The sequence below is a fragment of the Cervus elaphus genome, chromosome 14 (genome assembly GCF_910594005.1).
Source record: "Cervus elaphus chromosome 14, mCerEla1.1, whole genome shotgun sequence".
In the NCBI taxonomy this organism is placed as follows: Eukaryota; Metazoa; Chordata; class Mammalia; order Artiodactyla; family Cervidae; genus Cervus; species Cervus elaphus.
Genome location: NC_057828.1, coordinates 80,357,981 through 80,623,475, shown reverse-complemented (window position 1 = coordinate 80,623,475; position 265,495 = coordinate 80,357,981). Strand labels below are relative to the sequence as shown.

The window sequence follows — 265,495 nt, the reverse complement described above, 5'->3', positions numbered from 1 at the left end:
AGTAGAACTTCAACCCTAAAAAGACCTCTTTCCTCTATAAGGGAACCAAACCCACGAAGGACTGTTCGCCAGGGCCTCCTTGGTAGGTAGGTGTCAACAGAGTCCTAGTCCTGCTGTTAGATTCACCTGAGGAAAAGTCTCTTATCCTTGAGGATCCTTCCTCTAAAAGGCCACGGAGGGGAGAAGCCTCCTCTTCAGAAAGCTCTGAAGTAAACCCAAAGGTCCTTGGATAAGGCAGATTCTTTCCTTACTGTCTAGGGCTTAAGGATCTTGTTAAGCCAGGGCAGCGGAGGCTGAAGCCAACGGCGGCTGGCACCCTATTGAGTCGTCAGTGTAGAGAGGACGTGAGACTGCAGGTTAGAATGTGCTCATGTGTTCACAGACTCTAGCTGGGGGTGTAGAGGAATCTGTTGCATAAAGTTTTAACTTGGATGGAATATTTGAAAATTTTTCACAATAAAATGTTGGGGAGAATAGTCCTTTTGCTCTCTGCCTTGGGCTCTAGAGGGTCTTGCTGGGGTGGATTTCCTGTCATGTGCTCTCTCCCGGGAGCAGCGTTAAGACTATTATCACACTGAACACTGGCATCCTCCACGCCAGGTAGGCAAAACTCTGAGGCGAACTCCAGACACGTACGGATTACAGCCGAGAAGCAGGACAGCGCGCCCGTCTCCAGCTACCCCCGGGCCGCCCCCGCACGGCGGCTTCCCTGCCCCGCGTCCGCCACTTCCGGTAGAGCCCAGAGCCACGGGATTCCGTGGCCCGCAGACGGGGCAGCCTCTGCACCTCCCCGCGGACGCGCCCTGCAGCTGAGGGAGGGTCGACGGCGGGGCCTCGTAAGGAGCTGGGAGGGGCCGCTCGGCCCGCGGGGACGCGGAGGCGCTCCCGGCCCTTTATGATGCGTGTTTACATGCGCGGAGGGATCCTTCCAGCTGACAGCCGTGCCGCGCCGGCCCTTCTTTTTTTAAAGAGCCCGGCCGCGGACGCTGATTGGCCGGCCGGCGCGGGCGCTGATTGGCCGGCCGGCGCGGCGCTCGGGGGCGGGGCGCGCGCCGCATTGTCTGCTCCGGGGCCGCCGGGTGCCTGGAGGCCGTGCTTGCTCCCGGGCAGAGGTCCGGCTCTCGGGGCCAAGGGCGCCGAGGCTGGGGTGGACCGGCGTTGTGTCCCGGGCCGGGGTCGGCGAGGGGCAGCCCCGGCGGCCGGAGCGGAGCCGAGCCCCATCTGGGTGCCACGTCTCCAGTAACCCCTCCTCACCCGGGACGACACCCCGCCCCGCGGGGCTCAAGTCTCCGGCCGCGGCATCTGTGCCTCCCTGGAGCCGAGCACACGGCCTTGGGGTCTCTGTCCTCCCTCCGCCCGCTCAGCCTGCGGGCCTACCCCGGCCTGCCCGGTCCCTCCCCGGCCCGCGCCCCGGGTCCGTAGCCCACGCCCCGGGCCGGCCGCCCGGTGTCGGGGCGCACCGCGTTCCTTCCGGAAGCCGCGCTGCACACTCGCAACCCAGGGCACGACGTGGTCCCGCGCCCACCCCCGGCTGGGCTCCGGGAGCGGGGAGGCAGGCTCCCGGGCTGGGGCGGCCGGCGCGGCACGTAGCGCACGTGGAGGGCCGCTCCTGCCCGCCGCCGCCTCCCCCGGCTTCCGGGGCGCGCGGTGCGCCTGCCCTCGGCGCGGCGTCCCTTCCACTCCACCCGTCCCTCCCCAGCCCTGGTGGGCCTCCTCTCTGCCCTCCTTTCCTGATTTCCCCGATGCACAGGCCTCTTCCCGACCTGCTCACAGTCCAGCTCGGCTCCTCCCTGTGGTTCGCTGTCGTCATCCCCCACCCCTTTGGGGGCCCTGGAATGTTGGGTGTCGGATGTCCCGCGTGGAGGCAAACCCATAGACCCCGACACCTCAGGCTGAGGTGCCGCCTCGGTGGCCTCCGTGTTTTACTTTATTTTGTGTACTCTCACGACGTGTCTCTGTTCCTGCACCTTTAACTCGGTGGTTGTCCTTTTCCACCTCCGTCCCTGCCCTCTCACCCTGGGGACTGTAAACCGCTGGAAGGGGGGGAGCCAAGGCCTCCAGCCCCTAGCAGAAGGGGAGGGGAAATGGCCTTTGTGGTGGTCCGTGGCTCCGTCTGGCCGAGGATGGAGTTTTGGACCTGACAAGGAGGTGAACCTGGCTCCCAGGGGAGGCAGGAAGATGTCGCACCACAGAGCCCACTTACTGGGCTGAGTCCTGGTCATTCCCCCTGCTCCGCTGCCCGCCTCGGTGCCGCCGGAAGTCTCTTGCGTGGGACTTGTGCGCTCCGGGTCCCGCCCCATCCCCCGCCACGGGCCCGTCCTTGTGGGTCCACTCCCACTGTGACAGGCGGCTCAGCCCTGGGCAGGTGGGTCTGGGTCCTAGGGAGGCACCTGATAACTAAATACCTTTCTCTCCTGCCCATTCCCTCTTCCTGTCCGGTCGTGGGACCCCTTCAGCCCGGAGGGGCCTGGGGCCAGGACTTGGAGTCACGTGGCTGCATGGGCCCCTCCCCAGGGCGCCTCATCCCGAGGCGTGGGGCGGGGCGGGGCGGGGCGGCGTCCTCATCCCTAGGCTGTTTCCTCCCATTCAGGTTGGACCGCTTTGGAGGTTCTGGGCCCTGCTGGGAAAAGCTGAAGAGGCAGAGAGAAAAGCACAGGTCCCTGTTCACCCCGCGGCCGCTGCCGTCACTCTAAGAAAGGGACTGGGGGCCCTCAGGTGGTCGGAGTGTTTGGAATCCTCTGAATCCGGGGTGAAAGTCTTGCAACAGGAATAAAACTTTACGTCAGAGCTTCCCGGAGCCCTCCTGAATCCACCACGCTCATTTGAAATTCAGAACTCAACCAAATCCTGTCACATGTCCAGCACAGGGTCTGACAATCCTGATGCCAGCCCTTCTCCCCTCCCCTGGCAGGGGGCACCTGGAGACACTGCGGAACCAGGAACCAGATCGACCGGTGGCTGGAGTGATCCATAGTCTATTGGACACACCAGGCCTGTGAAGTAGATGGGTTGTTGTTTAGTTGCCAAGTCCTGTAAGGCTCTTTTGCAGCCCCATGGACCGTAGCCCACCAGGCTTCTCTGTCCTTGGGATTTCCCAGGCACGAATACTGGAGTGGGTTGCCATTTTCTTCTCCAGAGGATCGTTTCAACCCAGGGATCAAACCTGGGTCTCCTGCTTGGCAGGTGAATTCTTTACCAATGAGCCACCAGGGAAACTGAAGTATAATAGATGGGTGATATTAATAAACAATAAAAAGCCATCTCTTGGAGAAACTGAGACTCAGAAAAACTTATTAGCCAAAGTCACACAGGTGGTAACAGAACTAAGGCTGGAAAGGTAACCCTGGATCCTGTGATCTTCCCTAAACACCACGGTGAGGAGTGAGGACATGGAAACCCCATCTCAGATCTGACCACCAGCTGGCCCTTCAGCTGCCAACACGTGTCCATTCTCTCCCCTTTAAGCCCGGATGGTCTCACGTGCCCTGGACTGTCGTCTATAGTACCTTTGCTTACATTCTGATGGTTTTACCAACAGTACTCACCCTTACACAGTGCCGGTTGAGACTCATGAAGTAGGCTTTGTAACCGTTATTGATTCTGACCTTTGACTGGAACCATGCTGCTAGCAGGTTAGTTTTTCCTGTTTGGCAGCTTTCAAGAAGAGGTAGGTGAAGTTTTTTCACACTCACCTCAAGGTTTGGCCACTGCTTCTCCCCCCACTCTCCTATCCATCCTCCTCAGGCTGTCCAGCTCACATACAGCCTCCATTTGTACTGTTTACCCTTTGGTTTGCTTTTCACTGTTTATTCCTCACTTGTCTGCCATCCTCTGTTCATCCTCTCCTACCTCTGCCCAGAGCCCTTCAACTAGAGGGATCACTTCCTGCCCCATCTTTTCCCATCTCATCCCATACAGGTACCCAGTATAAAACCAGGACCTAGCATAGTCTCCGACTCTCCCAAGACCTGACCTAAAGCAGAAGCCAAAGACTCAAATGCCTAACAGGGGACAGAAAAAATTCTGAAGAAGAGAATGCACTTCCAGCTTACCAGGGCCATCACTGCTCAGGCCAGGGTGACAGCAAGTTGCAATGTTTCAAGAAAAGCCAAGTCTTAAGTGTTTTTACAGTCTCTCCTAATTTTAAAATGTTCAATCTCATTTCAAAAAAACTGTGTGTGGGCCAACCAGACAAACCTGCAGTCCAAATGTGTTCTGGGTGGAGCCCCCTCCCTGCAGAGGCTGGCGGTGGGGGTGATCAGTTTGCTGACCTTCAGGAAGAACAATGGTTACCAAGGGAGCGCCAGCGGAGACACCCAGCCAGGGATGCTAGAGGGACAAGGTGCCCTCTGGACCCCTCTCCCCTCCTCCCAGCCGGGGACTGAGCTGATGCTTCTGGGCTGGAAGGAGAGCTCTGACTTCCAGCAAAGCCCAGCGCCCACACCCAGGACACACTGTGACAATAGGCACTGCACCCCAGGTGGTCATCCCCACCTGCATGCTGCAGAGGAGCCTGTCGGGGATCAATGTTTATTTTCATTTCAAGTCCACTGTACTTCAGTTTAAAAATGCGTCTTTCCCCCCTTTTCACTATTGTTTGCCTCCTCTAAAGCGCTTAGAGAAGTGGGAATTAGATGTCAAGATGTGGAAATGTTCTCAAAGTGCTGTGCATCTGTTTAAGAGTCTGAAAGTAAAATCTGGGTGGGGCTCAGGAATAAAGGGAGACAGACCCTTCAGATGTGGTGGAGAGGAAGGCAGTGCTGGGTTCCATGGTTGAAGAGCGGTCATCGTCCCGTATCACGAAAGTGCCTACATTTATTGAGTGCTTGCTATAAGCAGACATTTTTCTGTGGATGACTTCTTTTCACCCTCATAAAGATTTCACTGAGAGTAAGCATCGTTATCTTTTAGTTTCTAGATGAGGAACTGGGCTTCAGAGAGATTGAGTCACTTGGCCAAGGTCACGTGGCCAACAAGTTTAGCAGAACTGGATTCTGGCCCAGGTCTGAGTCTGAGTCCAGACTCTGAACTCTTATCCATCACCCAGGTAGTGCCCTTCTCTGGTGAGCTGCCTGGTTCTCCTGGCACTGCAATGTCCCTGGAACCTAGCATGTGTTTGTTGAAGAGATAGGTGACCACTCATCATATCACATAATCCCAGTAGCTAGTGACTCAACACATATTTGCTGAGCTAGCACTCTGGGCCAGCACTGTGCAAAGTGCTCTGGAAGCAGCATGGAATAAAGCGAAGGCCTGGCCCTCAGTCTAGAGACTGGAGACAGACAGCAATGCACACAGGTAAGATAGCTTCTGGTGGAAGTAAATGCGAGAAGAGAATACATGGTAGCCAGTGGGAGGATGGGAGGGGGGGGGTGAGAGGTGTTTTAACTGTGCTCACCTGAGGCCTCATAAAGAACCTGCGCATTGGGAGGAGTCGGCTCATGGAAAGTCTCCGAAGGAAAGTTCTAAGAAGACCAAATGCTAGCACTCAAGAAACAGCTTGAAAAAAAAAAAAAAAAAGAAACGGTTTGTCCAAAGGATGCTCACTCCCCAACAGCTGGGGGAGGAGGCGCAGGGTGGGGGCAGGAGATGGAGTCAAAGAGGCAGGCAGAGGGCCAGGTCAGGCAGGACCCTGCAGGCTGCGGTCTAGAGTTTGATCTCCAGTGTAAAAGGTCCCCGTGTCGTGGGGAAGGAAGGCTGCAGGAGGACAGGGGGGGTGGGGGGGGCCGGTCAGGTGGTGGCAGGTCCAGGCAGGAGGTGATGTAGCAGCAGACACAGAGAGAGGGGCGTGTTCCAGATGCTTTTGGGGAGGAGAAGGTAACAGCACTAAGTAGATGGACTATGGAGTGTGAAGGGGAGAGGGGTATCAAGGATTTTTCCATGAGGAGCTGGAAAAATAGTGGTGCTATTTACTGAGATGGGGAGAACTTGGGGAGAAAGAGATTTGGCAAGTAGGAAGACTCTGTAGCTCTATTTTGACTCCATTAAAATGAAGACACCTCTTATCCAAATGGAGACGGTGAATCGTCAGGTCCTTCAGAGCTCAGGAAAGAAGCTGGGGCTGGAGGTCAGATTGGCTCTAGGAGTTGTCAGTATGTGTGTACACATGTATATATGAAACGATGGATATATACACACACCGCATACGTGTATGTATACACACACATGGGCACACACATGTTCACGAGTAGTGTACATAGTAAAGTCTGGGACTGGGTCAGAGCCCTGGGGCGCACGACGGGGCTGGCGGGGAAGAGGAGAAGCCAAGGACAGAGCCTGGGAGGGAAGAGTCGGTGGCAAGAGCTGAGCCGGGCAGCGTGTGGAGCAGGAGGAGGCTGAGGGAGAGAGGAGGGGGAGTGTGAGAAGAAGCGGCTGATCCAGGGCCACAGAGCTTCCAGCACGGCCGCGGAGGGAGTGGGCAGGGCTTGGAAGGGACATTTCTTCGGGGGGGGGGGGGGCTGCTGTTTTACCCACCGGATGACGGTCGGCGTCCTTTAGACGCCCAGTAGGGCAAGAAGCGTGGGTAGACGGCAGGGGGAAAGAGCGCCCTCGCGGGGCAAGAGCAGGGAGCCGGCCGCCCAGGGCAGGAGGGACCCGTCCGGGCCTCTCAGACGAGCGCAGTCGTCGGGTGAGCCCCGGCCGGGTGTCCCCCTGACGATGTAGCAGCTGGCCGGGACACAGAGCAGCATCACAGAGGGAGCCTAACTCAGGCTGGAGCACCGGGGGCGGGGCCTAGTTTGCGGGTGCCAGGTCCTCCAGCACCCCAGCTCCTCTCTCTCCTGCTCGTCCAGGAGCCTGACCCTCTCAGGGCTGCAAGAGCGCTGTGCCCCACGCACCCTGACCCCCTGGGCGGCCAGTGAGTGACAGGTAACAGGTAACAGGGGGAGTGACAGGTAACCTGCGCACCGGGGCAGCGGGAACAGCGCTGGTCACTTGAGGGTGAATTCCTCCGGCTGTCGTTGTAAAACCTTTGATTCAATATATGTATCCATGTACTTATGGTCCATGAAAAAGAAGCCTATTTCTATCACATGTACTGATTTGTATCTGAATTACCCATCAGGCTAAAAGTCCTGGCTTAAGAAAACCAGGTAAGAAAAGTTAAAGCCTTCCTGCTGTATGTAAGTACTGTTTTTATAACTCTTATCAAAAAGCTAAATGGTTAAGGGAGAAAAGCATGGTAACCTCTACCAAAATACTAAAGTGGCAGGGAGCCATGAAAATGGGGGAAATTAGAGAATATTGTAGCCTTGGGAGCATCATAATTACTGATGACGATTTCTTTTCTTTTGTGTACTGACTGCAGAGAAACGATCAAGCGTGGGAGACAAGGTATGTTAAAGCCTTTCTTCTGATCATTTAGAAACAATCAGAAAAGCACATTCTCTCTGGAGAAAAGACACAGACAGGGAAAAAGCAGCATACGAGTGCTCTGGAGGCTGAGCCAGTCTAAATTCCTGCAGCCCATCACTCCCGAAAGGATTTTTCTTTCACTCTGAGTTAACAGAATTATGTTCTAATCGAGGTCTGTGAATAAGATTAAGGGTTGGAATAAATTAAGGACGTCCTTTACAAAAAGTAGGAAAGGCATCAAATTGCTTAGCACTTAGCAACACTTCAAGTTCAGCTATTTTAATAAATAGTTTGACTTTTGTTTAAAAAAGTAGGAGTGGGTGGTAGCCATCTGTTTTCTAAGATAAACGGGCTTCACCAATGAAGGCCCAGCAGACCGTGATCACTGGAGCAGGGAAAACTCGGAGAATTGGAATCTCCAGACAGAACTGCAGAGAGAGGGCGGCAGAGGGCCCGGGGCCGGTGGGCCCGGCTCAGACGGAGGGCAGGCGTGGGGAGTGAGTGAGCAGTGGACAGAGGGTGGGGAGGGGCGGGCCTGCGGGGGACGGTGAGGCGTGGACGGGGGAGCACCCTGCCAGCCTGCCGCCCTCTCGCCCAGGAGCCGCCATGCACTGCCCCCTCGGGCGCTGCTGCATCGTCTCAGTGGGCCTCGGGGTCCTGTGGCTCCTGTTCACGCTGGACGTCCCCAGGGGAGCTGAAGACGACCAGGCCAGGATGGCTGTCAAGGTCCAGGTAGCGGCCGTGCCCTCGCTGCGCGGGTTCGGGGTGGGGGGGTGTGGACGGCGCTCGCCCCTCTCACGGGAGAGCAGGAGGCTCCAAGGGATGGGTGTGGACCTGGCGGGACGCACTGGTCCATAGAGAAGCTGATTCCCCGCCCCCCACCCCCATATTGGTTAAGGTAAGGAAGACAGCAAGTACTGCGTGAGCCCTGGATACTCTGGCCAGTGGTCAGACGTCCTGATACCGTGCTGGGCTCGCTCTGGGGGCAGTGAGCCACTCTTTCCCTGGAGGAGCTCTGGGGAGACCACTATCGGTAAAGCCCATGCTTTCTATGTCAGGAGGACCAGGTGTTGCCTCTGCCAGTACCCCAGGAGGACAGCTACAGGAGAAGGAAGGACCTGGGACCACTAGAAGACTGGCAGAACCTCACCTCCAAATACCTGGAAAAACTCCAGCAGAGAAAGAAGAGTGAGTTCCAAGGATGGGAGTGGGTACCCTGGGAGTAAGAGAGTCAAGAGGAGGAGGGGAGGGGCTCCCTGGTGTCCAGCGGTGAAGACTCTGCGAGTCCACTGCAGGGGGCGCGGGCTCTGTCCCTGCCCAGGGCACCAAGATCCTGAATGCCATGTGGTGTGGCCAAAATAGAGGGAAAGAGGAAGAAGGTGGGGACTCAGAGAGAAGAGACAGGGAGACGAGAGGGCAGGGTGGCCGGGCATCCGCGGGCTGGGCAGAGAGTCCTTTCCCCGTCAGGGCACCTGGTCTCAGGGATGAGGAGCAAGGAGGGGGAGATAAAGTGGCTGCTCCTGGAAGACAGTCTGAAAGCACCTGGGAGGAGGGGGCCCTTCGGTCGGCACAGCCCGACTAGCCCAGATCGCAGCTCAGGGGTGCCGGGACCTCTGGAGCCACGCCGGCAGATTCAGAGCTGAAGCGGGGCTCGGGCTCCTGGCTTCCAGGAGAGGAGCTCCTTCCAGGAGACCTTCGTTAAAGGAGAGCTTTGTGAAGATGAGCTAGGTAAAATCAGAAGGAATGACAGTAAATGTAAAAGCTAATGTGTGTACTGAGCACTTAAACCACAGGCAGCAAAACCCGGGCTCCAGGAAGCCTCGGAGCCGCGGGGAGCAGCGCCCTGGCCCTTTGGCATGCACACCAGGCTCCCGGTGACGGTGTCCAAACGCAGAGCCCAGGTGGGGGCCGCGCTCCCCACAGCCAGGGCCTGCACCCCACTCGGGGGTGGGAAACGGGAGCGGGGGAGGGGGGCGTGCGCGAGCCGGCGCCCCGCCCTTGACGCGCCACTTGCCTCCCCAGCGTGGCTGACGGTGGGCGTCTCCTCGCGGCCCCGGCCCGGGCCGGAGCCCAGCGGCCTCCTCTCCACGCTGCTCTCGCTGTTCCGCGCCACCTCGAAGGTGGAGCAGAAGCGCCTCACGGTGCTGGTCCACCTGGCGGGCGCCGACCCCGCCTGGCTCGGGGAGACCGTCCTGAGCATTTCCAGCCTCTTCAGCCCGCAGATCTTGGCGGGGCAGCTGCTGCTGATCCACGCCCCTCCAGACGCCTACCCGCCCGCGGGCGCCGGCCGGGAGCCCTACTCCGAGCAGAACGTGGATCACGCCTTCCTCATGAGCTCTGCCTCGAAGCTCTCGGAGTACTTCCTGCTGCTGGAGGACAACGCCTTCTGCGCCCCCAACTTCATCAGCCACGTACAGTGGAAGGTGGACACGCTGCGGTCTCAGCCCTGGGTCTTCCTGGAGTTCGCCAACCTGGGCGTCCTGGGCAAGCTCTTCCGCAACGGCGACCTGCCGACGCTGGCTCACTTCCTGCTCCTCTTCTACCGGGAGAAGCCCCTCAACAGGCTGCTCGCCCACTTCCGCGTCCTCCTGGCCCAGAAGGACCCCATCCTGTGCACGCCCTTCCTCTTCTACCACAGGGCCACCTACTACCCCCTGAACGACAGGCAGGAGGCCTCGGGCACACACAGGAAGAGCCCATACGCCCCTGACAACCCGCCGGCAGCCGCCTTCACCGACATGAAGGTGTTTGAGGTCCACTTCCCCTGGGAGGCCTACACTCTGGACGAGTCCTTCTTCTGGACCCACAGCGTGAACGCCGGCAACCACCTGACCGTCATCCTGAACCAGCCGGCCGACCTGAGGAGGGTGCAGGTGCTGACAGGCACCATTGTGGATGGCAAGTACGCTCTGGAGAAGGGGCAGGTGGAGCTGGGCTACGGGCCCGAGGGCACGCCGCAGCGCTGCTCCAGCTTCGTCCTGCTGGGCCGCCTCCTGGAGGGGCAGCTGGATCAGGAGGTCGTGCCCAGGTCCGTGGGGTACCAGGTGAGCTGCGTGAGGCTGCTGGCGAACGCCAACCAGACAGGCGGGCTCATCGTCAGGCACATTTACCTCTGGGAGGAGCATGCCAGAGGTGCGGGCCACTTGGGATGAGGACAGACCAGGAAGGCAATGAAACATTAAAATCTTGCAGTCATTCTAGCCTGAGTGATCTGGGGGCGGGGCGGGGCGTGCCAGGGAATGAGGGGCAGAGAGGGAAGACACTCTGGTGCCAACAAGACGCTCCACCTGCTCCTTCCTTTTTCTATCCAGACAAGGGACTCTTTCAGGCTCTCTTTTCCTGGGTCAGATGTAGCTTAGCCCAATTTGGGACAAGGCCCTGGTCGCTCCCAGAACCTTTCTGTTCCTGGGGTGCTGAGGTCAGCACAAGGACAGGGTGATGGTGTGTGTTCTCCCACCTGGAGGGGAGGGGTAGCCGGAGGGGAAATCATGGCCGGGCCCTGGAATTCACACAGCAGAAGCTAAGAAAGGGTTTCTCATGAGAAGTCAAACTCCCCAAGGCTCTGGAGTTCACAGACACATGCGCAGCAGTGAAATGAAGCCCCTGACCCCGTCTTCCTAAGCTGTTCTGTGGCGCCAGCCCAGTTCCTTCCTTCCCTCACAAACGACTGCGGAACGAACAGTTTGCCACCAAAGCATCACCTTCTCCTCGGTGCTCATGTCTCACCCCCACACCAGCTTCTGCATCCCAGCGCTGCTGAGACTCCTCCCTGTTCATAACGAGAAAAATAGTCAAACCTAGAGGGGTTTCCAGATCTCATTCTCCTTAACTCTCTGAAGCAATACACAGGACAACTTAAGTCTCCTTCTTGACGCCTGGGATTCGTCCATTCATCAGACTTACTGAATCCCTACTATGTTCCGTGTTTCCCAGGTGGCGCTGATGGTAAAGAACTCACCTGCCAATGCAGGAGACTATGAGAGTCGGGTTGCGGGTTCAGTCCCTGGGTCAGGAAGAGCCCCTAGAGGAGGGCGTGGCAACCCGCCCCAGTATTCTAGGCTGGAGAATCCCACGGAGAGAGGAGCCTGGCGGGCTACAGTCCATGGGGTCTCACAGAGTCGGACATGACTGAAGGGACTTAGCAGGCTCACTCTACTATGTTCCAGGGACCAAAGGAGCTCCTCTTGGGTTTAAGAAGTACAGGACCCCAACTTCATTGGGAGCTTAGGAAAGGCTTTCTGGAAGTCACGACATCTAAACCTGACCTACCAGATTTTCAGAGAAGAAAGCCAGGTGTTGAGGAAGGTTCAGGAAGATTTTCAAGTAAAAGAAATAGCATGTAGGGAAGTGGGCCAGAAGTGAGAAGGAGCTTGGCTCATTGGGGAAATCCACTCATTTAATGGGGCTGGAAGTGGAGGGCGCGCTGGAGTAGGAGTGAGGCAGAAGCTGCTGCAGCGGCGGGACTGAGAAAGCCAGTTTACAGAAGGCCGTGGGCAGTTCAGTGGGGGCAGGGGTGGTCTCTGTGCTGGGACGAACGATGCAGTGCTGGGACAGCTGCATGTCCACGTGCCGGGGGGCCAGCTGTGGCTCCTGCCTCACATTACATTAAAGGTGAACCCAGAATAGATCTAGACCCAGACGGAAGAGCTAAAAACTAAAAAACTCTTAGAAGAAAACAGAAGAAAAAGTGTAAATCATTGTGACCTTGGATTAGGCGATAGATTCTTAGATAGCACCAAAAGCACAATTCACCAAAGGATAAATAAATTGGTGGTCGTGGTTGGTGGTTTAGTCATTAAATCGTGTCCGACTCTTGGGACCCCATGGATTGTAGCCCGCCAGGCTCCTCTCTTCATGGGATTTCCCAGGCAAGAACACTGGAGTGGGTTGCCATTTCCTTTTCCAGGGGATGTTCCCAACCCAGGGATCGAACCCACGTCTCCCGCATTGCAGGTGAATTCTTTACCAACTGAGCTACCAGGGAAGCCCCAAATAAATTGGACTCTATCAAAATTAAAAACTTTATGGCTCACGGGATACTGTCAAGGTAGTGATAAGATGACCCACAGAATGGAAGAAACATCTGCAAATCATATCTGATGAGAGATGGATATCCAGAATATATAAAGAAAGCTCACACACAATAATAAACAGACAAATAACACAATTAAAATTGGGCAAAGGATTTGAATAGACATTTCTCTGAAAAAGATACACAAAGGGCCAACAAGCAAGTGAAAAGGCACTCATGGCTAGTCATCAGGGAAATGCAAATCAAAACCATATTGAAACGCCACTTTACGCCCACCAGGATGGCTATTTAAAAAACAGGAAATACATGTTGGTGAGGTGTGGAGAGACTGGAGCCTCACACGTGCTATTGGTGGTGGTTGGTCGTTCAATCGTGTCTGACTCTTTGCGGCCCCAAGCACTGCAGCACGCCGGGCCTCCCTGTCCATCACCAACTCCCGGAGTCCACCCAAACTCATGTCCATCGAGTCGGTGATGCCATCCAGCCATCTCATCCTCTGTCGTCCCCTTCTCCTCCTGCCCTCAATCTTTCCCAGCATCAGGGTCTTTTCACATGAGTCAGCTCTGTGCATCAGGTGGCCAAAGTATTGGAGCTCCAGCTTCAGCATCAGTCCTCCCAGTGAGTATTCAGGGCTGATCTCCTTCAGGACTAACAGGCTGATCTCCTTGCACCCAAGGGACTCTCAAGAGTCTTCTCCAACACCATAGCACATGCATGCTTAGCAGAGTTGTAAAACGGGGCAGCCGCTTTGGAAAATGTTTTAACAATTCTCAAAATGTTAGAGTTACCATATGATCCAGCAGTTTCACTCCTATGTCCGCATGTACTTAAGAAAATAAAAACCTACATCCACACAAGGGCTTTCACATGAATGGTCATGGCAACATGGTGATAACCCAAATGTGGAGACAATCCAAAAGTCCATCCCTGATGAACGGGTGAGTGACACGCAGTGTATCGTATGATGAGATAACTGCTCAGCCAGGAGAAGGGCTGGAACACTGACACGGGCTGCCGCACGCAGGAGCCTTTAAGACACTGTGCGGCATCAAGGAAACCAGTCACAAAGGCCAGAGGGCTTACGGCTCCACTTGTGTGAGATGCCCGCAGTAAGCAAGTCCAGAGGGACGTGTGTCTGCAGGTGAGGAAAAGCTGGCTGAGGCAGTGGTTGCGCTCTGTGAACATACTGGGAACCACTGAATTGTATACTTTAAGAAGAGTGACCTGTGGGGTATGTGAATGATGTCTCAACAAAGCAGTTCCTTGTTTAAAGCTGTAGAAGCCAGGGAAAGGGTTTGGAGTATGCTGGCGGCAGCAGGTCACAGAGCGCTTCTGAGCAGGAGAGGAAGCGGCTGTGGGTGCTTCGGGGAGGTCACCCCAGGCACCCCAGCGGGGTAGCTGGAGGGGGTCAGGATGGGGAAGCCCATGAGCACTAACAAGACGGGGACTTCCCTGGCAGTCCAGTGGCTGAGACTCCACACTCGCAGCGCGGGGGGCCCAGGCTCGGTCCCCGCTCAGGGAGCTAGATCCCACATGCCACGGCAGCGTTCACACACTGTTACTGAAACACAGAAAAAGGACCCCACATGCTGCAGTGAAGACCCAGCACAGCAAAACAAGGAAATGCGCACAAGCAAACGTCAAGAAAACCAACAAGACACGAGGGGTCTCAGTGCGGGCCGGGCACCCCGGCCCCTTCTCCCTCCCCGTCAGCCTTCTTTTCCACGGTAAATCAGAAACTAATCTGTTTTCCACATACCTCTCTGACTACTCACCATGGTCTCTGTCCCGGCCGCTGTTTCTCCAGCCATCCCTGAGCGGGGGACAGTTCCAGGGCTCTCTGCCACCTCTTCCTTCCGCCTTCAGTCAGGGTCAGAGCCGCACCTGAGGGAACGTTCAGGCACCGCCCAGGTCCATCATCCTTGGGGGTCTCCAGCCCGAGCCTCCACGTCCCTCGTCCAGCAGAAGACGCCGCCCTCCACCTGGCTTTAACTGGCACCTCAGCCCAGCATGTCTGAGATAAAATTCTTCAGCTTTTGTCTGTTTCTGACGATGGTTACCTTACCTACGTAAACTCACAATCCTAAAATGGGGCTTGGAAAAAATGGTCCGTAAGCTGCTTACAGCAGGATCCCCTGGAATTGCTCATTGAAAGTGATTTTGCCCAGCCCGGCTCGTCCTCCAGTCAGAGTGCTTCAACAGTGGGCCTCTGCTTCCCCCGCCTCGCCCTGGCCGGCCCCCCAGCCCCGGGTCAGCCTCTCAGACCGGCCGCTGTACGTCAGGCCGCAGGCAGCCCCTGTCACTCCCCAAGAGGCGCTGGGGAGCCTCGGGAGGGGCTGAGGGGAGGCTGCACGGGGGCGGCAGCCGGCAGCGGAGGGAAGCGTGTGAGCAAGGGCCCCGCGGCTCCCGAGGCCTCCTGGCCTGACAGCGTCCCCGGGGTCCAGGGCCATCACATGGCCGTCCCGGGGAGAGACCTGTCAGAGCGGGAAGGAGCGCAGGAAGGCGGGAGGCCTCCACGGCCGCGCTCCCGCCAGCGGAGACGGGGTGTCTCCTCCTCTTGCTGGCCGGCTGCTCTGGGGCCCGGCTGGACTTCCCGGACACCCCGTCATCACCCCGAGCCTGAGGATACAGGGCAGTCGGCTCCCTGCGGCCTCCATGCCGGGGGCAGGAGAACTGGGGGGTCCGACCTCTGGGGTCCCAAGTGGTCTCTCCTGTAGGATGCAGACACTCAGGGCCGCTGAGAAAGTGAGTGGGGTCCATGTGTGTGAGGACCCGGGACTCGCAAGAGCCCCTCGCGTTGGGTCCTGCTACCTGCGGGTCCCCGGGGCACTCCCGCCTGCAGCCCCTCCCTGGTGTCACCACCGCCCCTGGGCTCTTCCCCACCACCTCCACCCTGGCTGGCTCTGCATCGGGGCCTGCCCTGCCGCCCGCCAGGCTGGCATGCCCATCGCCACGTGCTCCCTGAGCCTCAAGGGCCCCGGACTGCGCTTTCTGCCCCGGGAACTGCCTGGCTGTGCCTGCACCCTCGACCCCAGGCCTCGCGGGGCGCACGGCAGGCCCTCCTCCGTGAGCCTGAAGTCCCCGCTGCACCGTCTGCCCATGCCCTGTCCCCACCACGCCCTGCCTGGACACCGGGCTGGCCTGCCGCCCCTCCCTCTCCCCTTCCTCACACATGTCCTGTCTGCTCTCTGCTCTCGTGACCCCAGAAGACCACGGTCTGTTACCCTCTCAGCTCGGCTTCAGGGTTGGGCTCTTCTAGGCATGCTTGGGGTAACCTGTCAGCCAACCTCCCGGCTCTCCCGGCCCTCCCGCCAACCCAGGAGCAGGGACTGTCCAGGCTGGAAATCAGTTTCCTCACCTCGCCAAAGAGCCGAGACCGCAGGGGACTCGCTGCCTAAGTGTCAGGCTGTCACGGGCTTCAGTAGGCGGTCAGCGCGATACATCTGTTCACCTTCCAGCCCACTGGGGGCCTCATCGGGGTCCCTGGAGCTCAGAGTGGGCCTGCCCGCCTCCTTTCCACCCACACGCTGGCCTGTAAGATCAGGGGTGGTGCCGGGACCTCTGACCCGAGTTCCACGGGGCGCTGCGGCAGCAGGGGGCACGCGCCCACGCAGGGCTCCTGTGAGGCTGTGTCCGAGGCAGGGACCCCCTTCTTGGCTTCCAGGAGTGAGCCCCGCTCTTTCTCAGCTTGTGGGTTGAGATAGGGACGGTGGGACTGGAGGCAGGCCCAGAGCCTTTGGAGGAGGGCATGGGGACCTGCAGGGCTGGTAGGTCCATAAACTCGGGGCCTTAGGGGCCCCTGGCCACCGGGCTCGGGTTCAATCCCTAACACATCCAGGCCTTAAGCCTGGGTGCCTCCAGGCCCTGGCTTCTGTTCACCCTCTGGAAGCGGTCCTCTATGAATGAAGGCTCCCACTGCTGGAGAGAGGGGCCCTGGGAACCACTGGCTTGGCAGAGGCGGGGGTGTCCAGCCACCTTATGGAAGGCAGGGGCGAGTACCCTGCCTGGGGGGCCGTGAGCCAAGCCGTGGGGTGGCTGCTGGCACTAGACCCTGCGGGGGTCACTCAGCCAGAGCCAAGGGCCACGGGCCCGTCACTGACACTTTGCTCGTCCGGTTGGAGGCCCTGCCGCCAAGAGCCAGCCCCACCCGTCACTGCAGTAAAACGTCTGGGCCTCACTGCCAGCTGCCTGGCTGGGAACAAGGACAGGGCCCTGTCTGAGGCTGAGGAAGGGCCCCCTCCGACGGACCGCCAAGCTGCAGGGGGCTCAGGCGGGATGAGGGTATGGCCAGGAGGCCCTGAGGGGCGCGTTGTGTGTGGGGGGCGGGGTGGGGTGTGCAGCCAAGCCTGGGCTCTCGCGGACCGTCGCGTGGCTCCAGACACTGGGAAGAGTGGCGAGAGGTCTTGGCTGGGCAAGTTGGGATCATGAACCATCTAGAACAAGTGTCTTCAAAAGACCTAGATTTGGGGGAAAGGAAGCGCCTCGGGGAAGCGCAGAGTCGGCACAGAGGCTCATTGCGCACAGGGGGGCGATGCAAGGAGGCGCTCCGACCAGGCCCTGGGGGGCCCTGCTGACAGGCCAGCCTCGCGCCCAGGACCCAGTCCGGGAACTTAATCCTCATCTCAGACCTTGGTTGTGGGTCCACTGTTTCCATCTGTTTTTTAAGTAATTTGTTAATTAATTTTTTGATGTGGACCATTTTTAAGTCTTAATTGAATTGTTACAATATTGCTCCTGTTTTATGCTTTTGGGGTTTTGACCGCAGGGCACGTGGGATCCCAGCTCCCCGACCAGGAATTGAGTCTGCAGCCTCTGCCCTGGAAGGAGTGGTCGTAACCTCCAGACTGAGGAAGCCCTGCGGCTCAGGTTGCAGTCGGGAACAGGCCCAGTGACTCGACGGGGCACTCAGTGCTGAAGCAGCAAATCTGGGACCCACGTGTGGCCAATCCGGCTTCAGAGTCTGCACTCTCAACCCTGAATGACGCAGCTGGACATCCACACGGTCCCTCACACCTCTGCAGGGCCTTAACCCCTGACCCTGCTGGGTTCCTCTCTAGAAGAGATGATTGAATGGGCTGGGGTCAGCCGCCTCCTGCCGCGTGGAATCCCGCGTGCCCCTCCTGGGAGAGGCCGCCGCTGCCCCACCTTGCCTGGAAGAACCTCATTCAGCCCCCCTTCAGCTGTGCCCGCATAGCCTGGTCCCTGCGTCCTCCTCCAGGGAGACGTGCCCTCAGCTCACAGACAGGAGGGGACAGAGGAGAGAAGCCCCTCTGGGGCGAGAGCATGGGGGGGCACGCTGCTCTTTGGGGGGCCCCGCCAGGCCCTTCTGAGCAGGCGTTAAGTCACCAGCTCCGTCTCCCGGGGGTGACGAGCCAACTGCACTGCAAGGAGGGGGATGAGGTATCAGGAACACAGGGGTGATCGCCCTTTATGACCTCCCCTTGAACCGTAACCCCCAGACTCGAGGTCTCGGGGGTCACTGCCCTCCTCTGCCCACAAACAGGCACCCTGTGCTTGGGAGGGTGCCGAGCAGCACCATGGCCTCTGCCCACCACGTGTCGGAACCTGCCCGTCCCCACCAGCCCGACAACCCAGGAGGCCCCACAGTGTCACTGCAGGCTGACAGCCGCTGCTCAGGGGATAGGCTCTCCCCGAGCGCGGGCACATGAAGACTTCATGCAGAAGGAAGTTCAACCCTTTTGTTCCCCACTGGTTCCCTGTAGTGTCTAGAATAATCCGTGGCACGCAGAAATGCTGGAGGAGTATTTGAAAGAGAAGTGCATGCACAGCCAAGGTCTTCCAGCTCTTGACTCTTTTCTCCAGCTCCCTCTCTTCCAGTTTCAGCTGTAGTCGGCTGGACTCAGCATCACCTGAGCAGAAACGCGCCCGTGTTGCCCACACCTTTGCCGACCCCCGGCTCTGCCTCCAACACCCGCCACCTCCAGCGTCTGGCTCCCAGAAGCCTGCCCTCGGCCGGGTGGGGCCCCTGTGCCCTCCACGCGCATCTGCACCTTTCTCACCCCAGCTCCACGGAGCTTTAAGGAGGGGAGAAGGGAACAGGGAGGGTCCCATGGTGGGCAGAAGGCCCCGGCACAGCGCTGACCTGTCGCAGCTTCTCTCCAGGGAGAATGGGGGGACACGTCAGAGGAGGAAGACTGTTGAAAGCGTCACAGAGAACAGTTCTCAGCCACTCTGGGCAGAGAGAGCCTGAACCAGGCACTGCCTCCCACCCCGCCACAACCCTCCATGCACAGGGCCCCTCGCCTTCCCATAGTCCCATCACCAGGACTAATGCCCTGTCTCCTGTCCTGGATCACGGGCAGGCGAGTCACCAGGCCTGCAGGGAGCCGACTTCCCACACGGCTCCAGGGCGGGTCAGGTACGAAGGGTGAGGAGGGTATGGGGGAAAGTCCCCTGAGTTCAGACTCTGCTGTGGCTCCAGCCCCACGGCAGCAGCTTTGCAGACCCTGCCCGCCAGGGACGGCTCAGGTCGTGCCCTGGGCAGAGCAGCGGCAGGCTGCAGGTGTCCCTGGCTCAGGACACAACTCCAAAGGCAACGCTTTCTCTTTCCGTCCTCACCCCACCAAGGGCTCTGTAGTTTGAAGGGAACCTGGGGGACTTCCCTGGGGGTCCAGTGGCTGAAACTCTGAGCTCCCAACGCAGGGGGCCCTGGGAGGGAACTAGATCCCACATGCGGCGACTAAAGATGCCACCTGCCACATCAAAGATCGAAGCATTCTTTCTGCACCTACGACCTGGCACAGCTAAGTGAATTAACAGGAATAAATAAATGGAACCTGTGCAAGTTTCTCCCTGGGAAAGGACTTGGCCCATGTGGGGCTTGGAGGTGGTCCAGCACAGACTTAACAGATTCTCCCTGATTATTTAAAAAAACACAAAAACGATGGGGGGTAGGAACAGAGCCTGGCTCACTCTACTCCACTCTGGGACCACTAGGGGAGGAAGTGGCGGCTGTGAGTTTGTGCAGATGAGCCTCGCAGCTCGCTCTGTCCACCGCTGACTGACTCACTGTCTGGCACCAAAGCGCAGGAGGGCTCAGCTCGGGCTCCTTCTGGCTGCCTGGGCTCCTGTGTGGTGACGGCTGGTCCCTCCCTGATGCTCCGAATAGAACTGCTAACAGGTGTGAATTCATGCACGCAGCTGGAGAAGGCAACGGCACCCCACCCCAGTACTCTTGCCTGGAAAATCCCACGGACAGAGGAGCCTGGTAGGCTGCAGTCCATGGGGTCGCTAAGATTCGGACACGACTGAGCGACTTCGATTTCACTTTTCACTTTCATGCATTGGAGAGCGAAATGGCAACCCACTCCAGTGTTCTTGCCTGGAGAATCCCAGGGACGGCGAAGCCTGGTGGGCTGCCGTCTATGGGGTCGCACAGAGTCGGACACGACTGAAGCGACTTAGCAGCAGCAGCAGCAGGAAAAAGGCACAGGCAGGAAGAGAGCAGAGAGTGCCAAATGCCAGTGCCCAGTGAAATCCCAGCAGAGCAGGCTGGACGGACCCACTGGACACAGACCCAGATCCCTGAGGAGGTGCTGGGCAGGTTTCTGTGACCGCCCCGCTTCCTCTCGGACCTTAACTGCCCCTCTACCCCGAGGGTCCTAGAGGGGCCAGGAAGTTAAAAGGTTCTCAAGTAGAAAGTCAAAGCTCTAGCAGGGAGACTCTGTTCCCTAAAAGGGAAAGGGGTGCAGGTAAGGAAGGCCCAGGCCTGGGCTGGAGCTGGGCGTAAGACTAAGACAAACCAGTAAAGTTGAGGGCCTTGTCGAGCGGGGACCAGCAGACCTCTGCCCTCAGACCTGCAGGGACAGAGGAGGCTGGGGGCCAGACCCGCCACCTGATGGACAGCTCCTCTGGGGGCACCATGGGGTTCTCGGGGCGGCTGGGCACCATCCTCTCGGCAAACCGCTCCCAGGGGCAATCAAGCAGGGCTCACAGCCGCTCAGTGGTGGGCGCACACACACACACTGAGTCTAGAAGTGTGTCCGGAAATCAGAGCAGGAAGACCCAGGCCCACACCCCAGACCCCCACCTTGGGGCCACTCCTGTCTCGCCGTGAGAGCCTCGCAAGCCGCCTCGACCCTGGGCTGTGCCGGAAGGGCATCCGGTCCAGCCTGTAGTTCCTGTTGGGCCTTTTTGCTGAGAACACACTGATCTCAGACCGCAGGCAGCTGGACTCTCAAACAGTGGTTCTGTTGCAGGAAAGGGGACAGGGCTCTTGTCTAACACTCGGAAATGAATTGTCTGAGGAGGCACATCTGCTGACAAAGCAAGAGATTTATTGGGAAAGGGCGTCGGGTGGAGAGCAGGAGGGGAAGGGAACCCAGAACTGCTCTGCCACGCGGCTCAAAGTCCCGGGTTTTATGGTGATGGGATTAGTTTCCGGGTTGTCTTTAGGCAATCATTCTGACTCAGAGTCCTTCCCGGTGGTGCACGCCTTGTTCAGCCAAGATGGATGCCAGAGAGGATTCTGGGAAGTGGTCGGACATGTGGTGTCTCCTTTTGACCTTTCCCAAACTCTTCCAGTTGGTGGAGGCTTATTAGTTCCGTGTTCCTTACCAGGACCTCCTGTCATAAAATAACTCATGCAGATGGTTACTATGGTGCCTGACCAGGGTGGGCAGTTTCAATCACTGTGCTTCCCCTAACAGTTCCTTTCTCTGTGGGAATGCCTTTGAGGATAAAAAGCTATGGGCCTTCTTGCCCAAGAGGCTCACAGGCACTTTATAATGATTTCAGGGGCTCACTGTTTGGGATCCTGGCTCTGGGACCCCATACGGTAGCAAGGCACCGGGTGGAGCCCTGGTAAGGCTCGCTGCCGGACTGGAGGGCACAGGCCTGGCCTCCACTGAGCTCTGGTGCCGCCAGGAGGGGGGACACACTCCCAGCAGCTGCAATCAGAGCCCCGAGGTGGCGTGGCTTGCCTCTCCTTCGGGCCGATCCAGGGCCCTGAACACTCGTGGGGGCCAGTCCTCCACTGGCCCCCCGCGGGCGGAGGCGCCTCTGCTTTACCTTGGAAGGAGGCAAGGACGCTGAAAGATTGAGACAGCCTCTGCCTGGCAGAACCCCACTTACTGACAATACACACACGTACCAGATCATTGTGCTATGCGCCTGAGACCGATAGGTTGTCTACTGTGTATTGGCAAAAATAAATTTTAAAAAAGAAAAGCAAAAAAGAAAGAAAAACAGCTGTTATTCAAATTGATGACTAACACAGAACACCCTCCGTTTAAGGAAGACCTAAGCCTGGGGGTGCTCCAGGTCCCCAGGTCACCCAGGAGGAGACAGTGTCAGGACAATCCCCCTGAAGGGGCAGCACGTGCTGCTGGCTCCCAGCCGGCCTGTACCCTGGGTCTTGGGGCCTAGGGCAGGGGTCGGGCTGAACTGGAGAAGGGGCCAGAAGGTAAGTGGGAGACCCTCCCAACTGGAAAGCCGTGCTCAGGCGTCTAAGAACAAGGAGAGCATTGAGGCTGATTCCTCCCACCTGCTGGGCTAGACACACATCAGAGTCAGAGGAGGCTGCAAGAGAGGTCAGGCGGCAACGTGAGGTGCCAACTCAGGACAGGGCCGGCGGCTCAGGCTTCTACCCCCAGATCACGGCAGCCCCAGGGCAAGCGGTGGACGCCGCCAGCAGCAGCCACAGCCCACACCTGGGCTTCCAGTGCTTCCACACGTGTCCAGCCTCCCAGGCCAGAGAGCAGGCTGCGGACATGCGGATGTCCTGCAGGTGCCGCAGGCGCGTGTCCACTCACCAGCGTCCGGTGGATCCAGCGCTGGCTGCAGCATCCCCTTCCCCCATGCAGGGGCCGGGCGCAGAGCAGCTGTGTCTTCCTCGCCAGATGCCAGTGGCTCAGGCTGGGTGCCTGTAGGAGCCAATTCCTACCCCATCTGGGAGGGAGGCCAGGCCTCATTCCCCGCCCCCCAGGACCCAGGCGCAGCCCACAGCAGGGTGTCAGGGGCCTGAGGCCCACGTCTAAGCAGTCCTGCCTGCTGCCTGGCCAGTGAGGGGCGACGGGCCCCTCCCTCTGCTCACAGACACCTCGTCCTACTTTAGGGGCTCCTGACTGACTTTCCATCGGGATAAGAACACACGCTGGTGCAGAAAACCCAGGCCACAGCTTAACACCTACAACACATCTTCAGAGAGCCGGGAAGGGGTTGTCAGGAACAGGAGACTGGGAGGGGGTCCGAGAGGCTGAAGAGGTGGCCGGGGCTCAGGTCAGGCTGAGCAGGGACCCGCGAGCACCCTCAGGAGTCTGAGGGGCAGGCGAGGAAGTCCAGGTCCAGCTTTTAATCCGCTGTCCTCCGCAGCCTCCGTTCTTGGTGTGACCCCCACTCAGGAAACAGTTTCCCAGGGCCCTCCTGAACAGTCTCACAGATGCTCGATGTCCCGCCCCCACCCCCACCCCCCAGTTCCAGGAGCGTCTCCCACAAGCGGAGCTCCTCTGGTGGGGGGGGGACCCCAAGCACCCGCTGTCCCAGGACCAAGAGCTCCAGGCCTCTGGCCAGCGGCAGCTCCGCGCTGCGGCGCCGGCCTCACTGAAGGTGCTGCGGTCCTCCTCCCGCGTCCCCAGGCCGCATCGCCGGGTGCGGTCCCCTCGGGCGGGCCCCTCGCCCCCCACTCTGAGGTCCTCAGGGCTCCGAGTCCCCAGGGGCTGGGGCTCGCCAAGACCAAGAAGCCAGCCCCGTCCGGCCAGCCCTGCAGGTGGGGCGGCGTAGCGCTCCTAGCCCGGCCCTCGGCGAGGGGGCTCCGCGCCAGGACCCGGGCCCTTCGAGCCCCGGAGCTGGGCGGCTGTGAAAGCTCGTCCACAGCGCCCCCTGCCGGCGGGCGGCCCCGCAGCGCGGACGAGCTAGTCCGGGTGAGGGCAGCTGGGGCCACCGCGCCGGCAGAGGGCGCACCGGCCCGCCGGCCCCGAGCTCCCGCCCCGCCGCCAGGGGGCGCCGGCCGGCCGTGCGCCGGTTCGAGGCGCCTGGGCTCTTCTTCCCGCGGAGGGGCTTCACGCCCGGGGCCCAGACGGCGGAGACAGCGGCGCCTCTGACCACGGGCCGGAGCGCAGAGGGGCCGGCCCCGAGCCGGACAGGCCCGCAGGGCCCCGAGCCGCACTAGCCGCCCCCCGCGGACCCGACCGCGCCCTGAGAGGCCTGGAAACACGCGCGCTCCCCCGGAGCCGCCCCGCTCGCCCCGGGCCGCGTCCTGTCCGCCAGCCTGCCGTCCGCCCGCCTGGCTGAGGGCGTGAAGCCCTGGGAAGGGGCTCCGGGCCGCTCCTGCCTCAGGTCTTCACACAGGGGCCACCGCGGGCCTGGCGGGAAGGTGCGTCGCCGGGCGGTGGCGCCCGCTTGAGGCTCGCTTCGCAACCGGCGGAGAGCGAGAGCCGCCTGAGGAGAACGGGGTCGGCGGTTCGACGGCGGCGCAGAGCGGGGCAGCCGGGTGCGGCCGAGGGGTCCTGCTGCAGTCCAGGGAGGGCGGTGCCCGGAGAGCGGGGCCAGGCCGCCCGGCAGCCCAGCGGACCTGCGGCCCGACCGGGAAGCGGGCGGGCCCGCGCTGTAGGTCTGCGGAGGGCGCGGCACAGCCGCGGGGGCTTTGATCAGAGGAGTGGTGGAGGGAGCGGCGTCCTGCGCGGGACGCGGCTGTGCTCCCCGCAGGAGTGGTTTCCGGTGTTTCCATGATGACGGGCCTGCACACATTTTCCCTCTGCTCAAGTGACCAGCTGAGGGACCTCTGAGATGCGGTTCTAATTCTGAACACCCGAGTGTAACGCGCGGGTCCATCTCCTGGTGTGAGAGGAACGGCTGGCGCTGGGTTTTATGAGATGGTTGGGCCCCACAGTGATATCCTCACCGCTGTGCCGCCCTCATCTAGAGGACTCCCGTCCTGTCGTCTGTCGTCCCTCCGCAGGGGGCTCCTTCCTGTCACCTCCTGTCGCCCCTCCCCGGTGGACGGCTGACTGCACCCAGTGTGTGTGGGTTGGGCTTGGATTCTTGCCCTGGAAAACCTGCAGGGGTGATGACTTCCTGCTGGTAGAGCTCAGGGAGAGAGTCAGGGTCACCCACCAGTGCCCCTGGCTTCCTGCATCTGTCTACCCACAGTGCGCTCGCCATGCCATTTTAAAGGATCTGAAATATTTGCAAAGTAAACGCCTGGTGGCTCAGGTGGCTCAAGTCCAGGGTGCCCAGGTGAGCTTGGGACTAGGAAACATGTTCTCTGGCCTCAGCCGTGGTGGTTCCTGAGGCTGCCAGCTCCACAGTGGATGTTCTGGCCCAGGGATAAGGGGAGAGTGGGTGGAAATTAAAGTGAGTGCTCTGAAACTTCACGTGTACAAAGCTCAGATGCATGAGCCATGGGCCGTCACTGCCCTGAACAAAACAACTTGCACGGGGAGTCCTGCTCTGTCGAAGGTGGGCCCATCAAGGGTCCGTGTGAAGCTGCCTGGCCCTGAACTCAACACTATCATCTGCCTTTGCCTCTTTGACCTGCACCCCACCTGCTGGGAGAGTCAGCCCATTAAAAACCTCTTTCCATCCTCCACTGACCCAGGAGTTATAAATACATTTGAAACAGTAACATCCTCCTGTTACTTGTGGGATCACACACCCCCACACCTTGACAGTATGCTTCTTTACATCACACCAATTAAAATTAGTCCTTTTACACAGTATTTGGATTTACTTCTATTATCTATTTCCAAGTTTAGATTTTTATTTCTGACTTTTCCATCTCCTTTTTTTCTCTCTTGTCAACCTCAAAAATAAAAGGCAGTTATTTTTACCAGCAAAATGGGCTTATTCAGGAATAGCAGAGAATTGTGACTTGGGACAGGCAAGCTGTGGTGAGTCACAGGCAGTCAGGAGAGCAGAGGGACGCGCTTTCACTGGTTTTAGGAGGAGAAAAACTGCCCGTGTGAAAAACGTCCTGCCTTGTGCCAGAGGGAAAACAGCCACACCTCGTCTCCCTCTTCCTGCTGGTGATGCAAACGGGGCCTGAAAGGTGCTCCTTCTGGCCTCACTCCAAGTACGATGAGGTTGCTTGATTTATTCTCACACACCCCACTCATACCCGCTTCGGGAATTTAAAATACTCCTGTGATCAGAGGGGAAGGCCCGGGGTCACCTCTAGTGTCCAAGCCCTCTGAAGAATCCTGACGGGCCTGCATTCTCTCCCCCATGCTCCCCCACTTCAGAGCGATTACACATCAGCCTGGGCAATGGAGGGGCCAGAGAAGGTGGACAGGCTTTGGGGGCACGAGATTGTCCTGATGGAGGGGCAAAGGATGGAGGTGCCAAGGAGAAAGTAGGGCCATCCCTGGAGTGGTCATTCTTGACCCAGGGCCAAGGCTGTGCAGGTGGTTTCTGAGCTGCTTACAAAAGTAGGCTTTGCACAGGACCATTGGTTACTTTCCTTATTTGGCTGCACTGGCTCTAATTTGTGGCAAGCAAACTCTTAGTTGCAGCACATGGGATATAGTTCCCTGTTGTTCATCATTTATGCGCTAAGTCGTGTCTGATCCTTTGTAACACCATGGACTGCCACCAAGCTGTGCCAAGCTTCCCTGTCCTGTCCTTCACCGTCTCCTGGAGCTTGCTCAAACTCATGTCCATTGAATCAATGAGGCCATCCAACCATCTCATTCTCTGTCGTCCCCTTCTCCTCTTGCCTTCGATCTTTCCCAGCTTCAGGGTCTTTTCCATTGAGTCAGCTCTTTGCATCAGGTGGCCAAAGTGTTGGAGCTTCAGCATCAGCCCTTCTAATGAATATTCTGGGTTGATTTCCTTTAGGATTGACTGGTTTGATATCCTTGCAGTCCAAGGGATCCTCAAGCCTTCTCCAGCACCACAGTTCAAAAGCACCAATTCTTTGGCGTTCACCCTTCTTTATGGTCCAGCTGTCACATCCATAGATGACTACAGGAAAAACCATGGCTTTGACTAGATGGACCTTTGTCAGCAATGTCTCTTTTTAATATGCTGTCTAGGTCTGTCATAACTTTCTTTCCAAGGAGTAAGCGTCCTTTAATTTCATGGCTGCGGTCACCCATTGAAGTGATTTTGGAGCCCCCCAAAATAAAATCTGCCACTAGTTCCCTGACCAGGGATCAAACCTGAGCCCTCTGCACTGGGCGTGCAGAATCTTAGCCAAGGGACCACCAGGGAAGTCCTGTTGCTTTCTCTTAAAAACCTTTCTACTATGAAAATATAGCACGTTCAGAAATGTGCACAAAAGATGTACAGCTTAATTTATGACATAACCACTAAGTGGATTTTTAAAAAGTAGAACATTCCCAGCCTTGCTGAAGTCCTCCTGACCTTGCCCTTCCAGACCATGGCCCTTGCCTTTGTCGTAAGTCAAGTATCCATACATACAGGGCTGTTTCTAAGAGATTTTGTTCTACCCTTGTGACAAACTACAATGTCTCTCAAAAAGAGAAATCCTCCCATCTGGTTTTTTTCCATGACTGTCTTGGCTATTCTTAGTCCTTTGTATTTACATACAACTTTTAGAATCAGTTGTTGAATTTCACACACACACACACAAAACCTATTGGGTTTTTTGATAGGGCTTTTATTAAATTTACATGTATCAGTTTGAGGAGTAAGTTGACATTGTTACAATTCTTTCTGTTCAGTTGTTCAGTTGTGTCTGAGACCCAACAGGACCACAGCACACCAGACTTCCTGTCCTTCACTATCTCCCAGAGTTTGCTCAAACTCATGTCTGTTGAGTCGGTGATGACATCCAACCATCTCGTCCTCTGTCATCCCCTTCTCCTGCCTTCAATCTTTCCCAGCATCAGGGTCTTTTCCAGTGAGTGGACTCTTCATATCAGGTGGCTGAAGTGTTGGAGCTTCAGCATCAGTCCTTCCAATGAGTTTTCAGGGTTGATTTCTTTTAGGATTGACTGGTTTGATCTCCATGCAGTCCAAGGGACTCTCCAAGAGTCTTCAAAACCACAGTTCAAAAGCACCCATTCTTCGGCACTCAGCTTTCTTTATGGTCCAGCTCTTACACTGTCACAGTTAGGAGTTGATAAACCTTTTTCTTTAAGGTCTAGATAAACAGACTTTGTGGGCTGAGGCAAAACTGAGAATTTTATGTAGATATTTACATGCCCATTTACAAAGGCAAAAACCATTCTTAACGCGAAGGCTCCTGAATCTCAATAAATCAGATGTTACTTGGAATGGATCTGGCCTGTGGGCTGTGGTTTTCTGGCCCCTTGAATGCACTTGTTTGTTGTGTGTTGTGGGCTCACAGACTTACTGTCAATTTCCAGTTTCCTAGTTCTCTCTCCAGCTGTATCTAATCTATTATAACCTTCCAGTGGATTCTTCTGGTTTTGGATTTTAAGATTCTAAAATTCACTCCCCCCACCCCCCCACCCCGCCCTGTCTTGTGTCTCCTTTAGAGTAAGCAGTTACTGTGCAGTCTAGGTCTGAAAGTGCCTGTACCCCCTCCTAAGGGGCCTGTTCCATAGTCTTTCTTTTATTGGTGTTATCATCTTGTCTCACACACTTGGTTACATTTTAGTGCATTCAGGATGCAATAAATTAGTAATTAGCAACATTGCTTGTAGAAAAGTTTAAGCTGATGACATTTTCCTCTAGAGGGTTTTTGTTGGCTCATGCCAAAGCTGGGGGACACCCAACACTTGGGATCACTGGAGCCCAATGTTAAGGACGCGAGTTTGAGGCTGAGCTGCAACTCCTCAGAGCCTTCCGCTCCCCAGTCTGACTCACCTGCTCCTGGGCCAGAGGACTGAGGGCCTCACCCCAAAGTGAGGGGTGGTCACCAGGGGCACACCCATTGGCAGGGCTCTGCGTGGCATCAGGACCACCCATCAGCCTCCTTGAAGATGGGAAACGCCCCCAGGAGGGGAGTGCCCGTCACACTGCGCCCACCGCCCGGGACCTCCGTCTTCTCGGTGATCCTGGTCCAGTCACTCTCCAAACTTCTGTGAGCACCCTGCTGCCTCTGGACTTTCACATACTGCGCGCAGCCTTCTGAGCTGACCTCACTGGGGTGGTGAGTCCACCGGCACGTGGGCAGAAGTCCTCATCAGAGCCACAGGGTGGAGTCACTCGAGGAGCCTTGTGCAATGGGGTAACTAACGGCAGTGGATGTCAGCACGTGTATGATTCTGGGTCAACACAGCAAGGCCTTGGAAAAACCCACTGCTCCAGCACAGGAGCTGCAGCCGGTAATCAAGGTCGGCTGTGGGCTCTCTGTGAGTCATGGCACCGACAGTGGCTCTGTGTGTGTGTGTGTGTGTGTGTGTGTGTGTTGGGGATGACAGTGTGTGTGTGTGTGTGTGTGTGGTGGGGATGACAGTGTGTGTGTGTTGGGGATGACAGTGTGTGTGTGTGTGTGTGTGTGTGTGTGTTGGGGACGACAGAGTGTGTGTGTGTGTGTGTGGTGGGGGATGACCCCCGTTTCACGGCAGATACCTAGGGGCTGGTTACTCAGCTGACAAGACCCCAGGATAGCCCTGAGGTGCAGGTTTCAGCCCTCCTCTCTGTCTCAACTTCTCTATTAGCCCAAGGATGTGCAGGAATCTAATTGTCACTGCTTAAATGCATTTATTTCTTTCAAATCAAGCTGAAAAGGCAGAGAAACAACTCTATTTTTGGCCACTGGAGGAACAATGTTTGGCAATTCTCAAAAAAGAAACACAAATGACAAGTATGTAAAATACTCATTAGAAATAAGCACAAATTAAAACGAAACACTATTTTTCCTCCTATTACAGTAGCAACATGTTCATTTAAGATAATAAATACCCAGTGTCAGGAACTGCCGGGCAGGAGGATGAGGGGCTCCGCCGCTCCCAGGCGCTGCGTCAGGAAGCGGAGCCCGGGGACACATCCCCCAAGAGCCATGGCTCACCAGCACGAGGAAATGATGGGAAAGCGTGGACAGTCAGCTTACATCACATGATTTACAAGAAACCGGAGGCAGTCTAACAGTGGATCGTTTAAACAAATTACAGCACAGGTGTACAAATGACTAGTCAACATGATGGTAGGCAGAGGTGGACATTTACTGACATGGGAAGCCCGTATTTTCTTAAATGGAAAAAGTAAGTTATGAGAGTACAATATGACCTCATACTTGTTTTTGAAAATGCTACATGAGTACACACAGAAAACCATTGAGAGGAACATATACCACATCACCATCGGCAGTCTCTGGATGGTGCAAGTATGAGTGATTAAAAACAACTTTATACACACGTCTGTATTTATCTGCAATGAATGTATACCATTTCTGTGATTAAGGAAAGGAAAAGTCTTAATTTAAAAAACACTGCCCAGGTTTTGGCTCATAGTTTGAGGGGTTGTATGTCCCCAGAGGCATCTACGTGGCTTGTCCCTTCTGACCTGAGGGGATAGGTTCAGTTTTTCTGCAAAATGCCACAATCATGGACGTCTGACCGCCCATCTGCAAGTCGGTTTTCTTCCAGAGCCTGTGAGGCTACGGCCGGGGACTGAAGCCACCTGCCCAGGTGAGAGGTGGTTGCAATACTATGTCCAAGGCCTGTACTTCAGTGGGGGACCCTTAGATTAAGTTCTGGGGGGAGGAGGGAGAAAGCAGCTGGAAAACAGGGGGAAAGGAATGTCTGTAAGGTCTCCATTGAGTCCTTGCTCCCGTTCTAGTCTCCTGAGCCTCGGAGGCAGGGGAGGCAGGAGGATGCTGGGAACCCGGCCTCAGACTCCTGAGCCAGTGAGGCATCTGAGACGACAGAACCGAGAAGGGTGCTGAACGGCGAGCTGTCGGAGCAGCCCCACCACGACGAGACGCACTGGACGGAGGTCTGGACCCTGGAGAGTCCTGCTGAGCCAGCTCTGTGCGGACTGTGTTGTCTCTCCCAGGTGCCGAGGAAGGGTGACGAGCCCAGGAAAGACATACAGAAAGCCTCGCCTGGCACAGGCCACCCCCAGCCCCCCAACCTCTCCACTCGTCCCAGGAGACGCGGGGTGCACAGCCAGGGCTGGGGTCTCCTAGGGGTGGCTGCTGACAGACAGGAGAGCACACCTGATTTGCAGCTTGCTGACAACAGTGAGGAGCTGACCCAGAGAGAAACCACAACAGGATGTGAGGGGAAGGAGGGCCACGTCCACCTGCACAATAAAGTCTCCATCAGCCCGGAGGAGAGGCCCCCGTGGCGGCCTCAGATGTGTCCAAAATAAGGTATTTCTGAGGGGTGGCTGGAATACTGCAGTCTGGAAATGCTTTACGCTTAGAGAATAAATTACTGCAGACAGAGTCAGCCACACAAGTCGCTCTGAGGTGCTTGCGCACTTTCCTGAAGGAGACCAAAAGGCAGGTTTCAGCGGTCAGCACCGTCGTTGAGTGCCCCAGGTCACGTGTCCTCAGGGCGAACCGTGGCTAACTCCTGAGTGGAGACAGGGAGCTCGGCGCGGGGAGGCCGGGAGGGGAGATCTGCAGGAGCACCATGTCCCAGCCAGGAGAGCGGAGCAGGGGAGAGGCTGCAATGCTTGGGGCCCTAAGGGAGTGCCCGCGCGGAGGCCACGAGGCAGCGCGTGGGCCTGGGCTGGACAGGCGGGTGGCACTCACGATGGACGGCAGTGCAGAGCAGGCGACAGGGTGGTCCCTGGGGAAAGCTTTAATAGTGGGGGGGAGCCACGTCCCATCACTCATGGGAAACCCGGTCCAAAGCCACGTAGAAACTGTCCTTGTCATCCAGGCAGTGCCAGCCAATGGGGCCCACCTCGCAGTCTGCACAGACCAGGAACTTGATGTTGCCCACGTCCTTGGTGAAGCCCACGTTCTCGAAAGTGAACATGTCCTCCACCAGCCAGTGCTCCTGCAGGAGGTCGCCCTCCGGACCACCGCCGCTGGCCAGCGCCGGCTTCTTCCTCATGGACGGGAGGAAGAGCTGCAGGGGGAGAACAGAGACCAGGGCCCAGCTTACTCCCCGTGGCCCCCGCTCCCCTCTGCCCTGGTTCTCAGGAAAGCAGGGAGAGTGGGTGCCAGGGGAACTGGGGCCTCCCCAGGTCCACAGGGCCCGCCTTCCTCGGCTCCCACCTGCCCGGGCTGGATGCACAAGCTTTCCTGCCAGCTCCTAAGGGTGTGGGTCTGCTCTGCCCTGAGACCCTGCAGGCCCAGGGCTCCCTAACACTTGGCTCACGCGTGACCTCCTCAGGTCTCCTCCAACCAGACGACCCGGACGAGCTTCCCACGCTTGCATTTTGCAAAGCAGCCTGACTGAGGCGTTACTGATACACATGTAACTCAAGTGGACAACGTGACACATTCTGCTCCCAACAAACGGCTCACCGACGCACCCTGACACACCATCAAGGTAACAAGTATTCAGCACCCCCATTTCCTCATGCTGCTCCCATCTTATCGTTCTCTGAAACCATCTTATCTGTTTACCGGCTCAGTTGTTTATCGGGGTCTCCCTCCACCAGGTCAATTTTCCTGTTCACGAGCACATCCCCACCGCCTGCAATAGCAAGAGCAGAGCTCACACATTTACTAACAGGGTAAACACCGGATATCTGGCTTCAGTCTGTTCCATCACTGTTACGAATATGCTGGATTTATGAAAGGAACAGGAAGGAGAAAAGTCTACTAGAATTTGGACTATTATCTCTAGGATCTCTGCACCTCCCACCCACGAGGAGAGAGCCTCCAGTGTACGCATGCACACATATGCACATGCAATCCCTGTGATTTCTTCCATGTGGTGACCCTGGCTAGCGCCCTGATCCTGGACAGGCTGCTGAGCTGCACTGAACTCTGAGATTCTGCTGATGTCTCAGGGAAACCTCTTGTGCTTTTTTCATTAACTGTCCACAGTACCCTTTTAAACATATTCTTTCTCTTTGTAAAAATGCGTTTTCACTATAGAAAACTCGGCAAGCACGCTATGCTGTGCGTGTGCGCGCGCGCGCACATGCTGAGTTGCTTCAGTCATGTACAACTCTTTGTGACCCCTGGACTGTGCCCCTCTAGGCTCCTCTGTCCATGGATTCTCCAGGCTAGAATACTGGAGTGAACTGCCATGCCTTCCTCTATGGGATCTTCCCGACCTAGGGATTGAACCCCAGTCTCTTACATCTCCTGCACTGGCAGGCAGATTCTTTACCACTAGCCCCACCTGGGAAGCCCATGCTATACTGTAGTTGAGGATAAAAACTGTTACAAAACAGAATGAACTTCAGTTCATTCGCTCAGTCGTGTCGGACTCTGCGACCCCACAGACTGCAGCATGCCAGGCTTCCCTGTCCATCACCAATTCCCCGAGCTTATTTAAATTCATGTCCATAGAGTTGGTGATGCCATCCAACCATCTGTTAACTTTTTTCATAACTGTCCCTTCAGCAAGTACTTATGGTGCTCTTAAAGCGTGTCCATACATTCTCTGACAGTCCTCCCAAGCTTCGGACACCTTGCCTCTCCCCTTGAGCCTAGCGGGCTGAGGGGAGGGGGACAGGCGAGGTGAGGGAAGGCCGGGCCACTTTTGCAGGTTTCTCTTGGAGCCCGAGTGGGAACTGCGGCTCCCCTGAGGCCAATGGCAGAAACGGAGGGGCAGCTCACTGCAGCCTGTTTCAGACGCCGGGATCCTCCCGGTCCACAGGTGGACACAGGCGTGAGCAGGCTTCTGAGACGGCCCTTCTGAAAGGTCCCGTGAAAGACCCCCAGTGGAAGAGCCGAGATGTAGCTGCGCCCAGCCAATCTCCAAATTTGTGAGCAAAATGGTTTCAAGTCATGGTCTGGGGCAACTTTGTTACGCAGCAATAACCAGGGCAAGGCCGCCTATAGAGCGGCAGCGTTTTCCACTCTGACTCCTGATCTCTTACTGCGGTAAACTACACATAACATAAAATTGTCTGGTGCCATTAAGGACATTCACATTTCGCTGCCGCCATCACCACCATCCACCTACCCTTTTATAACCACACTCACCAACACCTCTGACACCCACCCTTCCCTTCCTAACTCCTGGCAATCACTCATTGGTTCTCCATTTCTAAAATTCAAAAATGTCACACAAACGGAATGATACAGTAGTAATCTTCTGGGACCAGCTTTCTTCACGCAGCAGAGCTCCCTGGAGAGTCAGCCACGGTGCGGTGCCCACGGTGCGGCTGTCCTGCAGCTCCTTGGTCACCCCTGGGCTGTTTCCGGGTCTCGCCTCTCAGGAACCAAGGTGCGGTGAACTCTGGAGCCAACATGTTCTCATCCCCCTTTCTCTCCCACCCGCCCACGTCCTCTGGCTCTCCGGCCCAGACCGCCCTTCCCCCAAAAATATGTAAGGAAGCAGCGACTCCCGTCCCTGACTTACTACCCTTTGCGGTTTCAAGCTCTTCAGTGGGTGTTTCTTTTCTCTGTGACTGTAATTTCCTCTCTGAAACCTCTGAGTTTTACCAAAGGACCGAAAACATTTTACAGAGAAATTGTTCATAGGACTTAAAAAGAACACGGACCGTGGGGCTTAGTCGCGAGGACCGAGAGCCCCACTCCCTCACTTAAACCCCACGGTCTGTGTCCACCCTCCACCGCTCTCTGGGCAGCAGGCGACCCACACTCCTGGTGACTCACGGCTTGGGCAGGGCTCACCGACCCGGAGCCAGCGCTCCCAGGACGTCCCCCGCTTGCCGTCCCATCCTCCCGCGCCCACTCCCCCGGGTCCCCCGAGTCCACGTCCCCTCCCCCGGGTCCCCACGGAGCGTGGCGGCGCGCGGGGAAAGGGGCAGGAGGTCGCGACGGCAGGACCACGGGAACCGACATCTGGGCCTGAGGAACTACGGCCCAGGCCCCCGCGGAGCTCGGTCTGCGCGGCCCCGGCGGGACGGGACCGGGTCAAGGCCCGCCCCCGCGCCCTCACCTGGCGGCGGGAGAAGAGCGCCGTGCCCGGCTGCAGCACGCGGGAGCCGCAGCGCCGGCACAGCACCGCCTTCCGGTTCCGGCCCTCCTCGGACACCAGCTCGCTCGGCGGCTCCGGGGCCTCCATGGCCGCCACCCCGGCCCTCGGCGGCGACGCGCAGCTCGGAGCCGCCTCTTCGCACTGCGCAGGCGCAGTCCCGGCGGCGCTCGCTCGGCGCAGGCGCGGCCTCCCGGCGCTGGACGCCACTGCGCAGGCGCGGGCCTCCCCGGCCCGGTGGCTGGGGTCGGTGAGGCTTTGTGACAGGTGTGTCCTGGGGCGTGACGGGACGCTGCTCGGGCTCACCTGGCCTCTGGGCCTCCCTCACACCGGATGGAAGCTGGGCTGGTCCGGGTGTGCGCTTCGTCTCGGGAGCGGCGGGGACGTCCCGGTCTCAGAGCAAATCTCAGCCGCAGTAGCATCCGCGCGACACCTGCCCTCTGCGGCGGAGACCGGTGTCTGGAAGCTGCAGATGCTGCTGTCTGTCCGGGTCGCACTGACCACTCACTGCGGGGCAAGACTCGGTGTTGAAGCGCTTCCCTATGGGGGTACGGTCGGAAGGGCCACCTTCCGGGGCCCGGGATCCAGGCATAGCCTGCAGCCACTGCTCTGGGTCGTTCCAGTTTCGCATTCTCCCCGGTTAGTCTTAAGACGTCTAGCTTACTGGCTGTAGTGTGGCGGACGCGGTGTTACCGAGGTGGCAGGGGAAGCGGAGTAGGAAGGGGCGCCAAGTCATGTGAGGAACGTCTTGTCTACCCAGCCACCCCGGTCGGCATGTTCTCTTTGTCCTTTATTAAGTCAGCCTTTGCTGAGCAGTTATAGAACATACTACAATGTTATACAATTATAGAATATGAGCATACAGTGATGATAGGCACTCTGGAGAACAGAGTCTAAACAGGAAGACGGGCACAAACCCAAGGACATTTGATGACAATCCAGGGAACAAAGCGAACTGGAAGCACCGATTTGGAGTAATTCCATCTGGGGAGTCAGAAAAATCTTAACCTAGGTGACACTCGGGAAATTGGCCTGAAACGCAGAAGTCAGCGGTGAAGACGGCCTTCACCCCAGGCCGGGTGACGGCCGGGGGCCATCAGCTCTTCATCCCCACTCTGCTGCCTCCCCTCTCCTCCTGAGAGAGTGGGTCACAACTTGGTTTAATCAGCAGGCACGATCCATCCGCTAGGAAAAGGCTGGCAGGCCTCTTTCCTGAACCTCTTTGGCTCCCCCTTCCCGTTGCTCTGGGAATATCAGGATTTTTGCAGTTTTGCAAGCCTTCCGCATATTAGCTATCTGTGTTATGTGGCACAAAACCTAGGGAAAAGGACTGGGGCGACTAAAGCCCTAAAACTCAAGCGCGTACAAACCCAGCCCAAGATCGCCTCCGCTTTGTTCCCTGTGGTTTCCAAGTCAAGTCCAAGTGTGCGGGGAGGCCGTGAATATGTGATTCTGATAACCTCTTGCTAATGAGTCTCTGGAGACCTCTCAGCTGTCTAACAGAGACACAGCAGTGAGCGGCAAACAGACAGGGGAACGGGTTGAAGAGACAGGACCTATAGCGGATCCCTATGCCTTGTCCCCAGAAATGTCTGCAAGATGGTGCTGGCTTGCCACAAACTCTTACAGGCATTTGAGACTTTTTTTTTTTTTTAATATTTTCTTAAAAAAATACAAACAAAATGAACTTTAGGTCAATACAACTCAGGGAAAGAGGAAAAAAAGGAATTTCAGAGCAAAAGGAAAGTGCATCCTTGTTTAGGTGACCATGTTGTCCCCACACTCCCAATTCTCAGAGCAGGAATGTCACTGCACAGCACAGGGAGCCTCGGAGGGAGTTCAGAAGGACAGGAGGTACTGAAACTAACAAATGGATTTCGGTTGTTATTGATTATTCTGTCCTGGGATGAGTAAGATACAGTCTAAAGACAGGGAAGGGGTGTTCTAATAAGAAAGGACAACATGTACAAAACACAGCAGTAAAAACGACTCCTTAGCAGAAGTATGCCCTTACAAGAATGAGGGAGTAATCAGGTGGCTGAACTAGGCAGCTGCCACCCCCGCTCCTCCCCTCCCCCTATAAACAGTACCGACGGCAACAGTGGAAAAGCAGTCCTTGATTCAACAGAGGAAAACCTTCCTGGGATGCAGGCGCGGTGGCAGGGAAGGCAATGGTGAAGTCACACTGTCCCAGGCGCACAGAAGGCCCACTTTTCCTCCACTGCTGCTCAGCTAACACGTGCTGGCTCTGCTACTCTGTCTCTAGGGCCCAGGAAAGACCCTCAAGTAACACGCCCCCTCAGCCTTCCACGTGTTGCAGGTTCCCTCACACCCCACTGCATCCAGCTCCCGTCCTGCACTGGACACCCAGTCCCCCCACTCCCGAGGCCCCCGAGGTTTTGACAGGGCTCTTCCCTTTTTCCTCCAGGACAGAACTGTGTTGCCCCTGCTACCTGTAGACTAGGAAAGAGATTTATTCTTGGAAAACCAAGAGAGTTGGTACCCTTCCAACCATCGAGGCTGGATACTGCCCACACCCTGGAGTTCATATTCACCTTAATTCTCCACAGCACACGAGGCACAACTTAAAGGTATATTCTCTAAGTTAAAGGTGAGGCCCAAGTGCCCCCTCGGCTAGGAAGAGAGGGGTCTGGCCCACCACACCCACGCAGGGTGCGACCTCCTTCCTCGAGTGTCTGCTGCCCACCCTCCTCGGGGACACCCCCAACGCCAGGGCGTGTCAAATAAGCGCAATCAGAGCGGCGGCACTGAACCTGTAATCCCCTCCCCACACTGAGAAACAAGATATTCCGGAAATGACCCTTGGTTCTCTGCAAACTGTCTCTTCGCCCCGTCACTTCTCTCGGAGAACACACACGCCGGCGTCGCAGCGCTGAGTGCCCATGGAGGTCACGACCTCCCAGCTGTCGATGATGGGGTCATAGCACTCAATGCTGCTCAGCAGGGAGTTCCCGTCGTAGCTGAGGGAGAAGGGCCATCAGCGAGGGAGAAACGCGCACCTCCACAGCCCCTTCCAGGCCCTCTCCCCACAGGCCCCGCCCCCGGCCCCCTCCCCACAGGGCCCGCCCCCCGGCCCCTCCCCACAGGCCCCGCCCCCGCCCCTCCCCACAGGCCCCGCCCTCGGCCCCTCCCCACAGGCCCCGCCCACGCTCCCCTCCCCACAGGCCCCGCCCACGCTCCCCTCCCCACACGGCCCCACACTAAGATTGCCATGGGGCCCTCTCTCTCCGGAACCAAACCCTGTCTCCACCCCACACATGGATCAGATCACATGGCCCCGGATGCCAGATCTAACCCTCACCCTGCAATCGCATAAAGTCTCCCCCGAAGCACCGTGGCCCCGACGTAGCACCGCGGGGTGGTCATGCTCGTGACCGTTGTCCAGGAGTCCGTGCGAATGTTGTAGGCTTCCACAGAAGAAAGGTGGGCTGTACCATCGAATCCCCCCACCACATAAATATGGTCATTCAGCAGGGCTACCCCTGCACCTGGGGAGGAAAGGGCACAGCAAATGAAGGCTGCTGAGCTGAGGATCTGAACCCTAGAAACAACACTCACAGACGGCTGGGTGAGCCCCAGAGTGGCTGAGGGACCGGCCAGGACCAGGCAGCCTGGAGGATCCAGTCCAGCACAGGTCACCCACCTGTAGCCCTCTCTGACTGGCTGTCATCTCGCTTTCATTAACTCGGAGCCCAACCCTCGGCAGGAGAGAAGGGAGTGGAAAAGAGAGGGAAATAGAGGAGAGGGGGTGTGATGGGTCTGGAGCACCTGGTGCCCAGAGGCAGGGCTCTCCGTTGCTCTATCCCAGCCTGAGGGCTCAGGAAGACCCCCGACTCCGGCACCTGCACACTCCCTCAGGCAGCCCGAGTCACTGCACAGGGCTGGGCTGGAGGCTAGGATGCAGAGGGACTCGGGTGCAAAAAAACAAGGCAAGGAGGCGGCTCTGCTCCAGCACTAACCCAGTCAGAGTCTGGGCTGTCTCTATTGCCACTGTATTTACAGAAAACAGGCACTGAGGAGAACGGCCCTGACACACGTTTCCTAGGTCGCCAGTGATGATAGGCCTGCAGCCCCACTGCCCAGGCGAGGTCTGAAAGTCCCGTCTCCTGCCCCGGGACCTGCCCAGTCTTACCCGAGCGCTTGGTGGCCATTGGTGTGACATTAGTCCAGTGTCCTGTATGGGGGTCGTACTTCTCAACTGAGTTTAAGATATTCAAGCCGTCATATCCTCCTGAAAGAGAGAGTGGGAACCATTCCAGAAGGAATGGTCAGTCCTGATGCCCACTCCCGGCCTGTCTTTCTTGAGTGCGCCAACTGATGCTCTTAGTCCCAGCTCTCCCTCAAGGGCTCCAAAAAGAAACCTGACAGTGCCCTATCTTCTGCTCTCACGGAAAGGAGAATCCCAGTGAATGAAAAATATACTGGGACAGACCAGGGTTTTAGGGGGAGGAAGTCTATGAACCGATTCTGGTGAGAGGATCCCACCCTGAGGCTGCTGCCCGCTAGTCATCCCATCCCCTCCCCGTCCCAGACCCCACACACCTAGACAGTAGATCACCCCACTGGCCACCACGAGGCCGGCACCTTCCCGGGCCGTCTGCATGTCGCCCAGCATGCTCCACTGGTCAATGTTCGGGTCATAGCGCTCCATACTGGTGTGGCGCCTGCTTCCATCAAAGCCCCCAGAGACATAGATCATATCTGCTCAGAATGAAGGAGTCACAGACCATTAGAGTGAGAGGTTTCTAAGGACTCCTCTACAAATCTCCCACAACTCTTCCAAATGCCTGGAGCCAAAAACAACTGTTTGTTTTTTTTTAAAGGGATAAATCAATGAACTCTTTCTTAAAGAGGACAGCACAGTCAAGACATGTGAGAAGAAGAGGGTAAGATGGAATCTTCAGAAACATTCCCTAGATGGGAGTTTGCAAAACTACAACTAGTGCCTGCTGCCCTCTCAGCATACTGGAATTTGAGTTACCAACTCCAATGAGAGCCCTGAGACTCCTGGGAGTGTTTCCGAAAGCAGAAAGGCATGACTGACCCCACCGGTAGCCTCCACATTTCATGGGGAGGCGTGAACCCCGATCCAGCCACCCCACAACGCACGCGCGGCCTGTGCTCCGGCCTACCTCCGAGGGTGGTGGCTCCAGCCAGGCCACGCCGCACGTTCATCGGCGCCACAGAATACCAGACCCCGTCCTCGTCCGCCGTGTAGTCCAGACACTCCACGGAGCTGAGGCGGGAGCGGCCGTCATAGCCACCAATCACGTAGATCCGGTCGTGAAGGGACACCGAGGCCACATAGCGTCTCTTCCGGGTAATGCTCTAGGATTCAGGGGAGAAGAGGCACCTTTGTCACTTTAGCCAGGCAAGTCTTAGGCCTCACCTTGGTGGCCCTTCCTGGGTTTCTCTCCACACCTTGCTGCTTCGCCTGTGGCCGTGAAGCCCCCTGAGCAAAGGTTTATCTGCTGCCTGCCCAGTGGATGAAAGCCTCTTGCTCAGTGCTGCTCTTACCGACGAACACCTTCTGTACATGTGTCTCTTTCTGAGGCTTCCAAAGGACCTACTGTCCTTCCCTTATCCAGTATCCAGTTCCTTCCTATTCCATAAGCACTGAGCTCAAGACCAACACCCTTCCGTGAAGCAGGAAGGGGCTAGCGCGCTGCTCCCTGAGGATCGGGATCTGATGGCGAAAGGTCAGAGAAATGACCAGACGACCCACGTTTCTTGGCTATCACTGTGCATCTGGCACCGAAACAGAAACCCTGAAGAGACACAAACGCCCGCGGCCGGGCCCCCAGCTCAGCCCGGCAGAGCGGAGCGCCGTGCTCAGGTCAACAGGGCAGGAGCGGGCACCCTGCGAGCCTCTCGGGCGGCCGGGGACGGCGTGGGAACGGTGGCGGCCAGCTGAGTGTGACTGCACACAGGGCCGTGAGTATTCCTGAAGCCGAGCTGGTCAGCAACCAACGACTGTAACTGACTGTTGTCAGGGACACGCTGCTGTGGCCTTTCCACTCTGAGGGCTGGGTTAGTTACCGTCTGGAGTCAGGGACTGCGGACATTTAAGCTCTTTCCCCGGGCCTGGTTCCATCACAACTTACTGGCAAAAAGCTCCACTCCTGCGTCTTGGGGTCGTACTTCTCCACCACGTCGATGGGAGACTGCTGGCTTCCGAAGCCCCCGACCACCAGAAGCACCTCGTTGGCTCCTGAGGACAAGCGAGAAGGAGAGAGGTCATTTCCCCTCGCTGCTGGCTGACTGCCCACAGGGTGGAGCAGCGCAAACTGCACTAGGACATCCTGTCCCACGTGGCCCGGAGGAGCCATCTGAAACGGAGATCCTTCAGAAGGCTGCCCAGCAGCAAACTGTTTCTTCCTGAGAACCTGAATCTCTGAAATGTGACTTTCCAGACAACAGTAAAACTCTAAAAGGCGAGCGTGAACACACCGCGTGTGTCTCAGTTGTGTCGGGTTCTTTGTGACCCCATGACTGTAGCCCGTGAGGCTCCTCTGTCCATTGGAGGAGCCTAAATACACCCTACACCATATATCAACCCAGCTGATCCCAAAACAGGCTCTAAGGGCAGGCTGGAGGAGCTCCCTGCCTTTCTCACCCTGTAAAACTCAAAACGGGAGCTTTTTGTGATGGTAAAGAATGTTCTCCTAACCTTGCCTCCCAAAATTTGAGAGATGTGGCATAGGAACCAAATAATAAATTTAAAAATCTTTTCCATGACTTTTATTTTTCCAAATTAGCCAACTCCATGACCACGTGTCCTGTTAATTCATCAAAACTGCCAGGTAACTAACCATAAGGCTAGACTTTTAAAGGGAGTCTTTTTCTCTACTATCTTCCCAAACAAGGCATTTTGATAGCTTTTGTGTCTTCCCCTTTCCCCGAGGGACTTATTTGGATAATATTTCAATAATATTTCTTTTGAGAAAATCCCCTGTGTAGCTGCTCTACTGGAGAGAAGCCAGCTGGGGCACTCAGGACATTCAGGAGGGCATTTAGCTGCCCTGGACTGGAAAGAACAAAGGGGGCGCCTGTAAACTGACAGGAAATAAAGACAAGCCCCGGGTGAGTCCCGGCCGCCACGACCGACCGCAGGGGAACAGCACAAACTGCTCAGCGGGAAGCAGGCCAGCATTGCCTGTGGAGAGCCTGTGCCACAAAACTGAGGCTGAATCTTAAATTTTATCACGACTGATCTAGCTTAACCACCAGCTTACAGGAGACATGGGGGACAGAAAACGTGTTAAATGAGACTACTGGGATGCAGTCAATAAAATCTAGGTTGTGGGAAATTCAACAAATAAACTGCAAAGGAAAACCAAAGCAGGAGTAAAAAGCCTGTGGATTTTATAGACTGAAGAGAGCTATGAACCCAGTGCAACATGTGAGCCTTGTTTGGATCCGGACTGGAGCAGCTGAAGTATTCAAAAACAAAGAAAAATAAACTATGGGAAAACTGAGGAAATGTGAAAGTGTACTTATATCTGATGAGGGTAAATAACTGGTTGTATGTTTCATCTTTCACACACAAGAGCATAATATAATATGGATGGAATTTTATCCTGTCTGGGATTTGCTTCAAAATAGATAGGCTACAAGTCAATAATTGTTGAAACTGGGGGATAGGTGCGGGGAATCCTTTGATTATTCTGTTTTTATATATGTTTGCTATTTTCCTTAACAACCCTCGCATAAGCCATGGATTTTAACCTCTGACGAGAGGGCACCTCTCTGTGTACTTGCCAAGTAAAGTAGGTGGCCCCTACTCCAAGGTGGGAGAAGGAAATGGCAACCCACTCCAGTACTCTTGCCTAGAAAATCCCATGGATGGAGGAGCCTGGTGGGCTATAGTCCATGGGGTCGCAAAGAGTCGGACACGACTGAGCGACTTCACTCACTTCACTCCAAGGTGAGCAGTCACTTCCTTTTCGCAAACAAAGCATTTGAACACAGGGTCCTTTTGCAAGACACTAATTTTATGTTTAAGCTCCTCCGAGCTGGGGGGCCAGGGTCTTCCTTGGCAGCCCTTTCTCCCATTTACCTCCTCCCCCCAGCTCTTCTCTCCCTCTGATGTGAGCACGGGTGGGGAGGCTGTGATGAGCCCTGATGGGCAACTGAGAGAAACACCCACGACTGAGGGGGTCCCCTGTGCTTTGCACAGTAACACAAACCCCCGAGTTACGTGGGCCTGCACATCCAGAGGGCCAGCCGCACGCCCGCTGGCAGGAGTCTTTCAGGGTAGGTTCCGGCTGGCCCCGGGCCAGACGGGTGTGCACAGGGCGCGCGCGGGGTCGCTCTGTAGCTCAGGGCTCTGCGTGCCCGGGCGCCAAGGCCCCTGGCCCCCGAGCCCCTCTGCCCATCACTGTCCCTGAAAGAGCCTCCGTGCTGGAAGCCTGTCTGCCAAGCGCACTTCCCCACTGCAGCTGGAGTTCATGTCAGTGCCAACAGAGCTTTTGATAAGGCTGCCAGTGTTTTAACATTGAAAACGTAACTTTAGGCAATACTGATGTCTGTTTAGCCTGTGTAGCTTTTTCTATCACAAAGATGATTTCCTTTTAAAAAGTTTAAAAAACAACTCAAGAGTGGGTATCACTGTCGTCCCTACTTGCATATGACCCACCCTTTGGTTAAAAAGATATTAAAATGTTATGTCTTGTGATTATAAAACATGTAATACATAAAACATGTTTTCACTGTTAAAAAGCTTGAAAATAAAAGCATTATGAAAAAAATGTATCTGTAATTCCACAAAGACACAAAAACATAAGATTATCTCCTTCCAGTTCTGTTTCTAAATATCTATACAACAGAAATGGGACCATATCATAGTACATCCTGTTTTCATTTCATTTTCTCAAGATATTAACAAAATCCTTTAATATATGGTTTTAATATTTTAGGCATTTTGGGAGCTGGTAACTGGGTTATAAATAATCACATGTAATCCTATGATAAACATCCGTGAATATGAGACATTTCCCCGTTTCGTTAACACGGAAATGAGAGCGCTGCCTAGGGAAGAACATGAACCTTAAAGGATCTTTTGATCTATAAGATACTGGGCGTGAAACAAATCATATTCCCACCAACAGTAAAGGTGCCAATCCATTCTACTTTCTGTAGCACTGCATATTGGTTTTTACTCTGATATTTGGTAGGCAAGAAATTGTATTTATTGTAGTATTTATTACTAGTAAGGCTAATAATTACTTTATTAGTAATTAGGCTGAACCTCTCCCCTTATATTTAACAGGACTCCCCGGCTGTGAACCATACACTCAAGTCTCTAGTGTTTTTGTCTTATGTACATTTTTTGTTTTTTAGTTCTTTACAAATGACTTCACTGCTGTGGCTGTAAGTGAATTTATTTTCCTAATTTATCTTACAATGTTGTACATGATTTTTATTTGATCAAAAACACTGGCCTTTTCAATTTCTTCTACTGCTTTGTGCCTGGAAGTCTTCCTCCCTCAGAACAATTCCCAAGGGTCTCACTGTCTTTGGACCCTGAGCTGGGACCACTATTCCAGCAGTCTGAAGAAGAACCAGGGAAAGGGCTGAGCAGAAGGAAGCCTGGTAGTTCTCTGCCAACCAATGGGGGCCTTGCCAAGCTGGACTTCCATGTCTGCAAGGAGGGAGCCGTGTCTAGAACACCTGGCGGGAACTGTGTGTGCAGGCACAGTGCTAGCATCGAGGCTTCCTGGCAGTGCCTAGGCACTGCTGTTTTCGGGAGAGCGTCTGCGCCCTGGGGTATGGTGCTGGAGGAAAGAGTAGATGGGCGGCAGGACCACCAAGAACGGGTTCGGGACCTGCGTTTCCACCTGCACAGGAAAGGAGCCAGTGACAAGGCAGGAGCTACAATTTCCATTACATCTTTGGTGAGAGTGACGGGTAAGGTTAATAAGGAAAGCAAAAGCCCCCCACGTGCAGCATGTGGCCTGCTGTTCTCCCTCAGCTGTGCATTTCACTTCCCTGTGCTACGTGCAGAGGAGCCATCGTCCTGGTGGCTGGCTCAGCAGCCTCCCTGAACGGGACGGCAGAGCACAGGGTGGCCGGCACAGTCCACTCTAAGGTGAAAACACAGAGATGCTGAATTAAGAACCTAGCTGGGAAAATTTTCTTTATTTCCTTCCTAGGACTACTGAAAACAGGACTGCAGCGCCATGCGGGCACGCAGGACGACATTCTTACCCCTCTAGGGCAGGACTACAGGCAAGGTCTTTGAGCCACAGAGGTTTTCTGCTGCCTGTTCAAACAGGGCAGGAATCTGGGGCACTTTTGGCTCTACAAAAGAGAAACTTATCTTCTGTGTTGGAAAGAATTCTAGTGACTGACTTAACTCCTCTGATGTGCAGCTGGTGGTAATCCAGAGACGCTGAAGGACTTGTCCAGATTCAGACAGCGAGTTACTAGACTAAATGACAGAACTGGGAGCAGAAACCAAAGCAAGCAGAATGTCTTGTCTCCAAGTGCCAGGTTCCTTCCACCACCTCACTGGCTCAGCTGGTATTTAAACAACACTTATTTATTTTCTGTGTAACCACAAGCGTACAGTAATAACAAAGAGGTATGTAAACAAAACAGTAGTTAATATGCCCCTGCAATCGCAGTTTATTAAGGGTTAGTGTTTATCCTGTATACACACCCTTTTCCATGCTCAGGTAAACATACACATCTAGAAGAGTCTTGCCTCTTTCTTTCCCCTCACTCAGTATACACAATTAAGTCAGTGAATCTGACTCAACGCCTTTTAACAGTTTCCTGACATTCCACGGTACAGCTGTGCTATAATTCAGGCAACCAGTCACTCCCCTTTACTTGGCGTGCAGGCTGTACTCAATTTTTTTCTCGATACGGGCGATTTGTGGTAAGCATTCTTATGTGTGTGTCTTGACTCTCCTGCTTACGTCTGCACTGTACACTGTTTCTAGAGGACACACTCCCGAGGTGGGACACACGGGGGGTGCACCTCGTCCAGACCTCCGCATGGTGCCCCTTTCGGGCGCCCAGCATTCCCTCTCACAGGGCGCTCTGGGCGCTACCTGTTTGCTGCCCATGCCCCGTTCCACGCGGTCACTGCTCTTTTTCTTGTTGCTATGCACGGGTTCTTTTTACAATAGAAATACTAAGCTTCTGTCATACATATCGAGTGTATTTTCTCCCAGTCCACCAGTCCATGTCTTTGCCGTCTGCCGTCAATTAAAAAAAAACAAGAACAAACCTGATGCAATCAGGGCTCCAAGCGTCTCTGTGTCAGTTAGACGGGGACAGAGGGGGGAGGCCTCTGCCTCGCGACACAGAGTCTCAGCTCTGTGAGGTGAAGGGGCTCTGGACATGGGCTGTACAGCTGTGTGAAGGCATTTAACAACTGAGATGCATACAAGATGGTAAGGTGGTACATTTTATGTCATGTATATTTATCATAAAAATAGAAAAAAAGGCCACCCAGAAGCTATACAAATATCTTCCTATAATTTCTTCTAATATTTTCATGATTTTTCACACTTAGTCCTTCAATCTTTTTCAAAAATTTTCTTTTTATATTTTTTCCATATATCTTATGCTGATTATAAATCTCTGTACATAACATGAGACACAGGCCACGTTTTGTCATCTCCCAGGGATTAACAGAATGGCATCCCTTTAAAAACAAAACAACAAAAAGCAGTATCTCTGCGTGGTGGAATTATGGATGACTCATTTACTTTTTGCTTCTCTTTATTTATAAAATTTCTATAGACCTATTAATTCTGCCATTAGAAATGAGATAAATCATCACTCTACTTATATCTACGAATGAAAGGCTTAATTATTAATTAACACCTCAGCGTGCATGAGGCCACAGTCAGACAAGAGCAAAAACAGGAAATAATAACAAAACACCATCGCATGTACATAGAATAATTTATAACCTGCCAAACGCTTAGGCTCCTGGGACAGCGAACGGGAAGCGAGGGCACACATGAGCACAGACCGCGCACCAGATGGAACATGAGGCATCTCATACGCGTGATCTCATCCGGCCTCCGCAACACCCAGCGTGAGAAGACCCCGGTGTCCCCGCTTCAGAGGCAGAAGCATCAGCTCAGGCCAGCGGCACCCTGCCTAGGCCCACAGGCCGGCCAGCGGCTGCCGGGACCTGAGCCCAGGCCTGTCTGCTGAGGTGACAGCCTCCAGAGGCAGCACACACTCCCTTTCACAGCAACCTGCAAGGTTGGAGCTGTGATGACCCCCATTTCACAGATGCGGTGACGGACCCAGAGGAGTTAAGTTTCCTGCCAAAGTTCACACCCGCGGTGAGTGGTAATCAGGGGTGAGCACCACCCGTCTGGCTGGGGTCCGGGCCCTTGCCCGCTGCACGGCATCGCCTCCGACCTCCCGGATCCCTGCCTCACCCGCAAGGCTTCCTCCCCGCTTCCTCTCCACACGGAGGAGGGAGGCGTGGGGCAGCAGACCACTGATAACATGGCATCTGAGAGCTCTAACCCACAGGCCCGAGACGCTGAAATACAACCGGAACTTACACTGCCTAACACTGGCCTTTGTAAAGTGCTTTCCGTTACTGTTATCTCATCTAGGCCTCCAGTCACGTGAACTAGAAGGGACGATACCCTTGGTTTCTAGGAAAGCAAGGTCAGGGTGGCAGATGGACTTGCTCAAGAGGACACAGCTAACACGCGATGCCAGCTTACCTAGCCGCGCCCTCGTCCGGGGCCCCTGCATCTGAGTGCGCAGCTCAGGCCTCAGGTGAAACTTCTTGGCTTCGTCAACGAGGTCCCTGCACTGCAAACTGCAGCGGATGAAAGGCTGAAACAGCAGGAGGAGAGTGAGCCACGGAGGCTTCAGGAGGACTGCTGTCAGGGATTAGGCCGTGGGTTTCCAGAAATGATTTTAAAAAGGTTTGTTTTGAATAGACGTCACATGGTTCAAAGGTAGGTGAGGGTACGTGAACGGACCATAAGGAAGAAGTCATGCATACGAGACCGAGTTCGAGATGACACTAAGCAGCTGGCAGCCCCCCTGATGCAAACGACTGGGAAGGTGTGTCTGTGATGAACTTTCAGAAGGCCAGCCTCAGCCACACTTTACAGACTGGTGGTCTCCAGGGTGGTCCCAGTAGCTTGTGGAGAAAGTCAAGAAACAAACCACAGGGAACTGAGGCTGAAGAAATGCTTGTAAACAAACATGACTCGACCCAAGTTGATGTTAAACGCATCAAACTCCTTTCAAAGTGACCTTTCCAGAGGTCAAAAATAAAGAGACTTGATTTGAAAGGAATTTTTTTTTTTGCTTTGCATTTTTCAAAATTTATTGATTTTTAATTAAAGGGTAATTGCTTTACATGAATCAGTCATAGGTTTACCTATGTCTCCTCTCATGGAATGAACTGTTTTTTGGAACAATTTTTTTAAATACAGAAGGAGACAAAATTTATCATCTAATACTGCTATGCAAAATAATGAGGAACTTGTAAAACAAAAAGACAACAAAGTGCAAAATTAAATTAAGCCACAGACTCTCATTTCTGCCAGGAGCCCAGCTTGCCCAGCGACCGCCTGCAGAGCCCTGCCCCGGGCAGAGCGGGACAGTCTCCGGGGTGCTCATGCCTCCAGGGGGACCGGTTCTGGGTGCAGGACATGAAGCTGCAGGGACGCCCCTGTCCCAGCGACTCACCTCAGTGTCTATGACGTCTGTGATGTAGCGGGGGGTCAGCAGGGGCATCCGGACGTACTGCAGCAGGTCCGGCAGGGACCCTTCCCGCTCCTTCTTGGCGTGCTTCACCCAGTTGATCACAGCCTCGAAGACCGGCTCTTCAGAGTCCACCTGCAGGCGTGGGACACGTTGTGGGGGTGCTCTGGAGCCACCTTCCGTTCCCCTGCCCCCCACCCCCTCAGTAACTCCCATCTCCCAGAAATAGCCAGGCTCTTGGGGAGACAACCATTTCAGACACAACTTGCTAAGATCATGAGAAGAGTTAAGAGTCAGATGGGTGAAAAACATCTAAGAGAGAGGGTACCTAATAGACCATCAGTCACAAATCAGCTTTTAATTCAGAATTTTCTACACTCCTGAATTTTTCTCTGGTCATTTCTGAAACTTTAGCAGGCAAAGGGGGAACCTGCTGCCCTATTCAAAACTGGCTCTCAGGATACATTTACTTATTCACAGGTGCTGTTTAAGGAGGTCCAGCCTTGCTCCCCACCTCCTCAGCCAGGCCTGTGAGCAGGAAGTTCCCTTACAACACCACAAGGAATGCGGAGTCTTCAAAGCACCATCAATTAGCACTTGAGCGACCACGCTGTACTAGGTACCATGCAATTTGAGATGATACATTTAATTAATCTTTTGGGGCACTGAGGTCTGAGCTACATGTGACAGGCGGGATATGAAATCCTGTCCCTGGAGGAGCACTCAGTACAGTGAACACAGGACTTGCAAGCCTGACAGCGAGGACCAGGCCTGCGTCCCCTCCATCGGCCCTGGAGTCCGCCGGTCCTGGGGTCCTCAGAGCGTGACAGCGCCCAGAGAGAAGCCATTCTGAGGACTTCACCCAAGAACTCAAAGTACAGAAAATGCTTCCGAACGTTCGTTCATTTGACGGATTTATCAAACACCTACTAAGTGCCAGGAACTGTTCTGGAGGGACAAAACAGACATGAACCTTCCTCTTACGTGGGGAGATAACTGTTAAGTCAGAAAAACGAACAATCCCACTTTGTCATTATATACCAAACAGGAAAAGTCCAGGGGCTGGAGACAGACTGACTTGAACTTGAGATTTCTTTATGCAGACTGACGGGACAGGGAAGGCTCCCTGTAGGAGCCACAGGTTTCAGCCTGGCGAAGCAGCAGCAGTTAGCCTCAGCAGACAGGAAGCGCTGGGAGGAGCCGTACAACCGCACTGTGCAACACCGCAGCCACGGGCCACACGAGCCACCGACATCTACGTTAATTCAGGTGAAGGTGAAACTACAAATCCAGCTTCAGGAATTCCCTGGCGGTCCAGTGGTTAGCACGGCACTTCAAATGCAGGGAGCCTGGTTTGATCTCTGGTCTGGGAACTGGGATCCTGCAAGCCATGCGGTGCAGCTAGGAAAAACAAACTCAGCTTCTCAGTCCCACCAGCCGCACTTCACAAGCGCTCAAGGCCACCAGTGCTTGGGGCCAGTGAGCTGGCCAGCACAGACACAGGGCCTTTCCATCGTCACAGAACGTTCTACTGGACAGCCTGGGAAATGAGAGCCTGGTGTGGCGGGGTGAGCGAGGGAGGCGACGGAAAAGGTCAAGCTGGAGAAGCAAGCCCAGCACCAGAAGACTGGATTTTCCTCCAAACTGTGAAAAGGTGTCAAGCAGGTGAGTGACAGGACCACAAGAATGTTTTGTAAAGTTACTCTAGCGACCATGGGAGGATGGTTTAGAAGGCTGTGCGCTGGAAGCCCCGTCAGGGCTACTCTGGGCCCAGCAGGCAGACGGGGCAGCCGAGATGACGGCAGTGCTGACAGGCCTTGCACACTGCGCTCACAGGGGTCGGGCGAGCCCAGTCTGCCAATGGACCAGACGCAGGGGAGGGCGCAGAAGAGGGGCTGTGATTTCTAGATGGACTGCGGCTTTGGTAAGGACAACAGGCTCACAGTTCTGAATAGCTGAGTGTTGGACTCTGACACATTCTAGGTTTCAGTGAGATACATCCATTGAAAATGGGGTTTTTCCATCACAAGCAGAGATCCTTGATCTTACCGAAGACGGAATAAACTAGCATTGCAGAGAAAGCTAAACTGAGAGGAGAACCCCCATCATTAATGCTTCACTATAGAGAAAATTTCTCTGCAATAAATTTCCACAGAGAATTCTTCTACGTATCAGTCAACATTACAACAGCCCTACGTACTAAGTACAACTATTTTCTGCATTTTATGGAAGAGGAATCTGAAGATCAGTGGTTAGGAACACAGGCCACACAGCCAAAACCAAACTCCAGCGTGACTCTGAAGCCCAAGTTGTTTTAAACAACATGATACACTGCCTCCGTTGTTTCAAGTGCTATTGTTTCACATGGTCCAGAGGAAGCGTTAGTTAGCAACAGGGTCAGACATCTGGTTCCTGCTTCTGGCTGGCATATGAAAGAGAAGAAAGTGTCATTTGCTGTCAAAAGCAAAGGCCATTCTCGCCAGATACTTGAGAAAGATGGTACAGAAGAGTTAATCCTGGCTTCTGAAGAGGTTAGTTCACTGCCCTCCCTGCTCCATCCAGTTTTATTCACAGTCTCCACTGTTCTAAAGTGAAGGCTTCCTGATTCGGTCAAGCAGAAACAAACTAAGAGGCGTCGCCTCCCTGCCCCCTAGTTGAGAGAACAGTCTGGAGGTGAGGGCAGCTAAGTCCTGCCCCTTGAGCTGTGTGTGGGTGATGACTCATCTTGGAAAACTGGAGATGGTTCTGAGAATTAAATAACATTTTAAAATGCCAAGAATGGTACCGTGCGTGAGAATGAAAACCCCAGGGTACAAGGCTTTTGGTCTATTTTGTCTGTAACTGGATCCCCAGCTCACAATCGCTCTGGGCGCATGGGAAGAACTCAATAAATACTTGGTAAAGCGGTTGGTTATTTATGAGTGTTCGCAGTGAAGTTTACGTCTGCGGGGCCCCTTCTACCACTGGTCTGGCATCCCGGGCAAGGAGCCAGCTCCCCCCGCACTCCACAGGCGAGAACAGGTGAGAACAGAAGGTCAGACACTCGGCCCTGAAGCCTTTGCAGGAGCAGCGTCTCGGGCAGATGTGAACCACACGTGAACCTACTCAGAAAGAAGGGTGTGGACGTGCCCCAATCAAGTTCACTCAGAAAAGTCACCCGGCAGAGGTGCCAACACAAAGCTGGGTAAACGCTGGTAAGAGACATACTGAAGACTTGTTATGGTGTGAAAATCCTAGTTTTAACAAAATAAATCTGCTTACTGAATATGCTTACTAAACATATTACAGACTTTAAGTAACAAACTCCTTTTCTAGCACTTAGAGGACCAGTGAAACTTTCTTTCCAATATATTAACACCTCTTGTTTTTACTGAGGTGCCATGAACTTCTGGGATCCAGTCATCTAAAGTCATTTTTCATTGTTATCTGAGGAGAGTGAGAGAGAGAGGAACTCTCAGCCTCCCTAGAGGACCCTCCCTGAGGATCGCTGTCTTCTCAGTGGGGGAAGCAAAGCCCCCAGACGGGACTCCTCCCCAAGAACAAGGTTCTGCTCGGTGCTTCCAGAAGCTCCTAACGGGAGAGCTGGGCGGCCAAGATGGCTGCCAGCCTCAGCAACACAGCAGCCCTGCTGCACGCAGTCGGGGTCCCCACCTAGCTACAGACCTACACGCAGCCAGCAAGCTCCTCCTTGTGGGGCGGCGTCCCTGGACACGGGCGCAGGCCGGCGGGACACCACCGCTGCCGCTCTCGGCCAGCAGAGCCCCTCCACGCCCAGAGGTGCCGACCACTGCGCTCCTGCTTGCGATCTCCAACTTTCTGCTCCGTCCTTCTTGATCTACTTCCTCTACCATCTCATCTAGACCCAGAAGGTTTACTCTTCTTTCTTCTTCCTCACTATGAACAGGCTCGTGATTCTCCCAACACTCTGTCATCACTTGCGTCTTTTCGTTTGTCCCCACTACGACACTGAATTCCCTGAAAACAAGACTGTGCCTTACTCACTCTCGGCTCCCCAGCACCCAGCGTGTGACCGCTGCATGGGAGACATTCTCAGTACATGTTTCAAAAGAAGTGAATGGGTAACAAGACCCGCATTCTACAAAAATCTACTTAACTTCCCATTTCTGCTTATTCCATACTGTTTAAGAGTGACTCTTAACCACTGGGGTCACGGATTTCATTGAGGAAGAAGTGATCTGCCTCCCACAAACATGCAAATAGACTTGGCATACAATTTCAGGGGCGCGTGCTGAAACCCTAGAGTAATGTGGACACCTGACTAAAAGCCCTGCCATGGAAGCACAGTGGCTGCACCATGCCTGGGCCTGGGCCGCCCTAGAGAGCGACACCAAGCAGGTGGCACCTGGATCTCGTCGCACTTGATGAGCTTCTCCACCTCTCCCTGGCCGAGAAGGATGAACTCTTCATGCTGCACCACTTCAGGAAAATGCTTCTGGCTGAAAACCTCGGCTGCTCGCATCAGGTCGACACAGTTGTGAGTCTCAGCGAAGTCCCGGATGCCCAGGCAGTTGGAAGGGTCCAGCTGGCTTTCCAAGAACTCGCAGCAGGCTTGCTTCACGCCTAGACAGACACAGACAGGGGTCCTGAGGACATGTGGCGGGGGATGGGCCTCCGTCCCTGGGCCACAACCTCTCCTAGTGGGATCAGAGGGACCCTGGTTCAATGCCTAAGAATCAGTTTAGAAATTTCATACTTTGGGAATTCAAATCCTATTTCTGTCTTATGTGCTATGCAGCCTTCAGCAAGGCCTTTGTAAATGTGGGCTGCAGCCTTAAACAAGTACAGCAGGACGAACTGTGTTTACGGACACCACCACAATTAAACAGACATGCCTGTAAAACTTCTGGACATCAAGCTGTAAAACCAACTGTCGTTCAGCACAATGTACCTAATTCCTACTCCAGGTGAAAACTTACTGCAGGACTCCAAAGAAGGAAAACAGGAGGGGCTGATAACAATCTCACATTTCTCTAACTGAAACGCTCCGAGTGTAACATTCGTCTTAGAGCTGTGCATTAATTCAAAGGCCTTGCACTCCTTCAATCACGTCCTAACAACTGAAAATAACAGAAACAGATCTGGAGGTTAGAGCTGATTGGCACCTGGAAGGGGAACCATCTCCAGTCCTGTGAAAACCTTACACTTTCACTTTTGTGTGTCAATTTAACTGTTTAATAGATAATTTATACGGTTCAGAAGGTTAAAGGGTCCATGTGAGTGGTCCCCCAGCCTCCTTACCCACTCGGGCACCTGCTGTAGCTCCCTTCCATGGAGGCAACGACTTGTAACTGTGTCTCATGACCCCCTACAGGACGGCTGTGCACACAGACGGAAGGAAAGGCCTCTACTAGCCCTTCCTGCATGCTTTTACAAACAAAGCACGCGCTGTCTTTACTAAAGAGCCAGAGACGCTCACCTGGAGGCTCCTCTACACTGCGACTGAAACCTCAGCTTCGCAGCCATGGGCATCAAACCCGAGCCCACTGCCCCCTCACGCCCACGACTAAGTTTATGTCACGACTTTAGACGTCTCCAGGCCGCTGTGGGACGAACACCCTCAGCACCTGTACCTTTCAGCTGAAGCAGGCAGGCTGCGGGGAGCAGTTCCTGGACATTCTCCACCGTCACGTGCACGGTCTCCGTGTACACAAAGTCCAGCAGGATCTCCATGGTCGAGGCAGTTAAACCTTGAATATCTACATACGGTTTCCCCTTCTCTGAAAGCTGAAAGTGAAAGGGGTATGAAATCACGGTGGTTACAATTCCACAAGATTAAGGCAGAGGCTCGTACTGAGCACTTGAAGGGATGTCAACAATATTAACTGCATACACATCTTTAACAAAAAAAGGTCATCTATTTTGATTTGTGCAAAGCAAATGCAGCATATATTTACAGCTTTTCAAATAGGGGGAGCTATGTGCAACCCAAGAGCACATAGAAGTGACACCTTCCGAGAATATCAATTTTACTTGTGAATAATTTAATATGCTGCTCTCATATTAAAACAAATACAGACATGGAATAGAGCCAAAAGTTCCATGAGCATTCCACTAGTGTCCATGGCTTTTCAGATGAAACATGAACTTTGCTGAGTTCCGGCTGCAGACCCTCCAGAATGAGTCAGCACCATACCACCTGTCCTGAGACTGCATGCTGGCCACCTTGAGGGCGTTCCACTGTACCACTGAAGACAACTGGATTGTTTGATACTTCCTCAAATACTGGGTTGATTCTCTTTTGGGATTACTGAATTACTGGTGGTCCATTTAGTCTGGATTATATCCTTGGGGTTATGAGTATAGTTGAGGCCAGATAAGAATAGAAAATGGTTTGTCTAAGGGTGGAAATCGTCACCTTTATAGGATAGTAACTATCTGAAAACTGGTTACCTTATGAAAGTTTTACCAGATCTTAGTTTAGAAATTTCAATTACTTACAAAACTCCAGTGTACGTCCATTATAAATTAAACATCTTTATCAACTTTGATTCCTTCAGCAGTCCAGAATAATAATCAAAAAGTATTCTCTAACAAAGCCAAGAATAAAATAAATCCGCAAAACCAAAAAATGTCACCAGTACATTATTTTGGAAAAACATTTTACTAACTGTAAGTATTTACGAACAGAAATATATAAGTACATTCATTGCAGGAGCTTCTTAGTCAGTAAATTATATCCCCATTAGCCAAATAGCTTAAATATGTAAATGAGTTTACTATCTAAGAACTTACAGCAACTGCAGTATTTCACATTAATACTCGCTTTACAATTTTTCAGAGTGCCTCTCATTTACTATTATTTCATGTGATGGTCACAGCAACCTGGCAAGGCAATCAGGTCTGTTATCACTGCCATTTAACACACAAAGGGTCTAAGCTTCAGAGAAACAACATGACTTAACCAAGGTCTTAACTATTAATAATAAGAGACAGATTGAAGCCAGGCCTCCTGCCTCACCCTGTGCTATTTCAGTAGCACCACATTTATGGAGAAATTTAGAGCTGGAAGAGAATGAAGACACCACCAAGTTTATTCATTCTGTTCGACAGACAACCTAGTAAGGTTAGTTGGTTGTTAGGGTTCACACAGAATTTCCAAGAGAACTGAACCTAAAATCCAGGTCTCTGGACCCTCCTGTTTAAATCATTTAGTCTTAAAAACAAATCCAAGGGTACAGAGAACAGTCTGGAGGTTCTTAAAAGACTAGAAATAAGAGTTACCATATGGTTCAGAAATACTGTTCCTGAGCATATTTCCAGAAAAAAATGAAACCTTTAATTTGAAAACATACATGCACTCCAATGTTCATAGCAGCACTATTTATAATAGCCAAGACATGGAGGCAACCTAAATGTCCATCAATGGATGAATAAAGAAGATGTGGTATATACGTGGGACACACACACACACAAATGGAATATTAGCCATAAAAAAGTAATAAAAAATACTGCCATTTGCAGCAACATGGAAGGACCTAGAGATTATTACATTGATACTAAGTGAGATAAGTCAGACAGAGTGAAACAGATGAGGGACAACGTGAAATTAAGAGGAACAAAATTCCAATTCCACAATAAACGAGTCACAGGGATGAAATACACAGGGTGGGGAATAAGTCAGTAACACTGAGATGACTCTGAAGAGTGACAGATGGTAACGAGACTTGTTGGTGATCATCTTATGCTGTATCGGATTACTATGTTCTGCACCTCAAACACAGTGCTGTAGGTCAGTCACACTCCCACTGAGAAAGACACGAACCATTCAGCATTTTCTTGCCTGATGTCAGTTTTTAAAGGAAGACTACAAAATCCTGGTGAGAAAAAAATAAAAAGGGAGTTCATTTTCAGACATGCAGAGAAAGAGCGAAGACAGGATGCACGCTGTGTGACGCGTCCTCCGCGCTTCCTGCTGGCAGCCGGGTGACTCTCTCCCCGCCCAGTTAAACACCAGCGCTTCTGGTGCTCACAGGCAGACACTGTAGGAGACAGTACAGGCCGGGATCTGCAATGTCACCCTGCACAGGGTCCCTCTGAAGTTACCCTGGGTCCACGGGGGCAAATGGTCAGGCTTCCACATTCTCCCTGCCAGCCATGTGGCTGAGCACTGACTCAGCATCACACACAACTCTGGCTTTCCGATGAAAACATCAAAATAAGAATCAAGTTAAGTTACTGGAGAGGGGAATGGCAAACCAAGTTAAGTTAACTTAGTATTAAATCCTCTGTACCATTTATAAGCTGTAAAGCATTTCGTATCTGAGACCTTATTTCTTCCCTTGTAAAATGAGATGGTAACAACCATGCCTGGGGTGAGTGGGACAGGCAGTCGTCTAACACACCATCTGGCCCACAGCCCAGTGACTGTCGTTATCATGACATGATTACCATGATGACGTATGTCAGGCTTAGGTACAAGTACAGATAAATGACATAATCGAGACAATTTATTTAAAATAAAATCAGACTTGCAATCCTGGAAGCTGAGAGCAATCTCCTCTGCTCAGCTTTCCAAGTCCCTCATGACTCAGCAGCTCCTCCACACGCTGGGTGTCTTGCCAGGCAATCACTAAGGCAGTCTTCTTCCTAGCACTTTGTGAGCACTACCTTTTTTCTTGCCAGGCCAGCCTGTTCCTAGTTCCTCGGTTAAGGGCTTCTGTTCCCGAGCTGGCATCTTCCTCCTGGTGATGTCTCCTGTGCCCATACAGCCAGGCACCAGTTCTCTGCCACCCACCAGCAACTGCACTAGCGTTCCCCCGGGAGGAGGAAGAAGACCGCTTTTCCTCACACACTGCAGGAAGGAGTGGGAGGAAGATGGAGTCTCGCTCCTCTTTCCTTCCCTCCTCCCTCTTCCCTGGTATTATCTTTAAAATGTTAAACTTCAGAAGAAAGAAAATAGGAAAACAAATTAAAACACTGGTAAGTAAAATCCAGGAGCTGACATGTTTGTTTGCTACATGTTGGATGTTGTTCCAAGCACGTCACATATAAGTTTCTCAGGTAATTGTCACAATAACCATATGAAATTGTGTACTACTATTATTCCTCATTCTGAAATGAGAAAACTAATGCACAAATGGCAGATGTTATCCAGAGTCTGCCATTGAACACCAGACTATAGAAATTCACGATTATATAGAACTTCCACGATTTCATTCCGTGAAATGAGATACCCACGAGGTGACGTGTGTGGGTTCCACTTGTCAGGAGATGATTTGCCACGTACCTCACTGGTGAACATGGCGCAGAAGTAATCACTGCAGGCAGCCAGCACGATCCGGTGGGCAGGGAAGTCCTTCTGTTCCACTCTCAGTGTCACATCACAGAGGGTATTGCTCTTCCTGAGGGAGTTCATGGAATTGAGGATGGATTTAGCATGAGTATTTGTCATTATGTCTTTGGGAGCCATAATGCCTCTCATCAAGCAATATGTAGAGAGAATGAAAGGGATCCTTGGATTCTGTAAGTACAAGAAACAAAACCAATGAGCAGATGTGAAGGCCTGGGGACACCAAATATATTCAGTTAGCTTGACAAACGAAGGCGGCTCCATCAGACTCAAATATCCAGAAGTAGAGCGCACTCCTCTTCCTGGCATTACCAACACAACCCAGCCACTGATTCCCCAGAGTAAATCTGATCTCTCCTCCCTCTGAATTCCCCCTGTCGTGAAGTGCCCAAACCACCTGACATTATTGTTATCAACACTCTGCTGTAAGTAGAAAGAAACTGTTCCTTTCTCACCTATCTTCACAAGGCTGCTATCTCTCATGATAAAAATCAGAAGATACAATTTCTTAAAGGTGTGATGTCACTATTTTTAATACCCTAAAGGAGATTAAGTAGCTGAATATTTATAGAGGGTGGGGACCCAGTTTTATATGTATATTTTCTCTCCTAGCAGTGTATAATAAATGTTAACAGAATGCAAGAAAGGAACTGTGCCTTCAACCTAGAGCAAAAGGCCAGTATCAGTGAAAATAAACTTTTTCTAAAGAAGCACCCAATTAATTATTTATGATGACTTCCAACTATATTTGGATTTCTTCTTAAAATGAAACTTCAAATGAGGACCCAATGCATGCCTGCATGCTGTCACTTCAGTCATGTCCGACTCTTTGTGACCTTATGGACTGTAGCCCGCCATGATCCTCTGTCCATAGGGATTCTCCAGGCAAGAATACTGGAGTGGGATGCCATTATCCTTCTCCAGAGGATCCGATACTTACACTAAATAATGGAGACCATGCAAGCTTAAGCTATTGAAGTTCTATAGAAAGGTCTCCCTACTCTAATTGTTAGTAAACATTCATCATTATTAACAATATTTGTAGCAATTCTTCTGTACTATGAGAGAATTACTGGGATAGAAAACCTATCAAAACTCTGCTACTAATTTTATGGCCAAGCCAGTCACTTGTAAAGTTCACTTGTACACATAAATTAAATGAACTCAGTAACAGGCTACACGTTAAAAAATTAATAGAAAGTAATTTCTTGATTTCTGACAAGTTTCAGTTATTTTATTTTTGTTTGCTTCAAGGACAATTTCTGGGAATGAAATTGGAAGGTTACTAAGAGAGTCTTTCTATGCGGAATCCAAAATTTTCTGAAAGGATCCAAGAAAATTAAATCAAACTATGGCTTTCAAAAATCCACAACTCAAAACCATAGTTTTATACGAACAGGGAAAACGAGATCCTAAATCCTCATCTATTCCTGTTTATAGGTAGTGTACTATTCCTTAAGCGCTCCAACCACCTTACAGGATCCATTTTACAGAAAAGGAGGTGGTTCATCCAGGCATAAGATGATCTCCAGAAAGACTTTCCTTCAGTCAACTTCGTTTCAACTCTGGAGACTGAGAAAGGCCCGCACGGACGCCGCTGTACGGTGAGGACCTTGGGGCGGCGGGTCGGAGCCGGCTCTGCCTGTCACACAGACACGGCCCCAGCGTGCGGCTGTCCCCCGCCCGGGGTCCCCGGCCACGCTCCGCCCCAGGGCACCGGATCCGGGGCCCCCGCGAGCCCCCAGCTGGAGGGGCCGCCTCCCGGGGGGGCGACAACAACAGCGGCACCCCCCTCCCCGACAGCCTCCAGACGGAGGTCGCGGCGCTCGACGCCTGGAGACCCCCGCCCGCCCTGAGGGGACGACGGCGGGTGAGGCGGCGGGGGAGGGCGCCGGCCGCCGCCCCCGGGCCACTCACCTGAGCTCCGGCCCGCGGGGCGGGCGCGGGGCTAGCGGGCTGCCCGGGAGGTGCCCAAGCGCCGCCGCCCCGACCCGGAGGCTCCGGCGCCGCGCCCGCGCCCGCGCGCCGTGATGACGTCACGCCCGCCCGCGTCACGTGCGGGGCCGCTGTCACGTGACCGCGGGCGCCGCGCCGCGGACAGGCCTGGGCGGAGTGGGTGGACGTGACGCGAAGGGGTGCGGACCCCGGCACGGGTGCGGCCCGTGGCCAAGACTCCCTGAGACCGCGGGCCCTGGGGCCTCGAGGAGCGGCGACCCGAGAGAAGTGCGGAGGTTTCCAAGGTAGGGAGCTGGCCGCAGGGGGCGTTTCACCTGACAGGCGTTCAGGCGCCCTCTCTCGTCGAGAAAACCCACCGAGGCGTCCCGTTTCCTCCCGTCCATAGTCCGCAGTGGCCTTTTCGGGCCGACCATCGCTGTGGTGAGAATCCCAGAGCCCCGCGACCACGGACCTCGGCGTTCTCTGCGTCACAGTCGGGCCCGTGGCCACCGCCGCGCGGTTCTCTGCTGCTTGCCCTCCGAGACAGTTACGTGGAAGGGGCGTGCGGCCCTGGAAGCGGGACTCCGCCAAGGAGACTCCGAAGGACCTTAGACGTCCCGGGGGTCCTCAGGCCCCCTGTCCGCTTCTGCTGCCTTTCACAGCTCCCGGGTGCTGAGCATTCTGCTAGAAATTTTACTTCTGATTGGTTTTGGCGGACTTATCTCAGCTCCTGGGAAGGGAATGAGGTTCCTTGATACTGTTCCTGTGAAGATTCAAACCAGTTGTGTTTGAGTGTACCGTTTTCCTCTGTGGTGCCTTTGATTCTTGAGGGATAATAAAACTATGGCCGAGCGGGTAGCAGTCTAATAGTCTAATTTTATGTAGTGTTTCCATCTCTCATGTAGTATCTCTGATCTAAAATTCTCTTGATTTCCATATTTCTGAGTGCAGGATTGATACAGGTTTTATTGGGGGCATTTTGTAAAAGTTCACCAGAGTGATGAATGCAGATATCCTTTAACAGCGATTTTTTTGGTGTATCTATCCTTTGTATATTATCACACACATGAAAAAGGATGTGTGTACAAGGTTGTTTGTAGATTGGATTGGGGACTGTTTCAGAAAATGTGTGGTGCATCCATACAATTCAATACCACAAAGTTGTGAACAGTGTGTATACTTTGCCATTAGTTGTGTAGAAGGGTTGGGAAAGGTATAGTCATATTTGCCAGTATATGTATAAAAATTGCAGTCGGAAAGATACAAAGTAGAGTAGTAACAAATTTCTTTGGCGAGAGGAACTGGTTGTTTGGGAGACAGGGTGGGAGAGATTTTCTCCTTTACCTATTTTTGTGCCTTTTGAACTTTACATCATGTGGACTTAATGTATGTATAATTTAAATAAAAATAATCCCTTGTCTTCTGGCTGCAGAATAGCATCTAGATGCTTTAATGATATTGCCTAATTCCTGGCTGCAAAACTAAGAGTTTTTCCAAATATGAGAAGGAACTGAATAAAACACGCTTTGGTTTAGAAAAAGTCCTTTCCTTTTCCTGAGAAGTAAAAGATGGAGAAACTGCCAGCAAGAAAGCCAACGCACCAAGGTGACTAGTCAGGCTTCTCCTGTTTTCTTCAAGGGTACAGCCCTAACATGTTTTGAGTCAAGTCATGGGGGCACCGTCCTTATGTGAGAATATTTCTAAACTTTGGATATCTGATTCGGTACCCTGCAGCCCAAACTGATTCTGAGTTCTTAGGTCCATTGCTGGAGGGCTGTGTCTGGATGAGGTGAGTGGATCAGGTTCCACACATTGCCCTGCCTTTGTATTTGGACTCCTGGGATGACTCTGGGTGTTGACAGCTACTGAAGGGTTTCAGTAAGGGAAACATGGATGTGTTGTGGAGCTCTACATCAAGTACATCGAGTGTGGATCAAATCTCAAAACCAGTGAGGCAGAGTGCACTGCATTTTTGTGCCCTCAGAGCGTGGCAGACAGGAGAATGTGCCTCATGATTATGGAATGTAGTCACAGCAGGGGCCCAGCTGCTGCTTTGAAACTCATTGTGAATTTGCTCCCGGCCCTAGCTCATACCCCCAAGGGCTGGTTCCTGGTCCTGACTGAAGATAAGGCAGATACTGAGGACGACACTTGCTGGGGAGATGGGACTCCTTTGTCAGCAGATTTTGGGTCAAGGACTTCTCCAAACACAGGGTGTTGCTGAACCTTTCTTAGATTGCAAGGCAATAGACGTTCTACAACTAGAGATTAGTCTCTTCCCTAATTGTTTACCTGATTAGAAGAGGGTAGAGTCAGTCTTAGGTTTTATTCTTGGCCTTTCTTTAATCAGAACTCATCACTGTTTCTCTCGTCACTTTTCTCCTATAGTGCCCTCAACAAATATTTAGGAAATGAATGAACCATAGCATGCAGTTAGAGAAAGAAGGTAATCCCTGCTGCTACTTAGCAGAGTTGGTGAAAGCAAGGCTGGATAGTCAAATCAGGATTTTTAAATGATCTGAGGCTTTGGAACCTAGGGTTTAAGTCAGAATGATCTGGATTCAGATACTCTGATCCTGCCATCTTGTGGAAAAGTCTTGGTCATTTAGGGCCTTAACTTTTTCATCTGTGGAATGGGATACTACTACCTACTTAATAGGGTTAAAAGTAGAAACAACATGACATATGGAAAGTACAAAGGATTTCCTTGGTGACCCAGTGGAGAGGAATCCACTTGTCAAAGCAGAAGACATGGGTTCCATGCCTGGTCCAGGAAGACCCCACACGCCACAGAGCAGCTCAGCCCCTGCACCACCCCCACTAAGCCTGTGCTCTAGGGCCCGGGAGTTGCAGCTGCTGAAGCCCGAATGCCCAGAGCTTGTACTCTGCAACAGAAGCCCCCCAAACCAGAAGCCCATGCAATGAGTAGCCCCCGCTTGCTGCGTCAAGAGAAAGCCTGCACATGGCAACGAAGACCCAGCACAGCCAAAAATAAAGTACGAAGAAGATGCTCAGTAGACGTCCTCGATTAGACCCTTTCCCTGGTCCTGTCTGTCAGCAATGAGGACACACACTCGGGGCCTCACCAATAGCTGCGGGTCTCTGTCTCCTCAAGCAGAACACGGATGGAGCTGGACCAGGTGTGGTCCTTTCTGTACCAGTGGATGCCTCCGGGGGCCAGACAGGCGGCTGCACTGCTGGGAGGGCTGAGGTGGGCTGCTTCCACTGTGCAGCCCAGGCGGAGCACAGCCGTGAATGTTTGCAGCCCGCAGGTCAGCAGTTTGAGACTTCTGTGCTCAGTTGATTCTGTGCATTTTTGAACAGCACATCAGTGCAATCACACCAGATGTAGTATCTCTAAGTAGCCCCACTCCCTTCTCCTAATCTTGAGATTTCAGCCACGTTGTCCTTACGGTAACTAGCTCTCATTGCTGAACTGTTTCATAAGAATGAACCAAGCTTTATTTTTCCACTCAGCAGTTCTGGACATTGGCTTGTCTGCAGTATGTTGCTACTACGTACAGCTACAGTGAAACTTTTTAGTACAAGCTAAGTTTCTCAAGGGTAGTGTTTTTTAAAATGTGAGTTGTGACCCACTGATGAGTTATGAAACAACTTAGAACCAGCATTTAAAAAAAAAAAAACATTTTAAGTATCCTGTACTGGAAGCACTGGAGTTGCTTAACCGGTTGCCAGAGAAGTCTCCCAGCATTTTTTAAACGAAGTAACTTAGGGCAGATATCAGATGCAGCTCACATTGTAGTGTTGTTTCATGTAATGTTTGAATGTTGTAACCTGTGTATACTCCGCACATCCAAAGTGGTCCTGTGGCTGATTCCCCAGCAGCATCTGGTCAGATCCACATCTGTACCAACATGCAATCTTAGAATTTTTGGCTGCTCTGCGTCTTCATTGATCGGTAGGGGTTTTCTCTAGTTGTGGCGCACAGGTCTCTCATTGCAGTGGTTTCTCTTGTTGCAGAGCACAGGCTCTAGGGCACACAGGCTTAGTTGCCCAAAGGGATATGGGATCTTCCCAGACCAGGGATTGAACCTATGTCCGCTGCATTGGCAGGTGAACTCTTAACCACTGGACCACCAGGAAAGCCTACCATCTTAAGATTTTTAATTTGTACCAATCTGATAGGAGCCAGTTTGGTTTTATGTTTCCCTGATTAGCACTGGAGGCAGAGATCTGTTGGCCTCGTTCAAATTTCTTAAAAGGATCATTTATTCACCTGGTTGTTCAAACTTGACTGCTGAAGTGAATCCAACTCTGTAATTTGCGGACTCCCTTGCGACACCTATACTAGCTCACGAGTGACCACTGCAGGCCTTTTGTGTCCAGTGGACAGAACTCGTGTCAGGCTGAAGACAGTACACAAAGGCACACAAAGTGTGGAGTGACCTCTTGATGAGACAGCCTTAATCACGGCAGTTTTAAAGGACCTGAAGTCTGCAGTATCTTGGGGCAGACCGCTTATGTTCATGGCAGGCATCTTCTAGTTACGGAAGGCTGCCACAGCACACTGACTCCTCCAGGGCGCGTCTACGTCCCGAGTAGAGACGGGTAGAGCGGCCTGGAGGAGCAGACCCTGGGGTCAGTTGGGCTCACTCACTGGCCCGCCCCCGCCAGCTGGCAGCACCTGGGATTCAGGCTTCTGCCTCAGCAGAGTCTGGAGCGGCGTTGCTGGCTTCAGCCCTCTGGGGTTAGAGGTGAAGAGCGGAGACCACACTGGTTACAGAGTGCCAAGTGTCTTCTGCACTTTTATTATCATCACAGTCTTTGCATCAAGATACATAGCAATGAGAGCAGGTTTCTTTTTAAAGCTTAGTATTAAATATTAAATATCTTTCCCCACTTTTAATTTTACATTGCTCTGCCAAGAAAAAAATTAAAACTCAAGTTATCTGGAGCCTGGACACACTTCCATGATTAGCCGGGCTGTGTAAAAGTTGGTGGCTTTGTTCTTCCTGCCGTGTGAGCAGGCCCAGGCCCTAGAAAGATGGGACCAGGTTATAATTGTTTTTGAAAAGTGTGCTACAAAAACGGATGGCCTGGTATAAGCCAGGTCACATGTCAGGACGGGGGTGAGGGAGGGGCAGTTTCTTCCAGAAACGGAATTTCTGAAGAGTCCCAGTCCATCGCTTTTCCCCAGAATGGAGCGAGGAGGGATCAGAGCTCACCGTTGAGCTTCCCAGCCCCATCACTGGGAGGGGACAGCAGGTACCAGGCCGAGGGGGCGGCCGGGGGCAGGGTGGCCGCGCCTGCCCTCCCCCACCTTCCTCAGTGAGGGAATGGAGAGTTTATTGCCCAGTGAGTGTGAAGTGGGCTGAAGCTTGGTTGGTACTGAATTCTCTAAGAGGTTTCTTCTAGAAACAGACAACTCAGACTCTTCCTCTCACTTCAGCAACGAAGTTATTTTAAAAGCACTTGGGAAGTTCCTCCTGCGCCCTTGGGGGCGGGTCAGAGGAGGGAGTCGTCAGTACAGCCCCCTTCCAGGCCGTATCGGAACTCCTGAAGGTTGGAGACCCCATAGAAGTGGACGAAGGCGGCCGCCACCACCAGGACATGGAAGATCTGATGAGACTGGAACTGTGGGGACAAAAGAGGAGCTTCAGGGCGATGGCAAGGAGCTGAGGAGCCGAGAGGAGGCACTCGCCTCTTCTAGTTCCTCCGCAAAATTTTCTGCACCATAAACTGATAAATTTGTTGTAGGAAAAAAAAAGTGTAACTCCTGTCAGGGATTCGCCTGCCCACACACACCGGTGTGAGCAGGGACACGCGTCACCCCAGACTCCACCTGCCCCGGGCCTCTCTCTGCCTGTGACTCCGACCTCCACCTCCGGGCACTCTCACCACCACAGCCCTGTGGAAGAGTTGTTTCTTACCCATATGTCAAACTTTCCAGGGAAGAAGCGCTCAGGAATGCGTGCGGCATAGAGGCCGGCTCCGGTGATGTACATCACAGCCATGAGGAAGAACCAGCCCATCTGGCCCACTGTGGTGGCCTTGACGAAGCCCTCCGCGATTGTGAAGTGCATGGTAGGCACGACGCCGCTCAGGCCAAGCCCCAGAAACACCCCTGAGCAGACAGATGGAGCGTGTCAGACACGGGATGGCCCTGCTGCCCTGCTCTGACACAGGTTACTTTCTGGTGAGCAGTTCAGGAAATTTTGCACAACATGGAGAGCCATCATCAGACGCTGCTTCAACGTCCAGAGTGGGAAGGAGGCTGGGTAAATGCTGACACAGCCATTCCCTCCTATGGAGCGCCAAGAACAAACATCTCGTGTTCTTTATTACCTGTTAAGCAGCCTAGGCGATCATGTACATCAAAACTCTGCTGGCTGCCTTGGCTACAAAACCGAGATGGTGAGCCCTCGGGTGGTTTGCCAGCCAGAAATGAGCAGGACGGGCTTCCCATTAAGAGCACAGAAGACTTAAGGAATAGGACTCTGACCTCCAGAGGAGACGGACTCAGGTGAGAAGTCATAAAAGAAAGGGCAGATGGCACCCGCTGCACACCAGGACCCTACCCGTGGCTGCAGGGCAGGGCCCCGCTGCAGACACCCCGGGTGAGGCACCAGCCTGCACTTGGCTGGTGCTCGATGAATAGTTAGCTCTCTTAAATGAGGGTTAAACCACAGCGATGTTAAGTCTCAAGGACTGGAGACAGTGGTGATTGGCGTGTGGCTGCAGTAAAGCTGGAGTCTGGACAAGACACCAGGAAGGGCTCCTGCTCACAGCGACCGCGTTCCTCAACACGGCTCGGGCTCAAGGTGCTTTCTCTACCGAGCCACGCCTTTCATTCCTTTAGGAAAAGAACTCCAGGTGAGCTAGACTGTGCTTTGTATGTTTCTTAACTTCCTCAAACCAGGTATCAGAGTAGTTTTTTCTGCACTTTTAATTACTGTCCTATTAACATTTCACTGAGATAGTATGAAACTTGCGGGGGAATTGAGCTTTGAAAATTCATGCTGTTTTTAAAGTTCTAAACACAGATCAGGGTCTAGGTGGGGGCCCAGGGCTGACCCCCTTAGGCTCAAGGCCCAGACACCTACAAGGGGCACGCCCTGTCTTGCGACCCACCTGCTCGTGTCTGCCGGTGCTTAGGCGTGGCAAACCGGTCCCACTGCGCCACGATGATGGCGGAGATGCCCAGGACGCAGACAATGGAGAGGTAGATGAGCCGCGGCTGTGGGGAGCAGTAGAAGGAGTAGTAGAGCCAGGGCACGAAGCTCCCCATGATCAGGAGGGCGATCCCTGAATAGTCCAGCCTGAAAGAGCCACAGAACGGAAGGGCTAGTGGGAGGGCGGGCTGCACTGCTCTCAGGCTCCACACCGAGCCCCTCACTCCCCCACGGTCCCGCCTGTGTCGACTCAGACCCCCACACACTCAGGAACTCCTGTTGCCCGAATGTTTGAAGGGCATCCCTTTCCCCTGGCTTGTCAACAGCCACACCCCCTCACAGGCACTCAAAGTCAGGAGCTCCATCCATCATGATCCAGCCAGGCCCCAACTTCCATGCAGGAAGGACTCAGTATTCCCCGTTCTGCCAGTTTTAAAGCCAAAACCCTTATAGTGGGAGTATAACTAAGGGAGTAGTGTTCTCTTTTAGTTGACTTTTTTTTTTTAGTTGACTTTTTAATGATAAAAACGTATTACTTGTTACTGGTGTTATTGAGAAAAACAAAATAACTCAGCATCACTTCCAAAACCAAAAATACCACCACCAGAAACAAGCAAACAGAAGCCCAGGCTCAGCGCTGGGGAGGATGGGCGTCTGGGGCTTCTGATAAGCTTTCCTGGCTGGTGGGTGGGTGTGCCCTCGGGGGCGACGCCCTGATGGGAAGGGGGCGCCTCCGGCTGCTCGGCGCCGAGAGCAGCCTGTGGCACCACTGTGCGGGGACAGCGCTGCGCAGGGCGACGTCTACCCCCAGCGGGCTTTGTCTGTGGAGGAGGCTGCAGTGAGAATTTTCAGGAGGGACTTCAGAGAAAAGTTTCCTGACCCTCTTACACCCACGAAATATCAGGGAATCTTGAGGAGTCACTGCAGTCGCCAGGACCCCGCCAGCACCCAGATCACAGGGCAAGGCAACAGTGCGTGGTTCTTGCCCACCGCCATCCTTGTGACTCACTTGGAGAAAGTCCGGGAGACTTTCTCTGAATGACAATAGACGGTGTGAAAGAGCCAGGAGAAGCTGAGGCAGAGCACTGCTCCCAGGAAGAACATCCCGAACACCACCTTCTCCTGAAGGGGGGCCATGAAGTACATGTTCGGTCTCAGCATGGTCAGGATTCCCAGAAAGAGAAACAGCACAAAACCTACAGGAGGGAGAGAAGGTCAGTCCAAGGAAGAAGGGGACGTGTGACGGTTTAAACCAGCCCTGAAGCCACAGGCTGAGCTGCGGGCACCCGCAGACCCAAACAAAAAGAGCGTCTGCTGAAATGCGGATGTTTCGTTTGGACCATGGCTCTCTGACGTGGGCGGGCTTGCCAGCCCGGGATGGCTCTGACCACAGAGGACATCCATTCTGACGTCTCCCTTGGCTTGCACACCCATGATGAAGGGCCCTGCGAGCTCCCCGGCAGTTTAAAGACACCGCCAGCTCCCTCATAATTGCGACAGTGTTTCTCCTTCCCGTGGACAAAGGCCACACAACTCCTGGGCAAGCAGCAGACGAGCCCGCTGTCCCCCAGAGCCCTCACCGAGCAGGTGGGTCCAGATGTTGCCCGTCTCCGTGTGGATGCGGAAGATGCTCCTGAAGCAGGCGCGGAAGGAGGGCATGGGCGGCCGGTGGCCATGCAGCAGGTAGTCGTTATCCTTCAGCCAGTCCGGGAGCACGTCGTACGGGATGACCCTCCAGCGGCCCTCCCAGACCTGCAACCACACATGCTCTAAGCGGGGCTGGAGACGCCAAGACAGCGGAAGCAAGGCTGCCCCCGGACCCGCGCTTAGTAGTGTCTTTGTTCTTGTGTCAGGAAGCTTATCTGGATGTGCTTAGCTAAGCAGGTCAGAACATGGCAGGACCTCCTCTCAGCTACCCGAGTAGTACAGATTTACCGCTCCGCCCACACTCTGGGGGCTGTCTGTCATCGTGCCCCCTTTAGCGGCTAAGTTCTCACTGTGCTGAGACTGTGACTTTTCAGAGCAGGAGTTCTTAACCTAGGATGTAAAGACAACGGACAGTGTCCAGACAGCGGGTGTGCAACTTTAGTGTTAGAGCTTGTGACCCTGTCACCCGTGGAAATCATAGATACTTTCATCTTAGTTTTGCAGATGTCAGTTTCTGCTCGTCAGAAATGACAAGCTCTAATAACACAGCTCGTCGTGAATGCTTGTTCAGTGTGTTGATAAAGGTGCGGTGCTCCCGTCTCAGCCCCAGGCGGGTGAGCCCGCTCCCTCCCTGCCGGGACAGGACCTTGTACACGAACTCCTCCATCTTCTCCATGGCGTGGTGAGCCTGCAGGGGCAGCGTGAGCACTCGCACCTCCTCCTCCTCCTCCTGCGGCCCCGGGCAGGCCTGTTCCTCCTCGGCCTGCGGGGAAGGGGAGAGCGGCTCCAGCCCTCGAGGGCCCTGGGGACGCACGTGTCCGGCACCCACGAGCCAGACCACGCCGCCCACTGCCCGGCCTCTTCACACAGGCCTCGGGTCTGCTCTCCGGAAGCAGGACGGTGCCCAAGTTTACGATGTCACAAGTGCTGGGGGAGAGTGCGCTGCAGCGCCCGGGGGAGAGGCCGAGGGAGCCGGTGCCCAAGGTGCAGGATCAGCAGCCCAGGCCTGCACTCAGATCCCAGCAGCCCACCTCTGTCTCCAAGACAGTGGCCCTCAGCTTCCCCCAATTTCCCAAACACTTCTCATTCAGACAACTGAACGAGGAAGAATAAGACAGAGGCTCAGAGATCTGCTAAGAGTCTCAATCTGATCGGTGCGCCGTGCACCAGCCCTGGGACCCAGACAGTGTCCAATGGCTGCGGGGAAAGCCGGGCCTCAGAGCCGGCTCCACAGAAGCAGCAGCAGGAGGGCCTGACAGGGCCCACCTCTGGGGAGACCTCCAGAGCGGAGGCGGGGAGGACAGTTCCTCCTGCGAGGCTTCCTCTTAGATCTCGTGATAGAGGAACCCTCCCCCCCCCCCGCCCCAAATCCATCCTCTGTTCATCTGGGCACAGAGTCCCCGGTCTCCCTGAGTGGGGATGCTGCTGGGGTTTCACTCGGTCAAAGTGCAAAGCCCACTTGGCTGTACAGGAGGCCCTGCCAGGCGCCTCCAGGAAGGGGGCCTTCTGTCCCCGCTCCGCCCCTTGGGGACTCTGAAGGAGATAAAGCGGCCAGGTGTAGCCTCCACAGCAGCTTGGGGCGGCACCTGCTCCTCCCACGAGCCTCCCAGCTGGCCAAAGCGGCAGGGATTTTCGATGGCTCTATGGAGCCTGGCCTGATCCGGGCTGACTGCTTCCTGCCTTCCATCGGGTCAGACAGTCCCAGGGCGCTGTGGCTCCAGGGAGACCGACAGGTCTCAGGAGAGGCTGACTGGGGAGAAGACTTACTTTGGTTGGGCTGGTGACCGCCCGCTTGCCCTTCTCCTCGAGCAGGGGTCCCAGCTCAGCCAGCTCCACTGTGTCAGCCGCCCTGTTGCTGGCGGGAGCCCCGTTGCCCTGGGCCACCGCGGGTCCCTTGTGAGACGACATCAGGATGGTACCTCGGGGCCCTCCGGCTTCAGCCTGGGGAGAGGGTGGGGTCTCTCGGCCCCAGGGGCCAGAGAGCTCCCTGTGATGGGGACACTGGAAGCAAACACAGACACAGGGTGTTGACAGTTTATCCTTCTGACGTCTCATTTCTGAAGTCAATACTGAGAAAGAGACAGCCCCCCACTCACACCCTCTCCAGTCCCAGAGGCCAGTTAACTGCATCTCTCCTCCTCTGTACCATCAGCCTTTACTGAGAACCTCACTAACCTTAAAGGCTGAAAACCTAGTTGCTTCAAAAGATTTGTGTGTTTTGCACCAAACTGTCAACCCAGAAAAACAGCTCCCCACACCCACACCCCTCCCACAGACACGGAGCCCATTCAGTGAGCCAGGTTTATCCCGGTTCCCAGAGCTGGCCCTGGAAAAGCCTGGCTCTGAGACTGAGCAGCAAAAAGAGGAAGCCGAGACCTGCCTGTAATCACCGCAAGGCCACCCAGGCTTAGAAATGAACTAACTGCCAACTGAAAGTGGGCTTTACCTACAAATGCCCTGAAACATGCGCTCCGCCTACAAAAGTGGGCTGAGAGTGGGCTAACTGTCCGGGGGTTAACTTCTCTGCAAGGTCTACTGTTTCTGTTAGAGGATCACCGCCTGGGTCTGTGAGGAGAGCACACTTTGCTCACAGCGGTGTCTTGCAGCAGCAATAACTCACCTGGCCGTGGGAGGCTGAGGACACGAGGCAGCCCACCCTTGCCCTGCCACCAAACTGGCTCAGCACGAGCCTGTCCCAGCGACCACAGATCGTAACCTAGGCCCCACTCCAAAGAGCTTTGGAGCTGAGATGGCACACAGAGCCTGTAGGAGGCAGTCTTTAATCAGGCCTCAGGAAGATAAGATGAACATTGAGAGGGGGAAAGTGCCCCAAGACTTCCGACTCCCCACTCCCAGCAAAGGAATTTACTGCTCACAGCGACAGCAGCCAGAATGGTAACATTTTCCTGCACTGGTCACCTGAGCCCTGGGGCCAGCAGGCAATGCAGAGACGGCCACGTAACACCTGCACAGAGCAAGGTGCCCTCCAGGGGGGAAGCAGGGCTCGGGGCCGCCTCTTTCATCAGGGCGGTCAGCGCAGCCTCGCTTCCGAGGGCAGTGTCTGTCTCCATGGTGTTCACTGCACATCCATCTTTGACATGTGTACCTGCTCTTTTACCCAAGAGTTATCTCGATTTCTTCTCAGAGATTATGACTGGATCTATGCAGTCAGGTGAGGGCAGCCCGCAAGTTTCAAAACAGTCATGCCAGACTCAGCGTGTCAGCACTGCTGAAAGCTGCAGGCAGCAGAGAGCCAGCTCAGGAGAGCAAGCGGCCGTGACTCCGTCCACAGACCTCGCTGTGGTGTCAACACACAGGCGGCGCCTCCTCCTCCACACATGCAGGACTCTGATAAGAAAGATGCCAGCCCGCAGCTACAGCCAACAACTGAGCCCACAGCCACAGCCAACGACTGAGCCCAAGAGAACAGGAAACCGGAGGCCCACGAAAACCTCAGGAGATAGGCGACCCACGTGAGCAGAAACACTGGGCAATCTTTTTCAATAGGCTGACCACAAAACACATTTCCTCAAACTGAAGTACTACTGAATGAACAGCTTTAGTAAGAAATAATTTACACTGCAGTGAAAAATATGGATAGATTTGGGCATCCCAGAAAAGTATGAAAAGGGGAATATACTTAGCTAGAATACAGTACTTGAGAGGTGGCCACTAGGGTTAAAAAATAGATATTTTCTCAGGTTCTGGGATGCAGTACTACACAGATCACTAATTTATACATACCCCTGATTGTGGTCAGAACCTGTATTTCAGAATAGGTGGAAGAATGCAGGAGGCAGCATTCCCGCCAGCAAGCATGTGACCCGCTAGCTAAGGCGTTCCGCTCTCTGTCCTCTCCCCAGAGTAGCCAACACACCGCTGGAATACTGAACAAACGCTCTCAGTGCCAGCACTCTAAGGTACTGTGCAAAACACCAAGTCGCACAAGTCACTGTCTTGAAAGAGCCTGTAATCCGGTGGCTGAGGTCACCTGTGGCATGTACAGAACCAGTGACAGCGTCACTGCTCCAGCAGGACAGCGCAGGGAGAGCCCGGACCAGGATGGCACCCGGCGCGCTCAGGTGAGTGCTGTGGACCCATCTCACCAGCGGGGATGAGGACGACACACACTTTACGTTGGGCAGTTAGCGTCAGAGAGCAGGTACAGACTCCAGCCTGGTGCGCTTCCTAACTTCCTCACTGGGTCTGAAGTTTTCATGCCCTCAAGTCTAGCGTCCTCTTAGGAGGACCTTCGTCTCGTGGCAATCTTCAAAGGCTTTCCTCATTCAGTCGAAACCACCTTCTGTCACTTCTGAGCCCCTCTGGCTCCCACGCCCCACCCCCAGCATTATCTCTAGACCCAGAGTCACTAACTCTGACAGGCACCCATTAACTCACAAGCCAGGCACCAGTTACAACTCATCACACAAGACATATCGTCACGCAACAAAGAACAGACAATGATGCTCAGCGGAGGTCATGTCACCATAGTGAGCAAAGTCCACTGTCCAGCAAGGTCTTCTAAACTAGCAACACAGGGACAGGAAGGGAGAGAAAGGGGGCGGAGGTCTGGTAAGAAAGAAAAGCAAGCAATGCTAGAACTTGAAAGTATACTTGGCAGGGTAGACCTCTCACAGACGGCTGGCAATCGGGACAAGCAAGCCTTTCAGTGTCCTCTGTTTAAGGTCAGCACCAGACCCTGGAGTGTGAGGACGGACTCCGTGAGCACTCAGAGCCAGATGGGCTTCACTTTCCCACGAGCTTTGCTTCTGATTTTTTAATATTTCAAGTGTTTCTTCTTAAAATTTTTTAAAAATTAATTTTTTAAAATTTATTTATGACTGTGCTGGGTCTCTGTTGCTGTGCGGGCTTTCTCCAGTTGCGTGAGCAGGGGCTCCCTCTGGTTGCGGGGCACAGGTCTAGGGCGTGTGGGTTCAGCAGCGCAGGCTCAGTAGTTGTGGGGCATGGGCTTAGCTGCTCCTTGGCGTGAGGGATCTTCTTGAATCCGTGTCTCCTGTGTTGGCAGGTGGATTCTTTACCACTGAGTCACCAGGGAAGCCCTCATAAACTTTCCTATCCTTATATATTTTAGAGGAAACACATTTCTCCTCAAAATCGCCACACCCACCCAATAAAGCAATTATAACTGGGCCAAACTCCTGAGTGCATTTTTGATGGGATTTCTTTAATTCAAGCTAATAAATCTTTACCACTAAGCTCTCCAGCTGGATAACCTATGACATTAGAGGGTAAGGCTGTGGAGGCAGGGCTGCCTGTGCTCCTATAAATAAGATTATTTGGTGCCAAACTTGGGAAAGGACTGATTCTTAGTTGCCAGCCTTTGTTGGTGAGTTTATTTCCCTCACACTTTTGGAGACATTTATTTTGTGAACCGGTTCCCAAGTTATTCACATTAGAGTACACTCCTCAGGAGTCAAAGGTACAGAACTTCTAGAAATTTTTAATCTAGGGTCCCTGGGCCCTTGGAGGTTCCACAAGTTAAGCTCCTTCTTACGCCAACCTGACTCTCACAGTAAAGCAAGACTTGTTCAGTCGCATCTGACTCTTCGCAACCTCATGGACTGTAGCCCTCCAGGCTCCTCTGTCCATGGAATTCTCCAGGCAAGAATACTGGAGTGGGTGGCCATTCCCTTCTCCAGGGGATCTTCCTGATCCAGGGATCAAATCCACATCTCCTGCACTGCAGGAGGATTCTTTACCACTGAGCCACCAGGGAAGCCCAAAGCAAGACTAGTCAAAGCACTAAGGACCAAGAACACAGTCATCTCCTCTACTACTCCGTCAGGGAAGGTGGTTTCATAGCACTGCTGGGGGCAAATGAGTCAAAGCAAAGGCTTATGTTTGAATACTACTGAATTGCAATAATGGAGCCTCAGCTTTCCTATTTAAGTACAAGTGTCACCGACTTGAGTCTGCAGTGAAAAACCAGAATCTAACTTGCTTTGTAGCTCTTCTCCAGGTAAAGCTATCTCAACAGCAATAGGTCTTTTTTGAATCCCAAACAGACAGGTAAGCTTTCCAAATGCCGTAAAACAAGGTAAAGTAAACAGGAATGTGAAGGTGTTTCATACCAGCCCTTGATTTTAACACCTGGCTTTTAAGTACATTACAGATATGTGGCCACTAGAGTCAACACATTATATGGTAACTGTATACTGTGAGAGCCCCGATGAAACAGAAGTAAAAGAGGTACATGTCTAAAAGCGAATCACTTGGAACCAGTTTGCTTCGAGGGCACTTTCAAGGATCTTTTCAATCTAAGACAGCTGAAACTTTATATGCAGTAATCATGCCCCCAAATTTCTGAGCAGGAAAAGGCAATTAACCTTGAAAATAGTGAAAGGAACAAAGTCCAGTGGGCGACATGAGGGACAAATGGGCATTAAGGACAAAATCTAACAACTCTGATGGATACCAGCACCAGAAAACACCCCACCAGTACTGATGAAGCTTATGCATGTAAAGATGACTTTGGTTTTCCCTGGTGGCTCAGGCGGTAAAGAATCTGCCTGCAATGTGGGAGACCTGGGCTCAATCCCTGGGTTGGGAAGATCTCCTAGAGAAGGGAAAGGCTGCCCACTCCAGTGTTCTGGCCTGGAGAACTCCATGGACTGTATGGTCCACGGGGTCACAAAGAGTCACGACTGAGCGACTATCACTAACTTCACTTAGTTCACCAGTATGATCACCAGTAGGTGGGGTAGTGTTGCAGGTGTGTCAAGCAGTTCCTTTTTGCTTTTTATTAAAGAAGTCAAGGAAATTTCTTAGGGAAATAAAGAACAGACTTATTGGCCTAGAAAGAAGTGCAAATTTCTTTACCCATCCACAAATAAGCATGGCATTGTGGCTACAGGGACAAGGCAAAGAGAGGAGTCTGGCTTTGCATGGTGGCTGGCCTCGATTTTAAGAGGAGGCAATAACTTCTCTGTTCTGCTTGGCACCACTACAAGGCTAAACGCCATAAAGTGCTGGAGGAATTCAGAAGAAATGCTCAGTTTGAGTTGGAATATCGGGAAAGGTTTTGTGGAAGATTTTAAGAAAGGATCTTGATAGGTAAGATAGGATCAAAGCATTCCTGAGGGTAGTGCTCTGAACCTGGGCAGGCTCGAAAGAACACAGCCCCCCAGGACAGTTAATAATCCACTTTCCACAAGGAAATCTTGGAAAGGCAACGTGAGGCCAGACTTAAGAAAGTGAAGACGGTCTAAAAGCTAAAATCCGCAGTGCACTTAATCCATTAGCAACTGGGAGCCCACTGGGAAGGGTGTGCCCTTGTCTGAGCTTTCAACCTGCAGGCAAAGTAGTTGCTTAAAATTTCTGTTTATCCCCTGGGCATCAGATAGTTTCTTGGCCCCTGAGAGCAGAATGTTTTCAGATTCTACTCAGCAATTAGGTACGGTTTTGGGGAGACCTGCCCTAAAATGGCTGCTTACAGGCAACACACCAGTCCTTAAGACTGATGCCCCAAGTACACGGAAGTTACTCCTGGGGTGAAGAAATTCCAGGGCTGCAATCCGTGTGTCAGCACCCCGCCTGAATCCCAGCACTGCGTGGACACTACCAAACAGCAGCAGCAGCTGTGCCACAAGAGGTGATGCAAGCCCACCTCTTAGTAAACAGTCGTAAACAGACCCCACAGCCCCTTCACTTCAGGGAGAACCGGTCAGTCCAGTGCTCGCTTGATTCAAGCGGGGAGCCTATACATCCTTCCTCTAAGGTGTCTCCTCCCTCCGTGGGGGGAAACACCAGGTTAAGCTAGCAAAGCACTCTGCAGGCCTCCTGTTGCTCCTCCGACACCTGAAGCTCCCTAAATGAAATTCGCCTTGTCCGTTTCCTAATCGCCTGCGTAGCGGCGCCGGAAACTGAGGGGAAACGTATCTATTCCATTAAAAACTGAAGGCTTGACCAAAAACCTCAAACATAGAATGGCACCAATGAGAGATTTCTGAGGGAATGAAATTTCCTTTTTCCCCGAAGTACTTTAGATTTCGCTCACACTGCAGCATTTAGGGCCACCTTAAACACAGGCCAACCGTCCACCAGCCTCCCCTTCCCCGCCGCCAAGGTGGGGGCACTGTCACGGTCTAGTAACCGCGGGTCTCCTCGGGCTATCGAAGGCAGGGGCTCCCCGCCGGACGCCGGCTCCGAGCCTCAGGCCCGCAGCCCCTCGGCGCTCGCCTCGCGCGGCCTTGGGGACCAGGCTCAGCTCCGGCCTGGCGGGCCCGAGCCGGAGCCTGAAGCCCGACGTCTCACCCTGGCGACTGGGGGGCACGGCCGCCACCGCGGCTGTTGACAGCTGGGGACGCGACTCGCACGGGAGGGGCCGGGAACGTGGACAGCCGACGCGCTGAGGCTGGAGGAGCGGCCGGCCCCGGTCGGGGGTCCGGGGACCCTGAGGACGCCTGGGCGGTCCAGCCCCACGGCAGCTGCCTCAGGCCCGCGCCGAGACTCCCGTGGGTAGCCCGCCCTCTGGCCGATCCCCGCCCTCCGGCCTGCTCGCCGCCGAGCCCAGGGGAACTTACGGCGGGCGGAGGGCTGTGCTGGGGACCGCGGCGCCGGCGCTACATCCCGCGTCGCTGGAGGCGGCCTGCGGCCGAGCGGCCCGGATCTTCTGCGCCCTCCCCGGGCCGGAAGGGGCGCGCAACCGCAGGGCGTCACCTACGCGAGAGCGTCACGTCCTCTCAGACGCGCGGTTCCCCGGCTCTCGCGAAGCCCAATCACAAGCCGGCCCCTTGGTCCCGCCCCGAGGACGGCCCCGCCCCTCCACCTGACCGCCCTCTCCAGCCCGGTGATCTTTTTGTTGTTGTTCAGCCGCTAAATCGTGTACTCACCCTGAGACCCCATGGACTGCAGCACCCCCAGACTCCACTGTCCGGCAGTCTTTCCGCAGTCTGGACCACAGGCCAGCCCCCTCGGCCCCGCCTCCCCCTCGTGGGCCCCGCCCCTCCCGGCAGCCCCGCCCCTCCGCCCAAGACGGCGCCTCAAGTCCCAATCGCAGGTCCGCTCCCCTCGGCCCCGCCTCCCGCGCGCGGGCCCCGCCCCCTCACTCTGCTCCAATCGTATACCTTCCCTCGCAAAGCCTCGCGGGAACCACACCCCCAAGTTGCTAACCTGTGCTCCTGTCGAGGAAGGAATTTCTGGGAATTAGACTGAAACTTGGGAAGGAATGCTGAATTTCCTACCCCGCACCTGTACTCTAGGCTGGGCACTTCTTAATCCCTCTTCTTCAACCTCATGGCCCCTCCTTCCTTTCTGCAAATATTTACTGAGCACCCCACGCGTGTGAGGCAGGAGGCCAGCAGGTTCCTGGTCAGGAATAGCGGGGCGGCGTTGACTGGCCTTTCTCTCGGACTCCCTGCTCTGGCCCGGGCTCCGGCTGAGGCTGGATGGGGACCACAGGGTGCTGCAGCCACTGTCTGGGGGCGTGACACTTCATTTGTCACAAGGCTGGTAAGTGACCAGTCTATTCAAGATGCAGAGAGAGGGTGGTTTATTATAATCCCGATGCTTCAGGGTCTTTTCCAATGAGAAGAGCCGACTCAATGGACGTGAGTTTGAGCAAGCTGTGATGGACAGGGAAGCCTAGCGTGCTACAGTCCATGGGGTAGCAAAGAGTTGGACAAGACCGAGCGGCTGAACTGAATTGAACGGATGCTTCAGGGCAGTGGGAAGAATTCTACTGGTGCTGGTTAAAACTGTAGGCTCTGAAATCACATAGACCCAGGCTTCCATCGCTGGCTAGCCTCTGACCTTGAGCACGTTTTTGAACCCTCCATGGCAAGTACCTCGTCTGAAAAATAGGAATAAAACAATGCTCTTTCATGGGCTCTCTGTCAGGACTGAGATAATTTATGCAGGTTTTTGGTTTGATGCTTGGCAAATCATAAATGCTTCACAAATCTTAGCTATCATGTGCTGCCCACTGTATAAAACCCTCAGAAATGGGTGCTGTCCACAGGAGTTTGCTCTCAGCTCGGCATTAAAGGCTCTCACCTGCTCTCAGGCCTCATCTGCCTCCACTTGCCCTCTGGCATTTGGGCCTCAATGAAGTTGCCGAGTTCTCCAACATGAACTTCTCTTCCGTCCTTCAGGCTTTTGTACACGCCGATCCTTCTGTTAGATCACCCACCCCGTCATTCTCTGCCAAAAGATCCAAGCAACTTACAATGCCCAATTCTGGTTTTGGCTTTGAATCAAGACAATCCTAGGTTCATACTCAGGCTCTGCCAGCCACTGACCAGCTATGTGACTTCCTACATATTCTGAATCCCAGACTCAGGATTATCATAAGGATTCAATCACACCATGATCATGATCAAATCCCTTATACGGTGGAAGTGACAAATAGATTCAAGGGATTAGAGCTGATAGAGTGCCTGAAAAACTGTGGACAGAGGTTCATTACATTGTACAGGAGGCAGTGATCAAGGCCATCCCCAAGAAAAAGAAATGCAAAAAAGGCAAAATGGTTGTTGGAGGAGGCCCTACAAATAGCTGAGAAAAGAAGAGAAGCAAAAGCAGAGGAGAAAAGGAAAGATATGCCCATTTGAATGCAGAGTTCCAAAGAATAGCAAGAAGAGATAAAAAAAGCCTTCCTCAGTGATCAGTGCAAAGAAATAGAGGGAAACAATAGAATGGGAAAGACTAGAGATCTCTTCAAGAAAATAGAGATACCAAGGGAACATTTCATGCAACGATGGGCACAGTAAAGGACAGAAATGGTATGGACCTAACAGAAGCTGAAGATATTAAGAAGAGGTGGCAAGAATACACAGAAGAACTATACAAAAAAGATCTTCAAGACCGAGATAATCACTATGGTGTGATCACTCATCTAGAGCCAGACATCCTGGAATGTGAAGTCAGTGGGCCTTAGGAAGCATCACTACAAACAAAGCTACTGGAGGTGATGGAATTCCAGTTGAGCTATTTCAAATCCTAAAACATGATGCTGTGAAAGTGCTGCACTCAATATGCAGGCAAATTTGGAAATCTCAGCAGTGGCCACAGGACTGGAAAAGGTCAGTTTTCATTCCAATCCCAAAGAAAGGCAATGCCAAAGAATGCTCAAACTACCGCACACTTGCACTCATCTCACATGCTAGCAAAGTAATGCTCAAAATTCTCCAAGCCAGGCTGCAACAGTATGTGAACTGTGAACTTCCAGATGTTCAGGCTGGATTTAGAAAAGGCAGAGGAACCAGAGATCAAATTGCCAACATCCATTGGATCATCGAAAAAGCACGAGAGTTCCAGAAAAACATCTACTTCTGCTTTATTGACTATGCCAAAGCCTTTGTGTGGATCACAACAAACTGTGGAAAATTCTTCAAGAGATGGGAATACCAGACCACCTGACCTGCCTCCTGAGAAATCTGCATGCAGGTCAAGAAGCAACAGTTAGAACTGGACATGGAAAAACAGACTGGTTCTAAATCGGGAAAGGAGTACATCAAGGCTGTGTATTGTCACTCTGCTTATTTAACTTATATGTAGAGTACATCGTGAGAAATGCTGGATTGGATGAAGCACAAGCTAGAATCAAGATTGCCAGGAGAAATATCAATAACCTCTGATATGCAGATGACACCATCCTTATGGCAGAAAGCAAAGAACTAAAGAGCCTCTTGATGAAAGTGAAAGAGGAGAGTGAAAAAGTTGGCTTTAAACTCAACAATCAGAAAACCAAGATCATGACATCTGGTCCCATCACTCCATGGCAAATAGATGGGGAAACAGTGACAGACTTTATTTTTGGGAGCTCCAAAATCACTGCAGATGGTGACTGCAGCCTTGAAATTAAAAGACACTTGCTCCTTGGAAGAAAAGTTATGACCAACATAGACAGCATATTAAAAAGCAGACATTACTTTGCCAACAAAGGTCCATCTAGTCAAGGCTATGGTTTTTCCAGTGGTCACGTATGGATGTGAGAGTTGAACTATAAAGAAAGCTGAGCGCCGAAGAATTGATGATTTTGAACTGTGGTGTTGGAGAAGACTCTTGAGAGTCCCTCGGATTGCAAGATCCAACCAGTCCATCCTAAAGAAAATCAGTCCTGAATATTCACTGGAAAGACTGATGCTGAAGCTGAAACTCTAATACTTTGGCTACCTGATGTGAAGAACTGACTCATTTGAAAAGACCCCGATGCTGGGAAAGACTAAAGCGGGAGAAGGGGATGACAGAGGATAAGTTGGATGGCATCACTGCCTCGATGGACATGAGTTTGAGTAAACTCTGGGAGTTGGTGATGGACAGGGAAGCCTGGTGTGCTGTAGTTCATGGGGTTGCAACGAGTCGGACACAACTGAGAGACTGAACATTTAGCACGATGCTTGCAATATGGCTGTTAACTAAAAAACGTTCTTCTCTTCCTCTCAGAATCTTTTCCAAACCCTTACCATCTGTACCTTGTATCTCTTCCATAGTGTTCACCGTGTTGTAGTTATTTATCACTGTCTTACTCTAGGCTATGAGTTGTTTGGGGTCTAAGAACAGTGAATCCTCAGGACCTAGCACAGTGCTTGGTACATGGAAGTCCTTAATGTTTGCATATTGAGTGGATAAGGCAGAAACCTGTGCAAGACAAGGAATGAGCTTCTGTGTGGGGAATTCTCTTTCCTGGGGTGCTTCACTCTCTGAGGCCAATAATCCTAAGCAAGATTTTCCTCTTTGGTGGTTAGGTGTCCAAGCGCTCACAGAGCCTGGTACATATACCTGCCAGCTGATCAAGACATGCCTGAAGGGACACCAGGAGCAATTCAGTACCGGCTCTACCCTGGGGAGGCCCACAGCCATTCTCTCTGCGGCCCCAGGAGAAGTCATACACAGTTCCATGCAGAAAAACAATGCCAACCTTCCTCCTGTCCGGATGCATTGTTCTGTGCCAGTGTGACTAACAGAGGATCTGAAGAGGGAGGGACCTTGCTGTGATGCCAAGAGGGAGTGGACTGGGCCCGGCTGCTGGAGCAGGAAAACGGTGACCTGTAAGGATAGATGGGCCCAGGGAGCTCCGTCCAGGCACCAACCAGTCTGGCCAGGGCTGGTGATGTCAGGTTACTTTTTAAAGGACCAAGGCTTCTCTTCCAAATAGAAAGACAATACTTTGACTTATGTGCCAGGTACCCTGAAGGATAAATGCAGTGAAGGGCCAAGAGAAGGAAGGAGAGCAGGAGTGGCCAAACCAGGGACCACTGTGAGGGTACCTGGGCTCCAAAAGCTTCCCTCTCTCTTATATTCTCCTTCACCCTCCTGAGAATTCTCCAGGGAGACCCTGCGCTTCTGGCTTTGCTGAGACAGCTGCTGAGAGGAGTGTGGACTTTGGGGACAGCTCACGTTTCAGCCAGGGCACAACCACTCCGAGGTTCAATGGAAGACCTGAAGAAAATTCTATGCTGGGAAACACTTCCTCCTCACATTCTCAGCATGAAAAGCCTTGGAAAAAAGGACCCTAGACACAACGGCCTCTTAGGTGAACCCCAGGGCCTGAGCCCCGTTTATTTGCATAAGCCAGTGGTTTCTGCCGCAGTAGCAGTCTCAGACTGGGGGGAGCCCCCTCCCTCCAGCCTCAGGAGGTCCAGAGCTAGACAGACACAAAACACAGTTCAGATTCCCTTCTTTGAGGCCTGAGGAGACCATTTCCTCTCTTCCTGTTGTCTCTAAAAAATAAGGTCTGTAAGTCTGCACCCCCACCCCCATACACAGTCTGCTATGGGTTAAGCACCAAATATTACATGAAACACATTAAACGGGTTATTCTTTCATCACAGATACAAAAACGACTGTGATGCCATCAAGGAACTAGCCAGTCTTGGAACAAGTGTGCAAGCTTCCTTCTCTCTGACTCATGGAAGAGTCTGCTCCAGCAGCCTGACCTGCATGTCATCACAGGGAGATTGGGGGCCTTCCAGGGGAAGACTTGGCCTTGGCCCTTTTCCATGGCTATAGGGATGTTGTTCCTGCAGGGACCATCCAGACCTGAGCTCTGAGTAAGGCAAATAGGCTGATACTGTTGGGAAGGGCGTCTAGGGCTTATGGCCTTTGGGTGCTGACTGGGGGCAGAGGCCAGCCACAGGGCCAGGGGAGTGCGGGGAGGCTCAGTAGGTGAAGCGCATCTTTGGCGAGTAGCCCAGTTTGTCCAGGTTGGGGTGGCAGGCCAGCTGCACCATCGGGGGTGGCCCACAGAGCAGCAGCAGCACGTCCTCCCCGGGAGCGGGCAGGTGCTCCCGGATCATGTCCGCGGAGACGAAGCCCTTGCTGTAGGCCCAACCTGCATGGGGAGAGGAGAGCACACCTTCCAGAGCCGCGCTGGCCGCGGGGGGCAGTGTGGGCGGGGGGAGGGTGCTCCGGCTCGGCTCCCGAGAAGGCCTCCAGCTGCAGCAGCACCCACTGGTCAGCGGGACAGCCAGCCCTGCCACCCCCGGTCACGCAGGGAAGGGTCCAGGGGACCGCTGTGTCTGTGCATTCGGAGGCTGGCAACGGCAGCGGCTTTCCCTGAGACCAGAACCCACGGAAGGGGGAACCCTGATCTGGGATGGGGACGGTACCTTCTGGGGGGTGATCCAGAGTGAACCAGAGCTTAAAGCGGTTGGGGTGTCGGGCCTGCAGCTCCTCCAAGTCCTCTCGTAAGATTATGTCCTTTTCAGTCTGAAACGAAGAGGAGAAGCAAAGTCTTTAGGAACCTTCTCAGATTCCAAAACATAAAAAGTTCACTGCTATAACAACTTTCCAACCAGGAAAGAAAAAGAAAGCAGAAGTTCAAGGGTATAAGCAAGGCTTTGAGGGAATTAGGATAAGGGGAACGGGAAGGAGCCTTTATTGACACAATAAAAGGAATGAAGATGGACTGTGTAACAGGAAACTCAAGGAGTAAGTCTCTACACTCTGTAAATGTTTTCTCTTTCTCTTCCCTCAGGGGCCAGGGGAGGAATCTGGCTCAGTGCTCTGTCCGGCTTACTGTGGGGAGGGCCCTCTACGCGCAGCGGGGCCCTGGGCAGAGGCTGGGCCAGTCTACCCACCAGGACCACCATCCCCACACAGTAACTATGAAATCCCAGGACTGAGAAAAGCGAAGCAACCTGGTTGGCAAACAGCAGAAAGCAGTGGGTAGGATCTTCGGGGTCTTTCAGGATGGCCCGGATCAGCTGCAGCATCGGAGTGATTCCTGTACAGGCACAGATGCCCCACGGTGAGACGCGAGGCCACACTTCCCATTCCTGCCTGGGAGCTGCCCAACCCAGTCAGCTTAATTCTACTCACTCAGCCCTCCACTCTGCTTTCCTTCATGTCCTAATTCTCTGGGCTTCTCCTGTGACTTCACAGCACCGACATTTCTGGGCGGACGTGCCCTTTATCCCAAACTCACTAACTGTCCTATCTGGTGGGTGACTTGGGGTCAGGTGCTCAGTGTTCACATAAGTTCATGTTGTTGAAAACAAAGATAAGTCAAAGTGAAAGTCGCTCAGTCGTGTCCGACTCTTTTCGACTCCATGGGCTATAGTCCACGGAATTCTCCAGGCCAGAATACTGGAGTGGGTAGCCTTTCTCTTCTCCGGGGGATCTTCCCAACCCAGGGATTGAACCCAGGTCTCCCACACTGCAGGCGCATTCTTTACCAGCTGAGCCACAAGGGAAGCCCTCATGTTGAAATCTTCTAAAGAACCAATCCAGGACTCTGCTGAAGTCCGCTGGAGAGTAGGGCTCGATATCCCAGATGACTGCAAGCACCTACTGACTCAGTGATGAGGGGCCTAGAGCCTTGGACTTGCAGGTTAAGTGCCTGAGCTTTGGAACTAGGCAGAGCTGCACATTGGCCCTGCCTCCGGCCATGTGGAAAGCCTTCAACCTGTCCAAACTTCCAATTTCTCCTCCCTAAAAAGGGAAGGCTCATACCTACATCACAGATACATACAAAGAGACTAGCACAGTGTCTGACACAGGTAGATGTCCAATGCTAGTTTTCGTTCTTCTCCACTGTCCTATTTCTAGCTGCTTCTCTGTTCTCACCCAAAATTTATTAGATTCATTCAATTTGAGGTCTTGGGAGAGCCCACCTGATCTTTCTCTCATAATGTCAGTTAAAAATAAATTTTTGGGGGGGCTTCTACCTGATTATGATTTTGTTTTGCAGCACCCGGGGAGCTCTAGGCATTGCTGGGACCCCCCAGTGTGGCCATGATTACCAAACTTTCTGAGGGGCACCTGGAGCTGTCATGGCCACGGTCACAATGGAGGGAGGGAAGGGGCAGCCCTGGGGCCATGCACCTGTGCCTCCGGCAATCATTCCCAGGTTCCTAGCCATGCGTGCTTCTGGTGGAGCCTTTTTGTTGGGCTGGATGTTAAATTTCCCTGAGAAGTCAAGTGGAGAGATGGGAGAAAGAACAAAGTCAATTCAGCGAAGTAAGGAAACAAATGCAGAGTCGAAAACACGGCCCAGGCCATTTGAGCAGCTGCCGTGCAATCGGATCCTGGGGTGTGGGTGTTGGGCCAGCCCTGACAAGACACTTGCAGGACAATGGGGCCAGGACTGTCTGTCCCATATGATGAGCCACAGTGAGTCAATAGCTGCCTCCTGCAGAGAGTCACTCCCTGGCGAGGGCGACAGGCATGGGGCCAGGTGTGAATCTACCTCCCCAGTGGCACAGAGCAGTGCCCACGCTGCCTAATGCACCCACTGTTCCCTTGGGAAGGGCGAACGGCACTGTCATCTCTGGCTCTCTGCAGCGTGGCCTGAGGGTGAGTCTCTGAGGGAGAGCGGGAGCAGCACGAGATTGTGTTAGTCATCCCCATGGCTGTCATGGCTGCTGAACTGTGTGGGTTCGGAACTGACCTCGGGCACACGGGGCTGCGGAAGACGGCTCTGTCTAACACCGGGGCTGTGTTCACAGGCGGGGCAGGTGGCCCTCACCCATGTGCATGCACACACAGAGCCACACTCCACAGAGAAATCCGCGGGCACAAGAGTCATGGGGGCAGGCTGTTACCTTTTCCGGCGTAAGTGAGCAGCCCACTTGGCCCTCGAAACTCCACCACATCCCCAATCTTCAGGCTATCCAGGTACTGAGACATCTTCCCCCCCTCAGGAAATTTGGGGTGCACACCCTTCAGATAGACCTGATAAGACAGAACGGCTTCTGAGTTCCCCGGTGACAGAACCTTCCTGAAGCTGGGCAGGGATGACACCAGGGCTCTGTCTTCACGTCCACAAAGGACACGCACCTCCTCCTATCCAACACATCTTGGAAGTTTCTACAAAGCTCAGAGGGAGGAGGATAAGGGCTCCGGGGGTTCCTTCCGACCCTCTTACCTTGATGACAAGATCCACGTAGCCCTGGTCCTCATCGCTGGTGACGGGAGTGTACGGCCTGATGACCAGGCTGCCGTCGATCCGGGCAGAGAGGTAGACATGTTTGCCTGGGGGCCACGTGCAGAGCTACATGTGGACCGGCTGCACTTGGGCTACCTTTCAAAACACTCTGGGGGGTCTGAGAGGAGAAAAGCATCTTGCTCCCTACTGGGGTCCCCGTGAGCTACCAGGCAGGGAGGATTCAACCCTTTGAGGCCCCAGCTGGATGCCTCAAAAGCTGCCCTCTGCAGAAACTCTTATCAGCGACTGCCAGGACCTTAGTGGAGAGCTGAGGGTCTGGGAAATGGGGAGAAGGGCAGAGTTTGCTCAGGAGCGGTATCTGCTGAAATCCTGCAGAAAGGAGGGGGGAGTGTTGAGTGCTGGAGATGTCTGGGGGCACCGAAGCCACACCCAGAGTGGCCCAAGGCACCTCACAGCCTGGAGGGTCTGCATCCTGGTGGGGAAAAGGGGACAGAGTGCGAAGGCACCAGAAGGTAGGAGTGCGGTGCAGGAGACCCCAGGAGGGGAGCCACCCTGTCAGGATACCAGGGAAAGGAGTCCACACCACCCTTCTTACCCACAGGCAGCCCCAGAACGTGGTGAGCCGTGGGCAGGGCAAAGCGGAACCTCTTGGTGTTGTGGTTCACGGTCTGGAGGACAGATGACAAGCGTCTCACCAGGCAGGTCTGGTGTGGCCAAGGGCACTCCAGCCACGGTGGCGCAGAGCTCCGTCCCCGCGCCTAGTCCACAACTCACCGTCTTGTCTAGCAGTCGCAGCCGGTACTTCTCGTTGGGGTCCAGGAGCGTGACCGGCGGCCGGCGGGACCTCCGCACTAGGTAGGCGCCCAGAGCCACGCCGAGCAGTGTCAGCAGCCCCACGCCCAGGGAGGCCAGCAGGACCGGGCTCTGCAGGCAGAGAGGGCAGTGACCACCGCGCTGGGGAAGAGTCCAGCGCGCGGGCAGGGGCGGGCGCCGGTGACCTGTGCCCCGGGAGGGCTAGCCCGGACTCCGGCTCAGGGGCCAGCCGAGGCCCGGGGGCAGCCTGGGTGGAGCCCCCAGCCCGAGCGTGCGGCACCGGGACACCGGCATCCGGGGCGGACGTGAAGCCCTGCCGGGCGGGGCCGGCGGCGACAGCCCCTGGTCCGGACCTGAGAGCCTGGTCCCCGAGGGGGCGGAGTCCCCCAGCTAGGGGGTACGGAGCGAGGGTCTTACCGGCTGCAGCCCCATGGCGAGAACCGCGGGGCCCGCCGCGCAGCCGGCCGCCGGATCCCACAATGCGCCGCGGGAAGGGAGGGGGCGGTGGGGTTGGGGGTGGGGTGGGGTGGGCGGGGCCCGAGGGGCGGGGCCTATGTTGAGAGGCCCGGGGCGGGGCGGATGGGCGTGGCCACCGGCGCCCCACCCCTTTCCCTCAGACCCGGAGCCCTACCCGGAGGAACTGCCGCTCCAGCCCCTCCTCCCCCAGCCTTCGGTCCGTGGCCCCTGGGACCGCTCCGGCTCCAACAGGCAGAGTCCTGTCAAACGTAGACACACGCCCCGCGAGAGCTGGAAATCTCAAGCGTGCAGACGCTCAGCGAGAGGCAGGCTGAGTAAAACCTGGAGGGCCCGCCGGTAACTAACGGTCGTGCAGTCTCCTTGGTTTCTCAACAGGCAGAATTTCGACCAGAGGATCCACAGCCTGGCCGAACCTCCTCAGGGATGACAGGGGCAGCTTCGTCGTCTGCTTCCGTGACTGGTTTTGCTCGCAAGGCCAGGCCCCCCGGCCACCAGGCCCGTTTAGGAGCTCACTTTGGGTCCAGGTCAAGATTCTCCGGGTGGCTCAGTGGTCAAGAACCGCCTGCTAACGCGGGAGATGCGGGAGATGCGGGTTCCGTCCCTGGGCCCGGAGGATGCCCCGGAGGAGGAGATGGCAACCCACTCCAGTATTTTTGCCTGGAAAATTCCATGGACAGAGGATCCTGGTGGACTGCAGTCCATGGGGCCACAGAAGAGTCGGACAGGACTGAACACAAGCTTCTTACCGGGATCTGGGTTCTCCTGCCTCCAGGGCTGAAGACCTGGCTTTGGGGGTAGACTAAACTGAATCAGAACCTGGACAACTTACTCAACCCCTCTGTGATTCCTGTCTACAGATGGATGTGTGCTATTGTCTGTCTAGTTCATAGGTTGATGTGAGACCTGAGTGAGGCGTGTAATGTACTTAGCATGTGGCCTGTCACAGAGCAAAGCTCTCAACAGGCGTCAGCTGCTGCAGTGACTCAGCAGACAGTACTGATGCTCGGTTAGGGATTGCAGCTGAGCTCTGCTGGCAGGAGAAGCCTGGGGCAGGAGGAGTCAGACACAGATGCTGAGAGCCTGGAGCGCACATTGGCCAGGATGGCCGTCCTCTCTAATACGCAGTTCCCAAATGGAATGGCATTTGCCCTGGATTTCTCCTGAGGCTTGATTCCTTGGCTTGTAGATGCCCATCTTCTCACTGTATCTTCACATGGTCTTTCCTCTGTGTGGGTCTGAGTTGGCATCCTTTCTCTGTTTGGTCAGACAGTAAATATTTTGGTGGCATACAGTCTGTGTAGCAACTCTTCTAGTTTGCTGCTGTAGCATGAAAGCAGCCACAGATAATACATAAATGAATGAAAGTAACTACTTTCTAGTGAAATTTTATTTACAAAAACAGATAGTGGATCCTCATCCAGCATTACCAGAACCCCTCAGATGAACTGATACTCAACCCCTTCCAGACCCCACAGAAAAGCAGTCAGAGGCCTGTTCTAGTGGAGGGGGGCGGGGTGGCAGCCAGACTCTCCAGTTTGGAGCTGGACACAGAGAGACACTCCCAAGTGACCCAAAGGACACCAGCTCAGGTGATGAGCACCGACCTCTAGGCTCCCCACGAGATAAGTCACCCAATTCCTGCCCACCCCCCACCATCCAGCCCCTCAGAATGGCCTTCACTAGACTGGACAATGGGTGGTGAAGCTCCAGGCTCAGAAGAGCTCCCTAACTCCATCCTCCTGAGATGAGCTCCCTTCTCCGTCAAAGTCCTCATACCTTCAGTGACTCTGAAGGACACTGATTGTCTCTGTGTCCCATTGATTTTCCTCTTATGTGACTCTGCTGGGCTTCTCCTTTGAGCAAAGTGACTGGTGGGAGAAGCTTCTATAGTTGGTAAGACTTGGCTATCAGCCTCAAATGACGTGGGGGTGACTGCTGGTTTTGCGGTCCTTTAGGAATTTGTATTAATGGTATCATACAGTATGTGGTCTTTTGTATCTAACTTCTGTTTTGCATTGTGTTTGTGAGATTTATCTGTATTGTTGTGATCATAGTTTATTCATTTTCATTGCTGATTAGTGTTCCGTTGTATGATTAGATCAAATTTATCAATAAATACCTGTTCTACTACTGATGTTCATTTGGGTGGCCTCCAGTTTGGGGCCGTTACAAATGATGCTCCTATGTACATTGTCCTCCATGTCTTCTGGGGCACAGGCACTTGGATTTCTGTTGAGTGTGTACCTAGGAATGGAATTGCCCCATCGGTAGGTGCACGGTGTTAGATGCAGTGGATTCTGCAAACAGTTTTCTAAAGCAGTTGTGGTGGTTTGCCCTTCCACTAGTAGAGACGAGAATTCTTGCTACTCTACATCGGAGGCTGAGAAACACTTTGTCTAAAGGGCCAGACAGTAAATGTTCTAGATTTTGAGTATCCGTCACTGCTATTCAACTTGGCTTTGCAGCAGTGTGTAGAAAAGTGATTATGTAGAAAACAGTGTGTAGAAAAGTGATTATGGCCGTGCTCCGATACAGCTGTATTGGTGAAGCAGTCCATGGGCTGTGTTTGGTCCACAAACAAAGGGTTGGCTGTAGTTTACCAACCCTTGTTCTACATTCTTTCCAACGTGAGGTACTTCTTAACTTCAGGCATTTTGATGTTTATTTGCAGTTCTTCGAGGAAAAGTGAGAGGACCTCCTTGTGAAACCCTTCCTCATTTGCAGGGTTCCTTGTTGAGGCTTTCAGCTCATGGGGTTGCCTGTCTTTTTCTCATTGATTTCTACTAGTTCTTTATATATTTCTGGGTGGATATTCTTCATCTGTTACAGGTTAACAATATTCCCACTGTGTAGCTTGCCTTTTCTCCTTATGATGCTTCTTCATATGCTGTTAAATTTGGCCAATATTGAAGACATCCTTCCTTATATTTTCATTGTTTTTTTGTTTCTTCTATTTTTACTAAATTCTTATGATGGATGCTTACCTTTTAAATTTTTAGTCTTGTTTATTTTATTTATTAGTCTCATGTATTTTCACTTAAGACTGTAAATTTCCTTCTGGAACAGGATTAACTGCATGACCCAAGTTTTCCTATTAGTAATTCCATTATGATTCAGCTCTAAATATATTAGCTTCCATAATGATTTTTCTTTAGCTTATGAATTATTTAGAAATATGTGTTTATTTTAAAAATACGGGTTTAAAAACCTTTCTTTTGGTCATTAATTTAGAAACCAGATGGGTTAGAAGCTAATTGTGTTGCCAGAGACCTTGGAGTGTCTTTTCAGTTCTTTGGGACTTGCTGAGCTGCTGCCTGGTCAGTTTTAATGCATGTTTCTAGTTTTTGTGTTGAATGTGTAGTTCTTGGTATTGTGGCTTAGTTGATTGTCTCCCATATCTTGAAACCCTGGGTGATCCTGTCCTTTGCTCATTGCTTGCACCCCACTCCACCTACTATCACAGACATTGAATTTCCTCAGGGCGAAACCAGCTTAAGTCGTTTACCTATCTGGAGTCCCATTTTTGTTTAATTATTTGGTCTCTGAGAATTTCATGTATTGTTTTCATCCCAGTAATCACCAGCTCAATGGACATGAGTTTGAGCAAGCTCCGGGAGTTGGTGATGGACAGGGAGGTCTGTTGTGCTGCAGTCTGTGGGGTCACAAAGAGTCAGACGCGACTGAGCGACTGAACTGGACTGAATACACAGAGCAGCAACTTTTAGGTGTTATGTGTGGTGTATCTAGTCGTTTTATTTTGTTTAGAAAGTTTATGTGTTTGTTCATTTTTGGCTGTGCTGGGTCTCGCTGCGTTCAGGCTTTCTCTGGTTGCAGCGGGCAGGGGCTCTTCTAGCTGAGGTGCTTCTCCCGATGGGGAGCACAGGCTCCAGGAGTGGCAGTGCACGGGCTGAGTAGCCCCTAGGCATGTGAGGTCTTCCCGGACCACAGACCAAACCTGTGTCCCCTGATTTTTAACCACTGGATCACCAGGGTAGCCCGGCTTAATATAAGGGTTCATAGTCAGGCAAACTGCCAGTAGCAAAATCTTCGGTAGTTTCTTTATTTGTGATTACACTGAATAGAAACATATAGATATTTTTGCATAAATTAATAAATTCTGTATTGAAAATATTGTAATGAAGCCTGAGTATTTTCGTTTAATGGTTGTGTCTTGAAGATCTTTTCAAGTCATACTTAAAAGTTTTTTTTTATAATAGCAATCAGGTAATTTGAAACTTCTTATTTCAGATAACTAGAAAAGCTGAACAAAATACACATAGCAGCTGACCGAAAGCAACAGCAAGATATCAAGGTAAGGAAGAATTATCAGGCTAATGCCAAAAGGGTTTCTGTCAGCTGAAAAAAGCCTTATCAAAATTATAAATGGAAATTCACGCAAAGACTTTGCGTTCATTTTACTGGTCAACACATATTGCAAGGAACATGGTGTTTTTTTATCTTTTTTAGATGTATGGCTCACTGGTAAAGAATCTGCCTGCCAGTGCAGGAGATGCAGATTTGATCCCTGGTTCCGGAAGATCCCCTGGAGAAGGAAATGGCAACCCATTCCAGTATTCTTGCCTGGAGAGTCCCATGGACAGAAGAGCCTGGCGGGCCGCGGTCCACAGTTGCACAGAGTCGGACACAGCTGAGTGACTGAGCACGTACGCATGCATGGTCGTCCATGATGTTAGTTTTTAACGCAGTGGCTGAATAAATATCCCAGGGAGAGGCAACTAGTTATATCCAAACACTATTTTTTAAAAAAGTTAACTTCAGGAAAAATTTTGAAACCCCCTCAAACCCCTACAACACCCTTTCCTTTATGTTTTTATTGGACTTCATCAATTTCGTTCATCAAATGAAAGAGAACTGGCTCCTATGTTGCATTCAATTTTAATTATTGATTTTTGCATTAAGTTCTTTGTTGGTGTCACTCAAGTTTGGTTCATATTATTACTACTAACCCTGAGTCTGTACCCAGATATTTCCTGAATAGATACAGGCAGGAATGTGTAATTCTGACTCCTTATTTTTCCGATGGGAATAGAAAGATTTCTAAGTTACATATTGTGTCTTTCCTCTAGAAGGTTATAGCTGTTGGTTCAGCTATTCATAACTTTATGAGGCAGATAGGCGACATTTCAATGCTCTGGTGAAAGTAAACTGCCCTCTCCTTAGAAAAATGCACAAATGTAAACACAGTTCTAGCAGATTCATGAATACTTGAAGCGTCCATTCCTGAGTCCCAGCTAAGCAGACTTTCCTCCAGCAAGGTCTTAACCTTGACACTAGAGGCTTGGGTCTTCCTGTGGTGGACATGTGTACCCCCGGACCCCAGAACGCATCCCTTCAGATCCTAACCCTCAAGGGGATGGCAGTAGGAGGTGGAGCCTTTGGGAGGTGAATAGGGCTTGAGGGAGGGGTCCTTGTGAATAGGATTAGTGCCCTCCTAAAAGAAGTCAGAGAGCCCCCTGCCCCCTTGGTGCACGTGTGAGGATGCAGCAGAAAGACAGCGTCTGTGAACCAGGAGGCGGGCCCTCCCCAGGCACTGAACCTGTCAGCACATTGACCTTGGACTCCCAGCCTCCAGCACACGAGAAGTAAAGTTCTGTTGTTTATAACCCCTGGAATATAACAGCCTGAACTGACCAAGACAGGTGTGTGGATGTGAGCCACCACCAGCATGATCATGCTGCTGTCATGACCGTGGTGGAGTGACAGGTGCTTTCTGGAAAGGTCTTGGGCTGTTATAATTGTGTGTGGATGAGAACCAAGGCAGTTCCTGGTGCCTCCCTCCCTCTCTCTGGCCCCCGGAAGCCAGAGGATGTTGTCTCATTGGTGCCCCTCATTGGACTGTACCTCCTCTCTGAAGCAGCCCACAAAAATCAAGAGTTGGGGTGACAGAACCTCTCAGCTTGCCTGGGGCAGTCCTGGTTTATGTCTGCTGTCCTGTGTAGTTTTACTGTTGCTTCCTTTCACTGTCACTCTCAAAAGTGTCCCAGGTAGGAGAACAAACTACATGGTTGCCCAGCTCAAGAGCAAACAGGCCTTGACCAATTTCTAGCTTTATTTCTTGCCAGCCGAGCCGATTCCATCCCCAAGCCCCACCCTTCCCGGTTTCCCGCGGTGCTGTCTACCCTTCCTCTTCCTCCTCATACTCCGTGGTCCAGACACTGATCTGCCTGATCAGAAGCCAGGACTCCTGGGCCTCTAGCACCAGCAGCCGGATGCAGCCCAGCGCCTCCAGGGAGTCTTCTTCATAAGACACCATCTGGTCCAGACGTCCTTCCACCACTGGGCCGAGCAGGGTGTAGCGAGCACAGCCCCCGAGGTCCTCCAGGGGCCCGTAGCCCAGCTCCACATGCCCTTGCTGCAGCTGGTACTTGCTTTCCTTGTCAGAGCCCGTCAGCACCTCGATCCGGACGACCTTCTGGGGCTCCTCCAGGATCACCGTCAGGTGGTTCCCTCGGACGGGGCTGAGGGTGGCGAAGCTCTCCCGGTTCAGGGTGTAGGCGTACTGCGGGGTGTTGGTGGACAGCACCACCATGTCCGTGCGCACGCTGGCCGTGGGGTTGTCAGGCTCGCCAAAGACCTTCTCCTTGTCTGCAGGGAAGCAGGCGCTCTCCTGCCCGGAAAGGTTGCCCACGTGGTAGAAGACTGAGGAGCCGAAGCGGATCGGTGTGTTCTGGGCCAGGAGAAGAGGGAACTCAGAGAGAAGCGAGTGCGTGGGGGTGTCCTTGGGGAAGACGAGGAGGAAGGAGGCCAGGCGGGGGAGGTCGCTGGAGCGGAACACCTTCCCCGCGAAGCTCAGGCTGGAGAACTCCAGGGTCACCCAAGGCAGCTCCTTCCAAGCAGACAGCGTCTGGTAGATGCTGGAAATGAACTTGGGCATGCAGCGCACCTGGTCGTCCAGCATCAGGAAGTATTCAGAGAGGTTGGCAGCGAAGTTCATGAGGAGGGCGTGGTCGGCCTTCTGTGCGGAGTACAAGGCCTCGCAGGGTGAGGGGCGGTCCTCGGGCCTCAGGGTGCCCAGGGGAGGGGGCCCGCCGAGCTGGCCCTGGACCACCAGCAGCTGCCGGGCCTCGATGTGTGTTCGGAAGAGGTCAGAGATGTTGGCCACCGTCTGGCTGAGCCGCTCAGGGTCGGAGTCCGACAGGGACACCAGCACCACGACACGGTCCAGCTCGGGGCCCGAGGACGCCTGGAACAGGGAGCGCAGGGTGTCCAGGAGGCGGCTCTCGTGGGGATGCAGCGCCGAGGAGACGCCCACCGTCAGCAGCTCTGAGGGCGGGGGGCGGCTGTTAGCACCTCCCGAGGGTGGGCAGGTCCCAGGTCTCCCCCCACGGCCGCCCTAAGGGCCGGGGCCCGAGAGGAGCGCCCACGTCCGTTCCCGGGGAGAGCTGACGGGCAGGAGAGGGATGCGGCTTGCTCTCCTCTCTGTTTGGAAAGGCTGTTGGCCGGGGCGGGGCGAGGGGTGTGGGGGGTGTCCTTTGAAGGATAAGGCTCCCTCCGATGGAGAAGGTTGCCAGGTCCAACGGGATGTTTGCTGGCCCTGACCTCAGAGTTATCCCAGTGGCTGTGTGTTTGCCAGACCTGGGTTGGAGGCTGTCCGGGAACCTGTGTAGACCCGCGGGGCCTGGCGGTGCGGAGCCCAGGGGTCGCTTTCACTGCCCCCTCCCCGTCTGGCTAGGCGCTCTCCTCACCTCCCCGCGGGCGCTGTCCCGCCTGCCCCCTCCCCGGGGCCTGTCCTGAGCGAGTTTCCCTGAGGGACCGTCCTTAAGCGGCTGCTCTGTGCTTCTCAGCATGTCACTCGTCCGGGGGCGGCAGGTACGGAGCAAAGACGCCCGCCCCGCACTCCACAGCCGGCCTAGCCTTGGAGCATCCTCCGTCCCGCCCGTAGCTGTGTCCTGGCCGCCCTGCTTCTCCTGGCCGGTCTGTGCCCCCGGTCTGCCGTCTCCCAGCCTCGCACCTACTCACTCTTTTTGTGGGGAGGGCCCCCGGCCAGGAGCTTGTACTTGGCGCGCTGGAGCCCCTGGGAGGTTTTCTGCATGTCCTTGAAGGCCTGCAGACGGTTCTTGATTTCGGGGCTGATTTGCTGTTGGTTGAGTTGCCACAGTATTTTCTTCTTTTCCTCCTGCTCAGAGTAAGATGAGCATCAGCCCCAGGCTTTCCCCTTCGAGCCAGGCCAGGCAAGCCCGGGATGTGGCCAACTGGTACCCCCCTCATCATGGGCACACACAGGGCTCTCTAAAAGGGGTAGGGGGGCCCCAGCTTGTGCAGAAGGCCGACGGGAAGGGCCTGGCTTATGCAGCATGGAGACTCACCTGCCTCCACCTGGCCTGTGTCTGACTCCTCCACCCTCTGGCTGGCAAAGGTCACCTAACTCGGCTCACCCGTGCTGGGCTCTGCGACAGACGCTGAAGGCTGGCGTCTGGGCCTGTGGTCGGCTCTGATTCACCCAGTTCCGACTGCATACACGTCTCCGAAGCACCTTCCTTCACCCGCCCCACGCTAAGCTCGGGCTGCTCTGAGGCCTTCTAGAACAGCGTGGGCTCTAGGACCGGGCGTGGCCCGGGCGGGACTCGGACTCCTCCAGGTGCAGCGGTGCCCGCTGCTGGGGGGTTCCTTCGGGGCTCAGGGATGTGGCCCCCGGGTGGCCCTCCCGGCGGGCGGGTCCTGGCAGCCCCTGCGCACGTGAATGCCCTTCCTTCCTCCTCGCCTTTACCCCGACTTTGTGTCAAGGCTGGCTCAGCACTGATCCTATCTCTGACCCTCTCCTGATCCTTCCAGAGCTTTCTCCTTAGAGCGCGCACGGTGAGGATAGGGTGTCTGCGAAACTGGGAAAACTCCCCGCTGAAGGACCGGCCCGTCGTCGGAGCTCCCCCGGGGGGACTCACCACCAGTAAACTGTACATAAGATGCTCTTCAAGCCTCTCTTGGAGGAAGGAGCCCAGGAGGACCAGGGACACGACGACCATGAGGTACCTGCACAGGCAGCGGCGCCCGGAGCGCGGGCCTAGATCAGCTCTGCGGAGACAGGCAGGTGTGGGCCAGGCAAGCTCCGGCTCCCGCTTCCTTCCCGCCTCTCCCGGAGTCTCCCGGAGCCTTTCCGCCCTGCTGACCTGCCCCTGCTGATAGCCCTCGGGGAGACAGAGGCCAAGGGGGCTGGCCGTGTCCAGCCCCACCTTCCTCCCTTCCGTCAGGGCTTCCAGCTGAGACGGGAGTAGCGTCTGTTCTGTGTTCCCTCTTGGAGCGGCGACCCTGCCCGAAGGACGCATTGCCAAGAGGAGAGGCAGGGCCAGGTGTTAATCAGGCCTTCCCCAGACCTCAGGCTCAGCTGGCGTCTCCGCCCGGGTGTGACCGGCCAGTGACTGGGACTCCTCTGTCAGCTCTCACTGCCTTCTGAGTCTGCTCCTTCCTGGGATTGTGGTTGACAGATTACGAGGTTCTGAGTCAAGTCAGAGGGACTGAGGGAAGCTGGTTAGTACGCGTCTCTCTCCTGTCCCCTGCTGGTCAGAAGGGTGGAAACCTTAAGTGGCTGGAAATTCCTAATCATGTGACATCTTGACCGGGTTGAGAGTGTTATGTACATGGAGATTTTTGTCTCATAGAAAAGGTGCTTTGAGGGTTTATCAGAGACTAGAGATTTCCCTGAGATCAAGGAGAAAACCCTTTAATGCTGCAGGATGGGGGCCCAGAGGGCTCTTCCGAGGTGGCCGGACCTGGGCATCCCTCCTGGGGGACCCTGTTTGACGACCCTTGTTCACCTTGAACGGGGGCTGCCCAGCACCCCATCCTCGAGGCAGGTACCTGCTTCTGGGTGAGGCCAGGGTCGAGTCTGCAAGCCAGCTTTCCAGGCTTTTGTCTCAAGCCCGGGAGTCTGGAAGTTAACTGTCAGTTTGAGTCAGTGGATGAAGGTGGGTATTGAAGAACCCCTTCCCCAACCGGAGAGCTCCCATCCTGCCCCCTGTCCCGGGCTGCCTGCGGGGTCTCTAAGCATCACAGGTTGGTCCCAAAGCTCCAATTCTCCCCCGGGCCCAGGACTACCCAGACCTCTGAAGTTCCCTTCTCTTCTCTTTCTCTGGCCTTTTTTGTTCCTAAGAATGTATTTCAGTTCTTTCTTCTCTCCCTCCCCAGCTTAAGGTGAACAGAATAATTACTTACATAAACTGCAAAATAATTACCACCATAAATTAACATTTGTCACCTCATACAGATACCAAAAAAGAAAAAAAAAGGAAAAGAATTTCCTTGTGATGAGAATTTTTAAGGTTTACTTTCTCAGCAGCCTTCAAATATACTCCACAGTAGCATTTACTATGGTCACCTTGCTGTCCATCACATTACCAGGACTCACTGATCTGATGCCTGCAAATTTGTACTTTTTGATCACCTTCCTCTAATGCAACCCCCCCCCACCCCCACCTCTGGTAGCCCCAAGTCTGATCTCTTCTGTGGCTGCTGTTTATTTATAGATTTCACAGACCACTGAGATCGTACAAAGTTTGTCTTCGTCTGTCTGACTTATTTCATTTAATATAGTGCTCTCAAGTTCTGTCCTAGTCACAGATGGCAGGATTCCCTTCTTTTCATGGCCAAATGGCATTCCTTTCTGCATGTCTCTGTGTATCTATCACATTTTCTTTATCCATAATAGTGCAGTTTTGACAAGTCTATCTACTTAAGAACTGTAGTCTTCTAACAGGACAGAACTTTTTGAACTAAGACTTTTCTCCCCTCCTCTCTTCCCCTCTTTGAATCATCTTCTAAGTTCCCCCCACCTTTTCTCCTCTGGGAGTCAAAAACCAAAAAAGCAAACAAACAAAAGCCATTAAAAGCTTTGTTCTGAAGTTAGGATGGTTAGAGAATCTCTAGAACATTTTTTTCCCCTGCATTAAAAAGTTATGTGTAGGGGCTTCCCTGGTGGTCCAGTGCTTAAGACTGTGCTTCCACTGCAGGGGGCCCAGGTTCGATCCCTGGTCGGGGAACTAAGATCCCACATGCCTCAAAGTGTGGCCAAAATAAATAAATAAAAATACTTAAAAATTTTAAATAGTTATGTATTACTTTGATGTTCAATGTATTTTTTTTTATGATCAGTGCTTTTTAAAATCCTGTTTAAGAAATATTGTATACTACAGAGTTGTGAAGATATTCTCTTATGATTCTTTCTAGAAGTTTTACAGTTTTGGTTTCCCCCTCCAGCTTTATTGAGTTATGGCTGACAAATAAAAATTGTATGTATTAAGTGTACAACTTGATGCTTTGATACAGATTTACACTGTGAAATAATTACTACAGTCACCTCACGTGGTTGCGGCTTCTCTCCTCCTCTCCTTTCTCTTCTCGTCTTTTGTTTATTCTCCTTTGCGGTGAAGGCCTTTAAGATCTGCTCTTTCAGCAAATTTCATGCATAAAACACAGCGTTGGTGACCATGGCTACATTGCTGTGCTTTAGCTCCAAAGCTTATTCATCTTTGCTCCTTTTATAAGACCTCCCCCCCCCTTCCCCTCTTCCAGGTTCTGGCAACCAACGTTTCTATCCTTTGCTTCTATGAGCTTCACTGTTTTAAATCCCACATATAAATGAGATCATGCAGTATTTGTCTCTGTGTCTGGCTTATTTCCCTTGGCCTGATGTCCTCAAAGTTCACCCATGTTGTCACAGACGGCAGCGTTTCCTCCTTTTTAAAGGCTGTGTAATACCCCCTTGAATGTTTATACGCCACATTTTCTTTATCTGCTCCTCTCTCAGTAGATGTTTAGGGTGTTTCCTTTCTTAAATAATGCCGCAATGAACATGGGAGTGCAGGTATCTTTTTGCGATCCTGATTTCAGTTCCTTTGGATATACAAGTACCAAGAAATAGGATTGCTGAACCATAAGTTAGTTCTAGCTTTAATTTTTTGAGGCGTTCCCATAATGGCTGTAACAATTTATGTTCCCTCTAACAGAGTGCGAGGGCTCACTTTCCCCCAATCCCTGGCCGAGACTCAGCTTCATTTTTTTTTTTAGTAAAAGCAATTCTAACGGAAGTGAGGTGATATCTCATTGTGGTTTTGGTTTGAATTTCCCTGATGACTAACGAGAGCTTCCCTGGTAGCTCAGTTGGTAAAGAATCTGCCTGAGACTCCAGATGCCTAACGCAGGAAACCCCAGATGACTAATGATGTTGAGAATCTTTTCGTGTACCTGTTGGCCATTCGCAATGTCTGCTTTTGAGAAATGTCTCTAAAGGTCCTGCCCATTTTTTTTTTTTTCTGCCCATTTTTAATTGAGTTATTAATATTTTTTTTTTGCTGTGGAATTAAATGAATCCCTTATGTATTTGGATATTAGCCCCTTACCAGATAAATATCCTGCAAATAAATACCTTCTGTTCAGGGGCTGCCGTCTCATTTGTTCGTGGTTTCCTTCACTGTGCAGAATATAGTGCTCGTTTTTAACTTTAGGTCTGTGTCCATCTCAAATTCATACTTGTGTATGGTGTGAGGTAGGGGTCGAGGTTCATTTCTTTGCATTGATACCCAGCTCTTTCAGTACCATTTTTGGAAAACAGTTTCCCCTGCCTTCTGAATTACCTTGGCATCTCGTCAAAATCCAGGCAGGGCATAAGCCTGCAGCTGTTTCCACTCTCGTGTCGTTCTGCTGATCTATTTTTACTGCACTCTGCGTAACCTCACGTCGTCCCCCTCCCCCAGCTCCGAGGTCACAATGCTGGTCTCCTGTGTGTTCAGGCAGGAACCCGTGTTCGGGTTCCAGTCCCGCTAGCTCTCCCACACATCCTGGGGCAGTGCCGCCTCTGTGACAAATCACAGGGGTTTCTACCCCTATTTAGGTTTCATCCCCTATTTCTTGGGGGTGGTTTTCTAACCTTGTGCCTAAGCTGTACCATTCTGTTGGAATAATTTGTTAGTTTTTCAGTTTCTGAGTCAGCTTTGTTGACGTATAACTCACAAACGGCTTTTACCATGCGGCTCACCGAGCTTCAGCAAATGTGAACGGTTGTGGCGTTGCGTCACCGTCGAGTTGGAGAGCGGTCCCTGAGAGCTGCTCTGTGCCCGGTGCGGTCCACGTCCACCTTCCCGGCCCACCCACCCCCGGGTCTGGAGGACCACTGCTACGGTTTCTATCACTATGGTTTGCCTTTTCTAGAATTTACCTATGTTTATCTTTCTATGATTTCTGATGAGCATTTCAGTTGTTTTAGCGTTTGAATACAGTGAATAAAGCTGCTCCAGAAATTCACGGGCAAGTTTCTGGGTCAATAAGAGTGCGATGGCTGGTTTGTGTGGAAGGTGCAGGTTTAACTTCGTAAGAAACGGCTGGGCTGTTCTCCAGAGTGGCTGCACCACTGTGCATTCCCACCAGCTGCGTGCTCGGCCACACTTGAGACTTCAGTCCTTCAGTGTGAGCCATCCCGGCAGGGCTTTGTTGGTGTCTCATTGTGTTTTATCCCTTTTGTAAATTAAGACGTAATTTACACACAGTAAAACCGCCTCGTTCTTGTAGCGTTCCCTAACTTTCACTGCACTTGTCCAGGCGCACAGTCACCACTGTGATTGAGCCGCGGCCTGGCAGGACACTCGTGTGTCCTTGGATCCAACCCGCTGCCTCACTTCCAGCCCCTGGCGACCGTGCAGCTGTTCTCTGCCCCGAGAGTCCCGGCAGTGGGGCCGCGCCGCTTGTCTCCGCCTGAGCCTGCCTCTTCCCCATTTGTGCTGCTGAGAATCACCCTGTCGCGCGCACCTCGGTGCCTCCTTCGTCTTCCCTGCCGAGTGATGCTCAGTGTGCATGGACCGCAGCGTCTTTGCAGTCACAGTTTGGTGGATGTTTGGACTGTTTCCAGGCTTTGGCAATCACAGATAAAGCCACTAAAGGCTTTCCCTTTCAGGTTTTTGTGTAATGTGTTTTTATTTCTCTCAGATAAACATCTGGGACTGCAATACTGTGTCATATGGTGTGTGGTTTAGATGACAAGAAACTGCTAAACTTTTTCTAAAGTGGCGCCTCATTTTAAACATCCACCGGCATTGTATGGGAGTTCCAGCTGCTCTTCAGCAATACCTGATTGTCAGTTTAAAAAATCAACCCTTCCCATAGGTATACACGTAGTATCTATTAGCAGCCATGGTTTATGGTGGACTGGCTAAATTTGTAGGTGTGCCTACTGAAATGCAGACGCAATGTCTCCGGGACCTCACTCACCAGTGGCTCCAAAAGACAGTGATGAGGGAACGTGCTGGGGGGACGTGTCAGGCCATCAGCTGGTCTAGGAGTGGGCTGCGGTTACACCCTTGCTGACCCGTGACCGCAGTGGAGACCTTGGCTGGCTGGTCAAGAGCCTGGAAGTGTGGGGACCATGTCCGGGCTAGAGGAATGTGATTGGATGACCGGGCCTGTGTGCGGATGTGGCAGGTTCACATCCACCAGGGAACACCTGTCATGGAGGGGGGGCTGGGGGACGAGGAGGGTGGGCGATGGAGGCCCCCATGGTGCCGGCACGGCGCACGTGTGAGCTGAGGGGCCACAGGGAGCCCCACGTGGACGATGACTCGTTAAGCTTGACTCTGCTCCTGTCGTTCTTGAATGTGCAGCCTGTGTGCAGGACCGCGTGCAGAGACACTTGCAAGCGTCCTGCCCCAGGAGACCAGCCAGACACCGCCCTGCTGACAAGCTGTTTTCTCGGGAACGGGCAGTCTCTCTGGGTCTGAGTTTGCTTTCCTGCCTGAGGTACCCAGGGAGCACCACTCTCTGAGCGTCGGGTCCACTGGCATAGGTGCCACAGGGCACAGCCCCAGACCAGGAGACCCGCCCCCAGCAAAGGAAGAAGGGGCGGGGCTCGTGCCACCTCCCTCACAGGCGCGTGGGGCGCCTCCGGGAGCTGACCACGTGCCGGGCTGCCTGCGGTATGCATGCAGCCTGGTCAGAGGTGCGATCTGAGGGTGGGCCTTCCATTCACATTCTCGGTGCTGAGAATGACAGTCCCCCGCCCCGGCCCCAGCAGACAAGCAAACAGACCTCCAGCTGGTCTCCGACCCCATCGAGCTCAGAGAGCCGCGGTCTCAGAGGTGCCTTAGCTCCGCGACGCGGCCCTGCTCCTTTCTCTGCACGGTGCCGCCCCGCTGACCCCTTCTTACGTGGGCACAACAGCACCGCTCCGGTGGGCTGGACACAGTGCCCCAGAGTGGCCCAGCGCATTCAAAATGACCTGCCCCCCAGACCGGCCATAGACACGGGGGTCCGGAGACCAGGGGTGTGGTGTGCCTCCCCCAAGACCACTGCTCAGGAGACCCCGGCTGCCACCGTCAACCTTCTCCCGGACTTGTTCATCCTCCTCTCGGTGGACATCTTGCTGGGTGGCTCACGGAGAGATCAAATCCTTTCCAGCAAGAGCGGAATCACCTTCCCATCACAGGAGAAGAGAACAGACCCGTTCCCTGCCCCCTGCCGTCTTGCCTTCTCTGCCCGCTCGGCCTCATTAGGTCAGAAGAAGCTGCCCGCCTCCTGTCAGAAGCGAGACCTGGGCGTAAAGAAGCCAGCGGGCTGCCTGGAGCTACGGACAGCCTGGGTGCGCCAGGCGGGCTCTCCCGTTGGGGGCGCGCGCTCTGCAGGCCACGGAGTCAGCCGTGGTGGTGCTCAGGGCTCCCTCTGGCGGTGCTCGGGCTCAGTCGCCCTGCGGCCTAGTCCCCCAGCCACGGATCGAAGCCGTGTCCCCTGCTTCGGAAGGCGGATTCTCAGCCAAGAAGTCCCTGAGCTGCTTTAAAAAGCATCAGCAAAACAGAACAATCCCCCCGCCCCGCCCCGCCCCTCAATACAGCAGGTGCCGGAGGTGTGCGGAGCCTTCCCCTCTTTCCTCCTGGAAGCAGGAGAGGACAGCTCTCCCCCACCCGACCCCCCTTGGAAGATGTCCTCCGTCTGCTGGAAGGAGCGTGATGTCGTTGCTGTCAGGGCAGAGAGTGGAGGAGAGATGTCCGCACACAGACTTTGTTCAGCAGCACGCTCATCCGTCGCCTCCCCACATCTGCGGTTCCTTCTCCACAATTGCCCCTCTTCGTTCAACCCGACAGAAAAGTGTTTAGGTTTCGCCGCCTCTCTGGGTCTTAATTTCCTGAGGCGGGCACCCTGGGTCACATAAAACCCGTGGGAAAATAAGTGTGACTGCTTCCCTCACGTGTACTTGCCCTGTGTCCATCTAGTTCCCAGGACCGGCTCTCACGACCTATGCTAGGACGTTTCCGAGCATAGCATGGCAGGAGTCCGTTCCAGCTTGGCAGCCCTCGTGAATATTCAGAGCCCATCGGACTGGTTTCAGGGCTTTCCAGCTGGCTAGCGGTAAAGAACCCACCTGCCAATGCAGGAGACGTAAGAGATGTGCGTTCGATCCCTGGGTCGAGAAGATCCCCTGGAGGAGGGCACGGCAACCCACTCCAGTACTGTTGTCTGGAGAATCCCGTGGACAGAGGAGCCTGGCAGGCTGTGGTCCATGGGGTCGCAAGGAGTCAGATAGGATTAAGCGACTTAGCCGCACACTGGTGTCAAAGTTGTCGTTATGGAAAACGGCCACGGGGTGGCAGCACTGACTCAGGCGCATCGCTGGTTACTCAGGCGACCAGAGCCTGGGTTGTCAGTTCCAGCGGAATGTGCCAGAACAAAACCCTAAGCCTTGTGTCTCAAGACTTCCTCCCTCTGCCCCTTTATCCCCCAGCACATCCCATCCCTGCAACCGCAGTGTGGGGTCGGTGCTGGCATCACAGGTGAGGCGACCCTAACTGAGCCTGGAGGTGGGAAGCCCCTCCCCTGAGACCGGGGCCCCACCCCCGTGCGGGTGCGGCAGCTTGGCTTCACCGCAGGAGGGCCAGCCCCGATCTGGACACTGTGCGCTCAAGCCGGGGGAGCAGGCCCTCCAGGGCCATCAGAGGCACTCGTGGGTGGGCACACCCTCTCAGCGCCCCCAGCCCCACGCCTTGGGAACCGAGCTTGCTCACACTCCGGGGTCACGGAGAGTCAGCGCCTGGTTGTCTTTTTTCAGTGTATTTGGAATTGCAGTCTATAGGTGACTTTCAATGTCCTGGGTTTTTTTTTTTTTTTTTTTTTTTTCCTTTTTGATCTACAGCAACTTGATTTGCTTAGATGTATATATGTCTTTTTTCAGGTTCTTTCCCCATATAGATGATTACAGAGTGTTGAGTGGTGTTCCTTGTGCTATACACCAGATCCTTGATTATTTTATAAATAGTAGTGTGCATGTGTTAATCTGAACCAGCTAATTTCTCCTGGCTTCCCACCTTTCTTTTGTGGTAGCCATAAGTTTCTTTTCTAAGTCTATGAGGCTCTTTTTCGTTTGTAAAGTTCATTTGTTTAGCCATTGTTTAGCCATGTTTAGACTCCACCTTGGGATCCAAAAGCACTGCAGATGGTGACTGCAGCCATGAGATTAAAAGACGCTTGCTCCTTGGAAGAAGGGGACGACAGAGGATGATGTGGTTGGATGGCATCACCGACTCAAGGGCCATGAGTTTGAGTAAACTCTGGGAGTTGGTGATGGACAAGCAGGCCTGGCATGCTGCAGTCCATGGGGTCACAAAGAGTCGGACATGACTGAGCAACTGAACTGAACTGAACTGCTCCTTGGAAGAAAAGCTATGACAAACCTAGACAGCATATTAAAAAGCAGAGACATTACTTTGCTGACAAAGGTCCATCTAATCAAAGCTATGGTTTTTCCAGTGGTCATGTATGGATGTGAGAGTTGGACTATAAAGAAAGCTGAGTGCTGAAGAATTGATGCTTTTGAACTGTGGTGTTGGGAGAAGACTCTTGAGAGTCCCTTAGACTGCAAGGAGATCCAATCAGTCAATCCTAAAGGAAATCAGTCCTGAATATTCATTGGAAGGACTGATGCTGAAGCTGAAACTCCAATACTTTGGCCACATGATGCAGAGCCAACTCATTGGAAAAGACCCTGATGCTGGGAAAGACTGAAGGCAGGAGGAGAAGGGGACGACAGAGGATGAGATGGTTGGATGGCATCACTGAGTCAGTGGACATGAGTTTGAGTAAGCTACGGGAGTTGGTGAAGGGCAGGGAAGCCTGGTGTGCTGCAGTCCACGGGGTCAGAAAAAGTCAGACACGACTGAGCGACTGAACTGAACTGAGACCCCCCTGAGAAGTGGTATCATGTGATATTTGTCTTTCTCCATTTCACTTACTTCACTCAGCGTGATCATCTCTAGCCTCTTCCCTGTGGCTGGAAAAGGCATTCTCCTCCTTCTTGATGGCTGAGTGATATTACATTGTGTATATGCACCCCATGTTCTTTATCCACTCATCTGTCCTTCTGCAGAGTTAGGGGGGTGGGATAAATTAAGAGTTTGGTATTAAAACATACACAAGAATGCATATCAAATAGATAACCAAAAGGGACCTACTGAATAGCACTGGGAACTCTGCTGAACACACTGTAATAACCTGTATGGAAGAAGAACCGGAAAAGAAAAGGATACGCGTCTCAGTATAAATGAATCAAGTTCCCGTACACCCGGCACAAACGCAACATCCGACCAACTCTGCGCCAAGACAAAAATTAAATTAAAGAGTGGGAATGGTGCCATCTTGTGGCCATTTGCTGTAACAACAACTTTAAAACCTGGGCTGATGGGCCCTTAATAGTCACAAGACCTGCGGGGCTCTAAACCACCTCCCCTCAAGAAATGTCCTAGGGGAGGTCATCGGAAAAGAATTCAAGAGAGCGCAGACATTCAAGAAGCCAATTTCAAGAGGTAAATTTTACTCACACTTATGTTTAAAATGGATACCCAACAAGGCCCTACTGCATAGCAGAGGGAACTCTTCAAACGCTACGCGCCAGCCGGGATGGGAGAGGAGTTGGGGAGAATGGATTCAGGCACATGTGTGGCCGAGTCCCTTTGCTGTCCTCCTGAACCTATCACTACACTGTTAGTTGGCTGTACTCCAATATAAAATAAAATTATTTTTTTGTTAAGAAGTCAGTTTTGGTTAGGGTGATCCTTTAGAATAAATGCACCTCTGAGTGACTAACATTTAGATCAACTAGTCAAAATGGTTCATCACCCATTGTTCTAAAACACTGATCCGTGGAAGAAGTTATGCTGGGTAACAGCGTGTCCCTGCCGTCCCGGAGCTGCTCTCTGGCTGTGGTCCTCGGGCTTCTCACCGCGGGGTGGGGGGAGTGTCTCTTGTTCGAGGGTGAGGGCCCCGGAGCACAGGCTCAGTAGTGTGATGCACAGGTTAGCTGCTTCACGGCCCCTGGCATCTCCCTGGATCAGGGATCGAACCCGTGTCCCCTGCCCTGGCGGACAGTCATATCCACTGTGCCACCAGCCAAGTCCCTCGAGGAGGTGATGCTACACGCGCTCCCCCTGCATCAGGGGCTCCAGGCTTTCTTTCCCTTTGCACAGGAGGTGGCTTGACAGGAATCGGCTTGGCCAGTTCTCCCTGGACATCGTCCTCCATGATCCACACTGTGGGTGAGCTCACTTCCTTTGTTGTGGTTGTTCAGTCGCTCAGTCGTGTCTGACTTTCGGGAAGGTCGTGGGACCAGTCCTCACTGTCCTAGGAGGCTTCCTACACTGATTTCCACTCTCCTCAGGCCGTACCCTTAAATCAACATGAGTAGAAATTCACTTCACAAGTGTATTTGCAGCAGTGAATATGACTTTATTCCCGCAGTGCAAAACGGCCTCTCAGGGAGCCATTCTATTACTCAACCCACCCTGATCCACAAACAGCAGGAGACATTTCGTCTTTGGGTTCATCCATCTCAGGATCAGCAGTCACGCTGATCACCCGCGTTACTTGAGAAGCATTTGCATTCAAACCAGACGTCTCAGGAGCGGAAACCTGTGCCCCTAACCCAGAATGGTTACACGGATGCCCTTCAGCATGTCCTACGCTCGAAGATCCTCGCTATGGAAACGTAAAGTACAGCCGACGCACAGGTTTACCAGCCGTCACTGTAATCTTAATTGCCTATCATCATTGCAAATCCTTTACCTGATACATGAAATCGATAACTCTTCCCAAATCATGAAAACTGTGGCTCATTCATAATACTGAAGCAACGAATACACAGATGGCAAAGATTTAAATGTTGGCTCCTTCATAATCCCCACAACAGATCTGACACAGGAAAATTATGACTCATGGAAATCAACAACCGAGTAGGAGAGAGGTCGTCACTGAATGCTAGTTTCATCTGAAAATGTTTACCACTCATGAGCTGCTCCTTCATTAGGCCTAAAAGAGCCTAGATCTATCCCAGGATGCCTAAATTGAAGACTCCTAACATCGATGGGACCAGGCCTACGGTGTGGACACAGAGCAGGAGAGGCCGTTCTGCAGCTTTCAGACAGGACGGAGGGAGAAGGGGACACGCAGACTCCAGAGCCCTTGGGGACGGGCTCTCCAAACTCCAGGACGGACAGGCCGCGGGGGTCCCAGGCCCTGGTGCCCTCCTGAGCGGGATCGTGGGCGCGTTCCCCTCCTCTGCCCCGCCCTCCCCTGCAAGTCCCCAGAGGAGCGCTCTCGGGGTGCAGCCTGCTGAGAGTGAATACAGGGGTCACTTTTCTGCTCGGTGCTTGACAAAGACTGAAGTCGCTCAGTGGTGTCTGACTCTGCCACCCCATGGACTGTAGCCCGCCAAGCTCCTCCGTCCGTGGGATGTTCCAAGCAAGAATACTGGAGTAGGTTGCCCTTTCCTGCTCCGCATGGACAAGAAGTTTTTCCCTCTAAACGTGACACACGGCCACCCCTCCGGCCTCACATCTCCTCCCTACAGTCCAGGGTGGTGGTGCGCAGGGGGCATAATGTCCAAGCCAGCTCTGCAATGACAGAAGCGATGTTAGGTCCACTGGGGCCCTTCCTGTGGCCGGGCACCTGCGCGTCACAGTTCCACTTCGAGTCAGGACCCACAGGTAAAGTCCTATACACGAGGAGCTGAGGCTCACAAAGGCTGGGTGACTCATCAAGGCCGGGCAAGGCAGGACCTTGGCTGCTTTGATTATGAATTTAAATTATTTGTACAGTACACATTTTACCAAATTGGGTGTCTTATAGAAACCAAGAAAAGCATATTTTAAAGAACTTGCTTCCATATTTTAGCCAACAAATATTTGAATAACTTGTGATTCTATGAAGCAAAGCATGTGTGAGCAGTCCTGCTGGGGGAGAACGTGTGTGGACCAGCATTCAGGTCTGTCTGCTGCCAGATCCCGCGGCTCCCGGGCACTCAGCTGGGGTGGGCCGCCCACGGGGTCTCCACTGGGCTTGCTCAGGTTGGCGGCAGCCTCGCCCCTTGGCTGTGGGGCTGCTTTCCTCATCTCTCGTCCACGCTGGGCCTGGTCATCTGTGCTGCCAGTGGCCCTCCACGTAAGGCGAGTGGCTGGAGGAAGAGAGTGTTCTTGGGCAGCAGGTCTGGGGCGGGATTTGACCATTCGAACATCAGCTACTGACTGGGAGGGAAAACACCGCCAGAGCGGCACTTAGAGCTTTCTCTCGGCTGGTTGCCAAGGCGCTGAATCAACCCAGAACAAGGACACTAGAAATGGAACAACTTTGCTCTAGAAAGGCTGAGGTCCTGCCTCGCTCACGTGGTCTGTGTGAGCACCAGGTCGGCCTGCTCTGTGTTGCCACCGCGAGGCTCATTCATTCATCAAGTCCATCCTTCTGTGAACCCAACCTGCGTGCGTGGAGCGCAGAGCCTCTGCAGGCGCTGCCTGTTGTCAGGGTCACAACTGGGAACACAACAGGGGCAGCGGCCCATGTATTCCTGGACTGGGGAGAGAGAAACTAGACAAACACTGAACCAGTGGACAGACAGACACTACTATACAGACAGAGGTATGCACATGCACACACCCAGGTGCATGCTCACATGCACACATACACCCACCCAGGTACACACTCACACGCACACATACCCAGGTACACACTCACACGCACACACACCCAGGTACACATTCACATGCACACACACCCAGGTACACACTCACATGCACACACACACACCCAAGTACACACTCACATGCACACACACCCAGGTACACACTCACATGCACAAACACACACCCAAGTACACACTCACATGCACACACACACACCCAAGTACACACTCACATGCACACATACACACCCAGCTACACGCTCACATGCACACACACACAGGTACACATTCACATGCACACACACACACACAGGTACACACTGACATGCACGCACACACCCAGGTACACGCTGACATGCACACACACACCCAAGTACACACTCACATGCACACACACACCCAGGTACACACTCACATGCACACACACACACCCGGGTACACGCTCACATGCACACACACACCCAAGTACACACTCACATGCACACATACACACCCAGGTACACACTCACATGCACACACACACACAGGTACACACTCACATGCACACACACACACCCAGGTACACGCTCACATGCACACACACACACCCAGGTACACGCTCACATGCACACACACACCCAAGTACACACTCACATGCACACATACACACCCAGGTACACACTCACATGCACACACACCCAGGTACACGCTCACATGCACACACACACACACAGGTACACATTCACATGCACACACACACACACACAGGTACACACTCACATGCACGCACACACCCAGGTACATGCTCACATGCACACACACACCCAAGTACACGCTCACATGCACACACACACACCCAGGTACACACTCACATGCACACACACACCCAGGTACACACTCACATGCACACACACACACCCAGGTACACACTCACATGCACACACACACCCAGGTACACACTCACATGCACACACACACACCCAAGTACACACTCACATGCACACACACCCAGGTACACGCTCACATGCACACACACACCCAAGTACACACTCACATGCACAGATACACACCCAGGTACACACTCACATGCACACACACCCAGGTACACGCTCACATGCACACACACCCAGGTACACGCTCACATGCACACACACACACACACAGGTACACACATGCACGCACACACCCAGGTACACGCTCACATGCACACACACACCCAAGTACACACTCACATGCACACACACACACCCAGGTACACACTCACATGCACACACACACACCCGGGTGCACAGACGTGTACATAGACATAGACAGAGGTCTACCCGGCTGGCAGAGGGGAGGGAGAGCTGGACTTGAAAGGGAGGCTGGCTATGAGGAGGACTAGGATGCAGTCTTCGTAACTTTAAGATGTGACTGTTGTAAGATGTAACTGTGCTGAACCAAAGTGGCTGAGTGGGGCCTTGATCAGAACCCGCTGCCCGCAGGGAAGGGGCTCCCCGGGCGCAGTGGTGGCCCTTGTTGAGATGAAAATGAGACTCTCATTTGGTAAGGAAACCTCACCTCCTGGGGGTGGGGGAACCCCTGGCCCAGAAGCCGGGCCCTCCCCTGCCATACTGTCTTCTGCATGCTGTGTGTTCTCACCATTCATCTTGTTTCTTTGTCTCTCTGCACTCACTGTAAGTGCTAAGAGATCCTGGATTTGTCTTTTTTTCTGAATTCCCATCTGAATCCCCAGCGTCAAGAGCGTGGCTGGCATACAGGGTGCTCAGTAACAATTTGTTGAATGAATGAATGACCGTTTATTCCCAGGGAGTCGAGGCTATGCCACCCATCCCCAGGGCCTGTCAAAAGGGCAGAGAGTCTTGCCGCTGGGAAAGGGAATGGAAACTCGGGGGCCCTGGGGCAGGGCAGTTGGCTATTTGGCGCCCTGCAGAGTCTGTCCTGGAAAGTCACAGTTTTCAGCTGGTGACAAGGCGCGGGCTGCAGGCCCTGAGTGGATGATTCGGGGGGACCAGGAGGAAAGCGGTTTCCCCGGAAGGAGAATGGCCGCTTTGCCAGCTGACAGTGAGACTTGTTTGGGCCTTCAGACCCGGTCCTGCCCCTGTGGGGCCATTACCTGGGTGTGGCGGGGTTGGGGGGGGGCCACCCGTGCCCCAGATCCTGTTGTTAGGGGAGCAGCCTCTGAAGCCGGGTGCCCCAGATTAATCCCAGTTCTGTCACCGACTCGCTTGGTGACCTTCCTGTGTCTCCGTTTCTTTGCCTGTCGGGGGGGTGCCATGAGCAGTCCCCCGGTTGTTGTGAGGATGGAAGGAGCTTGTTTGGATCTGCAAGCCTGGGGGTGTCTGCCGGCACCTCAACTACCACGTCCCCTGTCCTCCTCCTTCTGGGTGCCCACCCCCTTCCCACCTCTGCCCCCGGCTTAGGTGCCCTCCCACAGCCCGGGGCACAGGGCGGGCCCCTCCCACCCTCCCTGTCCTAGGCACGCCTGGCACCGCTGGTCATGGGAAGATGGACCTGGCATGAGCCAGCCCCCCCTGCCCCCCTGCAGCCCCCAGCCATGGAGGCACACCCCTCTTCTAAGGACCTGGGGCTCACCCGGGTGTGGTCCCCAGCCTTGAGCCTGAATCACTGTCACCCTCCCTGTGGGCCGTGGGTGGGGCAGGCTTGGCCGGCTGCCCTGCTCGGGTCTGCCTCGCGGGCCTGTCTGTGCCTCCCACCCTGGCCCACTCCAAGGCCGGGCCCCCAGACAACCTCACTGCCAGACTCTCCCACACTCCTCTTATTCTGCAGCCCCAGCTCTGCTGCCTGGTCTTCCCTCTCATCTCCCCTCTCCTGCAGGTCTGCGCCTCCAGGAAGCCTTCCTGGACTGGGAAGGAATCGCAGCCTGGTGCGGTCCCCACATGGCGGCAGGAACACCCCCGGGGGCTGGTGGAAATGCAGATGCTCAGGGTCACGTTCAACCAGATCCCAGGGGTCCACACGCACGTTACAGCTTGAGACCCAGTGAGCGAGGTCACTCTTGCTGTTCCAACCTGACAAGATGGACTTTCTGGGAAGCTGCGTCAGCTGGTCGGGCTGACTGGGGCAGGGGGTGGGGGGTGTCTCAGATTCTGTGAACAGCAAAGGGCTGCTCGGGCCCCAACCTGAATCGCCGTTCAACAGCAGGCTGCCCACCAGCCTCTCCTATCTGCTGGAGGCCGCCCCCATGGGGCTAGGTCAGCTGAGGCCGAGGGTCCCCAGGCCATGCCCGTGGGTTGCTGCTAAAGTGCTCCAGGGGGGCCTCCGTCTGGGACCCCAGAATCTCCGGTTACCTGGCCTCAGGCCGACTGAGTGTGGCCCAGACTGGCTCCCTGCAGGCAGACAAAGTGGGGGTGGGGCTCAGGTCACTCCACCTTCTCTTCCTCTCTCTGTTACCACACGTGTCCATGTGTGGACTCCTGAGTGAAGATAGATGTTTAACCTCATGTAGCCCAGATTTTCCGAAACTTAGATTCCCTTTGTCACTTAGCACCTGTGGGAATAACCTTGGGAAATGCTAATCTAATTCCATGCACATGCACACACACGTGTGACCACACACGCACACACATGTATGGGTGAACACATATGCACACGCTACCATGTACATGTACACGCGCAACACATACACACACATGTACACACATGCGTGGGCGCACACATGTACGGGCACACACGTATGCATATACTGCCATGTATACACACATGTGCACATGCATGCCCCCACATACATGCACACATGCACACACATGTGTGGGCACACACACACACGTACCAGTCACTGGGGCTTTTGTGTGGGGCTCTCTTGGGAGGGGTAAGCTGAGTCTGGGCACATCTCTGCAGCCCCTCTGGACAGAGGCTGTGGGGTGGGGCAGCCTCTCCTCGCCCAGGGTTGGTGGGGTAGGCTGTCCTCACCAGCTTTTGAGCCTCAGATGTGGTTGTCCTCCCCAGTCCACCACCGGCCCTGGAGTGGGCAGCCCTGCTGGCCGTAATGGGATGTGTGTCCCACCGGAGGGCCTGCGGGAAGGGCATGTTGGGGCTGGAGCAATTTCTGGGAACCCCGGCCTGGACTCTAGCTGACATGGGGGTTGGATGGAGTGGAGCTGGCAGGGCCGGGCCTCCCTGGGCCTGCTGCAGAGGGCAGGGGTGGAGGTGGGAGGCTGTAGGATCTGGGCACCCAAGGTGGGCCCCCCGGGGGCCTGGCCAGGAGCTGGGATGGGTGAAGGCCGAGGTTCAGGCTCACAGGGATCCTGGAGGCAGGCTGGGAGTCGGCCTGACCGTGGGCAAGTGCTGTTCAAGTGCCGCTAAAGAGGGAGACGGCAGGGGTCTGGCCTCAGGCCCCCTTCACCTTCTGTCGCCTACTAGCGGTGTGACCTCGGACAAGTGGCACAGCTTCTCTGAGCCAGAGTTTCCTCATCTGTGAACTGGGAGTGGTCGCGCCCACCTGTGGCATCGCTGCGAAGATTTAGGTGATTAACGTGTGGCCACGCCTCCACGTGTCCCCGTGTCCCCCTGTCCCCCGGCCCAGCGCTCCTTCAGGACAATGTTGGGCCCGAGTGCGGGGACATGAGGCTGGGGGGGTTCAGAACGACGCACCGGCCATGCTGGTGGCTCTGGGCTGGTCTGCCTGGGCCTCCCTGTCCTCATCTCTGAACCGGACATTAGTGCCCTGAGCTCTGTCTGTCTCACTGGGGTGAAGAAAGGGAACACCCTAAGCCTTTGCAAGGTAAGAGCTGTCTTGTGGCCCCTCAGTAAAAAGCCTATTGCTAACAAAGCATAACTAACTTCTGTTCACTCCTTCTCCGGCTGTGCGGGGCGGCAGAAGGCCCTGCGTTCCAAGAGGTGACGCGTCAGGCCTGTGGTGTCTCCAGGGCAGCCTGGCCTCCAGGGACCAGCTTCCTGGCTCAGGGTGGACGTGCTGCGGCAGCTGGGACGTGGGGTCTGGGCGACTCGGGCTCAGGGCTCCAGAGACCCTGCCCTCATAGTCCGGGCTGCCGGCGTCCCCTGGAATCCCCACTCTGAATTGCCCTCTGTTTCTGGCCCCGAGGAACGTTGCACTCTCCTCAGGAAGTTCTCCAAGAGGCCAGCAGGGCCTGAACCCTGCTGACCGGACACGGCCGGATTAAGCCCCTCTGGCAGCGCACACGCTGAATGCACCACCTCCCGCAGAGTCGGGGTCCGTGACGGCTCGCTGTGTGTTCCGACACCGTGGCCCCTTCGGGCAGCGCCGGGCACACGTGGTCTCCGCGGTCACACACCCCAGACATGGGGCAGCAGGCCACGCTGTGTCTGCACCGCAGGGCTGTTGTGGACAGGCCATCTCTCAGCAGCACCCGCGGGGCAGAGCGGCAGAGGACGGGGCCCCGGGGGGCCTGAGGGCCTTGGGGAGCTGGTCACTCTCTGCATTTGACCTGGGGGCCAGCGCTTGGCGGGTGGAGAGTCACGGAGCTGCCCGCACTGAAGCTGCGTACCTCCCCATGGTTACACTTCGCTTTAATGTGTGAGTGCCTGTTCAACTCTTTTGCGACCCCGTGGACGGCAGCCCACCAGGCTCCTCGGTCCATGGGATTTACCAGGCAGGAATACTGGAGTGGGTTGCCATTTCCTTATCCAGGGGATCTTCCCGACCCAGGGCCCAAATCCGTGTCTCCTGCATTGCAGGCGGTTCTTTACCACGGAGCCACCTGGGAAGCCCTTGCTTTAGTGGCAATTCACCAATTAAGCATGTATTGACTTCAAATCTGCAGTTTGACCTCACGTTTTGGAGGCTCCAGACCCAGAGCGTCAACAGTCTGGGCCCCAGAGAGGTGGTCTTCTCCGCCCCCCGCTCCCCGGAGCTGAGGCCCTGCCCTCCCCCCGGCCTTGCTGACTGTCCCCAACTGAGGGATGACTCAGGGCTCAGAGTCACAGGCTCAGAAAGGTCACCGCCCTCCCAGGCTGGGGCGGGCCCTCTCTCCAGCCCGCCCTAAGCCCCCCAGGCCCCTCCAGCCAGGGAGCCCACAGCCGCGAGACCCGCCACCACCTGGGGCTTCCGCCTGACCCAGCAGGTTCCCGGTGTCTGTCCTATCCCTTACGAGCCTCCTGGGGCGGGGCCCCCAGCCCGTCCCGCAGGACTCGGGGAGAACAGGCCTTCAGGAAATGCGAGCTCCTCTTTTAGCCCTGAGGTCCGCTTCCCAGGGGCCTTCCTGGACGTGCTTCCCTGGACAACCTGTGTGACGTTGGGCGCGTCTGTCCTCTCCCGAAGGGGACTTATCTGTAAGATAAGGCCAGCCACACCAGTCTGGGCCTCAGAGTCCTCGTCTGGCGCAGGGAGGCGTGAGTGGCCCCTGGGGCCTCAGCGGCTCCCCCAGTAATCCACTGCTCGACAATGTTCAAAGAAACGCCAGCAATTTATTGATTTCCTATATTTCCAAAAAAGCAAACACACAGTGTACCCCACAGGAAACGGGCCTGGCCGGTGCCCGGTTCTTCCAGACACAGCGGGGGGAGCAGGCTGCAAAGGGACCCCCCTTTCCCTCCCATGCCCCCAGCTCTGCTCGGCCCCAGGCAGACAGGAGCAGCTCCGCCTCCGGTCTGGGAGGGGTCTGCGCTGCTGGGCAGGGCACACCAGGCGGGTCTGGCAGCCAGGGGCCTGTCCGCCTTAAGCCCTGGGTCGGGGCTGCGCAGGGAGACCCTCGTGGCCTGGGCCCTCCCCCACTTGATCTCGCATTGGAGTGTCCTGTTTCGGGCGTCGAGCCCGGCAGCGTGAGGCCAGCACATCCTTCCAGCCCAAGCTGGGCCCGCAGACCCCGAGCTCCTTCTCTAGAGCCTCATCCACAGCACCACCCACCCTGCAAAGGTCTGCCTCTTCCAGAGTGACAAGCCTGGCCAGCTGGCAGCAGAAGTCACGAGATGGCTAAACCAGGCCTGGCCTGACTGTCCACCCGGCCTACTGAAACGCCACCCCCTGGCAGCGGCGGGGGCTCTCCCCGGCACGGCCACAGACCCGCTGGTCCTCAGCTACTTCCCTCTAGCCCTGACTGGACTGAGCGGCTCTCTCTCCTTGGGGGCCCCTAAAGCCGGGGACCCCTAAAGCCAGGGACCCCGGAGCCCCTCTTTCCTCCAGGAGAACGTGGGCCACGTGGATGGGGTGTGGTCTCTTGTCACCGATGTATCCTAAGGGCTGACAACACCGCCTGGCTCCTCGCGTGTTTCTTGGAGAAACAAACTCCCCTAGGGCCCGGGGAGTGGCTGAGGGGACGGTCTTCTGGGACCAGCTCCCCATGGGCCTGTGAGGGAGGCGGGCCTGCATGTGAGGGAGACCCCAGCAGCAGAGAACACGCGGCCGCGTGGCGGGCCATCACAGGTCTGAGCCCGACCCGGCCAGTCCCGCTGTCCTCTCCCGCGGGGGTTCCTCGGGGCCGGGGTCTGACTGCCGGGGTGAGCAGTGGGACTGGACGGGGGGCGGGGGGGGACACGCGGCGGGAGGAGGTGTGCGGTGGGCAAGGCCAGGCAGCCAGTCCCCACTGATCGCCGCTGGCGCTGCTGGGCAGGGGGGCTGCGGCCAGGTGGCGCTGTGTCCCGCCCGGTCTCAGCCCACAGACAGGGGCGCTCTCCGGGGCCTGCTCTATGCTCATACGAGTCTGGGGGTCTGGGAGCCACTGCCCCAGCGGGCTTCTCACCACTCTCTCTGCAGTTGTCACGGGCAGCTGGGCGTCAGGGAAGGCGGGGCGGCCTCTGGCTGATCCCTGACATAACAGCTCCCTTTCCTAGCCGAGCGCCCTCCTCCGAAACCCTGCCTCGCTGGGGGCTCGACGGGTCTCAGGACCCATGGGTCAACCCCTGGCCTACCCGGGCCAGCTCCTCTGCTGGGAATCCGAGGACGGACCCGCCGCTCTCCCACCACTCTGCCTCCTTCCTCCCCAACATGTGGATTACTCGCCCCTGTAGGGGAGGGCTCCCAGGCAAGCCCGCTCTGATGGGTACACGGCCCGCGGGAGTGGTCGGCCGCCCCCGGCACCTCCTCTCCGGACAGACTCATACAGCAAAGACAGCCTGCCTGTCCTGGCCCACCCAGCAGACCCCACGGCCGCCCAGCCCTGGCCCCAGGCCCTGCGGGAGGGCCGCTCGGCCACGCCAGATTTCCCAGGAGATACACTGAGCCCCGCCAACCTCCCTTCCTGCAAAGCCGCCTCTCGGGGTGGGTGGGGGATGAGCCCCAGCCCCAGTCACTCCCCCGCCCTGACGCTGCAGGACTCCCCGTGGGCCTGGTGCTGGCGAGGCCCCGGCACCCACTCTTCGGGATGACGGGGAGCGAAACCCCAAGCACAGTCACCCGCGTCTGTGAGAGTGAGTCCCGCCACCACCGTGAGCTCAGCCTGCAGTTCCCCCAGTCCTGCAGTTCCAGGGCCTGCCTTCCGCACACACGCATGCACACACACGCGTGCACTCACACACACACTATACATATGTATATATGCCGCTCCTCAGAGAAAGAAGTATTAACATCAAGACATAAGCTCCCTTAACTCAAGAAAGCCCCCCCCCCGCTCCCCTCCCCCACCCCCACTGCCTGTTAGTTCCCCCAAGGAAAAGAAAGAATCTAAAAATATTTTCATCCACCGCAGCGTCCCTGCGTGCTCTTGGCTGGCTCTGAACACCTCCAAAAGCTGTGCAGGTGGACAGACGCGCCTGCAGTAAGGCCCGGGTCTGCTCCGCTGGTCGGATCACGTCTGGAAAAGGAGAAGACCCCCAGTGAGCACCCGGTCTCACCAGCGGTCCCCTTCCAGCGCGCCCGCGCCTGGGGTCAGGGCCATGCCTGAGACGTTCACAGGGTGCCGGCATCGGATCAGAGGCCCCCACGCCCACGTGTCCACCCCATCGGATCAGAGCCCCCCACGCCCACGTGTCCACCCCGGCGGCAGACTGCGTGTGTCAGGCGCCTGCTGGCTAGTCTCGGCTCTGTGTCCGTCCTTGTGCTGTTGGGACGCATTTGCTGCTGGGGGGAGGTTCTGAGGTCTGAGGGCACCTTCGTCTGGATTGAAGTTGTGGCCCCTGCCTCACCAGCATGCCCTGGGCCACTGGGGTGCCCAGAGGTCCCTTCAACTCAGAAGGCTCTGTCCTCATACCTAGCTCTCCGCAGGTGGGGCCACCTCTGCTGACCCTCCAGGGCTGACCAGGCCAATCTGAGCATCGAAACGTGGCCCTAATCCCTTGGGATGCTTGTTTAAAATGTATTTTCCTAGACCTCACTCCGGAGCCACTGAGTCAGGACTACTGGGGTTGGGACCAGGCGCGTGTGGTTGAGCAAGCATCCCAGGTGAGCCGAAGGAAGGCTAAGGCTTAGAAGCCCTTGTCAGGGATGCTGGACCTGAGTTTTTGGTCCCTAGAATTGTCAGCTAGAAACAAGCTTGTCCACACTAGGCACGCTGCAGAGACTGGACCGTGGCCTGTAAGAAGAAGAGGTGAACCGCAGACGCCCAAACCCAGAACCGCACACTGTGTCATTGCTGGGGTGCCATTCACACTGCAGTCCATGTGAGTGGTACCACCTGGGTTGTGCAGTGAGCAACCTACACGACTGTGCCTGGCAGTTCTGCCCAGACCTCTGGCCTGATGATGCTACCAGTCCATCCTAAAGGAAATCCGTCCTGAATACTGACTGGAAGGACTGATACTGAAGCTGAAGCTCCAGTACTTTGGCCACCTGATGTGAAGAACTGACTCACCAGAGAAGAGCCTGATGCTGGGAAACACTGAAGGCAGGAGGAGAAGGGGACCACAGAGGATGAGATGGTTGGATGGCATCACTGACTCAATGGACATAGTAAACTCCGTGAGTTCATGATGGACATGGAGGCCAGGCATGCTGCAGTCCATGGGGTCGCTGAGCCGGACACGACTGAGTGACTGAACTGAACTGAACTGAACTGAATGTCCTGTGTGGGACAGTCACTGCCCAGGCAGTCGACACGGCAGTCCTCACAGACCTTACGTCAGCCAGACTGGAGCCTGCTTCTATGTCCCTGGGGAGCAGGGCTAGGCCCCTTTCTCTGAGGATGGCTGGGACCGTGGCAGGGGGCCTGGAGGTGCCCCTGCCCAGAGGGGGCGATTCTCACCTGCAAGCTGAACGTGGGCAGGCAGCCTCTCTCAGAATCGGGAGGTGAAGTTCCTGAGGCTGTTGGCCCCGGCTAAGGTCCCCAGCATGCTCCTATCAAAACCTTGCTGCGGGAGAGACAGCAGCTGCGTGAGACACCTGGGGGCAGGCGCCACGGGCGTCCCCATGCTCAGAGGCTGCTCCCAGCACACTTCCTTGACGGCCCTGCCCGCCGCACCTCCTCAGCCTGGGGAGGAGGCCAGCCCCTGGACTGCATCACGAGGGGCCGGCCTCTCCCTCCCGCGGCAGAGCTGGGCAGTGTGGGCGAGCTCTCCGGCAGGGCCAGGCGGGGTGAGGCCTTACCTGCCTGAGGAGCCCCTGCAGCTCCCTGCTGGACCACATGTCGGACAGGAGGAGGCGGGCGGCCTCCGCAGCCTTGGGGGAGGTGCTGTGGGGCGGAAGTTCACCGGCACTGAGACTGGCCGCCTGAGGATGAGCCAACCCTCTGCCCTCCCCCTCACTCCTCCTGGGGCAGCCCCGCTGGTGGGCATCCTCACAGTGGGCACACCCCGCGGCTCTGCCCCCTCAGAGGCACCCGGGACTCTCTTTGGGGCCCCCTTTCTGTCCCTTGGCCTTGTCCTGGGATGACAGAGCTCCGTGGGCCAGATAAGTCCTGCACGGCTGGGGCTGCTGCTGCGTGCCTCCTGCTGGCCCACGGCACTCACTGTCCTTTGGTTCCCAGCCAGGATGGGTGCTGCCTGGGGCCCGAGAGTGAGGCCTCAGCTTCTGGAACCTCCCTCCTTCGGGCCTCCCCGCCAACTCCCACTCTGCAGGGCCCCGCCACCCTCCACCCTCCACCCACCAGGCAGCCCTGCTGCCCTGCCCCCTCCACCCGACCCCCGGCCACCTGCAGTTCCCCCACCTGCAGTCCCACCACCTGGAGTTCCCCCCACCTGCAGTTCCCCCCACCTGCAGTTCCCCCCCACCTGCAGTTCCCCCCACCTATAGTTCCCTCACCTGGAGTTCCCCCCACCTGCAGTTCCCCCCCACCTGCAGTTCCCCCACCTATAGTTCCCTCACCTGTGGTTCCCCCACCTGAAGTCCCCCCACCTGCAGTTCCCCCAACCTATAGTTCCCACACTGGTAGTTCCCCCACCTGCAGTCCCCCAACCTATAGTTCCCTCACCTGTGGTTCCCCACCTGCAGTTCCCCCACCTGCAGTTCCCCCACCTATAGTTCCCTCACCTATGGTTCCCCCACCTGGAGTTCCCCCACCTGCAATCCCCCCCATCTATAGTTCCCTCACCTATGGTTCCCCCACCTGCAGTTCCCCCCCACCTGCAGTTCCCACACTGGTAGTTCCCCCACCTGCAGTCTCCCACCTGGAGATCCCCCCACCTATAGTTCCCTCACCTATGGTTCCCCCACTGGTAGTTCCCCCACCTGGAGCCCCCCTCACCTATAGTTCCCTCACCTATTGTTCCCCCACTGGTAGTTCCCCCACCTGCAATCCCCCCCACCTATAGTTCCCTCACCTATGGTTCCCCCACTGGTAGTTCCCCCACCTGCAATCCCCCCCACCTATAGTTCCCTCACCTATGGTTCCCCCACTGGTAGTTCCCCCACCTGCAATCCCCCCCACCTATAGTTCCCTCACCTATGGTTCCCCCACTGGTAGTTCCCCCACCTGCAATCCCCCCCACCTATAGTTCCCTCACCTATGGTTCCCCCACTGGTAGTTCCCCCACCTGCAATCCCCCCCACCTATAGTTCCCTCACCTATGGTTCCCCCACTGGTAGTTCCCCCACCTGGAGTCCCCCTCACCTATAGTTCCCTCACCTATTGTTCCCCCACTGGTAGTTCCCCTCCTGTGGTCCCCCCAACTGGAGTTCCCCCCACCTATAGTTCCCTCACCTATGGTTCCCCCACCTATGGTTCCCCCACCTGCAGTTCCCCCCCACCTGCAGTTCCCCCCCACCTGCAGTTCCCACACTGGTAGTTCCCCCACCTGCAGTCTCCCACCTGGAGATCCCCCCACCTATAGTTCCCTCACCTATGGTTCCCCCACTGGTAGTTCCCCCACCTGCAATCCCCCCCACCTATAGTTCCCTCACCTATTGTTCCCCCACTGGTAGTTCCCCCACCTGCAATCCCCCCCACCTATAGTTCCCTCACCTATGGTTCCCCCACTGGTAGTTCCCCCACCTGCAATCCCCCCCACCTATAGTTCCCTCACCTATGGTTCCCCCACTGGTAGTTCCCCCACCTGCAATCCCCCCCACCTATAGTTCCCTCACCTATGGTTCCCCCACTGGTAGTTCCCCCACCTGGAGTCCCCCTCACCTATAGTTCCCTCACCTATTGTTCCCCCACTGGTAGTTCCCCTCCTGTGGTCCCCCCAACTGGAGTTCCCCCCACCTATAGTTCCCTCACCTATGGTTCCCCCACCTGGAGTTCCCCCACCTGCAGTTCCCCCCACCTATAGTTCCCTCACCTATGGTTCCCCCACTGGTAGTTCCTCCACCTGGAGTCCCCCCACCTATAGTTCCCTCACCTATTGTTCCCCCACTGGTAGTTCCCCCACCTGGAGTTCCCCCACCTGCAGTCCCCCCACCTATAGTTCCCTCGCCTGTGGTTCCCCCACCTGCAGTCCCCCCACCTATAGTTCCCTCACCTGTGGTTCCCCCACCTGCAGTTTCCCCCACCTATAGTTCCCTCACCTATGGTTCCCCCACTGGTAGTTCCCCCACCTGCAGTTCCCCCACCTATGGTTCCCTCACCTGCAGTTCCCCCCGCGGCCCCCTACCTGCTACGGCACAGGTTGATGACGTTGTTGACCATGCTGCTGGAGAAGTGCTGCTTGGCCATGCCCGGCAGGGAGGCCATCAGGTTCCTCACGGTGTAGCAGGCCGAGGCCAGGATGTCCTCCGAGTTGCTGGTGTTGCCGGTGTGACTGGTGAGGAGTCTGGTCACCTCTGGGAACACCTGGGTCCCTGGGAGAGAAAGGAGGGGCGGGCACGGGGTCGGCGGCCGAGGGGTCCCATGCGGCCCAGTCTGAGGCTGCCCTCAGCCAGGCTCCCAGCCAGGTACCTCCCACTCAAGGCTGGTGGCCCGATGGAACCTACGCACCTGCTCCCCACCCAGGTGACCTGCCCCTTCCTAGGCCCACGCCGCTCTGGGGCCAGCTTCCCCTTCCAGGATGCTCCCCCAGGGAGAGGTCAAAGGGGGACTCCCAGCAGGCTCTGGAGAGTGGGGCCCCTCCCGCGGGGGCGCTCACCCATCACTCTGTGCAGCGCGGGGTGCCGGGACATGTTGCTCAGCAGCGAGGCTCCAGACCGCACCACGTCCGAGTTGCCGGACTGCAGCAGGCGGGCGATGTGGGGCAGGCCCTTCTCCTTCAGCCCGATCAGCTGGCTCATGCCGCTGGACATCTGGGAAAGAGGACGAGTGAGGCCCTCACTGGGCTTCCCCGGGCCCACGGCAGGCAGGAGGGGGCCAGGAACCCCGCCCTCGGGGACCCCAGAACTTCCTCTTCCGTGTTGGAAGCAGATAGACTCACGTTTGCTCCCACCTGGGCGGCTGCAGAACAATCCCCCAGGCAAACGCACCTGCAGCTCGCCGGGGGCAGCCTGAGCCCAGCGGGTCTGGTGAGGGGCATCCCTGCCCCTCGTCCCCCATGGGAGGGGCCCAGAATCAACTCCCAGGTGTGACCGGTTCTCGTGGCGGCTGCCCGGCCTCCCTCCCGCTTCCCAGCTCTCTGGTTGCGTGAAGCCTGCAGTCGAGGGTCCCTGCCACCTAAGGAAGGGCCACCCGTCTCCTGCCGGCTTGCTGCCTCTGTGCTGAGTGTCGGGTCGAGGGTGGATGAATGGGCCTGTGCAGCTTGGAGATGCAACCCAGGGTCCCCGAGAGGACGGGCAGCCCACCGGGCCCCTGGCGGGAAAGCCATGCTGGCCGTAACCTGGTCCAGGCCCATCCTCTAACAGTGGGGGGGTCCTCTTTGACCCTGAGCTCACCCTCACCCCCTTCTGTCCTGAGCAGAGAGGGCAGAAGGGCAGCTGCAGACCTGCCTCCTACCTCCCCCAATTCCACCATGTCCCCAGACTGCCTCTGGCCTCAACGCTCTCCCAATTCTGCCACACTTTTCTGTGGACCTGCCCACACCCCAAACCCTCCATGTCCACCTCTGTCCGCTCAGCACGCAGCAGACCCTTCATGGCCTGAGCCCAGTCTGGGCCGGGAGCCAGGAGGCAGAGGGGACCCTACGGCACAGACTCCAGGCAGGCTGGGGGTTCTGGCCCCCTCAGCTGCCCTGTGCCTGGCCTGGAGCACAGTGCACGTCCCTCCCTGACTCAGGCAGGCTGGTGGAAGGGGCGAGACAGGTGGGGCGAGGTGGGGGCGCTCACCAGCCCTTTGCTGGCAGTCAGGTTCTGCAGGGCACCCGCGCAGGCCTCCAGGGTGGCGTCCTTCTTGCTCTTGCCCATGAGGTTCAGGTAGGTGCGGACGGCGTCTGAGTGGTACAGCCAGCTGCTGCCCTTGGGGTTGGGCTCTTCCTCGGGGAGCGGGCAGTCGTAGTTGTTGTTCTGGGGGCAGGAGGAAGGTTGCGGGGCTGAACCCATGTGCCCTGCTCCTCTGGCCTCAGAGTCGTGGTTCCCGGAGGAGGGTGTGCCCGCTGCCCCTTCCCCCAGGCCCTATGCTCTCTCCGCAGGCACAGAGCATCCTAAGTGTTCCCCTGGCCTCAGAGTCCTGGTTCCTGGAGGTGTGCCCGCTGCCCCCTCGCCTCCCCCAGGCCCTCTGCCCTCTCGGCGGGCACAGAGCCGTCTCTGCGCTCCCAGCCAGCTGGGCCCCCGCCTCCACGGTGAGGCTCCCTCACTCCCCAGGCCAGCAGGGGTGGCCCAGGGCCCAGCTTGCATGGCCTGCCCAGAGGAGGCGGCCAGCCCTTCCTTCCCAGCATCTCTCTGCTTCTAGGAGCCCTGGGGGCCCAGGACGCTCAGATGGTGGGTGCCAGGCTGACCCCCACCATCAGGAACGAGGGAGAAGACAGGGGAGAGGAGGCCTGCCCACAGGCGGCTCCCGCTCCATCCCCGCGAGCACGCAGGGCCTGTGTGGTGGGGGAGATGAGGCGCTCCCCACTCCTGGTGCAGCGGGGCCCACGGCCAGGCGGGGCAGGGCCCCTCCCCCAGGGCCGGTCTCGGGCTCCGCGGGCGGGCGGGTGGACGGGGCCGCGGGCACTCACCGTCATGCGGTCGCTCTTGTTGCTGAAGCAGCCGGTGGAGGACTTGTCGGTGTAGGCGTTGCGGGCAGTGTACTCCAGCTGGCGGTAGCGCGTGGGCACCTCGGCGTCCAGGCGGTAGGAGAGGTTGTGGAGGACGCACATGCAGTTCTCCACTGACTGGGGGCCGAGCAGAGACGGCCTGAGCCCCCGCCCGCCCCCGAGCGCCTGGCCTGGCCGGGGAAGGCCCCCACCCGGCCGCCCGGGACTGTGCGAGCGGCCCTGCCCTGCGGCTGTGCGAGCACCAGTGACCTGCCCGCCCCTCCTAGGCCTCAGCTTCCTCAGCTCTGAAATGGGACCAAAGTGGCCTGCTTCCCGGGGCTCCCAGGGAGATGACCCCCAGGAGGCACCTACGGGAGGCCTGGTTGGCGGCAGGCACAGGCCGCGGCCACCGTCCCTGCTGCCCCGGCCAGCGTGCCCACGGCCAGCCTGGCTCCGGAGACACAGCCTGCACGAGCGACCCTGAACTCCTCCTCAAAGCCTCCGAGGCCCAGGACCTCCCCGCCCGAAAGGCTTCCCTCCCTCCCGGGGCCTCATATGCTTCCCTCCTCCATTCGGTCCTCCTTTCTCCCCTCCTTCCTCTCCCACCACGCCCTCAACCTGTTCTTGTGACCTCCGCCCCTCCCCGTGACCTTCACCTTCTCACTGTGACCTCCGCCCCTTCCCATGACCTTCACCTTCCCACTGTGACCTCCGCCCCTCCCCGTGACCTTCACCTCCGCACTGTGACCTCCACCCCCTCCCCGTGTCCTCCGCCCCTCCCCGGTGCCCTGGAGACGGCTCTCTCCTGAGGCCTGTGGTCACAGCTGATGGAGGAGCAGGAGGCAGAGTCCTCTCCAGGGAAAGCCCATGTGGGACCCAGGGGTCACGATGCCCGGCCAGCCCCTGGGGACGGCTCTCTCCTCCGGCCGGGTGGGCGGACTGCAGCCTCCGTGCCCCTTCCCACCACCGTCTGCCCTCCTGCCTGTCTGCGCAGGTGTGCGGTGTGGGTGGGCGCGCGGCTGTGCTGGCCTTCTGGGGCCACACTCACCTTGTCGTCACAGCGGTTGGCCGCCACGCAGTTCTGGACGTAGGCCATGAGCGAGTCGATGAGCCCCATGTAGTTGCGCATAGTCTGGCGGCCCGCGTCTGCGGAGCTCAGGTTCCTAGTGGAGGTCACGAGGAGGGGCAGAGGTCACGGGGAGGGGGCAGAGGTCACGGGGAGGTGCAGAGATCATGGGGGGTGGAGGTCATAGGGATGGGGTGGAAGTCACAGGGTGGGGTGGAGGTCAGGTGGAGAGAGCAGAGGTCATGGGGAGGGCAGAGGTCATGGGGAGAGGGTGGAGGTCACGGGGGTGGAGGTATGGGGAGGGGCAGAGGTCACGGGGAGGGGTTGGAGGTCGTGGTGGGAGAGGAAGGCGGGGAGAGAGGACAGAAACTGAAGGAAGCAGATGAGGACCGGGCTCTCCTCAGGCCTGGCTGAGGCCGGGCTGGGGTCTCCCTGGCCTCCTCCACCCTCCTCCGTGCCCGCCGGGCTCCAGGCCCGGAACTGCTATGTGTCCCGGGCTCTGATGCCGCTAGCAGCCTGGCACACACTGGACCCTCGTGGCACGTTCTGGGCAGGGCCTGGGGCTCCACCGCCTGGCCCTGCCTGGGGCTGCTGGACAGGGGCTCGGAGGCTCCCTGGAGGCGGTGTCCTGCCCCCAGCACGGGGCTCACCCCCGGGCCGCCTGGGCGCCCCTGCCTGGCGCAGGTGGGGTTTGGCTGTGGCTGCCCCGTTAAGGTCTCCATGACCCTGACTCTGCACCTCCCCAGCCTCTCCCCTCCGCTCCTCGGAGGCTGCTGTTAGAGGGAGGTGTGACCCTGAGTGCGGTCTGCTCCTGGGTACCTGCCACCTCCGCCCCCAGAGGAGAGTCCCACCCCCTGCAGCCCCCAGGGCCTTTGCCACGGGCTGGGGCGGAACCCAGGAAGTTCTGGCCAAAGCAGTGCCCTCCTCACGCCAGGGAACACGGCAGACGCTGTTAGCGTCACAGCCAGGAGGTGACGCACTGAGGCGTCGGTACACGAGCATCTCAAAGACGCTCCTCAGGAGTGCAACAGCCAGGGCTGTGCGGAGTGGGCGGGCGGCCAGCGGAGCCAGTTCAGACGTTCAGACCCACGAGTCTCCACTCAGACTCCTGGCTCAGGCCCCCCTGGTGCAGGTGGGGGTCCCAAGTCTCGTCCAGGCCCTCGCCCCCGGCCCCTCTGAGCCTGGGCTCGGCCGGCTGGACCCCGCCTCACCTCAGGCAGCCGGTGGCATTGAAGAAGACCTCGGGGTCCACGGGGTCCCGGGGCAGGTTGCTGTTGCCGTCGCACCAGCCCGAGAAGGGGATGATGACGCGGTCAGCCAGCACGGGCAGCGCCTCGGCGATCAGCTCCTCCTTCAGCTCGTCGGTGGAGGACAGGTTCCAGAGCAGCCCTGGGGGACCGCGGGCTCAGCAGGACCAGGGCACAGGGCCACCCCGCTGGACCCCGCCCCCGCTGGACCCCGCCTCTGCTGAACCCCGCCCCGCTGGACCCCGCCCCCGCTGGACCCCGGCCCCCAGACTGCCGTTAGGCTTGCCAACCCCCGACCCCACGTTCCAGCCAGACAGCAGGGTTTCAAGGGCGGAGCGCTGGGGGTTCTCTGTGCGGGTCAATGTGACACACGGTGGCTAAGCCAAAGCTCCGACCCCTCGGGGTCTTCTCCTGGTCTCCATTTCTCCAAACACAGATCCCGCCTGGACACACTGCCCTCTCTCCTCAGACACCTCAGACCGCGGGCGGACAGAGGGACCCAGTACCCAGGGCACCCGCTGGGCACGACTAGCCTGGCCAGCACTGGCCTGAGTGTCCACCTGAGGCTGCCCCCCGCCCCCCCCCCCCCCCCCCGCCCCCGCGGCCGGGCCCCCACCGGTCAGCTGCTTCTGGATCTCCGCGCTCCCGGTCCTCCTCAGGAGGCTGACCGCCTCGCGGATGCCGTTCTGCCGCCGTGTCTCCAGCTTGTTGGCGGTGCTGCGGAACACGAGGTTGCGCAGAGCCCCGGCCGCGGCCTGCTGCACGTTCTGGTTGGGGCTGCGGAGCAGGTCCACCAGCTTGCAGATGCCGCCCAGCTGGTACACCTGCGGGAAAGTGCGCCGGGCGGGGCTCAGGCCAGGCTGGAGACCCGCCGCCCGGAGCCGCGCCACTCTGAGCCCATCGCCCGGCGCTGCCCAGACAGACAACGGGCAGCCTGGAGAGACGCGGGGGCCAAGGCGGCGCCGGACAGGGCGCCCTGCTGCCTCGCCGGAGCCCTCAGCCCCCTCCCAAGCCCCGTGTCCCTCCTGGGCGCCTGTGGTGAGGACCGCACGGAGCCTGCTTCAGAGTCCTGAGGCCGGGGGGACCCCTGTGGGGACACCTCCCACTGTGGCAGGGGCTGCATGGACATGGACCCCGCCCGCACTAGGAGTCTGCCCGCTTCACAGGGCCACGAGGAGGCCTCCCTGCCGGCCACACTCAGGGGCACAGACAGCCCTGCTCTCAACCATGGGAGAGACAGAGAGACAGAGAGAGACAGAGAGACAGACAGAAAGACAGACAGAGACAGAGAGAGAGAGAGAGAGAGAGAGAATCAGAGGGTAGGGCTGAAGCTGAAGGGGAGGAAGCCGTCCTTTCCTTAGTGAATTTGAGGAGGGGTTTCCTTTGAGCCTGTGGCTGTCACTCCAGACCACGGGCTGAGTGGTGTCCCCTGCAGACAGCCCCCTGACCTTGGGCATGCCGGGCACACTCCCAGCCTTCGGCAGCTGGGCAGGGGGATGAGGAGCCAACAGCAAACGCCCCCCACCCCGGCTCAGAGTGGGCTCAGGCTGCCCCCCAGCCCCCCGGCCACTGACCTGCTGCTTGGCAGACTCGTCTTGGAAGCAGGTGTGCTGGATGTAGTAGGCCCCGATGGCCTGGCACTTCTCGTCCTGGGAGCTCAGGTACTGCACAGCCTTGGGGATGGTCAGCCCGCTGCACTCAATGTCCTCGCTGCAGATCCTGTGGGCATGGGTGGGCCAGAGGGTTGCAGGGGCTCAGGGTCCCTGTGCCCGCCCCAGAGCTGGAAGGGGCTGGCCCCACTCCCACAGTGGACAGCTCCCCCAGAGGAGGGGATGGCTCACCCCGCAGGGAGCATTTGCAGGGATGAGGCCCTGGTCACCGGTCATGTCCAAGCGGACAAGTCACCTCTGTGCTGAGAGGCAGCTCTGCCCTACTCCTGAGGGGAAGCGCCCACCCACCCTGCCATCTCTCACGTGTGTGCCTGGTGCTGGGAAAACAGAAGAGGATGCTGGGAGCCTCTGCATCTGTCTGCACCCCTCCATCACCCCTCCTCCCGCCCTCCCTCCACCCATCCATCCCCCATCTTCCTCTCCTGCATCCCTGCATCAACCATCATCCATCATCCATCTTCCCTCAATCTATTGCCCATCTTCCCTCCATCCATTCATCATGCATCCATCCACTGTCCATGTTCCCTCAATCTATTGTCCATCTTCCATTCATCCCTCCATCCATCCATTATCCATCATCCATCCATCATCAATCTTCCCTCCATCAACTGTCCCTCTTCCATCCATCATCCACCTTCATCCATCTATTGTCCATCCTCCTTCCATCCCTCCATCCCCGCATCTTCCTTTCCTTCATCCATCCATCATCCATCATCAATCTTCCCTCCATCTATTGTCCATCTTCCCTCCACCCATCCATCCCCCCATCTTCCTCTCCTGCATCCGTCATCCATCTTCCCGCAATCTGCTGTCCATCTTCCATCCATCCCTCCATCCATTCCCTCCATCATCCATCCATCTATCATCCATTTTCCCTCTATCCCTTCATCCATTCATCTAGCCATCCACCCCTGCGTCCCTCTCTTCCTCCTTCCTCCATTTCCAAGTCGAGCTGATTTTTCTAACACAAACATTCTCACACCTGCTCCTCCTCCCATCCTCATGGCCACTGCCTTCCTTCTGACCACGGTCACTCTCACTGGGACGACAGCGAGACCCACCCCCAGTGGCTTTCTTCTCCGAGCACTCAGTCCCACCCGAAGTGTAACAGCAGTTCCCAGATGAGCGGTTGACACCCTGTTTGCTGAGCTGTCCCCATCAGCAGCTTCTCCATACTGCAAGTTCAAGTTCAGACTCGAACTGAGACTGATACCCAAGGGCATGCATTGGTCGAACCGTACAAAATGGCCAATAACCCACATTTCTGGAGCCACAAAACTAGAACCATCCTGTTCTAACCCAACAGTCTGGTTCTGCCACGACTCACACACTCCCAGCCTGAACTCGTGTCTGCTCCAGCAAGACTGCGCTCCACGCTGCACCCTGATCAGGCCTGGGTGCCTCTGTCCCTTCCCCTCACTGCAGACCCCCGGCTGGGAGCCCCCCTGGGGAAAGGAGTCCTCCTTCCAGGACCTGCCCCAGCTCCCACAGTGCTGACGGCAGGCCGCGTCCCTGGCCTCTGGTTCCCACAGACAGCTGGGCAGCCTCTTCCTGGCCCCAGCCCCCGCCCCTAGAAATCCTCCCAGCATTTCTAGAGCAGCCCGCGCTTCGTGAGTCCCAGCCTCATGCCCCTCCACTGCAGGCGCCCGACTCCGTTTCTGGAAAGACAGCCTCTGGAGAGGAGCTCCCGGACCTCCATCAGTGGTACCCGCCGCATCGGGAGAACACCGCCCAGCATCTGCAGGGCAGACCTCACCTCCACACAGCCTGCCACTCATGCCCGATCCTGTCCTCTTGGGGCCTCCAGTTTGGGGAAATGAGGCGGGGCTGGACGAGGCCCTGGTCCGTCTCCAAAGGAGACATTCTCTCAGTCCTTCTCCAAAGACTCCTAAGTACCCGTATGGCCTCCAGGCAGCCATCAGAGGGCCAGTTCCATAACGGCCAGGACAGCGTGGTGAGCAGAGGAGGGCGTGGTGGCGGCGTGGCCTTGGGCAAGCTACCTGGCACCTCTGAGCCCGTCTCTCCCCAGGTCCTAGCCTGGAAGGGCTCTGGGGGTCAGACACGAAGACTGCAGTCCCCCCAGGCCCCGCGGAAGGCAGTTAACCCCACAGCTGCAGGCGGCCCTGGCTGTTCAGTCCATGCAGTCTCCCTGCTCTGCCCATCCACGCTCAGCAGACGTCAAGGAAATGCGTACAGGACTCTGGTGGGGACCGAGTGCAGCTCTGAAGTTCATGGGGCGCAAGAGCGACCCTCGAGACCCGGTGGCCGTCCCCAAGCCGGCCTGTGCCCAGGGCTCTCTACGGGCACCGGTGGCCATCCCCATGGCTCTCTACGGGCCCCGGTGGCCGTGTCCAAGCCGGCCTGTGCCCAGGGCTCTCTACGGGCACCGGTGGCGGTCCCCAGGGCTCTCTACGGGCACCGCCCCCCGCGCTGATCCTTCTGGCTTCTGTCCTCTGCCCTGTAAGATGGACCCCACCCCTTTCTCGTCATCGACCCTGGGGCACACTCCTTTGCTCTTTCGGAAGGTGGGGAGAGCATTAACCCCCAAGCCCAGCGAGCCTCAAGCCCCGACAGAGTCTGCACTGCCTGCAGGCTGGTGAGGCATGCCGCAGGCCCAACAGGGTCTCTGAGTCGGAGGTCTAGGCAGCCTGCCGAGGAGCTTTCCTCAAAAGCTTCCTGGTGATGCCAAGGCTGGTGGTCAGAGGCACACACTTTGAGAATCACTGGCCCAGCCAGTCCCTCACTTCCCTCCTCCCCCGTTCATCACTGGAGACCCCTTAAAATCAACCCACACACTTGACACCTCTGTTCGGGGTCCGGGATCCGCCACCCCCTGCAGGCTGAGAACCCCGGGCCAGCAGCCGGTCCCCGCGGCCCCGCCCGCCCCTCGCTGTGGGTACTCACTTGGAGCTGGCCCTGGAGTGGCTGAAGGACAGGTCCTTGGTGCAGGAGGTGGGCGGGACGCACACGGGGTCCTGCTTGGAGGTGCAGGAGGGCGGGCGCCCCGGGTACTTCTTGACCGCCTTCTGGCCGCTGCAGGTGCTGTAGAAGCTGTAGCGGTTCTGGGTGGTCTTGTGGCCCTTGCTGCCCAGCGTGCCCTTGCGTAGGGTGCCCCGGGGGTCGCAGTAGAGGTCGGGCTCGCTGCGGCTGGCCTTGATCTTCTGCATGAAGCAGATGTCGCTGCCGGCGCCCGGCGCGGTGCAGCTTCCCCGCGGGTACTGCCGGCCCCAGCTCTCCATCTGGCTGTAGGAGCTGAAGCGCCTGTTGTCAGCCTCCCGCTTGAGGGTCCCATTGTAGATCTGGGGGAGAAGGGGAGGGAGGCTCAGCCGGGGTCCCCACCCAGGATCCACCACCCCGCCACCCCCGTGGTGGCGCTCAGAGGGTCCTGGGATGTCTGGTGAGGGGGGAACCCTAACCAGCCTCCCATAGACAACTTCTCAAACTGCAGGTTGTGACACCTTACGGATTAGGAAATCAATTCAGCAGACTGTGACCACCATTTTTTTTTTTAATGGGATCAAATAATATATATTGGAATTAGAAAATATGAGTGCAGGACATGCAGAAAGGGCTGGGCTGTGTGTCAAGCGTACGGCTTACCGTGGCTTGTAGCCAGAAAAGGTCAGACAGCCACTGACCTGGTCCCAGTGGGCCGGGTCCAGAGGGGAGCCGGTGGCTCAGGGAGGCGGGGGCTTTCCCACGGAGGGAAGTGCGACCGCGGGGCTGGAACCCGAGTCCCCGGCCGCAGCCCCGCCGCGTGTCCTGTGCAGACGTCCCCGGCTCCCGAGATCGCCTGTGCTCCGCGGGGGACTGCTCCCACCCTGAAAGGACTCTCCCATCGTCGTTTCTCTGCTAAACTCCTCATCTCGCCTCCCGCCGACCAGGGCAGAGGGCATTCTGGGGAACCCCTCCAAGGCCAAAGCAGGGAATTCTGCTCCTGGGCCCCCGGCGCCCACGAGGCAGGCCCGGGGCTGCAGCGGGCACAGGGTGGCCAGGGCTGTGCCGTCAGACGGGCATCAAGGGAGCGGCGGGCAAGGCTCAACCGAACCGCAAACCTGGAGGACAGCGAGGTGCCCCCAGGGCTCTGTGTGAGCCCGGCGGGGAGTCGGGCGCCCTGGGAAGAGACTGCAGAGCCGGGGGCTCGAAGAGCGAGGCCCTCACGGAGCAGAGCAGCCAACTGCTGGCCTGCCGGCTCTGACTCACCCCGAGACCAGAGGACCCACGCAAACCAGAGAAAACGCGTGCACCAGGGGTCGACTCGCACTCAGCTTTGCCGGGGTGAGCTGAGGCCCAGAGCCTGCCTGCCCCACCCTGTGAGTGAGTATGAGTGTGTGTGTGTGCGTGTACGCGTGCACACACGCGCCCACGCAGAAGGGTGTGGTCGGGCAGCCGGCTGAGCCCCCTCCACCCTAGGTCCAGCCACTGGCCCTCGGCCAGGCCCCCTCGCCCCGCACAGAGAGCCTTTGGGGCAGGAAGCCACTGTGGTCAAGCTCCGGTCAGTGGTGAAACCAACTCAGAAGCCCCCATCACCCTGGCAACGGTGCTCTGGTGTGCTCTGCTCACCAGCCAGGCCGGTGTGCACCCAGACAGGCGCGGTGCTCACCCCCAGACTGGGTCAAACCAGCCAAGCCCAAAGGTGTGTGGGGCGGGAAAGGCGCAAAGGGACCAGAAGGGATGGCGGTCAGTGGGGCAGGCTGCCGTCTGCGTGTCTGTGGTTGGCACACGAGCGGCGCACCGGAGACACGCTGATGGTGAGAAACAGGAAGCCGGCCCCCAGGCTGCAGGCTGGAGGCCACACCCCCTCCTCAGGGGAGGAAGCCGATGACGGCACCTTGGAGCGAAGGCTGAGCCTTAAATGGAAATGCAGCCCAGAGCTGCCTGTCCTCAGAGACGACACTCCCGGTCCTTGTTCCGACAGTCCCCGGGTCCAAGCCCAGCACATGCAGATGCCGGCATCCTAGCTGGAGCCTGTGACCTTCGCCCCTTTCTTCTACCTGCCCCAAAGGCCTGCTCGGCATGTGGGGCGGCAGGGAGAGCTCAACGCGAGGAGGCTTGGGGGGCACGGCACAGGGTGAGGCTCATGGTAGGGCAGCGGCTGTGGACTGCCCTGGCGCTCAGACCGGGACCGCGGGCTGCCCGGGCACAGGAGGGGCCGAGCCCTCACCCAGGGCGGCCCGGGAGGGGTGGGGCTGCTCTCACGCCGTGGCCTCAGAGCACGGGTTCCAAGAAGGCAGAGGAGGCTGGTCTGCCCACACGGGCAGCTTTCTGATGGAACAGCACTGTGTTTCTTCGAGTGGGCAGGACAATTCTTCATTGTCCACGATGCCCTGAGCACTGCGGGATAAGTGCTGCACCGGTCCCCAGGCCCTAATTGCCAGGAGCACCTCACAGCTGCTGTGGCCAGGGAGAACACCTGCACGCTTCCCAGTGCTGCCTCGCGGGTCCCGAGCAGATGCCCACCAGACTGCCGAGCGGCAGCTCAGTGCTGGCCAGGCCGGGGGACCCGGCTCACCCCACGCACAGACATTGGTCTGCTGGCAGTGCCCACGGCTTTGCCTACAAAGGACAGTGAGATGCACACACGCACATACACACATATAAACACAAGCTCACATGTGCTCACACATGCACAAATGTGCACACGCACGCACACACACATGCTTACATGTGCACACACATGCTCACATGCACACATACACACATGCTCACACGCACACATACGCTCACATATGCACACATGCTCACACATGCTCACACACACACATGCACACATACACACACTTACATGCTCACACACGCACACACATGCTCATACACATGCACACACATACACACATGCTCACACGCACACATGCACACACACCTACACACTCACACATGCACACACATGCTCAATGCACACACGCTCACACATGTACACACATATACACACATGTTCACACACACACACGCTCACACACGCACATGCCCTGTGGTCTAGCTATCTCAAGCTTCCTTGGGAAAGGCCAGCCTCAGGTGTATCGGAACACGCCAGAGGCTAGAACCCTGGGAGAGCCTGGGAGCAGAGCTGACCAGAGAGCCACCTGTGGACACCTGGGGGGGCCCCGGACAGACACGTTTCTGTACCTGGAACCACCCAGCAAGCCTCGCCGGGCCAGGGCCCGCTCTGCTCCCACTTCAGCTAATGACTGAGGTCTTGTAACCCATTTTATCTCCCTCTCCCCTTCCTTTGTAGAGAAGTGGGGAACTTTGCCCACTTCTGAGTTCCCCCCAACCCTTCTCCTCGACGTAAGCTCTCTTCCCACCCCTCCTGAGGTTGGGAAGTCCTCAGAGGCGAGGAGTCTGGTCCTGTGGGCAACTAGTCCCCAGTAAGTAAAGCAACCTGGACTGGGGCCTCAAGCTCCTGAGCGCAAGCACCACCCCCCCCCCCCACCTCCTCGGGCTGTGGCAGCCGGAGGGGCACAGGGCAGGCCTGGGTGAGAAGCAGGTCTGTGTCCTGCCTGTTAAGCCCATCCTGAGACCAAGCCTCGCTGGGCAGGTGGGGCTGGGCTAACCGGCTTCAGGTGGACACACCCGGCCCCTCCCGCCCAGACGTGCCCAGCAGAGCGTCACCGCAGAGGGCCTCTGTGAGAGCCAGCACAGGGCCACCTCGTGGGGTCCTCGCCCTCCTGGCCTGGTGAGGGGCTCCTGAAGAACCCAGACTGGAGATGCCTTGGGGACAGACCTCTCCTGCCATCTCACTGCACCCACTCAGCACCCAGCCAGGGCCCTGCCCAGGGGAGCAGACAGACCACAGCCCGCCATCCTCCTGGACAGCGGTCAGGACGGCACCACGGCCAGTCCAGGCGGCAGGGGGCCTTACCACGTGACGCGCTGGCCCAGGGGTCTGGAGAGCACAGAGCCCCGCCCAGCAAGGGCTCCCCGGGGAACTCGGGGCCCAGGGCGTGGGGAGCTTCCCAGGGATGGGGTGACTGCTTACTCGGCAATTTGTGTCAGTGTGGGAACCGCCAGCCTGAGTCACCAAAGGTGGGACCTGGGCGGGGGCAGGGTGGGGGCGTGCCGGTCCCTGCCCCCTCCGGCACGCCACTCCCTCCCTGGCTGGGAGCAGGGGCCCGCCCTGGGCCGGCCTCCCTTCCTTCCCGGGCACGGGGCTTGGTGCGGAGCATGAAGGACAGAAAGAGCAGGCCCTGGGCTTGGAGGCCCTGCCATCTGGGCTGCAGGCAGCTGTGGTGGGTGCCTTGCCCTGCAGTCCCCCAGGCGGGGAGGAGCTGTCCCAGGAGTCCATCACCTGCACCCAGAGACAGCAGTGCCCACTCAGGGGCCCTGGTTTGTGAACTGGACACTGCTGGTGGGTGACCAGCTCGCAGGCTGCAGGGGGGCACCACGGAGATCTGAAATCACTGATGCCAGCTGCCAGGCATCTTCTAGCACCTGATTTGTTTAATGTGGATAAACTGACATTTTGATGTCCATTCTGGGAGCAGAGATCTCACCAGAGAGCTGGCTGACAATGGCTAGTGTCCCCTGTAACCCGGGATGGTGGGGTCAGGGTTCACAGAGACCAGTCAGTGGTGAGAACCATCGTGGTGACTCAGAGATCTTCTGAAGTATCTGGACCGTGAAGCCCAAGCAGAAGAGCCTGCATGGCTGCCTCAAGGTGCCGCTCTCTCCAAAGAGAGAAGTCGGGGCCCTGAAAAGCCTGCTGTCCTGGGCTCTGGGCCCACTGCTGCTCTCAGCACGGCAGGCGTCAGGCCACCTCAGCTCTGCTGTTCCTGGTGACGGGGCAGCGGGCGGGGCCCGTACACTTGGTCACCCTGCACCTTGAGAGCTGGCCTCCCCGACGTGTGATGTCCGAAGAAACAACGGTGCGAGCTCCAGCTCCAGCACCCAGCTCAGGTACTCAGCTGAAGCACCCACTCCAGCGCCCAGCTCAGGTACTGAGTTCCAGCACCCAGCTCCAGCACCCAGCTCAGGTACTCAGCTGAAGCACCCAGCTCCAGCACCCAGCTCAGGTACTCAGCTGAAGCACCCAGCTCCAGCACCCAGCTCAGGTACTCAGCTGAAGCACCCAGCTCCAGCACCCAGCTCAGGTACTCAGCTGAAGCACCCACTCCAGCACCCAGCTCAGGTACTGAGTTCCAGCACCCAGCTCCAACACCCAGCTCAGGTACTGAGTTCCAGCACCCAGCTCCAGCACCCAGCTCAGGTACTGAGTTCCAGCACCCAGCTCCAGCACCCAGCTCAGGTACTCAGCTGAAGCACCCAGCTCCAACACCCAGCTCAGGTACTGAGTTCCAGCATCCAGCTCCAACACCCAGCTCAGGTACTCAGCTGAAGCACCCAGCTCCAGCACCCAGCTCAGGTACTCAGCTGAAGCACCCAGCTCCAACACCAAGCTCAGGTACTCAGCTGAAGCACCCACTCCAGCGCCCAGCTCAGGTACTGAGTTCCAGCACCCAGCACCAACACCCAACTCAGGTACTCAGCTCCAGCACCCAGCTCTGCCTTCACATCCTACTTCCTGCTCCATCCCTGAACTGTGGGAGAGGCTGGGTCTTCTGAAACTCTTGCCCTGCATGCCTGAGACACAGGCTTTCCTCAGCTCCTGACCTCCTAGGATAGGTCTGGGGAACTGGGATTTCGGGTTTCACATGTGGACATCTCCGCTTCACTTTGGGGAGGACCCCCTGGCAGGGGACTGCCTTTCAGAGGCAGCTCTCAACAGACCCAAGAGGCAAAGGACCCCTGAGAGTCAGCCACCATTCTCATGGGCTCAGGCGAGTCCGAGGCACAGTCCTTGTACCCTCCCAGAGCCCCAAGCTCTTTTGAACCCAGAGGCAGCTCCTTGGTTCCAGTGATGGTTCATTCTGGGGACCCTTCTAAGGCCCCCACGTGAAATAACCCCTGGAACCTCAGATGAAGGGTGGACTCCTGAGAGACCGCACCTGAGGGCGAGGGAGACTCCCGGGCCAGGCACCCCAACTTGTGCCAGGGGCCTGGGGGATCACTGGGCCCTGACTCGCCCCGGAGCACTGAGCCAGGAGGTGCTTCCAACCATAAGACAAAGGAAAGACTCCGCGAGGTGGCAAAGTCCTCGGGGCAGATTCTTCCTTGGAAACTCCTTGGTGAAGGAAGCGCTCCTGCTGGGGAGACAGCCAGGAATTTCACGGGAAGGTTGGCTGGGAGCTCCAGGGTCTGCTGACCGACCCCTGCTTTGGAAGGTGAACCTCTAAAGAGACTCCATGGGGAAGGTCTTTGGACATGCCCTGAGCCTATCCTGTGATCACTGTTGTAGCAGGCCTGGTGCTCCAGTTTGCAAAGATCCCCCCAGTCATCCCCCTGGACATGTCGCAAGGAGATCAAACCAGTCAATCTTAAAGGATGTCAACCCTGAATACTCATTAGAAGGACCAACGCTGAAGCTGAAGCTCCAATATTTTGGCCACCTGATGGAAAGAACTGACTCACTGGAAAAGATCCCGATGCTGGGAAAGACTGAAAGCAGGAGGAGAAGGGGACGACAGAGGATGAGATGGCTGGATGACATCACTGACTTGATGGACATGAGTTTGAGCAAACTCTGGGAGACAGTGAAGGACAGGGAGGCCTGGCGTGCTGCAGCCCACGGGGTCACAAAGAGTCGGACATGACTGAGCGACTGAACAACTCCTCCTCTTGCTGGAGCCTCACAATCGCCTCCTCCCGCCTGGCTGATGACGTGTCAGGACAGACGGCAGAGCTCTCTCTTATAGCATCTCTCTCTCCTCTCTTTCTTTTGGCTGCACCATGTGGCATGTGGGATCTTAGCTCTTGGACAAGGGATTGAACCCGCAGCCACTGGAGTGGAAGCCCAGAGTCTTAACCACTGGGCCACCAGGGAATGCCCCGAGAGCATTTCATAACTCAGAGAACTTGAGGCCGGGCCAAGGCCACGCAGCTTAGATGGGGCTGACTCTGAAGCAGGACTCAGACCTCCAACCTCTCCCGGTGTTCGCCCTCCAGTCACCCGGCCGCCAGAGTCTGGTGACATGCGTGCCGTCCAGCAGCCCAGAGCCTGGTGACATGCGTGCCGTCCAGCGGCCCAGAGCCTCTGCAGCTGGGGCCCTGCAGCATGCGTGGCTCCCGCCCCAGCACCTCCGGGGCCAGCCGGCCCGGCACCTGGGAAACCGCCTCCCCTCGGCCCCCGACCCCGGCAGCGCCTGCCCCCGTCGTTGGCTGACAGTGGGAGACGTTCAAGAAGAGCTCGGGTGCCTGGCTGGGTGACCCACAACTCGGCTCCATGCCCACAGGGCCGGGCGGAGGCCCTCTGTCCCGGGGATGCCTGTGGGCGAGGCAGCCTTGTGATCGGGCACAGCTGCCTGGCGAGGTCACGAGAGGAGGGCGAGCCGGAGGACGCGCTCACCCCTGCACCAAGCTGGGTGCAGAATCAGGTAAAGGCCGAGCTCCCGGAACCAGCCAAGCCTCACTGTGCTTCCCGGGGCCCTAGAAGCCCGGCCACCTCGCTCCCCGCCCTGGGGGTGCTTAGAGGGAGGAGAAGGGCCTGCCCCCGGACCCCCAGCTCCTTCTGGCCTCCTGCACGGCACCCCGCCCTTCCCCCCTGCTCTGTGGGCCTCCTGGAGCTTTTTCCCACCTTGATTCCCGAGAAGGAGACGGCCGGGGCTGCTGCCTGGACGTGTCTGTAACATTTGCCGACCTCCCTTTTCTGAGCAGGAAGAAAAAAGTCATCTCTGCATGGACTTAAATAAGGATACTGTTTTTTTTTTTTCTCTCTCTTGAGTTACTGATACAAAGTTTCCTTTCAAAGTGAATACACTTCCTAGATTTTTTTTTTTTAATCACGTTTTCCTTTTAATAAGGCTTGTTACTCAAAAGTGTAGCTTTGAAAACCTGTAGCTTGTTGTGACAACCAGAGAAGCCGGGAGCAGCCTCGCCTGAACACGGCCGCGGTGCCCTCACGGGCTCTCCGTCGCCGGGGTGGAGGGCGAACGCTTAAAGTCAGTCTATTAAAATTAAGGAATAATTGTCGGTGTGATGATTTTTGTGGAAACAGTGACAGTGGAGATCAGATGCCCAGGTTCCCAGCAGGGACAGCATGACGGGACTGCTGGACAAGGGGCCCCGAGGTCAGTGCCCCAGGGCCGGGTCTCCCTGAGTGGCTGTGCAGCCTCGGGCCGTCCCCTCATGCTTCTGAGCCTGCGTTTCCCCAACCAGAGCAAGTCCTGCAGGCTTCTGCCTTTGGGCGTCTATGATTCAGCCCGACTGCAGTCTTTTGGACGCGCCCTTCTCCCCAGCTCAGAGCTTGGGAACAAACCCACCAGCCTGCCCTCATCCCCTTCCCGGCCACACCCTTGTGCAGCCCCCAAGCTGCCTCCCTCCCCAGCTGTCTCTACCTCCCATCGCCTGCCCCGATTTGGGTTCTCAGCTGAGTTTGCTCTTCCCAGGCAGGAAGGCCTCCTTAGAGACACGCAGGGGCCCTGGGCTAGGAGGCTGGGCCCCACCCTACAGGCGAGGGGTGGGGGCCTCATCCACCCGCTTGGGAATGGCTGCTTGCTGCTCTTGTCCCAAGCGGGTGAGCCCGGTGACAAAAGGAAGCCGCAAGGGAAGGCAGGCAGCAGACCCCCTGCGGTGTTTTGGCCCCTCTTCCCCCCTCACCGCCCCTGCCCCCTGTTGTCCACTCTGGAGCCAAGCAGGAGAGGCAGAAGCCGAGGTCCGGGCACCCGCCCTCCCCTCCACACCCCCCCACAGCGCAGAGTGGGCTCTGGACCCGGTTCTGCCTAGCAGACCTGTGAGGCATCTGCTGGACGAGGCCCTGCACTGCGGTGCAGCCTGACCTCCCCGCTAATGAATCGGAACCCCAAGGCCCGGTTCGCTCCGACCCCACAAGGATGCCAGGACCGGAAGTGCAGACAGGATGGGGAGAGCAAACTGCTGCACTATTCAAGAGGCTCCCAAGCCTGGCTTCCTTGGGCTGCACCCACCCAGCGTGACGGCAGGGGCTCGGCCGGCCTCCCCGTCTGCTCACCCGGAGCCCCGGGGCCCTGTCCCCAAGCCTCCAGGACACCGGGGACCAGGGTTGGGCCTGACCTGGTCCCGCCTGCCCGCCACTGACACCCAGGAGACGAGGCCGGAGGTTAAGTCACTCTGCCACCTGCCACAGCACCTCATCCCAGGCTCTCATGCTGTTAGTGTTTATCACTAACACTGTTATAAGCGAGTTAGGGCTTTAAAGACTTGTCGGCTGAAACTAGTTTTTGTCAGGACTTAAAAAAAAAGAAGGCAAAACCAAAACACGCTAATTTTCTTCTGGAGCAAAATAAAGAAGCTTTAGGATCGGCCCTGAGTCTTCAAATCTCCCCTCCAAAGTTTCGGAGGCTCTGAGGTGACTCATGAGAAGGAAGGTGAGTCCGACGGTGGCTCACGGGGGGCGGGCGGGGGGCGGCCTTTCTCGGAAGACGCTGACCGGAAGTGGCAGGTGGATTAAAGCCAAGAAGACATAAACGCAATCAGGCTCTGTCCTCCCCCGGAGGAGGAGGCGCCCCTTCCCGAGCCCCATGGGGAAGGACTACTGCAGACTGCCCCGGGCGGGCAAAGTCTGACCTCCCCCCTTCTGCTGCACTGAGCCCCCTGCGGGCACACGTCTTCCCAAACACGCCCCCTGCCCCCCAGGGGCCCACCAGCTGGGACCCAGACAGGTGACATCCTGCCTTCTCCGGGCCCGGCCTCTGGCCCTGCCCTACTGGGGGTGATGGCTGTGTCCAGGTGCCCGGTGCCAGCCCCAGGCCTGGACAGCCCCCTGCCCCTCCTGTCTGCGAAGGGCAGCCCTCCAAGCTCAGTTACCCGCCCAGAGCTGCCCTGGGACTCTGCCTGCATGGCTCCCGGGCTGCATCCTCTCCCTTCCAAGCCCCTGGGTGCCAGCTTCTCTCCCCCAAGTGAGGACACCTGACACAAGACCTCAGAGCCAAGGAGACCCTGCTGGTGAACCCGGGGGGCCAGCTGCGGTCAGACGGGGGCTGCTCCTGCAGGGAAGGGAGCAGGGGGCAGCCCCCGGCCCCACTCCCTCGTCTCCTCTCTCGGGCACATTCTGTCCCTCGGCAGCAGGATCGTTGCCTCTTCTTGCCCGGCGAGAGCCCGGGGCCCTTGGGACTGGGTGGGGGTGCGTCACTGCTGGCAGAGGACCCGGGCTGGCAAGCACCTAGACCACTCCCTCTGGGGGCAGGAGCCGTGCCCGCCTGGACGGGACTTGCTTCTCTGCCGGGACTTTCCAAACCGATCAGAGAACTCAGAGAGGGGAGCAGGGCAGGAGGCAGGCCTGGGCTTTCAAGGCGGCAGTTTCCAGGGGCCTCCCCTCCTCTGTAGGGAGCTCGAGGGCCTGCCTCCTCCCTGCAAAGTGAAGGGCACGAAGCCCGAGCAGCTCTGTGGCTGCTGCAAGGGTCAGCCAGCCGCCGTTTCCCCGGTGCCCGGCCCAGATGGAAGCAGAAGGCAGTGCACCCACAGGCCTGGGGGTGGCCCCGCCCCACCCGGAGACCACCGTGAGGCCCTGGCAGCCGCTCACAGACTGCTCTCCAGCCACACAAAACCTGAAAACTCAAGGCCAAAGGAGCCCTCCGCTAGGATGTCATCCAACAGCCTTCCTCCAAGGACGAGAACGGTCTCGAGAGGAGATGAGCCCCAGGTCCCTCTGCTCGTAGCAGCCGAGCTGAGAGCAGAACCAAGGCCTCCTGCTTGACTGGCGCGTCCTGTCCACAGCCCCGCCTGCCCTCGAAACAGGAATTCTCACCCACTGCCGAGACAGGCGAGCTGAAGCTAAGAATGGGTCCTTCTGTGCCACCCGCCTCTGGGAGCAGTCTGTCTGCTGGCAAAGATAGGCTGTTCCTGTGCCTCAAGGGCAAGGGTCCCACCACGTTCTCTCCGGCAGCCCCTCGCCCTGGGCCCGGCCCCACAGACCCCGCGCACACGCGGCTCGCAGAGCCTGGGTTCCCATCGCCCACGGAGCCTTGCACAAGCCCAGCCCTCTCATCTACAGAAGGGGGCCTCGGGGCACCTCTGGGTGTTGTGTGCCCACCCCCTCAGGGAGGGGGTCCCAGAACATGGAGGCTGGTTCGTGATGGGCTCATCAACCACTAACACGTCAGGAACACGTATAGCTGAGAAGAGGCTGGGAGGAAGATTCGCAGTGAATCCTGGGTATTTTCTTTAAATAATTTTTTTTCCAGCAGTGCCATGATGCTTGTGTGATCTCAGTTTCCCAAACAGAGCCTGGGCCCTCAGCAGTGAGCGCAGGGAGTCCTAACCACTGGCCTGCCCTGAAAAAGTGAAAGTCGCTCAGTCGTGTCCGACTCTTTGCCACCCCATGGGCTATACAGTCCATGGGATTCTCTAGGCCAAAATACTGGAGTGGGTAGCCATTCCCTTCTCCAGGGGATCTTCCCAGCCCAGGGGTTGAACCCAGGTCTCCCGCATTGCAGGCAGATTCTTTACCAGCTGAGCTACAAGGGAAGCCCAAGAAGACTGGGATGAAATAGAAAAATGGGGTCAGTGACCAGAATGAAGACAGACTCTCCCCTGGTCACTCTCCTGGGGAGTCTGGCCCTCCGAGCGCTGGTCTGGTGTAACTGAGCACGGAAAAGGGGTTCAACACGGCGCCCCCGGGGGATCCCTGGCCCAGACCGCCTGGCAGCTACTACCGTATGGGATCGGCTCCCGGCAGGATGCTCTCAGCCTGTCCACAGCCAAAGCACCGCTCACCCGTGTGACGCCCAGAGGGATGGAATGCTCATGACGCACCTCTTGGTTTGTGGAAAACTTTTCAGGCTGGAGGCGCAAGTGAAGGAGGCTGACGCCTTAACCCAGAACCTTTCTCAGGAGCCTAACCTGTCCACGGGCTGCAGCCTCGTCCAGGACACGCCAGGGTGACAGCAGCTGGCTTCCAGGGACCCGGCACAAGGACCCTCAGAGGGGCAGCAGCCTCCCTTCCCTCCCCTAGGAAATTCTGTCTGGATCCCCAGCCTAAGAGACAGGCGCTTGGGGGTCTTGTTTCTCTTACAGGGATAAGTGGAAACACACACTGACCTGGGGTCTCCAGATCCAGCAAGTACAGGACACCCAGCTAAATCTGAAGATCAGATAAACAACAAATAACATTTTAGGCTAAACAGGCCTCCAAAATTGCATTTCTTTATGTATGACTGGAGCCGAGTGCAGGAAGGAAGCGGGGGCCGCTGCCTGCAGCTCTTGGTGGCGGGGAGGAAGGGGTGGGCATGGGTGGGGCGGCAGGGAGGAAGTGAGGGCGTGTGAAGTCACGGGTCTCGTCTGAGCCCCCAGAATGGGCTGTAGTGCTACAGTGCAGAGATCGATGTCTGGAGTGAGGACAGGAAAACCCGTCAGGGTGAGAGCCGGGAGGCCGGGCCCGTCCACTGCCCCGTCACCAGCCGTGTGACCCTGGGCCTCGCTGGGCCCGGGTGTCCTCAGCTGTGGAATGTCAGCCTCGTTGGGCTCTGACACTCCCCGAGCCTGGTCCTGAGAACAAGGCTGGGCATGCCCCACCCTTCACCTCAGCTTCCCTGCTCCCCATTCCCCAAGGTTCTTGGCTCTGGGCTCTAGCGATGCCGCCCCTAGATTCGGTCTCTGAGGGCCAGGAGGCTGGAACGACCAGAAGAGAACAGACAACTGACCAGCCAAGAGTTTTCTCTGGACCGGTTCTTTTCCTCAAGCCCCTGGATGGTGCATCAGATTCACTTTGCTTCATTCTATTAAACACCCTCTAGGTTAAATTTTCTTGACTTGTGATGTGTGTGTACATGTGTGCTACATGGCTTCAGGCAGGGCCAACAGTTTGCAACCTGTGGACTGTAGCCCGCCAGGCTCCTCTGTCCATGGGACTGTCCGGGCAAGAGTACTGAAGTGGGTTGCCATGCCCTTCTCCCGGGGATCTTCCTGACCCAGGGATCAAACCCTTGCCTCTTACGTCTCCTGCATTGGCAGGCGGGTTCTTTACCACTGGGTGCCACCTGGGAAGGCTGACTTGTGATATAAGTGGTTGTAGATTATAAATAGTATAAGTAATATGATGACATATATATATGGAGAGGGAAATGTCAACCTACTCCAGTACTCTTGCCTGCAGAATCCCTTGGACAGAGGAGCCTAGCGGGCTACAGACCATGGTGTCTCAGAGTCGGACGCAACTGAGAGACTGATACACACATATATACATCTCGTCCACATTTTTTAAATTAGAAGACTATTGCTGAAATAGAATATAAGGTAGAATCATACGGCTTTTTAAACACCTTTAGAACTTTCCTTTTTCGAACTGTCCACAGGTACTTGGCATATTTAGATAAAATCCATGCTCAGGGGTGACCAATCTTTGTTATCTGAAGTTGATTCAATGTTTCAAGCCTGAGAAGTGAGACTCTCAGAGGGCTGACTGTCATTTCTGCTCAAACACAGGTCCTGACAACACAGAAATGGGGCTGGTTTTGTTAGGGGGCCCCTAAAATGGCACTAACGACCAGTATATTTTATAAAAACCTTTAGGGGTCACGAGTAATGGCAGGGCTGGTACAGTCCTGCGGCTCAGCCACCGACGCCTGCTTTCGCCTTGCCGGCGTCCTCTCTGGGTTTCTCCCAGTTCCCTGCTTCTCCGAGGGCAGCTGGAGGCTCCTCTGAGGAGGGTCCGCGTGCCTGCGCGCCCCCACCCCGCCCTCTGGGCCGGTTTCTGGGGAGGGGGCGGGGCTGAAGCCCCCTGGCTTGGGCACTCCGTCCCTGGGACAGCCCCTCGGCCTGAGGCTCTCCTGGCGTCTCCGCTGCTCGCCCTCTGCTCCCCGGCCCGAGTCCCGACCTGCTGGGTTCCGCCATCCTGGCTGACATGCCGTTGGCTCCAGCATCAATTCTTCCACCGCCCCCCGCCCCTCCCGCCGCCAAATCCCCGTGTGCGCGCATTCGTGCGCTGTTCCCAGAAGCCTCCTGAGCGGAGCGGAGCCGGGACGTGCCCCGACAGCGCCGGCCCTGAGTCATGTCTGAAGTCCCGCCAGCGGAGAAGGAGCGAGGAGGCCCGGGAGGGAGGGCTTCTCACCAGGTGTCAGCAGGCAGGCACCGCGAGGGTGGGGGCGGCGGCCAGAAGAAACGCTCAGCCCTGCCACACTCAGGCTCTGGGATCAACCCCTCGGGAAGAGCTCCGCGTGGGCCCTGTCCAAAGGTCCGCTGAGACAACCCCTCACGGCCCACCTGAGGACGCTGCCTGGGGGATGCCCCCCCCAGGGCAGGTGGAGCCCCCACGGAGGGGAGAGCTGACAGCCAGGGCCACAGTGCCCAGGGCTCGCGCCCGGGTACCCAGGTTCCGATTGGGCAACGCACCGCCGTGAAGACACACACACTGCTCAGTCAGCAGCTTACTCATCCTCACTGCTGGCCCCGTCCAGGGACCTGCCCTCCTCTCTCCTCACCCTTTGCACGGCATTATAAGTCATCTCCAGATTCTGCCCGGTCATCAGTCTATGTGTCAAAGCCCTTTGCTCACATCTGTGCCTGAACTACCGACCTGCTGGGCTCACTGTATTCATCAGTTATTGGCACTGGTGTTATCAACTGACATCAAGAATCTGAAAAAGGAGGGCAAATGAATGCACAGCAAACCTAGTTAAACCTGTGACATGCAAGAAAGGCAAGTCCTCCTGTCTGAGCTACCAGGGAAGCCCAGTCCTCCCGAATGAGCCTCAACAAGACCTCAGGGAGGAAGGAATCAAGGGGATGACAGAGAACATCTAACTTGTAGACCATCCACCTCCCTCTTGCCCGGGACCCTGACAATCAGGGTGACATCTGTGAGCAGCGTGGGCTCAAAGCCAGAGCTGCCGAAACCCAAGACCCAGCGCACAGAGCCGAGTCCCCTGGAGAAGATGTCCCCGCTGCCCAGGCCGAGGGGCCTCACAGAACTCCTGGATCAGCACAGGCTGATGTGGACGTTAGCAAAAATAAAGCCACGGAATCTGCAGACTGGGCAGAAACCTGGGCGTCACCTAACCCAGCACCCCGATTTGGAGTAGAAGACTCCTGTGTGGGCTTGTGTGGTTGAACCAGAGCATCTGGTTCAGTGCCTGGTGTGGAGTTAGGGCTAAAGAGGTATTTGCCCAGTAATGGGTGGCGGGCGCAGCCGTGAGGCCACAGAGAAGGACGGAGACAGGGCTTGGCTGGAGGCATCGAGGATAGTCTCATTGTGCTAATCAAAATAAGTTTCTTAAGAAGGACTATGCTCGGGTTTTTCAATGCATATTGTTTCGTTTAGGCCTGACAACAACCCAGAGATAGACTTTGTCGGACCCATCCTACCTGTGGGGGGACTAAGGCACGGAAGACTCTCGGCCAAGGTCGCAAGCCCCATAGCAGCACAACTAGAATCTCAACGTGGGTCTGTCCAACTTATAAACTCAAGCCCCGGGCACACACCCTCTTACTCCAGAACTGGCCGCCGTGGACGCCCCCGCCCCCCCAGGGGACCTCCAGAGTCCCGTCCTTGGTCATCAGCACCCACTGAGGAGGGGGCCCCTGGGGATGTTTCTAGAAACATCTAAGTACGCCCATGACCGGACCACAAGAATCAAACTTCTTTCAGAACCATGAGTAAATCAGACATATGAGAAAATGGACTTAAAAAAAAAGATGCTTTCTTTACACCTTTTCTAAAATGTTCTCATTTGATACATTTAGAAATACCCACTCTGCCCGGAAGGAGCGCAGTAGCACCACATGTGAAATAATGGCCAAGCAGACGGACCGGTCAGAGATGGGGGCTTCCCCTCGGGGACCCTGCTGCCCCCCACCCCCTTCTCAGCAGCCAGGATGCTTTCTCCTGCTCAAACCGGGGGCCGTGCCCGCAAGCGCCCAGGATCGGCTCCTTACCGGGTAGCCCCACGAGCCGTTCCCCGCCTGGAACTTGGAGTAGAAGCTGCTCCGGCTGCTGCTCCCGTAGTTGTTGTAGTTGTCGGCCAGGCCATCATACATGGAGCCTTGGGGGCAAGGACAGGCGTTAGGACGGTGCCGGCCCCACGCTGCCCCCAGCCCTTGTCCCCCGAGCGCCGGCACCCTCAGAGGAGACCAGGAGGACAGGGAGCAGCTCTGTGCCCGCCTCTCCCTCTCTGCCCGCCTCCGGCACAGCCGCACGGCTGCGGGTCAGCTCTCAGGGCCCCGGGCAGCCCCCTTCCAGGGTCTACCTGTGGTGGGCTGGCACCAACAGGTCAGGAGCTGGCCTGGGGGGCCTCGGGCCCCTGCCGCCCCGGTCCAGGGAAGCAGGACCCCTCGCTCCACGAGGACGGCCTTCCCGCTCAGGGGAAACAGCCAGGAGGTGGACATGCTGGGCCCAGAGGCTGCAGTCAGGGCCATGGGGCAGCGCCCGAGGATGCGGCCCGCGCCGCGGCGGACTCTGGTTCCTGACCCAGATGGGGTAAGGGGCCTCCTTCCTCTCCCAGGTGCCCCCGCCGCCAAAGGGGGAGCAGCCACCGACCTCAAAGGTCCAGGAAGGAGTAATTACTGTTTTCCCAGAGCGTGTGGGCCCGCAGATGACAGGGTCCGCGGGAGGACGGAGTGTCATTACGATCATTAGGGGCAGAGTGGCTTCAGCTCTCAGAGGGCGGCCTGGACAGACGGCCCCTTCACCAGACAGCGGGGGGGGGGGGGGGGCTGCCTCAGGACAGCCCGGCTCTGCCCGCTGCCCTAGAAGCTGACGGTGACCTGCCCAGGGCTCCGCTCACGCCGCGTGTTGTGCCAACCCGGCCTGACTTCCTCGGCCACAGACGTGGAATCGGAATCGTCCGTGGACCCAAGCTCAAAACCTGGGACCGAGCTCCGCCCGAGGGGCTGTCCTGGGTCTGGTCCCCAGGCCGCATCCCATCTGGCACCCCATTTCCAGGACCAGGAGCTGTGGCTCGACGGCCTGGGAGTCCGCAGCAAGGCCGGCCCCACACCCCTCGGGCCCTGGGGAAGACGGATCCCGTCAGAGGGCCCGGGCTCAGCTCCAGGGGCAGGGTCTGGCTCAGTCCACTCCTCCCTGGGGACTGTGCCCCTCAGACCCCCGCACCTCTGGGGGTGGGCGCCGAGCACCCGGCTGGGAGAGAAGGGAGTGCAGGGGCGGCTTTGCAATGTGTGTCCCCGCCTCGGGCCACCTCCTGTCTAGAGCCAGGTGACCCCGACAGCTCACAGGAGGGGTCCTGCCCCTGACTCCCCAGGCCCCCACCACGGAGGGCTGCTGGGGCCAGTGGCTGTGGCAGGGACCCCTGCCCTGCAGCTAGAGGTGCTGAAACTGGTCCTGGCTCTGGACCTCGGTGGGGGCTCCCCAGGTCGCTCAGTGGTAAAGAACCCACCTGCCAATGCAGGAGGCACAGGAGAGCAGGTTTGATCCCTGGGTGGGGAAGATCCCCAGAGGAGGAAATGACAACCCACTCCAGTATTCTCGCCTGGAGAATCCCATGGACAGAGGAGCCTGGCAGGCTATGGTCCATGGGGTCGCAAAGAGTTGGGCACGACTAAAGAGACTTGGCACGCACTTGCACTGGGCCTGGCCTTCCTCTTCTGGAGAGAGAAGGGGTGGCCTCTCTGCACCCCCAGGTCCCATGGCTGTGTGATCATAGCGACTCTCACCTCACGGCATTCAGGGAAGCGGCCTTCTTGTCTCTAGAGACAGGCTTCAGCAAGGAAGCATTTGGGCACCAAAGGCTTCATCATCATCTGCTTGGCTGCCAGCCTCAGGGTCCCCGAAGAGGTCTGCCCGTTCCAGGGTGCCCTGGGCCCAGGCCTGACTCCCGAAGGGGCTCTCCTGAGGCTGTGACTTACTCCAAGCTCCCTGATGACCAGGCAGCCACACCGCCTCCCTTCTCAGGAAGCCGCCCCTCTGGAAAGGTGACCATCCTCAGGAGGAGTCTGGGGGCAATCTCATGGGCGTGGACCCCAGGGCAGGCAGCTGACAGCTGGTGTCCTGCCCACCTCCCCTCCATCCAGCCCACTCCCGCAGCCCTTCTGGGTGGGGCGGGGGGAACAGACCAGGGTCCCACAGGGGAGGAAGTCCTCACCCAAGGGCGGGTGTGGGGCCAACCAGCTGCTTTGGATGGAAATCTGGGCTGGCGACAGACATGGGGTTCTGGGACAGGCATCCCCGGGAGGCTCCACGGAGGGCAGGTTCCCACGGGGCCCCCACCCTGCTCAAGAGGGAGGCGTTCAGCAGAGACATCACTTGTCCTCTCGGTCACCAGCTGAAGCGTCTCCTCCCCAACACCTGCCCCTGCCCGCCTCCCTCTTACTTCCCTCCATGTGACAGTGGGGGAGTTCTCTGCTGTGGCTCTGGAGTACCCTATCAGCCAAGGCCAGTTCCTGTGACCCAGGGGGCCTGCGGGGGTGACAGGGGTGGGTGGTAACTCTCACTTGTTTGGACCAAGGTCTCCAGGCCCGTCCAGGCAGCTCCTGAAGGCACCTTCCCAAGATCACCTGCCACTGGGGGTCAGACTGCCTGACTCCCACCATGAGCCACTTGGCCTGGCCTCCTTGTGAGAACGAGGCTGCCATCACACCAGCCAGCACTACTTCTCTGGCGGGAGGCAGCTGCTTGTGGGCTGCGGTTTCGAGGGGAGTCCAGAGACTTCACATACTTGCAGTCACACCTTGCAGCATGCCAGATACTTGAAGGGGTGCAGGCAGGAGGAGAGCTGTTTGTGAGCACTGCGCCCACGGCAGAAGCAAGGGCTCCCTCTCCTGACCCCGGGGGTCTGGTTGGTAAGCACCACCCTCGGAGTCAAGTGCAGCAGGAAGAAGATGGAGCTTCCCCCCGAGAGTGATGCAACAGCTCTGACAGCTTCCCACTGGCCCCTTGGCCTCTCTGGACGTCACTCCTAGGAAGCCTTCCACGATGACCCCCACCTGGTCCCTGCACCCAGGTCCCCGTCCTCTCGGTGCAGGGCATGGTAAGGTATGGTGCCCCCCGCCCAGCCCTGGGGCTCAGCGTCCCCACACCTGCAGCAGGGGGCTGGGGTTCTTCACTCCACTCGACCAGGTCCCCCCGCACCCAGAGAGGTCCCTGTTGGTCCGTAAACTGGGAGAGACCGGAGCCAGAATGCCCAAGGCCGCAGCCCTGGCGGGGGGTGGGAAGAAGGGTCCCAGCACCTCTCACTCCACATTCACCCCACCTCCCGGGGGGCACGGCACCCACGTCCTCTCAGGAAGGGCCGTGGGCCTCTCTGTCCAACGTGTGTCTGCCAGAGCTGTCTTCCCACCCCCAGAAGTCTGGGGTCAGAGGGCAAAGGTCCGCCTTCCCCGTGGGGTCAGCACTGTTGGCCGCTCTGCCCACACAGAAGCCTCATTTGGGTCAACGCTCAGGGGAGAAGCCGTCTCCGACCCACCCCGCAGACGACAGCACCTGGGGTCCTCCCCTCGGGCCGCACAGGGGGGGCGACTCGCCCCGGGTCACCGGGGAGCCCTCGTCAGGACGCCCAGGACTCTTCCCCCGCCAGGCGGGCAGACCCTCCCAGGGTGATTCATCCTTCCACCTCCAAGCTTTCCACGCCTGCCACACCTGAAACATTCCTGCTCTCCTCTCGGTGGGCCCCGCCCGCTCCCCCAACCCGACCACGGCCAGCTCCTCCTGGGGAAGACCCCCGGGGGGCCGGGCCTCCTGTGGAGCCAGCTGGCATGCGGCCACCTGCTGGACACACTCTGTGCTGTGTGTGTGTGTGTGTGTGTATGTGTGTGTGTGCGCGCGTGTGTGTGGGGGGGGAGGTCCCCACCCATGCCAACCCCGGGACCGGACTCCACCTGGAGGAGGCCGTCAGGACATGGCCAGCCTGCTGGCCGGGCTGCTCCACGGCAGAGTCCTCCCGCCCCACGAGCCGCCCGCCCTCAGAGAGGGGCGCCTCGGGCCGCCCCACTAGGGCCTGTCTTCCAGCTGCTCTTGCGCTTACGTTGATTCCTCCGCACAAAAGCTTGAGAAAGGACGCCCTCCACCTTTTGGCCCTGAAAACGCCTTTGCTTCACCCCCTAAATCCCTTCCATGAGGGATGCCCAGCAGAGCGGGGCCCACAGTAAAAGGGACTTCGGTGAGAGAGCAGGGAGACGCCGGGGCGCCTTGACCGTCCGGCAGCCCGGCGCCGGCCCCTCCGCCCTCGCCCAGGCCAGCAGGGGGCTCCGGCCGCGCCACCCGGCCCTGGATGGGGGCGTTCAGCCCAGTCCCACAGCCACCCTGGCACAGTCCTGCCCACTCCTGCGCACGTGTAGGAACAGACACCAGAGCGGCCTGGGCCGCCTCAGCCCCATCTCCCCCGTCCCTCGCCAGCACACGTGACCCCGAGGGCCGGCCAGGGCGTGCTCAAACCAGCTTTGCCGGAACCTGCTTCTCCTTCTGATGATCTGTGCGCGGCCACCGCTGAGCCTGCGGGTTGGGCCAAGGGCTGGGCTGGCATGGGGGGGGGGGGGCGCTGGGCAGGGCTCACCCCGCGGGGGCTTCCAGAGTAAACGACTGTCCCCAGCTACTGCCGAGCCGGATGTCATTTGTATGTGTGAGTGTGTGTGTGTGTGAGTGTGTGTGTGTGTGTGCATGGGATGGGGTGATCCCCACATTGGGTCTCTGTCTGAGGGAGGGCGGGGACAAGAACAAGGATTCTTGAATTTTGTTGCAAGTCCACCTGCCCACACCGTCCCCACAGTAACTAAGCCAGAGCCTCCAGGGTGGGACCCAGGCAGGCTCATTCTTTAAAACTCCTAGACGGTGCCAATGTGTGGCCGCGATTGAGAGCAGTCACTGGGAGATATTTTTTGGTGATCTGATGCTTCCTGGAGGGAGACTGGGAGGGCTGTGTCTTGCGAGGAGTGGCCTTTTGCCATGGCAGGTGGTTTGGGGAAACGGTCTGCAGAGGCAGTGAGACATACAATCTGCTTCCAGTGAAACATCTGCGGTGATCGCACCCCACCTCTAATGGCTGCACAGACCCAGAGAGAGGCAGGGCTGGCTTGAGGTCACACAGCAGCGGCAACAGCTCCAGAGAGCGCGCAAGCCTCCTGGGACCAGTCAGACTCCCACCACTGCACAAGCTGCAAGGGGGAGTGAGTGTGTATGTGTGTGCACACGTGCGTGCCTCAGAGGTGCGTACCAATAAAGAGCCTTGCACGAGGCTACCTTCCGCTCCATGGGAAACGTTCCTTCATTTTGTTTTGTTCAAACATCACACACCTTCTGGGAGTCATACCCTATGGCAGAGGTAGCTCCCAGAATTTTAAACTTAGAACAACTGGTGTATTGATACTGATAGTTTGGTGTGCGGGGCGAGGAGCTTGTTTTGTTTATTTGTTTTTTTAATCTCTGTCAATGAGCTTAGCAAAGGAGCAGGGTGCCGGGAAATGGCATGTGCCGTGGAACACCCAGGATACTCGGCATTTTTGCATCTGTTGTAACAGGCCAGTGGAAATGCTGGCTAAATCCTCAGCTCCGAGCCAAGAGGCATTGTGAAGCAAGGAGCACTGGCTCCTGTGAGGTTTAATCAGGACACTTTGCTCTGGGACAGGCCGACGCAGACACCCCGCCCTCCTCGCGCCTCGGCGCTGGTCCCGAGGGAGAAGCCCAGCAGAGCTGTCTGAGCCTGGCCTGTGCCCGGGACGGGACACCTTCCAAGAGAGCGGAGAGCAGACCCCCGGCCCGGGCGCAGGCTCGTGCTGAGACACGGCCCACGCAAGGCCAGAGCGCCGGCCAGCGTGGCCTGAGACGGGGCCGTGCCGCGCCCCCCCCTCCCCGGGAGCAAGCCTCCACCAGGAGGGCTTCGGGGAGAGGATGCCTGCCCCGTGCACCCCCACCTCTGCCCGTCGTGGGCAGGAAACGGTGCTGCTGAGGAGGGTGCAGACGGGACCCCCAGCCCGTGGTGACGCCGTCTCGGGGCAGTGGGCAGGGCGGGCGGGTCAGGACTCCCTGGAGTGAGGAGTGGTGTGTGGAAGGGAGTGGGCTCCAGCATTCGTGCGCGTGCACGTACATGTGTGCGTGTACATTTGTGTGTGCGTGCCTGTGTGCGTGTGCGTGGTGGTGGTGGCAGGTTTGGATTTGAGTCTGAGCAGTCTTGTTCAGCTTTCAGCAGAGGCTCCAAGGGGAGCATAAAGGGCATGAGTGCGGCAGAGCCTTCTCTGGGGCCGGACGAGTGCGCCAGCCCCTTCCCCCATGTCTACCCCGCGTGGTCTCCCCCTCGAGGGGGTCACATTTTCCAGCCCCCATCTCCCACTGGGCCGCCTCTTGCTTCCCACCTTGGCTTACACCCTTTGCCCACGGGGACCCCCAGGAAGCAAGGGCAGCCACGCTCCAGAGCCCCTTCAGGAAAAGGGGGGGTCAGAGCCCAAGCAGACTCCACCTGCAGGGTCTCCAGGCCCCAGAGACCCCCCTCCCTCCCTGGGGACTGCCTGGCTGGGCAGGGCGTCTTTCTGGGCCCAGGTTTTGGGGGAGGGCATGGCGTCTGCCCCAGGCCCCTTCCACGGGGCCCCTTTCACCATCCTCGAAGGCTCCAGGCCCCTCCCGGACCAGGTGGAGAGCAGCCCCGTGGGGCCGGAGCCAGGGCGGGGGCCTGGGAGAATCAAAGACCTCACAGAAGCCTGCTCTCCTGTCGTGGGAAACGGAAGGAGAACCAAGTCTGTCCTGGGGCAGAGGGGGACGGCCTGACGTGTGGCCCCCCCAGGGACCCCGTCACCCCTCCTGGGAACCAGAGCAGATGGGTCGAGTGAAACCAACGGGATAAAGAGAGACCGGAGCCGGCAGAGGTGGTCATGGAGCAAACCGGGGGCGCCCAGGCGGCGGTTGCCAAAAGGAGGGGATCCCTCCGAAGACAAAGCCGGACAAACCAGAAACACCAGCTCCAGGTGGCCTGACGGCCTCACCCAGTTACAGCGCCCGCTGGGGAAACTGGTCCAAGCCAAGGGTAAAGGGGACACGCCTACAGTGTCAGCCCTCAGAGTGGACGCGCCGGCCATCGGCAGAGTCCACGCGCTCCTGCTGACGCCCCCTACGGACCTCGGGGTGGAGGCGCGGGGAGGGGGGTGGACGTCACCCGTGGTGAGGGAGGCACCCTGTTGGGGCGGGGAGGGGGCATGGGGCACCTTGACTGGCTGTGTTCTCCGGAGCTGCGGCCCCCAGCTCAGGCCAGGGAGGAGCGGGAGGGGAGGGACCGGCGAGTCCCGCCCCAGGGAGAGGAAGCTGGCATGAGCGGTGACCTCGCGGTGCCCAGAAGGGGCCACTTTGTTTTCCAGTCCTACTTCCAAAAAAGGCTGGAAGCAGCCACCGAGGCCCCAAGCAAAAGGGAAGGTGGCAAGCGCTCCGGAAGCTGTGACTTTGAGTGGGGCCTGGCGGGAGAGGAGCCAGGGCGGGGAGCACAGAGCCTCAGGAGTGGGGGGCTTGGGCGCAGAGCAGTCCGCTGCCAGCCATCTTCTCGCCCTCAGCTCTACCTGGGGCCACTCAGGGGAGAGAAGGAGGCACGGAGGCAGAAACCGCGAGCTGCCGTGTGTGTGTGTGTGTGTGTGTGTGTGTGTGAGAGAGAGAGAGAGCTGGTATGTGTGTGCCTGCGTGCCCGTGTGTGTGCATGCGCGTGTGGGCCACGGGCGGGGGTCCATCCCCTTTGTCTCCTCCTCTTTACTGCTCTCGTCTACCCCACTCTCGCATGAGCTCGAGAGCTCTTGAAAAATATACCTCTTTTTTTTTTTCAATGAATAAGTCTTGGTTGACCTGTACTGGTTTACAGTCTGCAGCTTCCTTATTGGCCTTAAACTACGGGGCTTCCCTGGTAGCTCAGGCAGTAAAGAATCTGCCCGCAATGCAGAAGGCCCAGGTTCAGTCCCTGGGTTGGGCAGGTCCCCTGGAGAAAGAAATGGCAACCGACTCCAGTATTATTGCCTGGAGAATTCCATGGACAGTGGAGCCTGGCGGGCTACCGCCCATGGGATCCCAAAGAGCTGTATACGACTGACTGGACTCTCACAAACTTAACAAACTAAATAATTAAGTAGAAGGTACCCGCTGACTTACATGTAATTCTCACTGGGAAATGCTTTGTGTGAGTCTGTGGTCTAGAACTTCCACTAAGGCGCCTGTCAGGTATCAGACCTTCCTCCCTGAGTTTCGGGGTCCTGCCCCTTTCTCCTGCCCTCCCCGGACAGCTGGGGCACCTCAGCGCGGCAGGGAGGGGCTGGCCAGACCCATGCCTAGATTAAGGAGTGCCCAGCACCAGGGCCCAGACCAGGGTAGGGGCGTTTCTGACCTCCAACCCAATTGCCTCTGGCCTCTAAGAGGCATACTTCTACACCAGCTGAGTGGGCAGACAGTCCCGAGGGAGAGGGGGCAGCTCTCAGCCCCGGGAAAGGGCGTCCTGAACCCCTCCCGGGCTCGGCCCCCAGCGTCCGCTGCCCTGGGGCCACCTGGGAACCACACTGCTGTGAGGCTCCAGCGCTGGGCCATCACAGGGGCGCCTGCCGCCGGTGCCCGGTTGCCGGAGTGCGTGCCCCTCCTGGGCTCTCATCGGGCTCTGTGACTCCCCGTCCATCCCAGCCAAGCACTGGGTGCCCCCCTCAGCCCAGGACTGGGACCCCACAGCTAAGTCCGTGAACGTTGGGGTGGGAGGGGTGAGGGGCGCACGACCACGGGCGGCTGGGCAGGACCGTACTCGGGGAGAGACCCCCGGAGCAGGCTGGGGAAGAGAACCCCTGGACCAGAGGTCGGTCCTGACTGTCCGCCGCTGAGCGGTCAGGGCCGCGGCTCCAAGGGGGACCAGAAGGCCGGGGTCGCCGCTGGGGCGCTCCGCGCGGACCCTGCCCCGCGCCCCCAGATAGGGACGCGCGCGCCCCTCGCGTCGGGGAGGGGCGAGCGGCCACGCGGGCATCCGGCCTTTACCTCGGTTGGAGTGACTCAGGGTGGACGACTGGGAAGACTTGGACTTCTGCCGCTTGACGGTCATCATCACCTGCTCCTGCACGCGCTGCCGGCCCGACGTGCCGGTCTTCATTTTCTGGTCGGACGGCAGAGCCAGCGTCGAGTTGTCCTGGTCCTGGAAGCATTCGTAGGCCAAGGCCGTCTTGAGCGGCGAGTGGTTCATGGCGGCGCGGGGCGCGGGCCTGGAGAGCGAGCCGAGCGGCGCGAGGTGCGGGCGGCTGCGGGAGCGGGCTCTTCTCGCGCTCAGCGGCGCCCTGTGCCCATAGAGCGACGGTCCGCGCGCGCGACGGCTCTCGGCTGCTCCCGGCGCCTCCACCCGCCGTCCGGGCCCCGGCACTGGCGGGCCCGCCCTCCGCCAGACTGGATATACCGCCCCGCCCCGCGCCGCCCACTCCCCTCCGCGGCCGCTCCGCCGGAGCCCCGGGCGCCGCGCCGCGGGCCGGGCGCTCTCGGGGGCAGGGCTTCCAGTCCCGAACGTGGACCGTGGCGGCTTCCTCCTTTCTCTCCCTTTGTCCCCGTCCCTCTCGCCGCGACCTGCCGAGGTGAGGCCGCCTCCGGCTCCGGGGAGCCGCCCTCTGGCCCCGTCCTGCGCGCTCAGGAGTAAAGCGTGCGCTCAGCTCGGGCCGCGGGAGACTTCTCTCCAGGAAAAGAGTCCTTCTCCACTCTGCGCCCCGCACAGCCCGATGCCCGCCTCCCTTCGTCCAGGGGTCAGGGCAGAGACCAGCCCTGTGAATGGGGGGCTCCCAGGCTGACGCAGGAGCACCGTCCTGTCCAAAGGCTCGGCGCTAAGACAGCTTCTGACCTGAAGGGAAGGGGTGGGGGCCCGAAGCCCACCCAGGACCAGATGTGAGATGTAAAACCATAGGGTAGCACCCCCACCCCCATCCCGGACATGGGCTCCCCAGGGCAACACCGTGTGAGCAGTGGGTGTCTCTGAAACTCCAGACTCCACTCCTAAAATGGGCTCCTGGCCCATCTTAGGGGCTCAGTAAAAGTAGGTTTTAACAGATGAATGAAGACTGGCTAACTTAAGGTAAACTAAGGTAACATGAACTAAGTAACTCGAATCCTACCCAGATCCTTACAGAAAAACTGGAAGGTTGCCTGACCTTTTGAAACTGCCTGGTGGTGGATTTATTACCCTAGGAAGTTGTGTCTGTTCTCCCAGACTCCCTGGGGACATGTCTAATGAAGCTTCATTCCTATAGTCTTGTCTTCAGGCCCAGAGGTCGCTGGCACCAGGGGATCTGGTGTGTAACAGGAACTGAATGTTTTAGACTTACGTTGATGGAAATCTTTCTAAAGGCAGCGCACCCTGCCTTCCCCCATTAAGCAAAAGACCCTGAGCAGAGTTTTGCCCTTCCTGACATGCCGGACATCCCGTGCTGAGCCACAGTGCGGCCCAGGGCCTCCTCCAGACGTCACCTCTGCTCACTTTTCTAGCTGACACTCACAGCTCATGTCTTCGGTTTTCCCTTCTGCCCTGTAGAGGGGACTCCCAGAAGCTGCACTTGTCAGGGATGCTGTGAGGAAGAATGGAGAAGCCTGAGGACGGTCTTAGGGCCCACGTGACAGTCACTCTCTGGCTGCCTGAGACGTGGGTGTTAGAAGCAGCAGCCCAGGTGTTCTCCATAATGCATTCCTGGGAGCCACGTGCAGAGCAGAATATCATAAAGCACGTCATTGTTTCAATAGAAATAGTTTGATAATTGAGGGTTAGGTCCCTAAGAACTTAGCGTCAAGTAAGCCAGAGATGTGACCAACAGTATGTCATAGATAGCCAAGTCCACCCCCTGCAGACCTGGACCATCGCTTCCAGCTGTAAGATCCCACTTCGAGCCTCAGTCTGTCGGAGCTGGGCATCATCAGGCAGTTCCCTGACCCAGAGAGCAGGTAGCTTGCCCCTGGTCACCAGTTAATACATGGCGAAGCCTCCATTCCCATCAAGCCTGGCTCTCCCCTCCACACGACCAGCCTCCTTATAAAGCCCTATAAAATGGGCCTGCGAGTTCAGGGCACACCGGTGACAGAAGCGCCCCATCGTCCTGTGAAGTACACGTGACGGCACATAAAAATACAAGTCCACTGTGTCACGCACCGGGACCATCTACAACCTAATATGCTGGCCGTAATAAATGCTAATTACATCTTTAAATAACAAGACTTGCTACCTGTAGGATGCAGAAGGGCCCTGAAGGAGGTCACGGGAGTAGCCCATATCTATAAAAGGCCACACTTAGCCCCTGGACGTTGAAACTGATTATCTTTAAAATTGCTTCCAGATATGAAGTTTTTCTAGATGCTTCTCTATGATTTTGATATTAACATTGTGATATATTGAAAGCCACGGCAAGTATTCGCTGTGCTCCCAGCAGTCAGCACAGTCTGGGCCCTTACATGGAGAGCCTGGTTTGAATCCTTACGATCCTCCTATGAGTTGGGTACCAGCGCCATCATCTTTCTTTTTCAGATGAGCAAACAGGCTTGGCAAGGTCGCCAGGCTGGTAAGCTGCCTGAGCCCAGGCAGCCTGGACAAGCCCCGGGGCACCTGGGGACGGTGCTGGACCGCCTCCTTGAGAAGCAGCGGCTGAAAGCCTTCCGTGGACCAGCCTTTTGACAGCATCCGTTCCATCACGTGGCATGAAAGCCAGGCGTCCGGGGACCCAGTCCCAGCCGCGTCCCTAGTTCACGTCACGATGCTGGGCCGTCTCCTCCTCCGTCCTCCTCACAAGTCTGTGAAGTGAGGAGGCAGACTTGGTGGCTCCCAAGTCCACTGTCGCTCTAACGCCCAGAGAGTCACTGTGTCTCTCCTACCTCCAACATCAAGGAGAAGAGAAGTGTGGACATGGGTGTGGGTGGAGGGCGGGCCGGTGCCAGAGCCTGTCCACACTGCAGACACGATTTTAACTCCCTGCAACCCTCCATAACCCTGCAAGAGATATGGCTTTGCCGAAGAGGAATCACACTCAGAAGCATGAAGTCAGTGGTGCAGCGGAGATCTGAACCCATCAGACCTCCACCCAGGAGAAAGAAAGGGAGGGACTGGGACTCCGCTGGTGGCCCAGTGAGCAAGACTCAGCTCCCACGGAGGTGGCCCGGGTTTGATCCCTGACCAGGGAGCTGGATCCCACAAGCTTCAATGAAGGGTTTGCATGCCACAACTAGAGATCCCGCGAGCCACAACTAAGACTCCATGCAGCCAAGTAAATAAACAAAAGTTTTAAAAAGAAAGGACTTGGGCTCATACCACAAGTCTGGGACCACGGTGAGGTTTATTCTGGCTGGAAGACTGGTCTCAGGCCACAGCTCTTGCCATCCATCACTTCTCTTCTCCACCTGCCCCAGCCCTGCCCCATGGGGCCCTGCCTCAGAAACAGGCTGAGAGGGTCATGGGCCCCAAGGGGAGAGCAGAGGTCATGAGGACCCCTGAGATGAGCCATGCCTGTAGATGGTAAAGACACCTTAGTGGGTGTGGGGTGGTCTAGGGAGAAAGCGTCTTGGAAGAAGTTAACCTTGACTTCGGAAATAAGAGTCGATTTCATCCTCAAAGATGTCGCGATGACGAGTGCGAATGGGGGTCTCACTGTCTGTCCCTGCCCTGCAGGCTGCCTGGGACCCCGAGTCCACCGTTCTCAATGCTCCAGCCTCGCAGCTTTGTGACTGAGAAGTGGACGACGGGTTCCTTCATTTGACGGTGCTCCGTGAGGACCGCCCGCTTGGCAGGCCCTGTCCTAGGACACGATGCTCAAAGAGACCAAGTTCCCCTGCATCCAGCTCACCTCCTAGAGGGGCGGGGAGGCAGGGGCAGCCGAACCAGGCAGGAGCGCTGGCCTGGGTGGAGGCTGAGAGCAGGCCCCGGGCCTGTGCTTTTTAGGGTTGAAGCGGCTCCTTGCTCAGTTTCCAGGCCCCCAGGTGAGGGGGCCAACTCCACCCAAACCCCAGATGGAGCCAGAACTGGCGGCTTCCCGGGTGGACCCCTGAGCTGAAAGACACGGCCCGCCTCGTGCAGCTCAGCCCTCCGGCGCCTGCCTTGTCCACCCGCACCTGCCCTCCGTCGCAGGCAGCTGTGGGCCTCCCGCTCCGCCTGCTGTCCTGGCTGAGTCCCGGTCAGTTAGTGGGGTCCCCAGGGCTCCCCAAAAGACCCTTCCAACAAGGAGCCACAGACCCTTCCCCGGGGGCCCCGCTGCCCCCCGCAGCCTCACAGCAGCCTCCCTTCTCATCCTACCCCAGCCCTGCCCGCTCTCCTGGTGCCCCGCCTGCTCTGTATCTGCACGGCAGTCCCTCCGTGTGCGGCCCGCTCAGGCTGTCCTGTGAGCCGTCCCGGGGCTAAAGGGCTCCGCTGCGGGCTAGTGCCCGCGGACGGCGCTGTGAAGCACGGCCCCCATCCTCTGAGGGCGTCTGGGACGGCCAGAGGCCGGAGCTCAGGCGGTCCGCTCAGCCATGTGGACCGTGGGTGTAAAGGCCACAAACCGGGCATGTCCTTGGGACCCACAGTCCAGGCGGCCTCGGGTGTGTGCGGGAGGTGTGCACGGGTGGGCACAGGTGGGTGGGGTCCCGCACGGCTCCGTGTGGCGACGGGAGTGCCCTTTGTCTGCTGACTGCGCCAGCTACAGCACAAGGGGCGGGTAAAATAAGAACCAGGGATTAACAGATACGCACACTGCTACACCTGTGGGTCTCCGTTTGAATGCAGAGTTCCAAAGAATAGCAAGGAGAGATAAGTGATCAGTGCAAGGAAATAGAGGAAAACAATAGAATGGGAAAGATTAGAGATCTCTCCAAGAAAATTAGAGATACCAAGGAAAATTCACGCAAAGATGGGCTCAATAAAGGACAGTAATAGTATGGACCTACAGAAGCAGAAGATATTAAGAAGAGGTGGCAAGAATATACTGATCAGATCAGATCAGTCACTCAATCGTGTCCGACTCTTTGCGACCCCATGAATCGCAGCATACCAGGCCTCCCTGTCCATCACCAATTCCCAGAGTTTACTCAAACTCATGTGCATCATGTCGGTGATGTGATCCAGCCATCTCATCCTCTGTCGTCGCCTTCTCCTTCTGCCCCCAATCCCTCCCAGCATCAGGGTCTTTTCCAATGAGCAAACTCCGCATGAGGTGGCCAAACTACTGGAGTTTCAGCTTCAGCATCAGTCCTTCCAATGAACATCCAACTGATCTCCTTTAGGATGGACTGGTTGGATCTCCTTGCAGTCCAAGGGACTCTCAAGAGTCTTCTCCAACACCACAGTTCAAAAGCATCAACTCTTCGGCACTCAGCTTTCTTCACAGTCCAACTCTCACATCCATACATGACCACTGGAAAAACCATAGCCTTGACTAGACAGACCTTTATCGGCAAAATAATGTCTCTGCTTTTTAATATGCTATCTAGATTGGTCATAACTTTTCTTCCAAGGAGTAAGCATCTTTTAATTTCATGGCTGCAGTCACCATCTGCAGTGATTTTGGAGCCCCCCCAAAATAAAGTCTAACACTATTTACACTGTTTCCCTGTCTATTTCCCATGAAGTGATGGGACCAGATGCCATAATCTTAGTTTTCTGAATGTTGAGCATTAAGCCAACTTTTTCACTCTCCTCTTTCACTTTCATCAAGAGGCTTTTTAGTTCCTCTTCACTTTCTGCCATAAGGGTGGTGTCATCTGCATATCTGAGGTTATTGATATTTCTCCCGGCAATCTTGATTCCAGCTTGTGCTTCATCCAGTCCAGCGCTTCTCATGATGTACTCTGCATGTAAGTTAAATAAGCAGGGTGACAATATACAGCCTTGACGTACTCCTTTCCCTATTTGGAACCAGTCTGTTGTTCCATGTCCCGTTCTAACTGTTGCTTCCTGACCTGCATACAGGTTTCTCAAGAGGCAGGTCAGGTGGTTTGGTATTCCCAACTCTTTCAGAATTTTCAACAGTTTGTTGTGATCCACACAGTCAAAGGCTTTGGCATAGTCAATAAAGCAGAAATAGATGTTTTTCTGGAACTCTCTTGCTTTTTCAATGATCCAGCTATACAAAAAATATCTTTATGACCTAGATAACCACGATGGTGTGATCACTCACCTAGAGCCAGCCATCCTGGAATGCAAAGTCAAGTGGGCCTTAGGAAGCATCACTACAAAGCTAGTGGAGGTGATGGAATTCCAGTTGAGCTATTTCAACTCCTAAAAGATGATGCTGTTAAAGTGCTGCACTCAATACACAAGCAAATTTTGAAAACTCAGCAGTGGCCACAGGACTGGAAAAGGTCAGTTTTCATTCCAATCCCAAAGAAGGGCAATCCCAAAGAATGCTCAAACTACCGCACAATTGCACTCATCTCACACACTAGCAAAGTGATGCTCAAAATGCTCCAAGCCAGGCTTCAACAGTATATGGACCGTGAACTTCCAGATGTTCAAACTGTATTTAGAAAAGGCAGAGGAACCAGAGATCAAATTGCCAACATCTGCTGCATCATCGAAAAAGCAAGAGAGGTCCAGAAAAACATCTACTGCTTTATTGATTACACCAAAGCCTTTGACTATGTAGATCACAACAAACTGTGGAAAATTCTTCAAGAGATGGGAATACCAGACAACCTGACCTGCCTCCTGAGAAATCTGTATGCAGGTCAAGAAGGAGCAGTTAGAACCTGACATGGAACAACAGACTTGTTTCAAATTGGGAAATCAAGGCTATATATTGTCACCCTGTTTATTTAACTTATATGCAGAGTACATCATGTATAAGCTGGAATCAAGATTGCTGGGAGAAATATCAATAACCTCAGATACACAGATGACACCACCCTTATGGCAGAAAGTGAAGAAGAACTAAAAAGCCTCTTGATGAAAGTGAAAGAAGAGAGTGAAAAAGCAGGCTTAAAACTCAACATTCAAAAAAATAAGATCATGGCCTCTGGTCCCATCACTTCATGGGAAATAGATGGGGGAAGAGTGGAAACAGTGTCAGACTTTATTTTTGGGGGCTCCAAAATCACCGCAGATGGTGACTGCAGCCAAGAAATTAAAAGGCACTTGCTCCTTGGAAGAAAAGCTATGACCAACTTAGATAGCATATTAAAAAGTAGAGACATCATTTTGCCAATAAAGGTCCGTCTAGTCAAAGCTATGGTTTTTCCAGTGGTCATGTATGGATCGGGACCATAAAGGAAGCTGAGCACTGAAGAATTGGTGCTTTTGAACTGTGGTGTTGGAGAAGACTCTTGAGAGTCCCTTGGACTGCAAGGAGATCCAACCAGTCCATCCTAAAGGTGATCAGTCATGAGTGTTCATTGGAAGGATTGATGCTGAAGCTGAAGCTCCAGTAGTTTGGCCACCTGATGAGAAGAACTAACTCATTGGAAAAGACCCTGATGCTGGGGAAGATTGAAGGCTGGAAGAGAAGGGGACGACAGAGGATGAGATGGTTGGATGGCATCACCGACTTAATGGACATGAGTTTGAGTAAACTCTGGGAGTTGGTGATGGACAGGAAAGCCTGGAGTGCTGCAGTCCATGGGGTTGCAAAGAGTTGGACACGACTGAACTGATACTGCTATATATAAAATAGATAAGTAACAAGCAAGTATTGTCTAGCACAGGGCACTAGATATTCTTTACTAGATCAATGGCACAGATCTAGATCTATTCTGCTAGATACTCAATATTCTGTGATAATCTATATGGGAAAAGAATCTGAAAAAGCATGTGTATATATACACACGTATGTATAACTGAATCACTTTGCTGTACATCCAGAACTAACACAACATTGTAAATCAACTATACTTCAATTAAAATGTTTTTAATTGAAAAATACTAAATGAAGTAAAAAAAAACAATTCAGTGCCTCAGACACACCAGCCACATTTCAAATGCCTCCATGCAGGAGTGCAGTTATTAATAGCACTTTAGCTCAGATGGTAAGGAATCTGCCTGCAATGCAGGAGACCCAAGTTCGATTCCTGGGTCAGGAAGATGTTCTGGATAAGGGAATGGCTATCCACTCCAGTACTCTTACCCAGAGAATCCCATGGACAGACCATGGGGTCACAGAGTCAGACACAGCTGAGAGACTAAGATGACGATGAGCCGGGGGGCCACCAGCACGGGACCCTGCCGGCCTCTCGAGGCCTCTGCCTGGGGCGTGGATTCTGTTCTATGAGGGCTGAGAGGCCGCTGAGTCGCTCCACACCCGCCCCCTGCCACCGCCAGCTCATCAGCCCTGTTTGCAGAGGAATTCCCCCAAACGAGTGAGTTCAGTGCCCCCTGCAGGGGCCCGCATACCTGCCGCCTCCCTGGCCCGGCCTTCGCTTTCCTAAAGGCTGACTTCTCCCAGCACCTTCGTGCTCCTCTCACCGCCTGCTGTCGGGGGTACCCCCAGGAGGCACGCGGCCCCGGCCCACCTGCCGGCCTCCAGGGAACACGGGCACCCTGACTGCACACCTCCTGAGGGAAGCCCGCCCCGGGAAGTCAGAGTGCCCTGCCAGGCCGCCCTTCCCGGTCATCTTGGGGAAGACCAGTCTCAAGAAGAGTCCCCCCAAGGATGTGAAGGAACGAACTCTGCGGTGGCCCCTCGCAGGGTTCTGGACTCCCGCTGCCCTCAGGGGACCAGGGTAGGACTGGACAGACCCTGGACTCGAGTCCAGGTGTGGATGCCCGCAGCCCCGTTGTCCCAGGTCATCGCGCCTGGAGAGTCCGAGTGGCCACAGAGCGGCCCTTTGCCCTCGAGGGGGACGTGGAAGCGGAGGGGCCGGGGCGGCAGAGGCCACGCCCCAAGCCCTTCGCGGGGATCCTGGATGGACGACGGGAGCACGTGACCGGGGACCCGGTCCCCGATGCCGGGCGGGACCGGGCGCGACTGTGTCCCGTCGTCCACGCCACCAGCAGGGGCCGGGGGGGCAGCTCCGGCCGAGAGGGGCGGGGAGCGGAGGCCTGCGGAGCCGGCGAGCCTGGGCGGGTCCCAGGCGGTGGGCGGGGCCGGCTCAAGGGCCAGGCCGGGCTGTGCACGCGGCCCCGACTCCCCAGGACTCTCCGGGAGCTGCCGCTCTGGTCTCCCTGCGAGGAGCGGGGCGCGGGGGGTGGGGCGGTGGCCGGGCTGGGGCTGGGCGGGTGATGAATAACAGCCGCCGCCGGCCCGGCCCAACTGGCTGCTGTCAGCGCGGGATCTGCTCAGCCCCGCCCCGCTGCCAACCCAAAATTCTAGTTCTGTCCTCCCCACGCGGCCAAACCCAGCGCCCGCCCCGGGCCAGCGCTGCTGTTTTGCAAACCTGTGACAGGACTCGGTTCCGGTCGGGGCCGGTCCTCAGGATCAGGGTGGGGGTGGGGAGGGGGCGGGGGCGTATGGCCCCCTGCAGGGCCGAAGACCCCAGAGCACAGGCTCCAGCGGCTCCCCAGGAGGCGGCCTGGGGAACAAGACCAGGCCTTTGCAGCCACTCCTGGCTGTGTGACCTTGAACCAGCCGCTTGACCTCTCTGCCTCAGTTTCCTCCTGTGTTGGGTTAGTCACACCTGGCTCACAGGCTTCTAGTAACCATAAACACGTTTAAAATGTTTACCGCCCGTCTAGGCCCGTGCCAGCTGCCCCGCAGGAGCTTAACGCTAAGCAGAGCATCCTTCCCTCCTCCCGCAGGCCTCCTGTCCACCCGCCCAGAGTCCCCCGCCCAGAGCCCCCTGCACTGCCTGCCACCGCCGCCCCTCCCCTCCCCGCTCCATCCTCTCCCCTCCTGCCTCTCTGCCGGAGCCGTCCTCTCAGCCCTGACTCTGGCGTCTTTGACTTTGGAGACCTCAGAACATCACAGGTGGAGGGGGTCTCGGAGACCATCTACTCAAGCCCTGGATCTGTCAGAGGAGGCGTCTGAGGGCAGAGATGACGGGACCCCGCCTCGCAAAGGCCTCCTGCACCCCAGAGGCCGGGCCACGGCTCCCTTTGAGGGACAGTGGGGGGCGGGCCAAGTGGTGAGCCCATGGGGAGCCTGGGAGCAGCCTTGCTGGGAGAGTTGTGGCGTTCGGAGGCCGTGGGAGCGTGGGAGCTGGCAGGGCTGAGGTATGAGCCCCCCCCTCGCCGCGGGCTCTGTGCTCCCCTGGGTCCCACAGCCACCTGCCCCAGCCTTCACAGCCTCCTGGTAATAGGATGAGTCACCTGTCCGCACCCCAGACAGGGGGCCACACCCAGGCCAGCTGGCACCCCACGCTGTTTCTGCTCTGAGCTGCTTCCTGGCAGCCTGCCAGCCACGGATGGGCAGCAGGCAGGGGTGGGGAACCACGCTGTTCGGGCCTGGGGCTGGGCTGAGTCCCTCTGGGGGCGGAGCCCCTGTCTGCATTGCCCCCCGGCCTTGGCTGGGACACCCACCCAGTGCTTTCTTATCAGGGGCCCCAACGGCCAGCAGGCCGGGTGCCCTGGCTCCTGGACCCCATGGGGCGCTGGGCTTCAGGCTGCTTCCAAAGATCTGCCGTCTCCTGCTGACCCCGCCTGAGTCGGGGACCACGGGGGTGTGATTCGTGGCCCCTCTGCCAGGCGGGGCGGCTGCTCCTCCTCCCAGTCAGCCTGGTCACACTGGGCCCTCACCCCAACCCACGGGCACCCCCTCCCCACGGCGTCCCGAGCTGGACAGCTCGCCTTCCCCAGCACACGGTGAGGCATCCAGTCACCAGCAGCCTTAAGTCAGTCCTCGGGAAAGCAGTGCTCGGACGTCCCGTTGGTGTGTCCTGTTAGGACATCCTGTGGCCAGTGGCCCCTTTGGGCACCAATCTGCCCACCCCCCCCCCCCTTCTAGGAGGTGCTGTCATCCCAGAGGCCCTGCTAGGGGCCCGTTGTTACAAGGAGCCGGAGAGAAAGGGGGGTCCTCTGACACCACCATCTGTGGCCTTTGCCCTGCGCTGGCCGCTAAGCTCTGGAGGGGCCAGGGGGCCTCTCCTCGCCCTGCACGGCCGCCCTTGCTGGCCTTCTGCCCCCAGGAGGCCGGGGAGGCTTGTCACGGAGGATCCTGCCCCCTCCCCGCTGGCCTGGGAACTGTGACTTTGAACCCCACTGAAGCCAGACACACCTGCCCATCCCACTGCCCTCAGCTCAGAACTTGGGCTGGGGAGCGTGGACACAGTGGCTTGGCGGTAAAGTTTGCGGCCTTTTGGGACCGGGATGCTGGGGGCCGAGGGCGGTGGGAGGTGAGTGTGCGGTCCACGTGAGGAGTCCCGTGAGGGGATGTCCTGGGGGCCTCGGGGGAGGGAGCACCCGCTGGCGTGGTGGTGGTTCACCTCTGCTTTTTGCACAAGGCTTCGCGACCCTGCTTGCTGTCTGTCTAGGTCTTAAGTCTCCAGAGTGGTCTGGGATCTGCCCGTCCAGTTCCGTCCCGAGAAAAGTGTCACCCTGTTAGTGCCCCCATTGTGAAGCCGGGGCTGAGAATGACTGCAGAACTCAGTGGCCGAGCTGAGCCTCTGAGGTCATCCCTGCAGCCCTCAGTGGGGGGCTTCCCTCCACGCCCACCCCCCGACACAGCACAGGACAGTCTGGGGTGGGCCGAGCTGCCGGAGAGCACAGTCATTGCGGGGGCGCTGGGGCACCCCCTGAAGGATGTGTCCATATCCTGCCCCCCACACCTGGGGATGGGACCTTGTCGGGAAGGGGTCCTTGCAGATACAGTCATGCGAAGGATGAGGAGAAGATGAGGTCACCCTGGGTTGGGGGTGGGCCTGAAGCCCATGACCAGCGTCCTTCCTGGAGGAGGCAGAGGGCGATGGATCCGGGGAAGAAGGGCATGGAGCCAGCAGTAGGGGTGGCCGTGCCACCACCACTGAGGACGTCTGGGCCCCGGAGGCTGGACCACGCGTCGGGTTCTGCTGCAGAGCCCCGAGACCATGAGACGGGGCCCTGCGGGTGTGAAGACGTCGGATGGGTGCCAACGTGTGTGGCTGCCCTGGGAAACAGAGACTTGAACCCTGAACACTCCCCGTCACCTGGCCTGAGCTGTCGGCCTCTTGGTCAGCCCCCGGGTCGCCTGACGCAGTGAGGGTGGGAGACCTCCCCAGGGGAGACCCCTGGGGCTGGGGGTGGGCGCGGCCTGAGACCGCAACCAGGGGAGGGGGCCCTGGCATGGTGTGGCCCTGTGGCCTAGCACCTCACACGGGCCCGCCGCTCCTGCCCAGCCCTGAGTGGCCTACCGCCTGCCTCCCTCCCCTCTGCCAGCCAGCTTTGGTTTCACTCGTCCCCAGAAAAGAATGTGCTCCAAGAGCCCTGGGAAAAGTATCCAGGGACGTCACCTCCCCGGGAGGGAGGAATTTATGAGGCCAGCTACACCTCTGCACCTCTGCGGGAAGTCAGTCTCCACACCCCGCCCCTGCCGCCCCCTCCCCGAGGACGAGGCCGGTGGCTTCATGCACCCTGCTTAATGGGATGTCTTCAAGCAGCGACGGGATGCCGCCGCAATTAAGCCGGACGGGAAACACAATGGGGCCCTGTCTCTGAGGGGGCGGTCACCCCGAGAGCTTACGCAGCCTCACGTGCCCTGGGATGCGTGATGCCTCCTTTTACACGGGTAAACTGAGGCGTGTGTCTGGGAAGGAAACCGGAGCAGGGCTCCGGTTCAGTCACTGGTTCACGATACTGGCCAAGTCCTTGGTCCCGACGGTCCATCCTCATGGTAGGACAGTCTACCAGCCTTCAACAGGAAGCAGTTTTTCTTTTTTTTCAGAAATACCTACAGGATTTGCTGGACCTGCTTAGAGATGGGCAGATTGGGCTTGACCAGCTTAGTTTGATAAGCAATGGGAGGTGGTGGGAGGGGGGAGGATGGGTTTCTAGGGGGAAAGAGCCCTGCCCTGGGGGTCCTTGCCCGCCAACTGCCTGGCCTGGCCTCTGACTTGCTGTGTGACTTTGGACAAGTCACTGCGTCTCCGGGCTTCAGTTTCCTTTCATTTCATTCATTTCATTTCCTTCCTTCCTTCCATGCCTGTGTAATGAAGGGGTCGGGGCAGGGGTCCTAAGCCAGAGCTTCTCAGATCTGAATGTGTGTCGAATGCCCTGGGAATCTCCTTATGACGCAGGTTCCACTTTAGCAGGTCTGGGGCGGGCCGGGGCTCTGCGTTTCTGACAGTGCTGCTGCTCAGACCACACTTGGAGGACGGGTCTCAGGACAGGCCGCCTGACAGAGACGCGGCCAGCACGCCGTGGTCCCCCGGCCACCGTCCTCCCCGGCGCTGCTTGAAGAAGAGACAGGCTGCTGGTGTGAGAGTGCTTTGTCGGCCGCCGCGTCCAGAGCACACAGCTGTGTCTTTAGAAGACCGCGACAGTGTGATTGGGAGACAAAGTCTCCTCTCAGCGGGGCCCCGTGGGTAACCCTGTGAAACGGGGGTCACAGCACCCCCCGACGGGCTTGTTGTGAGGGTTAGACAGAGCAGGACGGCTCTGCGCGGGGCCGCAGAGCAGGTGCCCGGCTGCAGACCCTCGCGAGTCCTGTCCCCTGTCCCCTTTGTGGAGGGCACAGCTGGGAGCTGCCGCGGCCACTCCCTCATCCTGGAGTCCAGCTGCCAGGCCACCGGGGCTCCCGAGGTCCCTCTGCTCTCCCTGGAGGCGGGGCCCCCTGGGAGCAGCTGGGGGGCCTGCGAGGGGCCTGGGCAGGTGGGGGTGGGGGGGAGCGTTTCCCCTGGGAGACAGCTTTCCGCCTGGAGGTGCTCGGAGATCGTGATCAGTCGCCATGGCAATGTGGTTTGTGGGGGAGTGGGCGGGGAAGCAGCCCCAGTGAGTGAGGGGGTGGGGGGGCAGGCTCAGAGACCGCTCAGCGGGGCTCCCCCTTTCCCCACCCTGCCTCGCATCGGCCTGCTCCCTCCGCGAGCCCCGGGCTGAGTGGCCACCGGGATGGCCCAGCGGCCTCCTCCCGCCAGGCTGCCCGTGGAGAAGGCCTCCGCCCGTGCGGTGAAGGCTGCGAACATCTCTCAACAGAACAATTACCCTAATTGCTGTTTGTGCTATTCTTGCTTCTCCCTTCAGCTTGGGTCTGACAGTGGGATGGGCATTACTCACCCTACCGGCCATGCAGAGCCGGCTGCAGGCCAGAGACCGGCCCCTGTGGAGGGGCTCGGGACGGCCCGCCCGTCCTGTCTGAACAGCCGCCCCGTGCTCGGGAGGGACACTCTGACCAAGACCTGGGTGTCTGTTTCTAGGTACAGAGCTTTAGGTTTGCAGATGTGCAGTGTTTACATAATATAGCTAAATATGCACAAAAAAAAAAAAGGAAAGCTGCCTTATTGTCTAGACCCGACCCCAGGAAGCCAGGAGCCTCCTTTCTGATTGTGATGACGGTGCAGAGCGCCCCGCCACGTGAGGTCGCAGGAGGCTGGCTCACAACAATCCCTCCTTGTCCGCTCAGTCTCTGGGTGAGTGATGAGCTCAGCATCGAAACTCCGCGTCACGGCTGCTCCCGCCGCCCCAGGACTGCCCGAGGGCACCTTCCTGGTGGTGGGCAGTGGGGTCTGCCCTTGCCCTGGGTTTGCAGGCCCCCCGCTGTGTCAAGGCAAGGCCCTGGGGCTGCTCCTGGGGGTGCAGCACCGTCTCCCCCTCCCACCCCAGCCCTCCTGGCCCTGAAGAGGCCCAGCCCTGGTGGTGACACACACTCCATCCCAACCTGGGTGTGCCTCCGTGGCCTCCCCGGACCTACCAGTCAGCACTCTCGGCCAGCCTGCAGCTTGGGGAGGAGGGGCAGGGGGGGCCCTGGCGGGGTGGGAGGAGGGGGATGGGGAGGGGGTAGGGCAGGGGGAGGGGTGTGGAGATGGGGGTTCAGAGAGGGGAGGAGGGGGGAGGGGAGATGGAGTGGAGGGTGGGGGTGGGGGGTGGGAGTGTGAAGATGGGGGTTTGGGGGGGAGGGGAGATGGGTATGGGGGAGTGGAGGTGGGGGTGGGGTGGGGTGGGGGTGGGGGGAGGCGGGTGCACAGGGCCGCCCCTGCAGACCCCCAATCTACTGCCCTTTGCCGGGTGGGTGGGGCCCCACGGGGACCGCTGGGCTTTCCTAAGGGGCCTGTACAGGACTCTGGGAAGGGAAAGGGGTTCCTGCATGGGGCCGGCCGGAGTCCCTGGGCCTTCCCACCCTTAACGGACGCTTCGTCCCTCCTCCCGCCTGGAGCCAGCTAGCGGGGGAGGAGGGCAGGCCCCTGAGGCCTCCGAGACCCCAGGCCGCAGGAGGGCCGTCCTCCTCCTCCTGTTGGTGGGGAGCATCTCTGTATCGTCCCCTTCTATGTCCATCCAGTCACAGGGGACCTGCAGGAGAGGGAGAGAGAGCCAGACTCCGTGAGGGGAGGTGTGGGAGCCCGCTGCCGCCTCCCACAGAAGCTGGGGGGCAGGAGGGGACCTGGCGCCTGGAGGACTGGCTGGCGTCTGCGCTGCTCTGCCCAGTGCTGCCTTCTCTGGGCAGAAGAGCTTGGCACAGACACGGACTGGGGGGCGTCTGGAGATGGGGGCGGGGCGGCAGAGCCTTGGGCCCTCCTGGGTGGCGTCCTGGGTCGCGTGTGGGTTGTGGCTCTTGGAGCATCCTGTTCCCACTTCTGGGATGATGACCCCCTTCCCAGTTCCCGGGGGTCCCGGAGCCTGTTCACGGGTGGTGGACTGGTCCAAGCAGAGGAACCCTGAAAGTGGGGTGGGGGTGCTCTGGGTGCTGGGGACCCACTTGTCAACCGCGCTGCCTGGCAGGCAGAGAACCTGGGTGCAGGCCCGAGAGTGGGGCAGGGCCCGGAGGAGAGAGGGGAGGAGGGAAGGGGCCCCCAGCCCCTGATTCCAGAGGCCTGGTCTGGCCCTCCCGTGTGGGACCTGTGATAACTGAGGGGGCTGTTCTGTCAGGGGAGGGGCTGGGTCCACGGGGAACGTGGCTGTGAAAGAGCCCCCCCAAACAGGTGACCCCACTTGCTCCGGCTCACCTGATCACAGCCCTCCGCTGCCAACTGGTGCCCACCCGCTCCCAGAGAGCTCTGTGGACGCTTCCCCATGGATGAAACTGTGGACAGTGAGTCACGCTGGACCCAGGGGTGGGCGGTCACAGTACCAGGGGGTCTGCAGTGATGGCAGAGGAACCAGGTGCCCTGCTGGGCCCTCCCCCTCCCGAGAGCCTCTGTCCTAAGGGAACAGCCCTGCCGGGGGTGCCAAGGGGTGGAGGAGCATTAGTCCCCCCACCCCAGGGATCCCTGGAGCTGCTGCCCCCAGGCTTCTCCCAGAGGTACCCGGCTGCCCACAAGGGGGTCTTGCGCCAGAGGGAAGAGTGAATCCCCCCAGCACAGCCCCAGCCTCGGGAAGACAGGTCACTTCCATACACTCCTCGAGCCGATGACGTCTCGCCCACCAGGCCTCTGTTCTGGCCCGTGATTGTATTTTTTTAATATAACAATCTAATTTTATTTTGCTTATTGTTTTATTTTTTGGCTGCGCTGTGCGGCATGCAAGATCTTAGTTCCTCAAACAGGGATCGAACACAGGCCCCCTGCATCGGAGACTCGGAGTCCTAAGCACTGGACCACCAGGGAAGTCCTGGCCAGTGGTCTTTAAACTAGAGAGCATGGGAATCATCTGAGTGCTTCTTTTATTTTTTTATTTATTTTTTGAGTGCTTCTTTTAAAAGGCGCACTTTAGGAAGCCACCCAAGTCTGCGGTGAGGCTAAGGAGGCTGAGTTTTTAAAGAACATGACAGATCCAGCTAATTTTAAAAATTGTGATTAAATACACATAACATAAAATTGAGTGATTTTAAGTGCACAGTTCAATGGCATTAAGGGCATCACATTGTCCTACATCCACCACCACCATCTACCTCCAGAACTGCCTCATCTTCCCAAACAGAAGCGCTGCACCCACTAAACAACCCCCTGCCCCAACCCAGCCCGGGGCGCCCGCTCTTCTGCTTGTCTCCACGAGCTGACTGTTCTCGGTCATGTAAGCGGAATAACACAATACTCTCCTGCTCAGGTCAGTTCAGTCACTCAGTAGTGTCTGACTCTTTGCAACCCCATAGACTGCAGCACGCCAGGCTTCCCTGTCCATCACCAACTCCCAGAGTTTACTCAAACTCATGTCCATTGAGTCGGTGATGCCATCCGACCATCCTATCCTCTGTTGTCCCCTTCTCCTCCTGCCTTCAATCTTTCCCAGTATCAGGGTCTTTTCAAATGAGTCAGTTCTTTGCATCAGGTGACCAAGGTATAGGAGCTTCAGCTTCAGCATCAGTCCTACAGATGAATATTTAGGACTGATTTCCTTTAAGATGGACTGGTTGGATCTCCTTGCAGTCCAAGGGACTCTCAAGAGTCTTCTCCAACACCACAGTTCAAAAGCATCAGTTCTTCAGTGCTCAGCTTTCTTTATGGTCCAACCCTCACATCCATACATGACTCCTGGAAAAACCATAGCTTTGACTAGACGGACCTTTGTCGGCAAAGTGTTGTCTCTGCTTTTTAATATGCTGTCTAGGTTGGTCATAGCTTTTCTTCCAAGGAGCAAGTGTCTTTTAATTTCCTGGCTGCAGTCACCATCTGCAGTGAGTTTGGAGCCCAAGAAAATAAAGGTTCTCACTTTTTCCATTGTTTCCCCATCTGTTTGCCATGAGGTGATGGGACCGAATGCCATGATCTTAGTTTTTTGAATGTTGAGTTTTAAGCCAGCTTTTTCACTCTCCTCTTTCACTTTCTTCAAGAGGCTCTTTAGTTCTTCTTCACTTTCTGCCATAAGGGTAGTGTCATCTGCATATCTGAGGTTATTGGTATTTCTCCTGCAAACTGGATTCCAGTTTGTGCTTCATCCAGCCCGGCATTTCCCATGATGTACTCTGGGTATAAGTTAAATAAGCAGGGTGACAATATACAGACTTGATATACTCCTTTCCCAATTTGGAACTAGTCTGTTCCGTGTTCAGTTCTAACTGTTGCTTCCTGAGCTGCATACAGATTTCTCAGGAGGCAGGTAAGGTGGTCTGATATTCCCATCTCTTAAAGAATTTTCCACAGTTTGTTGTGATCTACACAAAGGCTTTGGTGTAATCAATAAACAGAAGTAGATGTTTTTCTGGATTTTTCTTGCTTTTTTGATGATCCAATGGATGTTGGCAATTTGATCTTTGATTCCTCTGCCTTTTCTAAATCCAGCTTGAACATCTGGAAGTTCGTGGTTCACATACCATTGTGTCTGGCTTATTTCACCGAGCATAATGTCTTCCAGGTTCATCCATGTGTAGCAGGTGGCAGAATTCCCGTCCTTTTCAAAGCCGAATAATGTTCTCTGTGCGGTGGGCCGCACTGTGCTTCTCTGCTGGTCCGCCGGTGCACACTTGGCTTGGTTAATGTGAGCGATGCTGCTGTGAATGTGTGTGCACATGGCTGCTCGAGTCCCTGCTTTCAGTTCTTTGGGACAGACCCAGACTGTTCCTTCTGTCTCTGACTGGTCATCCTTTCTCTCCCATCACTCAGGACACCTTCTTGCCTTCTGTCTTCCAAGCTCCATCCTGTTTCCCGCGCCTCTGCCAGCTCTCCCCGCCCTTCCTGAGGCCGGCTTGGGAGGCGGTGGTTAGAGGCAGGCTTGGGGGGTACGGGGTGGTCCGTGTTCCCGTCTGGGAAGGGCACTTGTCTGTGCCTTTGGACTAGTCACCTAACGTCTCTGAAATTATGTTCTTGTCTCTGAAAAGAAACTGTCCTCCAACTTGTAGGATAACTTTGAGAGGATTCGGTGGGAAGATTAACACAACGTGCCTGGCACAGAGTAGGCATTTAATAAACAGTGGTGGGGTTGGAGCTGTTCGAGAAAAACTACCCAGCCGGGTGGATGTGACGTGTGGAAGCTTCGCAAGCGAACTCTGCACCAGGGAAGATGGGAAAACAAAACTTCCTCCCCAGAAGATATAAACTCAAGGTTGTTCCCCCCCCCACTGCCCCCCTCCACCCCCCACCCCTGCTCCTGTGAAATTAGCATCAGACAGATTCTTGGAATTGAGCAAGTTATGTTTTTGGAGTAACCTCAACTTCTCTTGTGTAATTTAAGCACATTTTCTCGTTTTATCTTTCCTAAGCTCCCAGAACTTCTGTGGAGAGTCCCCTGTGACTATAAAGATGTCTCTCGGGGCTTGAGAACTTGGTGCGGCCCCCACCCGGCTCGCCAGAGCCCATGCTCTCCAGCCTCCTCTGCGGCCTGGCCCTCGGGGAGCGCAGCTCTTGTCTGGGGCGCCCAAGGCAGGAGGGTGAGATATACATGCATGAGGCAACCTGGGGAACAATACAGGACAGGTGTGATTCATCCGCTGTACATCACAGCTAAGAGAGGGTGTGGACGGGGCCGCCGTGTCAGCATAAGCAACGTGGAAAAGAAATGGCGCAGCAACTCTGCAAACATGCCTGGGGGGCGGGGGAGGAGGGAGACTGGGGGGCGGGGGAGGAGCCTGACAGACAGGGAGTCGGCCTGGAAGGAAACCTAAGCCAGCTGGGACAGCAGCAGAGTCCTCCAGTGCTTCCTGTGTCAGAGAAGGTGTGACCACCGTATTCGAACACTGGATGATAAGACTGAAGGAGACGGAAAGAGATTCTGCAATCTCTGAAAAGAAACTGTCCTCCAACTTGTAGGATAACTTTGAGAGGATTCGGTGGGAAGATTAACACAACGTGCCTGGCACAGAGTAGGCATTTAATAAACAGTGGTGGGGTTGGAGCTGTTCGAGAAAAACTACCCGTCTGTCAGGAAGACAGACTGAGAGACGGAGACAATTACTGACCCAATACATGATTGGGAACCACCACAGACAAGGCTGGAAACAGAAGGGCTCGAAGGAGAGGCTAGAAACCATCAGCATTAACGCAGACAACAGGGGAGAGAAAAAGCAGTCTTCAGAGAGACAAAAATAAATAAAGATCAGTTAATGTAAGAATGATGTCCCTAAAGTAAAGAACCATACAAATGAAACAGAAAACATATTTGGGCGGCACTGTACAGAAAAGTTTCCCTTAAAGGAAGGACTGAATTTACCAGCAGAAAGGACACCAGGAATAATCCCAGGAAAAATAGAGAATGGTTGACAAAGAGGTGTAACCTGCTTAGGTTACCAAACTTCAAATCATGAAGAATTTTTCAGGTGCCCAGGCAGAAAAAACCCAAATCACTACAAGAAGGAGACTCGGGGTAGCCTCAGATTTCCCCATATCCAACACCAGGAGACCACGAAGAAATGCCCTCAGCACACGGAGGAAAAGAAAGCGTGGCCGAAGCCTAAAGGCAGCAGACGGGCCTTCAAACGTGCGAGCCTGTCTTGAAAACACTATCCGACAAGAAAAGGCAGAAAAGTGGGACTGATTCAAGCTCGGGAACCCAGACAAGAAGAGCTTGTGGTGAGCGGTACGTCCATTTACACTCGGAGCGGAATGGGGCGCTTGAAACCCCCAACAAGATGAAAACTCTGTAAAAGGACAAAGATCGGGGTGTGAGAGCGGGGGAAGGACAGAATGCAGGGGACTGGCATGCTGTCTGCAGTGAAATGGTTAGATGCTTGGATGCCATCCCCAACTCGATGGACATAAGTCTGAGCAAGCTCCAGGAGTTGGAGATGGACAGGGAGGCCTGGTGTGCTGCAGTCCTCGGGGTCGCAAAGAGTCGGACATGACTGAGCTACTGAACTGACTGACTGACTCCAATGAAAGCCTAATGCAGAAAGACCAACAGCTACAGCCTTTTGAGATGGCTTCAAAAATAATTTATTTCCTTGTCTATAGAGGGATCCTATAGGTACAGATGTCTCTTGTGGTTCTGAAGCATTTATCTAAGGTCAAATAATGCCTCCAGCTTTCTTTTTCTATCATATCTAAGCCCCAAATAAACTTAACCTTTTCATATTTCCAAAGCATGTAATATGACTCCATTCTTACACCATTATTTCTGTTTGTCTATCATCTGTCTACCATTTTATTTGTATTTAGGCTTAGAGATCTGTCAAGACTGACATTCAGCAAATATTCATGTTGGTCATTTCTGGGTGGTGGCATCTAGGGTGATTTACAACTTTCTCCTTTGCAGATTTATGTGCCATTTGGGTTTTTATGATAAGCTTGTACCATGTTAACCAAAAAGCATCAAAATCACTCAGAAACATTGAAGGAAAAGTTAGAGTGAGTCCTGGAGCAGAGGGGGCTCCGTGGCTTGGTCCTGGGCTCAGCCCGCCTCCAATCACGGGTCGGCGGACATGGAAGGAGGCTTCTGGTGGGAGACGAGTCTCACTGGACCTTGAAGACAGGCAGGCTTGGAGCCTCTGGCTTACCAGGCGTTCCATGGATCTAACCTTCCTAGGTCTGTAGGGCAGGTGGGTAGGTGGTGTCACCCCATCTTATGGGTGTGGAAACTGAGGACAGAGAGAGAGAGCAGAGGCAGGGCACGGCAGAGCCCAGACCACGGGCACACAGCATGGGCTGGACAGGAGCCTGGTGCAGCCAGAAAGCCACCAACAGAGCTCAGAGCAGGGGTCCGGGCGGCAGCTGAGCAGGACTCCGAGGGCGAGTGTCCCAGGTGGGGGGAGGGAGGTCGCTCACAGAGGCTCTGAGGATGGACCTGGGGGCCCAGGGGGGATGCCCTCTGACTAGAGAGAAAGAGGCTGCGTGGGGAGGGGGCGACGGTGAGGGCCGACGCACCCCCTGCAGACCTGGGCTCCCCGCAGCAGTGGGCAGTGATAGGCTAGGTGGCAGGACCCAGTGGGGCCCCCCAGGCCCAGAGAGGAGGGGCCTGGGAGACTGAAGCCACAGCGCAGCAAGGGCCCCATGTGGCCGCGGCCACACCCACCTCTCAGCCGGGCCACCCCCCTGGAGGCCAGAAGGGCTCCGTCTCCTCCAGAGTCATCAGTTACACAGCGAGTGGCAGGAACGCGTCTTCTGCCTCCTCGTCCTCCCCAGAACCCAGGGCCTGGGGACCTGCAGCCCAGGACTGGGGTTTGGACCAGCTGTCTGGCTGCATCTGACCAGCTGGGAGGTAGTCACTGCTTAGAGAGCAGAGGGGCCACCTCCCAGGAATCTGGCTCCCGAGTCCAGCCTGCCGCTGCGTGGCCTTGGCCCAGCGGGTCAGCCTTCTCACCATCCAGGCCCAGACCCGCAGAGGCCCCAGGACACCTTCTGAGAACATCAGTCCTGTGCCTCCTCATGTGGACCTCTGATGCTCCCCCCTCCCTCCACGTGGATGGAATTCCCAAACCCCACTCTGCCCTCCAGGACTCAGAAACCGCCCCATGGGACAAGCTGGGGGTAAAGAGTACAGGCTTTGAAGTCCCATAAAGTTTATCTGAATCACAGCTCTGCCACTCACCAGCTTTGACCCAGGCTGAGTGCACTAATCTCTCGGGGCCCCGGGCTCCTCAGATGTAAGATGGAGATGATATTGTCCAAGTGCATATCTGTCACGAGTAAATGGTGTGAACAGCGTGCCCGCACACAGCAGAGGCCCCTCCTGCTGGCCCAGCCTCCAGGTCGCATCCACGGCTTCCTTCCCACCTGAGGCCACTCAGCTGGCGGCCTTGGGCAGGCCGGGCCACGTCTCCAGCAGCAGACAGCTGAGGACAACGATCAGCTTGTCGTGTCTGGGGGAGGGCAGGGCAGGCTGTGGGCTGGACGGGCCCTCCAGAAACACCTGGAGATCACAGCTGCCCAGTTTGATGAGACCCACACATGCAATTTAAGTCTTTGAACAACTGCATTTAAAGAAGTGAAAAGAAACAAGTGAAATTAATTTCCATAACATTTTAATTTAACACAATATATCCAAAATAGTAGGGCTTCCCTGACAGCTCAGTTGGTAAAGAATCCGTCTACAATACAGGAGACCCCGGTTCGATTCCTGGGTCGAGAAGATCCGCTGGAGAAGGGAAAGGCTACCCACTCCGGTATTCTGGCCTGGAGAGTTCCATGGACAGTGTAGTCCATGGGGTCGCAGAGTCAGACACGACTGAGCGACTTTCACTTTCATCCAAAATATTATCACTTCAGTATGTAATCAATACAAAAAATATTGCAATATTTTGACATTCTTTTTCTTCTATGAAGTGTTTGACCCCCGTGCTCTACAGGCCGGTGTGGTATTAACACATATTTTCAAGATACAGACACTGAGAGCATCTGGTGAGAAGTGCGGGATGTGGACCCAGAAAACAAAACATCCCTCTGCCCTCTACTTTCTCCCCTCCCCCATCTACTTCCTTCCCTCCCCATCTACTTCCTCCCCTCCCCCATCTACTTCCTCCCCTCCCCATCTACTTCCTCCCCTCCCCCATCTACTTCCTCCCCTCCCCATCTACTTCCTCCCCTCCCCCGTCTATTTCCTTCCCTCCCCCATCTACTTCCTCCCCTCCCCTTCTACTTCCTTCCCTCCCCCTTCTACTTCCTTCCCTCCCCCTCTGCTTCCTCCCCTCCCCCATCTACTTCCTCCCCTCCCCATCTACTTCCTCCCCTCCCCCTTCTACTTCCTTCCCTCCCCCCTGCTTCCTCCCCTCCCCATCTACTTCCTCCCCTCCCCCTTCTACTTCCTTCCCTCCCTATCTACTTCCTCCCCTCCCCATCTACTTCCTCCCCTCCTCCATCTACTTCTTCCCCTCCCCCATCTACTTCCTTCCCTCCCCGCTACTTCCTTCCCTCCCCCTCCCTCCCTTCCTCCTCCCTCCCCACCTCTTCCTGACCTTGCCAGTTTCCCTGCCCTCCGTCCTCCCCAGCCTTCAGTCTCAGCCTTTCCAGCACTTTCTTCCCACCCCCACCTCCCTGCTCCTGGGTGAATCTGGGCTGGCAGGTGAGGCATCCAGCCCACCCAGGTCCCCTTCCCGCCAACTCTGCTCCCAGAACATGGGGCGGGGGCCAGGCAGAGCTGGGTGGAGACAAGGCTCCTGGGCGTCAGGCCATGGGGAAGCTCTGGGGTTTTATTCAACACCTTTATATTTGTTTATAATGTTGTTTATTTAACAACATTTTATATCCAAAATATTGCCACTTCAATATGTAATCAATACAAAAAATATTGCAATATTTTGACATTCTTTTTCTCCTCTGAAGTGTTTCTTCAGACTGGCCCCAAGGTTTCTCCCCACTTCACCCCACACATCAGTGACAGCCTGCGAGGGGTGTGAGTCCCAGGGTGGACCTGCCCTCCCAGCTCCACCTCAGAGCAGAGCAGACACCTGAGCCCAGGCTTGGTGCTCCCCTGGAAGGAGCCAGAAGCCCTGCCTGGGGAGGCCAGAGAGGCCCTGGCCTCCTGCCTGGTCTTGCCCACTGGGGGGCCGGCCGGGCTTGGGATACTGGTGACACCTCATGGTGACAGCCCCCCCACTTCGGCCGGCACACATTGCCCACCTCATGCCCGGCACGTCTGTGGGTGGTTGTTGGGTGACGGGAAGACCCAGCCCAGCAGACGCCCACTGGGCGCACTCTCCCTTGTGCCCGCTCCTCACCTCGACCTGGCCCCCTCCTCAGGGCAGCTGTGGGTCCTGGCAGGGCCCCCTCCTCATCCATACAACTGGCAGGGACACCCCTTGTGGGGCGTGAGGAGCATACGAGGTCGCCGGTAAAGACCAGGGCACACAGACGTCCTCGCTGAGTGCCTGGTCACTTCCTCCAGGCCCTCCTGCTAGAAGACTGCCCGTGAGGGCCTCCTGCCTGCCCCCTTCACAGTGAAGGGGTGTCCCCGGTGCCCTGACCACACCCCTCTCTGGACCAGGCCCAGTGTCAGGTCCTCAAAGTGGGTCTCTCGGAACCCACGGAGCCCCCAGGGCCCCTGGACCTGGGCACAGAACAGGGCTGTTCCTGCTGGTGCCCACTCTGTATCTGCTTTTGGAACTAAGGTTTCAAATGCTGTTATTTGAATATTCATTTGCTCATCTGTCTGTGCTGGGTCTTGGCTGCAGCAAGGGGGATATTTTGTTGCTGTGTGTGGATTCTCTAGCTGTGGCTGTGGGATCTATTTCCTGGACCAGGGATTGAACCCGGTGCCCCGGCACTAGGAGTGTGGAGTCTTAGTCACTGGACCACCTGGGAGGTCCCCAAATACTGCTATTTGGAAGGAGACTTCTGGTGCCTCTAAATGTGGAAGTCTCGCGTTTGCAGCCTCTTGCCTGGACACGGAGGCGCCGGCACACACAGCGAGATGCCTGCTGGGCGCTGAGGCTGAGGCTCTCCTGACTACGGGGGGCCCGGGCCAGGCCTGCAGCAAGCGGCTGCCAACACCGGGCCGGGCCCCACTGCCCCTCCCCAGGCCAGGGTCGGGGCCGGCCTCCTGGGCAGCTTAGACCCACCCTCGGCTGTCAACACCCCAGGGGCAGAGCGCCAGCCCCCAGCGCCCAGCTTCCTGGGGCCCCAGCGGGCACCACACTTGGGCAAGCGGAGAGCTCAGAGGCACGAGTGGACCCTGCGAGCTCAGCAAAGTCACCAAAGCGGGCTGGGGGGCACCCAGGGGCCCTCCACTGCGGACACTCTGAGGGGCCCATGTCCAGGAGGGCAAGGCCGCCAAGAAAAGGCTTTGCACACGCAAACTGGCCCCCGGAGCACCGAGGGGAGGGGGAGACAGGCCAGCGCGGGCAGTGGGATGCGGCTCCCACTCCCTTTTGAGTGGGGCCGGCGACAGGAGGGTCCCCGCCCGACTCCGGGGCTGGATGAGCCGCTGAGTGACGTGCTCATCAGACCCCGCCCCGCACGGCCGCCGCGCTGCGCTTAGAGCCTCCGGGCCTCACCCGCCGGCGCGGGCGGCGCTCTCCTTCCTCTTTCTGGTCCTCAGTCCCGCTGCGGGGCGGGCAGGGTCCTGCTGAGTCCCAGGAGGCCCTGCCTGCCCGCGGCCTCATCTCCCTGCGTCTACCGCCCGCCGCCCTCCTCCCCGGCCAGGGCCGGCCCACCGCCGGCCGGGAGGGAGAGGGCCGTCACGGTCCCCGCGGAGAAGGGCTGGGAGCACCCAGATCACAGGGTGTGAGCTGCCGGCGGCTTGGGGAGGCAGGCTGGGAGCCGCGTCTCAGCGCTTGGGAAGCGGGGTGCAAGCTCGGGCAGCTCCCCTGACGCAGGCGGGCGGGGGGTGGGGGTGAGAGCCGCCCCAGGCCCCGGGGCGGGGAGGTCCTCCAGCCCGCGTCGTGCATACCCAGCGCACTTTTCCTGGGAGTCCGGAGCCCACACCCTGGGCCTGGCCTCCTGGTGGGGCCGGGCGGCCTTGCCTACATCTAGAAGAGAAGGCTCCCGGGTGGCAGCTCCCTGGGCGAGGCCGGGCCTGGGGGCCGGGCGGGTCCACTAGCCACAGTCCCCAGGGACCGACAGAGCCGCACCCCCGCCACCTGGAACAATGGGAGCGCCTCATCCCACCTCCCGGGACTAAACCCACTCCCGCCTGCCCTCCTCCCCGCCATGATGTGGCCTGACCGGTCCCGGCCCTATGGAAGCAGGAGCAAGACTGGCTTCCCCCACTGCCGGGGGAGACCAGCAGCCTCCTGCCAGGGAAGGAAGAGGGGCTTGGCAGGCCCCCGCCCAGGGGGTGGCCTTGGCGGTGCCTGAGATGCTGCCGGGAGGCGCCAACGTGGACCAACTCCCTAATCATTTAAAAACAAAAACCACCTCTCAGGAAGGAGTTTGCAAAAACGGAAAGCTCAGCAGCACCAGGGCCTCCTTCCCCCGAGAGCCCAGGAACGGTGGGAGGGGCTCGCCTGCCCCCCTCCGCCGCCCAGCGGCAACTACCCTGCGGCCCTGCCCGGTCCCACCCTCCCCAGCTCCGTGGGCCGCGAGCACACACGGTCATTCCAGCTCGCTGTCCTGGTGGGGACAGCTGCAGAGGTGGAACAGGACAGCGGGCGGCAGTGGCGCTCAGCGCCGGCTACAGGCTCCCTGAGTCCAAGGCCCTGTGGGTGCCTGGCTGACCTGTGAGCAGAGGCTCAGCTCCAGGGGCGGCGCGGGCTGGGCTCCCGTCCAGCAGGGACTGGCCTTGAGCTGGGAGGGCGTCCCAGCTCCCCTAGGAGGAGGGCGTGAGGGGCAGACAACAGGGCTGGGGGTCCACGGTGGGGAAGAGAGCCCCGCAGAGGATGGCCGGGGTGGGGTGCAGGCTGGCCCAGCTCAACCCTGGCGGTAGATCTGGGGCTGTGCTGGGCAGGGCGGTCACCCCCAGGGGAGGCTGGCGCTGGCCGGCTGCAGCCCCAGGTGGGTGAGAAGATCGCTGCCCTCGGAGGTACTGAGAAGTGCACGCCTGCTCAAGAGTCACCCTCCCGGGGCCTGTGCCCAGCCTGACCCCATGTCTCCGTCACCTCGTCCCAGGAGACAGCGAAGCAGGCTGTCCTCCGGTCATGCCCTGTCCTCCAGCCACCCACCCGCCTGCTCCGGGCTGAGGTGGGCTTGGCCGAATGGGAGGGTCCCCCACCGCCAGGGTGTCCCGTTTGAGCTTCTGCCCATGCCTGCCATGGCGTCCTCTGTCAGCGCCCTGTCCGCTTTCCGTTGGCCAAGGCCATGCTGTCCTCGACAGGCCAGTCTGCAGTCCTGCCTGGGCCGCTGAGCCAGGCCCTGGGGGCTCCACGCTGGCAAGGCCCCTGGCAGCACTCCCTGACCCTCGGGGGGACCCCGGCCCAGGGAGAAGGGACGGGTCTGCATGTCTTCCTGAGCCCCGGGGGGAAGGTGCTGAGGACACCTAAGCGGGCCCGGGCTGCAGTGCCAGAGAAATGTGGCATACGGCCGGGTCCTGCTGGCCCTGCCCACCGCCCACCCCCACAGGCCGTGAAGGACACCCAGACCTCAGTGGCCTGCCTTCTGACCACCCCTGAGAAGCCCCTCCTGGTGACACCCCGTGCCCGAGCCCCGACACTGAAGACCCCAGGCTGAGGATGGCGGAGGGTGGGGGCTGGGGGCTGGGGGAGACACCCCTCCGCCAGGCTGGGGACAGGGCTCCTAGTGCAGCATGGTCTCCCATAGGACCCCGGGGAGATCAGAGGGGAACGGAGGACCCGCTGGTGCCCACCCTGTGGTCCCAGCTCCAGATGCCCGCCCCGCCCCCACGCAGCCCCCTTAACCCAAGGGCCAGTTTGCTGGTCCCGCTGCAAAGCCTGTGGCACCACCTGGTGGTCATATCTGGGATGGCAGGTTGCCAGGCCTGGGATTCAGGAGGGTGCTAGGGCTTCCCCTCGCTTCCGTTAGGTATGGACCTAACAGAAGCAGAAGATAAGAAGAAGAGCAGGCAAGAATACACAGAAGAACTGTACAAAAAAGATCTTCATGACCCAGATAATCACGATGATGTGATCACTCACCTAGAACCAGACATCCTGGAATGTGAAGTCACGTGGGCCTTGGGAAGCATCACTATCAACAGAGCTAGTGGAAGTGATGGAATTCCAGTTGAGCTATTGCAAATCCTAAAAGATGATGCTGTGAAAGTGCTGCACTCAACATGCCAACAAATGTGGAAAACTCATCAGTGGCCACAGGACTGGAAAAGGTCAGTATTCGTTCCAATCCCAAAGAAGGGCAATGCCAAAAAATGCTGAAACTACCGCACAATTGCACTCATCTCACACACTAGCAAAGTGATGCTCAAAATGCTCCAAGCCAGGTTTCAACAGTACGTGAACTGAGAACTTCCAGATGTTCAAGCTGGATTTAGAAAAGGCAGAGGAACCAGAGATCAAATTGCACATCTGCTGAATCATCGAAAAAGCAAGAGAATATTATAAAAACATCTACTTCTGCTTTATTGACTATGCCAAAGCATTTGACTGTGTGGATCACAAGAAACTGTGGAAAATTCTTCAAGAAATAGGAATACCAGACCACCTGACCTGCCTCCTGAGAAATCTGTGTGCAGGTCAGGAAGCAACAGTTAGAACTGGACATGGAACAAAGGACTGGTTCCAAATTGGGAAAGTACGTCAAGGCTGTATGTTGTCACCTTGCTTATTTAACTTATATGCAGAGTACATCATGAGAAACGCTGGGCTGGATGAAGCACAAGCTGGAATCAAGATTGCCCGGAGAAATATCAATAACCTCAGATACTCAGATGATACCACCCTTATGGCAGAAATAACTAAAGAGCCTCTTGATGAAAGTGAAAGAGGAGAGTGAAAAAGCTGGCTTAAAACTCAACATTCAGAAAACTAAGATCATGGCATTTGGTCCCATCACTTCATGGCAAATAGATGGGGAAACAATGGAAAGAGTGAGACTTTTTTTTTTTTTTTTTTTTGTGGCTCCAAAATCACTGCAGATGGTGACTGCAGCCATGAAATTAAAAGACACTTGTTCCTTGGAAGAAAAGCTATGACCAGCCTAGACAGCATATTAAAAAGCAGCAATGTTACTTTGCTGACAAAGTTCCGTCTAGTCAAAGCTATGGTTTTTCTAGTAGTCATGAATGGATGTGAGAGTTGGACCATAAAGAAAGCTAAGCACTGAAGAATTGATGTTTTTGAACTGTGGTGTTGGAGAAGACTCTTGAGAGTCCCTTGGACTGCAAAGATATCAAAACAGTCAATCCTAAAGGAAATCAGTCTTGAATATTCATCGGAAGGACTGATGCTGAAACTGAAACTCCAATCCTTTGGCCACCTGATGCGAAGAACTGGCTCATTTGAAAAGACCCTGATGCTGAGGCAGATTGAAAGTGGGAGGAGAAGGGGACGACAGAGGATGAGATGGTCGGATGGCATCACCGACTCGATGGACATGAGTTTGGGTAAACTCCGGGAGTTGGTGATGGACAGGGAGGCCTGTTGTGCTACAGTCCATGGGGTCGTGAAGAGTTGGACATGACTGAGCGACTTAAGGAAACTGAGGGCTTCCCTGGTGTCCCCCCAGCCCCTCCCCCTCCAAGCCCTGCCCTGCCCACGCCCTCCGCCTGATGCGCTCTGGGCAGTCGGGGAGGCTCCCGGCCCCCACACTGCCAGATGCCACTGCCCACTTGCCTCCTCTTCCTCCAGCTGCTCCTGGTTCACAGCCTGGTGCCCTGGTGTGAGCACGGGGTGGGGGGTCTGGGGGAGAGTCTGTGACCACCTCTACGGTGCCAACCGAGGCTTGGGCTGAAGGACAGTGAGTAACTTGCTCAAGGCTGCACTTCCTGTAAACGACAGTGCGGGGATGGGAGGACACTCATAGGATGCCCAGAGCTCCCCGGGGTGGAGAGTAAGGGGCAGCAGAGCCCAAGGAGCCTGCAGCCTGGGACAGGCCTTCCCTGGGCGGTTGGGGGGACAGTGAAGAGAACACTAAACTGGAAGTTAGAATTTAAGCTAGCTCTGCCCTAACTGGCCCTGGAGCTCTGAGCAAGGCGCTCTCCCTCGCTGAGCCTTGTTGATCCCTAGAGGAAGTCACGCCAGATGATTTCCATGGACTGGGGTCCCGGCCTCGGCTTCCTGGGGGCCCACAGACAGGATCTGGGCCAAGTGTCTGGAATGGGCCTCAGGCTGCAGGTGAGAGATGGTGACCCCTCCCCCCTCCACTGCAGGGAGCAGGAGAGCCAGACCTCTGATCCCCTCTGTCCCACCAGCTGGAGTGAAGGAGGCCGGTCCAGGAGCCAGGAATGACACCAGCAGGGCTCAGAGTGTATTCCCGCTCAGGACCCCGGAGGCGGGCAGGACCACAGTGCCAGCCGGCTTGAGGGAAGTCCGAAACTCAGGCGGCTGGGTGAGCTGCCCAGGGTCCCCCAGTGGGAAGCCAGGTGTCCTACCTGCCGTGCCCCGGGTCCACCGCTCGGGGATGTCACACGCTCCTTCGTCCCGCCCCCACCTCCCCAGGTCCTGTCACTGCAGCTGCAGACCCTGGAAGAGCTGCCACCCTGGCCTCTCTGCATCTGAGATTCATGGATCACGATGCGCAGGATTGGCTCCAGCTTCCGGGGCCTCCTGGGCCTCCCACCGTCCTCTCCCCCAGGGCAGGAGCATCTCCCAGAGGCTGGTGGCCAGGGACTGGTCAGCACACTCCAGGCGGGAGCCTGATGCCTGGGCCTGGTCCAGCCCTGGGCCAAGCAGCCCCTCCTGGGCCTGGAGCAGCTGCACCAGTGTCTCTGGAGAGACCACGACCAGTACCTTGGTCACCCCCGTGGCCAGAGCTGTGTCTCCTGAAGCTCGGTCAGCTCCTAGTCCAGCAGGCCCAGGCCACACGCGGCCCTCTAACCCAGGACAGAGGGTCTCTTTCCTATTGAGAAATGCCAAACTCCTGCCATTTATGATCACAGCCAGCATCACAAGATTATTACTATCAGTGCTAATATTAGTGGTGGGCCCTCAGAATAATTTTGACATGAACTGAAGTTTGGGAACCACCCTCAGCCCGGAATGGGACATAATGTATGAGGCCCAGCGAACTGAAAATGTGAAGCCTCTTGTTTTGAAATGATTATGAATTTCAAGATAGCAAGAGCAGAACCTTAAGCCAAGTGACAGCCCGTGCAAGTGTGGGCTCTCCCAGCCACAACCCGCGCTGTCCCCCAACTCATTCTAAGACCCAGGAGTCCGGTCTTCCATCCCCACACCGCCCCTGTGGGCTCATCACTGTTCTCAGCAGGAGGTTCCAAGGACTCCAGAAAACTGAAAGTGAAAGTCGTGTCTCTTTGAGACCCCCATGGACCATACAGTCCGTGGGATTCTCCAGGCCAGGATACTGGAGTGGGTAGCCTTTCCCTTCTCCAGGGGATCTTCCCAACCCAGGGATCGATCCGAGGTCTCCCCATTGCGGGCGGATTCTTTACCAGCCGAGCCACAAAGGAAGCCCGAGAATACTGGAGTGAGTAGCCTATCTCTTCCCCAGGGGATCTTCCCGACCCAGGGATGGAACCCAGGGGTAGTCCCAAGTCACATTTCATCGTCATTGGTTGGCTGCCGCCATGTTTTCGCAGCCAATGAGAGAGGGAGGAGTGGGCGTGTCCGGCGAGGGGCGGGGCTAAGGAGCACGGGGAGCCGCGGGGCGAGGCTGCTGCACCTGGGCTGCGAGGGCAGGTGTCCGCCCCAGGTGCACTCAAGGGAATAAAGTTACCATTGTTTTATTCTCTTTTTCATTTCCTCTCACCACTGCAGACGGCCCCCAACAATCCTATCTTATCTTCTTTGACTCAGTGCAGATGTGAGAACTCCTTTCCTGTACTTTGGAAATTATGTACAAATAAAAGGTAATATCATGTAGCTTAAGAGACAGACATGGGAAACATCTCCTCCGCTTTAAAATTCGGAACAGAAGACACGAAACTCAGTTGAATAACTGCAATGTTTGCGACCTGAATTCATGCGTTCAATACCACTCTTCTGAGTAAGATATTTTACACATAAAAATCTCTTACAGTGAATTGCGAGAGGAAGGGGAGAAATGAGAGGGGTTTTTGCGTATGTGCGTTCAAAGAGAGGAATTCTATTCAAGTGTTTTATGCAACAGTTACACACGAGTGTAAAAAAAGTATTTCTTCTGTTTTAAAAAATGATAAACAGAAAACTTCATGATACTTACACAAATGAAAGAAAAAGATCTCAGTAGGTTCCCTAAGGCTTCCCCTTAGCTGAGCTGCGATTTTTTCCTTTTCCTCCAGCCAGCTCTGCGCCCACCCTGAGGGCAACCACTCGCTGACACCTGTGTTAGTTAATCACGTACATCTGCTTACAGAGTACCACTTGTGTGCGCGCTAAACAGCAGCACGTTCAGTGTGCCTGGTATCGACCCGATGTAAATGGATGGCACATGTGCATACGCACACATCATTTGTTTCTTTCCATCAAGTTGCTTTTGGGATAAATCCATGTTGATTACTAAAGGTTTTTCCAGTGAACGGATGGAAAAGTTGGACCATGAAGAAGGCCGAGCACTGAAGAACTGATGCTTTTGAACTGTGGTGCTGCAGAAGACTCTTGAGAGTCCCTTGGACTGCAAGGAGATCCAAGCAGTCCATCCTAAAGGAGATCAGTCCTGAATATTCATTGGAAGGACTGATGCTGAAGCTGAAGCTCCAACACTTTGGCCACCTGATGCGAAGATCCAACTCACTGGAAAAGACCCTGATGCTGGGAAAGATTGAGGGCAGGAGGAGAAGGGGACGACAGAAGATGAGATGGTTGGATGACATCACTGACTCAATGGACATGAGTTTGAGCAAACTCTGGAAGATAGTGAAGGACAGGGAAGCCCGGCGTGCTGCAGTCCATGGAGTTGAAAAGAATCAGACCACAGCTTAGAGACGGAACAACATTCTGTTTCTTTTCCTATCTATATTCTACCAATGTGGATATTGGGTTGTTTCCAGTCTGTGGCTCTTGTAACAGTCACAGTGCTGCTGTGAAATCTTTTCCCCAAGGCACCCATACGAACATTTCTTGTCTAGACTGTGCACCTGGGCGTGGAATCGCTGGGTCAGAAGGTACCCTTCCTGGGATGTCAATTGTATGTGTGAGTTGGCTGGGATGAGGGAGGCTGATGGCTGGTGAGACATGGATTTGGGTGTGTCTGTGAGGTTGTCTCCAGAAGACACTGGCATTGAAATCTGCGAATAGTGCAGACGGTTCTCACCAGGGAGGTCTGAACGAAAGGGGGAGGTGGAGGTGGGTGAGTCCGCTCTGTGTCTGAGCTGGGCCTCCACCTCCTGCTCTCAGTCATCAGGGGTGCATGCTCCTGGGCCATTGCAGTCACACCAGGATGTACACTGTTGACTCCCGGGGTCCAGCTCCCGGGACTTCGAGTCTGGGCTGGAACACACCCCGCTCCCCTGGGCCTCTAGCCTGCAGGCGGCCTCCACAACCAGCCTCCCCAGCCCCTCAGGGTGAGCCTCTTCCTATCCATCCGTATGTAACCTCTTGGTTCTATCTCTCTGGAGACCCTCACCCACGCGATCGCCTTGCTCCGCCTGCTCAGGTAACGAGGGACTTTCTCCTCTCCAGTTGCTCAGCACAGGCTCTCGGGTGCAAGGGCTTCAGTAACCGTGGCTCCTGGGCTCTAGGGCACAGGCTCAGGAGCTGTGATGCACAAGCTTTGTTGCTCCATAGCATGTGGCGTTTTCCCAGCCTAGGGATCGAACCCATGTCTCCTGCATTGGCAGGCGGGTTCTTTATCACTGAGTCACCTGAGAAGCCCCTGAAGGGTCTTTATAGCCATGAATCACGGACAGTCTCAATGGCGTGGCTGGACAGCAGATCTCTTGTCCATTCTGTGGCTTATTCGTTCATGTTCTTTGTTGACTTTTGATAAAAGATTTTTACTTTTCATACAAATTATTTTTTTTCTTTTATGGCTTTGCTTTTGGAATCTTATGAAAACCTTCCCTACCTTAAAGTAATAAGGTATTTTCCTATTCTAGCATTTCCTAAGATTTAGTTTTGCCACTTTCATATAAATTCTTAATACACCTGGAATTCATTTTCATGTTTAGATTAAGGTAGGGACTCAGTCTCACTTGGTTGACCAGTTGTCATGGAACAGGACAGTAAACACTTCATCCCTTCCTGCTGATCTCTAGTATCCACTTTGTCATGAATCAAGTTTCCAAATAGGACTGGGTTTATTCTTCCTGGTCTTCCGTGTATCTCTTGTTACACCCAAACCATAGTGCTCTAGTTACTATGGCGATAACAAGCCTTGACATTTGATAGGGCAAATTTCTTCCTTCCTTTTTTACTCTTCTTCAGAAATTTTCAGTTTTTTTTGACTCTTTGTTCACCCACATAAATTTTAGAATCACTTTGTCAATTTGTGTGAAAAACCCTGTTGGAGTTTTTATTGAAAATGCACTGAATCTATAAATGCATTTGCAGACAGTTGATTGATGTCTTTGTAATATTATCTTCCTAGCCAGTGATGTGGTCTGTCCATTTACTTATGCCATTTAAAATTTCCTTCAAAAATGTTTTATAATTTTTCCACTGTGCATATTTTATTAGATCTATTCCTAGGTATTCTACTTGTTGCTATTCTAAATGATGGGCTTCCCTGGGGGCTCAGTGGTAAAGAATCTGCCTACCAATGCAGGAGACACAGGAGAGTTGGGTTTGATCCCTAGGTTGAGAAGATCCCCTGGAGAAGGAAATGGCAACACACTCCAATATTCTTGCCTGGGAAATCCCATGAACAAAGGAGCCTGGCGGGCTATAGTCCATGGGTAAGAGTTGGATGTGATTTAGCAACTGAACAACAACAACTGTCCTTGTGGTTCTGGCATCAGATTAGACTAATCTTATTTAATAAGGTGAAAAAACCCCTTCTTTTTCTAGTCTCTGGGGAAGATTGTTAAGATTGCAAATGTTCCTGAAACATTTCTACCTATTAGACTTCTGGGCTCTTTTCTTTGTGGGAAAATGCTTAGCAACCAAATGAATTTCTTCAATGGTATAGGACTACTCAGGCTTTCTGTCTCTCCTTGAGTCTGTTTTGGTCAATGGTTTTATCTAGGAATTCACACATTCTGTTGAAATTTTTAAATGTCTAAACGCCGTGTTAAATAGTAGCTTTTGTCTCTGTTGAATCTGTGATATGCTCTCTTCTTCATTCCTAATGTTTATTTTTGCTATCGCTTGTTTCACTTGAATAATCATAACAGAAGTTTGTCAGTATTATTAACCGTTTCAAAAAGACAGTCTTCAAATTTGATCTTCCTGTTGAAAGATGGTTCCTACCCTTCATTGTTTTCTTCTAAGTTATTCGAAGCTTAAAAAAAATTTTTTTTAAAGCTCTTTGCTCTATTTTTTAAAAAGGTTGTTTCATTTATTAGGGAGTTCCCTGGCTGTCCAGTGGTCAGGACCCTCGCTCTCACTGCCAAGAGGCCCGAATCCCCTCCCTGACTGGGGAACTAGGATCCCCAGGATTTGCACAGGATTTGGTCAGACAGCGGCGGGCAGAAGACACGGCTGGGGCTCAGCGAGTTCTCTGCACCACGCAGGCCCTCAGGACAGGCTCCCTTTCACGCCCTGGGGACTGACTGCAGAAGAGCCCAGCTCCAACCCAGCTCTCCCCTCCAGCCAGAAACCCGTCATCCCCCCACCCATCACCCCCTCCCCCCGCCCCCGCTCCCACCCCAAATCCTGGCACAGAGACTCCGCAAGGGAAGTCAGTCTCTCCCCAGCATGCAGACCCCAAATTCATTTGTAGATGGTCTGCCTGTGTTAGCCAGCGTTTTAATGAAGAAACAGCATACAGAAAGCATCTCCCCCTACCATGCACGCATCCACACACACACACAAACACACACATGCCCTCCAGCCCCCGCCCCGCCCAGGTTCTCTGACCCCTCGCTTTCCCCTCACCGTGGGCACACAGACTCAGCTCTTCCCGCCCTCCCTCTAACAGCCCAGCCCAGGGTATGGAGGACCCAGGCTCCATCCTGCAGACAGATCCCTGCCTTCTGATCTCCCAAGCCGGAGCCTCGCAGCCACGCTGTCCAGTGACTCAGCTCAAGGCCGGGAGTCTGAATGCCCGCTTCCTCTTTGTCTTCTCCGAAGCCTCCACGCCCCCCTGGAGGAGCTTCCCCCTCGCTTGCCTCCCCCTGAGGCTCTGGGCATGGCCAGCATCCTCCACCCCCTTGGACGGGCTCCCCAGGCCGGAGTGGCGTGAGGAGTGCAGCTTCAGGGATCCGCGGTCTTCCAGCAACTGAGGGGCTGGGCAGGGCCATTCCAGGGTGTGGCGGGGCTCATCCCTGGGTTCTGCAAGACAGAGGACCAGGCTGCCCGGCTTGTCCCGAGGCCAACACAGCCCCGCGGGGGCCAGGCCCAGGAGCTCTGCTCCGGGGCCGCAGCCACCAGATGCTCTCTGAGTTTGGGCCAGGTTCTTCTTCCCCGGCCCCTAGAGTCCCCAGACACTAGTGTGCACATGAGCCAGGCACTTCGAAATGTTCCTCCCCAGGGTTGAAAGGGTAATCGCTGCACAAAAGTCAATTCTGAATAAATCGGAATGTTAGGAGCTACTTTTCCTTCTTGCTTTTCAAAATATAGGATGCTATGGGGGGAGAAATGTTTTCTTATTAACACACATTATTTGCCTCACTGAAAAGGAGACTGTTGAGGAGAGAGCTGTGTGGCCTGGGGGCACTACCCATCCGTCTCTGGGCATGTTCACGAAGGCGCATCGCAGCTTTCTCTCTCATTCAAAACAGGGGCGAGCCTGTTCTGGGACACTTAGGTGGGTGGCATGCAGCCCCTCAAACCAAGAGCTGCTCGCCTGTGTCTTGCCCACCGTGGCTTACAGATGACAAACCAGGGCCCCAGGAGGACCGGAGGCAGAGGGTAAGTCAGGGAGTTCACAGACAGCCAAGCTGCGAAGCTGCCGGCCTGGCCCCAGCCCACCCTTCCAGGGGGCTCCCTGAAGGCAGCTGGGGCTGCCCCCCGGCTCTCCCCACCGCCCCCCCACCCCCCTAGTAAGCTCAAGCCCGAGCCGGGCAGCCTCACCCACGACGATGAGCGTGGCGGTGCTGACCGCCTGGCCCAGCGTGTTCTCGGCCACCGCCTTGTACTGGCCGCCGTCCGTGGCGGAGACGCTGGGGATGACCAGTGAGCACACGCCCATCACGTCGGTGGTGTACGCCGCGGGGTGGTTGGCCAGGCTCTGGTCGTTCTTGAACCAGGAGACGTGGGGGCGCGGCTGGCCCTGCACGGCGCAGGTCATGCGGCACTCGGTGCCCAGGGGCAGCAGGTGGGGACGCAGGCCCACCAGGAAGCGCGGCTTCTGGCTCAGGTCCGGCTCCCGGTAGCTCAAGCCCCTCGCGGTGGCCTTGTCTGCCTCGGAAAGCGGAAGGTCAGAGAGCCGGAAGGGCAGTGGGGAGCCGTGGGTGGGAAGCTCCTGGTGGAGGCCGCGTTCTGGGGCTCCCTGACATCTCGCCTGCAAACTTGACCCCAAGGCTGCTGCAGTCATTTTTTTATCCTTTTTAAAAAATTTTTTTGGGATTTTTTTTTTCCTGTACTACAAGCTAACACACACGCACTGTGGGCAAATTGGAACATAGAAGAAATCAAAAGAAGGAATGAAAACTGAACACGACCTAACTACGTACGGATGACCACAGCTAGCATCTGAGAGTGGAACCTTCGGACACTTTTCCATTTTAGAAAATCGTGAAAACGTACTTCTGATTTTAGGGCCTGATTTTTCGGGCGACTGCTTTGAAGTTTGGGATCTATCTGACCGCAAAGGCCTGTTCTCAGCGAAGCACTGACCTCTGTCTACCGTATTGCCTGCCTCTGACTTGAGAAGCCCCCGGAGCCCGTAGGCACCCGGCCCTCGCGTTCTCCCCGCAGAGGCGGAGCCTGAGGACAGGGGCGGGGACCCACCTCCAACCCCGCCCCTGGCGCCCTGGACCCGGAGCTCACCCGGAGGCTGACGCGGGACGACCCAGGGCTGGCGCGTGTCCGACGGCTCGCTGGCGCCCAGCTCGTTCTTGGCCACCACGCGGAAGTGGTACTCGTGGCCCGGGAGGACGCCCACCAGGGTGAAGCGGCAGTTGTGCAGGCGCTCGGCCGCCGGACACCAGGGCGCGTGGGCCGAGGTGCGCATCAGTACGGCGTAGTGCAGCGGCGCGGCGCCCGCCTCCGTCTCGTCCGGGGACGGCTCCCACTCGACGGTCACCGAGCCCAGCGTGCCCTCCCGCAGGACGACGGGCCCTGGCGCCCGCGGGCGCGCTGTGGGGACAGAGCGGGCAGGCTGGGGTTCGTGTGCGCCTGACTGGGCCCGGGGCCCCTGCTGGGCCCTGCCTGGGTTCCCATATCCTAAGTCCTGCCCAAATCGCTGAGTCCTGGCCCGGTCTCCCCATATCCTGCCTGGGGCCCCAGGCCTGCCCAGGTTCCCATATTGTGCCCAGGTTCCCATACCCTGCCCATGTTCCCATATCCTGCCAGGGCCTAAGTCCTGACCCAAGTCCCTGAGGCCTGCCCAGGTCTCTGAGTCCTGACCTGAGTCCCTGAGAACTGCCCCGTCTCCCCATGTCCTGCTCCAGGGCCTGAGTCCTGCCTAAGTCCCTGAGTCCTACCCTGGTCCCTGAATCCTGCCTGGGTTCCCAAGTCCTTCCCATGTCCCCGTCTTCTTCCAAGGCCCTGGAGACACAGTCTCCCCAGGCAGGGCAACCAGAGACAACTGGGCCAGTCCTGCAGTTACTGCTGGAGGGTGGGAAGCCTCGAAGAGACTCATCGGGATCCACTTTGGCTTGTTTGTAAGTGACACAGGATCCGGGAACAGAGCGGGGCTTCCGTAAGACCAAGTTACAGAGCCCCCAACTGTCAGCTGGTGGCTGGTTCTGGGTTTGAGAAACCCCTCAGGGCCGGGCCGGGGGCCCACCCTCATCCCAGGTGAGGACCGTGGACGGTTCTTCCCCCCAGCTCCTTGGGCCGATGGGATGGCGGTGACTATGTCTGCTCACTGACCCAGAGGAGGGACAGCCTCCTGAAGACTGCTCAGCTGTCCCCAGGCACCCGGGCAGGAGGACGGTGAGGCCCCCTCCCCCAGCCCCTCCTGCTCTCCCCCTCTGGTGGGCGCAGAGGAAGGGTCTGGGAGCGGCCCGTCTGAGTCCATCCCAGGGCAGGCCGGCCTCACCTGCCACCCTGAGGCGGAAGCTGTAGGTGGCCTCCTCCCCTCGTGGGCTCCTCAGCACCACGGTGTAGACGCCGCTGTCATCGAGGCTGGCCGAAGGGATCAGGAGCTGGGTGAGGCCATCCTTGACCGAGGCTACAGTCCGCTTAGGCAAGGGCAAGCCGTCCTTCAGCCAGGTCACCTCCGGGGTGGGCGCCGCCTGGACATGGAGGAGAGGGGCTGAGAGGGGAGCTTGGTGGGAGGGACGGCTTTGCGCTGGGCTGAGGTGTGGGCGTGAGGAGAGGCCCTGGGGCGGAGCTGGCCCGGGAGAGGCTGGTGGACAGGTGGGCATGGCGGGGTTGGGGAGAATGAGCAGGTGAGGCAGAGGCGGGGCGGTTGAGGGGGTAAGGGCCTTGCACATTGCCCGCGTGCAGACACCTGGGCTTCGTTTTGTGAGGTTTGACCAGGAAAGCATGATTGGATCTGGGTTCACGGCACTGGGGGCGCAAGGGCAGGGGGGAATGGGGAGCACTCGTGGGAGGAGAGTACTGACCAGCTGGTGCCCAGGCCCAAAGGGCCAGTGACTCGGGGGTCCCTGCAGGGGTCCAGCAGGGACAGTATGGGGGCCTGACCCTGCCTGATGGCCAGGACCCTCTCTCTCAGCACTGGGCGTGAGTCACCTGGGGCCACGAACAGTGACCGACCTCACGGGCTTGTCTGAGAACCCGAGAAATGACTGATACACGGGAAGCTCCGAGAACAGGGCCCGAGACAGAACAGACAGTGCGTCTTTCACGTTTTTGTCATCGTTACCCCTGTCATCATCGTGGTCTGATAGTTAAGAACACGTAATTTAGAGATAGATTGGGGTTTGAATCTAGCTCTGCCACCTGTGAGCTTCCTACACAGATGATGGTGGTTTTAACAACAGCGAAAGCAAGGGTAATAGGTAATACATCCTGGTACTTGCCACCTGCCCAGCACTGCTTATGTGCTTCCACGTACGGATTCCTTGAATCCTTAGAACAACCCTTTGAGATGTTACTCCTATTAACCCCGTTTGACAGAGGATGTGGGAACACAGAGGTTGAGATATGTGCTGAAAGTCAAACAGCTAGTGTGGACTGGGGTCAGAATTTGAATCCAGGCCACCTGTGCTTCTAGCCACCCTGGTCGCTCAGCCATGTGTCCACAGACAGGTGCTGCCGCTGGAGGTCGTCCTGAGTCAGAGGCGGGCCGCGCGCTCACACGGCACACTTCTGAAGGCAAGGACCCCCTTCCCAGACCAAGGTGAAGTAGGGGTGGGCTTGGAGGCGCAGTCCCGGGAGCCACCACCAGAGGGGCTGGCGGACGGGAGTGGAGCGGCAGCCAGTGCTCAGCTCACGGCTGTCTGCAGCGGGACCCGGCCCCCACTGCCGGACTTCCAGCTCGGGCCCAGGCCCCCAAAGAGCAGGGAAGAGAGGAGACCCTCGGGGCTGACGCTGCCCCGCAGCTCGACACGTGTGCTCACCTCAAAGTAGACGGGCACGCGGACCGTGTCCCCAGCTCTGACCGTCAGCAAGTCCTTCATGCTGGCGTCCATGCAGAACCTGGGGCGGACTGGAACACACGGGGTGGCCTGTCAGCTCCCTCTGCACTTGGGTCCCAGCCCTGGTCACGGCCGGGCAGGGCTGCAGGGGGACGCTGGGCAGGCCAGGGATGCTGAGACCCCGTGGGACATCGGATAAGGGCCCTGCGGGACCTGGAGAGGGGGCTAGAGGGGATTCCTGCAGGGGAGCTGTGGGGGGCAGCCTTGGGGTCAGGCCAGCACAGAAATACTCCTGTGTCTTGTGATGAGACCCGCTTGAGGCAGGAAGTGGCCGGAGAGCCCTGGAGCGGGGGCAGGGCCAGGACAAGGCTCTGGGCTCTGGACACAGACTCAGGGCCCTCTTCTCTGTGCATCCCCCGTAAAGTCACACGGACACCTGGGCTCCACTGGGACGGCCCAGTGTCAGCTTTGGCCAAAGAGGCCAGCTGCTCCAGCAATGAAAGCCCCCGGGGAGAGACAGTCCAGCTTCCAAGGAACGGGGCCTGGAGACCCTCTGCTCTGACGGGAGCAGGGCAGGAGCTGAGGGACACCCGGCCCTCTCGGGAAGCAGCAGAGTTCTGCAGCGAGCCTGGGCCTTGGGGTCCGTCACCCCGACTCTGCCGAGCACCAGCGGCCGGGCCCGGGGCAGCGCACCCCTGACCCCCTGACCTTGGTGTCCTCATCTGAAATCTGGCGAGAATGCTGACCTGGGAGGACTTGCACGAGCCGTAATGAAAATGGATTTCTGAAAGGCCTCCCTAGCCCAGTGCCCTGCTCCTGCTAGGCGCCCAGGCTGTGAGCCTTCTCTGAACTGGGGAGGGGGTTCCTGGTCACCAGCTCAGAGGCCCCCGGAAGGGCCTGGCCTGGAGGAGGAGGGGGACTCACCCGAGACGGGCATGGCTTCCACCGCCGAGCCCAGGGCCGTGGGCTGGCCGGGGCCCCCGTCGTTCACGGCCGTCACCCGCAGGAGGTAGCTCTCCCGGGGCCGCAGCCCCTTGGCTGTGTAGGTGGTGCCTGGTATGGTGCCCGCGTGGCACGGGCCCCACTGCGGGCTGGACGCGCCCCGCAGCTCCACCACGTAGCCCTGCGGCTCGTCCCCGTCCTGGCTGTCGGGCCGAGCCCAGCTCAGGGTGATGCTGGTATGCGACGTGTCCGTGACCTGGAGATCCCTCACTGGCCCCGGGGGTCCTGGGCGGGCAGCACGGGGTGTCAGGCGTGGCATCACCTCTCCTGAGGGAGGCTCCTCGGTGGACCCTCCCCGGTGGGCGGCCGGGGGTTCCTTTCTCTTAAGCTCTTTGCGGAAGCCCCTGCCTGCACCCAGACCCTGACTCTGTCCTGGGTTCTTCCTGCGTCTGCACCGCCAACCCCAGCTCTCCTCCTCTAGGAAGCTTCCCCCGACTCTTTCCACCCACTCGCCAACCTGCCGACCCCCTTCCCCTAACTCCTCCTGTGATTCCCGAAGCCGCTGTTTTCTTTGATGCGTCCTTAGGTCCCAGGATCCCTAAAGGCTAGAATTCTGTGTCTTTCTGTTCCGAGCTTTAAGCTCCTGGTCCAGACCGCCTTGGTGCCTGGTCCATACTTGGTGCTTTGGGGCCCATCCGCCCGCAAGGTTTTCATGGCAAAGCTGTGACGTGTATAAAGGGCTTTGCGGGCTGCACAATGGCCCCGGGCTCTGGCCTCCAAGCCTGGGGCATCACCCGGGGGGTAGCCCCCCAGACTCCTTGAGTCTCTCCAGGTCCCATGGCCACCCCCCTCGGGGTCCGGCCGACACGGAAGGACGCCTCCGGCCGATCCAGGGGGGCCAGGAGCTTGCTGCACCCCCGGGACTTGTCGGCAGTGGGCCCTTGAGGGTAAGAGCACAGGGGAGGTGGACAGGGCAGCCGTGTGCTGTGCAGACGCTTTGGCGGGAATTTCGGGGAAAGGTATTTGTGCTCAAATTTGGGAAATGAGGATCAAACAAGGCGGGGCAGCTTTCTCTCCTGGCATCCCGGCTGCCTGCTGTGGGCACTGGGACAGTGCCACTCTAGACCAAGAGTTTCCCAAGCCTGCACCTGCTTCCTGGGACCATGCCAGCATCCGGTAGGCGATGAGCGGATGGCAAATTGACGGTAAGGCTCCCCTGTGACCCCCACCCCCCAGGGATGGCGCCGCCTCGCTGGGGGCAGTGGGAGCTTGCAGGAAGCGAGCCAGGGAGAGGGCTGACCCGGGGACGTTCCGGGTGGGACTCTGCCAACCCCCACCTCTGGGCTGGCCCTGTCTCAGTGATGGCTCCCTAAATTATTCCTCACCCTCAAGGCCTCTCCACCTTCGTTCCTGGCCCCCTGCCCTGCCCCCCTCCAGGGGTCGGTACCCCACTTACTCATGGGGTCGCGGGCGAAGACGGCCTCCGATGGGGGTCCAGGCTCTCCCCGGCCAGAGGGGGCCACGGCCGTGACCCGGAACTCATACTGCCAGCCCTGCCGCAGGTCCCCCACTGTCCACTTCTTCTCTGTAGGAGGCCCCTCCACATCAGTCCTGCCCGACGGGGCCGGCGACGCCTGGACGGGACCAGCCTGGCCCTGCAGCTCCGCGCGCCCTGCTGCCCCGCCCGGGAGACCCGGGCCTCTCCAAGCGGGCGGGCGCCGTGCAGGGTCTCAGGGGCCCTGTGCGGTTCTGCCTCTGCCTTGCAGGGAAGCTTGGGGCAGGCACTCCCACCAACCCCGGGCCACTCACCGGGCACAGGCTTCTGGTTCACGGCCACCCAGGCGTTGCTCCCTTTCTTGCGCTTCTCAATTAGGTAGCCGAGGATGTGGGCGCTGCCGGGGCCCCGGGGCGCCGTCCAGGACAGAGTGACACCCTGGCTGGAGGCTGACAGGATGGACGGCGGGGACGGGGGCCCGGGCCGAGCTGCGGGTGGAGGAGGTGCTGGTTGGCCGGGGCCGGGTGAGGCCCCAGCTCCCAGGGGCGCCTGGCGGAGGAGTGGGCCCTGGGGGAGGCCACACGCAGCCCCTTTCAGGGGCGGCCAGAGTGGGAGCCAGCCCACACTCTGGGGACAGGAGTGATGGAAATAGGGAGGCACGGTGCCCTGGGAGATAAGAGCCAGCCCCGAGCGCCTGGGAGGTGCCCCAGAAGGAGAATGAGCCTTGGAGAGCGGCTCTGCCGTCCACTCTGCCCCACAGAGTCACAGCTGGACAAGACCCCTGTGTCCTGCTCGCTGATTCAGCCACCAGGTCCCAGAGAAGCTGGTCTCCCGCGCCTGGAGACCCCCCAGTGCGGGCTGGTGGCCCCCAGCCTCGGCACAACACGGAGCCCAGCAGCGCCCCCGCCCCGGCCCCAGCTTCCTCTCACCCTCAGGTGCCACCAGCACCTCCTCGGACTCCAGGGCCTCGCTGGGCCCCTCTGCGGTCACGGCCCGCACGCGGTAGGCGTACTTCTTGCCCTGCTCCGTGTGGGCGTCCGTGAAGCTGGTGCTGTCCGAGCGGGGCTCTCCCACCTTCAGCCACGTGCTCCGGCCGGCCTGCCGCCGCTCCACCACGTACTGCTCCAGGGCCCGGCCGCCGTCGTCCTTAGGGGGCCGCCAACGCAGGCTCATGCCAGCCCCGTGGCCATCCTGCACCTCCAGGGGGCCCTGCGGGGGCTGCGGCTTGTCTGGGGACCCCCGAGAGAAGCCGGAAGAGAAGGGGGGTCAGAGGAGCCGCAGGGGAGCTGGACTCCGCCCTCAGTGGACACGCTTGCCTGCAGGGGAAGGCCTAGGCGGGCTTCAGCTTGAGGGAGCTCTGGTCTCCACCCCTGGGAGTGACACCGGAGGCTCCCGCCTGCAGGGGCTCCGGCCACAGGCTACAGAGCGGAGCCTCCCTGCCTGGTGCTCCATGTGGACCATCAGGAGCCTGACTGACGTGACTCCAGGCGGGGGCCACCCCCACCACGACACCCCTAGGAGACACCCGGCCACTCTCCCCCCAGCCGAGGAGCCGCCCCGGGTTTGTCTAAACTGCTCCTTCCAATCAGCGTGAGGAGGGCGCGCCCAGCTCGGGTGGGCTTGGTCTTGGGCAGCGTGCACACGGGGGTCAGTGTCATGGGGGCGGGACGGGCGAGGGCAGGCTGGCACCTAGGACCTGCAGGGTGAGCTCGGCCTGCGTGGAGCCGCCCTGGCTCCTCAGGGTGACGCTGTACTGGCCACGGTCCTGCCTGCTGGCGCTGGGGAGGCACAGCCGCGTGAAGCCGTCCCCCACAGCCACCTGGGCGCCGCGGCCGCTGCCAGTGGCCACCTCCTCCCCGTCCTTCCTCCAGGTGGCCTGGACCGGGAGGCAGCTCTGGAAGGGGACCTTCATGGTCACCGGCTTCCCAGCCTTGACCACCAGCGGCTCCCGCAGCTTCGCGGAGACATCCGGAGCGATGACTGGGGGATCTGGGGAGCACAGGGCCCGGGAGTCAGGGGCGGGGGAGGAGGGGCCCCGGGGGTCTGGGGAGCACGGGGCCCGGGAGTCAGGGGCAGGGGAGGAGGGGCTCCAGGGGCCTGGGGAGCACAGGGCCCGGGAGTCAGGGTGGGGGAGGAGGGGCCCCGGGGGTCTGGGGAGCACAGGGCCTGGGAGTCAGGGTGGGGGAGGAGGGCCCCCGGGGGTCTGGGGAGCACAGGGCCCGGGAGTCAGGGGCAGGGGAGGAGGGGCCCCGGGGGCCTGGGGAGCACAGGGCCCGGGAGTCAGGGTGGGGGAGGAGGGGGCCCCCGGGGGTCTGGGGAGCACAGGGCCCGGGAGTCAGGGGCAGGGGAGGAGGGGCCCCGGGGGCCTGGGGAGCACAGGGCCCGGGAGTCAGGGGCGGGGGAGGAGGGGCCCCGGGGGTCTGGGGAGCACAGGGCCCGGGAGTCAGGGTGGGGGAGGAGGGCCCCCGGGGGTCTGGGGAGCACAGGGCCCAGGAGTCAGGGGCAGGGGAGGAGGGGCCCCGGGGGCCTGGGGAGCACAGGGCCCGGGAGTCAGGGGCAGGGGAGGAGGGGCCCCGGGGGTCTGGGGAGCACAGGGCCCGGGAGTCAGGGTGGGGGAGGAGGGCCCCCGGGGGTCTGGGGAGCACAGGGCCCGGGAGTCAGGGGCAGGGGAGGAGGGCCCCCCGGGGCCGGACCTCCCCGAGGACATGCTGACGAGGGGGAGTGATCAGGCTGCTCGTTACAACAGCATCAACCTCTCGACGGAGGGTGAGACTGGACACGGGCTGCAGGCCGGTGACATGTCCAGACTCAGCCCTGGAGCGCGTCACCAGCTGAGCGCCGCCTGTGGGGAGGGCAGGGCCGGGCCTCACCGTGGACGGTCAGCATGGCCTCGCTCTGCTGGCCTCCGGCTGCAAAGCTGTACCTCCCGGCCCGCGTCCCGTCCGCCTGGGTGATGACAAGCCTGTGCGCCAGCCCATCCTGCTCCAAGGCGAGTCCATCCTGGGCGCTGAGCTGAGAACAAGGCCACAGAAGGCCGGTCACCCACCCCAGGCAGCCCCTCCTGAAGCTGGCCAGGGCCTTTATCAACGCAGCTGTGGGAGGGAACGCAGGAGCCAGGCCCCCCCTTTTAGTGTCTCCTTAACCGTCCAGCAACCTGTGAAGTGGGTGGCGCTATTGGCCCAGAAACCAGCTGAGGACAAAGCTGAGCCCCAGAGCCCTGGGCCTGCCCCATCGAGGTGTTAGTAGGGGCGAGGGCTGCTGAGGGAGCCCAGAGCCCAAAGGACAGACGTCAGCAGACGCTGGGACGGAAAGGCAGGTTGGATGGCAGCGAGAGGGCCAGGGGCCTGTCCGGGGAGCACTGCGCGGAATAAACGTCCACCCAGAGACAGTCCTTTCCAAACACGCCAAGTTGTCAGCCATGTAAACTTCGCCGAGTCGGCGCTGTTACAGAGAAGAGTGAAATCTCTTCCTTGCAAAGCCGCTGCTGTCCGCCCCTCAGCTTCGCTCAGCCCTCCCCCGCAGGCTGCTTGGTAAAGTGGGGGCAGCAGGGTGGGGGAGGGCAGTACCTTGACTCCGTCCTTAAACCAGGCTCCGGGGCCCAGGTCGCGTGTGAGGGTGCAGGAGAGCACGGCGGGCTCCCCGCGCTCCACCTCCATGTCAGCCAGGCCCTGGGAGAAGTGGCCGGCGGGGCCTGGAGGGACATGGGGGGAGGGGGGCTGGGTGCCCAGGGATCGCCTCACCCAGCTTCCCGCTGCACCCTGGGGGCCACACGTCCCGCCAGCAGGGCCAGACCACCCTGTTTTCTCCGCAGGGCTCAGGCTGGTACAGGGGGTCTGGGGGACCAGGGAGATGAAGGGCCTTAGGTCACCCAAGGGGATGTCTGGGTGACCCACCAAGTCCAGTGCCTTGGACACAGGGGGTCAAGACAGACATGGGGAGGCCTCTCAGCCCCGAGAAGCCTGCATCCCACCCACGCAGGGAGGAGGAGTAGCCTCCTGATTGGAGCAGAGGCCCCTGGAAATGGGGCTCAGGGCCAGCAGCAAAGTCCTGGGCCCAGAGGCAGGCCTGGGAGTGGCCCTGCAGCCCAGTGTACAAGGGGACCCCTGCCCCCACCTCCAGGGCCAGGACAACCGAGAGTCACCTACCTCGGGCATCCTCAGAGAAGCCACCGGTGCCAGGCTTGCGTCTGGACCTGGGGCTCAGGGTGGCGTCCCTCCTCTGGCTGTAGGCGTCTGACCCGCCGTCTCTGCCAGCTCTGCTGCTGCCCAGGTGGCTGGGGGGCTCCCCGGGGTACCCCGTGTCCTCTCTGCCAGGCGGCTGCCCCAGGTCTCTGGCCTCATCCGCACCCCCTCTCTTTGCTGCTCCAGGATCGACCCTGGACCAGGTCTGAGTCCTGCTCCTATACGGGCCCAGCCTCCTCTCTGCCACGCCGGCCTCATCCACCGCCTCGTACTCCGCCAGGGCCTCTGGGTCATGGGCCCTGCCATCCCCAGCATCCAGGGAGCCCCTTCCTCTCCTGTGTCCTGTGCCCGGAGGAGCGCCAGGCCCCTGACCCCACGACCCATCGCCAGGCTCTTTTCTGCCGTAGGGACCATCCAGGCCATCCCGGGCCCCCTGTCGTCCTGAACCCCTGGGCTTTCGGGAGGAGCCGTCCTCCCCCCCAGCAGAAGTCCCCTTTCCGGGGACACCTGAGTCCCCTGGGCCGCTAGCTCTGCTCCTTCCCAGACCCGAAGCTTTGCCATCCAGGAAGCTTGGGCTTCGCCCCCCACTAGCCTCCTCTCCGTCTGGAGCCCCCTCCCAGCCCCAGGAGCCCTCTGGCCTTTCTTGGGTCCCCCTGAGAGTGGCGTCTTCCCCCTGGAGGGAGCTCGAAGCCCAGGGGCCTGGGGGCTGGTCCCAGGCTCCAGAGCTGTCTTGGCCAGACCCCCGGTCTTCCCCACCTGGGCCCCACGCGTGTCTTTCCCCGTGCCCACCGGCGGGCCCTGATGTGGATCTGCCCCTTTCTCCGGGCAACTGGCTGCCGTCCAGACCCTGGCCTGTGCCCACAGGGGCCCCCCCGTCCGGCCCCCACCCTCTTGCCACCCAGCTGTGTGGCCCCGGCACCCTGAGGGGCCAGTGCCCCCTGGACAGATGCCGGACCCCTGCCTGCTGCTCCTGGACCTGATTTCCAGGAGTCCTGGTCACGTCTGGATTCCTGAGCAGCTGACTCTGCCCAGGTCTCGCCCTGCACTGCCCCCCGACCATCAGGGACCCCGGGAGCCCCGCCCTCCCTGCTGGGAGCCCCTCTGTGCCCAGGGTACCCCGGGAGCCCAGAGCCGTCTTGCTGCCCTGCAATACCTGCCTTCCCCTCAGAACTCACAGCCCCCCACGCCTCAGGGGCGCCTGGGCGTCCAGAGCCCCCCAAACCACTCTCAGAATCCCATCCATCTGAGAGCCTCGGCGGGCCTCCTGGAACCCCCAGCATCCCTGGGCTCCCAGGGCCGGCCCCATGAGCTGCACCATCCATGGTACCCGGCCATCCGGCTATGCTGGAGCCCAGCCCCACACCTGCGCCTCCCACCAGCCCCGTCCCTCTGCCCGCCTCTGGACCATCCTTGGTGCTCGTGCCACTGCAGGGCCCCTCTGAGGCTGCCCCGCATCCCGAGCCACGTCCCAGGGCTTCCTGGCCTCTGAGTCTGCCATCCTTTCCCACCCCAGCCAGTGAGCCTGCTCCTCCAAATCCCCCTGAACCGTCTCTGAAGCCCACCTCATCCTCTGGCCCCATCGCCACAGGTCCTCTTGAGTCTCCCCTGTAACCTCCCTTACCCCCTGACTCCATTCCCCTAGCCCCTGCCCCCATTCCTCCAGAACCCCCTAAACCATCCCCATAACCAGCCTTAGCGCCTGAGTCAACTCCCCCAGGACCCCCTAAACCATCTCTATAACCAGCCTTAGCCCCTGCCCCCATTCCTCCAGAACCCCCTAAACCATCTCTATAACCATCCTTAGCCCCTGAATCAACTCCCCCAGAATGCCCTAAACCATCCCCATAACCAGCCTTAGCCCCTGAATCAACACCCCCAGAACCCCCTAAACCATCCCCATAACCAGCCTTAGCGCCTGCCCCCATTCCCCCAGAACCCCCTAAACCATCCCCATAACCAGCTTTAGCACCTACCCCCATTCCCTCAGAACCCCCTAAACCATCCCCATAACCAGCCTTACCCCCTGAATCAACTCCCCCAGAACCCCCTAAACCATCCCGATAACCAGCTTTAGTGCCTGGCCCCATTCCCTCAGAACCCCCTAAACCATCCCTATAACCAGCCTTAGCCCCTGCCCCTATTCCTCCAGAACCCCCTAAACCATCTCCATAACCAGCCTTAGCCCCTGCCCCCATTCCCCCAGAACCCCCTAAACCATCCCCATAACCAGCCTTAGCCCCTGCCCCCATTCCCCCAGAACCCCCTAAACCATCCCTATAACCAGCCTTAGCCCCTGAATCAGCTCCCCCAGAAACCCCTAAACCATCCCCATAACCAGCCTTAGCCCCTGCCCCCATTCCTCCAGAACCCCTTAAACCATCCCGATAACCAGCCTTACCTCCTGAATCAACACCCCCAGAACCCTCTAAACCATCTCCATAACCAGCCTTAGCCCCTGAATCAAATCCCCCAGGACCCCCTAAACCATCCTGATAACCAGCTTTAGCCCCTGCCCCCATTCCCCCAGAACCCCCTAAACCATCCCCATAACCAGCCTTAGCCCCTGCCCCCATTCCCCCAGAACCCCCTAAACCATCCCCATAACCAGCTTTAGCCCCTGCCCCCATTCCCCCAGAACCCCCTAAACCATCCCCATAATCAGCTTTAGCCCCTGCCCCCATTCCCCCAGAACCCCCTAAACCATCCCCATAACCAGCTTTAGCCTCTGCCCCCATTCCCCCAGAACCCCCTAAACCATCCCCATAACCAGCCTTAGCGCCTGCCCCCATTCCCCCAGAACCCCCCTAAACCATCCCCATAACCAGCCTTAGCCCCTGCCCCCATTCCCCCAGAACCCCCTAAACCATCCCCATAACCAGCCTTAGCCCCTGCCCCCATTCCCCCAGAACCCCCTAAACCATCCCCATAACCAGCCTTAGCCCCTGCCCCCATTCCCCCAGAACCCCCTAAACCATCCCCATAATCAGCTTTAGCCCCTGCCCCCATTCCCCCAGAACCCCCTAAACCATCCCCATAACCAGCCTTAGCGCCTGCCCCCATTCTCCCAGAACCCCCTAAACCATCCCCATAACCAGCCTTAGCGCCTGCCCCCATTCTCCCAGAACCCCCTAAACCATCCCCATAACCAGCTTTAGCCCCTGCCCCCATTCCCCCAGAACCCCCTAAACCATCCCCATAACCAGCCTTAGCGCCTGCCCCCATTCCCCCAGAACCCCCTAAACCATCCCCATAACCAGCCTTAGCCCCTGCCCCCATTCCCCCAGAACCCCCTAAACCATCCCCATAACCAGCCTTAGCCCCTGCCCCCATTCCCCCAGAACCCCCTAAACCATCCCCATAACCAGCCTTAGCCCCTGCCCCCATTCCCCCAGAACCCCCTAAACCATCCCCATAACCAGCCTTAGCCCCTGCCCCCATTCCCCCAGAACCCCCTAAACCATCCCCATAACCAGCCTTAGCCCCTGCCCCCATTCCCCCAGAACCCCCTAAACCATCCCCATAACCAGCCTTAGCCCCTGCCCCCATTCCCCCAGAACCCCCTAAACCATCCCCATAACCAGCCTTAGCCCCTGCCCCCATTCCCCCAGAACCCCCTAAACCATCCCCATAACCAGCCTTAGCCCCTGCATCAACACCCCCAGAACCCCCTAAACCATCCCCATAACCAGCCTTAGCCCCTGCCCCCATTCCTCCAGAACCCCCTAAACCATCTCCATAACCAGCGTTAGCCCCTGCATCAACACCCCCAGAACCCCCTAAACCATCCCCATAACCAGCCTTAGCCCCTGCCCCCATTCCTCCAGAACCCCCTAAACCATCTCCATAACCAGCGTTAGCCCCTGAATCAACACCCCCAGAACCCCCTAAACCATCCCCATAACCAGCCTTAGCGCCTGCCCCCATTCCCCCAGAACCCCCTAAACCTTCTCTATAGCCTGCCTCACCCCACGACCCTGATTCCCTAGAACACCCTGAGCCATCCCCATAACCCACTCTAGCCCCTGAATCAACACCCCCAGAACCCCCTAAACCATTCCTGTAACCTGCCTCACCCCATGACCCTGAGTCCCCAGAACCCCCTAAACCACCCCTGTGACCCGCCTTAGTCCCTGCCCCTATTCCTCCAGGGCCCCCCACACCATCTCTAAAGGCCGCCTCCCCCGCTAGCTCTACCCCGCCAGGCCCAAGAGCCCTGGACCCTCCTCTGTAAGCTGACCTGCCTTCTACTGACTGAGGCCCTAGAGCGCCTGACCCATCCGCACAGCTCAGCGGTTCACCAGACGCATCAGCCCACCGGCCCTCAAGGGCCACCCCCGTGTGAGACGCTGATGCCTGGGGGCCCCCGGGAGCGCCCTTGGGACCAGCCCCAGCTCCAGAGACCCCCACACCGAGGCCTCTGGCTCCACCCCTGTCATGCATTTGGCCCGCCACCCGCAGAGACCCCGAAGCCCCAGAGCCGTCTTCACCTGCTCCCTGTCCAGAAGCCCCCGGGCCCCCCAGGGCTCTGCAGCCCCCATCATCTCCAGCCTGACCCCAAGGCGCCGCTCCCCGCCAGCCCCCAGGCTCTGCCCCTGCGTGTCCCTCCCCACCAGTCTCCGCTGCAGCCGAGGCCCCCAGGCCGCCTCTACCTGCTGACCCTGCTGTCCCAGGCCGGCCCAGGCCGCCAGGAAGATGCTTGCCCCCAGGGCCGCTGTCCCCCCCAGCCTCTGGAGGCCCCCCCAGCCTCTGCACGCACCCCGCTCCCCGCCGACGGGGCCCCCGTCTGGGCCGCCCGAGCCACTCTTGAGGCTTGCAGGTCTGTCAGACGCCCTTCCTGCAGGACCACGACCGTCTCTGCCTCCAGACCACGTGCCCCCGGGCACCTCTGAGCCCCAGCTGCCACCACCCCCGTCCCAAGACTCTGCTCTCCCCGGGCCCCCAGCATGGCCAAAACCCGGGGCTCCTGGCCCGCCTAAGCCATCACTGAAACCGGCTCTATAGGCCAGGCCTGCTCCCCCGGGGTACCCGGAGCCCTCACCCAGCCCAGACTCCATCCCCTCCGGGCCTCCAAGGCCACCCACGTGGCCCACCCCACCTCTGGGTGCTTTCTCTCTGGAGCTCCGGGACCCGTCCCAGAAACCTGGCTCAGACCCCATGGCCCCTGAGCCTCTCAGCCCGTCCGTGTCTCCCAGGGTCCCACCAGGGCCTGAAGACTCACTGAGCTTGTGGCTTCTGGCATCAGACCCGGTCAGCCCCGCCGCCTGGGGGCCACCTGCACCCCCTCGCTCCCCACCGGACACCAGCGTTCCAGGCCTGCCGTGGGTCCCAGTTTTGCTGGGGCCGGACCCAGCGTCATCCCAAGGGCCTGGGCCCATAGCCTCGCCTGGAGCCCTCTGACCAGTGGTCCAGGCCCGGGGATCCTGGGCCCCGCTGGAGCTGCGGCCCACCTCACCCAAGGCCCCCACAGACTCTGGGCCCTCCCTTGCCCTGAGCCCCCGTGGGCCCCCTCTCCAGCCCCCAGGACCCCCTGGGCCTCCGTCATCTGCCTCTGCCCCAGTTTTGGCCTCAGGAGCCCCGCGCCCCTGGAGGAAGCTTTCACCCCCAGATACAGGTGGCTCCTGGAGGTGCCGGCCTGCAAATGCCCCTGAGCCCCAGGAGCCCCTTGCATCTCCGTGGTCAGCATTGCTCGCTTTCTCAGAGCCCCAGGACTCAGGGCCCCAGCCTGCCATGGAGTTAGAGCCTTGTCCTCCCATAGGCTTCAGCGCTCCGGGACCCCCTGCCCCATGGCCACCTCCAGCGCCCCCCAGGCCAGCCCTGTGGCCCCACCCTGGGCCCGCCATGCCTCTTCCCACCCCATCACTCAGACTGTGCTCTCCCCCCAGCTCACCCAGGCTCTGCCCCTGCAGAATCTCCGATCCTTGACCTTCTAAGCCAGGCCCTGCAGGACCAGCCTGGGCTCCCCACGGGGCCCGCTCCCCCAGCCCTCCAGCCTCAGGCTGCCAGGACCCCGCCTCCCAGGCTCCCGCTGGTCCTGCACCGTCTCTGCTGTGACCTCGCTGTTGGGCTCCCGCAAGTCCCAGCCCGGATTCCAAGCCCCCTCCTAAGCCTCCTCTCCCTCCATGGAGCTGGTCGACCCCAAGACCCGGGACTCTGCCTCCCTCCTCTTCCAGAAAGCCCTCTCTGGCCTGTCCAGGGCCCCAGGCTGCACGAGCTGCCTCCTCATCCCCTGTCGAGGAGTGGCCAGGCCCTCCCAGACCACCCCTATCTGGGCTGGCTGTGGCCCCAGAGGCCAGCCCAGCTCTCTGGAGGGAGCTCCCTGTGGGGCCCTGCTCTCTGGATCTATCCCCCTCCCCATGGGCGCTCCTGAAATCTTCTGGGCTCTGGCCTTCTTGTGCCTGTCTCTGGTGGTCAGCGCTTGTGGTCAGAAGGCTCTTATCCTTCCCAGCTTTGGTAAGAGGTCACGCCCCAGGAGAGAGAGAAGAGAAAAGCCCTGTTAAATCAGGCCGAGGCGCCTCTCAGACCCCAGCAGTTTCCCCAGGTGCCTGACCCTCAGTTTCCCCAACAGAGAAGCAAGCCGGCCATCTCTGGAGGAAGCCAGGCAGACCAGCTCACTGGTGGCTCATCCCATCACCGCCTCCTCGGTCCTGTGCCTGAGGGCCCCACCCCCACCCTGCTCGGTGGTTTAGGAGGACTTCAGGAGAAAATACAGAAGCCAAAAGTCATTTGCCACCTGCAGTTGCCTTGCTGTTTTTTTTTCCTTTTAAATCAACTTGTTCTATTGCCTGTCTTACGAATGTCAACTTTAGTTTCCTGGGACCGCCTTGAACCCAGAACCCTAAGGGGGTTTAAGGATGCTCTTTGGCCTGACCCCCCTCATACAGAGTGGACCTAGCCCACTGTCCTCAGCCCCGTCCAGGGCCCCAGGGACACCTTGGATCTATGCCCAATGGAGCAGACACCGCTGGGGAGGGTGGGCTTGCCGTGGAGGGCCCGCATTGCAGGCATGGAGAATGGCTCTCGGGGGCCTTCCTGGCCTCCGGGGACGAGGGGTCCCCAGTGGAGGGCACTGACAGGGGAGCCCCGCCCCCCGGGGCCTCGGTTCCCGCCTTGGCCGAGGCGGGAGAGCCCGGGGTCCCCGCTCACCTTCCACCACCAGCCAGGCGCTGGAGGCATGGAGCTTGGTGCCCAGGGAGTAGAGGCCCATGTCGGAGAAGCGGACCCCTCGCACCAGCAGCCGGTGCCTCAGCCCGTCCGGGGACACGAACGTCTCGTACTTGTCACTGAGGTGCAGCGGCCGGTGCTGAAACCTCCAGGCGGCGCTGGAGCAGGGGCTGGACAGGGTGCACTCGAAGATGGCGTCCCCCCCGCTCCTCGCAGCGGACGTCGGCCAGCGGGACCACCACGTGGGGCGGGATGGCTGCAGGCAGACGCAGGGCGTGACCTGACGCGGGACGCTCAGGGCTGGCTGGCTGGGCCACGGCTGCCGGCGTCACCTTGGACAGGTCACCCCTCACCCCAGGTGTCGGTTTCTCCACATAAAGTGAGTTATAATTAGGCTGTGAACAGTGAGACGCGGCTGTGAGATTCTGCAATTCTAAATCTGAGCCTTCTCTCCGGGGGCAGGTAGGTTCAGGAAGGGAATGGACAGGCTTGAGTACGGAGCCTCATACCTGTTGTCCGACCGATCCTCACGACCACCTCCAAGGCGGGCATTGTTATTACCCTTTATGAGGTCTGAAAATTGAGGCTTTACAAGCTAAATGGCTCCCACAGCTAAGAGGTGGTCCAGCCAGAATTCACAGGCAGGCCTGGCTGAGCCCAGGGTACCTGCCCCCTTCCCCGTCCACCATGCCGGGCCAGCTGGAGGTCTCACCCCCTCTTCAGCCTGACTCAACCTCGTCCTCCGTGGTTTATCTGCAGAAAGCTTCCCCCACCCTAGGGGTCAGCTCCCTCCACGCACCCCCGCCCCCACCCCCAGCTGTCAGGCACTGGGGTGGGGGGTTGGTGGTAGAAAGGGACAGAGTTTGATGATGGAGGAAGGGACCGTTCCTGGGGGGAAGGGGGAGGCAGGGAGGGGAGGGGTGACACAGTGGAGCTTCTTGCTGGGGTCATGGAGGGGGCATGCCTCAGAAGGGAGGCTGTGGAACTGGTCAGCTCTGGCCTGAGAGGGAGTGAATGCTGAGGATGGACCGTGAGCATGGGCAAGAGCCCACGTCTGAAACCCTTAGCGCCCAGCCCAGCACCAAGAGAACACGGACCATGGCTTTTGCAAAGGGATTGTCAGCATTTAACTGCTGGGCCCGAGCTCCTCTCCTGGACGCCGAGGGGGCCACGTCCCATCCATCCAGCAGCTCGGCTGGAAGGCACGCAGGCGCCCGCCCAGACGCTCGGGGCAGACCACTCACCGCTGGCCTCCAGCTCCGTGGTGAAGACGTGGGCATCCTCCACCCGGACCTGGTAGATGCCGGCGTCCTCCGGCTTCAGGTCCTGGATTTGGAACTGGTAGTGCTTCCCCAGACGCCGCAGACTGTGTTTGGTCTGGTTGTCGAAGCCGTAGGGGACCATCTCGCCATCCTGGGGCCAGGGAAGGAAGAGGGGGGCGCAGGGCCTCCGTGAGTCCACGGCTCCTCCTGCCCCCATCCTGCTTGTCGATGGCCAGCCGCGCACCCCACTGGCCTCGGCACCAAAGGACACTGCTGGACCAGGAGGGTGGGGCGGAGAGGGGCGGGAAGGAGGCCCTGAGCGCGCGGCGGAGGCAAATACATGCTCTAGGAATATCCATGGCTCTGACACGGAGTAAACGATCTGCCGGCATTATGCAAGAGACACCCGAGAGTGCTGAGCCGGCAGGTGGGCGGGCAGAGCGGACCTACTTCCCGAGCAGGGCAGGGAGACAGCAGGGTGGCCGGTCCCCCGCGCTCTCATTCATGAGGAAGCAGAGTACTACCAGTGGCCCGTGCACACGCCCACTTCAGCCAAGCCCTGGATAGACTGGCTCCTTGCTGGTCATCCCTGACCCACGACGGTGCGCTTGGTGATTTTCTGACTTTGGTGCAAAAGCGATGCACGTTCAAGAGAAACTCTGCTTGGAGTTCTGGTCTTTCCCAGGGTAGTGATAGGCAGTGCAGCCCCCGTGGCCGGGTCACAGAGGTGACCCACCCATACATTTAGAACTGCTCTGTACCAGGCCAGCGTCTGTTTTTCACTTTGGGTACAGGCATGCATGCTCAGTCGCTCAGGCATGTTTGACTCTTTGCGACCCCATGGCCTGTAGCCCACCAGGCTCCTCTGTCCATGGGATTCTCCAGGCAAGAATACTGGAGTGGGTTGCCATTTCCTTCTCCAGGGGATCTTCCTGACCCAGGTATCAAACCCAGGTCTCCCGCATTGCAGGCAGACACTTTACCATCTCAGCCACCAGGAAAGCCCATTATCAGCTATACCCCAATATAAATTTTTTTTTTTAAAAAGCACTACGTGGGGGCCAGGGTGTCTCTGCAGGGAGGAGTTAGCCATGTGGATGGCGGGGAAGGCTATGGTGGACAGAGGAACAGAGGGGAGGCTGGTGAGAGGTGGGGAGGGGCGCACAGGAGGGGGGAGCCGGGGGAGGGGAGAGGCGTCGTGCAAGCTCATTGATCAGCTGGACGCCCCAAGAGACCAGTCGCGCATTATGCTGACGCCACAAACGAGGCCGCTGAGCACAGAGAGGTAGGCGTCTCGCCTGGGGTCACACAGGCAGGAAGTGTGACGCCCCAGCCCACCTCCTATAGATCCTTGCCCCGCCCCCTCCTCGTGGGGCCCATGCAGAGGTGTGTCTGGAGAGAGAGCTCAGAGGCGAGCGGCGCACTTCTAAGAACCCTCTTTTGACCCCATGCCCTGGCTGGACACCCTGGACCTGACCGCAGCAAAGTCGGAAGGAACTCCACGGGACGCAGGGCCCACCGCCTGTGTCCTCACTGTTCCTCTCAACGCTGCTCACGCTGATCCTCCCCTGGACCGGCAGCAGCCCTGCCAGACCACCCCCCCTTGAAGGCCCCCCCAGACTCACCTTGTACAGGTAAATCTTGCTCTCAGGACTCTTGAGGTCCAGCTCCAGGCCAAAGGTTGCGATCCCCTCCTTGTTGACCCGGACATGTCTCAGGTTGGCGATGGTGTTGAGGTACTAGAGAAGATGAACCCGTCGGGGGGCCCTCTGAGTGCGCTCCTTGGGGCTCCAGGTCCTCAGGCCCCAGCCCCCGGCAGCCCCCGAGCACGCCTGTGCTGGGCCACAAGCGGGAGGCTGGGTCCTGCGTCAAGGCTGAGCAGATAGCCCGGAGCAGGAAAGCTGGGCCCATGCATGGGAGGTTGGATGAACCACCTTCAAGCTGATAACACTATTCTCAAGGTAATGCAAGCAAGTAGAAGAAAAAGTAGACTTCCAGGGCTAGATGAGACTCAGGGAAAACTTCCCGGTTCTCTGTCACTTTGTAAGCGGCTGGAAGCCCATCTCCCAGAAGCCTTTAGAAATAAGACAGACACCCAGGGTCAGGTGATGCGGACCTCAAGCCTTTGCTGAGCTTAATGCTTTAAGTACATCCTCTGACCACCGCTCAGTAACCCTGCGAGGAAGGGATGCCTGTAACACCCACTTTACAAGGAAGGAAACCAAGACTCAGGAGCCCTAACTTTTCCAAGGCCCCAGATTTCAGTGAGTGTCCGAGCCAGCCCTCAAAGCCAGGACGCGGGTCCCTAGCTGACGCCGCGCTGGGACGGGTCGGGGCGGCCCCTCCACGGCTGGCGCTGCAGGTGTGAGCTCCCCCCGCCCCCAGCGCCCCAGGCGGCGGCAGGGGCCGCGGGGCGGGGCGGGCGGGCGGTACCGGCGCCAGCTTCTCCTCGCGCTCCTTGCTCATCCGCTGCAGCCGCCGCAGCATCCATCGGAAGTCCACGATGCCGTACTTGAGGCAGATCTGCTCGTAGTCCTTCCGGTCCGCCGTCATCAGCAGCTGCCACACGCGCTCCATGTCCACCTCCTTCTTGGGGGCGGGAGGCGGTTCCCTGGGGAGCGGGGTGGGCAGGTCAGAGCCCCGGGGAGCCCCAGGGGCCCGGCAGCCGGAGGGGGTGGGCGCTGCGCTGTGCTGTCTTCCTGGAGGAAGAGGCCGCGGAGACTGACCGCCGGCGGCACCAGAGGGGCCCAGCGACGGCAGGGCGGGGGCCCGCCCCGCAGCTCCAGCCTCCCAGGAGAAACTCTCTCCTAAGGACTCCTCGTGTGGCTTTCAGACCAGGGTGTCTGGGGGGACATTATTCTGTGGCTCAAGTGGAGCACATTTTACAAACAACCCAGAGAGCAGAGATGATTCTCTCAAGGACGCAGAGCTTAGAACTGGAGCCTGGGGTCCAGCGCTCCCAGCAAGCCCACCAGCCTTCAGCCATCAGCTGGGAGAACCCGCACTCCCCTGCCGGTGCTGGGAGGGGCGGCAAGTGTGAGCCCGGCTTGCAGCGGGGGGCCTCCAGACCCCCTCCCCAGGACAGGCCCAGGCCCACCTCTTTTTCAGCATCTTCCGGAAGTCCACCAGCTCCTTCCTGAGGTCTAGAAAAGGAAGAGGAATGAGCCCCAGCCTCACGTGGGACTCCACCGGCCTCACAGAGGCTTCTCTGTAGGAACCCGGGGGAGGGGCTGGAGAGGGGGCCTGTGGTCCATGGCAGACCACCAGGCTTTGGAAAGGAGCCCCCTCCTGTGGGCTGGTGATGGCCTGTGAAGCACCCCGAGGGCTTGGCCAGGGGCGGGGCGCCGGCAGGAAGCAGCCCCTCCCCCAAAGACCCTAAGGAGGTTTGGGACAACTTTCCACCTACCCTCTTGGGGCTCCTTGGGCCTCTTCCGATTCTTCCGAAAGCCAACTAGACCATCGGGAAGAGAGGAGGCGGTTAATGTGGGCAGGCGGGGAGAGAAATGAGAAACCCTGGTGGGCTTTGAGAACCAGCGGCGCCCAGGCCCCGGCCCCCCAGTCCTCTCTAAGGCTGGCGGCCACCCAGGAAGAGAGAACACGGCTGAGGGTCCGGCTATCTCTGGCTCAGAGCATGACCGAGGGAGGCAGCCTGATCCCCATATCCTTCAGGGCGGCCCACTCACACGTCAGCAGGGCCGGGGGTGGCATGAATGTGAGGGGGAGCCGCTGGTGACTGCACACGGAAGGGCATCTAAGGGGCAGCTGTCCTCCCCCTCCACCTGAGAGCTGCCATTTCAGGGCCCAGGCCTGGGGGCATCAAATACGCCCCCCGGGGAGGCCGGAGGGCAGGCCTCTCGCCTTCCCGGCTCCGCTTGACACCAGGAGTGGCCAGGAGACATGACCTGGGCAGTGGGCACTGAGAGAGCAGGAACACACGAAATAAATGAGTGCTATAAATAATAATCTCTCTTCAAAATGCTAGTTTGCCACAGGTTTCCCATCTGAGTTTTGCATTGGTTACCTTAACAAGACAAGTTACCTATGCCTCTGTCTCCGGGGGAGAAGTTCTCTAACTTACTTTTCCTAAAACCTTAAAACTTCTCCTGAGGAACAAAGAAGAATTTACACTGTACAGGACAATATGAAGTTCACGCTTCTTTCCTTGGGAGTAGTATCTGTTTTCACAGTTGTAAGATTCTTTTTTATTGAAATATAGTTGATCTACAATAATATATTAGCTTTTGTTTCCTGATAAAAGGACCAGATGTCCCAGGGCCACTCCTTCCTGACTTTCTGCCTGCACATGGGTTAACTGGGTCTGTAGCAGCCAGCCTATGAGGTTGGGGTGGCACATGGTGGGAGGTGTCTGGCTCCCCGAAACAGCCCCGAGCTCTGCCAGAGCCTGGATGCCCCCCTGGGACTTGTTATTGTGGGCCTAGGAAAGTGGCTTTGCTTCTTGAGCCACATCGAGGAGGGTTTTCTGTTACTCATGCAGAAAAGCATAACCAACTGAGAGATGAGATCTGCTTTCCAAGACATGTTTACTTTTGATTCCTTGCTGACGATTGCTTTGAAATTTCGGAAACACGAGCAAACCAAAGCAATGCAAGTCTGAGGCAGGATCTGGCCTTTTTGTTACCTGTCCCCCCATTCTCACCCCATTCCACGCAGACTTGTGCAAAACAGCAGAGGCCAAGAGAGGAAACTGAAGCCCCCTGAGTGAGTTAACAGAAGATTGAACTAGAAACCAATGCTCAGATCCCGACCTCGCTCCTCAGGGCCAAGAGGACATCTCCCAGCACACCTGTGGGGCGTGCCCACGGGCGTGAGCCTCCCCAGCCAGGGGCGGAGGCTGCGGCAGCGGACGAAGCCTGGGGCTCCGCACCCCCTGGGCTGTGGCCTCCATGGCTCCCCCACACCCCCCAGCCTTGAGGCCTGATCCCCCGCAGGGCTCTCCCACACCCTGAGCCCCGGTGGGGTAGGAGGGAGGGGGGCAGGGCCGGGGGGCGGGCGGGCCCACCTTCGATGACCGTGAGCCTGGCCGAGCACGTGGCCTCTCCATAGGCATTCACTGCAGTGCAGCGGTACACGTCGGTGTCCTCGCCGGTCAGTTTATTGATCTGCAGAGAGGCCGAGGGCAGGGGAACAGGGCTAGCCCCCCTTCCTCCAGTCACTGGACATAACCACGTCATAAAGATGAACAAGGCAAGCTCTTGTCTTCGTGGCCCTTACTGTGTTCATCAGGAAAGCAGACCCAGAGACCAAACCTAGGTCAGGACTGTGGTGGGCAGAGAGTGGCTCCCCGGAGTCCAGTGGATCCAGGACTAACTACCGTTTCTGGTGTGTGCGGCAAGCCCCTTACCTAACCTCCCTGGACCTTAGCTTATTTACTTATAAAATGAGGATAATAACACCCACATATTGAACCCTGGTCGGGGAGTTAGGATCTTGCAAGCTGTGCAGTGTGGCAAATAATAATAATAATAATAAATAAATAAACAAAAAAATTGGCACTTTCCTGACAGTCCAGTGGTTAAAACCCAAAGCTCCCAATGCAGGGCACATGGGTTTAATCCCTGGTCAGAGAATTAAGATCCTGCATGCCGCACAGCATGGCCGAAATAATAATAATAATAATAATACTCCAAAGCCATGAGTGGTCAGGATTAAAATACACAGTCTAGTCTGCCCTCTTAGCGCAGCTGGCCGCGCGCCAGTCTCATAAAATATACAGTCTAGGTCAAACGATTAGCCCAGGAGCAGGACATAGTAGGTGTTCTGTGATGTGTAACTGTAAATATTACTGATACTGACCAATATCGACTGAGTGTTCACTGCAGGTCAGGCCTGGGTGAGGTTTATTACCTAAACCTTCAATGCTCATAAAAGTCCCATGAAGGAGGCAGTATTATCACCCCAATTCGCAGAGGAAGAAAGAGAGGGAGAGTAAAGTGACTTTTCAAGGCTGGGGTGGTAGCCCAGGCAGCCTGCTTCCAGGGCTTGAAGGAAGCTCCAGCTCTCTCAGCAGAGGGCGGCCGGCCTGCTGGTCTACCCTGGCTCTGGGAGGAGAAGGGAGGACCCCCGCCCGGGAGGACCGCCGTCCCTACCTGCAGCACGTGCTCCCTGCTGCCCGTGCCGGACGAGACCTGGTACTTGCTGGAGCTGCTGAGGTCCCCTTTGGAGCAGTGCCAGCGCACCCTGGGCCTGGGCTCCCCGCAGACCACAGCCCGGAAGGTGGCGTTCTTCCCTGCAGCCGGAAGAGGCGGGCGGGCAGTTTGACAGGTTGGGGGAGGACGGACAGGGAGTGTAATGCATGCTCACCCTGTTGCTCTGGGCACTTCAGCTGCCCGTTCCAAGAGGGGTGCCTGCCCTTGGTCCTGGGGGTCCCCAGGCAGGAGCGCAGTCTCGGGCGCCCGAGGGACGCCCTCCCCATCTGTGTGTGCTGAGCCTGGGGTCCCTGAGGGCCAGGGCGGGGCGGGGGCCTGAGGGCTCTCCGGGGACTGAGGAGGGGGAGTCCTCTGTGGGTCCTGTGTCCACTCTCTGTGGGGGGATGGTGACCTCGGCAAAGCCTGGTGGTGGTGCTCGAAGGGGCCGATCCTGAGACCCAGGGTTCCAGCCTCGGGAAAGAGCCCAGCTCCGTCCCTGCCTGGAAGCCGGGGTTGGGGGGGCTGCCCGCCCTCCGGCCCCCGCCCCACCGGGAGTGTCTCAGCAGAGAACAGTTTGGAGTAAAGATGCAAGTCCCCCACCCCTGGTGAGAGACGCGGTCTCTCGTGACAGTGTTGCTGGGATGTACAGTCAGCTTTAAGGGGGGAGGGGGCCTTATTCTCCTCAGGCCAGAACGCGGGGCTCTGAAACCCGCTGGGGGCCTGTGCTGGGGAAAGGGCGCCCGCTCACCCCTCCCCGCGGCCCGTGCCCTCTGCTTCCCGGGCTCCATTCTCTGCGGCCTGTGGGCCCTGGGGCGGCCGTGGGGCGGCCAGCAATGGGAGCCGCATTTCACTCCGTTCCAAGGGTGCCTCTGCAGGGCTGCTTGCGGGCCGGGAGAGGGCAGGGCCCAGGGCTGCCCCACGACCCCCTGCTCCCTGGCTCAGCACACCCCCACCCTCCTTCCCAGATGCTTGTCCCGTGGTAGGCCTGCACCCCTTTACCTCCCTGCTCCTCAGGCCCCGTGCCCTGTGGGGACCCGGCAACCCCAGGTGTAGGGTGAGGTGACGGACACAGGGGCTGGGGGCTGGGCTGGATCAGGGCCGGGGTCCCCCGTCCCCTCCAGGCCCCTCCCGGGCCTCACCCTCCTGCAGCGCCAAGGCAATGGGCCTCTGCACGAAGTCGGGCGTGCTGCAGCCTTTGGGCACCTCCTCCACCAGCTGCCAGATGCTCACGCCCGGCGTGGAGGACTTCTTGAGGGATTTCCCTGGAGGAGGTGGTGGGAAGGGAGGTGGGTCTCAGCTTAAACCTGTCGCCGGAGGGGCCCCCCGCCCCCCAATCTCCCCAGCTCCTCGGGGGAGAAGGGCTTTGGGGCTTTCTAGCAGGTATGGCGGTGGTCTTCCCACGTGTGAGTGCCACCCCCGGGGAGTGGCCACAGGTGCCCTGGGGAGACCCCAGGAGGGTCCCGGGAGAGGGGGGTGGGGAAGGGAGAGTGGAAAAGGGCTCTTGGTGGGAATCAGGGCCCATGGGGGAGTGGGCTCTGCACCCTGGATCCAGGAAAACAAGTTAAAACCCAAATCCGGAACTAACAAGGCACATGCTCTGTGCCCTGCCCCCCGCCCTCGGCTGGTGGGCGCCATGCGGGTGAGCGGAGTGGAGGGGGTGCTGCTCCCACCTGCCATGGTTCCGGCTCCTCTTCGGCGCTGACTGATCTGAGAACAGAAGGCGGGATTGCTTAGAAAGGTCCAGGCAGTCTCCCCCATCCTTCCCACACCTCGGCACCCCGGCCGGCCGGGGAACTCCTCTCCCCCACTCGCCGGCCCAGCACCGCCCACCTCCCGGGGACCAGGGAGGGTAGGGCGCTGCCTGCTTGGAATCTCACCCAGGGAAAGGAAACCGCGGGTGAGCTACAAGCTGTGCTGGAGGCCTGGCGTGATGGTGGGGCCCTGGGCCCAAAGGACGCTCAGAGGGCGGGACACGGCCACCCTGAAGTCAGGAAAGCAAACTCCAGACCTCAGGGTCTCCCAGCTGTTCCCGGCCTGACCCCTTGACTGGGGATGAGAACTCTCCAGCGGCATCCTCTGGGACTGTGGGCCCCTCCACCAGCCCCGATGGTCTTGAGCAGGGCCTGCAGCCCTCCAGCTCCCACCTCACCCAATCTGGAATCCAGATCGCCAGGCCTGCGGGCAAGGATCCCTGGGCTGCCCGTAAGGTCTTCTAGCCCGGGACATCCGGATCCCCATAAATCCATCCACCCCCTCCAAAGCCAGTGAGTTATAACATCAGGTGGGCAAGAATGCCTCCCAGACCCCCTCCACCACCAGCAGCACCCCTCTGACTCCCACTCAACGGCATCCGACTGCCGTCCATTGAGGCCAATGGGGTGGGCGGCCAGGAGAGGGCAGGGGGCCTGGGGCTGGGCTGGGCTGAGCGCCGTTAGGACGGCCGTGAGTGGACCGGGGAGGGGGTGCCTTGAAAGAATTTCCCAGCAGTCCCACCCCCAGCGCGGTTGGCGCGTGGCCAAGGGTTCCATTTTGGAGATTCCATCTCCTGCCCAAAGAGCCCTCAATATAGAATCACATGACAAGGCACATTCCATCCTCCGAGCGAGGAGCCTCCATTTCACAACTGCCCACCCGCTGGCACCCCGGCCCGGGGCGTCCCCCCCACTGCCCGGCCGCACCTCAGCGCGCTGGAATGCCGCAGTGCGCCAGCCGCGTTCTGGGGCGGTCACAGGCCACAGCCGCCGCTCTGCGGGGAGTCGCCCGGGCGGGCGAGGGGGACGGAAGGGAACCCAGCTGGCCATGGCGGAGGGGTGGGTGTGGGGGGCTCCGTCCCACCCACGCCCAGGACCACCACCCCGAGCCTGCCCGCCGCCTCCACCCTGGCGCAGTGAGCGCGGACGTCTTAGTCAGCATCTTCACCTTGTGTCTCCATCACCCTAGGGCGGCTCTCGGTTACTTAGCCTTTCGTCACACGCCAAGAAGCATAATCCTCCCGCGTCTGTCCCTCCAGCCTCCCGCCTCCAGACCCCAGCTGAGATGGGAGAGCGGCCGAGCCCGCACGGGGACTCAGGGGGCCCACGTTGGCCAGCTTGCCCTCCCGACCTTGGCCTCTTCAGGAGTAAACCAGATCCAGGACAAGGTCAAAGGCGAAGGGCGAGAGATCTGTTTGGTTGGAGACCAGGTTGTGGTCCTCATGGAGGGGAGGGGGCGTTGGGGAGGAGACGCTCTGCTCCAAGCTTTCTCCCACTTTGGAGAAGAATTTTAACTCTCTGCACCAGACGGCAGCTTGAGTCCCTGGGAACATCTGCGGGTCTCCCCCAGGCCCTCAGCCCTCCACCCCCGCCCCACCAGCTTCATCCAGCCCTCCCCTTCCTGCTGCCTCCAGCTTCTCAGCTTCTCCACGCGTAGGAGTCAGGGCAGGGAGAGACACCCAGGGAGGGCTCTTCTCCCTGTTTGACCGTGTTATTAATCAAGATGTGCTGAGTTCCAGACCGGAGGTCCTTATTCTGGACAGCTGCTCAGAGCGTTTAAGCTGGTCGGCGTTGCCAGCTGAGCAGCGCCTGGTGAGTCCCAGCCTGGGACGGAACCGCCTCTGAAGACTTGCAGTAGCTCCGTCCTCCAAGCGTCCCCAGCCATCGGAGGGGATGTACCGCCCGGGGGGCCCTGGGGTCCCTGCCCCCTGCCTGCCCTTCCTGAGCAGAGAAGGGCGACGGGATCCCAGCCTCTCCTTCTCCGCCCCCGCCCCAGTGGGCAGCCAGATGTGCAGGGCCCACTGACCTGGGTGCACAGCCGGCCTCCGGCCTCCCGGCCGCTCCCGCCTCCCCGCGTCCAGCTGCTGCCGGAGGCTCTGAATGGACTGCCGGTGGCCGGTGGCGCCGGGACAGATGTAGGTCACGGCGGACTCCCGCTGCCCCCGCCCCTCCCACTCAGCCCGCCTCCCTCCTCCTCCTCCTCCAGCCCAGGCTTGGCAGGGCAGGGCCCCCCCGGGGTTCCCGCCCTCGCCTCCCGGGAGGTCAGAGATGGAAGGGTCCTGTGACATGGGCTCATCCAACTCTGCGCAGAGCATTAAGCTCTCAACCAGATTGGCTTGCTCAAGCCTGCCTCGCTTATGTGATCCTGTTAGCGGGCGCCTTCTCATCATCCAGGGCCTTAATTTTTCCACTAAGCTGACCCCTGGGGACCCTTGACACCATAAGTCACGCAGACACCCAAAGCCACTGCCCTCTTGGGAATCAGCATCAGAAGTGGCGCCACGCAGACCCAGCCTTGGGGAGCTAGTCCCAGCCCCAGACAGACCAGAGGGTGTAACCCCTAAGGAGGGCAGGGGCAGGGCGAGACCCCGGGGGTCTGCAGCCAGGAGGCCTCCCGGGCGGTGGTGAGCTCCCTGAGGCGGGAGAGCCGGCTCCGCCCGCCGGGCTGGGGGCTGAAGCAGGCAGGGCAGACGGCCGGGTGTCAGGACGTGCGGATGGGAGGTGGGAATCGAGGTGGGGGGCTGGTAACAGGTTTCCTTTGGGGGGGCAGGTGGGCCCAGAAGGAGCCGGGGCACAGGGCCACTCCGTCTGCTTGGGGGCAACCCCCGCTCGCTCCTTGAGGACAGGGAACCGGTTTGTCGCATCCAGTAAGCAAGGCTTGATCGCAGATCCAGACAAAGTGGAAGGCGGAGGGGCCGAGGGTCCTCTCAGGGGAGGGCACGGTGTGGCACACGCCCCTGGCACACCGTGGCCCCGGGCCTCACTGTGTGTGTACTCCCGGGGGCAGGTGTCTGACCTCTCACACTCGGGGGCGGTATGTGTGTGTGTGCATGTGTACATACACACGGGTTGTGTGTTCCCAGTGCTGCGTCGTTTGGGCTAGTGCGGGTAGCTTGTAGTCTCCCCAGAGCCCGAGGCAGCCCCCAGGCCTGCTCAGAAGAGCCGGTCCGCTCTGCACTGGCCACGGTTGAGATGTCTGGACTCTGAGGAGACGGGCCCACGTCTCTCACGCGTCTTCTCCCCTCCATCCCGCGTCCTGTGTCCTCTGTCAAAGGAACATGATGTGCAGCCAGGTCGGCCACGCACACCATGGAGGTGAGACTTCCCTGCATCCCCCGTCCTGGGCCAGCACTGGCGTGGGCCTCTGTGATGGCAGAGGGTGAGAAAACGGCGCAAACGGGGTCGCCTAGCCCCCAGCCCAGCCCCTCCCACGTATTCGCTGGCTACCACGCAAGCCCATGTAGGGTGTTCTGACCGTCCTCCAGGACCTTTCCCAGCGAGCCAGGGAAATCTTACACCCTTCCCTGGGCATGGCCTTCCCGGCCCTCCTGAGGGATGGAGGCTCAAGCCCTCAGGGCCCTTGGTTAGAGGAAGGCTCCCCACCCCCCAGAAGCACCCTGGGTGGGGGCTGTGCTGTTTTCTCCCCCTGGGTGACTCTGGGTGAAGACATAGTCCAGCTTACTATTGCTCTCTTGTCCCCACGGGACAAAGAGCTCAGGTCCGCACGGGACCCCTCTTGCTCCCCATGGCTTGGGGCGACTGGGATGATCTCCGGAACCTTCTGGAGTCCTGTGACCTGCTGCCCGAGTGGGTTCCCGGGGTGAGGCCCATGGATATGGAGGCCGGGTGACTTCCTCCGATGCGGGGGAGCACTTGAGCTCAGAGGCCATGACCTCTCTGTGCGGGTTGGGTTAGGATCGCCTCTCTGCTGGCCTGGGGTGCAGGCGAATGTGCTGGGCAGGCTTCTGACTGAAGACCTGTACACACGTGCCCACGTACATACGTCACAGCGACACCAAAAGATGGGACTCTGCAGAAATGAAACAGCTGCCCGTGGCCCTGCGGAGACGGCTGCGGGATGTGGGCCCACGCGTGGGCTGGGGTCAGACCCAGGGCTCCACTCCACCAGTCCTTCCTCGGGGAGGCACAGCTGAGAGCCGGAGGGCACACGCCCCTGCCCCCGCCTCCCTCCAACCCCCAGCTGCTCTCCGGACCCGTCCGCACCCACCCCCACCCCGGCACACAGCTGTCCGTGCCCCCCACCACCCCCCCAGCTCCAGCCCTGCCACCGGTCAAGCTCAGTTCACGTCTTTCTCACCTCCTGCTTGTGACGAACCCCTGTGGCCTCCCAGGAATGAAGCCCTCAGCCCCGAGGGTAATTTCATGCTTGAAAGGCAGCTTTCAGCCTCAGACGAGCCCGGGCCCACGCTCTCCTGAGAAAGGGCCTGCAGACCCTGGCTTCCTGGAGGGCCAGACCTCCGCGGGCCCGTCTCCTGGGGCAGGTGGGGCCTCCTGGGGCTCGGGGCCGACAGAACCTTCCAGAGCCTCCAGCATCAACAAGACAAGCTCGCTTCTGGTGGGACACTCTTGAGTCTTTGATGACTCGGTCTGCACTTTCTTTACGTGAACACGGCCAAAGTACAACAGATACCCTGAGCCTCTCCAGGGTCCAACATTTGCTCCATCATGAAACGCTCTCCATGACGAAACACTCTCCTTGATGAGTCAGCTTTCCCAAGTCATCCCTGTCCTGTTTGCTGGGTTCCTTGTGTTTTCCATCCCTGCTGCTTGTTTTTTTACAGCTGGAGATTGGAACCTCTTAAGGCCCTTCCTCCGTCCCCCCCTGCACCCCTGTCACCCCAGAGCGCCGTTTGCCCTCATGACAGCCCCGGAGGTGGACGCACCGCGTCGGTTCATGGAGAGGGAAGCCGGGCCGAGAGCCGTCGCCCAGGGCTCCCTCGGGCCGCGGCTCGTGAGTGATCCAGGCTGGGGCAGCAAGGGTGGGCTCACCCCGTTACAGCTCAGCCTCCTCCCCCTGACGTTCTGACTTTTAAAAATTAGATAAGTCAACATTTTAAAAAATAAAATAATAATAATAATAAAGTCGACATTTTCAGCCTCCAAGCTGTATTCTTTGCTTGAGAACCTCATTGAAAGGCACACCAGGGCCTCTCAGAAGTTGAGAAGGGCCCAGCTGTTTGCAATTTTTGAGCCTCCTGGTATTTTTTTTCAAGGAAGAAATGATAAAGCAGGGCTAAAACATGAGTAGTAACCTGAAACTGTTACAGCGATGTTTGTTAATCGGCTGTGTGCTCAGTTGCCCAGTTGTGTCCGACTCCTGTGGGCTCCTCTGTCTGTGGGGTTTTACCAGCAAGAATACTTGAGTAGGTTGCCATTTCCTCCTCCAGGGGATCTTCCTCACTCAGGAATTGAACTCGCGTCTTCTGTGTCTCCTGCATTGCAGGCGGATTCTTTACGACTGAGCCAACCGGGAAGCCCCATTAATTAGCACTTAATTAGCACCCAATACAAACTTAAAAATAAATAAAACATGAGTAGCGTATTTTAAATGTTTACATTGAAGCACTCGGCACCTGTAGCCCAGAGACGCACACGCCAGGCACCGTTGTGGCTCCGACCACAGATGACCACTGGCGATGAACGGCTAATCCTTGGTGCTCTGCCAGTAATGCAACGTGGGTGTGAGCACCATCTGTGCTGGAGATATGAAACGTGCCCTTGTCTTTCGCTCCATCGGTGTTTTCTCTGACCACGTGGATGACCTACTGGAGATCGTGGGGGCCCTGCCTCGGGAGCCCTGGAGGCAGCCCAGCTCAGTCTCCTGACTTAGACCCTGGGGCCCCTTGGAGCCCCCAGCTGTGCAGAAGCCTGTTTGCCCTGAATCTGAGCTCCTGATGGTGGCCGAGATTTCTCCACCCACCGACACACTCCCCCACTCCCGACCCGCATGCTTGTCCACTCCAGCTTGGGCACACCGGCCTCTCGACCCCTGCATTCACCCTCTCTCCTGTCTGCAGGATGACCCGCCCGCCCTCCTGTGACCCCCACATGGAGCATCCAGTCCCTGTGGCCCCACGGGCTCGCCTGCGCTCGTCTCAGGCCTGCCTCCCCACTAGCCAGGGGTCCCCCAGGGCCCGTGATGCCTGCCTCCACCCTGCACCCAGGGCACTTTCTCCCGCACCCACAGCCCCAGGGCTGGCAGCTGATCAGAAGTGTCTCTACCCTGTGCCCTCCCCGCCCCGCAAGGACGCGTCCCCTCTGGGCAAAGGAGAGCTCCACCTGTCCTGGGGGGACCTCTGGGCTGGAAGGGCCTTCTCCAGCAGGCCCACCCCCGCCAGCACTCACAGTGATTTCTGCGCCTGCCAGGAAGCTGGTATTTGTTTTGGAGTGGGTGAGGAGCCACGAGAGGTTGCCAGGCAGAGAAGTGACAGGGCTGTGTTTTAGGAAGAACTCTTGGGTGTCAAATGTTGGCTAAATTGAGTGGAGAAACGCTGAAGTCAGGATCTGTTTCCCCAGTAGACTGGCACTCGCAGGGGAGGGACTGGGTCTCCCACATCAGCCCAGGGCTTCCAAGGGCGGGGACGGGGACCCCCACCCCTGTGCCTAAGCCCGAGACACCCCCAGGGAGAGCTCGATGCTGTGGGCTGCTTGACCCGGGGAAACTGAGGCCCACTGGGGTCATGGCTGCCCCCAGACCCCCATGCCCACTGCCCAGCTGGGGCCAGGACCCCGGCAGGGGGACCGTCTGAGGCCGCCCCGCCTCCAGTCCCAAGGGCAGCAGGGCTGCCTCCCGGGGTCGGCTCTGCCCCGTCTGGCACCAGCTCCCCGAATTCCCAGCAGCCTGGCCGCACGCAGCTGGTGCTAAAGATCAGGCTGAAACCCCATCCCCGACCTGCGGTGCGGCCTGGGGGCGCCGTGCCCAAGCAGGACGCCGTGGGCAGGGTCCAGCCCAGGGCCGGGCAGGGAGCAAGGCTGCAGCCAGCACTCGGGTCCTCGGGGGCCCAGCCGTGGATGAGACGTGGCTGTCAGCACCCCACTGAGAGATCCATGGACGGGACCCTCCCAGGGGCCCGGAGCGGAGACCGCCTGCCCTGGAGTGGGGGCGGGCTCCCCTTCCTCCTCAGGGAGCTCCCGTCCAACCGGGAGGCTTCAGCTGCATGGCCAGGCCGCAGTAAACGGCGTCTGTCCCCGCCCCAGGCGGCGCTGGCGCCCACAGGAGGGATGGGGAGCCACCGGTTCTGAGCCTCTGCAGCGGGTGGCTGAGCGGCATGGGCACTGTGGTGTCACTAATCACCTCGCCTGCCTTTCCGGTTCCCCCTGGGGCGGTGGGCAGCCTCTGCCCGCCTCCGCCTCCTCTGACTCTCCAAGGCCAAGTCGCTCCGGCCACTGTGCTGATCGAGCCCTGTGTTTGTTTACTGGCCCTCTCCCCAGTTCGCAATGTAACCCCCAGCCCCCTGGCAGAGATCGTCTTCTTTCCTAAGTTGAGAGTATGCTTGGCCCTCACTGGTTGAGGGAACGACCACCTCCCACCCCCACCTAGAGGGTATTCGGGGTGCAGACACTTCTGGTCACCACTGCTTGGTTTCAGGCGGGCACAGGGGGACCGCCTGGAAGGATGATGCCTGAACGGCAGGGAAGCAGGAGCCTCATCTGTGCTCTGTACAGGAAAACTGGGGGGACAGGACCGGTGAGCCTCCAAATGGGGCGGGGCCATGAGGATCACACAGGTGCTTCAGCAGCAGCTGTGAGAAGAGCGCTTGGTCACAGCCTCAGAGTGGGGCCTGGAGGGTGGGGAGCAGGGCATAGGATCAGTCGAGGGCCCTTCCTTCCTCCACCCTCGCCGCATCGTCCCCAAGCCATCCACTCCCCTGCTTCTGCGTGGAGAGGAAAGTGAAGTGAAAGTGAACATCACTCAGTCGGGTCCCACTGTTTGCGACCCCACGGACTGTACCCCGCCAGGCTCCTCTGTCCATGGGATTCTCCAGGCCAGAATACTGGAGTGGGTAGCCGTCCCCTTCTCCAGCGGATCTTCCCAACCCAGGAACTGAACTGGGGTCTCCTGCATTGCAGGCAGATTCTTTACCAGCTGAGCCACCAGGGAAGCCCTGGGAGGAGAGGGAGGGTTGGTTAACATCCGAGGACACAGAGGGAACCACAGCCAACAGGCAAATCCAGCTTCCCTTCATTGATCAGGGGCTCAGCTCCCAACCCGAATCAGAGATGCAAAGTGTTGGAACTCCAGCAAAGAGTTAAATGTTCTCGAACACAGACACTAGAGCAGCAGCAGGCAGTAAGCACCAAGTCCGAGAGGACTCAGGTCACTACGTTAGGATGAGAATCGCACTTTACGGGGGCCGTCCAGTGAGACACAGGCACGGTCTGCAGACGCTGGAGGAGCCAGCCTGAGAGGTCTCAGCGCTTTAGACACACGTCCCCTCCCTAACCTCCGCCAAATGCTTCTACCGCAATTGGTCCCCACGCAGTTAACTTCTCAAACCTGGCTCCAAATAAATGCTTGATTTCTTTTCCAAAGCCTACAGTTCAAGATCCCAGGAGGTGTGGACTGCTGTCAGAGTCCAGTTGACGACGGAGGGGTCGGGCAGACGTGACAGCCTTGACCACATGGTTGCCGAGGGCCCTGACCTCATGGCAGGCGCCTCCTGAGCTCTTGTAGGCTTGGGCACCTCAGCCCACAGCTATCCTGTGGGGGGTTCCTGTCACCATGAGACACTGGGGCTGGGGAGCCCTGACGACTCAGCCACACGGCTGGGAAGGGAGCCAGGAGGACACGCCTCTTTGCCCCTCAAAACAGGGGTTTCTCCATTTATAAAATGAGAGACCCAGGTCTGCTCGCCCACAAGCCTGTCCAATCCCCACTACAGATCTTCCTCCTAGGCACCAGAAAAGACAGAAAAAGAAATAAAGCGAGGAAGGAACGAGAAAGAGAGAGAGAGAGAATCCCTACCACCCATAAAACAAAGAGTATTCCAGCAGAGCAATAATCCAGTGCCAGTCACGGAGGAAGGTCACTGAGCCTTTGGTTTGCTGGCTCAGTGACACTTTGGTGCTGCTCCTTCCAAACACCCAGCCAGCAGCCACAAGTGATTTCAGGACCCAGAGGCGCACCTTTGCCTAGGTCCCCACTTCCCTCTTCCTAAAACCCTCATGCCTCCCACCATCCTCGCAGAGAATTCTAGAGAATGCCCCCAGGCCGCCCCGGGCTCCCCACCGACCACATCCGGGGAGGGGGCACCTGCCAGCCTAGGTCGTTGGATGCCTGCCCCGGGGAGATTGACAGTGGCCGGCTGGGTCTCACTAATGCCCACGGCGGAAAAGGAATTTACTGCCTGGTGACGGGTTTGTGCTCCTGGAGGCGTGCTTGATGGGGCCCTAGTGTGCTGGCTCCAGGGACCGGGAGCCTGACCACCTGAGGCCCAGTCGCGTCCCAGCCTGGTGTCCACCCTGGAGGAAGTAGCCCTGGGCCCATCTCCATGCGGGAGAAAGTAGGCCAGGGCCCTCTTGTATGGGCGTGATCTGAACTGTGTGGGTGGGACATGGCGTCCGAAGCTTGTGGGCCCCTCAGGGGCCTGGTACGCTTTCTTCTGCTCCCCGGCGACGGTTCCGCTGATGATGCAGCGAAGGCCGGCACCCTCTGAGACAGGCCTGGACTTAGCCTCTCTGCAGAGGCTGGGGGCAGGTGTGAGCTCAGGCCTCCCAGGGGCCAGAAGGCTTTTTATTTACAAAAATTATGGGGATGAAAAAATTGCCCTTACATGGTGGGTAACATGAGCATTTAAAGGAAGAAAATTGTCGTCTCCTGGCTTTCTGAGATGGGTTAAAAATGATCCCAGGCTAAAAAGACCAAGCCTACAAGTTGGACTGTTGAGGTGGTTGTTCAGTTGCTAAGTCGTGTCTGACTCTTCGTGACCCCATGGACTGCAGCACGCCAGGCTTCCCTGTCCTTCACCATCTCCTGGAGTTTACTCAAACTCATGTCTAAAGAGTCAGTGATGCCATCAAACCATCTCATCCTCTGTTGCTACCTTCTCCTGCTTTCAGTCTTTCCCAGCATCAGGGTCTTCTCCAATGAGTTGGCTCTTCGCATCAGGTGGCCAAATATTGGAGCTTCAGCTTCAGCATCAGTCCTTCCAGTGAGTATTTAGGGTTGATTTCCTTTAGGATTGACTGATTGTTTGATCTCCTTGTTGTTCAAGGGGCTCTGAAGAGTCTTCTCCAGCACCACAATCCTGAAGCATCAATTCTCCGGCACTCAGCCTTCTTTATGGCCCAATAAGCTGGGCAGAGATAAAATCCAGAGGAATCTGGTGGTAGAAGCGAACAGCCAATGACCTTATTACCTGGTCAACACTAGTGGACATTTGTGATCTTCTAGAAGAAGTGGTGGGGTCTGCCCCAGGATTTAATTCTATGGATAATGCTGATATAATTTCCTAGTCATGTAAGCATAGCCTGGTCTCAAACTTATTTATTTGTTTATAGGTTGCATAGCAGGTGGGACTCAGTTCCCCAACCAGGGACTGAACCCCGGTCCACAGCAGTGAGACCACGCGTCCTAACCACTGGACCTCCAGGGATTCTCTAAACATGTTGAACATCTGTTTTCTCATTGGTAAAAGAGGATGATACTGTTCTCAATGGAAAGGGTGTGAACTCTTGAGTCAGATGGACTCTGGTTTAAATACTACTTTTACAACCTGGAGGCTGTGAGCCTGGAGTGGCTGGGACAGAGGGAAGCAGAGGGAATTTTGTCAGCCAGGCAGAGGGTCATCAATCACGGGGCCGCGGACCGTGGTGATGAGTGGCCTCGTGCTCTGAATAAGACAGCAAGCCGCTGCGGTGTCCTGAGCGCAGGGATCATGAGATCTGACGTGAGCTGGTAGTTTTCAATATTTACTTATTTATTTTACTTATGTGGCCGTGCTGGGTCTCCGTTGCTGTGCGCGGGTTTTCTCTAGTTGTGGCGAGCAAGGGCTCCTCTCTAGTGGCGGTGAGCAGGCTTCTCGCTGCAGTGGCATCTCTTGTTGCTGACCTCGGGCTCTAGACACATGGGCTCCGTAATTGGGGTGCACAGGTTTAGTCGTCCCACAGCATGAGGAACCTTCCCGGACCAGGGACGGAACCCATGTCCCCTGCATCGGCAGGCGGATTCTTAACCCCTGGACCACCAGGGAACTTGCAGACGTGCATTTCTAAAGGACCCCTCCGGCTGCTGGGTAGAAAACAGACGGAAGGGAAATAGAGTGTGCAGGGGAGCAGATGGGCTTCCCAGAGGGCTCGTGGTAAAGAACCCTCTGCCAGTGTAGGAGATGCAAGAGACACAGGTGCGATCCCTGGGTCGGGAAACTGGGAGGAGGAAATGGCAATCACCCCAGTGTCCTTGTCTGGAAAATCCCATGGACGAGAAGTCCATGGGGCCGCATAAGAGTCAGACACGACTGAGCAGGCATGCACACGCCGCCGGGGGAGCAGATGAGCAGCCCCGCAGTCATTCGGAGAGAGGAGGTGCCCCTGGGACCGCAGGGGAGGGAGACCTGGTCAGGTCCTGGAAGCACCTGCGGGCAGGACGATGGCGGTCTGGCTGGACCGTCACGGTCTGTCATTGAGTATTGAGGGGTTACACCAGGTGTCAGTTCCCCTGGACTGAGCTCCCGGGCAGAAACGTGAGCTCCTATTGTCGTCCACCGATGGAGCCCAGCTCAGCCGTACTTGGTGAAGGACGGTGAACCGTGGCTGCACCCATGTGCCCCTGACCCCAGGCCCTCCCGCCCGCCCCGCGGCCCCGCCCCGGGTGTTCTGACTCCAAGGCCAGATGAACGAGAGTGGGGCGGGGAGGGAGGGCGGGAGCAGAAAACCCCGAGGCTGAAAGAGGAGTGGTGAGGGGAGGGCCCGCGAGGAGAGAGAAACAGGCCTCTGCGAATACAGCTGGTGAGGACTTTCCCGGCGGTTCAGAGGTTAGGAATCTGCGCTTCCACTGCGGGAGTCGCAGGTTCAACCCCTGGTCGGGGACTAAGATCCCACGTGCTGTGTGGCACAGTGCGGCCAAAAGGAAAAGAGGAAGGAAGGCAGCAAGAGGCGCGCAGCTGACCTGACGCTGGCTCTAGGGCAGCCCACCAGCCCCGTGGTCAGGGGAACGGGGAGGGAGGGGTGCCTGCCCACCTCACGCAGGAGCTGGGCCCCGAGGACACACCCACACCGTGGCACCAGGCGACTTAGCCTTGGGCTGGAGGGCCTGCCTGGGTCCGATCTGCAGAGAAGAGTCTCGCACTGGCCAGCAAACCTCCAAGGGCTGTGGTCCTGCCCACCCGAGGCCCCCCAGTTGCCTTGAGCCCTGTTTGGATGTCACTTAATCCTCCCTGAAGCGGGGTCATTTTCTTTCTGTCAAGCACCCTTCTTTAAGGCCTGCGAAGGCCCTCCTCTGCCAGAATCCTTCCCTGCTTCATCCGTCTTCACCCACACTGCCCCCTGTCCTCCCGTTCCAGCTGGTGCCATTCCAGCGTCGCACACACGCCAGGCCGCCTGCCTGCGTGCGGTCCCCTCTGTCCTCTGCACCCCCCGAGGAGAGGATGGCGCCACCGTCTCCCTCTGGCCATCCCCACCACCCCATCCTTGGGTGCCTCCCGGGAGTTACTCAGCCTTGGGAGCCGCGCCAGGAGATGGGAGCCTTCAGGCAGAAACCTGAGCAGATGCAGCTGATCACATGTTCGCGTGATGACCGCAAGGAGAGGGAAGGGTCGGGTCTGGCAGGTGGGATGGTGGCCGTGGCCGGCCCGGGGCTGCCGGGGAGCCAGGCCCAGCGCCCTTCCTGCGTGACCTACGGGCGGTACCCTTGACAGCTGGAGAAGGTTTAACGGGTCTTAGCGCTGGCGTTTCATGAGCCAGCCAGGCTGTTAATTGCTTCGTCAGCTTTTCTGCCAGGGCCACTCTCTGGCGAGGACAGGAGGCGAGAGGCTGCAGTGCGGCCTGGAGTCCAGAGGGCAGGTGTCTGCGGGGCCGGGAAGGCCCCGAGGGCAGTCAGGCTCCTGCCTCCAGGGTCCCCGAGGCGAGTAGCAGAGCAGAGGCCAGGAATAGGAGAGATGATGTCTTTGTCTGAGATCTATTTTTTGCTGTTTTGCTCATCACCAAGGCCTGGCTGAGTTGGCAGGCAGGCTCATCCCAGTTGCAGTCCACCCCCGCCCCCCCCACCCAAAGGTCATCCCATCAAAGACCCAGAACCCTGAAATCAAAAGAGGCAGCCCCTGCCCAGTCCCAGGCTGGTGTAGTGGGGCTGTGACCCTGGGGCCTGGGGCTGTGACAGTGGCCGTGTACCCTGGCCCCAGCGAGGAGCTGACAGACATCCTCAGACAGGCTCACTGAGAGGCGAGCAGAGGTGGGCACGAAGGAGAGCAGCCTTGAGAGCAGGGGGACCCTCCCTCCGTCCCTCTCCCCGTCTGCCCCTCCCCCACCACGTGGAGCCCATGCAGCCTCTCTGGACCTCGGCCCTGGGGGTGGTCCTGGGCCGGCAGGGAGCAGCGCTACCCCTGCAGGGACCACGACAGGGGAGGGGGCCAAGGGACACAGCAGGAGCCAGACAGTGGGCTTGGAGGGTGGGCTGCGATTTCAATTCAAATTCCCGTGGGCTTTTGACCTGATTTTCTTCAACTTGCCTCCCAGGCTACCCAACTCTACAGCACCCATGTCCGCCCCTCCTGTCCACTGGGGACACGGGCTAGCCTGGTGCTGATTCTTGGGGGACAGCTACTGTGCCCACTGGGGTACTTCAGGGCCCCTGGACCCTAAGCCTGGCCTCTGTGCCCCAGCCGGGAGGTGGGGGCCGCGGATAACCAGCGGCAATGCGGAATCCTGACCCAGATACAGCCAGTGAGCTAACAACAGGCGAGTTCAGAAACCCCCTGTAACAAGAAGACCCCTCCAGCCACTCAGAGATAACGTCCACTCTCCGGAGGGTTCCTTCACAGACGCAGATGCCAAGTCTGACTCCATGCTGGGTCTGTTTCTGTGACTTTCAGTTCAGTCACTCAGGGTGTCCAGCTCTTTGTGATCCCATGGACTGCAGCACGCCAGGCCTCCCCGTCCATCACCAACTCCTGGAGCTTGCTCAGACTCATGTCTATCAAGTCCGTGATGCCATCCAGCCATCTCATCCTCTGTCGTCCCCTTCTCCTCCCGCCTTCAGTCTTTTCCAGCGTCAGGGTTTTTTCCAATGAGTTAGGTTTCTCACATCCAGTCCCATCACTTCATGGCAAATACACGGGGAAACAATGTGGCCAAAGTATTGGAGCTTCAGCTTCAGCATCAGTGAATATTCAGGACTGATCTCCTTTACGATAGACTGATTTGATCTCCTTGCAGTCCAAGGGACTCTCCAACACCACAGTTCAAATGCATCGCCTTTCTTCATAGTCCAACTCTCATGTCCATACATGACTACTGGAAAAACCATAGCTCTGACAGGATGGACCTTTGTTGGCAAAGTAATGTCTCTGCTTTTTAATATGCTGTTTAGGTTTGTTATAGCTTTTCTTCCAAGGAGCAAGCATCTTTTAATTTCACGGCTGCAGTCACCATCTGCAGTGATTTTGGAGCCCAAGAAAATAAAGTCTGTCACCGTTTCCACTGTTTCCCCACCTATTTGCCATGAAGTGATGGGACTGGATTCCATGATCTTAATTTTCTGAATGTTGAGCTTTAAGCCAACTTTTTCACTCTCCTCTTTCACTTTCATCAAGAGGCTCTTTAGTTCCTCTTCACTTTCTGCCATAAGGGTGGTGTCATCTGCATATCTGAGATTATTGATATTTCTCCTGGAAATCTTGATTCCAGCTTGTGCTTCATACAGCCCAGAGTTTCTCATGATGTACTCTGCATATAAGTTAAATAAACATATAAGTTGATATCTGTGACTTTAACCTTTGTTTTTCATTGCTTTTGTTATTATAATAACACATAATGACCTCCTGGGGAGCCCCGCCCCTCTGTTGAAGAGATTAACACACCCCTTTCCGATGTTGGCCATTCCTGGAGATATTTGAAAGATAATGGTCTTTCTTTCCTCACCTCCTCCCCTTCTCTGTCCTATAAAAGAAACTGGCACCCAAACCCCAACAAGATGGTTATAATTGGAGACATTATTTGGCCATCTTCTCAGTCAGATCACTTTCTGACTAAAGTCATATTCCTCGCCTCAGCACCTCATCTCTGTTAATTGGCCTGTCGTGGCCCAAGCAGTTGGAGCTTGGACTCAGTAACACTACCACAAGCATATCACAACACCCCACGGACACACACCAGGAAAGTGAAAGTGAAAGTGAAGTCGCGCAGTCGTGTCCCACTCTTTGCGACCCCACGGGCTGTAGCCTACCAGGCTCCTCTGTCCATGGGGTTCTCCAGGCAAGAATACTGGAGTGGGTTGCCATTTCCTTCTCCAGGGGATCTTCCCAACCCAGGGATCAAATGCAGGTCTCCCGCATTGCAGGCAGACGCTTTACCCTCTGAACCACCAGGGAATGCCACATACCACGAACACATTATAAATACACCCCCCCAAACCCCCCGCAAACACCCCACAAACACCCCCACAAACACCCCACAAACCCCGACAAACCCCCACAAACACCCCACAAACACTCTACAAACACCCCACAAACACAGTAACTTCCCACTTGTGAAGGTGTCAACTACAGTCGGCGCTTGCCAAGAGCACTTGCCAGCGACTGACCGACAACAGTGTTTGCCATCTGCCTCTGTGGAGACTGAACACCCGTTGCTGCAGCTGTTGACCTCAAGACCCCCTGGGGGAGTTCAGGGTGGAGTGAGGCACTCTGTGCTCCAGGGAATCCGGTGGATCTCTACATAGTTAGATATTTTCAGGAACTGGCCTCCTGATCCCAGTCCTTATATCTCCTCATATCTGGAAAACCACTAAATCCCATCATGGTGACATCCGCTCCACATGACTGGCAGAAACCCTTTTGTGAAGTAAGAGCTTGATTGCGCTGAAGGCCCCTTCGCGGTTTTCTCACCTGTGGACCTTCCCCACCGCCCCTCCAGAGCAGCCTCTCAGAGCTGTCTGACGTGCTGTCTCCCGGGCACACCCTCATCCACAGCCCTCATTTTGCCCCAAATAAAACTTCACTCACAAGCCTCAAGTTGTGCGTGTGCTTTAGTTGACAAAGGAAAACGAAGTGACAGGAAGTGGCAGGAAGTGGCAGGGCACGAGGCAGCGGGAAGCCTCGTCTCAGCAGAGCTGAGGGAAGCATCGCCCCAACCCCCGCCCTCCCCAGGCGAAGGCCACTGACAGAACGTGCCAGCCTCCGCCCAGACAACCCGGGCGTGTGTTCAGGTGTCAGTCCATGGAATCGAGCTGAAATGGAAAGTGTCTCTATCACCACAGAAAGGACTGTGAACAGAGAAGGTGGCCGTCCCTGGAGAGAGAACTGGGCAGAGCCTTCTTGACAGAAGAGAAGCCATTTTTGGCCTGAGCCACTTCGTGATCTGAGCCTGGACACAGTGCTTGTCCTTGAATAGGTCTTAGAAACCAACACTCTCAAGGGGTTCCCTTGAGAACAAACCGTTACTGGGCAAGAGCTATAACAACAGCAATGACAATACATCAGTTGTGAAGACTCCAGTTCTGAGTCAATGGTGAAGATCAGCTTGAAGCTCGGCCACCGGATAGACAGGGACTCACGGGAGGAGGACGCTGACCTTTTCTGACCCCATGACTTCAATCAGCTAAAGGCTGGGCTCTGTGGACTTCTGCCCCGATCATGTGCTGACTTCTCCCCTGCTCAAGCCCCTTCATGAACATACCTGTGCCCTTAGCTTAAAAACCCCCGAGTCCTGCTGCTGAGGAGACACCACCTTGGGAAAGATCCCATTTTTCTTCTTACTTGTTACAGGAAAAATAATAATAATAACCCTTCCTTCTGATCTCTGGCTTGGTTGTGTCTTCTGGCGCAACACTCACCAAAAGGCAAACCCAATTTTGGGGGTAACCATTTACTCCAGACTGGGACTTGAACCCAGCCAAAACCCATGGTACCTGGTTTTAGGACCTAATGAAGCTCAGGTTCTTAATATCTCATCGCAGAAAGAATTCAATGAGAGACAAAGTGATAGGTAAGAAGCAGATTTATTCCGATTCAAAGAGAAGTACACTCCACAGACAGAGTGTGGGCCATGGCAGAGGGTGAGTGCAGCCCCGAAATTTGGCGTGGTTAGTTTTTATGAGCTGGGCAATTCATATGCTAATGGTGAGAGGATTATTCCAACTGTTTTGGGAAAGGGGTGGAGATTTCCAGGATTTGGGCCACCACCCACTCCTTGGTCTTTCAAGAATGCCTTGGAACTGTCATGGCACCTCTGGGTCTGTCATTTCACTTGCGGATTGAGGATCAAGGTCTGGCCTTAATCTGCCAACTTGGTCCCATTTGATTCTAATTGGTTTATGTTGTGCCCCTGGGTTATGTCTTCTTTCAAAAGTTGTGCCCTGCCCCTTCCCTCCTGTCACAGCAGGACCTCTGCCCCCTCCAGCTTCTTGGGCAGTTTAAAGAGGGTGTGGCACACACATTTATTCCCACGGTAGTTATGGGAAATCTCTGCCTGTGACACGGGTGAGATCCATGCATTCACTGCATCAGTATTTGTCAAGCAGCTGCCGTGTGCTGGGAGAGAGCTGGGGTCCTGCCTCCCGGGTTTTCAGTCTGACTCACATTCTAGCCGGGGATCCGGGAAAGCATGCGATTATGAAGCAGGAGGGAAGGGGGCAGGTCTCAACTTCTGAAAGAATGAAATAGCCTGAGGACACGCCATAAACTGATTCGAACCAGTGGGTCCAAGATGGCAGACGAGCCCACCTCCACTGGACCTGGAGCCTCAGTGCACACTCACCGTGACACACGGCAAGCTACGTGACACGCCCAGAGTCAGCGTGACTGTCCTGAGACTGACCACCGAGCACCAAAACGTGGAGTGTGTGTGTGCTCAGTCACTTATGTCTGACTCACGACGCTCGTGTCCGCCTCTCTGCGACCCGTAAAGTGTAGCCCGCCAGGGTCTTCTCTCCGTGGGATTCTCCAAGCAAGAAGCCTGGAGTGAGTGGGTGCTGGTCCAATTCCTGGAAATCCCACCTCTTCCCCAAAATGCCTGGAATAATCCTCCCACTCATTAGTTTATGAAATTACTCAGCACATAAAAACTAACCATACCAGATTTTGGAGCCTCTCTCAACTTCTCAGATGACCCACACTCTGTACAGTGTGTTTCTCTCTAAATAAATCCACTTCTTACCTATCACTTTGTCTCTCACTGAATTCTTCCTGCCATGAGACAGCAAGAATCTGAGCTTCATGAAGTTCTGAGATCAGGTGTGTGATCTCAGTTAAAAGATCACAGGGTCAAGTCCCAATGTGAGGTTCAGTTCAGGTCAGTTGCTCAGCTGTGTCCAACTCTTTGCGACCCCATGGACTACAGCACGCCGGGCTTCCCTGTCCATCACCAACTCCTGGAGCTTACTCAAACTCATGTCTAATGAATCGGCAATGTCATCCAACCGTCTCATCCTCTGTCATCCCCTTCTCCTCCTGCCTTCAATCTTTCCCAGCATCAGGGTCTTTTCCAATGAGTCAGTTCTTCGCATCAGGTGGCCAAAATATTGGAGCTTCAGCATCAGTCCTTCCAATGAATATTCAGGACTGATCTCCTTCAGGATGGACTGGTTGGATCTCCTTGCAGTCCAAGGGACTCTCAAGAGTCTTCTCCAACACCACAGTTCAAAAGCATCAATTCTTTGGCACTCAGCTTTCTCTATGGTCCAACTCTCACATCCATACATGACTACTGGAAAAACCATAGCTTTGACTAGATGAACCTTTATTGGCAAAGTAATGTCTCTGCTTTTTAATATGCTGTCTAGGCTGGTCATAGCTTTTCTTCCAAGGAGCAAGCATCTTTTCATTTCATGGCTGCAGTCACCATCTGCAGTGATTTTGGAGCCCAGAAAAATAAAGTCTGACACTGTTTTCATTGTTTCCTTATCTATTTCCCATGAAGTGATGGGACCAGATGCCATGACCTTAGTTTTTTGAATGTTGAGTATTAAGCCAACTTCATCACTCTCCTCTTTCACTTTCATCAAAAGGCTCTTTAGTTCCTCTTCACTTTCTGCCATAAGAGTGGTGTCTCTGTGTATCTGAGGTTATTGATATTTCCCCCACCTATCTTGATTCCAGCTTGCACATCAACCAGCCTGGTATTTCTCATGATGTACTCTGCATATAAGTTAAATAAGCAGGGTGACAATATACAGTGTTGACATACTCCTTTCCCAAATTGGAACCAGTCTATTGCTCCATGTCCAGTTCTAACTGTTGTTTCTTGACCTGCATACAGATTTCTTAGGAGGCAGGTAAGGTGGTCTGGTATTCCCATCTCTTGAAGAATTTTCCATAGTTTGTTGTGATCTACACAGTGAAAAGCTTTGGTGTAATCAATAAAGCAGAAGTAGATGCTTTTCTGGAATTCTCTTGCTTTTTCAATGATCCAACAGATGTTGGCAACTTGATTTTTGGTTCTTCTTCCTTTTCTAAATCCAGCTTACACATCTGGAGGTTCATGGTTCACATACTGATGAAGTCTGGCTTGGAGAATTTTGAGCATTATTTTGCTAGCATGTGAAATGAGTGCAATTTTGCGGTAGTTTAAACATTCTTTGGCATTGCCCTTCTTTGGGGTTGGAATGAAAACTGACCTTTTCCAGTCCTGTGGCCACTGCTGAGTTTTCCAAATTTGCTGACATATTGAGTGCATCACTTTCACTGCATCACCTTTTAGGATTTGAAATAGCTCAACTGGAATTCCATCACTTTCACTAGCTTTGTTTGTAGTGATGCTTTCTAAGGCCCACTTGACTTCACATTCCAGGATGTCTGGCTCTAGGTGAGTGATCACACCATTGTGGTTATCTGGGTCATGAAGATCTTTTTTTGTACAGTTCTTCTATGTATTCTTGCCACCTCTTCTTAATATCTTCAGCTTCTGTTAGGTCCATACCATTTCTGTCCTTTATTGAGCCCATCTTTGTATGAAATGTTCCCCTGGTATCTCTAATTTTCTTGAAGATATCTCTAGTCTTTCCCATTCTATTGTTTTTCTCTATTTCCTTGCATTGGTCACTGAGCAAGCCTTTCTTATCTCTCCTTGCTATTCTTTGGAACTCTGCATTCAAAAGGGTATGTCTTTCCTTTTCTCCTTTGCTTTTTGCTTCTCTTCTCTTCTCAGCTATTTGTAAGGCCTGCTCAGACAACCATTTTGCCTTTTTTGCATTTCTTTTTCTTGGGGATGGTCTTGATCACTGCCTCCTGTACAATGTCACAAACCTCTGTCCATAGTTCATCAGGCACTCTGTCTATCAGATCTGGTCCCTTAAATCTATTTCTCATTTCCACTGTATAATCGTATGGGATTTGATTTAGGTCACATCTGAATGGTCTAGTGGTTTTCCCCACTTTCTTCAATATAAGTCTGAATTTGGCAATAAGGAGTTCATGATCTAAGCCACAGTCAGCTCCCAGTCTTGTTTTGCTTCTCCAGCTTTGGCTGCAAAGAATATAATCAGTCTGATTTCAGTATTGACCATCTGGTGATGTCCATGTGTAGAGTCTTCTCTTTTGTTGTTGGAAGAGGGTGTTTGCTATGACCAGTAGGTTCTCCTGGAAAAACTCTGTTAGCCTTTGACCTGCTTCATTTTGTGCTCCAAAGCCAAATTTGCCTGTTGCTCCAGGTGTCTCTTGACTTCCTGCAGTCCCCTATGATGAAAAGAACATCTTTTTGGGGTGTTAGTTCTAGAAGGTCTTGTAGGTCTTCACAGAACTATTCAACTTTAGCTTCTTTAGCATTACTGGTTGGGGCATAGACTTGGATTACTGTGATATTGAACGGTTTACCTTGAAAACAAACAGAGCTCATTCTGTCATTTTTGAGATTGCACCCAAGTACTGCATTTTGGACTCTTCTATTGACTATAAGGGCTACTCCATTTCTTCTAAGGGATTCTTGCCCACAGGAGTAGATATAATGGTCATCTGAATTAAATTCAACAGTATGAAAAGGCAATGTGAGGTACATAGTTTCAAGTACAATGAGGTAAGGGGAATTTTATTGACTATGCCAAAGCCTTTGACTGTGTGGATCACAATAAACTGTGGAAAATTCTGAAGGAGATGGGAATACCAAACCACCTGACCTGGCTCTTGAGATATCTGTATGCAGGTCAGGAAGGAACAGTTAGAACTGGACATGGAACAACAGACTGGTTCCAAATAGGAAAAGGAGTACATCAAGGCTGCATATTGTCACCCTGCCTATTTAACTTATATGCACAGTATATCATGAGAAACGCTGGGCTGGAGGAAGCACAAGCTGGAATCAAGATTGCCGGGAGAAATATCAAGAACCTGAGATACTCAGATGACACCACCCTTATGGCAGAAAGTGAAGAAGAACTAAAGAGCCTCTTGATGAAAGTGGAAGAGGAGAGTGAAAAAGTTGGCTTAAAACTCAACACTCAGAAAACTAAGATCATGGCATCTGATCCCATCACTTCATGGCAAACAGATGGGGAAACAGTGGCAGACTTTATTTTTGGGGGCCCCAAAATCACTGCAGATGGTGACTGCAGCCATGAAATTAAAAGACACTTACTCCTTGGAAGAAAAGTAGTGATCAACCTAGACAGCATATTAAAAAGCAGAGACATTACTTTGTCAACAAAGGTCTGACTAGTCAAGGCTATGGTTTTTCCAATAGTCATGTATGGATGTGAGAGTTGGACTCTAAAGAAAGCTGAGTGCCAAAGAATTGATGCTTTTGAACTGTGGTGTTGGAGAAGACTCTTGAGAGTCCCTTGGACTGCAAGGAGATCCAACCAGTCAATCCTAAAGGAAATCAGTCCTGAATATTCATTGGAAGGACTGATGCTGAAGCTCCAATACTTTGGTCACCTGATGCGAAGAGCTGACTCATTTGAAAAGATCCTGATGCTGGGAAAGATTGAAGGCGGGAGAAGAAGGGGATGACAGAGGATGAGATTGTTGGATGGCATCACTGACTCGATGGACATGAGTTTGAGTAAGCTCTGGGAGTTGGTGATGGACAGGGAGGCCTGGCGTGCTGCGGTCCATGGGGTCGCAAAGAGTTGGACACAACCGAATGACTGAACTGAACTGAACTGAAGGGGACTTTCGGGGTTCAGAGGGAGCATGTGGGGTGACCCCAGGGACAAGACAGTCTGAGGAGCCTTCCTGGAGAAAGTGACTGGAGGAGCAGGGATTGGTGGTGGTTTAGTCACTAATTCGTGTCCGACAATTGTGACCCCATGGACTATAGCCTGCCAGGCTCCCTTGTCCATGGGATTTCCCAAACAAGAGTTCTGGAGTGGGGTTGCCATTTCCTTCTCCAGGGGATCTTCCCAACCCAGGGATTGAACCCGGGTCTCCTGCATTGCAGGCAGATTCTTTACCAACTGAGTTAAAAGGAGGAAGATGGAGGAAGAGTGTTCCAGGAGAGGGAACAGCATCTGCAGAGGCCTCCAGGTAGAAAAGAGAAAGATGACCCAGAGGAAAAGAAATAATTCTGTCTGGGAGGATTCCTCCGGCCCCTCCCCATCAAGGACAGGAAAGTCCTCACCAGCCACAGCCTCAGGAGCCCTGGCCTTGGGTTTTCTCCCAAGCCCAGCAGCAGCTGAGGGTGCCAGCCCACGATCAGGCGGGGGCCTCCCCCCCTCATCTGTGCAGGTCACCAGGGCTCCCCCCCCCCCCCCCCGCCGGGGTCGGCACCTTGGGGCCCCATTTCCGGCTGCTTCCAGCAGCAGCCCCGACCCTGCTCCCTAGAGGCTTCTGTCCTCTCAGGATCTCTGCAGGGGTGGGGGAGGCAGGTGCAGGGTGTGCCTTTGTGCCCCGCCTGGGGCGGTGTCGGTAACCCCGGCCCCCAGGCCAAATCCAGTGCAGCCTGTCTTTGTCAGGAAGGTTTTACTGGAAACAGCCTCACCCTTTCGCTGACAGGTCTTCTACCTTTGTTTCTGTGTTACAACAGAAGAGAGTGGCTTCCAGGGCGCTTGTAAGGCCTGAAAAAGTAGCCTGCAGACCTCTGGGCTAGGTGCACAGAGCACCTCAAAGCCTGTAAGGACCCTCAGTAAATTCCTGGAGACCTGCCGCTCCCCACCCTTCCCTGAGATCCCATCTCAGCAAAGCACTGGTCTCATGGCTTTGCCATGGCCGGGCCGAGGCCTGTTGACCAGTTTCCTGAGGAATGTCCTACCAGGGAGATTTTCAGGGAGAGCTTTCGGTGGGCAGGGAGGAGGAGATGGGGGCTTCTTAGCCCTTGGAGTGAGCTGGGACCAGGTGGCCAGGGAGAACCTGGAGGGTCTCAGGAAAACAGCAGCTGTGTGGGGCGGGGCGGGGCAGCTGGAAAGGAGAAGGGCCGGGTCACGGGGAGGCCAGGGCGGGAGCGGGCAGCAGGCTCGGGGCTCGGCCCTGGGGGCAGTGAAACGGAGACGCCTGTCAAGTGATCCCGCTCCCTGGCGGCTGCCTCGTCCGTCAGCACCCCTAATCCCGTGGAGTTTGCACAGCCCTCTGCCGGCCCACGACGACAGCTGATGGCCTTCATCGCGAGGCCGGACCAGCCTGGGGACGGGGCGGAAAGGAAAGCCAGCGAGGCCGGGGAGCCAGGGCCTCTCTTGGGAGGGTATGAGGCCGGCTGGCCCCGCTCCGGGGACCGCTGCACCCGCGACTGGAGGGCAGCCTCTGGGTGAGGACTGAGTCTGACCACCACGGCCGGGAGCCTCGCCCCGGGCCCGTCCTCTCCGAGTGGCTGCAGCATGGTCCCTGGGGCCGGACAGCCGGGCGGGAAACCCAGCCCTGCCACTTCCTGCTCTGGGACTTTGATCAGATAATTCAACCTCTCTCCAGGTCCGTTTCCACACTTGCAAAATAAGGATGAAATAACACCTGCTTTGCGGGGTTGTTGGGAATGGCAAGTGAGACGATATCTAAGTAATGTGTAGCAGGGCGGCTGGCGTGGGGGAGTCCCTGCGCGTGGTGCGGGGGTCCCAGCCAGTTAGGCGATCCTTTCTCCTAATTTATACTCGCTCGTGTTCCAGGCTCAGGCATCACAACAAGGAGCTGGCAAAAGCAGTGGCAGATACTTCCTCTGATTTAGACCTTGAGGGGACCTGATGGCTCAGCAGTTGCTCTGGGGCACAGCCTGACTGTGGTAGAACATTCTAGAACAGGACAGCTGGCCTTCCTACCCCCTCTGTTCTGAGAAATCTAGGACTCTGTGGGCAGGCCCGGAAGACTGGTCTTCCTGGCCTTGACCCCGAGAAATCCTGGAGGCACTTCGGACTTCAGGACCCAGAGCCCTCTGACTCCGAGGCTGTGGAGAGAGAAGGAAGCTCTGACTGTGATGTTCACATCGTGACCGCACTGGCCCGGCTGAGGCCCCACCCTGCTGCCCCTGGCAGGGCAGAATCTGCCCCACGCTAAGGGGCTAAGGGGCTGCCTCTCTGCCCTCAGGGCACTAACAGCTGCAGGGATCTCGCGTCCAGCCAGCAGCTGAAGCCCCCAGAACCTCTCCTTCCCTCTCTCCTGGTGGTTGGGGGGTGCAAAACCTCTCAAATACGGACTCCCTTCTAAAGCAGTCAGTAAGCACCTACTGTGCACCAGCCACTGTGTCGGGCGCTCTGCTCAGGCCAGGGCATCTGGGGGGGGCGCGTACCAAGAGGGAGACCCCAGTCGCGCGAGTCACCACGTCCATAGCACGTGTTCCCACCGGCTTCCTGGGATGGGTTTTCGGTTCGGGGTAACTGAAAGAGAAGGAGGCCCCTGTCTGAGCCAGCTGCCCGTGGCTGTGATTGATGGCCTCTATTAACAGCATGCTGTAAACTGATCGAGTGCAGGGGCCAAGCGCTCCCCCCTCGCCGAACCTCCACCAGGGAACACTCTTCACCCCCCCAGCCTGCTGGCCCCGGCGTGAGGACAGTGTCAGAGAACGCGCCGCTGTGCTGAACCGCTCCTGAAGCCCAAGCCAGTCCACCAGCCCCTGGGCAGAAGGGCCCAAACCCCGGAAGCCGACTCCTTGCGGGGGGCGGGGGTCAGGCTGGTCAGGAAGGACATTCCGGAGCGACCCTGGCCGGCAGGTGTGTCCCTCGGGCAGGTCACACGCCCTGTCTGGCCTCAGCGTCCTGGTGCGTCACAGGAGCTGCCTCCTCACCGGGACCTTTACAGCGTCTCCCTCCCCGCCCTCCCACTCAGCATCCCTGAGACAGGGCCTGGGGATCAGAAGCCCTCACCCAGGAAATCACCCCCACCTCCCCCCTCCCCTGGACAAGCAGGTAGTTGGGGGTCCTTCAAGTCGATACAGACTTTGCAAAGGGAAAATAGCAGGCAAGCCAGAGGGGTGTGAGGGTCCTAGGCAGAGGAGACCTCTTTACTCCAGATTGACGGGATTTAGCTTTTCAATCTCGGTGGGGTCTCTCTTTCATCCTTACAAGGCAGTGACGTGCAACCAGCTTGGTCTCACCCATTGAACAGGTGGGAAAACTGAGTCCAGAGAGAGGCTGCAATCTGGAGCAGGGGCAGCCCCCACCCCTGAGGCTCAGTCCCACGGCGGCCCCCGTGCTGAACCGACCCCAGCCCTGCCCCGATCCCTCCAGTTGTGAGCGGTACATAGGGAGGAGTGATGACGGTTAAAAGCCGGGGATGAGTGTCTCTGCGGGACCCGCTGGAGCGGTGACCTCAGGGCTCAGAAAGTCAGGCTGGCGCCAGAGCCCTCGGGCAGCGCCCCCCGCAGTGCCCTGCTGCTTCCTGCCCAAGTCTCTGCTTCCAGCTGCCATCTTGGGTGGGCTGGGGGCTAGCGCTGGAGCTGGGACCCCCTCGGAACCACACTGGCCACCCCGTGGCTCCAGGAAAGGGAGGAGACCTCCCCCCCAGTTTTCTCCCCCCGTCTGCCAGACCCAGACCCGGGGCCTTGCCAAGAAGGCCCAGGGCTGGGCAGTGGCTGCAGGGCGGGCCCAGGGACCTGTCACATTTTTTCGGGGTTAATTACCACTGCTTGGAATCTGAGCTGTGCCCGTCTGGGCACAACAAGCCTTGTGGCCGGGTAGGGGCCCTCAGTCTTTCTCAGGTGACAGCTGCTGGCCCAGAACAGAGCTGTCCTCATTCTGGGGGCACCACCTCCCCAGGGGACCCCAGCCTCTGGTCGTGAGCAGGGCCTTGCAGGTGGAGGGTGGCGATCAGAGCATCAAGATGTGAAGTGGCCCATGGGTGGCACAGGGGCCACGCGAGGGTGGCGGGGGCCCAGGCCAGAAGGGCGTCCTCCAGGGCCGGCCAGCCGGTCCGGCCCCGGGCGCTGCAGTTGCCCTTTGCATCTGAAGGGGCAAGTATGTAACCTTTCCATTTTTGCACCGGCTTAAAGAGTCTCGGTGCCCAAGGCAGTGCTGGACGCTCAGCGGGCACCCGACACCGTGGTGGGTGGCGCGTCCCCCCACCCACCTGTCCCCCAGGGGAGTCGTGTGCCCGGCGCTTTGGCACCCCAGCCCCCACCCCCCCGCGGGTGAGGACGTGTCACATGTGCGGCTGGTGAAAACCGAAGCATCCAGGGGGATGCGTTTTCACTTCTAAAGATAAGCTAGAGCCGGCTGGAGAGGATTCCTGATGAGATGTGTCACATACTCATTCTCTCAGCACCGAGGTGTCACCCTGATACTCGAGAGGAGGGCGGGTGTGCGCGGGGACCCTGACTGTCGCTTCCCGGGAGAGGCGTCCCATCCCTATTTGTCTACGAGCCCCTGTGCATTGATTACTTCAGCCCAGGCTCCCTGTTCTGTCTCTGGAGGTCCACCCGCCCCGGCACTGTTGGTTGAGAAGTTTATCTTTCCTCCACCGCTTTGCACTTTTGTCAAAAATCGGTCACATGTATTTGCATGGACCTATTCCCGGGTCTTCTGTTCTGTTCCATTGATCTATGCGTCCATTCCTCCACCAACAGCACACAGTCTTGATTATTGTGTCTTTTAAAAAGGTTCCTGGTGTGTAGAAGATGCTTGAGAAGTGGTCATTATCATTCATTCATTTGTCAGATATATATATAAACATCACTACTAACAGAATTGCTGATATTCTTTCTATTTCATTTGCAGGAAAATGTAATGAAAATGAAAATGAATGAAAATGAAAATGAATGAAAGGAAAATGTAATGAAAATGAAAAATGAAAAATCCAGAGGCCAAAATTTTAGGAGCTCAAGTTTCTTTGAGTCCTAGAAATGACTACCAAAAATGTCTCTACATTTAAAGAACCAAAAAATTTCATTTCCAAAAAGTGTGCATGTAGAATTTAACTGACAGAAAAATGGATTGCAAATGGTAGAGTCCTATCTGTTGATACTCAGGAAAAGTACCCGAGTTACTGGAGCAGCATTTCCCAAAGTATGCTCCTTGGTACATGAGTCTTTAAAGATGCTTCTCAAAAAAAAAAAAAAGAATTTATCATCAAAATGTTGGGGAAACATCATACACAATTATATGTATTTTTAAAGGGATTCACAATGTGTGTTATCGCACTGAAGCATTCTAAAAAACCCTGTACTAAAATCCACATGTGCAATTTGCTTTAAACTAAGGTCTCCCAAGAAGCTTCCCAAAGGGCCTCCCAGGTGGCGCCAGTGGTGAAGAACCCCCTTGCCAATTCAGGAGACTCAGGAGACTCAGATTCGATCCCTGGGTCTGGAAGATCCCCTGGAGAAGAAAATGGCCACCCACTCCAGTATTCTTGCCAGGAAAATCCCATGGACAGAGAAGCCTGGCGGGCTACAGTCCATGAGGTTGCAGAGTCGGACACGACTGAAGTGACTTAGCATGCAAGGCTTCCCAAACTAATTTATTCATAGAAACCACATTTCTCCACCCCCCCAACTGTAACATCCCGTGATATTATTCCAGGGAACATATTTTGAAAAACACTATCATGGGGGATTGCCAGAAAGGCCACAGCATGTTAGGAGTCTGGGGCTTGTATATGAGCAGTGTTCACAGTGTGATCTGAGGACCCAGGGCATTCCCAAGGCTCTCTTGGGGAGATCAAACTGTTTCCTAGCAATTCTAAGAGGGGATTTGCCTTGTTCACCCTCATTCCGCTGCAAGTGCACCGTGCTCTTTCCCAGAGGGTGGGTGACATGTGATCTCACGAAGGGCTGAGGGCAGAAGCACATGTGTGAACCCAGCTGTCTCCTACTAAACCAGACGCGGAGGAGATTTACCAAAAAATGTCAGACAACACCACTCTTCTCACTTGATTTGTTTTCTTTTGGAAAATGTAAGTTTTTAGAAAGCTCTTTATTGGTTTTGTTATTACTTTCAGCTGCACTGGATCTTCGTTGCCGCGTTCAGGCTTTCTCCAGCTGCAGCCGGGGCTGCGCTCTGCTGACGTGCACAGGCTCTAGGCACACAGGCTTCAGAGGCTGCAGCTCACAGCCTCAGCAGCTGCCGCGTGGGCTCAGCAGGCGTGGCGTGCAGGCTCCAGAGCTCAGGCTCAGTAGCTGGGGGGCAAAGGCTGAGCTGCTTCACAGTATGTGAAATCTTCCCAGACCGGGGACCAGGAAACTGTGTCTCCTGTATTGGCAGGCGGATTCAGCGCCACTGGACCACCAGAAAAGTCCTATTACTGTCACTCTAAAACAAATACATGTGAAATCTCTGTTGTAATTTTAATGCTATAAATATTGATAGATATGACCATATACACAAAGCTTTTTGGGGTCCTCAATAATTTCGAAGAGTGTAAAGGGGATGTGAAAATGGGGAAGACACTCCTGTATCCCTTACTGTACTCAGCCACTTAAATCGATACTTCTGTTACCAGATGTGGGTTTCCACAAAGCAAGCAATTTCTCAATACCCGCTGGGAGTCTGACGCTAACCGATTAGTGCAGACTCACGGGCTCAGGACTCCGGCCCACAGGTGGACGCGTCTCCCCTAGCTTCAGAGTCAGTAACGAGTCCTGGTGGTCCTTGAGCTTCTGACTCATGGGTGTAGACAAGGTGTTTTTCCAGGACCTAAACTGTCCCTCCTGCCCCTACATAGCAGGCATTCTCTGCCCCAGCCTGCTCCCCAAAGCAGCCACTGTGACCTCCAGAATGAGCTGAGGTCTCCATTGAGAGAGCCCCCATTGTTCCAAGTGCTTTGCACAGGTAGACTCATTATACTGTGAAAGTAGGTCACTTTATGCACATTTAATGGATGTGGAAACAGAGGCTCCCTAAAGGATAAACCAACCACCCAAATTCCCCCAACTAGGAAGGGAAGAACTAGGATTGGGTGCCTCCTGCTGGGAGGACTTAAATTCTACCCAATCGGGGACACAGGGACCCTGCAGGTGCTGAGGATACAGGGAGGGACACCGATCAGCAGGAGGAGCCAACACAAACCCCATGACCCCCACAGGAAGCGCCCACCCTGTCCACAGAGCCCGCGGAAGGCTGGGGCTGGCCACTTCAGGCCTCCTGGACCCAGCTGACCCCCATGCAGGCCACATTAAGCAACCCCCGACTCCGGAATCCCAACATAGGGACTGAAAGGGTCTTTGCATCCAGCCAAAGTATTTCACAGACAAGGAAGTTGAGGGGGGGAGGTGTCTTCCAGGTTCACACCACTACTTAGTGGCAGAGCAGCCAAAGCCCAGATGTCCTCACCGGGGTCGGCGTCCCAAACTGGGACAACTCCTCTCTTCCCTTCGCTGCTGGACCGAGCTCACCCCTGCCCCTCAGCGGCCCAGAGGCCCACCACCCACCCCCGCCTTCCGCACACCCCCTGCGGGGTCCAGAACCCGCACCCGGCAGGGGGCAAGGCTGGGGGCTGCGGGGCGCACCCTTCACGGGCCCAGCCCCTCTCGCCGCCCTGGTCCCTCCTCCTGTGGGAGAAGGAAGGGGCCGCCTCTGCAGCAAACATGCGACTCTAATAACATTTCCGGATTGTGAGTGCGGAGACAGCCCTTGAATTTGCTTTTATCGTTGTCTTTGTTTATCAAGACATTCCTCTATAAAACGGCAAGACTGAACAGCCCAGGTCCTCTCCAGAACCCCGGCTTTTAAGTACTGCAAGGGGCGACCTCGGCGGTGGAACTCTGCTGCCGCAAGGAGGCCAGTCCCCTCCCGCTGCTCGTTCGCTTGGCCGACGCTCCCTTTTCCTGTTTGGTCGGGTTGAGAAATGCCTCCCTCTCCCTTGCGCGGATCCTCGGCGCCCCGGCGGAGGAGGGCCTTGTTGCCTTGGAGACAGCCAGGTAGCGTTGAGGGGTCGCCCCGGCAGCCAATAGAAGCGTGAGGGGCGGGGCCAGTCGGGTTTGTGCCGCCGCGGCGGGGCTTGCAGGTTAGCTGGGGCGCGTTGGGGGAGGGGTAGCGGGGGTTGTGGGGGTCCTAGGGTCCCGGATCCGCGGCCTGGTCGTGGGATCGGGGCTCGGAGACTCAGCGCCCCAGGGTCTCCTCCGCCCTGGGGGAGGAGCCGCGGGTGGCGATGGGGGATGGCGGGGAGACGCGAGGCGGGGGTCGCCCGCCGGCCTCGTCCCGGAGATCCGAGGCTCTTCCTCCCGCCCAGGAGGCCCCGCCGCCGAGCCCGCGCGGTGGGCAGTCGGAGACCGAGGCCCGGGCGAGAGGGAAGCGCCTGAGCGGCCGGGCTTGGCATGTCCAGGACCCCGGGCCCAGCCCCCGCCCTCTTCCCGTGCCGGAGCAGGCCGGTTCGCACCGGGGCCGAGGGTGCCGCGTGGTCATCCGCCCCTTCCTCGCCTGCGTTTTTCCAGGTGGGGGATCTTGCCGGTCCCGTGAAGGCCCGAGAAGATGAAGCTCCTGTGTGTGGTGGCCGTGGTCGGAAGTCTGCTGGTGCCCCCAGCGCAAGCCAACAAGGTGCAGCGCCCATGCACAGGCCACCCTGCCTGGGCCCCGGCGTCCCGGAGGAGGGTGGAGGGGCTACCGCTCCAGGCCGGCCCCTCGCTGCCCTGCGGGCCGTGCCGGGCCAGGGGCGTGTTCTTTCGGGCCTAGGCTGCAGGCCCCTGGGGAGGGGCGGTCCGCAGGGCCCACGTCTGGATCTGAAACGCGCAAGGTGGAGTTCCAGACAGGGTCCTGTGTTTGGGGAAGTTGTCTAGGCTCTCCGGCCCTTCCTTTGCTCTTGAATGTCTTTGGGCTGGTGCCAGTGGCACCGCTGTACTGGGAGCTTCAAGTCACCTAGGGAGTGGGTGTAATGTAAGGGGTGTGAGATTTGTGCAGACGCAGGTTTCTGGGTGGAGAGTCCTCACCTCTGAGCAGGGATTCGAGATCACTTTCATTCTTTAGGGGTAATGACCCGGAGCTGGGTTTGAGTAGGTCTCTGGAATTTGAGATTGTGAAAATTCCTGAGGCTTTTAATCCGACTGAGTCTGTGGTTTGCTTCCAGTTCCTCTGTGCAGTTCCTAACTGGAATGAAAATTCTGTGTTGTCTCTGACCTGTTCCAGAGAGGGAGAACTTCCAGAGGGTTTGCTAGAGTGTTTCCAAGGAAACATCCACTTTCCGTGGTTCACCCCAGCCTTTCCTTTCCCTGACCCTTACCTAAGAAGTTGGAGGTGGGGTGGGGAGAAGAGGCTGGCCACTAAGACTGCTGGACCCCGGTACACACAGGTGTGAGGCCCAGGGCAAAGGGCTGCCACCTTGCTTGCCCCTCCCTGAAGCTGTGAGTATCATTTGCAGCCCCAGACAGTTTCTTGAGGACCCTGTGGTGTAGCAGCCTTCCTGCAGATGTCATTCCTGCTGAACTTGGGCCTGGGAGAAGGTCGGGAGCGTTCATACAGTCACTTTACGGAAGAGGGAGCTGAAAGTTGACAGTCTTGCTTGAACTTGAACCCAGTGACCCTGCCCACCTGACCCGTGACTTCTCTTGCAGAGTTCTGAAGATATCCGTTGTAAATGCATCTGTCCGCCGTATAGGAACATCAGTGGGCACATTTACAACCAGAATGTGTCACAGAAGGACTGGTAAGGTGTTGCCCAGGCTGGCCCTTGAGGTTGTGGGTGCTGACTGGGCCTTGTGGACCCCTAGAGGATAAGCTCACTCCCCCATTTCCACGGAAAGCCTTACAAAAGAATATTTTGTCCCAGGTCATACATTTGATTGGAAATAAGACCCAGATGTCTTTAATTCTAGCTGAGGGGTTCCTGGTCTGAGGAGTGGATTTTGCTTTGTTTTGGGTGTTTGTTCATGTCTACAGAATGGTAACACGTCGGGAGAGAGAGGTTTCAGGGCCACATACTGTGGGAGTTTTCTCAAAGCTCTGTTAGCTGAGTTCTTTGGTGCCAGGGTTGTAACCACCTTGTGAGCCCACGCTCCCGTGAAAACTGCAGAGACGGAGGCCCAGAGAGAGTGTCCATTCTACTCCTGGAGTCTTGAATCCACTTCTGGATGCCTCACTTCAGAAAAGAGGGAAATAAATAAGCATTCATTCAGAGAAAGGAGGCCTGCTTGTTGAAGGGAAGTTTCAACGTGCTGTCCTGGGAAGAGCGGTTTAAGGACCTGTAGTCCTTAAAGGAGTCCTTAAAGGAGAGGCCTTGAGGGCACAGCTATCTGGAAGGGCGGGGAGTGGTGGTGTGCTCTGGGGGGGCTCCGTGTAGGTGCATTAGAGCGACGGGGGGCCAGATTGCAGTGTGGTGTGAGGGGCCGCATCCAGGCCGTGTCAGGAGCTGGGGCGTGTGTCCTGAGGGCTCTGAGCACAGGGGGGCTGATGCCTGGGCCAGGTCCCTGTGGATGGCGTTCCTTCACATGGTGGGAGTCGGCCCAGGATCACCAGGGGGCTTTGAGAAAATAAAGAGTTCCAGCACCCCCTCCCTTGAGATTTTTGGGTTCTTCTTGTTGTTGCCAGCTTTTCTGAGATAAATCAGACAAACGACGTTGTTTAAGGTTTCAACGGATGGTATGACTTGAACACACATATTGTGGGGTGAGGTTAGATAACACCTCCGTTGCCTCGCCTGATTACCGTGGTGGGGTGGGGGGTGGTAGATCGTTTAAGATCTCCTCTCTCAGCAGCTCTCCCGTGTATATAATACAGTGTTGTTAACTGTAGTCACCACGCTGTACAGTTGATCCCCTCCCCGCAAAAGACTTGGATTCAGTGACTGTGGGGGGTGGGGCACGACTGTGATGCGGTGCCGTGGCCCAGAGACCACGTGGGGATTTGAACCCATCCTGCCAGCCCTGAGTCGTCAGAGTGTGTGATTTTCTGAGAACCATTCTGGTCAGATGCAGGCCCTGGATCCAGCCTGCCCGCCTTCAAACATAGCTCTGCTCCTTGTTCATTGGGAAACTGGTTGCTTAATCCCCAGTGTGTTCTGTTTCCTCATCTGTAAAGCAGTGGCAGTATTCCGAGTTTTAAATAAGAGTGTGTGTGGGTGTGTGCATGCTTGCGCAGTGAGTGTACAAGCATAGCACTTGGAACAATTCCTGGCGTGTGGTGAGTGCTGTATAAATGTTGGCTGATAGTAATGTATATTGTGGCAGTCTGAGCAGTTAGAGAAGAATTTCCAGACACAGAGTCTTGTAGAAAGGAGTGTTTATTAAGAGCAAAGAGCAAAGAGCAGAGACGATGAGGGCACTGCACGCATAGTGGGCCATCCTCCTGGCAGACCAGGGACAGTTGATGCTTTTTGTGGGTTGTTGTCATTGTCGTTAAGTCGCTCAGTCATGTCCAACTCTGCGACCCCATGGGCGATAGCCGGCTAGGCTCTTCTGTCCATGGGATTCTCCAGGCAAGAATACTGGAGTGGGTAGTCATTTCCTTCTCCAGGGAATCTTCCCAACCCAGGGATCAAACCCTGGTTTCCTGCATCGTAGACAGATTCTTCATCTGAGCCACCAGGGAAGCCCCTTTGTATCTTGTGGTTTTCATTCAAATGGCATCAGGAATAAATGGACAGACTGTCCCAGCCGGACACCCCTCAGGTCCTGGGGCGAGAGTGAGGCCTGAAAACGCAAGCGTGGGTTCCCCTGGAGGACAGGGTCCCGCCTGGGCCTCTCCGGCTGCGGCTCACCTCCTTCCTTAGCAGTCAGTGTTAGGGGCTCCAGTCCCGTGAAGGCTGGTGGGCGGGAACATGCTGGGACGTTAGACCCCAGGGTCCTGCGACCCCGTGACCCTGGCCATGGGCCGTCACGAGGGGAGGCATCGCAGACTGCCTGGAGTCCCTTCGGGAGGAGTGCGGCCTGGCCCTGTGATCCTTGACCCTGGTGCCGGGGCCAGAGGAGCCCAGCCGTGTCCTCAGCCCCTTCCCCGGGCCCCGGGTTGAGCAGGGGAAGCCTGGGCGTCTACGCTGCGCAGGCCTGCTCCTGTGTTGCCGTGCCCTGCCATCTTGTGGTGGGGGTTCCCGTCCCTGCAAGGGGCAGAGACCCCAGCACCTTCTCCCTGAGGGTGGGGCAGCCCCGGAGCAGCAGAACACCTGAGAAGCTGGCTAGGGCAAGTCTTCCATATTTCTAAAAAGAGAACGTTTTTTCAAACAAATCTGTTTGGAAACACACCGAGTAAAGCAGTCAGGACTGCCCTCCCTCCAGCCTCCCGCACAGAGGGCCCTCGGGTGCCCCAGGGAGCATAGTTCAGCCTGCTCTGTCTGTGAGGATCCCGAGGCCCAGAGAAGTTATCCACATCACCTGCAGAAGACAGAGCCTTCAACCAGCTGGCGCCTCTGTGACCCTCTCCCCTAAGGTGTTGTAACTGATCCCCCTGAAGGTGCATGTCACGGTTTCACTGATTCTCGGGGGGGAGAGCACATCCCTGGTGGGGAACCCATAAATCCTGCTGACCTGCCAGAGTGACCTCCCAGACCCAGGGAGGAATCCGGGCCTCGGGAGGTTGGCCCCTGAGATGGGCGGCCCCAGGAGTGATTACCCAGTGCTGGGAGTGGGCCTGACCCTGTCCGTCTGTCGGCCCCTCCCTGGGTGCTGCGCTGAGTTAGAGCAGGGAGCCACACGCCCAGCGCGAGAACTGGAGTCATAGGGGTTTAGGTAAAATCACACTGCGTACTGGACTTCTAAGGGGACAGAGGCCACGGAGGACAGGCCATCCCACACTGTTGGTGCCTCTGCCAGAAACCCAGCCTCAGCCTGAGGGGCCCTGGGGCAGCTCAGGACAGGCCGGTTGATTTCAAGGATTCAGGTCAGAGCTGGAAGGGAGGGCCTGGAGGGCCATCTGGCACCACCCCTGCAGCTCCTTGGGCGGGTCAGGCCAGGGGCACGGTCAGCGCCAAGGCACAGCCCCGGCTGAGGCAGGAGTGGGAGGGGTAGGGAAGTGGGGTTCGGAGACCTGGAAGGAGGCCAAGTCGCCGGTGGGAACTTTGGTGGATTCATGGGTCTGACCTGGTCAGGGGAGCGGCTGGTGGAGGCGCTGTCTGCGGCGGGGACAGACCTCGGACCCCCGGGACTGGAGGCGGGGTGGGGGTGGGGTTTGTGCCAGTGGGACCCTCACCCAGTGAGTCACCGAGGGCCAGGGCCCTGAGGCTGTGGGCTGGGAAAGGGGTTCCGCCCCCGCCCCCGCCCCAACCCATCAGAGACCCTGCCCTCCCTGGGGAGCCTTCTTCCGCACGCCGCGCCTGGCCCCCCACAGCCCTCTGTCTGTTGCAGCAACTGCCTGCACGTGGTGGAGCCCATGCCGGTGCCCGGCCACGACGTGGAGGCCTACTGCCTGCTGTGCGAGTGCAAGTACGAGGAGCGGAGCACCACCACCATCAAGGTGCCCGGCCGGCCCCGCCCGCCCCTGCAGGCCCCGCCCCCGCGGCGCCCTGGCCCCGCCCTGCACGCCGCGGCCCCGCCCCCCCAGCGTCTCGCTTCCTTTCGGAGCCGCTCTCCCCTCTGACACCGTCCCATCGCAGTTGCAGGGGGAACTCCGGAAAGGGGCTGGAGACCCCGCCCCCTACTTTCCCCTTCTCTCCTTCCCACCTGCCACGTGTTGAGCGGACAGCGGCAGGGTTCCCGTTGTGCCGTGGGCACCGTGCACCATTCTGGGAGGGGGGAGGTAGCCGCCCTCCGGAACCCCAGGTTTGGTTAAGCTTCCAGAGCAGCACCAGAGCCGGAGGCCTGGCAGGACGGGTCCCAGACGCCCCCTTTGCTGCCCCTGAACCCCGTTCCCGTGGGTCACAGGGAGACTCGGCAGAGCTGGTGGGAGGCTGGGAGAGGCTGGTCCCTGGCCCCTGCCCCTGCTCCAGGCCGGCTTGCCTCCTCCCGCTCCACCCCTACCGTGGTGAGCCAGGCTTGCTTGCTGGTTTCCTGCATAAGCTCCTCCTGGTCCAGCCAGCCTTCACGGGCATGTCTGTGTGTGTTGTGAAGGGTCTGGAAATAATAGTGTCAGGAAAGAACCCTCCAGAATTTGGCAGCACTGCTGAGCCCTCATCGTCTGTCGCCTTGGTGCTGTCAGAGGACCGGTGGTCCTCGTGGGGTCCCCTCCATCGAGGGCATGGTCAGTGAAGGTGGGGTGCGCCGTCTCCCCACGTCCGAGGTCTCCTGGCCGTCTGCAGGCAGCAGTGGAGGCCACACGGCCCACAGTCCGCAGGGCAGCTGGGTCTCTTCTGCACACAGGTCATCATCGTCATCTACCTGTCTGTGGTGGGCGCCCTCCTGCTCTACATGGCCTTCCTGATGCTGGTGGACCCTCTGATCCGGAAGCCGGACGCCTACACCGAGCGGCTGCACAATGAGGAGGAGAGTGAGGTACGGGCCCTGCCGGCCCCCCTGGTCCCCGAGTGGGGGCCGTGGTCTCCGCCCCCGGGCCCCCATTCACTCTTCTCCATTCAGCGTTCTCCCTTCTGCAGTGTTTTCCTCAGGGAGGGCTGCCCTTTGCCCTCCCAGCAGCAGCAGGGCCGCCCTGAACCCCGCTGACCTGGCATCAGGCAGCCTCGGCGCACTGGCAGAGGGGCGTGAGCCGGCCCACACGTGGGTGCTCAGGCCTAGCATCCGGCTGACAGTGGGCTTGGAGCAGGCGCCTGAAGAGTCAGCAGAGCCCAGGGGGGCAGCTCTTTGTGGGCGTGGGGGCAGGGCACGCCAGGCCCAGGGCGCTGTCGATGTCGGGGCCCCCTCGGGCCTGCACCTGTGCAGCTGTGCCCGAGACAGGGGTGAGGGAGGAGCCCCAGCGTCTGCAGGGGGCGGGGCTCAGGGCGCCCCAGGCCCTGGGTTCGGGCTTCTGCGGGCAGGGGCCACGGGCTGCCCACTGCTGGGGGAGATGCTCCTGTGTTCTTCCAGGGGGGGGACTGGGCCATGCATCCCCTGGGGGCTGTACCAGGGCCATCTGGTGGTGGAGGGTCTGAGTCCAGGGAGAGTTAGTGGAAAACATGGAAAGATGTTTTAGCATGAAAGAAAAACAAGTCCAGGCTGAAGAAGGTGCGTGAGAGCCTTCCTTCAGGGTGTCACACAGAGCTCGGCCTCAGCCTGGTTTACGTAAAACCAGGGCAGAAGGACCAGAGCCGGGAGGTTAGCGCCAGGTCAGAGGGCCTCCTTTCACAGAGACAGGGTGAGCCAGGGCTAGGGGTGCTCCGGTGAGGGGGTGAGTGGTCACTCAGGGCACCAGGCTTAGGCTGCCCTGCCACCGGCCTGCCCCCTTAAGAGCGTCCCATGCAGTGCACGCCTGGAGCAGGGAAGGGCAGGTCCCCACCCAGAAGGTCCGGGGCTGGGGCCTCAGGGTGAGGCTCCCGGCCAGCTGGGGCCCTGGCGGGGCCTTGGGCCTCCTGGCCCCTCCAGGGTGCGTGCCTCCAGCCTCCTGCTGACACGTGCTTAGCAAGGTGGAGCCGGGCCGGGAGGTGGCGAAGCTGGCAGTTGGGTGGTCCGCATCCAGGAGGAAGCCTTGAGCACCTACCTGGTGATTAATGTGCGGTAATAGCAGCTCTGCTGGGGAGGAGCCCGCGGCTGAGCACCGGGCGATTAGGGGGAGGCGGTAATTGCAGTCCTGGCAGGGGAGCGGCTGAGAGATGGGCGATGATTACACACCCCACTGCCTCCCGGAATGCGTGCCTTGGGGCTGCGGGGCCCCAGGGGCGGGCGGCCCTTGTGGCTCTGTGTGCGCCCTGTCCTGGCGCCCCGGCCCCTTCTGCATTCTTTCCCTTCCTCCTGCTGTGTCCGGGCCCTGCGGGTGCCCGTGTGGATGCACAGACCTCGGGCTGAGCCCAGCAGGGGTGCAGGATGGATGTTAGGAGATGGCGTGGGGGGCCGGGTGCCTGGGCGCTCCGGACAGGCAGGAGGTGGGCACTTCCTCTTTGGGTGTCAGTGGGCGAGGGCTTCCTGGCAGTGGGGCTCCACGGGGGGGTGCTCGAGTGCTGAGGGTGCTCGGGCTGAGTGAGTGGGTACCCGGGTGTCTCCCGCTGTGCATTGCACGTAGGGTCTGGGAGGGGGGCCTGCCAGGCTCGGCTGTGTGTCCGGGTGACTGGGGTCTGAAGAGCACGCCCCTTAGAAGGATGGGGTCCCCCTGACGCTGGGAGCCAATTTTCATCCCAAGAGGAAGAAAGGCTCTAGGCCTGGGCACCTCAGTGACCTTGAGGCGAAGGCCCCCCCCGACCCCCGCTCTGGGAGTCGGGGTCAAAGGTGAGATGGGAGGGTCCACCGCGTCCCAGGACTGGTTCCCCTTGGTCCGGCGCCCCATCCCTGTAGCCGGGAGCTCCTGCCCTGGGGCTCAAGGACTAGCAGGAAGGGGAGGCCTTGCCCGCCGCCTGCAGGAGATGAAAGCCTCGCTCCCTTTGAAGGCGCCGGCGGGCTTCGGTGGGCCCGGCGCAGGGCGCTGCCTCCCCAGGATTCCAGCGGCATCGGCAGTAATCCCCGGGCTCAGACTCCCTTTGAAAGGAGGAAGCCAGCCTGTTTGCTGGGCAGAGATGGCAAATGGGGCCGCGTCACATGTGCAGTTTGGGCCCCTTTGAAGACAGGAGGGAGGGTTTCTGCATCTCACAGGCGTAGGCCTGAGCTCTGAGGGTCCCCCGAGATCGCAGCCCATGGTGGGGGGTGGGCAGAGGAGGGAGAGGGACTTGTGGAGGACACGGCCTTGCTGGCAGCTGGGGCCCCCAGCCTCCGAGCAGCCCTCTCCTGGGCGGAGGGGAGCCCGAGATGGGCGGTGTGCTGGCCCGCTGGCCAGGGCAGGGCCAGTGGGCGCCCCTGGGACAGCTGTCAGGACCTCCTGGCCCGGGCGCTGGGGGCGCGGTGCTGGGGTTGTGGGCCGCCGCGGGCCGGAGCCCGCTCTGCACACGCTGCCCCGGGGTTAACCTGGTCAGCTCTCCAAGTCTGAGCTCCTGACCCAGTGTAGCTGCAGCAGTGCTGTGTGTGCCTTGAGAAGGAGGCCCCTCGGTGGGGCCCCAGCACGGAGCAGCGCCCTGACTGCTGGGGGGGAGGCCGGGCGAGGGTGGTCACCGGCGCGGCAAGGCTGGAGACCCGGAGCCGGGGAGGCCCGCCCGAGGGCTTGAGTGCGGGGCTCAGGACGTGTGGGTCCAAGTCCGCCATGACCTTGGGCAGCAGGCGCGTGGCCTCCGGAGCCGCGGACGGGCCGGTCTCCGAGCCTGGGGATGGTGCAGGTGACGCACCCACGGAGCGTCGGGCGCCCGGAACGCCCGTCCTGCCGCCCACATTCCTCCTGGTCGGCGGGGCTCCCCTCCCGCCCTCAGTGTCCAGAGGCCCAGCTCTAGCGTGGTAGCACCTGTCCGTCTGTCCTGCTCTGGGCGTCTCTAGGACAGGGGTGGCGTTTCTAATCACCGCTAATCAGACTGTTAGCAGTGGAAGCGCACAGCCGCTCAGCTGCAGCTCTCCCGCTTAGGAGCTGTTTATTAAGACTTTATGTGAAGGAGAAACCGCGGTCTTGCGGGAATGTGGTGAATCTCAGCTGCTCACTCAATGCCCCGCTCTTGGCTCCCTCTGCCTCCCCCCAAGACAGGACAGGGAAGCAGCCAGGGCAAGAGTGGCCTGCCCGCCCGCTCCCAGGAGGGGTGAGGGCGGCCTGTCCCCGGCTCCCAGGAGGGGCGAGAGGATGGGCGGGCGGGCAGGGAGAGGACCCCCGGGGCCCCGGAGCCGGTGTGGCTCGGTCCTGGCGGGCCCACACCTCCATGGCGGCCTTCAGCACCCCGTCACCTAGGCGCCCACGCAGAGCCTGGTCCTGAGCCGGGAAGGAAGGGACCTGAAAGGTGGCCGTCCCCCTCCGCCTGCCTGGGGGCTCCCAGAGTGGGTCTCACACTGGCAGTTGTTGCTGTGAATTGCGCAATCTGCCAGGCGATGCTCACCCCCGAGCTCACTGTCCCTGCGGTGCCGCCCGCGCCGGGGGCGGGGGCGGAGGACGCTGGCGCTCGGCGCTGCGCTCCTGGTCAGAGCCCGGTGCAGGGGCCGCTGTGAGTCCACGGCTGTGCTCCCACCCTGGGCTGCTGCGGGCTGTGTGACCGCCGCGCCGGACGTCAGCGCAGCGATGAGGAGCGGGGCAGGGAGTGACTGTCCTGAGAGGCTGTGTGTGTGTCTGTGTGTGTGTGTGTGTGCGTCCTGTGAGGCCGTGTGTGTGTCTGTGTGTGTGTGTGTGTGCGTCCTGTGAGACCATGTGTGTGTGCGCGTGTGTGCGCGCATGCGTGCTGGATCGCCTGGTGCATGTGATTCCTACTGACAGTTTACTCAAGTTGAAGACGGGCTTTATTAAGCTAGAGCCGGGGGAGGTAAGGTCGCTCGTTAGGGACATGCAGCTGCTCAGTGGCTTGGGGCGGAAAGTGTGCCCCTCGGGGCCCAGGCCCGGAACCCAGGGGTCCTGAGACGCCGCCCGCTCGGCCCTGCGGCCCTGGTCCTCGCCCAGCCGGGCCGAGCGCGCTTCTTCGGGGTCTGGGGCAGCGCCCCTCTCCAGCTCCCCCGGGGCCAGCCCGCCAGCCTCACCCCTCCTGCTGGTGCTCGGCCTGCTGTCCCCTCACCCCCACCCCCACCCCCACCCCCGCCTGGCAGCTGCTTGTTGACAGAAGCCGTGCCAGCTTGGGGCATTAGCAGCAGAGTTGCATTTACTGGGCGGCTCTGGGCTTGGAGAGGTGTGCTAATCCCTTAAGAGACGTGTGGCAGGGGATGAGAGGCAGGCAGAGCTGGGGAGGAAATCCCCCGGGCTGTGGGCCTGGCCCTCGGCTCTAATTCCCCCAAAGATCAGCTTGGGTCCTGCAGGAAATGCGCGGGCTCTGGAGCCTCAGAGGCAGGGAGGTGGTAATTAGGGGACCACGCTGCCTTTGACAGCCACAGCGTGAGGGCGGGCGCGGCAGGGGGAGGCTGCGAGCCCCGGGGTGGAGGGGCCTGGGAGGGCATGCAGGGCGGGCCCCGCCCCGCGCCGTCTCTGCCGGACACCGTCCTTCCGGGAGCGGGCTGGGCTCCCGGCCTCCACAGAGCAGTCCCGGGGGTCTCCCTGCTGTCTGGCCAGCACGTCCGGGGTGTCCAGCCTGGTCCCAGCCATGGGGCCACGTGCGTGCGTTTCCTCACACGACATGATTGAGTCTGTGCTGACCAGGCGGGCCTGCGGCTGAGTCTCTGTGCTCCCCTCAAGGGTCAGGGATGCCGGGGGTGCAGCCGGGCCTGGCCCGAGCCCCACTGCCCGGAGCCCTCGCGTGCCCCCCAGCCACTGACCCATGCTGGCGGGGCCCTCCGGGAGGCCGGACTTGAGGGCTGCTGTCCCCGCACCCCTTGGGTGTCGGGCGTTTGAGACCCCCTGCTCTCCTTCCCACGACAGGACGCTCGCTCTGCGGCGGCCGCCGCCGCCTTCGGGCCGCGGGCGAACACGGTCCTGGAGCGCGTGGAGGGTGCGCAGCAGCGGTGGAAGCTGCAGGTGCAAGAGCAGCGGAGGACCGTCTTTGACCGGCACAAGATGCTCAGCTAGGCGGCCGGCTCAGCCTCCGGGCCGACGGAGCCCGGCCACTCTCGAGCTCCATGCCCCCCTCCGGGTCTTCCCCTTTAGAGCCCCGGGCAGCTTTCATTCTCTCCCTCTTTTGAAATGTCGTGCTCAGCTGGGTGACCCAGGAAGGGTGCTGGTTCCCCGCTCAGGGTGAAGGGGAGGAGACCACAGCCAGCCAGGGCTCTTGGGGCTGGAGCAGGCCTGTCTCCTGGCTGGGCCGTCCCCACCCCAGCGCACGCACCACCCTCCCGCCTCCAGACCCTGGGCCGGCCCTGCTGGGAGGGCTGGGTACTCAGTCCGCTGGTCCTCAGGGCCCCTGGTTGTGTCCGGCTCCTCCCCCCGTCGTCTTCTCTGGTTGACTCACTCTGCCCCGGCCCCCGCTCCCACCTCAGGAAGACAGGCTGCCCCCCCAAGCCTGTTCCTGCCCCGCAGGCTGCAGTTGCTGAGCCGTTGGTGGGACCACAGGACCCCGAGGCCGCGCGGTGGCCCCAAGCCCCTGGGTCCCTGTCCTCAGATGGCCAGTGTCCCTGAATTTCAGCGTCCCCGTGCATGGAGACAACTGTCCTTCTGTTACTCGCCATCATTAAATTCTTTTTTTTTTCCTCTCACTTTGTGGATTTTGAAAGATTCTGAGACCTCACTGTTTCACAGGCGGACCCAGGCGGGGCCTGGAGCGGTGTCCTTGTGGACCCGGGGCTGGACGGCCCTCGGGGTGGGGGTGGGGTGTCTGCCCCTCTCAGGCCCTGTCCCCTGCAAGGAGCAGGCGGTGGGCTGGCCCGGGGGCTCTCCCGAGTTCGCGTCTGGTCTTCGTGAGTCTCCTGAGTGAACAGCATCTGAGGTCAGCACCTTAGGGACGCCGCGCCCGGCACTCACGGAGAAGCCCGCTGTTGGCCGTTTAGTCACGGAGTCACTGCGACCCCATGGACTGCACCCCCCGTGGAGTGACCCCATGCAGCACCGCGGGCTCCTCTGTCCGCCGCATTTCCCCAAATGAAAACAGCAGGTGCTCAGAGGGGAGCGGGGCCAGCAGGGGAGGCCGCGCCCCGGGAGAGGCTTCCAGCCCCCAGGGCTGAGGCACCGCCAGGCGTCCCGGACGTGCAGTGAGGGGCATTTCCGGCAGAAACAAGGACCTGGAGGCCCAATGGGATCTGTTTGAATCTCCACCCTTGGGGTTTGCCTGGGTCAGCGCGTTGAGGAGCCTGCTGTGGGGCCCTGAGCCGGGGTCTTGGTGAGGTGGGCATTTCAGGTGGCAGCAATGTGCCAAAGTTCAGAGCCAAGTGCAGGTACTGGGGGGTGTGTGGGGGGTGACGCGTCCATGGGGCTCCAGGAGGAACCTGGAGTCTTGGGGGCGGCACTGGAAGCTAGTGCGGGATGATTGGAGGGGTGGGTTTGACCGGGATCCTCGTCCAGCAGGGAGCTCGTGGCGGGTTAGTGGGAGGTACGTGCCCGCGGGTGGCCGGTGGAGGGTCCGGGGCTGGCTGTGTTCTTGTCCTCAGTCGGCCTGGCGCACGCTCGGCTCCGGCCGGGTCACGTGCTGTTTCACGGGCCTTGGTGAGCCTGAGAATTCCTCCACGACAGGGACGCTTTCTGCTGGTTGGCACACAGGTGGCTCAGCGTATCAAGAATAACCCATCCAGAAACTGGCATCTCAGATTCCCAGATACCCCTGTAACCCCACCGTGGGGGGACCTGGGTCCCCTGTGTCCCTGAGTTTCGGTTGAGTCCTACAAGCGCTCTGACCTGCCTGTGATGGTCTTAAAGGTTTGGTCTGTGGCAGGCAGCTGCTGTTGACTGTCAGGAAGCCCGATTCACGAGAAAACACTAACGTAAATGTTGAGGAGTGCCTCTTCACTTTCCTTGATGGTTAAGCCAGAGGTCCAGCGTCTTCACGCTCTTGGACTTCACACGCAAGCTGCTGTCATACGCCCACCCTGACGTGCCTTGGAGGCTTCTGTGCATGACCCTGGAGCAGGGTCCCTGCAGCCAGCTCGCAGACGCCAGGTGGAACTCTTCACCTCGTCTGTGAGATGAATTCTAGGGCTGTGTTCAGGAATCCCGTGTGTGTCCCATCAGCCCCACAGCCATGCTGATCTACGAGCGGTTGTTGCCACTTGGGACAGACAGACGGGTTGGTTTGGCCCAGGGGACCGAGCCTTGTGTGTCTGCTCAGGTGCCCAGTCGTGTCTGACTCTGTGACCCCATACACTGTAGCCCACCAGGCCCCTCTGTCCATGGGATTCTCCAGGCAAGAGTACTGCAGTAGATTGCCATTCCCTTCTCCAGGGAATCTTCCCGACCTAGGGATCAAATGCAGGGCTCCTGCATTGCAGGAGGATTTTTAACCTTCTGAGCCACCAGAGAAGCCCTTGAATACTGGAGTGGGCAGCCTATCCCTTCTCCAGGCGATCTTCCCGACCCAGGAATGGAACCAGGGTCTCCTGCCTTGCAGGCGGATTCTTAGCCAGTAAGGTCAGTCATCCCGTACGGGGAGGGGGTGGGGCAGAGAGGGAGGCGTCAGCCTGCTCCCCGGGGCCCCTACCTCTGCTCCTTACCCAGGTCAGCCCCAGCGCCTTGGCTCTCTTGCTTCCTTGGGTCCATTCTTACCCTGAAGCCCCCACTGCGGGTGTTCAGCCTGGCCTGTGCCCCCGGGCAGCTCGGTGCTTCTCCCAAGACTGAGCAAGACGCCTCGGGCTCCCGGCCTGCACCGTCTCCCAGCCCTCCAGGGTGCTGTTAGCCCTTGGCGTTAATCCTGGGCCACCTTCCTGTTTGTTCTCCCTCTGCCCGCCCCGGCAAATCCTCCCCGACTGCTTCAGGAAAAGCCAGGCCATTAGGCGTGGTCTCGCCGCTTCCTTACCCCCACCCGCAAAGTCTCCTTCCTGCTTATCTCGACTGCTTTGCTTTGATCCTGGAGATGGCGTGTCCCTCCTGTTCAAAGCCAGCCCAGCGGTCCCCTGGGACTTCCATCACCTCCACGCTAGTCCCGCTTCCAGTCCCTTCCAGACTATCAGCTCGCTCAGTCTCCTGCCTGAAAGACCCGTCCACGGGCTCCATGCTCACCTCTGGCCCCGGGGGTCCCCTCCCCTTCCCTGCAGGGCCCCGGCGCGTCCCCGCTCAGCGCTCCGGCCCCCCGCTGCTCTGTGAGGGGTCCTCCTCCCCAATACTGCAGTTTTCCGGGTGGTCCTGCTGAGCCCGCTCAGCTCCATCTACAGTTTAACGTCTGAGTTCTCTCCCTGAGACTGTTCTCGCCTGTGGTTTCGTGGTGTTAATTCTAGAATGCCCGTTTCTAGCCCAGACTTGACCCCCACCTCCAGACCATCTGCCTGGCTTTTAGCTGGACCCTCCCTTCGGGGACCACAGAGACTGTCAAAATCGGCACGTCTGAAAAGTAAACTCATCCTCTCCCGGAAACGGGCTGCTTCATCTGGGCGCGTGGCGCTCCCACTGGCCGAGATGCTCAGGCCAGAAACCCGCCACACTTCGCAGCCCGTGGGATCCCAGTTCCCCGACAGGTAACCTTCCTGGGGCCTGAATTCTTCACTGAGGCCCTTGTCCGCCTGCCTCTCTGGCCTTTGACCCCAGGTGGATTCGTGGGAGTTGCTGGTGGGGCCCCTGCGGCCCTGGGAGGGGTGTCGATGGCCCCCAGACACGTGCTCACAGGGGGTGGGCTGCCTGCCCTAGGGGCCCTGTGTCCCCCACAGGAGACGCTGGCAGGAGCTGCCGCCTCCCCCAGGCTCCCGAGGGCCACTGCCCTGTCCTGGAGGGCTGGAGAGCGGGCAGAAACGGATGCCCAGCTCTGGCTTCTCT

General features: G+C 57.5%; 9 protein-coding genes and 2 long non-coding RNA genes across 16 annotated transcripts; 4 read left to right on the top strand and 7 right to left on the bottom strand.

The window, feature by feature from the left end:
• The first annotated feature begins 6,763 nt into the window (after positions 1–6,763).
• LOC122708116 (alpha-1,3-mannosyl-glycoprotein 4-beta-N-acetylglucosaminyltransferase-like protein MGAT4E) lies at positions 6,764–10,548 on the top strand. Its single transcript, XM_043924237.1, has 6 exons — positions 6,764–6,867; positions 7,064–7,091; positions 7,307–7,332; positions 7,952–8,085; positions 8,412–8,541; positions 9,376–10,548. The coding sequence occupies exons 4-6, from the start codon at positions 7,960–7,962 to the stop codon at positions 10,503–10,505; spliced, it is 1,386 nt and encodes a 461-aa protein (XP_043780172.1). The 5' UTR covers positions 6,764–6,867; positions 7,064–7,091; positions 7,307–7,332; positions 7,952–7,959; the 3' UTR covers positions 10,506–10,548.
• An 18,410-nt stretch (positions 10,549–28,958) lies between these two features.
• On the bottom strand, positions 28,959–34,453 carry RABIF (RAB interacting factor). The gene is made up of 2 exons (XM_043923078.1): positions 34,261–34,453; positions 28,959–31,299 (listed from the first exon to the last, which is right to left on the bottom strand). The coding sequence occupies exons 1-2, from the start codon at positions 34,384–34,386 to the stop codon at positions 31,054–31,056; spliced, it is 372 nt and encodes a 123-aa protein (XP_043779013.1). The 5' UTR covers positions 34,387–34,453; the 3' UTR covers positions 28,959–31,053.
• A 1,737-nt stretch (positions 34,454–36,190) lies between these two features.
• KLHL12 (kelch like family member 12) lies at positions 36,191–59,673 on the bottom strand. Of its 2 annotated transcripts, none has more exons than XM_043923077.1 (12): positions 59,609–59,673; positions 57,272–57,515; positions 53,616–53,769; positions 52,388–52,605; positions 48,010–48,159; positions 47,028–47,142; positions 40,422–40,528; positions 39,450–39,645; positions 38,860–39,018; positions 38,450–38,548; positions 37,619–37,805; positions 36,191–37,277 (listed from the first exon to the last, which is right to left on the bottom strand). In XM_043923077.1, the coding sequence occupies exons 1-12, from the start codon at positions 59,671–59,673 to the stop codon at positions 37,151–37,153; spliced, it is 1,821 nt and encodes a 606-aa protein (XP_043779012.1). In that variant the 3' UTR covers positions 36,191–37,150. The 2 variants fall into 2 exon arrangements, with proteins under 2 accessions (XP_043779012.1, XP_043779011.1); XM_043923076.1 differs by lacking the exon at positions 59,609–59,673 and adding an exon at positions 59,252–59,375 and having other exon boundaries at positions 57,272–57,505.
• On the top strand, positions 59,379–60,125 carry LOC122707541. The gene is made up of 2 exons (XR_006344838.1): positions 59,379–59,574; positions 59,676–60,125. It is a non-coding gene; the product is annotated as an uncharacterized LOC122707541 (long non-coding RNA).
• A 3,882-nt stretch (positions 60,126–64,007) lies between these two features.
• ADIPOR1 (adiponectin receptor 1) lies at positions 64,008–76,919 on the bottom strand. Of its 2 annotated transcripts, none has more exons than XM_043923427.1 (8): positions 76,902–76,919; positions 69,817–70,050; positions 68,696–68,812; positions 67,983–68,154; positions 67,412–67,598; positions 66,362–66,549; positions 65,161–65,354; positions 64,008–64,864 (listed from the first exon to the last, which is right to left on the bottom strand). In XM_043923427.1, exons 2-8 carry the CDS (start codon positions 69,955–69,957, stop codon positions 64,736–64,738), a joined length of 1,128 nt encoding a protein of 375 aa, XP_043779362.1. In that variant the 5' UTR covers positions 69,958–70,050; positions 76,902–76,919; the 3' UTR covers positions 64,008–64,735. The 2 variants fall into 2 exon arrangements, with proteins under 2 accessions (XP_043779362.1, XP_043779361.1); XM_043923426.1 differs by lacking the exon at positions 76,902–76,919 and adding an exon at positions 76,593–76,747.
• Positions 76,920–81,540: 4,621 nt separating this feature from the next.
• Positions 81,541–86,725, bottom strand: LOC122707671 (NADH-cytochrome b5 reductase 1). Its single transcript, XM_043923429.1, has 9 exons — positions 86,630–86,725; positions 86,174–86,323; positions 85,995–86,067; positions 85,379–85,485; positions 85,056–85,185; positions 84,337–84,420; positions 83,151–83,236; positions 82,620–82,719; positions 81,541–82,342 (listed from the first exon to the last, which is right to left on the bottom strand). The coding sequence occupies exons 1-9, from the start codon at positions 86,642–86,644 to the stop codon at positions 82,170–82,172; spliced, it is 918 nt and encodes a 305-aa protein (XP_043779364.1). The 5' UTR covers positions 86,645–86,725; the 3' UTR covers positions 81,541–82,169.
• A 68-nt stretch (positions 86,726–86,793) lies between these two features.
• Positions 86,794–91,212, top strand: LOC122707672. The gene is made up of 3 exons (XR_006344882.1): positions 86,794–90,414; positions 90,938–91,001; positions 91,157–91,212. It is a non-coding gene; the product is annotated as an uncharacterized LOC122707672 (long non-coding RNA).
• A 339-nt stretch (positions 91,213–91,551) lies between these two features.
• Positions 91,552–97,681, bottom strand: LOC122708221 (alpha-1,6-mannosyl-glycoprotein 4-beta-N-acetylglucosaminyltransferase-like). 2 transcript variants are annotated; one of them, XM_043924424.1, is made up of 4 exons: positions 95,815–95,945; positions 95,590–95,719; positions 94,670–94,826; positions 91,552–93,973 (listed from the first exon to the last, which is right to left on the bottom strand). In XM_043924424.1, exons 2-4 carry the CDS (start codon positions 95,668–95,670, stop codon positions 92,826–92,828), a joined length of 1,386 nt encoding a protein of 461 aa, XP_043780359.1. In that variant the 5' UTR covers positions 95,671–95,719; positions 95,815–95,945; the 3' UTR covers positions 91,552–92,825. The 2 variants fall into 2 exon arrangements, with proteins under 2 accessions (XP_043780359.1, XP_043780358.1); XM_043924423.1 differs by having other exon boundaries at positions 95,590–97,681.
• A 17,303-nt stretch (positions 97,682–114,984) lies between these two features.
• Positions 114,985–156,310, bottom strand: PKP1 (plakophilin 1). Of its 2 annotated transcripts, none has more exons than XM_043924152.1 (14): positions 155,811–156,310; positions 146,825–146,931; positions 130,829–131,223; positions 127,829–127,973; positions 126,871–127,078; positions 126,219–126,396; positions 124,990–125,104; positions 123,924–124,079; positions 123,094–123,270; positions 121,968–122,121; positions 121,497–121,683; positions 119,053–119,137; positions 118,712–118,817; positions 114,985–117,325 (listed from the first exon to the last, which is right to left on the bottom strand). In XM_043924152.1, exons 1-13 carry the CDS (start codon positions 156,010–156,012, stop codon positions 118,743–118,745), a joined length of 2,184 nt encoding a protein of 727 aa, XP_043780087.1. In that variant the 5' UTR covers positions 156,013–156,310; the 3' UTR covers positions 114,985–117,325; positions 118,712–118,742. The 2 variants fall into 2 exon arrangements, with proteins under 2 accessions (XP_043780087.1, XP_043780088.1); XM_043924153.1 differs by lacking the exon at positions 155,811–156,310 and adding an exon at positions 147,136–147,334.
• A 35,566-nt stretch (positions 156,311–191,876) lies between these two features.
• IGFN1 (immunoglobulin like and fibronectin type III domain containing 1) lies at positions 191,877–221,887 on the bottom strand. The gene is given in 26 exon segments (XM_043923892.1): positions 191,877–192,421; positions 193,163–193,489; positions 194,081–194,389; positions 195,297–195,492; positions 196,783–196,871; positions 197,725–198,027; positions 199,199–199,327; positions 199,552–199,725; positions 200,167–200,466; positions 200,927–201,226; positions 202,108–202,249; positions 202,804–202,928; positions 203,383–203,490; positions 209,804–209,863; positions 210,562–210,781; positions 210,783–210,835; positions 211,824–211,992; positions 213,467–213,580; positions 214,275–214,452; positions 214,939–214,984; positions 215,248–215,292; positions 216,862–216,961; positions 217,949–218,088; positions 219,127–219,249; positions 219,658–219,694; positions 221,765–221,887. Coding segments are annotated over 25 exon segments (4,011 nt in total). The 5' UTR covers positions 219,665–219,694; positions 221,765–221,887; the 3' UTR covers positions 191,877–192,167.
• Positions 221,888–249,816: 27,929 nt separating this feature from the next.
• Positions 249,817–262,299, top strand: TMEM9 (transmembrane protein 9). 2 transcript variants are annotated; one of them, XM_043923902.1, is made up of 6 exons: positions 249,817–250,110; positions 250,624–250,726; positions 251,737–251,828; positions 255,457–255,565; positions 256,408–256,539; positions 261,530–262,299. In XM_043923902.1, exons 2-6 carry the CDS (start codon positions 250,661–250,663, stop codon positions 261,674–261,676), a joined length of 546 nt encoding a protein of 181 aa, XP_043779837.1. In that variant the 5' UTR covers positions 249,817–250,110; positions 250,624–250,660; the 3' UTR covers positions 261,677–262,299. The 2 variants fall into 2 exon arrangements, with proteins under 2 accessions (XP_043779837.1, XP_043779836.1); XM_043923901.1 differs by having other exon boundaries at positions 250,068–250,196.
• Positions 262,300–265,495: the final 3,196 nt, after the last annotated feature.

Coding starts and splice junctions, on each gene's coding strand:
- PKP1 (XM_043924152.1), bottom strand. CDS start 156,012: ATGAACCACTCGCCGCTCAAGACGGCCTTGGCCTACGAATGCTTCCAG. Junction 121,684..121,967: donor CGCGCTGCACAGAGTGATGG/GTGAGCGCCCCC, acceptor TTTCTCTCCCAG/GGACCCAGGTGTTCCCAGAG. Junction 119,138..121,496: donor ATCAACCTGTGCCGTAGCAG/GTAGGGGGCCGC, acceptor TCCGCCCCACAG/CACCTCCCCCAAGGCTGCGG.
- LOC122708221 (XM_043924423.1), bottom strand. CDS start 95,970: ATGCGTCCTTCGGGCAGGGTCGCCGCTCCAAGAGGGAACACAGAACAG. Junction 94,827..95,589: donor TTATGTACAGTTTACTGGTG/GTGAGTCCCCCC, acceptor TACTCTGAGCAG/GAGGAAAAGAAGAAAATACT. Junction 93,974..94,669: donor GGGCCCTCCCCACAAAAAGA/GTGAGTAGGTGC, acceptor CCCCGCCCTCAG/AGCTGCTGACGGTGGGCGTC.
- ADIPOR1 (XM_043923427.1), bottom strand. CDS start 69,957: ATGTCGTCTCACAAGGGACCCGCGGTGGCCCAGGGCAACGGGGCTCCC. Junction 67,599..67,982: donor CATCTGGACCCACCTGCTCG/GTGAGGGCTCTG, acceptor TCCCTCCTGTAG/GTTTTGTGCTGTTTCTCTTT. Junction 66,550..67,411: donor GTCTCCCGGACTTTCTCCAA/GTGAGTCACAAG, acceptor TGGCTCTTTCAG/GCTGGACTATTCAGGGATCG.
- TMEM9 (XM_043923902.1), top strand. CDS start 250,661: ATGAAGCTCCTGTGTGTGGTGGCCGTGGTCGGAAGTCTGCTGGTGCCC. Junction 250,727..251,736: donor CCCCAGCGCAAGCCAACAAG/GTGCAGCGCCCA, acceptor CTTCTCTTGCAG/AGTTCTGAAGATATCCGTTG. Junction 256,540..261,529: donor ACAATGAGGAGGAGAGTGAG/GTACGGGCCCTG, acceptor TTCCCACGACAG/GACGCTCGCTCTGCGGCGGC.
- RABIF (XM_043923078.1), bottom strand. CDS start 34,386: ATGGAGGCCCCGGAGCCGCCGAGCGAGCTGGTGTCCGAGGAGGGCCGG. Junction 31,300..34,260: donor CGCTCTTCTCCCGCCGCCAG/GTGAGGGCGCGG, acceptor CTCCCCCTGCAG/CTCTTCCTCCCGTCCATGAG.
- LOC122708116 (XM_043924237.1), top strand. CDS start 7,960: ATGCACTGCCCCCTCGGGCGCTGCTGCATCGTCTCAGTGGGCCTCGGG. Junction 8,086..8,411: donor GGATGGCTGTCAAGGTCCAG/GTAGCGGCCGTG, acceptor TTTCTATGTCAG/GAGGACCAGGTGTTGCCTCT. Junction 8,542..9,375: donor ACTCCAGCAGAGAAAGAAGA/GTGAGTTCCAAG, acceptor TTGCCTCCCCAG/CGTGGCTGACGGTGGGCGTC.
- LOC122707671 (XM_043923429.1), bottom strand. Junction 86,068..86,173: donor TGCGACTGCTAGACAAGACG/GTGAGTTGTGGA, acceptor TCTGTCCTCCAG/ACCGTGAACCACAACACCAA. Junction 82,720..83,150: donor TTCTGCTGTTTGCCAACCAG/GTTGCTTCGCTT, acceptor TCTTCGTTTCAG/ACTGAAAAGGACATAATCTT.
- KLHL12 (XM_043923077.1), bottom strand. CDS start 59,673: ATGGACGGGAGGAAACGGGACGCCTCGGTGGGTTTTCTCGACGAGAGA. Junction 48,160..52,387: donor TCAAGTGCGACGAGATCCAG/GTGCCACCTGCT, acceptor CCACGCCTGCAG/GTGGACTCTGAAGAGCCGGT. Junction 38,549..38,859: donor TGGGGTGATCTACTGTCTAG/GTGTGTGGGGTC, acceptor TCTCTCTTTCAG/GAGGATATGACGGCTTGAAT.